General features: G+C 40.8%; 8 protein-coding genes across 26 annotated transcripts; 3 read left to right on the top strand and 5 right to left on the bottom strand.

Moving 5' to 3' along the window:
• The first annotated feature begins 59,588 nt into the window (after window positions 1-59,588).
• Window positions 59,589-76,540, top strand: AKIRIN2 (akirin 2). 4 transcript variants are annotated; one of them, XR_005256189.1, is made up of 6 exons: window positions 59,966-60,231; window positions 70,776-70,919; window positions 71,596-71,745; window positions 74,351-74,544; window positions 75,405-75,476; window positions 75,788-76,540. XR_005256189.1 is itself a non-coding variant. In XM_038130757.1 (5 exons), the coding sequence occupies exons 1-5, from the start codon at window positions 60,027-60,029 to the stop codon at window positions 75,796-75,798; spliced, it is 582 nt and encodes a 193-aa protein (XP_037986685.1). In that variant the 5' UTR covers window positions 59,589-60,026; the 3' UTR covers window positions 75,799-76,486. The 4 variants fall into 4 exon arrangements, 2 of the variants coding, with proteins under 2 accessions (XP_037986685.1, XP_037986686.1); XR_005256190.1 differs by having other exon boundaries at window positions 59,994-60,231; window positions 71,611-71,745; XM_038130757.1 differs by lacking the exon at window positions 74,351-74,544 and having other exon boundaries at window positions 59,589-60,231; window positions 75,788-76,486.
• A 4,170-nt stretch (window positions 76,541-80,710) lies between these two features.
• ORC3 (origin recognition complex subunit 3) lies at window positions 80,711-116,858 on the bottom strand. Of its 5 annotated transcripts, none has more exons than XM_038130754.1 (20): window positions 116,717-116,858; window positions 114,281-114,335; window positions 112,447-112,544; window positions 108,134-108,278; window positions 106,776-106,880; window positions 105,869-106,023; window positions 104,794-104,930; window positions 102,964-103,123; window positions 102,054-102,167; window positions 100,499-100,632; window positions 99,949-100,012; window positions 96,775-96,891; window positions 95,793-95,872; window positions 91,937-92,070; window positions 89,466-89,551; window positions 88,894-88,991; window positions 87,854-87,995; window positions 83,546-83,662; window positions 82,414-82,493; window positions 80,711-81,273 (listed from the first exon to the last, which is right to left on the bottom strand). In XM_038130754.1, exons 1-20 carry the CDS (start codon window positions 116,738-116,740, stop codon window positions 81,168-81,170), a joined length of 2,151 nt encoding a protein of 716 aa, XP_037986682.1. In that variant the 5' UTR covers window positions 116,741-116,858; the 3' UTR covers window positions 80,711-81,167. The 5 variants fall into 5 exon arrangements, 4 of the variants coding, with proteins under 4 accessions (XP_037986682.1, XP_037986679.1, XP_037986681.1 ...); XM_038130751.1 differs by having other exon boundaries at window positions 89,466-89,548; XM_038130752.1 differs by having other exon boundaries at window positions 80,713-81,278.
• A 95-nt stretch (window positions 116,859-116,953) lies between these two features.
• Window positions 116,954-147,382, top strand: RARS2 (arginyl-tRNA synthetase 2, mitochondrial). 2 transcript variants are annotated; one of them, XM_038130755.1, is made up of 20 exons: window positions 116,954-117,022; window positions 117,679-117,752; window positions 118,406-118,511; window positions 121,325-121,408; window positions 122,748-122,845; window positions 123,960-124,015; window positions 125,573-125,656; window positions 129,178-129,254; window positions 130,730-130,885; window positions 132,164-132,270; window positions 132,851-132,946; window positions 134,826-134,886; window positions 138,288-138,364; window positions 139,655-139,779; window positions 141,072-141,139; window positions 141,239-141,348; window positions 142,334-142,429; window positions 144,196-144,270; window positions 145,171-145,234; window positions 146,600-147,382. In XM_038130755.1, exons 1-20 carry the CDS (start codon window positions 116,984-116,986, stop codon window positions 146,684-146,686), a joined length of 1,740 nt encoding a protein of 579 aa, XP_037986683.1. In that variant the 5' UTR covers window positions 116,954-116,983; the 3' UTR covers window positions 146,687-147,382. The 2 variants fall into 2 exon arrangements, with proteins under 2 accessions (XP_037986683.1, XP_037986684.1); XM_038130756.1 differs by lacking the exons at window positions 116,954-117,022; window positions 117,679-117,752 and having other exon boundaries at window positions 118,469-118,511; window positions 122,815-122,845; window positions 146,600-146,686.
• An 810-nt stretch (window positions 147,383-148,192) lies between these two features.
• Window positions 148,193-165,621, bottom strand: SLC35A1 (solute carrier family 35 member A1). Its single transcript, XM_038132604.1, has 8 exons — window positions 165,378-165,621; window positions 162,064-162,241; window positions 156,786-156,945; window positions 156,280-156,432; window positions 154,953-155,019; window positions 150,571-150,747; window positions 150,045-150,179; window positions 148,193-148,750 (listed from the first exon to the last, which is right to left on the bottom strand). Exons 1-8 carry the CDS (start codon window positions 165,604-165,606, stop codon window positions 148,620-148,622), a joined length of 1,230 nt encoding a protein of 409 aa, XP_037988532.1. The 5' UTR covers window positions 165,607-165,621; the 3' UTR covers window positions 148,193-148,619.
• CFAP206 (cilia and flagella associated protein 206) lies at window positions 165,580-206,599 on the bottom strand. Of its 4 annotated transcripts, XM_038132601.1 has the most exons (13): window positions 181,781-182,074; window positions 180,364-180,447; window positions 179,973-180,063; window positions 178,733-178,921; window positions 178,292-178,450; window positions 177,618-177,826; window positions 176,781-176,900; window positions 174,145-174,343; window positions 173,286-173,423; window positions 171,133-171,326; window positions 169,978-170,121; window positions 167,220-167,486; window positions 165,580-165,668 (listed from the first exon to the last, which is right to left on the bottom strand). In XM_038132601.1, exons 1-12 carry the CDS (start codon window positions 181,886-181,888, stop codon window positions 167,256-167,258), a joined length of 1,866 nt encoding a protein of 621 aa, XP_037988529.1. In that variant the 5' UTR covers window positions 181,889-182,074; the 3' UTR covers window positions 165,580-165,668; window positions 167,220-167,255. The 4 variants fall into 4 exon arrangements, with proteins under 4 accessions (XP_037988529.1, XP_037988531.1, XP_037988528.1 ...); XM_038132603.1 differs by lacking the exon at window positions 181,781-182,074 and adding an exon at window positions 206,480-206,599 and having other exon boundaries at window positions 165,657-167,486; XM_038132600.1 differs by having other exon boundaries at window positions 165,657-167,486.
• On the bottom strand, window positions 195,901-210,314 carry SMIM8 (small integral membrane protein 8). Of its 4 annotated transcripts, none has more exons than XM_038132608.1 (4): window positions 210,169-210,314; window positions 208,994-209,135; window positions 207,895-208,057; window positions 195,901-195,919 (listed from the first exon to the last, which is right to left on the bottom strand). In XM_038132608.1, the coding sequence occupies exons 2-3, from the start codon at window positions 209,111-209,113 to the stop codon at window positions 207,899-207,901; spliced, it is 279 nt and encodes a 92-aa protein (XP_037988536.1). In that variant the 5' UTR covers window positions 209,114-209,135; window positions 210,169-210,314; the 3' UTR covers window positions 195,901-195,919; window positions 207,895-207,898. The 4 variants fall into 4 exon arrangements, with proteins under 4 accessions (XP_037988536.1, XP_037988534.1, XP_037988533.1 ...); XM_038132606.1 differs by lacking the exon at window positions 195,901-195,919 and adding an exon at window positions 198,487-206,723; XM_038132605.1 differs by lacking the exon at window positions 195,901-195,919 and having other exon boundaries at window positions 207,657-208,057; window positions 210,169-210,313.
• An 8,086-nt stretch (window positions 210,315-218,400) lies between these two features.
• On the top strand, window positions 218,401-232,517 carry GJB7 (gap junction protein beta 7). 2 transcript variants are annotated; one of them, XM_038131355.1, is made up of 3 exons: window positions 218,401-218,489; window positions 220,161-220,217; window positions 226,077-232,517. In XM_038131355.1, the coding sequence occupies exon 3, from the start codon at window positions 226,095-226,097 to the stop codon at window positions 226,884-226,886; it is 792 nt and encodes a 263-aa protein (XP_037987283.1). In that variant the 5' UTR covers window positions 218,401-218,489; window positions 220,161-220,217; window positions 226,077-226,094; the 3' UTR covers window positions 226,887-232,517. The 2 variants fall into 2 exon arrangements, with proteins under 2 accessions (XP_037987283.1, XP_037987282.1); XM_038131354.1 differs by lacking the exons at window positions 218,401-218,489; window positions 220,161-220,217 and adding an exon at window positions 224,937-225,273.
• Window positions 232,518-233,171: 654 nt separating this feature from the next.
• Window positions 233,172-282,316, bottom strand: ZNF292 (zinc finger protein 292). 4 transcript variants are annotated; one of them, XM_038131350.1, is made up of 8 exons: window positions 281,930-282,316; window positions 256,016-256,170; window positions 255,453-255,531; window positions 253,967-254,102; window positions 246,716-246,918; window positions 243,845-243,981; window positions 242,519-242,660; window positions 233,172-240,761 (listed from the first exon to the last, which is right to left on the bottom strand). In XM_038131350.1, the coding sequence occupies exons 1-8, from the start codon at window positions 282,089-282,091 to the stop codon at window positions 233,586-233,588; spliced, it is 8,190 nt and encodes a 2,729-aa protein (XP_037987278.1). In that variant the 5' UTR covers window positions 282,092-282,316; the 3' UTR covers window positions 233,172-233,585. The 4 variants fall into 4 exon arrangements, with proteins under 4 accessions (XP_037987278.1, XP_037987279.1, XP_037987280.1 ...); XM_038131351.1 differs by lacking the exons at window positions 253,967-254,102; window positions 255,453-255,531; window positions 256,016-256,170; window positions 281,930-282,316 and adding an exon at window positions 244,845-244,923 and having other exon boundaries at window positions 246,716-246,733; XM_038131352.1 differs by lacking the exons at window positions 242,519-242,660; window positions 253,967-254,102; window positions 255,453-255,531; window positions 256,016-256,170; window positions 281,930-282,316 and having other exon boundaries at window positions 246,716-246,854.
• Window positions 282,317-288,358: the final 6,042 nt, after the last annotated feature.

The raw sequence follows: 288,358 nt of genomic DNA, 5'->3' as shown, positions 1-288,358 counted from the left end.
CTTGAGCTACTCCACAGCCCCTCTCAGGGATCTCTGACCATGGGCTAAACATCACTGTCCTATCACTGCAGCCATTAGAAAGGAGACAATGTCACATGAGAGGCCACTTTCACAGCCACTGAAGACATGGGGAGCTGCTTTTAGGGGCACAGGGGAATGCAGCAATGATCCATTTCCCCTTGCTGGAAATCTGTTCCCCCTTTCTCTGGAGCAGTGAGGCTGCCTGGTCCCCTTGCGCTGAGCTGCTGAAGAGAGAAATGCTCGGCTACTACAATTCAGTGTGTATTGTCAAGACAATTTGGACTTTACAGTCCATTTATTTTGCTGTTAAAAGCACTACCGATTCTTCTGGTAAGCCAAGTTTCTACATAAAATTGGAGACTTTCAGCAGAGAGTACTGCAATTCCTGTGATGACTACACCTATAAAAAAACCTCCTTTGTACAGAGGAAAAGGTCTGTTTGATTAGTGACTGCAACAATATCATTTCTAGAAAAGACTAGAAGAGGGGATCTCAGTCTCAGATAACATTTGCTCTAGTGGCATGACCTGTTGTAAACCTCCAACAGTGAACAAAATGTGAACAGAGATATATTAAAATGTCAGGCTGCAAAACCTACAAGCAACAGGCAGTGTAATTACCTGAAGTAGTGGAAGGCTTTCTTGAAAGCCAATTTCTTTTCTTTGTAACCTGTTCTCCTTGTAGTTTTATGGTGTCTCTCTACCAAAAGAGATGTGGACATTACATTTAGCAGGGGAGACAGAGTAAGTGGATGAGTTATGAGCAAAACTAGCTAAAACATGGAGATATTTGAAACCTTCCTGGATGTGATTGTGTGCAACCTGCTCCAGGGGAGCCTGCTTTAGTGCAGGAGGAAGGAGGTGCACTAGATGACCCCCAGAGGTCCCTTGCAAAACCAGCCTTGCAACAAATTCTGTGATTTGTGGTTCTGTGATAACCAGAAGCAAGAACTTCTAAAAAACTCAGTATATATTTTAAATGCCAATGAAGTGTGAAGGGAAGCCAGTATATTTCTTATGAACAACTGTTATAGGGAGATGAAACAACTGAGATGGGTTATGAAAGAGTCTGAAGATGGCAGCACCTAAAGGAAATAGTGTCACGAGAGTTCTTTAGGCCCCTAAAATCATTCAATGAGTTAAACTGAAAGTCTGTCATCAGACATCATACCAAGCAAAATCTCTAAAAGTGAAATCACATCACTGTATGACTGACCTTTCTTCTGACAAGAATTCAAAATATGCATTTTTAAAGCATTATGTTTATGAAAGAAAATTCAGCTTTTGAGACAAATTATTTCTATGAGCAATATGGTTTATGGCAGTCCAGAGTCATCAGAAACAGCTCTTTTCACAATTTAAATGCAGCAAAATACACAAACCCAGCTATTGTTTTCCAGAAAAATTTTGTTTTCTAAAGCAAAAGAGAAGTAACTTAAATATATTATTAGAAATATAATATATAATAAACTATAACACACATATAATATATTGTATATAATGTAATGTAATGTAACAATAGATAATAAAATGTCATATATAAAATATAAATTACTAAAATATATTAAAATAGAAGAGTATCAGAGTTTTTTCTTAATATCTTTGGTTCTTTCTCTAATAAAAGAAGATGTACATCCATGATCCAATTCTTCAAAAGAACTAATTTTCCAAGACAAAAGAGTTGTGAGTGTATAATAGCATCCCCTAAGAAATCTAAACCTGCCAAGTTCCATTTTATATTGTATTTCTCTAAGTCAAAAATGTCTGCAGTGAATATTAGCAAACTCAGTCTCTGTGAGAGATCCTCTGAGCCCGGTTTTAGCTCAGGAGAAATTGTTTTTCCTATGAGCAGAGTGAGGAAGTCATTGAAATCAGAGCATGATAATGGCCTGCTATCCTAAAGTTTAGGTATAATATTTCCAGCTGGCACCACTGTACTCTATTGAGGGATTCAGTGGACACACTGGTAACCATGAGGACAAAGCTCAGGGGTTTTCTGTGGATACCTGAGGGGTAGCAAATGTAAAATGAACTATACATTATCCATGACATCAGGTCAGTATACAGCATCTCTCAAGGCTTTTCGTGACAATTCATGGCTGTTTTGGGGCCTTTCAAATGTCTGGGTTTCAGGAGGGCAGAGCTGCCCTATGTGAGAAATCTTACCTGAAAATTCAGTAATTCAGTGATGGAGGGCAGACCACTGGGCACCACATTTTCTCATGGACTGGCCTGCCTCAGGGAGGATGGAGGTGGAGAAAGACCCTTCCCACTGGGACTACAGATGTTGGGGAGAAGTCCTGGGAAGGTGAGAAATTATTCTCCAGCCTCCAGCCACTGCTGGCCTGCCCTTGTCCCATGGGGCCATGGAATGGTCATTGGACAGGAAATGGAAGCAGAGAAATGTTGCTGCAATGAACCCAATCACAGGGGGCAGCCTGTGGGCTGACAGGATCCCCTGGCACATCAAAAAGCATTTTATAACTGTAAGAGACGCACCTTTGAAAATTAAACTGCAATAGAGGTCATGCACCCTCTTGTTCTCCATCCCCTGACTGCAGGATTTCTCCTGCAGACTAATTTTACTCAAAGTAAAGCAAAGCAGGGGTGAGATTCAGTTTCAAGTGAGCAGGTTCTTTTTCAGTACACTACTCTGTACAAATTACTCTGTCAAGAAAATGTTACATTTCAAGATTGAGACTCTTAATATCCGGCAATGCCAAAATTTTGGCTCATACGTCAACCCCCACTGAAGATGATGCAGCTTTTAAGGGGGTGAGGGAAGCTAAGTTATCACTGCTAATGATGCATTTGTGTTTCTCAGACCTCTTCCATGTGTCTACAAAAATGCCTCCTCCCCCAGGGTAATGCAATCAGCCTTTGTTTCTAAGAAGTCAGTGAGGGGCAATAGTGAGAATAAAGCACAAGCTCAAAATTCAGACCAATTCAGGTCAGATTTTTCTCATGTGTTGTTATCCATCTATAAGTCAGCCTCTCCCTCTTGGCAATGAATAGGGTCACTTCCAATTATCCCTTCCTAGAAAGACAAGTGAACCACCTCTCTGAGAGGTGCCCATCTCTGTTTGGCTGGAGAGGAGGCTTAGACATTTACCTTGGATGAAGTGCCCAATGTTTCAGTAGCTGTGCTTACATACAAGAAAACCGGGTGAGGATGGCCTTGAGGAGCTGTCAAAGCTGTGATTTTTAAATGTCTTGTCCAAAACACTCCAGTGAGGAGGGGCATGGACTTCTTAGGGAAAATAAACAGCCTCAGCTGGTCTCAGCTGTGTGTCACAAAGAAGCTAGGGTGACCAAAGCCTGCAAAGATGTTATGCAAAAGTCTCCTCCCCCCAAAAACACAACTCTAAATAAGGGACCAGAAAGATGCATGCAGGCAGCAAATACTCTCTCTGCCTCATTTAATCAAGACAGCAAGACTGCCTCTGGGATGAAATTAAATCAATTTTCTGATGAAAAACCCTTGGAATTAAATTTCTATTAAATATTTCATCATTGTCTGATTTCTACAGAGATTTCAATTTAGTGTTGCAAAAATTATTATGAGCAAGTGCACTATTCTTACACATTGACAACTAAGGTATTTTGATTGGGAAGAGATGTTTTGTACACAGTCCAGTTTCCTCATGTTCCTGTACTTTAGTGTCAGCAAAATCAGCAGCCAAAAAACCTCTTTTGACAGGTGTTTCATGACAGCCCCATGGAGACTCCCTGGTCCACCTCAGCAGTCATGATCACACAACACAGCCAAAGTGGGGGAGAAGGGGGATCTGAAGTATTTCAAGTTTTTTCTCAAAAGCATACGAGTTTTCTACTGAAAACTTTTGCCTACCTCCCCTTCACTTCCTTTGAAAAATGTCATTTGAAAAGACCCTTTTGCTAGCAAGGTCTAGTTTTTTACACAGGGCAAGTCTGTCCAATGACAAATGTGCAGACAGGAACCTGGCCCAGGCTTTCACTGTACCCAACCTCCAGAGCACTTAGTGCCCCCAATTTCAATTAACGCCAGGGGGAACTGGAATGTGTGGCTCCAGCGGGACACAGGTCTCTCTAGGCCAGCAAAGGTCCAGATAATTGCACAGTTAACTAAGGATGGAGTAGGGAGGGAGCTGAGGAGAGCTGGAAGTTCATCCATCACACTGCTGGCTCTCTAGGAGGGCTCCATTACAGGCAAACTCACCCACAACCACCCAAAAGCAGAGCTCTGTGCTGGACATTTGCAGGACTATCAGCTTCATCTCACTTTGCTGACAGCTAAACTACATTTTCCATTAAGCAATTGCCAGGGGATTTGGGGGAAATCACCAGGTTCTAGGCAGGATTCTAAAAATACCATCCTGCCACCACTCCATAGCAACTTTAACACCATGGCTTGCAAAAATCTGTAAATAAACTCTTGTGAGGAACTAACATAGATTTTTTTTCCTTGGGACCACAGCTGGGAGAGTGAACAGCTCATTCATTTTATGTCCTTTTTAGTTTTGTTTTCTTCCATACGGGTCTTTTTCCTAGCTAGTGAGTTGTTCAGCATCAAAAACAGAAATAACTTTTGAAGAAAAACAGTTTCTTTAAAAAATCTTGACTAAAGATACTGTTGAATTTTAAAAATAATTTGAAGAAAGAGGTAAAGACACTCCCAAAAATCTGATGTTCTCTAAAATGTACGGGTCGGGTTCCTGGCTCTGAACTGGCATTATAGGTTGAAAAGGACCTCAAGAATCATCTGGTTCAACCTTCCTTGGCAAAAGCATGTTCTAGAAAAGATGGGCCTGCACACTGTCCCTCTGAATCTTAAGTGTCCACTGTTGGGGAATCCACCTGTTCCTGGTGAGACTATGCATCGTTCACTTGCAAGCTAAATAAAAGTGGGCATGAAGTTTTGAAAAGTGAAAGGAAGAAAGGAAAAAATCCATAGAGTGTTAATGTGCGAACTACTTTTTGCCTGAACCTAAAGCTTGGAAAAATCCCCAAGTCCCTTTTTTAAAATCTTTGTCAAGAGTGGTCATTTTACAGCCTGCATGCACCATATCTTTGGCAAGATGATGAGCTCTGAGAACATATGGATTAGATCAGGGCAGATGGAGTGAACCTTTTCTGGTCAGTGGATGGTGTTGCAGGTCACACAGCCCTCCAGTCCTGCAGGTTTTCTGTATCAGGGGATGACCCTGGCCATTTCATCCCAAACACTGGAAAAGCAATCCAGTTCCTAAAACCTTCCAAAAGCTCCCACAGCCTTTTTGATCCCAAACACCTCCCAAAGTCCAAACAAAGACTCAGGTACCTTGGAATACTTTGGTGAGCCAAATCAGGGCTGTGAGGTGAGGCTGATTAGGGTCAAGATGCTTGGTCATGCACAACAGGCTTTCTAACAGGAGGATGAGTACATGCATGAATCTGCATGTATGTCCCATGTGCACAAACACGATGCTGTTGTCACTCAGCCCACGGCATGACTAGCAGATCCTTTAAAAAGAAACCACACACGCACAAATATTTTATGTGCATGCCTTATACATAAGGCATGGGCCAAATGACTTGCCCACACAGTTCTAAAATGTACCCTTTTTCCTCCCTTTGGTGCCAAGGAAATGTTATTGACTACAAATGGTGACAGGGAGAATTGCACAATCCAGTCCATACGTATAAAAACCAGCAGGCTGAGCATAAATGTCTATTTGAAGGAATACAGATGAATCAGTAATGATATTAGAGTGATTAGCCAACTGCCTTAATTGATATGTACAAAACCATATGTGCTTATAAGCTTACAAATGCTAACTCACGCTTATCACCATCTGCACAGAAAAGCTGCAGTAAATTTACTTTTTCTAAATTCAGGTTTGTCATTTTAAAAGAAATGGGCCGAGAAGGGTAGTGAAAGGCTGTGCCACGGAATGTTCTTTGCCAGTAGCATGGGGGTCACTCAGACCAGATTTATTTAGTGACTATAATAGAGCTCAATTATTGTTCAGGTCAGTGCAAAGACATGAGGGAAATGTAATAACCAGCTTTTCAAATTAAAAAATAAAGGCAAGTTTTTAAGAGAAATTGTGGGGAAGGCCAGTTGTACATTGGCTCCCCTACCTCTGCAGCTTTCTCCAATGCCTAAAGGATACACAAGTCCACAGGCAAGTCACTGGTCACTGCAACTTCTGCTGGAAGAGCAATGATGGCTGGAAATAGTTGAGTGTATTTTTCACAGAGTTACTGTGAGAGTGTCTGTCTGTAGGTACAAGTTCTTACCTTCAGAGCCAGGTGGAGTGGGAGCTTGAGGTGCTGTATACATTCATTCCAAGCACCTGTGTTTTCCCATCCCTTGGCAGGACAAATAAGTTCCAGATCACCCACGGTCAAGGGCAATCAGTCATATTTCTGCTATTATAGCCAGAGCACAAAACTGCAGTGTTGGTGCCAGCTCCATGCCTGACCCTACAGGGACAACTGACATCCAACCTGGCATAAAGGCCGCAACGTAATTCGGTCCTTCTGATCCAGGAGAGTGAACTTTGTGTCACATATTGGTTTTGTGAAATATCAAGTGCCCTGTAAGGTTATGGGATGAATCTATGAAGCTATTCGGGAGTTAAATTCTGCTTTCAATGAGGAGATAAGGGGGAAATGGTGCTTATACATCCCCATGGCCTCAAGGCTAAGTCACTTGTATTAGCAACACAGCTGAAAGTTTTATGCTGGCTGTCTCCACAGAAAGATCCATCAGAATTTGCTGTGGTACAGCCTGCCATTTTTGACTCAGGCTTCATGGCAGAAGACTATTAAGACAGAAAAATTGATAAGGACTCTCCTGACACTTCTGAAACATGAGGGACATGAGTGTGTGACAGAGGCAGGTGAGTTACTCTCATTTTAAAAATCTTGACAGCTCTGTGCATTAATAGTGTCATAAATATTGTATCTGTGCTGCAAAGGAAACTGAGAAGTTGATATAAATCAGGTGTCACCATTGTGTGGGCACTGTGTTGTGTCTGGGTGACCTGCAGGCTCAGAATAATAACAAGGGTGATTCACCAGACCTCACCAGCGACAAAGTGGAGAGGGAGTATGTGATGGGTAAAGGCTTTGATCACATTAGACAACAGCAGCTGAAGGAAGGTTTGGATGAGAAGGTGCATGTGAAAAGTGTGATTATTAGACAGGTCCCAGTGGTTCTCAAATGACAGGGAATCCCTGGGTGCTGGCAATAAGTGTCAGTCACTGCCAATTTAACAGGCACACCTGAAACAACTCACTCCAGAGGAGCTGGCAGACATCACAGGGGTGCAAATAAGTAAGAAACTGGTACAGCAGCCCCAGACACACTCCCATCGTACCTGATGCTTCCTGCCATTGTACCTCAGAAGCAACGATGACTGGTAAAGCATACTGACTACAAGAGCAAACTGCAGGCCATGACCCAGTTTGGATATGGGCAAATCATGTCACAGGAACACAGACACCAGGTCATATTTGGTGGCCATTGGCACCTTTTGCATGTGGCCAAAGCAATATAGCTTCAGTGCTTCCTGAAGCAAAGCCAGGCAGAGCCAGGCATTTGCAGAGAAAATTAGTCCTTAGGGAAGCAGCTGGTCTAGAAAACCCAAGAAACCATCTTAGCTCTAAGACTGTCTGGGTGTTTTCTTCAGCTGGGGTACTCCACTTTCCCCATCTTCCTGTGCCCAGGTGCCTCCAGTTAAAGAAATCTGTACACAGGATTTCACAAGTCCCAGAATGATGTAGCAAGAGCAAGTCATTTGCATTCACGTAAGTGCTACTTTGAAAAAGCACACACAGACGTGTAAAATGAGAAGTGAACTTGGTCTCTGTCCTATGAAATCCACATACCACATAGCTTACCATGTAAGTACAGTAAATTAAGTCAACTGGAAAAAAAAAAGTACCTAATACAAAACAGTTCAGGAAGTACTGGTTTTATTCAAGGTGTTTAGAGGTGCATGCATACATTAGCACACATTAGCACCTCGCTCAGTAGAAGCTTGGGGTCAAAGCCAGAGCATGAGAAAAATGAAATGTACATCTCTAAAATGTGCTGGCAGGGCCCCAAAATAGTGGCCTCAAAACCAAAGGAACTTACTGTATTTTCACCCAACCACAACATGTGGTGTAGAGCCAACACAAGTGTAAGTCAGAGTAGCACACATTACATGGATTTGAAAAGCAATAGTAAATATGGAGCCAGAATCCAATGAGAATTTTCAAAGGCATTTGTGATTCCAAAACTCAGTTTTATGGCAAATATAGCAAAAGAGATCTACAATAGAACTGTATGTCAGTAGTTGCACTCTTGCAAAAAAAAGGACCAGGAGGAATTTGGTAGCTTATCCAAATCACCCTTGTCCTAAGGAAGAGTCAATGATACATTTTCCAGCCCCACAAGGGCTTGTTAACCCCATATATAAAAGCCTCCAGTAACTGCAAGTTAAGCTGTGCATTTCCTGTCCTACAGACATGGTAAGGAAGTTTTTCTTTTCAAAGAGACTTTTAACAAATTTGAAGGCTGTATAAGTCCTTCATTCAGTACACTCTGCTGACCCAGTTACTTCAGTCCTCCTGTGGAGCCCATGTTTTTGAGATGTGTCAGCAGTGGTGTTCTCCTATGGGTTCCCTCCAGCTGATTCCATTTGCTTTGAAGTGAAGCATCTAAAATCAATCTTAGAGCTGCAGCAGAGGCCCTTCCATTGCCAACCAGAGCAGCAGGAATATTTAATTTGCGCTGCAGGCTAAACAGATTTCTATATTCCCCACTGTAACACTTACCTCTTTCTTTTTTCATCATATAGACAGAGTTGCCTCGTGTTGAACCTGCAGTTCATGGAAAACTCCAGTCTTTTCTGCAGATTTGCTGAAAACCAAGTATTCTCCGTTAGATATTCCTGTACAGGGGTACTTCTACCTGAGTGTGCTACCTTGAATTTTTACTTCTTGAAAATGACCCTCTTTATTTTCAGACTATGTCTCTCATTTGGGAAGACTGTAACAAATTTCCAGTCATTTCTTTCAGCATGTTAGCAGTTCCTCACAGGTTCACATACATCATCCAAGTCATCAGTGGGAACACAGAACAGAGTTATAGCACAATTATAGCATCTCTTTAGAGCGTGTAATAGTTGCTGGTATTTTAATCTGTAAGGAAATCTAAAGCCATGACCACTAACATTTACGGGTGGTACAAAAAGTCATGTACGAAATAATGACAAGTCAATGATACAAAGAGGTCTAGATAATTTTGTAAAATGGATTCATCTGACAAGTATGAGTTTTAATATGTCAAAATGCACATCACAAGCATCTTTGGAAATTAAGAATGCAGATCACACCTGTGGGATGAGGAAGTGTGTTTTTGAAATGGGGACTCTCAAACTTAATCCACTGAAAAGGGATCTTGAAGCAAAACCACAGCAGGGCGTAACAACAACACTTGCTTAAGTAAGCAGTGAATCACAAAACAGAAAAAAATATCCAAGGAAGGGATCTTTTAAAGAGTCAGAATGTCTCCTACATAAATATTTCCCAAGTTAAAATGAAATTGACAATTTCTTTTTCTAGGAGGCCACCCATGCACTTCTTTCGGATACTTTCCCACCTGCTCATCATATGATATCTGCATACCAGCACCTAATGTCTGCACTACAGCATGAATGCTTACTCAATGAAAGGAGCAGTGATGTTTGTACTGCTGTCAAACATGAGAGCAGAATTAAGATTTGTGTATTCAAGGCATCAGACAGATGTTTAGGGCAGGGGACAAAATGCTGCAGTCCCCAGAGGAGTCTGCAATAATTCATTTCAAATTCTCAGAGTATTAGCCTGTAGCAGAGAAACTGCACAAACCTGTGGAATTTCCATTTCTGAAAGTTTTAAGCAAGCAAGTCTTATGTATTCCAACTTGTCAGTATGTCTGATCACAAATAATGCTTATGTTTAAGGGACTAATAGGCATTACAGCTGAAGAGCTGAGGCTGAGAGCTCCATTCTGGAATCATTAATGCTGCACAGCTGAGCAGAGACCACTGAGATGGAGTCATTTGCCCAGAGACAGTTAGAAACTAAAGAACTGAATAAAGTTCTTTAGTGCCTGAACCACTAACAGAACATATCTTCTAAGGGTTCATCAAACAGCAGAACTTTTTTTTAAATTTCCTGCTAACAACTTTCCACCAATAGGAAGAAGGTTTGCAAGGAAGAAGTGCAATGTCAGACTTCCATATATCAGCATTCTCAACCAAAAACTGAATATGCAGGTGGGGTTTGGTTTCTACTACAGTGTCACAGATAGACAATGTCAGATCCTCAGATCTGCAAACTCAACACAGTGTTCCCAAACTAGATAGGAGTGCCACCCATCTCATCCAGCCCATTACTTCCAAGGATGCCTATCTCGGATACTTTGGAGGCTGGTATGAGACACTTCCTGTACCAAGGGCAGGATTATGCAAAGCTGTACTTGAAAAACCTCTGTCTGTTTTGAAAATAGCATCCCAGAGAAGGCCATCTATCTAAAGCCTACAAGCAGATTCATCCAAGCAGACTTTAGAATCCAGTGCCTAGAATTCCTTGGAGAACTTCAAAAAGTTTGGAGAAGACTTCTTTTTGCTCCTCTATGATACTGAGAGAGAACTACCAAACCAGTTTTTCTTAGCTGAGGCACAGCTTGGAAATCTCCTTTATTTTCCATATTTTTAATGTCTAACTGCCTGAACTGGTCCCATACAGCACAGTACAGATCCAACCTCTTTCTAATGTATTTAAATGTATGCAATAAAAGTGTGGCTACAGTGCAATTAAAGTGCCATTTCTGTTCATTTTAAATGTCAGTGTAATTAAAGTTCAAAGCTAATAATATTCATAAATCTGTAGATTTTTCCAGGCTTCTCATTTAGTCCTTCAGGAGATTTCCATATGTGAAAACATTGGCCTCTGTTATCACTCATGCATGGATAGTTGTGATGCTTCTCTGCTCGCTATCTTTGACCAAAGGCTTGCCTACACTGAATATCTGTTGCAGGATGATACGTGGTCTGTCATCTTAAACTTCTACTCATTCATCACTTTTTGATCAAAAATCACCTTCCTTTTTACAGTTCTTTAATCTGCGAACAACTTCACTGAGATACAGGGGTAGTGCATCCTCATGCATGCTAGAAACACATTAATATCCTTGAGATGCAGCTGCTGCACCTGCAGCAACCTCCTTCTGCTTTCACACAGGGCTATGCCAGTGGGAGACATCGTAGAGTCTCATACTGTCTCAGACATCATCACTGCATGGTGTTGTTCTGAGTTTTGGGGCTTTTTGACTGTCTTATGTGCTCTCTCTGCCACAGGTAAAGCAGAGCTAAACTCTCATCATGGCTCGTGTCTGAAAAGCGCTGGAAAGTCTCGTATTGTTCCTTGTTTCCCTTATGAAGGGAAAACCAAGAGACTTTTCCCCTTCTGGAGATGGCAACAGTTCTTACATGCAGAAATTTCAGGAAGCTGCTGATAATCCTCAACATCCTCCATATACCTTTCCTTCTTCTGATCATTCAGCTACCCAGAGTATAGTGAAAGAGATCCATATTCCTCCTCAATTCAACTAACTAGAAGCATAAATGGGGTACTCATAATGAGCAGAGCAGTGGAGCAGCACTGAAGTCCATGAATACAGAAGCTGCATTGCCCATTTCAGAAAGTAGCTAATACCCTACTGCCAGGGATTTTTCAGCAATATTCACATCAGTTAATTTATCCCAACATTGTTAATTCATCTTGAAGCATCACTTTGAAATACTTTTTTCTTTTGAGAAAGTCCAAATCCCTCCAGGGCACAAAAAGAAGGGGCACACAGATCTCCCCAAGTAAGACAGCACAACACAACTGCAAAGTTTCCCACAACAGTGCTTTCTGCACATTTTTTTTTTTAGCTTGTCCCAGCTACGAAGATGGGTCCCTATATGGGCTGCTGCAGAAACAACTCTTGAAGAATTGTCTGCTGGCTTTAGTCTCACCCTCCTCAGGAATGGGGCTCTGGAGTCACTGTGTGAATATCAATGTATTTGCAACAGGCTGATGAGGTTCAGCATCAGTGTACTTCCACACTGAAAGCACTTGGGAAATTTCTGTATCTGGCTATCAGGAAAACCAGAAGAAAATGGAATAAAACAAAGAGAATTATGTGGATTCTTGAACTGGGCCACAAACTCCTTAATATTGCCGCTTACTAGTGCATAAAAGTCCCAAAAATCTGAAGGTTTTATTCCAAAATAGCAGCGTGGATGACATGAAAGCAGCTTATCACCTTGTCAGGACTCATTTCCCTAAGTCTGTCTGTCTAAAATTCGGGTGTCTCACTGTCTCTGACCCCTCTTTAAACAGCAGACAGCTGGGTACTTTAGTAACTTGTGACACAGGTAAGGGGCTTGAGCCTCATGATCCAGATCCTCCTGTACATATCCTTGCCCCACTCCAACAACAGGATAACAATTTTACAAGAAAAAAAGTGAGTTCTGTGGGATGAATCCGACCCAACTTGAATGCACTGACACTGGTTTTCTACATGGCATCACTTCTCAGGCAGGAACTCAACAGAGAGAAGAAACTTTGGGCAAGACCTTCTTTTGTCCGTGTGCCAACACTTCCACCACAACACCCGTGGGTTATTGGCATGTGAGGTTATTCAAGGCAGGCTGGTAACTCTTCTGTCTGCGCTGGGAAAATGCTCTGCTCAATCACCTGCCATTTCCCTGGGACCCCAGTACCGGCTGCAGATTGATCACGTTGCAATAGCATCTTTCTGAGCTGCAGTGTCAGGAAAACACAGCAAAAGAGAGAAAACAATTTTAGGAAGCACAGCCACCACCACAAGGAAGGAAATGCTACGCTTTGTGGACTAAAGAGAAGTCCTTCAGGGACACAGACTTTTGTATCATAAATAATGAGTATGCATCCTGCTACCAAAGCAGACACCAATGGAACAACTTATGCATCCTTATGAAACAAGGTATTTTTGTTAGTCTGCTTTGCTTATAGTAATGCCAAAGGGAAAGAGAGCTCGTAGACTGACAAAATTACTTTTTCACGGGAGACTGCTGGATCCTGAGAGAATTTTTCCTTTTAATTTAATAAAGAAAGTCTGAATTCATAAACATCTCCTTGAACTAGAATTTCTACTTTGTTGAACTTGCATTCAGTCTCACTAACTATGTCTCTGATCTTGGCTTAGGATGATATCTGATTCAGATCTGTGCAAAAAGAGATAGTGTCCTAATTGCTAATGCAAAGAAAACCTTATCTGCTTCAAGCAAAAGTCTGGTGGAAGAGGAAACGTACAATTACAGATGGCAGAATCTATTTTGTCCTTATTTGGGCTGGTTTAAGCTTTGGGGAATGAAACAGAGGGGAGCTGTTTGTTTGTCTGTTTGTTTTGCTCTGGGAATACAGCTCTTAAAACAATTAGTCATCTCAGAGAAATTAAACAGAAGCAGCAAATATAACTGTGAAAAATCTATTCTTCATGGCCACATTAACTAAACCAATCTTTTTATTCTTAGAGACAAAAAAAACAGATGTTATTTGATTTGAAAACTTATTGAGTCTACTAAATGCAAACAATTCAGAGATTTTTAATGCTTGTATGCCCTTCCTGAGCAGGGCAGGAAAGTGCACATTCCCGGTCATGACAAACTTCCCACTCCATGACCAAGTAATAGTCAGAAAATTGAATATTTCCTGTAGAAAACGGAAGTATTTAAGTGCCATTGCACTGAAACGTTGCAGTTCTTCAGCACATTCATAATGAATTACAAGCAGCACACTTGCACAGCTGATAATATTAATATTCTGACCTTAACACTCATTAATATTCCAAAGTGACCCAGCTGAAGTGAGCTTGTACCTTACATTAACCTTCCCAGTAAGGCTCCCAGCCCTCTTACAACACAAGAATCATATGGCTGCCAACACAGGCCAATGCAGGACTACCCTATGACAACCAGGCAGGGTGGAAGAAGGAAAACACACTTCTTGCCTTCTTTGGGATGGAGCCACAGAGACACAGGCTGGCTCTGCAGCAGGACCAGGAGAAGCACGAGCATGCAACATGTGCAATATGGCTGGCTCAGACAGTGCATCCTGAAATTAACTGTGCCTTGGACAGTTTGATATGGATTAGTGCCAGCTTGGCCTACCTGGACTTTGCTTGAGCTACCAGGTCACTGAGGTTACAAATCCACCTCAAACATCACTCAATCCACATCCAACTCACAGCCAAGCACAAGGCTGGGGTCATTCTCCATTCACTTCACAAGTCTGTTCCTCAGATGATGGAGCAGAAAAACAGAGCTAGAGGTGAGAGAGAGGGACATGCCTTTGCTTTTTTCCAGCATGTCAGGAGCATGATGAAAGCACAGGAGCAGGGGTGACCCAGTGTCCACTCCCCTCCCTGTGTACATACAAGGCCAGTGACACATCCAGGGCCTGGTGGAGTCTCCTGGGGAGGACATGTTCTTCTGTGTGTCAAATGCAGATCCTTCAATTCCTGTACAACATGGAAATTACAAAGTTTGGGGCTGACTGAATGGCCTCCCTTTGCCTCTTGCAAAGCTATCAGAACTCCCATCAAACTCTACTCACAGAGGATGCCAGGTACTGCTGAAAGTCCCCATGTACAGGTGGAAATCACAAAAAAGGTCAGTTTTTTATCAAGTGTTTCCATTTTCTGTGGTTATTTAGGGATAGTATTGAAGAAATACCAGTCACAAACAACAAGAAGTGCAACAGACAGGAACAAGATCCCATTGTGTTAGTGGCCGTACAAATCCAAAGAAGACACAGCCACTCTGCTAAGAGCAGGGATTATAAAATATTAATGGGAATTTGGATTACTTATCAGTGGCCTTTTGGTCCATGGTGGCCTCTGAATCATCATTAAATACTCTGTGTGTCATGCAGATCTCATATTCAAAACTGTGCTACTAAGTCACGCAGAGGCATTAGCTACTGCTGCAGAAACCACCAGTTGTTTCCCCTCCACCTCATCTGATGCTCCAGGCATGCTTGCATGCCCTGGACTCCCTTTCATAAGTTTGATACTATCCTTCTGTAAGTAAGTTCAATATTACAGAACTTCCCCTTGAAAAAAATGCCCAGCTATTTTTGGTAACTTTTAACTTCAACAATTCAGTCCTGGTTTTTCTTAAATTCATGTTAAAACCTTTGCAATTCTTCCTTTGGATGGCAAAGAAAAAAGGTCTGTCTTTGAGGAAGGCAACAAGTTTAATCTTTTCCTGCTGCATTTGCAATGTTTGGGTGAAGAAAGAAAAACACTTGGCAAGGGACTTCTCAAATGGCAACTTGCCTCATCTGATCCTGGCAATTCTCTGGCAATACTGTTTATGTTTGAGCTGCACCAGAACAGAAATATCAAAGATCCTCAGCTGAGGACAGACAATGAACGCAACTCATTTTTGTAACAACCCTCTTCCTGTTCCCTGATAATGAAAGGAAATAAACATTGCAAGGTATGATTCAAATATAACTGATCCTGTGGCTTCAGAAAAGGAGTGACGGGTTCAAATAGTCAAAAATTGATATGCTGTGTGGGACTGGATGCAGACAGATGGTAGAACCAAGGGAACTGCAGTGACAGGCGACAGAGCAAGAGGACGGTGGAGCTATGGAGGTAAAAGTTAATTTCTTCAGAAACTAAATATACGGTATGTCTTTAATACCTGCTGTTTTTAATGATCAAATGTCAAGTTGAAAAGAAGAGGACTAAGAGCCTGGAAAGCATGAGGTGGGTCTGGAATGCTGCTGACCATCAGGGTCCATCAGGAGAGCTTAGCCCAGGGACAAGCTTGAGAACTTAGTCCTGCAAAAGAAATAAACTTACCTAAACATCTGCTGCATGCAAAGCTCAACCTTGCAGCTCCCACACATCATGTCTGTCCCTGTTGGCAGCCCAGGCTTCACATACAGAGAGCACAACTGTGGCTGGCCCTAGAGGGAAGAGGCTTTCTTGACCCCCTGAGGTGATGATTTTTTAAGCAAAACCCAGATATTTTAATGCCTTACTTTCTCAGATGAGACCAGGACTATTGATGGCCAGCTCCAAGAGTCCAGTCTGATTTGGGGTCATTTCAGGGGTTTGATGTCAATGTGTGCCTCTGTTGCCTTGAGGAGAGCTGACGTTTTCACTAGTAAGACCTTGGAGTCATGTCTTCGGTAGTCACTGGCAAACAACAGACTGGAGGGATAATTCTTACCTTTCATCAAGCTACATAATGCCGTGCAAGTGGTTACAAGACAGTCTCATCTGGGGTCTAAAGGCACTTGAATTGCAAATGGTGTTTGTTCTGGCCCTTCTATGCACTAGCACATCTGCACCTGGGAGCAGAAAAAGGAACCACATGCTTTATCAAGGATAAGTGAATTCAGTATTCATTTTAAAACATTAAAACTTCAAATGGCTTCCCAGGAGTGGTCTTTATGTGACACAATTACACTGTTACTGAATCTTTCTTTTTTATTCTTGAATTACTTTCACTGGGGAAAATCACGCTGAAAGGCACAGCTAGTTTATGTATATTATAGTCCTGGCTCTAACTGTTTGCCAAGATTTTCCATTAGGTGCAGGCTGTGTTGAGTAAAACTGTGTTGAGGCCAACATACAGCAAGCAAATTTTCATTTAACATCTCGGCTTTTATTGCCCTGTTTGCCCAAAACCAAATAACATTACCGCTTGTTATCAGCAGATTTAACTTGCATGCAAGCCTGCTTTGATTTTATTGATGGTCCTTTTAGGTATCTCAGAGTAAATTTTCAAGCTATTTGTAGGCATAAACACCAGCTGCAGGACCAGCGAGGTGTGCAGGCTGCTCACATGTTGCCAGACTGACAGGAGAAGCAGGAAAAAGAAAGCAGCTCAGGTGCAGTTGAACCCAGGAAATCCACATGAATGAACATATTAAGATTTTGGGGCAGTGTTGGGGTTTTTGAGGTTTTTTTGTTTTTTGTTTTTTTGCTATCTTCCCTCCTAGTTATCTTTTTTTTTTAGTTATTATTCTAATAATTGTTTTTTGGTGAAACCCTTCAACAGTGATCTCCCCACCTTGTGCACATCATGTGCTACAGGAATGGAAGTGTCACCACTGTATGCTTTATTGATAATGCATGGGCTTCATTTCAGGTCTGACAGTAAGGAAAGGGTGCCTTGCCAGCATCACCAGGGCATTTTTCATGGTCATATTTGGATATGAGAGACCTGAAGAACTCTGCCAAACCATTTTTCCGGTCGTCATGCAGCTGAAAAATAGCCACAAGGCAACTGTGACAGTGAGGGAGGAGGAGGAAAGGAAGGCTTGGCCTGAGGCACCCTTGTGTCTGGTCTCCTGCAATGGCACTCCTTGTCCCTTTCAGAAATGTCACAGTTTCCTGGCTGGTGCTCCACCTCACCTTACACAGCAGTTCCCAGGGAACCAATACTGTGTTTTAAGTTACTGGAAAGTTATATCAGCTTGAATGGGCAGGTACCACTTGTGCAGTGTGAGACAGTGACAGTTGTGGTCTCTTTTGGGCAGCCACAAGAGGGCAATAGGACCAAATCTAACTTCTCCTTGATGAGATGTCCCTTTCAGCAGAAAGTAGAGATGTGCAAAGCTCATCCCTGCAAGATGTTGGGTTCTCTTTGAAGGACAAGTATTTAGGTAGAGCTGCCTGGTGTCAGCGAAATGCCTGAACCAGGAGCATCTATTTTGTCCCGCAGCTTCAAGCCAAGCCGGCCTCACTCGGGAGCCATGAGCAGGTCACAGGCTGATCTGCTCCTATTGTTCTCTATGGAGCCTGGCAAGGAGAGGACACTGCAAGGTCTGGTGCAGGAAACTTGGTGGGAATTGCTCACCCACCCTGCTCCATGGGAAGCAATCGGAGTTGCCCCATTGCTTTCGAGAGACATCTTCCAGCTTGCAGCCTATAGCAAGCAGTTGTGTGGAATGATAAATGCTGTCAGCGTATTCAAATAATCATGTCCTTTGCCCATCCTAAAAGCTGAAATGTTGTATTCTCCCCGTAACAAACCCCAGTGGGAACAGGATGAATGTTCCCGTTGTGAAAGTACACACTGTAGCGGGGTTCAGCAATTAGCTGCATCAGAATAATGAAGAAAGCTGCTATTTGCATAGAACATTGCTGCATTTTACTTTTGTGCTTTCCGTTTAGCAACCTTCAAACAATCATTAAAGAGACAAGTAGAGACAAGAACAAGAGGGAAAGCTGTATGTTTACTGGCTAAACACAATGTGCCTTGAAAATAACAAAAGAAAATCATATGACTGTTGAATCCAGGTCAGCCCTGTGTGAACAGTCCTGCTAATAGGCCTCATTATCAGAGGGAAAATTAGTTCTTGCTGTTGGGATTGTTATAAATGAGGACTGTTAAAAGCTGAGTTTATTACTGTGAAGCTGGGCTGCATTTAAAAACGTTACTGAAGATTTTCCAGTCCTAACAATTTTATTAGGAACCACTTAAAAGATCATCTGAAAATGTGGTAATTTCTGAATAATAGAAACAAGACTTATTCTTCAGCATGCAAAGGTATTGCGGGTTTTTAATTAAGGTTTATGTAAAGGAGGTTAGAGGTGATGGTGACCTCTATGTGAGAACTGCCTTACTAACAGAGCTCAGCCCCACCAATACACCAAGTTTTAAAAAATGGCTCCCAGAAAAAAGGCCTTTGGGTTGAAAAAGAACATTCAGCAAGTTAGAGAACACTACCTGACTGACTACCGGGGACTGGCAATTTAGCTCCAAGAAACTGGCTCAAATCCACATGTAGTCACCATAAGTAAAAGTAGCCATATTCAAACCCACCAGGGTGCAGTGGTTTGGATTTCTCATGGACAGAAGTCTCAGGAGAAGATGGATGTTATGGGTGTAGCTCAGCTGACCTGGGTCGACCTCACTGTGGAGCAGACACTGCTAATGGTCCCAGATGTTTCACTGACAGAGGAGAGTGCCCAATTTCCCAGCTCAGAAGTCAATGCCTGCTGGGCATATTTAATTCAAGTTTTAAAGTCAAATCGCAGGGCAAAAGAAATATCATCCCTGCAAGAATAACTGGGCTTGTCCCAGCAAGCAACCACCCAAGCTCAAAGATTTACCTTCTTGCAAAACCCTTTCCTCTGAGGTTGTCTGTCTGCACAGACCAGAGCTCACACTACCAAAGTATTTTGACTGTGGTGGCCTGGGTGAGGGAAAGGATATGATCGTAACATAATTGCTGTTCATTTCTCCAGAAAACCCCTTCAGGGCCAGGAGGGAGCAATACAGCACAAGCTCGCCCACTCTTCATGATGTAGGAAATCAGGACAACCTTCTCATTGCAAAAACTGGGAGCCACTGGATGTGCCTCTCACCATCAAGAGCCACACTGGTATGGGCACAACAGCACCTGGATCCCTGCACAGGGTGCGCACCAGTCCCACGGACACCAGTCGAGCAGGCAGGGAGATGTTCAGCACCAGCAGCTCGGGTAACTCTGCAGAGCAGCGTTGTGCCCTGCTGTAAGGGATATGGCAGGGACAGCTGAGGAGGATTTTGTTCCATCAGCTAGAAGGAAGGTCAAAACAGGCCACCAACCTTGTCAGCTGAACTCATGGGGGAGAGCCCCTGCAGTGCAGCCCAGCAGACACCAATCCTCCCCTTTCCATATGTCTCCATGGTTTCCTGGAGCCCAGAGTTATGTGAAAGGTTTTGCTCCATTTCCCTCCATGGCTATCATGTCAGCTCGTGGGTAAATTGCTATGACAATTAGGGAGAATAATAGGAAGACGTGACATATGTTCCTTTTACTTCAGCACTGTCTGCTGAAAACTGGAACTAAAAAGTACCAGGCAGCTCCTTCCCTGTCTCTGGAATTTCATGGAGAGTGACTCCAAAGCATTAAAGAGGCACAAACTAAATTAAAAACAATGAAAGAGACTGTATGATTTTTTTTTTTTTTGTAGCAGCCCTTGCTTGCAGCAGTTCTGTATGTTTCAAATAAATAGAGTAGATGTTGTGAAACCTTTTGGAGGTTAATGAAAACCACTAACACAACAATAAAATCTTCTCACAGCTGGAGCCAGAATGCAGCATTAATATTTACTAGCCAATGAGCATATTTACATGACAGAGAGGATTCTAAGTATCTTCGATACACAATTAAGACACACACATGCACCGGCAGGAAAATAAAACAAATCATTTTATTATGTCTATGATACCATCTCTGGTAATGCACTAATAATTACAAATGTATATGCAAGGTTCTTGCAATAGGGAAGGTTTTGCTGCAAACTTTATTCACACTTAAGCACATCTTGAAGTCAGTTGTGGCTTCTAAATTGTTGGACATAGAGGAAGAAAACACAAAGGTTTAATTTGGGATCAAATATTTCACCACATAGCCTGTCTTAGTGTAAGAACTATGGATACATTTCAAAAGCGTACGGCACTCGGTGTTAAAGCCCAGAGAAAAATGGTTTGGAGAGCCAAATACATCTCTTTTAACTAGATAATATATGATTACATTCCTTTAGGTCTACCCTTGTCTCTGGTGTCAGAACCCAGGCTGGGATCTGCAGTGATGATGGCCAAGAGATGTGAGTGTGTACAACTCGCAGCCCATAAGAAAAATGGGGCATGTGAGATCCACCTGGGTTTGCAAAATCTGCACCGTGGTAAGAGCTTTCCCAAGGAGTACTAAAAGTCAACACCGCTACATAGGTAGCCTGGTACATTTGTTCTGCAATTTTATTATCTGGTCTAACATATTTTAATGGGTTTGTTGGTACACACAGACCCAACTAATTTATCTGGAGGTCCAAGGTTGCATCAAAGTAGGGATATTTTGCACAAAGACAGTTCCCCATAAATGTGAAAACCTAGCTTAGAAATCCTGTTATTCAACCAATCAAGCTGTAAATATGTTTCCATAAGAAAGTGGTTTAATTATTATAGCATATTAGTGCACGGAGTTTAGGTACAGCATTAACCGTGAAATGCTCTGCACATTCATTCCTATTTGTGCCAAGAAGCATCGAATTCTAGTGCTGCTGAAATCTGAGTAAGGTTTGCTGCATTAGAACATCAGTTTAACCACATAATTCTGGGGTTTTTTTGTTATTATTTATTTGCGATTCATTTGAATTTCTGCTACAGGAATAGAATACCAATAGAATGTGTTGTTTATCCTACACCAAAACATCTGAGAGATGAGAAAAGAAAATATTGCTGGTGTTCAAAGAATGAATGATTGCCTATATCATCTTGCCTTGAAAAGTCTGAAGTACAAAAAAAATGAGCATCATTCTGAACAAAAAATATTGGGTTTGGTCTGTCAGTTATTAGTGGTTCCTTCTGCATCTTTCAAGGCTCTGTTGTCAAAATGTTATCAAAAACGTCTTGCTAGTCAATGTCTTGGACTTACTGTAAAGATATTATTAAATGGGAAGAGGAAAACAAATTTGAACATTCCATTTATTTACCTTTTTTGACTGTTTCTTTCAGCTTAGCTAAAAGAAAGTCACTAACATCAGTCTTGTTTCATATTACCGGAATGAGTTTCACTATCGGGTTGTCAGAGCTGCCATATTATGGCTGCCAACACTGCAGGAGGATATTTATTGCTTGAAAAACAATGGTTCCCACTGGATTTAGAAAACAATATAATTGCAATATTTTATAGGGCATAAGTTTCATAATGCCAAAGGTGATTGTCCTCTTCCCCCAACTCTGCACCCCATTTCCTTTCCCTGCTCTGCTCTCCACCCCCAGGCTAGGTCTGGGACGACTCCAAGACAGCAATGATCTCTGCATGACAAGCGTGCTGATGCTCTGAAAGGAGAACGGCTCTAATTGCCAGCTTAAGCCTAAAGCCACACAAGGGAATTGCTAAGCAAGGCCCGAGGTCATGTACAACCAGCCTTACCCCACTGAAAGAGGGAATGACACCAAATGTCATTAGATATTCCCACACAGAGGACCCTGCAGCAGACCCTAGACTGACCTGAGCACATCAGACAGCAGTGGCACGTTGGTTTTAGTCTCCTCTAACCAGAAATGCTAATTGTCATTTCAGAACAAGAAACAAAGATAAGGCCTTGGAAGAGATTCCCAGGTCTGGCTGAAGGACAAATAGCTGAGCACTACTGGAACATGAAGAGTAAAGGAAGCAAGACTGGCCAGTTTTTATTTTGTTTTTATTTTAATTTTTGTTCTATTTTCCTTTCCAGCATCAGTAAACTTTCACTGCAAGCCATGTCTTGCAGAAAAAAATTAAAAAAAAAAAAAAAAAAAAAAAAGGGAAAGAAATTGAGAGCATAACACCATGGAGATGGTTAGAGACAGGGAAGGTGGCTAACTTTAGGCAGAGAGACAGACAGAAAAGTTATGAAAATTGATACATTTCTTGTATGAAAGGAAGGCATGTATAAAGAGGGAGTTTAAAAGAGTGTTTTAGAGTGAACAGAAGTCAAGAATGAAATTCTGTTAAGCACAACACAGTGCTTGGCAAAACATTTTCCATAGGATTTAGGAAGAAATGTCCTTAATTTTTTCATTAAAAAATTCCTCATAAAAAGGATTTCCAAACCAAAAAACCCAAGAGAAATACAGGCAAGCCGTTTAGCTCAGGGCCTGGAGTAGGAAAGCCATAGTTCAAAGCCATGCTGAGAGTCCACAGGAAGTTGCACTCCCACCACAACTTACAAGCACGGTCCTTCTCCCATGGTGCCAGACAAGCATCTCCTTCCCATCCCTGCACAGAGTCTCTCACTCACGCAAGGCACAAAGGGCAGGTGCCAAGGTGGTTCAGCACCAACACATGCTGTGGATGGAGACCTCAGCAACCGCAGCACGGTAATAGAAATGCAGCCTGTCCCAAAGGGAGACAGAAAGTACAAGCAGATACTCAAAACCATGAAGTATTTTTGAAAACAATCACTCATGATAGACATTTAGAAGAGTTCCTGGAGAAAAGCGTGCAGACCATTCCATTCATGGGATTTAATTGTAGACACATAAACATTTGCAGCAAATGGGTTTTCAGACACAAAATAAAAATCATCATGGCCTTATTTTTTAAAAAAGAGAAAGATCCTTGTCCCTACATGGAACTTTCACAGAGCACTCTTAAATGTAACCTGTTATAGCTACTGATGTACCTATCAATGAAGTAGATGCTGAATGCCTAAACAGCTCCTATCCAGAGGTCTTTTCTAGAGGAAGTACAAAGTGCCGGTTTTGCCCCTGCTAATGTTGTGGCCAATGTTTACAGCCAAAGAGGAGAAACAGCACTGCTTAAGCTGATAATCAGCTTTTGCTTCTGACACAGTTTTAAAAGCCAGCTAGGCAGGTAAGAGTGTACAAGAGGTTTGAATGTGCCAAGGGCTGGATTTATACTGACAGTGCACTGGGCTGTCAAACACAGAGCAAAGACATGAGCTATGCAGCTGCTGCCAATGTGTCCTGGGAGCTGTTTACGTTATCCAGCGGCTGTTTTTAACCTGAGCACCAGCTAGGAGTTTCTCTGGTGAAGCAAGCTTGCCCAAAGCCACACTTCACAAAGGGTTATTAGTTATTTACAGAGGAGACCAAAGCAGGTATTAGTAGAGGGTCAGAGGAGGTGTCACACCTGCTCTGACCACAGCTCAGACAGGTCAATAACCAACCCTTTGTGGCAGTCTGGATGCCTGGCAGTGTGGGACACTCCAATACTGCTTCTGTCCCCACTTCTCAGTTGGTACCTCTGTGATCTCTGTGACCTTACAGAGAAGTTGCTCACATCCAACACCTTGATGTTCCCAAGATAAAAGTAAAAGGATTTTATTACCTGCTGCCTGCATTTGTAGAGCACTTGCCCAAGATGTAGTTGGTCTCAAGATCAGTGGCTTCACTGGAAATATAAAAACTTACATAGCAATAGAATGACCTGGTGAGATTTTCCAACTGTGACTCTCGTAGCTGTTCTGACTGAGTCCAAAATCCTAAGATGCTTGGGGATCTAGAAAAACATCTGGCTTGTAGAGTCTCTCACAGCACGTGATAGGGGTACAACTAATTCATTTCATAGCCACTTCATTTTGATGAATGTAGCACAAGGATAACAAAGCAGTTTCAGTTTAAACACTAGCTCCCACATTGGTACAATGGATTAAGCTGATTAAATCTGGGCCACATCACCCTATGGGGCAATTCATAATGTCAATAGGACATTAAACGGTAGGACTTGTCCTCTTAGCAGTCAAATCACATATCACCCACAGCCCAGTGGAGGACCCTTTTGTAAAGGTCCACATCAGTTCATGGGGCCTAGTACCATGCCTATGAGCCACAGAAGGGCACATCTCATTGAACATTAGGCAACAGCAAGCACCTGCAGCTGGTCAGTTCACAAAGAAAGACAGGGAGATAATCCACTGTGTACACACTAATGGCAACACTAAGTATTTCATAAAATCCCCTTCCATTTTCCTGGGAAGGGCTGATTTTCATCAGGTGCTGATGAGGCTTGCCAGATTTTGACAGAACCAGCTGCTCTTCACTTGTGCTCTGGGCCATTTGAGGGTGGTTTTCAGAAAGCTCAGCTCCCTCCTTCTGCTGCTGTCTGGGCTGGCAAGTCTGGGACACACAGCACATACCAGCCCATACCTGGGACTTGTCTCCTGTTAAACTACTTATCTCCATACCTGACCTTACCATCAGAGTGCAGCATGTCCTAGCTGTGAAAAACCAAGGGACAAATGAAAACCCATGGCTCAAGACTCCCTCCCAGAAAGATTTGACTTCTCCATTCTGTTTGCAATCACATCCTCAAGGGCATTTAAACTACATGGTCTAAGGAGCCCAGCTGCTTAGCACTAATCCAGAAAGAGGCAGCCTCCAATATTAATGGGTATAATCCTGATAGTTTGCAGAGCCCCTCCTCTCTAACTCTGGCACAATTGCACACATGTTGCCTATTGGCATCCCAAGGCCTCCTTTTGAGATTCTACTCACACAACCTGCCAAATGTCAGGATGAACAATTACCTCTGGTGATTGACACGAAGGAAGAGAGCTTCAGCAGTCATTAACAGAGGCCTTCACTACAACAAAACACACTCCTTTATTCTCTCTTCCTAAACCACAGCTTGTGAAAAGAGAAAGAGAGAAAGGAAAAAAGACAGATAGAAAGAGTAAGCAAGCAAGCTTCTTTTCTCTTCTGTAAACTTAGAGCTGTTTTCAATTTTCATGGGCTTTAGCCTGAAGAACTGTAAAATTCTTTTTTAAAGGAATATATAAATTGCCATTTGATAAAAAGAAGAAGTTTGCTCTCTAGTGGCTGAATCTAAATAGCTCAATAAAACTACAGGTTGCTGAAGAAGGGGAGAGTTTCATCAAAAGAGTGTTCAGTTCTAATCTTTGTGCCACAAAAATATTTGATCTTTGCCAATAGTCACTGTTGAATGACTATGACTGGTCTGATTCTAATAAGCAAAACCTAAGTGCAGGGTATTAACATAACCCTGTGGACTTTATAGTTGCAAAAGGAAAAGGTTCTGTCTCTAGATGCTTGCTGATGTGGGAAAGGGCTAGGATAGGGTTTGAAGGGTCAACTGACATATGAGAACATGCTGCACAACCCAGATTCACTGGCCATAGAAAGTTTATGAGAAGACCACTACAGCAGTGGCTGACTCCTGCTTGTGGCAGGTTGCCTTTGACCATATCAGGCCAACCCTGCACTTTGACACTTCCATTCATTATGGTATTTTTGAGCTGGGACTGGATTGTGCCAGCAGGCAGGATGTCATGGGATGGAAGAGTACAGGACCAGGAGCAGATGAGGTCAAGAGGGGGCAGGGGCCTTCCCCAGGCCAGGAGGAGGACTAGGAACAGTGCCCAGGCTCCTGCACCCATCCGGGACCCCGGGGTAACTTGCAAAGCTGCACTGTTGAGTCCGGATACAGAAAAGACTTCCAGTTTCTTCACATTTGCATTTCTATCCCTGGTCTTCAGCTCAGGGATTTCAGAGCAAGAAGGCCCAGTCTGCTCCCATGACCAAGCCCTGCCCAGTGCTTTCCCTTTGCACAGACCCCCATGGTGACCCCTCAGGCCTCACAGAGATTCCAGCATCTGGGTCTGGGATGGTGCTCCTGAGAAGTGTTTTTCCTAGGGCAGCCCACAGCCTTTAGCAGAATTGGTCAGTGCAGGCTCTCTGTGTGCCATGGCTATCTCATTTCCCTCCTTTACAGCATGTCTGGCAGGAGGAGCCAGGTGCCACAGTGTGATTGGTCAGCCTAGGAATTGCAATGAATATCAGACCTTTCCTATTCACAAGGGAGAGAAAAAAATCCAAGGAAACACATCAAAGATAGTGCCTCAGTGAAGGCCAATCCAGTCCACTTCTTAATTAGTGCTCTTGTTTCACAGAAAAGTGTATGAGATCTCATGCTTCTTCAGCAGCCAGATGCAGAAGGGGACAAGGCAGATGAGTGACAGCCAGGTCTCGAAAGCCCAGCCACTTGTGAGGCCCATTCCCAGGCAGAGTAATTGCCAATCAGAAGCAAACTACTTTATAATTAAAGCATTGTATGAGCAAAAGGATGTCTGGGGCTTTTGCTTAATTGATAGACATGGCAGAGAAGCACAGACACATGGACAGAGGGGCTTAGGCAACCATTGCTCAAATCAGTGGGGGTTTTGCAGAGTTAATCCTGGGCAGGAGCAGAGCTAAGGCAGGTGTAGAGGCACTAGCAATCCTCCAGCCAAACCCTGCTGTGTCTTAGCCCAGGAGAGTCTATATACCTCCTCCTTCCACACACCCAGGGCAGGCAGGGGCACAGCCAGGCCCTTAGGGATCTCATTCCCAAAAGAGGAGCTCCACATGTTTTGTCACCATGGATCATGCAAGTTTGGGCCATGCCTCATGGCTTCTCCTGCTCTGGCTCCTGGCCCACTGCCTGGCTTGCACACTGCATTGAGAAGCCCTTTATGGAGCACGGGCCTTGTAAAGTTCCCCACTGATAAATCCTCCTCTTTTCTTCCTGTTGCTCTTTCTCAGAAGATGGGTGTTTGGCCACAGTGATAGACTATGTCTCTTAACTGTCCTGTTCCCCATAGTCAGGAAATCCTCTTTTGCAGCTTAAACCAGAAAGAGAGTGCTGTGGTTATCCAGTCTGGTCTCCATAACCTGGTTCATATGGCCTCCCAGCACTGAGCCCTCCTTGAACAAAGATATTATCTTTGAGAAGTATCTTGTTTAAGAAGTGTAGTCTGATAAGAAAAGTCCATCCCTGACACCAAGCACCATAGACGATAAAATCTCACCCCACAGAGCAGTAATTCTATATACAATTGTTGTATTTTAATCTTGAAACAAACAATGCATACTCATTTACAGAACAAAACCACCCACACCTCAGTCATATTTCCTCATTACTGTATTGCAGCATTTCAGATTTTTTTTTTAATTTGAAGTTAGTGCTACTCCAGATGGAAAATGCAGAAGCAGGTTTAGAAATAATTTCTGAGTTTAATCAGACTCTTGGAGATAAGGAAGTGACTACATTAGTTTTTAGGGCTGTCTTTGGCTACAGCATCATTTCCTATTATGAGCTAATCCAGAGTGGCACAACATCAATGTGAAACAGACTCAGGTTTTGGGGCTCTTTGCAAATCCCTAACCTCCCCAGTAACCATATTTTATAACCCAGCCCTGGAGGCAAGGGCAACTGAGGTTCTTGTTAATAGATCCCTTGGGGCCAATTAGGGTAAAATGACACTGAATGACCGGTGTACATATAGATATATGTATATTTGTCAGGTTTATTTTAGAACAATTAGGTTTCAATGGAAAGAAGGTATGTAGGTATTTTTGTTACTATCTGTAAAAATACAACAATATCAACGTATACAGATATCACTTGAGAACATCTTTAAGGAAAATAAAGAACAAGAATAAAAGGATAAGAGTAGTAGTGGACAGGAATGATCAGTGGATCAAGCAATAGGACTCAGTTAATGCAATTTCAATGTCCTTTGGTCCAAGCGATGGTAGCAGGCTTGATCAGTCGGGACATGGAGAAGCCCATAGAACACTAAATTCAAGGGGTTAATAAAAGCTCAACTTCAGGTGGGAACGGCCGTGTACCTACCCTGGAGGGGGGAGTTTTACACTGTGTTGAAACATTGTGGATCGCGACCAGCCCTCTCCAAAGCGCCCCCTAAAAGTGAGCTGGGGGCGTCTCGGGGGTCTTTGATGGCTCATGAGTCCCCCTAAGACCTGGCAGCTGTTTCTCACGCCAGGGTAGTTCAGCCAGTTATGCCCCATCAGAAGGGATGAAAACCTTCAGGCCCCTGGGAATGTGAATGCGTCTATACCACCCGGCAGGAGAGATTTACACCTGAACCGCTTGTGTAAGAGAAGACATTGTCATGATAAAAAGCATTATCCCACCTCTGCAGGATGTGTTTCTTATCAGCCTTCCCCGCATCTGGCTCCAAACCCAGCTTGTTGCTAAACAAAGGTCGGTTTGTCTCTGTCATCCTCCGGGGTGGGAGCGCACCCCCTCCGCATCTGGGCTGTTCTTATGCAGATCAGAGCTTTTGCCACCCCACACACAAAAATCTCTTCTCCCCTTCGGCTGGAGTGTGCAAACCTGGCCTCAGCAAAGCACCCTGCTGCTTTTGCAACTGCCCATTGTTCGAGACATTAACCCTTAACACTTCATTCCCTCGCACCATTATCCTCTCCAAAGCTCCTCCAGCACCGCCTGCCACAGTGTGCTGTCCGCGCACCATCAGCTGGGTCACACTGAGCTACTTCAGAGGAAGACTATTAATCCGGCTCAGAAGAGACTATGAAACCCTTCCACTAATACAAGGCAGCAATGGAGATAAATTCATGACAAGACCAAATAAACCCTTGAGGGACTGGTAGAACAAGACTCTCTCCCACTCAGGGGGCTCTCCAAAGAGGCAAAGGAAGGAAAAGGAAGATTTGTATCAGCAGTCTTCTGCAAATATCAGAGCCCTTAAAGGATGTAGATGTACCATATATTCCCCTTTCTTCCTATGAGTCCTTCCAAGACTGAGCCTACCAGATTGGCCATGATATTGGACTACCTTCTCCACTGCTCTGCTCTTCATGCAGCAGGCTCTAGCACCAGAAAGGTGCCACTGTGATTATCTTTCCTGATCTCCCTCATAACCTGGTTCAGTGGACCTTCTGGAAATGATCTATCTTTAAGAAAACCACCACTAATGTTACACTTCTTATGAGGGGAAAAAAAACCTTCAACCTTGTTTGAAGTCGTTAAAGTCCAATGACTATTATTCTCACAATAAAAAATGCATCTGATTTTTGTCTGAGTTTCCTTACTTTCAGCTTCTGCACAGTTTTTCCATTCACCTAGAACAAAAAGCATTCAGCCATCAAGTATCTGTCCTCATCCAGGCAATGGTAAGCAGTGACCAGTCTTGTTCTCAGGGGTCTAATGAGACCAGATTCTTTCCAATGAACCAGACAGGCCCTGGAGACCTTCTTGTGTTCTGCCACTGTTCCTAGATCTGTGACTTCATGTTAGACACAGGTTGAAGCACATGTGGTTTGTTTACACCCAGCTAAACCACTGATCCTCCTGTGACTACAAGCGTTCCCTGTCATCATCTCCACATGTCATCAGCAATGGGTCCTCCTTCCGTAGCATCAATAATATGTTCAGTAAAAAAACAGCTTGTAGATAATGATGTGTACCTGTACTTACAGATTAACCCCCAGCATTATTGAAGAAAAATCTAATGCCGCTTAGACAGATGAGAAGCAAGAAAGTAGGTCTTACATACAGTATGGATTTGTTTGGAAAGCAGTGATCCCAGAAAAGACATGAAACAAGGAAGCAGGTTGAACACCAGGTCCTTCGTATGCTGTGACCTTTACTGGCCCATCTGATCCCTCTTTAATGACAAGAAAGGGAAGATCTTGCTTCCTCTGGAGGTAGAAATCTGTCAGGACTAAGCCTGAAACCTGCTTCCCAAACAGCTTTCCCTCAGGACCTTTCCAACAGACTGTAGACCAACTTGGGTGAGGAGACTGTGCCTAGTAAGTTCTCCCCTGGCTTCTGAGGCTGGACACACCATTCCAGATGGAAGGCAAAGTCAACCAAGTCCTTCATCCTTCACCTTACAGCATGTGGAGAGGCTGGCAGAAATGGCAAGCAGATCCCGAGGGAGGGGGGAATGTAGTAGTGCAATGTGACAGGAGTAGAAATCACACCGCACCAAGCTTTGATGTCTCCACTAATAAGGTCTCAGAAAGAGTTTTATGGATGTCTTTCCCATTACTGTCACACAACTAGACTGGATTTTGCTTACAGTCAATCTGACCCAAGGCTTCACCAAAACCTAAGACTCTGAGCAGGATATGCTGGAAGTCTGTTAGTGTGAGTTGCACTTCAGCAAAGCTGAATGTTGCATAAAGCAGCTTTTTTTTTTTTTTTTTTTGACCAGCACTGAATCTGAATGAACTCCTCTTTTGACTGAGCTTTCACTCCCTGGAAACAAAGACCTTTCGTCCCTGTTTTTTAAAGGAACTTATTTCCCGTCTCACTGAAAGTGAAATCAGAGCTGATTATTTCTGCTGACTTGGGTGCTGTGCTGTGAACAGGACACGTCTTTAAATGTAGCTCAAACTTCTTTTAAAAGTGCATCTAAGGAATAAAAGTGAATGATGAGATTGTTCTTATGTATTCTTAGTGTTGCCATGGAAACCATTTCCTGCCTGTATTTATCCCAATTCATCTCTGTTTTTTCAACAAGGGGAGGTAAAACTTCCAAAATAAATAGACAATACTCTGAAATGAAGGTACTTATTAATGAGACAGGGTATCCCCAAGATACACAGCATGGGGTCTGGTAGTCTTCCAGTCAAGGTCACTAGTTGAAATACATCTCAAATCAAGAGCTTCTGGGGGAAAAAATTATATCATTAAGGGATAGTCTGTATGGCTGGTGGTCTGTGTTTAACTCATCTTGGACAGAGCTATGTCTGGAGGGAAAAAGATGCATTAGTCAGTATCATGTCAGGGCATATATTGGTCAGGGCAGCTGGCCCCTGAAGTGTATTTCCACCTCACAACTCTCTGGGATCTGCTTATTCAGCCAGGTCTCAATCCACCTCACCATCCACTCATCTAGTCTCCACTTCCCAAATTTACCTATGAGGATATCATGCCATTGTCTTGGTAAGGTTGGTTGCACTTGAGAAAGGGCACCCATCTTCTTCCCTTTTACCAAGGAGGAGTCCAATTCTAAAGGGGAGTGGTTAGACCCCAGACCTCAGCTTCTCACTTTTCTCATTCTCTGTGACTTCAGCCCAAGAGAAATGGGTAATAGCACTTATCTATCTCACAGAGAATTAAAAGACAGAGCATAAAAGAGTAAGTCAAGGAAATACCATCTCTTTGAAGACTAAACCCACACTTGTAGTGGCATGTTGCCCTATGCTATCAAAAAAGACAACACTGTAATTATCCTCTTGCCTTCTGTCCCTAACAGACAACACACCGCTCCCCTTGCACCTGGTAAATCCCTGGCAGCAAGCAACTCCCTTGCATGGGATCCCCCTTTATGGAGGTCTGGAGATCCACTGGATTAAAAAAATACCTTGGTCAGTGATTTGAATGCAAGCTCCATGCAGAAGTGATGGGCTGGTGTCTGACATGCAGCACAACACAATGTACAGCGAGAAAGAAGAAGCATGAGGACCAGAATGCTGCTGCCCATACTTGTCACACGTGCTCCTTAGGACCACTATGGGACAATTCTGGAAGCCAAAACCCATGGTGATGGGTCTAGCAGGAGAGAAAAGATTGCCCTCTTTGTTCAGGTATTCATATCTCCTGATTTTGTTTTCCATTTTGTTGTTTTAAACATTCCTCATCAAGTCAGAGCAAGACTTTAGTGGAAAAACCCTCATTGATAAGATTATATGCAAAGACTTTGAAATTGGAGCGTATTGCTACAGATATATACTGTGGATCCTGTGGGTGTGCTTGGCCTGCAGCTGTTCAACTGGAGAGTGCTGGTTAGGCTGAAACCCCCACTCTGTAAAAGCCAGAGGCTTTCATTCTTTCAGTGACTCCAGTGGGGTGGGGATGAGGCTCCTCAAGTTCGATGCCTGAGCATTTCCACTGACATGTGAAGGAGGTGACTGGTATGGCAGGCATTGTGCCTGGCTGATGGGTTTTGCAGGACCCTGGGGACAGGAAGTGACAAGGGGAGTGTAAGCGATGAAAGTTTGGGTAGGAACTTGGCCACTAGAACATCCTTCCTCTTGGGAAGACAACTGAAGGGATGTTCTGAAAGACTGGCTCTCTTTGGCAGGAGCCTTCTCTGTTTCTGGGAGGGTTTATTTCCTTTGTCTCAATTACCAGCTAACTTGAGACTATGTCTCCTTAGCTAAAAAATGAGTGGCACTAAGGGAATCAAATGGACAGCTATTAAACCAACCTAAATGGAGGAGCCTTCTGGAGACAGGCTATCCATCTGTGGGATGTCAGAGGCTGGGTTAAATTATGCAGCCTCACCACACCCCAGCATCAGAGATGGCTCTGAGAGATAGCTAAGCACATATTTAAACCCAAAACAAAAGCAAACACCTGAAGCTGCTCTAAATTCTGGGCAGGGCAGATGGGCCAAGGCTAGAGTTGCCTACGCGTTTTCCAGGAGGATGAGAGTCCCTTCCCATGCCCTTGGCTGGTAATGGTTGCCCCGTGGCATCAGCCTGGGGCTTTGCACTGGGAATGAGCTGCCAGGGGCAGGGGTGGCAAAGGAATTTCTGGTACAGACTTCCTATGAAAGGCAACATGCAGGGTGCTGAACCCTGCGCCTCACCTTGAGTACAGGCAGCAGAAGGGGAAAGAACAGGGAGGCAAGACATGGAAGCAGACCTGTTGGATTCAGTTCAGAAAATGTAACAGTCTGTATAACTGCAATGGCCCAGGGTGCCAAAAAAAATCAAGCTTTTAGTCCATTAAGCCACCCGGTTTAAAACAGGGTGAGGATTCAGCAACTTCATCTTATTTTGAAGGAGATAATTGACAGCTACATCACAGCCACCGCTTTTGGAGCCCTCAGCTGCACTGCCACCAAATCACCTCTGCTTAATGCCCAGCACCTGAGGGCAGACCAGAAGTACTTGTCTTCTGGAATGCAGGTTACGTTTCAGGTTTACATCCTGAAATGTGAGCAGGGAATGGGCACGGAGGCATGCCAGCCTGGGCTGCCTCAGCACTACTTGCTGAATAGAAGGAAAGTGCCTCCACAGGTGTCTTGGGGCTTAAGGCCAGGCTGGGATCCTGAGCCAGGCCTAGCATCAAGCCAGCATCAGGAGATACACAGGCAGAGAGCAGCAGGGCTCCTGGGGCTGAGTGAGAGGCAGCAAAACAGAGGCAGCAGGAGGGCTGGGGCTGGGGCTGGAGCTGGACCCTGGCATGTACCAAACATTGCCAGACAGAAGAAAAACTGCCTCCAAGGATGCAGGCAATCCTTGGAAAGGAAGCCAAACACATCCTGAACCCTCACTGTGTCTTAGGCAAAGCCAAGTATTTTCTCATAAGTAAATACAACTGACCAAACTTAATGATACTTTGCACCTCTTACCTACAACCAGCTGCACAACATTCAAGGCTCTTAGCTATTTGGATCCAAAACACTGTTTGTAAAGCTAGGTTTAACCCAGCTATAACACTGATTTTGGTCCCAGCTGTTTATATGAAGGAACTCATTATAGCATAAGCATTTTGAGTATGTAATATTGAACTACTAAAAGGCATTTTGTTTTGTGGTATTTAGAGTAGTTCTTAAATCAAGACCTAGTCTGTCTCTTGACAGTATGATCACTGCAACTTTCTGATGTTTGGTCGATGGAAGGATCATTACAGCTTCTTGCCAACATGAAGTATGACACAGTTAATTAAAGAAACATAAAGTTCACATGCAATGCTAAAGATCACCTCTGTGCCTCTGAATGCACACTGGCATTATATCAGTTGGGTAATGATGGGATAATTTAGTTCCCTATTTTAGGCTGAGGTTTATACAGTCCATTATAGGATGGAAATGTCATCTTGTGATTTAGCTGAAGGTGATGTCAGACTGTATGGTCTGTAATTTAGGTCAGATTTCCAATAATATTTTGATTTGATGACTCTGAAGTATGAACTTGAATGGTCAGACTTCTGAGCCTTCTTAAGCTCAGGGTGTTTAAAAAGCCAGAGATGCCAGAGGAGAGGCTCACAGCCTTGCTGCCCCTTTGCTGCTCTGTGCACATCCTCTAGCTGGCAAGACATCTCTCCAGGGGGACATTTGCACAGGTCCTCAAGACAGCCTCACACAAGCAAGAACTGAGGAGTATAAGACAGGAAGCCTTAGAATTGGTGTGTCTCCTGTTCACTTCCATGTTGCTGAGGGAAAACCATCAGGAAAACTGTGGCATTTAAATGAGCAAAGGCACTGTGTCAGTTAGCCCTAATAAACACACATCTACAGAGAGACAGGTGACTATATAGAGAGCATCGGTGGTTAAATAAAAAAAATTGTAAGAAACAAAAAAATTATGTTCCCTTTTCTTCAGTACAGCAAATGTGAAATTCTCTTTGAATAATAAGACAACAAAGATCTTTAGATTTCATGTTTACCAGGTTGTGTATAATAATAGCAGGAAAGATCAAAACCTGGGCAAGCAAGGCCATGACTGGCTGCCAGATGCTGCATGAGAGCAAGAATCACTGAAAATGGGAGTGTTTCCAAAAAGGGAATGGGCTGCATCATTCATTCCTGACAGAGTTATGCAGCTGTTACTTCAGCCAGTCCTTGTCATGCCACAGTTCCCTGATAGTATCAGGAACTACATGGACATTTGTCAAAACAGGATGACATCTAAAGATAGAATTGAACTTAAGGGAAAGGAATTTAAAAGAAAACAAATCACCATGGTTACCGTGTAGGGTGAGAAAAGTTCCCTGTGAGTGGAAACATGACTTGGGTGACCTTTGCTGAGACAGACTCCTGATACAGCACTAAACTGTGCAGAGCCAGCAAGAGGAGAACAAGGGGGTTTGAACAAAAAGTGAAGATATTTCAATGATCAAAGTGGCACAGTGCAGCTGCTGCAGGTCAGACCCCCCTGCAGAGTCCAAGGGCTTGGCCCAGGGGGCTCAGTGATTTGTAGCTGAAGCAGTTGGAGCCTACATGCTGCTGTAGCACTGGCTGCAAAGGTGAACATGCCAAAACCTCCACAGCACAGCCAAGTACCACTGCCAACCCATCCAAACACCCTGGCTAAGCCACAGACCAGACCTGTGATCCAGCAACACACTAAAACCAGCACTAGGTTGCCTAGACCCAAATGCCACATGTTTCAAATCTTTGATTAATCAGCTCTGGCTACTCAGGCTTGTTTAAAATCATTGGTTGGCAAACCTTGGACAAGCTGCTGGGTGCTGGATGAGATGCTGACTGCTCGTGCTGCTCTGCCTCTGTGCTGCATCACACCCTCCCAGGAGCCCTGAAAAGACAGCATAAGGTCAGTGGCTAATCCTATAGCTTATCTGACAGCGTGCCTGCTCTCGCCCAGCACCTGTGGAATTGCAGCATGGATTTATAGAAGAGCTTAGGGCTTCCTGTGGCTTGATCTGAGAAGATGGCAAAGGCCAGAGCCTGCTTACCTGTGCACTTGGATAGTGTCAAAGAAACCAGGGTAAATTGCAACCCCTCTACCTCTACACCCCTTGAAGCAGCAGCTGGGGTAACATCTCAACTCTTGTCAAATCCCATGCATTGGCCAGTCTCTATGGAAGAGTGCTGAGCCTTTTGCTACAGCTGCACAGCAGCTTCTCACTCAGCCCCTGACTGGCAGAGCACATTATGGCAGGAGCATATCATGCCTTTCACAGTTGCTCTGCTTCCTCCTGCTGCCCCCAGTACCACAGAGCTGCTCCAGTTTGTGCCTTCTGTGGTGTTTTGGTAACCCCAGGTCTAACCTGGAGGAGAGTTCCTGCTCCACTGCTCAGCCTGAGAAGAGCTACAACCCTTTGAGCATCTCAGCTACCACTAGGCAAACAGCCAGCACATAAGGTTTCTGGCACAGGTGCAAGCTGGTGGTGCTTTAGGCATAGAAAAAACGTAAAGCCCTGATTTGTCTACCAAGGCAATCCAAAAGAAGTTCTTGGTCTTTTCTTCCCTGTCTCTTGGATGTCTCTATTTCAAACCTCACAAGCTCTTAGGTATCCAGGTACTCACCTTCCTCCACCATGTGAAATGCTGAGACCCAAACCAGGATATTGATGTGGAAACCACTGGTAACATATGTTCCTTAAATTCTTCTGAGCAACAAGGCCAAGAAATTCCTGCTTTGGTGACTTCAAAGAGAAGGTCTACATGAATCCTCTAGCTCCTAAAGTTTTTATCTGATGTTTTTGGGTGGAGTGGCCTTCTCTCCCCTAGACAGTTTGTGGCAAGCTGTAGTAATATAGAATGGAGTCTCTGACAGTGTTTGAAATACTCAGGAAGGGACAAATTTTCATGAAAGCATCACTTCCCTGCTGAGCTCAAAATAGTGTGACATAAGCAAACCATGATGAGCTGATGAAAGTTTGTTCTGATGATGTAATCCAACAGTGTTAAGCAACACTGAAGGTTGGCAATGCCATGAACACACAGATTTTGCAATCCTCCCTCTTCTAGATTACTCATGTGCTTTAAGGTAAAAGCAGCTAAACTGGTCCTTTAATTTTAATTAAAGTCTCATCTTTGTCCACCTACTACTAAGCAACAGTATGTCCTGAAAGTTTTAATTTTCCTATATTGAGATAACAGATGCAAGAGCAGGATGAATATACAGCAGAGTGATAAAATGACTATATGGCCTAGAAAAGTTTACAATTGTCCCTCACACTCCAGCCAGCAGAGGGTTTTACTGTGATGTGAAGGAAGATAGTAGAGGTGCTTTAGCCCTCTAAGAAGTACCTCTGTTAACACCAGTCAGTGCTGTGACTTCTCTGGTGTCCCACATTCTTTCACCCAAATACAAAATCAGCATTTCAGCTAATGTAGTCATTAACTCTACTATTTTAAATCAACAGTCCAAAGTATCTGCTAAAATTCCCTTCAGCTTTCATTTCCCATTCTTCTGACATCATCCGTTCAGTATCTCTCCAGCCATCACAGAGTCCAGCCAGAGAAGAAGACTGAACAAATGCAGAAGCAGGCAATTAATTTTCCCAGAATCTCGTCATCTGTTTCAAATAAATCAGACAGTAAAATGCAATGGGAAAGGACATTTTAAATTCACTACACACCTTCAAGACATGAGTTAAAACTGCAAATGGTCATACTGTGTAGCAGAACCAAATGCATGATTGAGGTTACAAACAGATTTTATTGTTTACATTGGCCACTGTGTAACCTAAAGCAGCTGACTGTTTATTTCCCCGAATCAGTTTACATCAATACATCATAAAGCACTGGGTATTTTGCAGCTGGCTTTCCTTTTTTTTTTTTTTTTTTTTTAAGAACTGTGTTGCAATACAGTTTTTAGCATGGAAATTTATCAAAAGTATTTACAGTTGCTTGGGAGTTCAAAGGGGCAAGATAGGAATTCAGATTAACTGGAAATCTAAACAAATGTAAAGGAAAATGAGGATCAGATTCCAAAAACCTTCTACTCTACACTGCAAGCCTAACAAATGGTCTTGATTTGTGTTGGTTGTTAAAGAAGTGTAAATTCCATGATAAATTGATGTAGCTCCTGGGATGAATAAAATCAATAATGTAATAACACTGAGTTAATACCAAGCTGACGTTGATTGAGAATGAGTACACAGAATTTGAGGTCTCCTTCCATGCACAAGGAGATATTAGTAAATCAGAACCAGATTGCCAATTAAACCTTGTTATTTTACGGCAGATGAATAAAATAATGCGTGATGAATAGAGCAGGCTGAGAGTAAAGCTAGTCAGTTCAAAACTCAGTGTTCAGAAGTCTATGATCCCTGAATGGGAGCATGTGAAGAAATTAATAATGCCCTCAGAAGGCTAGAAGAAGCTAATGGTTTGTCTTGCATTTCTCCATAGTTTTTTCTATACGGACAAAGGCAGGGGAGGAGAAAGATCTTTACTCCAATGAATGGCACCCCAACTCACAAATTTGACTTTTGTATCAGTGGGGTAAATCCTCTGATACAGTATTTAAACATCTGTTCATACAGATCACAATCTCACCTTCTAAAGAAAATCTGCTCTGGGCAAAGACCACATCGCTGCTGCAATGTGCAATTCCTTTGTTCCTGGGGTTTGCAGCAGCCTTGGACTCTCCGTAACGGCTGTGCTGGGATTGGTGCTGAACACAACACTGGTGGTAAATAATTACTTGACCAGTTAGCAGACTCCTCAGACTGCCTCCTGTGCATTTACAGCCTCCCCAGATGTATTAGACCAGAGGATTGCACAGGATGACCATCTGAGCTTGCTTCCACTTGATCCACTGCAAGTTTGATCACCAGCTTCGGCAGAAACGGGAGATGAATCCAACATGCTCCCCAGGGTTTCTGTCAGATACCAGTGTCTCCTAAACCTCCATATATAACTAAAGAGGCTGATAAGTAATGAGGGAGGGAAGATGTCAGACAGGAATGCCCTTGAAATAAGCTATTCTAACAATACTATGTTAAGATAAGCACATCATCCTCAACTGTGTGTGAATGAACTGGGGCTATTATGAACTAAGCAGCTCCATAACTCATTCAGCTTTTTTTCTTCAAGTAAAGCACCAAACTCATTCTTTATAGTTGGCTTCAGGGCTCTTGGGAATCACCCTGAAAGCTCTCCATCTTCAGGATGGACAGCTAATCTGGACTAATAATTTCAAATAGTTTAAGAAACAGTTTGACCTCCACTGCAATATAACTAAAGGTTAAAGGGACATCTTGGTGTGTATCTTTAGAGAATATAAATGGAGCTGTTTATTCCTTGTCTCTGGAGCCTGTGCAAGGTTCAAATTCAGTTTAAAAGCTTATCACCAAAATTCATTTTATAGAGTACCTTAAACTCCCTCTCAGTCCGATCAAAGCTTTTCCGACATAAAGTGAATGAGCTACAATGAGTTCCCTTGTTCAGTCAGCCAAGTCAATGTTCTTAATCAGTATAAAAACATCAGGAGTCAAATGGTGGTTTTTATTAAAATGCGTTTGATCAGCTTCCAAGGAGGTGACAGAGGTCTATGGAAAGAAGCATTCCTGCCTGCTCCTAGAAAATGCATGTGAGCCCTGTAAAAGCACTGGGCTCGGAGAGGACCCTGTGGCTTGCTCATGACTGACCTCATTATCCTGGGAGCTGGGCGCACCCTCTCACCCTTCACTCTAATCCTCCTCCTCCAGCCTGACCTTTTTTGAGTTGCCTACTCCTGAAAACTCATTTATCTCAGCTCCTTCTACTGGATAATAATCAAGCCCCTGGGCTTTGCCAGGGATCAAAGAATGATTGCTCCAGTTGTCTCAAAATCTATTGCTTCTTTAGATGCTGTTGCTGCTCATTCAGACAAAGCAACATTATGCTGAAAGTCCACAGCAGCTGTGGATTAGACAGGGCAATGTTTAGGAAGTGATGTGTGGGGCACAGCATCCATCTGACTTTCTGGGCGCTCACTCAGTTGCTCAACAGAGAGTGGATGTACACCCAAGAGCACCACACAGACAGGGCTGGCCCCAAGAGCTGCTTGTTGGTAGCACTCCTACGAGTCTTTTCCAGACACAGGCTCATAAGTGACAGCCTCTGCTCAGTTATCATACCAGGTACACCCAGACATCCCCCACATATCAGGACATCTGTCTAGAGGCCAAAGTTCTCTTCTGAACTTAGTGAACATAAAGTTGATTCTTCCAGCAGTAGGGAAGGAGCTACCTGAAGCCCACACCCCTACAATGCACAGGCAGGGAGAAATGCCACATCCTGGGCTGTCTGGTCCAGAGCACCGATCACCATGAGCACACTGGGAAATCAGTTATGTTGCCCAAGACTTTGCTGAGTCTTGGAGTTGTCAAACAGCTGGATCTCCCCACATTACAAAATGGAAGAACAGGACAATATTGTCTTGCTATCAGGTTCCTGATGGGCTCACAACTTTCCTAATGTTTCTGTGCTACAAATGATCTTATTTCAAAAATCTCCATGCACTGCCAGAAACCATTTACTACCAAGAATAGCTCAGACATGGACTGAAAGCTCAGACTCTGGCTGAAATAGGGATGATCAAGATACATTCATGACAGCAAGGCTGTTACAAAATATAATTATTCTCTGAAATAGCTCTAGACTTCAAATATTTAGGGCCAGGAAATTAATGCTAACTAAATTGTGATCCATGCAATCAAGCAACAGCAACAAGGCAGCAGGGCCATTTTAGATCCATGTGCTGGGAAAAAGAAAATGACCTAACTAATGGAGATGCTCTTCTGCATTCATGATGTCCTCTCCTCCCTCCAAAAGCTTGTCAACAGAAGTTGGCAATAAGACAAATATAACTGAGATGTTTGAGAAGATAGCTCATCAACAAGACCTATTCACATATTCAAGTCATCAACAAACATTTCAGCTGGGAAAACTAACCAAATTTGGCAGGTGAAGCCTTTTTTGCCCTTGAGACTATGCTTGAAACTAATCATTTGCAGTCATAAGCCCAACTGGACACATCACTACCTCAAGAAGTTTAATCAGTGAAAACACAATCTCTGTTTAGGATTATTTGGACAGATTTTTCTCTCCCTAAGGAGCCATTAGGAGGCAGGAAGTATGTGTCCACACACCAATTGGTGCAGGAATCTGACTGACAGGAAGAAACCTCCAACCAGGAGGTGGGAGTGGAAAGGCATTTAACAGAAAATGTTCATTTTCATTTATTTACATTTTGATAGTTTGTGCATATGCAGAGATTTGATTTTGAAGAACTTCAAATAAAAGACAGGAAAAGTAGCTGATTCATCTTATGGTCTCTTATGGATATTCTTCTCTGTGGTGGCCAGTGACAGGACCAGAGGGAATGGCCTGTGGAAGTTGCATCAAGGGAGGTTTAGGTTGCATATCAGGTGCCTATCTTCACCCAGAGGGTGGTTGGGCACTGGAACAGGCTTCCTGGGGAACTGATCACAGCACCAGGTATGACAGAGTTCAGGAACACTCACCAATACTCAGGCACATGGTGTGATTTTGGGGTGATCCTGTGCAGGGCCAGAAATTAGATTTTAGTGATCTTTGTAGGTCCTTCTCTAATCAGGATATTCCTTTTGATGGTCCTTGTGGGTTCCTTTCCCATTCAGGATAGCCTGTGTCAGGATATCATTACCAATTCAGGCAAGTAGGAAAACTTGCACAAACCCTGAACAACAGAGCTCTATTCCGTTCACAAAATAAAAGCATGAAGAAGAGGGCAGCTGAAGTTGTCCATGATTACACACTTTTGAAAATACAAGCAGTTCCAAGGGTTCCTAAACACAGACTTGTGATAAAAATTTTACATCTATTTGTTAAAATTTTATCTGATGCCCTAGCAACATCCTGTGAGTAATTGCTATCTTCAGGAACTACATGAATCTTATATTTTTGTCCTGATATAACTATTTTTTTCATAAATGGAGCGCAGTCACAGGTTGGTGGGCTTCTTTTTTTTTTTCCCCAAAGCAGACTGGGTTGGATTTGAGGAGATGAACATGGGAGCACACAAATCTTAAAACACCTCCCCCAGGCATCTGGCTACCTGTTGATTCTCTACAATCATGTCACACGTCTGTAATAGTACACTAATGCAGTAAACACACTGTTTCAAATACAGTAGCTTTCTCTTACATAAAGTACTCAATCTAAAGGGGAAGGTAAGCAAATTACTAGTTAAAGAAATAGAAATTAAGCATTTTCTCTCCTTTTCCTATTGTTAGGTGCCCTCCAAGCTTACCATCCTCCTTGTGCATCCTCCTTTCTTATCACAACATAGTAACAGGTAATTCAGATTTTCCCTCTGCAACCCTGACCACTTTACCCAAATCTCACAGCCCTGACCAGGTGTGACCACCCACCTTGGTGCTCACAGAGCCCAAAGCCATCTTGCTGCTTCTGCACAGCTTCTTCCTGTTTACTAACAGAGGCATGTGTGTGTTCAATTATAACTGCCATGCTACTAAATCACTGAAAGATACAGGACAGCAGTTGAGTGTGGAGATTTCTAGGAATAAGACATCATACTTGTGCTGCTGAACTCTCTCTCTTTCTGAAATACTTGTGGATTAGTGATTTGAAGAACCCATTTTTTATTGTATTCACCAAGCTAGATGCATGCTGATACTGGGTAATGAGATCTCTTCATTCAAATTCCTAAAAGTGTAAAACAAACTCTATGTTCTTGCAGTTCTTTGTAATATAATCAGTTCCATATCTATGTGATTAATATACTGTTCACCTGCATTTTTTACCTGTAGTATGCAGTGATGGAAGATGGTTATTCAGAGTAGTTGCTGCATTCTCTTTGAAGAAGGCAGCTGACAACCTGGTTCAGTTCGCATCAGGCATGCCAGTAGGACTTACAGATGATCATTGTTGACACACTGTTAATGCTTAGTCACGATATTTACTGTCCTCTGTGTGAGATAATGACAGGTTTGAACCTACACCTTTGCTAATAATATGGGGTTCATCACATGTTTCAGAAGGAACAGGATGAGGAGGTTATCATTCTTTGTTCATTATTGTTTCAGCTAAGTGAGAGGAATCATGCAGGGCATTGACTAGAACAGTTCAGCGTAAAGCCTTCACCCTTCCCAACTAATGCTGGTGACTAGTTGTTGACATGATTAACTAGTGACCTAGATATTGTAGGATGACAAGAAATGTCCATGCTGCATGGAAAAATCTTTGTTTTACTACATCATTTCTTGCATCTCCTCTGGTAGCCAGTGTTCATTGTTGTCTGAAGCAGGATACCAGACTTAATTAGCTAGGCCTTGCACAGCAATCTCCATGTTCCCATAAACATGGAAAGTGCATTTCAGCTTCTCCTTACCAGATTGGATGTGTCTCCCTACCAGTGTCTGTGAATATTCACCAGACTGCTCCCTCCTTATAGCCTCCACAAAACTAATTCCATGCTTCCCATACTTGCAGCACAGTGCTCCAGTCTGTCACCTTCTCCATGATCCCAGGCTTCTAGCAGAGTTGACTGGGCAGTCTTCAACTGGCAAAGTGAGTGGTCTGGAAAATCAGAGTGGTGGAAGTGTGAAAAGAAGTCAAGGAGGCGTAGGGGTTGTCTTATCCACCATGGAACCAGCTGCAGGATGGCTGTTTATCCGTGCTCTGTCATCTGCGAAGCTCAGTGTGGTGTCCTTCCTGTCCTGCATGAAGAGCAAGTTCTCTAACGCATCAGAGCCAAATAAACTTTGTGTGCCTATATTTAACATGAACAAAGAGTGACAGTGTCACTTCTGATTGCAGGCTGAAACACAGTTTCTTTCACTAAAGCCCAAATAATTATGTAAGGAGTGAGAGTCACAAGACCTCTGATGATAAAAGGAAATAGAGGCATAGTCTGAGAATATAAGGCTCGGATCGTAAGAACAGGATGGGGTTGTGTTTATGCAGGTAGGTAGGTAGTGAGAAATGTGATTCAGATGTTTTTATGAGGCAGATCCATATAACTACAAACTGGGTAAAGTTGCCAGATTTCTGTGCAATTCCATTATGGTTTTGGGAATTGTCACACCCCAGATCCTGTAGTGGAGAGGAAGAAGTTGACCTCCCTCATAGGGGAAGTCCAGCTTGTCATGCAACAGCACCCATATTTTCCCAACCAAAAGCTGCACCAGTCACTTTACCAGGAATGGGAGAGCCACACCCCATTTGCAGAAAATAGAGGGTATTGCAACAAACACCTCTTAAAAAAATGCACAGCTCATAATTGCTGCAGGTCGCAGCAGGCCAGTTTCTATCCTTCAATTAGTGATCTTCCAAATGACTCACCAGTGAGCATTGCATCAAAGACCTGCAATCTGCAAGGGCCATATCTAAGTATTCATTGACAGGACTGGTAGCACCACTTTTTTGAAGGTTGCCCAACTTCTCTTTATAAGGTCCCATTTTCTGTTTCCTTACATCTTTGCCAACCCTTTATCAGTTCCAGCTCACAAGATTCAAGCTTAGTCCTGCCAACAGCTCATTGTCTGCTAGATGGATTTGGTGATTTGGTTTGGTTGAGTTTGGTGCAGATACCTTATTTTGTGTTTAATCACTTTTGCTGTTTCCAACAGATATTTGTCAAAAATAAAGAAACAAAGAAAGACAGAAGCAAACAAAAACAACAGGAAAAAATGTTGTGGGTTTCTTTGCTCCTTGTGGCAGAGAACTGAAATTTGTCAGGCAGATGGTCCTCAGGTCCTCAGGTCATGAATCTGCCAAGAAAGCCCATGCTAATGATGTTTTAGCTAATCAGACTGCAAACAGTCCTGAAGCGTGGTCTTTCCATACAGCTACTGACTGACTGTGTCACACTGTGACAACATCATCAGTAACAGCATTTGACCATCTCAAGAAGGGACAACTAAACTGAACAGGGCACAAGTATCAGGTGTGGGGAAGCAGGCTTGCAGGCAAGAACCTGCCATCAGTGTGCAGTTGCAGTCATTGAGTGATCCACTCATTCCCTGAAAAGCTAAAAACTACTCGGACCAAATCAAGAGAACGACCTGTGAGTGAGCCTGTTGTTGCTATCTGTTTCTGTTATCAGTTTTCTGTAAGTACAGCAAAATGAGCCCTGCCAATTTGTACAAACTAATTTAGAAAAGGCCCTAAGTAATTACTGGAGATTAATACATTATGGATGCTCCAGGTAAATATGTGGGAAGGATACGCATGTGGCTGTTGCTTGGGCTTGGGAGACTGTTTAACCAGAGAGCCACCATCAATCAACCAATCAATCAATTAGCATTGATTAATTAAAGGGAAGAAGAATGAGAGCAAAGATACTGTAATCCTGTTTTCTGAACAATAAACTGAGCATGTGTAAACGCCAGTCATTACTGAGCCATGGGCACTGCAGTATGAGGTGTCTGCAGTGGTATCAGTGTGTGGTGGGAATAGCCAGGAGGAAGAGAAGCTGGACCTTGGAGGCAAAGACACAGCAGTGACACCAGGCAACTATGTGAAGGTAACAGTAATAAGAGTATGGATGACAGAAGTTAGAGGCAAGGGAAAGGGAGTAAAGCAAGGGAGATATGCTTGGAGGGGGACCAGTCCAAGTGTACAGGGGGATCCTGTACACTTCCCACTCTCCTCCTTTAAGGACAGACACAGGGCTAGAGACGCTTTTTCCTACTTCCCAGGCTTTTCCCACTTGCTCCAAGACATAATAGAGTGCCCTTGCCAATTCCAGATTGCAGTGGGGAAAAGCATGGGTCCCCGTTGGGGTACAGGCTGGCTCCCACAGCGGCACAAGCATGCAATGGGATGTAGCCTGGACAGGTACTTGCAGCACCAGAGGGCACCAGACAGCAAGGAGCAGGTGTTAACTGGGGCCTTGGGGGTGCAGAGTTACAGGGGTAGGAACAGTGGGGTGGGTTGGAAAAACAGACAGGAGGGACCATAAATAATGAATGTATGATGTCAGAGTGGCGATCTCAAAAAGCTTATCTACCTTTTTCATTCACTCTCTGTAACTGACTTGGAGTAAATCTCCAAATACATGGCTTCTGGGATTTCTCTTTGCTCTGTCAAATCAAGAAAGTAGGACTACAATATAAATTCAACCTACCCTCTCTACTAACTCTACCTCACTGAACCGGACGTACCATTTATACCCCAAATGTGGCTTTGCAAAACTCTTTAGAGAAGACGGAACAACCAGAGTTTTTTAACTTTGCAAGTATGGTGAAACTTGTGTTGTTGATCTGTATGGTCAGCACTCATTTACACCCCTAGAAGCAATAAGACAGAGGTAAACCTTTCAGCCATTGCATTGCACCACCAGTTGTAGCCCCCTCAGCCTAATGCCAAAGATACCACCTCTACACACCTGGCATCAGTCACTGAAGCCATTGGTCTCAGTTGATTTCCTGCCCTCTGTTAACAACCCCGGTGGCAAGAAGGCCCAGAGGCACTCCCTGTGACACAAATCTCTGCACTAATATGATCATTTGAACCCTGGAAAAATCAGGCTTTCTTTTTTCCTCTGTGTCCTTGTGCTCTGAAATTAGATTTCCTTAGATGTAGGGTAATTAATATGAGTCCTCTCCTCAAAAAAAGCACGTCAGACTACACAATTGACTCTTCAGCTGCAAGCTGAGAGAAGTATTACAGCCTTCCTACACAGCTGGCTCAAAATCCAGTCTCAGGACTCTAATGGACTGTTGAAGAGAAGCAGCTGTGGCCAAAGCAGACTCCCAGACTGGGAAATACTTGAAGGAAAAGAAAATACCATACCTGGCATGATGATTTATGGATGTGCTCAGAGTAAGACTTTCAATTGTTCCCCAGCTACATAGATATCTTCTTCTTTCTACCCTACAAATTAGATCCTTTAAATCCCCCATGTAAGTTCTTTCCCACTAAACATTTTAGTCAGGATAAAGGGGGTTTTATCCTTGGGTTTTGTTACAGTAACTGCTCAGAGCAATAGTGGCCTCCTTTGCAAAGGTCATTGCAGAGCCTTCCAGCTAAATTAGCTGCTTCAGGTCTGACAGCCCCTCATGTAAACTCACTTTCTTACTGCTCAGCTTGAGTTTCACAGCAAGCTGGGCCACCAGAGTGAAAGGATGTTATCTACCAATCACACCAGAGATTAGAAACACCTTGTTCTGGAAAGAAAACTAAGAAAAATATGAGGATGCGTATGAATAGAAAAAAGTATTCAGAAAACCTTGATGTGTCATCCTAATCATCTTCCTATTCATGAACGTATTTGAATCCTCTTACAAGGTTATGATAAGGAGTTGTTCACCAGTGTTACAAGAAGACAAAGCATTCTGTTTTTTTCCAAGCAGCAAGTTACAACATGAAAGCGAACGTGGTGTGCAGAACACTTTTCACCTCCACGTTCCCATCCAGAACTGTATTTTCCCTTGATAAACGATGAACTACGTCCTACAGCTGTGCTACATATTTCAGACTAACAAGGGCAGAAGTAAGGTCACACCAATTCTAGAGCGCTGTCTATTGAGACAAAGGGACTCAGGCTTGTGTCATGTGCTCTGTGTTTCATGCAGCATAGATTTAGACTATTTCCTTAATCCCTTGTTTTCCTGAGGACATGGCAACAGTTTATGTACACTGAAGTTAGAGACATGGCCAGCTTATGCATTTTTCCCTTCCTCTACCAAACATTATCTTGTTCCTTTAAACCCAGCTTAACCTTACTTTGCTTCCTGTTTCTTCAGGGCACATACACCAACAAGAGAAGTGAAAGCAGCTATTTCTGTTTCTTTCGACTGTTCTGAGCAGTTCCTGAATGCTTGAAAGTGAATAAGAGCCAGAGACACCTCCAAGAAGATGAGTGAATCTCTAGTTCCAGTTCAAAACAAAAGGGATCCTTGAACTAAACCTCTGGTGCCAAATTTCTCTCCTCATCTAATAACAGGAGTTTGATCTGCTGCCAGCAATGTATGGCAAGAGCTGAACAGTAAACTTGGGCATCATGTCACTGATCACCTGCTGTGTAAAAAATTCAGATGGTCATCTAGCCCTCCTCAGCACACAATGCAGACAGACAGACAAAGAGAGTACATCACATGCCTTTTTATTCCTACTTTGGGTTGGTACAGATTGTTCCTGGAAGGCGTCTCTTTGTCTCCATAGGGTGTGAAGACTGGTATGAGCTAGATGCTGAGCTATCAGGCTGGGGTTAGGTGAGAGGCACTGAAATCGGGGCATTTATATCTAGGATCTCCTGATGCTGTCAATTCCAAGGCATTCAGAGGACTGATAGTGGTGTCTCCAGTGATCTCATGTCTGTGTTGCTTTCTGGCTGTTTTTGTTTTCAGGAAGTTACTTCCCTTCAACCATGAACATGACTTCAGAGTTACAAAGATGATGGAAGAGAAAAAGGGGAGGTTACCTCTCCCACACTCTTAATGGCATCTGAAAAATGTCCAAAAGCTGCTCTTAAATGAGTAGCTCTGTGAGCAATGTAACTGGTGAGTCTTGATTTCCTATGGATTCCTGTTTACAGTTAAATTCTCTGGTGCTTAATAATGTACAAATGCCAATTACAGCTTCTCTGGCACTTGGAGAGGTCATAATGATCCACTCCCACGTAAAGTGTCTGGTGTCACATCTGAGCTCTGCCCGGGCCTTTCCTCCAGTGAAGGCGTACACATGATATGTCTCTTCTAGAGAGACATCTATTTTCCTGACTGGAATTCAGTGTGAGTTTAAAGACCTGAGTGGAATGACAGCAAAACAGAGCCAGTCTTCCAGCAAGCAGCAAGCCTCTTGAAAACTCAAAGAGAATCCATTTATACTGTAAGGAATAAACTGAGAATGGAAATACCTTTCCCTCTGTACAACTTTCAATGAAAACTTCTCTTCACCTCTGCCTCTCTTTCCTGTTACATCACACCTCTGAAGGCACAGACCCGGCAGATGGCAAAAAAGAATAGCTGCTTTTGTTAGTACTTAGATATAGAGCACCTTAATGTATGCTAGTAACTGCTAAGTTGAGTGGAGAAGCTTCCTGATGGAAAATTGTACCTCCCTTTAGGAAAAAAAAAAAAAAAAGAAAGAAAGAAAAAAGGTGGTGCTTGGAAAGATAAAGGGCAATTCAGTCCTTTGAATGCTCATATCATAAAACTGAATATGAAATAATTACCATAAATGAGGCAACTAGTTCCTACACCCTCTGCAACCTGGATAACATCCTTCTGTGTCATCAAAATTAAAGTTACTTGCGGAAAACACATCACTTACTGCTTTATCTCAGTTGCCCAAGCTCACACATACAAAAGAAGAAGACCAAAGTCTTCTAAATTGGTTCTCTCTACAAAGAAATTTAATTCTGCAAGGATTTTAAGTCTATTTCTTTCTCCAAAATTACTGGCACTAGGATAGGCATGATTTTATCCCTAAACAGGGTGTTCCTTAGGCTCTTTGCCAATTTAATTGGCTTATTCATATCCTTCCCTTCCAGATTACCTCAGGGTGATTTACATGTTGGAGGCCTATAAACACTGATGAATCAGTACATGAAAACAAAAAACATTGCTCAGTGTCTGACAGGGTCCTCACTGGTTTTTGCCCCCAAATTAATTGTTCTCACTGGAACAACCTCATATGTCATCAACCTCTGACATCATTCTAATGCTATACAGAAAAAAGAGTTGCTAAAACACAATGGCACTACTGTAATTTGTTTTTTACCAGTGTTTCCAGGTACTCTGTAGGAGCAAGCAACAGGTGAGGTTTTCAAATGGGAAGATACAGATATTCCCAGTCTGGCTTCTTCAGTTGACTGGTCATTTTGAAGACTGTCTCCTTCTGATTTTCCATCAATAAATCACTGTCATTGAGCTTTAAAGAAATGCAAATACAAAGACAATTTAATTTCCTTTCTCTAGAAAACATAACTTTTGTTGTAGCAGTTCAACATCTACATAAAAACTAATATGTTTTTATTTAGAAAAAGCTAGTGGCCTTCCAGTGAATTCAAAACCATTTCCTTCACATGTTAAACACGAACTACATCTGTAGGAAATATTTTGCAGGCCAATTAAGGACAACTTTACCTCTACTAAATACAGAAACAAGCAAAGATTTGTATTCATGAATAAAGAAAGAGCTGAAAGAGGTTCATTTTGCCTTTTTGTCGATTAAAGTCTTAGACTTGTATGTATCTTCTTTTTGTGACATGAACGTTTTCATAGAATCATAGAATGGTTTGGGTCAGATGTCACCTTAAAGATCATCTAGTTCCAGCTCCACTAGACCCCATCCAAACTGGCCTTGATAAAATGGTTTTGATAAAATGCAATAGAAAGCTTTACAGAACATACTTCTCTACAACTTTGGTAACAATTTAATATCTTTTGCCTCAGTATTCTCACAAAAAGCAGTCACTCCATCACCCTCTAGGGATTCAAACACATTACATTTCCTCCTTACATTGTATGTCCCTGCAGTACCTCTCCTAAGCAAGCTCCTTGCTTCTAAACCAGAGCCATTACAGGCTATACAGCCACTCATGGAAACACAGCACCCTTCCAATGAGTTCCTATTCTGCTTTCCAAAAAAATCTCCATGCCTAACACCCATCTCGCTAAAATCATCAACCAGCACTTTTTAATCCATTTTGCAGTAAATTTCCATAATGTCTTTAAAAGCCACAGAATGCTTCATAAGGCAGTCCTCACCATTCTGGTACTTGTTTTCACGAGGACTTTCATATATCAGATGCTAATAAACTCAGTACTCCTAATAACAGAGTCCATTCACTTACATACCTGCTGGAGGATGAACAATTTTCAACCATTACAGCTGAAATATTTCAAAGTCCAGTACTTTTAAAACAGTGCAAATGCCTTAAAACTAGTTTCCCTATTTGCACTGGCAGTCATGCTTACAGGTGTCATGCACTTATTAGTTCTGCTTAGATATTAAAACTTGCACACTAATTCACTCATATTTGCATTCACTGACTGTACTTATCTGCAAAAAAATCTACAATACATTTGTCATGCCTACGTTGACTCTATACAACATGTTCATACAGAAGTTCCAAGCAACATCACAGAATTATTACAGTCTTTATATGTAAATGCAAGTGAGCCACTGCATGAAGCTTTTAATATATAATACAGGAAAACAAATGTGTAATGAAATGGTAGGAAGAATGAGGGGTGGACTCCCTAGAATTAAAGCACATATACACATAATTTTTATAAACAGCTGGAATGTTTCATTCCTACCGAGTACTTTAAAAACACAAACCAGTAAACAGAATTCAGATCTCACAAGAAGTCCATTTCAGGACTGGATCATTTAGACTAATAGAGAAGCACTGCCTAATGTGAGGGAAATAAACGGAGCCCACACTCTAGACTCACTGCAGGAAAGTGGAGACCTGGCAGCCCTTTGAATTCCTCCTCTTTGATGCACAACGAAAAAGGATAAAAGGGTGTGCGTACTTGCCCTTGTCTAGTTTTCACTTTCTTTAAGAAAAGAGCTATGCTGATTCAGGGCTTTAGCTGCAGCCCAGGAGAATTTTTGTCCTTATATTCCCCACACATTAAAACCACTTTTTGAAAGTTCTCAAGATTTTCTCTCCCTTTCCTTAATTCAATCAATTCTAGTAACAGACACTTCTTTGTTGCTTGTCACCAAAGTATTTTAAGCACTTTGAATCCTGTCTCATTTTAGACTTGTTTCTAAAGGAGTCAGATCTGGTGTTCAGCTCTTTGTTTTTCTTTCAAAACCTTATTGAATGAGTTGTGCTCCTCTGCGTTCACTTCAAGGATACCACATTTTCTTTTGTCATGATAACTCTCACACTGGAATGCCTCAAACAATAAATGCAAAAATAAAACTATCTTTTCCATTTATTATTTTTAATAGCATCCCAATGGTTGTGAGCTTCGGATAACCACTCAAAAGGACATGCTGGAGGTCACAATGTAGAAAATGGACTAAACCCGTGCAAATTGTAGCTCAGGAAAGAAAAGCAGTGCCTTTTATTCAGGAATGTTCAGTTTATTACTCTCTATTTACACCTTATGTTGCCACAGGGATTGACAGCGGCAGTAGGTCTGGCCTGCTCATCTGCAGTGGGCTCTCTTTCCTATAACATTAAATGTAAGCATGTGTTTGGTGAGCAGGAGTATTGTAGAGAAACCTGCTACTGCTTCCACCCAAGCCAACAGGAAAACAAAACAGACAAGGAGTCAGAGCTTTCCTTTCTTTCCTTTTATTTAAATGTCAGTGTTTTATGTGGTTGTTTATTAAATAATAATAATACAATAATGCCCAGAGGCTCCAATTAAGACTGGGAAGTCGCTGCAGTGGGATTGCGCAAGGGCGGAGGAAGGGACGGCGGGCTGGGAATTGGAGGGCTCCCCAGCGGCGGGGAGCCGGGGCCGGGAGCCGGCTCCGCTCGGCAGGCGGGAAGGGACTGCTCTCAGCGCTCCCCGCCACCGGCAGCAGCGAAGCCTTTTGTTTGCGTGGGAGTTTGATGCTACTTTGGTTTTGGGGTTTTATTCCTTTGGGTTTTTTTTTTTTTTTTATGTCAATACACAGAGCAACCAGGAAGACATACAAAGAGGTTTTCTTCAAAGTAGCTGAGGGAAAAAGAAGAGTATATGTAGCTGTATATGCTAATTCTTAATAATTAAAACCAGAGTGCTGTGCTGGAGCTGTGCACCGGCTTTATTAGCTAATATTAAAACAAAGGGATGATTGCCTTGCACAGACATTTCGCCTTGGCAAAGCTCTGCTTGCTGCAGCGGAGCTACTACTCGCTTCACACCAGTGTGAGCACAGGATCAGGCCAGGAGCTCTCGGGAAGGAGTCAAAAGCTGAAAACAAAAGGACAAACAGGAGGCACACGGGGAGGACAATCCAGAGGAGTGGGATAAGAACAAGCATGTTACTCTTGGCAGAAAGCAACTGCCAAAAATTAGTTGTGAAGTCAGTCTCTTGCACAGTTCTTTTTGTTTTGTTATGAAACAGGATTTGTTTTTGTTATTGAGGAACAGGATATATTTCAGGAGAAGAATCTGAGCTGGATAGGTGTTATGGCAAAAGTACATTTTATGGGGAGATTTGATTGAAGGCAGTGTGGATTTGGTTCACAAGATGGGTGCAGTTGTTCCAGGCTTAAAGAAAAAATGGCAGCACGAGTGAAAGTCCTCTGAGGAAAGCCAGAGGAAGGAATGAAGAAGGGAAGGAAGTTATTAGAGGAAAGCTGGACTGGACCAGAATGTGTGGGATTGACATAAACCCCAAATTAATGCATCAGCAGAAGAATGCCAGGATCCAAAGGTGAAGCCTGAAACCGAAGGGATGAATAACCCAAGAACATCCAAGAAGGGTTGCAAAGGTGATGAGATGCTCCTGGTTAGTGAGGAAAAAGGGTGAGGAGGGCAGTGAAAACTTTGTCTCCTGAAATGGTGAACAGAGAGACCCTGAACTGTGGGTGAAAAGGAGAAACTAAAGATTCCCTGGGAGAAAGTTCTAGAAAGCTGGTTATTTACGAGCATCTTCAGGCTAGAGGTGACCTAAGTCTGGGGAAGAATTTTGGAAACAAGGTCTGAGGTGGGGAATTGGTCATTGGAATTACTTCACAGAAGAGCAAACATGACCTAAAACTAGCTTTCATATGAGAGGGGAAAAGGAGCAGATCAGCTTCAAGGATGACAGAATTAGCAGTGATGAGGAGAAAGGACAAGGAATGGGTTTGCCAGCAGAAGATGGGTGCTGTCTTTTGTTTTATGAATAGAAAAGGTATGCTAAATGAGAAGTACTGTACAGGATTGGCAGAGGGGAACAGAGGGGTGATTGATCAGAGGGGGAGAAGTAGGTTAAGCCATATATGTGTATAGATAGTAGAGCACACATATATAGCACCTTGCTTGGGAGACTGAGGAGCACCCTGGAGGTCAGCTGCAGCAGGAAAGAAGTTTCTGAGAATAAAACAGAGCCAGGTACTATCTGAAGAGAACAGAAGGATGGATAAGACAGGCAAGATAGTGACAGAGGAGTTGAACACTTAGTAGACGATCTGGAAAAAATAGGAGTTTTAAATCAAGTCCCCAGTTCTTCATTATTCAGCGCAGAAAACTGAGCTTAATACAAGCAAAATTTCCAGCTGGCTACCATGCAAAATTTCCAAGGAAGCAACAGGGGAAAGTACCTGCCCATTTCTTATGTGTTGCAAGTGAACTGAATCTACAGTGTCTCACACCTCCTCCTAGTTCTGAGGAAGTCAATAGGAGATAGTTAATAGATAGCTCAGTTGTCACTCTGTCCCATGCTGGCTTGTTCACTAACATACTGGCACAGAAGAAAAACTGACCTCTACCATATCTCAGCCTGACACAGCTGTGTAAGCTCACAGAGGATCCAGGCTCCAGACTACTGAAAAAGCGGAGATGTTCACAGCTCAGCGTATTTGACTTCAATGGCTCTTAATTTACATGTTCAATATTATTCACATTATTAATGCTTGGCCTGTAATTTTTTTTACCATTCCAGCTCTATATTTTTAGTTGACTCAATTCTACACTCCAATTAATATGCAATACCATGCTGCTCCTTAATCCTTAGAATCAATTATGAAAAGTTCTTCTACAAAGATGTAAGAGAACATTTTTGAAAAAAAAAAATCTTCTCATAAGAAGTTTTCCTTTCTGCTAAAGCACTGTACCAGTTTTTTTTTTAAGATTGATAGCAAAGCAGAGTTTAACATGGCGCAGTGTTTTTCCAAAATCCAGGCAGGGAAAATTATATATGAAGTTTAAAAATGTGAATTCTTAACAACAGTAAAAGGTAGGTAGAAAACCAATAGGCACAATGTAAAATGTTTGTATAAAAATGTTTGACATTGGGGGGTAAGGGTATTCAGGACATGGTGATATAAGGTAATATTTCTTTACGTTGCAGTAGCATTTCCAGTACCTGATGACACCGCCCTCCTTTTTTTGGTGATCCTACACAAGGTTGTGACTAACACCAGATAGAAAAGATTACTGATCCATGCTTTGCTAGTTGATGCTTTCCTGAAATCATTGAGGTAATTGCAGTAGTCAGAGCTGCAAAATTTTACTCAGTGCTTCCTAATTATTCTATATCCAGGTCTGTTAGCACAATTCATGCATATACACCAGTGAGTTTAGTAATTTTCTTTTTATAGCTTCAATATATTATTCTGAATATAGGTGAACTGACTCAAATGGGTTATTCCTGCTTCATATCCTTTCAAGTTGTCACATTTTAACTCCAGCCAGCAACTAAGTACCACACAGCCACTCCCCTGGTGGGATGGAGGAGAAAATTGAAAAGGTAAAAGTGAGAAAACTCCTAAGAGTTTTCTGAGATAAAGACACTTTAATAGGGCAAGCAAAAGCTGTGCATGCACGCAATGCAAAGCAAGAAGTCATTCACCGCTTTCCGTGGGCAGGCAGGCATTCAGACATCCCCAGGAAAGCAGAGTCCTCTCACACCCAACAGTGACTTGGGAAGGCAAATAGCACAACTATGAATTTCCACCCCTCATTCTTCCCCAGCTTTATATGCTGAGCATGATGCCATATGATGTGGAATGCCCCTTTCAGCAGTTGGGGTCAGCTGTCCCGGCTGTGTTCTCTCCCCGTTCCCTAAGCACCCCCAGCCCCCTCACTGGTGGGATAAGAAGCTGAAAAGACCTTGATGCTATGCGAGCACTGCCTAGCAAAAATGAAAATATCCCTGTACTATCGACATTGTTGTGGTCACAAATCCAAAACTTATCCCACATCAGCTACTGAAAAGAAAATCAACTCCATCCCAGCCAAAAACTGTAAACATCGGTAAAATGTTTAATCCCACTTTGACTTTGTAGTTATCATTTTGTATTGCAAAACTTCCTGGGTTATTCTTAGTAATCTCGTGTCACTGAAAACCAATCAATACCATAGAATCCCTTTTTGTAAAAATACTAAGCCTTACCTAAAGGCCACCTAACCCACAACTAAAGACTGGGGTTTATTTTCATCCACACCGGTGCTACTGGAAGAGTGTTCTGGACACTTATTCCTCTGGCACTTAAAAATCTTCCTGTTATTTTCAGTGTGGGTGAGGTAACTGACAGTTCCTGTATCACAACATAGTCTTCATCACTAAAATAGATCTCCTGAACTTATTTTTTCCTTGTGCTTTTAGGGAAAAATCATAGAATTCAACAATTAGTAGGGGCAATAACATTTAAATAACAACACTTTATTTTCGTGGGGCTTATTTTTCCCTTTTATGTTATTTTAATTGGCTCACATACCTTTTCCTGTATTGATTCTGGTTTTAATTAATATTTTCTGAATATATGTAAGTATATACAGTATTTTAGAGGAAATAGGGGTTTTGAATGTCTTTTATATTGGGAAATATACTTCTGTACTTCTGTTAGCAATACCTTAGTAGCTCAGGCCTAAGAAACAGATTTGTCCTATTGAAAGTCAGTGCATGTTATAGGTTCAGGTATAATTTTTGGTACAGTTTATCAGCATTAGTCAGCATCTAAAGAAGCAGAGCTGAGCTTCACCAACCTCCGCCTTTCATTCTTGTTCCCGTGTATCCTTTCCCTTTGGCCAGCACCATCTACATTCCTATACAGCAAAGCTGACTGAGAAATTTATTCCAGTTTTCTTTCAGCTGTTTTTTCCACCTTACAATTCCTGTACTAACCTCCATTTTTTTTTCAACTTAATTAATCCCTTCTCACTTGGCACCATACAAACACTTCACTGACACAATGGCAGATCACCACCACTGCATTTTGTCCACGAAATCTGCAACCACAGTGTGTGCCTAATACATAAGTAAGCAACCTTTGGTACCCATGTCCAAATTCAAGTGGCATGACACCACTTAAAGTGAATTTTGTTCACTTGTGGTGAAATGAATAAGTCCTAGAAACTGTTCAGCCAATCCGTGGTCCCGTGTTGGCAAGCACGACTGGTTAATGAGAAAGGAGCCACAGGTGAAGAGAGAAGAATATGGTTAGATGGTGTAGAAGAAAAGACAGAGCCTGTGATGTGGATCCTGCATCAAATGAAAAGGATGTCTCAAGAAAAAGGAAGAGGAAGCAAAGTCAACATGGTCTATAAAGAGGATGAGAGGAAGACTCAAAAAAAAAAACAAAAACAAAAACAAACAAACAAACAAAAAAACCCCACAACAATGGAGAAATGGAGCAATAGCACAAGGAAGGGGAAGAAAAGAATGCACAAAGACAATATTTGGTCCACTACGATGTTTCCATCACCATCCCAAAGCAATACCCTGAAAGAGTTACTTTCCCACCTCAGTCAGGGCTGTACAGAGGTCAAAATATTGTCTTGAGTCAGGATTTGCCTTTTTAACAGGTGTCATGCTCAAAGTACATATCCAATAAAATCTAGCACACCAGTTATGAATCAGCTCTCCCACTCCCAGTATTAATAAAATTTGTGGGTACTACTTATTTTTAAAAGATGCTTATAATATATAATTTTAAAGGCACCCCATGTAGCACATAATGGGGCACTGCAAATTGGTTATATAATAAGTAAGTAGAAGAAAGAACAATATAAACAGTGGTTTGCAGCCTTGACCCTATGGTGTTTCCTGCCACAATGAAAGTAAAAACACATGTTCCCTGACAACCATCAAGCACTTTGTCACTGCTGTTGGACATTTCGCTGCCTTAGGGCTTGTCTACATGCAAAGCTATGTTGATTTGTCTGGGTTTAATTTGCTGCAAAGGGCTATGTGAATTCTTATTTTGACCGAAATTAGACTTGCTTCAGTTTAGTTCAACAAATTAAAGGTCAGATAAAAGCCAAATAACTCTGTTGATTAGGACAATCACTGTTCTAATCAATTGCTCACAATTATAGTGCTGCCTGTGCTGGCAAAAGCTGACTTTCTAGTAGCTTATCTTGATGAAGTCTCACCTGATTCCTCAGACTGTCTTAATTGAGTTAAATTGTGCCTGAATGGTCCTTAAGATCTAGTGCCACACTGTTAATGTCACCAAATCTTTGCTTCTGCTGCTGAATGCAGAATATATATCTAACATAATAATTTCAGTGGGGAAGTACTGAAACGTAACCTTTTTTTTTTTCCACTACCACACCCAAACACAGGCACTTCTCAGCATACAAATGATGGCAGAAGCAGGGCACAGAGCAATCCAAACTAAACAGGTACATCATACCCACACTGAGAAACACCTGGGGTTCCCTCAATTCAAAGCCTGCAAGAGCAATTTTGCCTTAGTCCTGCTGGGATAAGTGCTTGGTAAGAATATTTAACACCGGTGCCCAAACACAGGGAAAGCTATATGCTTAGGGAAATGTAATGGAAATGAAGAATTAAACAAATGGAAAACCAGCCAGCATTATTCCAAAGAAGAGTGTCCACAGAAGTAGTTATACCAGTACACTAATAGTAGGACAATTGTAACACTGTAATAACATCAGCACATTTCCTGAATCTTGCTGCAGAGAAGCAGAACTTGTCTTAGTTTTAGAAAGGCTTGTCAGCATCCTTATTTCCAAGGAAACACTCCCAAGTACTTCCTCTTCAGAGGAACAACTCACAGCAGAGGTTTCATTTTGCAATTTTGCAGTATTAATTTTAGGCTAAGGCAACTCAGACAAGCATAAGATAAACTTCACCTAATTGTACCAACACTGTCACAAGCTATCTGTCTCAGAATAGTCTGTTGAGAAGGAAGGTTCTGCTAGGTCACCTCACCACCTGAAACCTCAGCTACCCCAAGAGCAGCACAACCACAGTGCCAGCACAATCAGATTGGTGTTTTGACTGATTGGGTGCCTTTACAGCTTAATTAATAATATATGCCACACACCAAACATGTACAGCAAATCCTGCTTCCAAAGGATGGTAAGGCTTGTGGGGTTTTTTTTATGCCATTAGAGAAAGCCTAGCTTACGCTTCAGAACACAATCGAAAAATACCAAAGTGTTAAAATTTTATGACAGCATATTCATAATTTTGTCTTTCAAAGACAAGATGTCTCTGTGTTTATGGTTAAATTACCAAAATTAGATACAGAAAACGTAAAAGTTACATATATTTTTGGGGTTATAAACCTCTGTTAGTTTTCCCACTGTGGTGACCTGTAACACAGTTTGTTTCTATCAGGAAGCTGCACAGGAAAGAGCTATACTCTTCCCAGCAGCAGCGTTATAGTTCTTTGAACCTCTTCCCTCACCACCCTCCTTAAGCAAGAATGTGCTTTATGCAACTGCAAGGAAACCACTCGGTTACGCCGTGACACAGATCCCGACATCGTGAGGCCTTTCCATGCGTGTCCTTAGCTGCCACCTCGGGCTCCCGCACGCTCCCTGCTCTGCCCCCACCACGGAGGCCACTAAACGCACTTTGCCCCCGATTTCACATGCAGACAAGCGCCACGCGGACGTACATCCGCCGCCTGGGCCGCCCGACACCTGCGCCCGCAGGAGGCAGGAAAGGACCGTCGCCCCTTTTGTGTGCCCGCGTCCCAAGGGCAGCTGCCAGCCCTCCCCCAGGGTCCCGCCGCGTCCCCATCCACACCCCAGCCCGCACCCTCCCAGGGGGGATTTAAACCAGCACCCGGAAGCCTACCCTGCCGCCGCGGTGCACGCCGGGAGCTGTAGTCCCAGCTCCCCACCGGCCATCGTGCCTTTGGGTGGCGTGGGCCGGGGCGGGGAAACCACGAGTCCCGTGAGCCACTGCGGCGGGGGGGCCCCGGCGTTTGAACCGGCGGCGTTGTTGTTGACGCCATATTGCTGGTGCGGGGGTTACGGCCGGGAGCGCCATCGCCGCCGCCATCGCCGCCGCCCGGGCCCTGCCATCGCCATCGCCCCGCATCGGCCGCCCCGCACCGCGCACCGGGGACCGGCACCGCGTCTCTCGGCACTGCTCGTGTCCCGCCACCGGCCGCGGGCGGAATTTGTCCCGGCCGGGCAGGGCGGAGCGGGCGAGGAGAGCGGAGATCCAGCTGGACTGAACCGGGGTTGCTGCTGCCGCTGCCGGGGCCGCTCCCTAGAGAGAGGCCGGCGGGGAGGCGGCGGAGGCGGCCCTGACGCAGCCGCCCCCTCCTTTCCCTTCCCTCCCCCCCAGCCCACTCCAGACAGCGGGGAAGACGCCTCTGGGCAGGGCCGGCTGCTGCTGTCTCCACCGCTGCCCCTCGCTCCGAGCCCCCTTGGCCGCTCCGCGCCATGGCTTGCGGCGCCACTTTGAAAAGGACTCTGGATTTCGACCCGCTGCTGAGCCCGGCGTCCCCGAAGCGAAGGCGATGTGCGCCATTGTCAGCCCCGGCCTCAGCCGCCTCCTCCTCCTTCGCCGCCGCTGCCTCCTCCCCGCAGAAATACCTGCGCATGGAGCCCTCGCCCTTCGGAGAGGTGTCGTCCCGGCTCACCACAGGTGAGGGACGCGGCGCTCCTTGCGCCCGGCAGCCCCCCCGGGGGCATTCGGCGGGGAGGGGGCCGGGAAGGCGGCCGGGAAGCGGGGAGGAGGAAGGGGGCGGGGGGGGGGGTTGGGTGGGTCTGGCGTCCCCCTCCAGCCATTTTCTGCCGGGCTGTGCGGCTGGCAGCGGCCGGGGCGATCCCTGCTCGGCTTGGCACCGAGAGACACAATAGAAATGGCCGTTTGCAGCAGGAGAGGAGGGGGAGGAGGAGGAGGGACGGGGAGGAAGAAGGGGGGGCGGGTTGAGCCGATGCGGGCTGGTGGCCATAGGAAAGGGGTCGGCGGAGGCGGGGGGGGTGAGATGAGACTGGAGAAAGGGACCCGAGCGGCGTGGGGGATGGGGGTGCTGTTGGGAGGAAGCTCGATCCTAGGAAATGAGGAGGCCGGCTTTTTTTTTTTTTTTTTTTTTTTTTTTTTTTTTTTTTTTTTTTTTTTTTCTCTCTCCTCCTTGTACCGCGGGCGCTTGGATGTGGCAAGGAGAGCCGCAGGGGCGAGTCGAGCTCCGGAAACGCTGGGGGCGGCAGGGGACAGGGGTGTGACCGAGGTGGGGCTGGGGTCGGGAGTCGGCGGGGCCTCGGTCGATCCCTTCCTCGCAGCCATTATCGGTGGGTCGAGGCGCCGGCACCTCCTCCCGTTGCTCAGACATCGGGGGAGGGCGAGGGGGGCAGGGCGGGGAGGCCGGCCTGTCATCCATCACCCGCAAAACGCCAGTGGGAAAAGGCAAAAGCGAATAAAACAAAGGGGTAATCCCACTTCCCAGCCCCTTAATACGGGCTATCGTCCCGGGTAACCCATTCTACGGTATCCTTAAAAGTTCCCTAGGAAACCCGAGCGTTGGAAGCGGTTGCGTGCGAGGGTGAGAATTGCCTTTAGGGCAGATAAAATGGGATCGGGCGGCCTCCTGCTCTCGTCTGGGAGACGCAGGGCAAGAAGGAAACCCTTTTACATTTTTAAGGTGCGAGAGATGAGTCAACCGGCGGCCCTAAAAGCTCGAGGTCTGCTTGTGTAATGGCTGTCAATTAAAAATCAACCGAGTTCTTTTTAGCAGCGAGTAGGGACAGAAGAAGGGAACTAATCTTGGTTGGGCACGAAGGATTGATGGGCCCGTGCCATGCTTAGTCCAGTGGGCACCTTCCAGCAGTGCACTCGGGGACGGTGCAGCTCGCGGCCATGAGAGGCTGTAGCGCCGAGGTATGGATGTACCCGTGTCCTTTGTGTGCAGGAAAAAAAAAAAAAAAGCCCTCTGCAGTTGTTGCAGCAGAATTCCTTCCGCCGTTGTGTTTGGTACTCCCTTTTATAACCCAAGTTGGCTCCAGGTTACCAGGCACTAAGTTTGAATGTTCAAATTGCCATCTACACGTAGGACAGTGCCTTGTTTCAATATTCTTAGTTCGGAAAACGGTGCCGTACAATACATTTTTTAGAGCTTTTAATCAAATAAGAAAAAATTGCTATGCAGGAAGTATAGAGGGCATACAGAGTAAAACTTGGCATCAGTGCCTTGATATTTTTTTGAACCTCTAGGAAAGGATCTTGAATGAGTCAGCGGTCTGGGATGAGGGTTGTGATGGATGGCACTCCCTGGTACAGCGAGGCATTGCATGTACTTAGAAATAGATATTTAAAATCAGACCGAATTTAATTATTTTAGAGGATAAGTGTTGCTTCTTTGCAGTGATTTCTTTTGATTTCTTTGAGGTTTGGAGAGCTTAGGTTATGAATATTTAATATAAATATTGTCTGGCCGGTAAATATGTATTGCTGAAAGGAGGCAAATCAATAAAATTTTCGGAAGAGACAACCTAGAGCAGTATTTGAGGTAATACCTAAGCTTCTACTCTAACCATTCTGAAGGGCTTAAAAACTGAAATGTTACTGAAATTAAACAAATACAGGCCTCTTTGTCTCCAGAGAAAATCAGAAGTGCAGGTGGTAATCCATGTCAGTAGGTGATTGGTGTACAGACAAGGGTGTATTTTATGTATAAAAAATGTGTCTAATATAATGAAGAGTGTATGACAGTAAATCAAAATGTCTCGTACGGCACTTGAAGACTCCTAAGCAAAACGTGAAGCATTTATAAGTTGTGCACGTTTACATGGGTTTTGCTTAAAAGCTCCCTCTGTGGTTTCCGTTACAGAAAAAAAAAGAATCTTTATACCGTGCTGGTATAAATGCATGTGTTAATCAGCTTGCTTGCCTTTAAATTTCAGTTGAATTTAGTGGCATTACCACACTGTATATATTTCATTTTGACTCTCACTAAGCAAAACAGAGCTCATAATTTTAAAGAGGCCTGTTGAAAGGTTGTCTGTGATTCATCTAGTTTTGTAAATGTACCTGTGAACTAATAGTTAGCATTTTTCCTGGTAGTCATTTGGAAGAATCAGATGGTTTATTCTAGAGCTCTGATTTAGGTTGAGGCCTAGTGTGCTGCAGAAATATATACTGCTTTTCATTAACTCTAAAATGAGTTCACACGACCATTTCTGATGGAGATGGCTGCATTAGGGTCAGATAAATCTTGCTGTATGTGTGAAAAGAATTCCAGTCCAATTTGAAAAGTGTTACCAAGTCACCATTTCGTGTTAGTTTTTGTGCTGGGAAATTTATTAACAGCCAGAATCCAGTTGACTTGACTTGGGCTTTTCTCAGCCTGCTACTGTAATCCTTAGATTTCCAGCACTCTTAAAAAGAGTCTGTCTGAATTCTGTGTAATGAAAACGTTCATATGAAGTCAGAGCTCAGGATATGAAGGCCCTGATGCTTGGGCTTTTAAGTTCATGCTTAAACCTTTTTCTTTTATCTGATACTCTGACCTGGTAGTGTTTGGCTTCACACAGTGGAGACCGTATCAGCACCAGGACTTCTTACCACATTGTTCCTCATTTCAAAAATGAATTATCTGGAAGTAGAAGGTTACAGATTGATTGAGGGGTGTGTGGGGAACTGAGAATACTGTGTGGTAGTCAGATGAGAAAACAGCTGTCTGTATAGAGTGGTCATAGACAAATAACCAACGTCTGTTTGAGAGAGGATAGGCTTATTCAAGATGAAATTTATCTCTCACAAGAGTGTTTTAATATTTTGTGGTTATTTGAACAGCTGTTAGGTCACTTCCAGTTTCTCCGTGAATTTGGCAGCCAAACTGTAATTGTGGCTTTACAGCCTGTACTTTCTGTGGAATTGTGCTTACTGGCTTCAGCCATACTCATGAGTATGTTTGCTAATTTTTGAGTAGCATTATTTGCTTGTAGAATGATGTTTTTAAAACCGTGTTCACTATAAGCAGTGCAGAACATACCTGCCTGGTGTAAAACTGGTTTAGTTTTGAAAGAGTGACTCCTCTTAAATATTTTTCTACTGCTTGAATACCACAGATGAGTTTTAGTTTCATGTAAGTTCTAGCTATAAATGAGACTGTTTTGTGTAATCAGAATAACTGCACCTGGGTCTGGATGCTGCCTGTGTGTTATGCATATACTTGTTGGTTTTCCTCTGAGGTCCAGAGGACGCTTTTCTGTTTCAAAGCTGTTAAATGAATTCAGGGGTAAAAGGAGAAAACATTGGCAGTATTATTTCTCTGTTCTCTGTTGGATGTTTTGGAACCATTGTTTACATTTTTACCCAGGTGAAGGATTGGTTGGGAGTGGGGAAAAAAAAAGAAAAAACTACACTTAAATTTTTTGAAATTCATAGGCAGGTTAGTTGTTAAAAGCCTGCATGTCTGGACATTTCTCAGATTGAAGCTACAGCGGGAAATACAGTTAAAAGAAATTTTGGGGACAGAAGGGAGACATAACGGGATTTAAATCTCCGAATTCCTGGTTCATAGAAACACTGAAGGCAGACTGAGATCGCAAGGTTTTTTTCCACACTTCATCCAAAACCAGAGGTTAACTTGAAAGACCTCTATGCAGTCAAAAAGGATGAAATAATTTAAAAGTCCACCGACTTGAGCACATGTAGTTTTTCTTCCATTTGAAACATTCATCTGCTTCAGCACTTCCCCAGCAACTAACTAATGTTGCAAACTAAAACCGGAGTGGGTGGAGCTGTTGAGAACAGGCCTCTCATCGGGGTCTCTTTACAAACAGAAGGTAGATGAATTTGCCTTTAGAATGTCCTTTTTCTTTCTCGGAAAAGTCTGGAAAGAGATTGATGTAATTGACACAGTTTTGCAAAGTTAATGCTAGAAAATGTCTTTGACCTTTTTGAATAGGAGGAGCTGTTAGTCTTCCCCGTGGGCTGTCCTCCTGCGACCTTTGAGTTGCCCTCTTGAGCTAACTGAACTACTTCTGTCTGAAACTTGGTCAGGCAATGGCCAAGCATAGGTTTGGCTTTTAAATGAACAGATTCGGTGGCTTTGGAATGTGACATATTAGTAGTGCTGCATCTCTTTCTGCTTAATTTCTGTTTTGTTAACTTATCCACATGTGTATTTATTGCTAAATTGTCTCGGTGAAATGCCAAGTTTCTCATTGCGCTCCAGTATTGCAGAAATCATTTGGATTTTAAAAACCAAAACATTCCCACCCCTTGAAAAAAGTCATGTAATGGCTGCATCTGGACTTCAGAATTTAATTTATATGAGAAATTTCTGTATAGATGCCTGTGGTGACTGTAAATGTTAAATACCCTTGGTTGTAGATGTCATAAAATGTTAAAGCCCTTTTTTTTTTGTTTCGATGGCAAGTCTGATAAATGCAGTGTGACAGTTTTTTATGTGAAGGGAAAGATGTAATTGCTGTGTGTAATACATTTTGTATTGCTTGATTTATTTTTCATTCCTCAATCCCTTAATCGGGAGAACTGGGACTTCCTGAAATAATACATTTGCAGAATGAGCTAACGCATATGTGAACATCATCCATGCTTGGGGAACCAGAACTTTTGTCAGCCTGCAGCCTGGAGTAACTGGATCTCCTGAGGTGGCCTGCTCTGTGTTCCAGTCTGTGGCAAGCTGCTTCTGTCCCTTCTGCAGCGATAGCCAGTGGCTATGGGTGTCAGCATGCACCCGTTATCAGTGTTTTCTCTCTGGCTTAGAGCATGCTCCTGTGAGGGGGAGCATGGTTTCCAAAAGTACATGTCCTGTTACTAACCTCTTAACACGCCTAATTGAGAAGCACAAGTGGAGTGGTTGACATCTGAGACCCAAAGCAAGAGAGTAAGAGGAATATTTGGGTTGTTTTAATTTCTGTCTCTGCCAGGGTTCCCTGGTTAAGTAGAAAAAAAGCCCTGAGGAATACTTCTATCCATTGCTCTTCTGCAGTTCTGCCTTTAGGGGAATCTGGCATCTTAATTTTAACATTGTATGTCAGTAGTCTGGTGGGGAGACCAAAAGTAGGAATGTGGTAACATCAGCTAGGTGTTGAATAGGGTTGAAGGCCTAATGGAAATGTTATATATTAATTTGAACTAGGATAGTGGAGCAGTTTTGCTTTAACAGAAGCTGAAATCCCTAAAGATGTATGCCACTGACATCAGGATGGCATTTGAATGATTGCTTAGAAGAAATCCCAGGCATGGTTCAAGTTTGAATGCATATGTTGAATGGTGCCATTGCCAACTGAAACCTGAGCTAAAGGTTCCATTTCAGGCCTGGAAGACTGCTACTCTGATTTCAGCGCATTGAGTCACCTTCCTGTGTGTTTTGCTGAATTTTCCTTTAGGTGAATGAGAGAAGTCAGGAACTGTGATGAGAGATTGATAGTTTAAAAATCAAGCCCAAAGAAGAAAGTCCTTCAGGTGTAACAATCAGCACCTTCATAGTTGATAAGCAGTTATTAAAATGAAGAAAATAATTGTTTGCCTTTTAAACTTTCTAAGTTGAACTGCTGTTTCCTTTGTACATAATTTCTAGGTAATTACAGGTCAGGGTGAAGTAATTAGATGGCAGAATTTTGAAAAATACTGACTTGACTTCTTTTCATGAATTAAAGAAAGTAGAAAGACTACATCACTCCTTGGAAATTAATATTTGGCTTTGCAATCCATTAGGGTGACAATTATATTTCAGATGTCAAACTTGAAGTCTCATTTACCCTGTTCATATTTCATCCTCTCTTCATTTGGAAATCTTTGTTCTCCAAATGGCATCTCAAGTTCTGAAAGGTCTTAATGCAGAATTTAAAGAACCTGTGTACTCAACTTTATGCTCTCAGTACGCAGCTCTAGATAAAAAAAAAAAAGAGTATCCATGTATTTCATTATATTTGGGGTGTATTTGACTGAATCCTGGATGCCTTCGGTGGTTTTGGTGAGACGATAGCACTTTTCATTTGTCATTCTTGATCTTAGCCTTGAACCTGAAGGAGAAGGGAGGCATAAAACAGATTATTGTGTGACTGGTAGAGATTCATAGTCATGTTGAATTTGAAATGCTATTTATGAAGTACTAATTCATTTCGGTGTGTTAGCAGTGTGTCTTTTTCTTGCTGCTACCCCATATTTGCAAGTCTGATTTTCACTTTTAGCACCTCTGCCTGGTGTTTCCTGTTAAATAGCTCTGTGCTTTCAGAGGCATCTCTAACCAGTAAGAAACACTGAGATTATGAAGAAACTGAGGATAGGCTGCAGTGATGTGTGTTTCATCATATTAAATATATTCCTTTTGTAATCTCAGATCAAATAATTGTCTGATGTACAATATCTCATTTGAACTTAGTATATGTTCAAGGTGGATAAAAGCTTTTATTTAAAATATCTAATAAGGTGTGATATACGTGATGCAAGTTCTCACTTAAATTTCATAGTCTTAGAGAAGGTGATAGTAGATTTTCTTTAATGAGTGTACTTTCAGATTCTAAGTTTTTATATATAAAATAATTTGTTAATTAAAATACATGTCATTGTTTTAAGAATAATTTGGGCCTCCACACTGAGGCACATAAAAAAACTACGTTGTGTTTGACACAAGTTCAGTGCACATTTTAAGTCAGTAGTGCACTGCAGAGAGAGTGGAAGTTGGAGGAGTTAAAAAACTGAACTTGAAAAAGCAGGAAGGTTTTCTGGAAGAAAAGTAGGTTGGATCTACTGATTCTAGGCTTTGTTTAACTGGGTCAGAGTTTTAAAATTCTTTACAGTTAGATGTCTGCTGTATAGGTGGTGTTCAGAAGTTGTCTGGTTTGCATTACCTTGATATTTCATGGCTTCCTGCAAGTGCTGAGATACTTCAAAAATGTTGTTAATATATTTGTGTGGAATTAGAAAGCAGACCAGTCAATGGGCAAAGTAACTTGGTGCATTTAAGCAGTTTTTCTTACTATATTAGATTATTTTAACTTGGCAATCAGATTTTCACTTAAAATGAGTCATAAATATTTTGCAGGCTTACATCTCACTTCACAGTCAAGTAGTTTTAAGTCTAAGATTTTATGCTACTGTAGGTTAATAAGAATGGCTACTTAGTCTTTGGTGATATAAAAATGTGCCTGCTTTATTTGAAACATTCCTGGTCTCATCGTTCATGTGAGATGTCAGTGAAAGTTTGGTGCTATGTTAAACTTGCATTTCTTGACTGTTAATCTCCCTTTTATAAGTGGTGGAAATGGGGAAGTATAAGGTGAGTCAGTCTCCTTGCCCCCTATCAGCAAGGTACTGAGTGTGCCTTGCAGTCCAGCTCTGTGTGCTGAGCAGTTGTGCCTTAATCTTTTAAGTTTAGTCTGAATGGAGGAATAACATTTACCAAACCAGGTTATGGGCATGCTTAGCAAGTGTTCAGTCAGTGCTTAACACTTCAGGTTTTTTTTCTCCTCGTTGCAGTTTGCAGTGTAGTCAGTGTCATGTTCAGATAGTGCTTTCTCTTGAACTTTGCTTAGTTCTATACCTTCAGCTGAAGTCATGGTAATGCTAACTGTTGTCAGGATGGGGATCTCCAGATCTGTCAGTAGTGTTTCTTGAGATTTTTGATTTTCACAGCAAGATTTGAAGGTGGCAATTTAGAAAGTGTTGCCAAATCAGAGGTAGATGAGATTCCTGTAATGTCATTGAGACTTCTTGTCCACAATTCAGTATAATTTAGAATAGAGTCATGTATCTTTGGTGCACAAATCTTGGTTTTCTGTCCTAGTTGTTAGTGTTTTCCCAAAGTCCACACCTGATTTCTCTGCCTCCTCTCCCTGTTTCCCCCACACACCCCTCCTTGCTTTTGCTCCTTCTATCCTGGCTGGTATTTTAACATTTTCTCTAAATTATTCCTTGTTTAATTTCTAGGTTTTGTTAGGACTGAAGGAGACATGGCATATGATTATTGATTTAGCTCTTGCAGTTTCATCAGTTGAGCAGAATCTGTTTACTTTTTTTGTCCTTAATGATTTTGGTGGTTAATGTGGTTTGAGAATGTTTCTGCAAAAAGATGAAAGGAGAACTGTAGAAAATATTTTAATTTAAGTTGTTACACCTGAAATTTGGCTGATTTTTCTGCAGTTCACATGAAGTTAAGAAAGCATGGCCAGGACAAAGTAGTCATAGTGAAGGATGGTCATGGCCTGTTATGTTCTTCAGTTAATACAAATGCAGTGTGAATATGTGCTGTCATGTTTCTCACAGTGTAAACATGCTTTAGGACAGGTGATCATGTGAGCTAATTTGGTTCCCATTCAGAATTACGCAGTATCACTGGAGCCAGAGCAGCACTTGATTTTGAGGAGAAGTATTGTTCTGCCACCATAATGCCATTGAGTATCAATATTGTTAGGCCACTCTCTGGGTGATGTGTGTATGCACATGATCAGCTCTGCATGGGTTTCTGTTTAATTTTGGAAGCCTGGCTGCATCTTTGTTTAAGATGATTTAAGATGTACTGTACAGGAGTGTGTGTATCTTGTCCTACAGAAAGGATGAATCCTCCATTCCCCCCCCTCCCACACACTTTCTTGTGGTTTCTTCTCTTAATTTACCTGCTGTGCTTTTTTATTACTGTTTTATTACTGTTTTCTGCATTTGCTCCTTCTTTGAACCATATTTCTGACCTCCCATTAGAGAGTTGAAAATTTTACAGCTGCAGGCTTGGGAGTGAAAAGGTATCAAGTCCTTAATCAATGGACAAAATCCAAGAAGCTCCTTTTGTGACACTCCTGTTTACTCAAAACAGTTTTCTCTCTTTTTATAAATTGGAAATCTCTAGACTGACTCATGGAATTGAACCATGACAGTATTTAAACATCTGAACTGAGAATTGTGTTTGCTTCCACTTGGTCTAGCAGAGGCTTCAGCCACTGACTGAAGAGGGTGGTAGCTGAAGTTACCTGCATCACATGGTTCCTTATTGGAAATGTTCAGATGTGGAACCTCTGTAGCATATGGATTACAAACTTGAAATGTGGTTTAAGTTTTCATGCTGTTGTATTGGCAAAATGTGACATAAATAGGAAAGGTCTGAGTGGAGTCCTTTGTAACTCTGACATGATCATGTGAATTTATGTGTACCTGAGTTTTGAAAAGTTGTCCTTGCTAAAACGTCTAGAAATGTCATTGGAAGCCAATTGTGCAGATAATTTTTTCTTGAAGCATTTGAGCATTTAAAAGTAAGAGTTCGCATAAAGGACGAGAACCTTTGGAAATTTCTTTATGGGAAGAATGTAAACAGTAGAAAATTACTTCTTTTTTCTTGAATATTTTACACTGCCAGAGGATATGCAGTTAGGCCACTGATGCACCTGAGAGCCATTTGGTATATATGTGGAATTTCAGAGAGAAGGCACACAGGATTAGTAGTTCCTGTTGCAAGGATTAGTTTTTCCCTTATGATTCTGCAGTGAAGATGAGATTATTAAAATAACTTGCTGTACTTCATTCATTGCAATCAAAAGCTGCACTACATATTGCTGTACTCCTTTAAAAGAGACTGTTGATCCATCCACTGTATTTTATGTGGATACATTTGAGAATTTCAAAAATGTTGTGGAAGGCTTTTGTATTTCTCCTGTCAGTTTCCAACTCTTTGGTATTTTAACCAGTAGGTGCTTAATGCATATTGTCTAAATTGTGTTTTCCTCTTCACTGTGCTGCCTGTAGGACAGCCTACAGAGAAGAATGGCAATTCGTGTGGAAGTTTTATTCTTGAATGTCTTGTTACTCTTAACTCTATGAGTGATAAATGCTGTGTGGGAGTGAAAGATTAAATTAAAGATGAAATATATGAAGTGAAGATAATTAATACTAGTATAAGTTTTACAGCCAAATTTTTATCCATGCAGATTGTATCATTCCTAAACTTTAGGATGCTGGATTTTTTTGTTAGCAGTACTCTGGTGCCAGTACTTGACCTTAAATAAGAACATTTTTGCTGGCGTTCTCCTGGTGAAAACAGCCTGGGTTACCTTTCTTTAAATTATGTCTTAGGTAAGACATTGTTTTTGCAGGTCATTTTTTAAGAGTCTGTCTATCCTTTATCCTTTATCTGCTATTTATCTACAGCATTTGATGTTTGAGTGGAAATGGTGAAATGTAATGATGATTATTTTAGGGTTTTTTTGTTGTTTTTTTTTTTCTCTTTTTAGAACAAATTCTGTACAACATAAAACAGGAGTACAAACGCATGCAGAAGAGAAGACATTTAGAAAATAGCTTCCAGCAGACAGATCCTTGTTGTTCTACTGATGCACAGCCACATGCATTTCTCCTCACTGGACCAGCTTTGCCAGGTACTCAGATAATTCTGTGTAATTTTCCTATGTTTTCTTGAACTCTGCTTGTGTAAACAACTTTTTCTAGTTACTTACCTTCTCACCAGTTACTGTTGTTTTTTTGGCCATAAATTGTGTGTAATTCTGCTATATTCTGTTATTCTGTCAGATTCCATTTGAGTAAATAGTTCTCCCCATTACCTGTTGGATCTGACACGTTCCCACTAGTTACTGCTGCTTTTTTTGGCAGTAGTGCTATTGGTCTGGAAGATGGTAGCTTTGCATTTTAAAAACTGGTCAGACAAAAGCCTGGCCTTGTTTTCAGGAGACCATCCTGCCTGCTCTGTCACTGATAGTGTAATAGGCTTTCGCAAAGCAGCTGTCTTGGCACCAATATGCTGTACTATAATTTTTATATAAAATAGAAGCTTAAATTTGTATGTGGCAACTGCCACGTAAATGGTGTTGACAGTGTTTGTGTGACCTTCCTGGGGTTGTCCATTGCAGATGTCTTCCTTTTTGAGCATCCAGTTCTGCGTCAGTAGTAATTAGGAGGATCAAATAGCAGAGCAAATCTCCTTCAAATGTTTTGTGAAGTTCCTTAATGTAAAAGGCGTGAAAAAACCTGATTATAAAAAACTGCTTCTGTTCTACTTGTGATTGTAAATTGGTATGCCCAAATATTTACTCTTAGGTACTTCATCTGCAGCATCATCACCATTGAAAAAAGAACAGCCCCTGTTTACTCTCAGACAAGTTGGAATGATCTGTGAACGTTTGCTGAAAGAACGTGAAGAGAAAATCCGTGAAGAGTATGAAGAAATTTTGACCACAAAACTTGCAGGTATCTTACAGTTCAGAATAATACAAGTCTCGGTGATTTTGAAAGCTTAAAACTTCTCTTATTTTTGTTACAGTGTATGTTTTTTTCTGACCTAATCTGATGAAGGAATGGAGTTGCATACATGACAGAAAAAAATGATGTTTACTCCCTTTGATAGGTTTTTTCCTTCTGTGCTGCTTTGGATAGAAAGTATGACTCTTAGTTATTACTACTCAGTGAGTGAAGACAGTGGTTTTATTTCAGTTAGAACTTTCTCTTGCTGTTGACAGTTTCCTTTTTTTTTGTTTTTTTTTTTCTTCTTCTTCAGAAAGACTGCCTGTAGAGCTCTTTTTGAAGGACTGGGTTTTTTTGTTTTGTTTTTTTTCCTGCTTGGGAACTGACTTCCTTTTTCTGGAATTTGGCAAGATGACAGTACCTAAGATTTCCCTTTCTCTTCCCAGTACTTAGCATTACACTGCTGCCAGCAGTGTTTGGTATCTGCTTGAGAGTCAGTTCAGCTGTTTTTCTGATGCTCCATGTTGAATTCTTGTATTTTACAATTCAGCTGAAATTCTTGGCACCTGATGCCAGCTTATCTTTCCATAAAGATCATGCTAATGTCAGCACTGTAAATATGACCTTTCTTCAGTTTTTGAGGTCCTTTACTTCTAAGCTTCTTGCTAGCATTTGAGCACCTAAATTCTTGTGCTTTCACAGTATGATGTGGGGTCTAATTTAATATTTAGTGTGATGATAATGAAAATCTGAGCACACTGTTCTACAGATGGGCTTTTGAATGCCTACAGCTGTTGTGCTTCCCACCTGAAAACACATCAGAATTAAATGGCAGGTCTCTTCAGGTGGGACTAAAACCTTTAACAGGCGTGCACATGCAGAAAGTCACCAGGCTTGTGGGTTGCTTGTGATAGTATTGTCTCTGCACCTGAGATCCTGTTCATGTTCTGCACCTGCTGATCTGCCATTTCTGTGTAAGAAATTGCTATGGTTCTATGTCCCTCTTAAATCTACATCTATTTAAAACTATTACTAAAGCCATGAATACTTCTTCTGCTTTGAGCCTGGTGATCCATTTCAGTGTTATTCTTTTTAGCCTGCTTCAGCCTGATGAATTAGGACTCTGTGGAACTTTTTCTCCTAATTCATGTATGTTAGGAACTGGGTCATTTCCTGTATTTTCTTAAATTCATTTCATTTAGCAGGGTTCATAACCATTTGAAGACCAGATAGATTTACATTTGTTCCAGACACTTTTGGAGTACAAGCTTGTAGTTATTTACAAACAGGAAGCCCCTTCTGTCCAGTTCCGTACATGTGCTCTGTCTCTTAGTCCCAAAAGGAGCATTGTTGGGTTTGTTTTTGGAAAAGGGAGGGGATTGAATTTTATCTGGGAGTTGTGGTTTAGTGAGATGATTTAGGTTTACTTGTTCTTACCATGGTGCTCACCAAAAGAGCAATTAGGAAGATCATGTTACTGCATCACATACATTAAGCCAGTAATATATTTTCAACATTATACAAGAATTTAAAGACTGGCAAAAGAATTGAGACATTCCCTACATGGAAGGCCAGCTATGGTTGTCTGCTGACAGAATGGTTATATCCTTTTCTAAACTTGATGCAGTAAGGTGATACTCCTTGTTACAGAAGTTAAGTCAAAGGAAGTGTAACTGGAAATTCCATAATAAATCTCAGTTGAATAGCTTCTTTCAAGTGACTTAACTGAATGTTTGTATCTTGGGTATTTTCTAAATCAGAATTGTCATGTAGGTATTTAGCCAGATACTGCCTATTCTTTCCTTCTTCCATGTTCTTTGCAACAAGGGTTGCTTTTCATGCAGAATGTTTGGTAAATGGAAAACTCAGATCATTGTAATGCCCTGATTTCTCTTCCTGCCTCTGTTACCTGAAACTGCTGTGTTAGAGCAAACTTGGTTTTGCAAGAGCCTTAGCTCTTGAAAAAGGTTCTAAAGAATCTCTGAAAAACAGCCTTTTATAGTATTGTAATTGCATTTGTGTTCATGTCATTTAGCCACCTGACTTAAAATAATTAGGATGTGCATGATATAGTGATGTAAGTATTTGTGCAGTGTTCACTTAAATTCTCAAGTAGTTAACTGTAGGCTGCTCCTACCTTTGGATTGCTAGCTTCTGAATCTGAATGTCACAAGAAAGGAGCTTTTTTAGTAACTGGATTTTAAAAAAAAATTTGCCATAGTTCTAAGATGATGTTACAGAGCAGCTGTGTATGCTGACTTCCACCTTAATAGAAGAACATTTGCGAGTTTGATTTTGGCCTTTAATACATACTTCTGGGAAAAATTCTAGTTGGTGTTACTTTTTGGAATTGTTTCAGTGCACTGGATCCTTCAGTCTGCTCTTTGTGTTATTTTGTTGTTTGGCTGAAGTCCTCACACGGCTGCTGAAAAGCCGCCGGTCAGAACTGCAGTGAAACAGGTCCTGCTTGTGGGCAGAGGGGAGCTGGCCACCGTGACCGCAGGCCCCCTTGGTCAGGGATGAATGTCTTTAGATCTTTGGGTCCGCTCCATACTTTGGGCTGCTGCTGCTGCACTGCTTGCTGATTACTGATACCCTGTTTACTTCAAAGGTGAAGCTCATCCCTGCAAGAGGATGGGGACTTTATTGGGGCAAACCTGTGGGACTAGGAACCACTACAAATCTAACTGCATTTTTGGTTGAAGATTGCCTTCTTTGACCTTGCCCTTTTCTCAGAACACCCCACATTGCTGCACATGTATTTTTCCACAAGGGAGGAAGGGGAATGGAGAGGAGCGGCATCTGGTAGATATTACTCTCCTTGTTCAATTTCCTAATTCTGAAAGGTGATATCCTGCTGATGAGTGCAGTATTAAAACTGAATAAAATATTGCAAATGTATTTGTATGTATGTGTGTATAGAAAGAATAACCTTTCTGGGAAATAACAGGTCTTAGTTCAAATCCAAGTATGTTTCATATCACAGTTTCATTTCAGATGACACAGTAACTGTTTTCATGCAGTCCACAGTCAACTATATGTCTCCCATAGTAGCTACTTCTGTGATTAGAATTACTCAAAAGTTAGTTGCTTAGCATTTCATCCTTTTAGTTTCTTGTTTACTTTTGATTTTCTGGCAGTCAGCAAATATGATTTCTAACTCTGTAGCAAATCCCTTTCCTGTACTTTTGTGTTTCCATTTCATTAAATTAAATTTCTTACATCTGGTAGTGGTAGGAACAGACAAATTATGTTTCCAACCCTAGCACTGACCATTATATCACGTTTTCTACTCTGCCCCCATTATGGATCTGTAAAATGGGCTCACTTCATTTCTTCAAAATACGATGTGTGATACTTAGCAGGTGTGAGGTATATTGAGGTCTTTGTTATTACATGCAGCATAATTCTCTTGGAGTTTACTGCCATCTTTCTCATTTACAGAAGTTTGTAGGGGAGAGTCTTTTAATGAAGGGGACATTGGCTGAGTTGTTCTGGAGGATAAAAAAGAAATGGCAGCTATGAACTGTATTAAGTTATTTAAAACTACTGCTAGTTTGGGGTGTGTTTAACTTGTATGGTTTCTGAGTATAAAAATTTGCCCTGAGTATTTTTCTGCTGGATTTAAACGTGATACTCATACTTGTAATGTTTCATCCCTGCAGAACAATATGACGCATTTGTGAAGTTCACGCATGATCAGATCATGCGACGATATGGAGAACAGCCTGCCAGTTGTGAGTATCCCTTTCTTCTGGTCCCTGAAGCATTGAATTACCAAGTGTTCAATAATGTAAATGGCCATTGTTTGCTGTTAAGCTGTTAGGCCCCAAGGTAAAATACTCGAAATAGAGAATATGGAATATTGAGATTGAAAGGGAGGTGTGAGGAAAAAATGCAGCTTGTGTTTAAAACATCTAGACCTGGTTTCCCATAGCATGCTGGAGTTTAGTTTTGAAACCAGTTTTGATACTACCATAGAAGGTTTGCACAGAGCTGATACTTGTTACTGCTGTCATTAACTCTTCTTTTTTTTTTCTCTTTCCAGATGTTTCATGAATCACACTTTCTGCATATGTGGGCTGCCCTATACACCCTGTTTTATTGTTGCAAGCTGTCCCAGTAAAGACTTGCAGCAATGCCATATTTTTTCCCCCCTGTGAACACAGGTTATTTCAAGCTTTTGTCAGTGGCAACCACTCTTATGCAGCAACTGGTTTTGGAGTGCTCCCTGATGTCAGTACCACCTGGATGTGGACCTTTGCTACCTGTAATAATACCAGTGGCCTCATTTGCTGTATCATTACGATTTGGCTTCTTATGTTAATAAGTTTGAAAAAGTAAAGGATTAAAGCTGGTGTTCTAGAAGTTGCCCTTCACTGGTTGTGTAAATAAAAACGTAGAATGACACTTCTGACTGAAGTTAGTGTGGTTTTCATAACTGTGCACTACAACAGAGCTGTAATCACAGTTAAGTTAGAATGTAATCCCAGGACAATTTTAAGCAAATAGCCCACAGTACTGCCTGTGAAATAGTGAAGGAGGGCATTTCTGTATTCCATGACTTTTTTGGGGGTTAAGAATGGGTTTATATGATTTCTCATTTTTGTAGTTTTTATTTATTCTATCAGTCTTTAACAAATGTTTATTGCTGCAATTTTTCAGTGTATCATTGTTTTACTGCCCTTGTAGTACTGGAATTTAGTTGGAAGAATAAAACATTTACTTCTAATCTGTTCGTTTTTAATACGCAGGTGGAACTTTTGCTGTGTATGAATAAACTTAAATCCGAGTGTTCAAATGAAAACTTTATTTACTAGCAATAGTGGGTGGGTCAGTTTTAGATCAGGAGAAGGAGGTGGATTAAAATCTCAGGTCATTCTCAGAGACAGAGAAATCTTCCTTAGATCGGCTGGAGTTTTTCCTGTTGAGGAAGCGTTTGGTACAGAATGGACACACAACTGGTGATGTAACGTGCTGCAGCTGACTCAAACAGCAGCTGCACTTGCCTTCCTTCAGATTTCAGTGACACATTAAAGGAAATCTGTTCATGAGATAGAGCAGGTGCATGTACTGCAAGCTGGAACAGTGTAGCTATTGCAAGAGCTGAAGGTGTGTAATGCCTGTTAAGGGTAGAGAGCCTTGTTGGATGCATTCAGCTGTTGACAGACTGCTGTGTTGGCGCTGGCTGCTGCTGTCTGGGCAGTGCTGGGTCTCTGAATCACTGCAAATTTCCTACATGGCAAGTCTGTGTGTTGTGGGGTGGAAGTATTGCTACCAAAGGCCTTCAGTTACCTGCTCTGGGGACAAGAAAGCAGTTTCAAAATAATCATTTAATTATAAACTGCTGTCTTCTCTAATTTACTGTCAGCTTCAGGTTAAGGGGAAGCCTGCTCTGTGATAGATCTATGTCCCATCTCAGACAACTGAGGAGTTTGAGTTGAAGCTGGTAGATGAACTTGGTAATTGGCTCATGCTTACTTGTGATGAGCTCTGCTGCTTGGTGAACTCTTACGCTTAGGAGATTGAAAGTTCAGAATTGGACACATTGCCACAATATCAAGGATTTTCTGGTCACTTCCCTGAAACCTGTCTTGCCTAAATATTTGGATTATCTCTATTTTCAGAATCCCAGAAATGAGAAATCTCTGCTAGACTCACCTCTCAGGTCTTCTGTCACTGAAGATAAAACTATCAAGGGCTGTAATTTCTGTTGTCTGCCTTTGAGTCCTCAGTCCCTTTCCTTCCTGCTCCTCACTTTTTGACCTCCTTTTACTAAGTTGCTCAAGCTAGGAAAATCACTGCTTCTAGGTGGACCACCATGCAAATTCTGGCATCCTCGTACATCTCATGTATTTCCTGTGTTATCTTTTCTTTTGGGATATTAAGATTTATAAATAAGAAGTGATGTGATGCTAGCACCCAGCCACTCCTGTACTGCTCCAAATTGATGGATAATAAGCAGTCTCATGGCAGATGAAAAGCATGGCACCGTGGGTGCTGATGTATCACAGCTGTGGTATGCTTAATTTGTGCCTGTTTTGGAAATGAGGTTGCATTCTGTGAAATTTTTCATTTTTTAACCTGCTGCTTGTTCTGTCTTGGACTTCAAACTGGCTCCTTTACCTAATCTCAGTGCCAGTATCTAGTGTGATGAATCACACATGAAAGACTTGTTCTAACAAGAGTCATGCTCTTCAGTAGGAAAATGGCTGGCAGCTTGATGGCTGTTGAGAAAACTAGGGAAATTGGGGTACTGTGAGGAGCCAGCTGGTGCTTGAAAACCAACCTGCTTTACAGAACCTTTTCAAAGGCTTTTGAGTCAAGGAGAGGTGGGTACAGTTCAGTAACCATGCAGTTCTTGGCTCTGCACTTTGTGATGGCCACATGTAGAATATTTCTGCCATTTGTATGTAACTGCAGTCTTACCCAAAAGCCAGGCAAGCTGAGAACAGTTAATTGGAACTTAACAGAGTGAAACCAAAGATCTTGGTTAACCTGTTTTTAAGGTAGTGATGTGTTTTTTTCCAAGCAGATCTCACTTACTGTGTACTTGAAAAGCAGCATGTATGTCCTGTGTGTTGATTTTTGTGTCTAGATGTGAGAGCCGTAAGATGTATAACCATAAGATGATTCAGCAGTTGCCAAGGTTGCAAAGGAACGAGATTCAAGCAATCTTGTATGCCGTTTCAGATTTGCCTGTGTACACTTGAACAGCATGACCAGTCACAGATTCTGCTTAAAAACTGTTTTGTGAAAGCTCTCTTTGTTCTTGAGTTGGGAATTGGGAAGGATTTTAGCTTTCTGACTCCACAGCGGGGAAAAATAAAAATGGAGGCTGGTAAAGTATTAAAAGTTGATGCTCTTGTTAACCGGTGCTTGTGACTTTTGTATTGGAAGTCATTCTCAGTGATGAAATGGCTTTTACAGGCACCTGGGTGGTTCTTATAGTTTATTGCTGTTGTAGACTTCAAGATAAAAAAAAAATTACAAAGTTTGTGTTTGAAACCAGTAGCACAGTAGTGGAAAGAGGTGTCAAAGAACAGCATCTGTAACAATAGAGAAAAAGGGGTGGAAAAGTATTTTAATGAGCATTAACTTGCATTCAGGTCTGATTTTTAGCAGTAGTTCTGTTGAAAGATGTGGCTGCCTAAGAATACGATACAGTTAGTTCAGAGGTGAGGCTTCACACTAGAGTTTCAGAACTACTACAGACATTAGCACTTTGAGATTTTTTTGTCCTGTTTCCTTTAAGTGAGCATTGCAGACAGTGAAGATTGTCTGGAATATCTGCAAAACATGTTATTGCTATGCAGACAGTTGTAGAAACTAATTTTTAATTTTCCAGTTGAAATCTCTGTTTCAGCTAAGGTATGTGAGGGTGTCTCAGCTGTTACTGATGTTGGTTCCAGATTAAGTGATGTTAAGCTCTTTCCAGGAAAGTAGGACTGATTGCAAAGCCCAGCTTCTGAAGAAAGAAAGGTGAACTAAATTAAATTTATGACCAGTTTAGTTTGTGTTTTTAACTGTTCAACCTTCTTATCCTCCTTGCTGAAGAAAATGAAGCACCAAGTACAGAGTTAAAGATATATGTAGCACAGCAAATGTGACTTTAACCGTACAAATTTGTTATTAGTTCAAGGGAAGAAACAGCCATTAACTATTAATTTTACTGTTATAATGTCATGTTGCCTGCACATTTGGGGATTAAAGGCCACACACTGTTGAGGCTGCTTTCTCTTTATTTCTGAATGTTTTATCCTCTGGGGGTGTGAAAGTTACCTGAGATGAGGGTGGCAGGAGACAGCTACACAGCAAAGCACTTGGCTTCTTGTCCTCTTGCACATCACTGAGACATTTGGTGCTGCTCCCTTTCATTTGTCAAGTGTGTTTGTGAGATAAATGGGGTGAGGTTCAGGATGGGGGTGTTCAGCCTTCCCCTCTGCTGAAATGTCTCACTTTCCTCTCTGCTGCTGGAAAGCTGTCTGTACGTGCTACTGAACAGGACCCTGAGCCTGCTCAGCAGGGAAGAATGGGAATATTTTACCTGTGCCTTGAAACTTTTGCAAGTGCTCCACTGTGATCCTAACAATTCATGCTCTTGAGGTTTCTGTCATTGTTTCCCAAGTATGTTCTGGCAGTAGAGTCTGATAAGCTCCACCTCCTCCCCCTTCTGAACTGGCTGGCAGCATTTAGAGCCAGCATTTAGGCTCCCACTTACACACACCAGGACATGTTGAGGACATGTTGCTGTGACTCTGCAATTCCTGCAGCTGGAAAATACACTCAGAGAGGGCAGGAGTTGTGTATTTAAAACAAGCCTGACATCTCTTACATTCCTGGGGAAACAGCCAGCTGAGTTACTGGTTCTTTTAACAAGACTTCCCCTCTCCAGTACAGATCTGGTTTATGGAAGTGATTACAGAGGGTTTATCAAAGCATGGCAGACACACTGCTCTGGAGGGCAATGCAGCTTTTCCCGTTTGGTTCCTAAGGCTTTTCCCATGGTTGAAGAACAGAGCACAGACGCTGGCATAAACACATTTGCTCCTTACACAGAGGCAAGGGAAAAGGTTGGTCTGAGAAGGCTTTTTGAAGATTGATCATCACATGAGCAGTGCTGGTACACTGCAGTGCTTTTCCCACAGCTGTTTCCTTTGCCTGCATGCAGCACAAACCGTTGGCAAAGAGGGAGGTTACAACACGTGCTTTAGGTGGGGCTTTTCCTACCTTCCACCTGAGTGCACAACTGCCATGGTCTCCGTCTGCTGACACAAGTTTTCCTACCAGCACAAGTCAGCTAGTACCCATCAACTTCAACTAGAAAAAGGAATTCAAACAGTTCACTTTTGCTCTTGCCAAAGGGCAAAACTTTGCCTCTTCACAGTTATTCTCCCCCTTCTCTTCCTCAAGGAGTTTTTAGGGAGTTAGGACCAGTTTGGAAGAACACACAGCAGAGGCTGAACATGGGAGTTCATTGTCTTCTTTAGCATACTTATTTTATTCATTTTTAAACGTAGTTCAAGGATCAGGAGGCATTTTATATTAATGACTCAAATCCTATCAGCTTATAAGGATGTTAATAATACTGCTTCATCACTTTTGTGGCTGACACAGCCAGTGTTGTCCTTTCGGCTTGCTAGCCTGAGCTGTATCAGCGGACTGTTAAATATCACACATCAAAGAAGACTGAAACTGGCACAACAATACAGTATTTGGAACATGAGCATTAATACAGCAGAACATTACACAGGGAAGATGAGCATTAAAAACCAACTCTATTCAAGCCTGCCCAGGCACTCAGAATGTATCTCACAACATTCAGGCACCGCTGCCTTTGACTCAGTATGCAAAGTTAGCAAGAAGTAGTGTGGTGGGAGCACAGCCCTTGCTCTCTTGGGAAGGTTTATTAGCACCTTGGTGGCACATTAACAGCCTCCCCATGTCAGCCTTGCCACGTGGTCAGTTTTCTGCTTGCTGGGCTTTATGAAGCCAAGGAGCTCCAGTTCAGAAACGGCTCGAATGAACCGAGCGCTGGACATGTCAGTGAAGGAAAGAAACCAAGTACACTTTTGATGAGACAGTGACAGACACACTGTTCTCTTCTAGAAAGGCAAGATTTCTAAGTCATGGTAAGCACAGATTTCACAATGTGTTGCACAATAAAATTGTTGGAAATAAGGGCAGAGCACAAGCTGCCTACAGAAACACAAATCTTTGATCTGATCAGTAGTTCTGCCACATGCATATGATGTGACAGCAAAGAAAGAGTTCCTTTTCCCACTGCTAAGAGAAGCTCAAAGCCTACAAACCAGTTTTGTAGTGTCTCAAAGAAGAATTTATACTTTTATGTCCCTTGACAAAAAAAATGATAGATAATTATAGAGATTTTTTTCTGAGGTTTCATGGCACCACCTTCTCCTTTTTATTCACTCTGCCTTTGTTGCTGCCTCCCTGACATATAGGTTTATATTCCTGAGTTAGAGAATTAAATTTATTGTGAGTGACAATTAACAGTGGAGCTTGTAAAAAAGGAAGGGCCAGGAAAGCCAGGTATAGTATTGGAGCATATAATTATCCTTCCTTTAGTTAAGCCTATTTTTGTACAACTATTCATTTCTCTTCTGTGGCAGCATTGCTGCTGTAGCCATGAGGTTTGGTTCTAATGCTCATCTATTAAGTATTTTTTAGACCTCAGTTCAGGATCAGGACAAAGTTACAAGCAGAATGAGTGTCCTGTGCAAAGTAAGTTCTCAACTCCAAGATACTGGAACATAATAAACTACAGCTTCTATTTCTCCATGTCCTCTCTAGGTCATGCCCCTCCTTCCATCTGTTCCCCAGTAATGCTCCACCCCTATCCAGCAGCTATATCAACTCTCTGATGATTTACCCAAACAGTTTCAACTTGTTTTATGGAATTCTGGTTCAGTTTAAGACCCAAACACCTCCTGTAGACAACAGCTCCTCTCTTACCTCACCACTCCCAGCCCAGCTATTTAAAGTGATCTATTTCTTAGACATTTTCAATATACTAAGGCTGTTTAAAGTAATTTTTCTGAAATTAGTTAATCAGTGTACATAAAACAATAATAGAGGGGTATTTTAAAACCCCTGGTTCATAAATCCTGTAAGCTTTTCCATGTTGAGCTTGAGAAAAATGAGAAAGGATACTGAATAACATCATCCACCTGGTCTGAGGAAGCTGCATCTGCATTTGGTTCCTCAGCTGCCATCACCACAGTTGAGAAAGCCTAGAAAGGGAAAAGCAGCACGGATTTATTCCAGTTCATAGACAAACAGATCTGCATATAAAATAGTGACCTCTGAGCTGAAGGCTTATCACTCAGGGGGAATAAGATCTTGGAAGGAGAACTCCAAGAGTGTGTCAGTTCAGCAGAATCAAAGAGCAAGCAAGGTTACATATTACCATGGCAGCAATACAGAATGCAAGACATCACCCTCTGAACTCCTGCGCCTGCATTTTAAATCTCAAACGGTTCTGGGTCCTGACCTATTCTCAGAGAAACTACAGCACTGAAAAAATATTCTCAAAGTGAGACTGCTTAAATATTTTGGGGAAGTGATAGAGGTAAGTTGGCTGTGAAGAAATCTATAAAACTGAGGGACAGCAGGAGTCTGGGTAGGAATATACAATACACAACAGCAAACAGAACAGTTGGAAGAAGTAAAAGGAGTATCCTCTAAACTGCAGGTGGTTAAGCTACAGAGTTTCTTGCAGAGGATGCTGTGGTTGCTAAAACAGACTGGTAATGACAGCCAGGTAGGTTTACAAAATACAGAAGAACCACTCAAGTTTAGGAAACCTTAGAACTAAGATGTGATTGTTAACCAGGGAGACTTTATCATATTAATGTATGTTCTCTTGCTATATTCTCTTTGCTTTCGGCTACAGTATGAGACAGGTTATCAAGCTAGAAGGACCCAGGCTTTTCCCTGGCACAAGCATTCTCTCCAAGAGCCTCCCTTGCCTGTTTCCATAAAAGTGTCAGAGAATACTTAAAGATGAAAAAAGAAAGGCAATTTTGTTGAGCACAAAATCTGATCTGAGCTGAGCATAAAACAGAAGCAAAATAGTTTCATCACAGACTAACAGAGCTGGAAACAAATGATTCACAACAGAGAAAAACTTATTGGAGTTACTGTGGCTTCTTGTGGTCTTGTGGACCAAGGTATGCAATGATTTAAGCTGTCAAAAGAGGCACTGAAGAAAAGCAGACATGCAGCAAAAAGGAAAATCAGAATACTGAAAGCAGGTGAAGGTACTGTTCGCATCATCACATACCTCTAACCAATCAACGAGATTGATCAATCTGCCACATTCCAAATGAAGCTTATACACTATGCATATGTCAGGGGCTTTGTTAGAAATGCCTCCTCCATCACATCTCAGAGCTTGATTCTGATGAAAAAAATTGAAGGCATTAACTTTGATCAGCATCTAATCTTGAGCAATTCCCAGGGCTAGATAAGACATTATTTCAGGTAATTCAGATAGTAGGTATTTTATGCAAATGTTTACTGTTGGTGTGTTTAATGGCAAGTTGATGGTACAAAGGAAAAAAAAACCACCCAAAAAACAAACAGGAAAATAAGCATACTATTAAAAAAACCCAACAAAATCCCCCCACAGCTACTTCACTCCTGGTGTTCCTTCTATAACACTTATGCAGTATCTACTGTAATGAGTGATTACCTGATTATTCCTTTATGCTTTCTTTTTGCTAGTTCTATTTACATATGAGAGAGAAATACTCCATTTTATGGAGTCAGGAGAAGAAACTAGTCACGATTTGCCACGTAGAAAACAGGAAAGTATAATTTTTCCTCCAGCCCTCTTGAAAGGAAGAGGAAGGCTTACTACAGATCTGTCATATGTACTAAAAATAATTGCTTCTTTCATCTCAGAGTTTTATCTTTGAAATGTAACAATCATTTATCTCTGGCTTGAAACTCAGCATCTATAAAGGCAAAAGTCTAACTTCTCACTAAGTATAGTATGTTTAAGGAAATTCATGGAATCATTAAGGCTGGAAAAAGCCCTTGCAGATCACGTGAGTCCAATGATTAACCCAGCACTGCAAAGGCCACCATTAAACTGTGTTCTTTACTGCCACATCCACATGTCTTCTAAATTTCTCCAGGGATGGCGAGTCCACAACTTCCCTGGGCAGCCTGTTCCAATGCTACTTTTTTCCAGGAATAAATTTTTCCAAATATCCAACCTAAATCTCCTTTGGTGCAACCTGAGGCCATTTTCTCTTGTCCTGTTGCAAATTCCCTGGGAAAAGAAGCCAACCCCCACCTGGCTACAACCTCCTTTCAGACAGCTGTAGAGAGTGATAAGGTCACCCCAGAGCCTCCTTTTCCCCAAGCTAAACAATCCCATCTCTCTCAGCTGCTCCTCAGAGGACCCTTCCCCAGCTTTGTTGTCCTTCTTGGGGAATGCTCCAGCACCTCAATATCCTTTTTAAACTGAGGGGCCCAGAACTGGACACAGAACTCAAGATCCCTCACCACTGCAGAGTACAGGGGGACAACCACTGCCCTGGTCCTGCTGGCCACACCACTGCTGATCCAGGCCAGGTGCCATTGGCATTCCTGACCACCTGGACACAGCTGGCTCATGTTCAGCCACTCTTGATCAGCAACCCCAGGCCCTTTTCTGCTGGGCAGCTTTCCAGCCTCTTGGATTCAAGGTCATCAGCACTGAACCATTTACTTGGGAAGCTGAAAAGCCACTCGAGCCAGAGGCAAAAGTCTCTGTACAGCTGCAGAAATTTACAGCGTTTCATTTCAGCTTCATGCTCTCTAAGAAGTCAGCTGTCTTAACATGAAAACAACCACTGATCGTTCCTTTCAGGTCACAGAAGTTTGTTCTAAAACACTTTCATATGCTAGTAAAATATACAAGCAACTTTAGGGAAGTTATAAAGCCGTAGCAATGACAGATACCTTCAAAAGAAAAATACTTTTCACGACAGGAAAGAAGGCTAGGCAAAAAAATTTTGCTCAAGAATCTGTAGTTTACCCATAGATCTCAATTCCTGCAACTTTTGAGACTCAGCTCCAGTTTGGAATCTGTCACTTATGAGACATTTCACAATTTACAGAACACCTAGCAATTTTCAAATTTATTTACTCTCCTCTACAAGGAACATAAAAGCTATAGACCTTAGGTTAGTATCTGTCAGTTCACTACAAGAGGATTACCAGAAAAATTCAGAGAAATATGGCTAACCCCTCACAGTGTTACAATGCTGATATTAGTTCATCAGGAACTCAGGAGTATTATGGTCCACTTCTGTAACTCAGGAGTGTATCACAATAGTTTCCAATACTCCTGTGTTAGTACCTGGCACACGTGAGGTTACACTTCTGGCTGATCTAGATCTAGTGACTCACCACTGCCCAAAAGGACAACACTACACCCTTCTCTTTTCTCCTCTCCTACAGCACCCAGCTCTGTGGTTTTCTACTACTCACCCATGTGCCAACCTGGCAATGCTGGACCCTTTGCATTGGTTTTCTAATTTTAAGGTCAGGACAGTTATCACAACCAAGAGAGGATGCAACTTCCAGAATAACTGCACACTCCTGGAGCAGGCTCATCTGCAGCAGCACCCGAGAGATCCCGGCCTCCCTTGTGGTACCTGGGCCCAGCCTCTGCAGCACAGTGGAGGGAGCTGGGAGGGAGCTGCAGCTGCCAGCAGGGAAACCTCAGCTCTGAGGCTGCAGCACACGTGTGGTCCTGAGAGGAAATAGCCAGGCTGACAAGCAGGAAGCTGCCCTACAACGAGCAGCCAGTTGTGAATCCATCTGTACAGCACAGAGGTGCTGCTCTCAAAAGAAGAGAACAGGAGTAGGAGCAACCCAGAGCACAGCTGATGAGGAATTGCTCTTGCCTGACCCTGCCCCAAGGCTAGACAGAGGACACAGCATACCTTGCTTTGGAATCAATGCTGTTATCCCAAGGACCAAATCCTCTTTCCCTGATATGGGAGCTGGTATCCCAAGTTTCAGCATGTTAAATTTTCAAGGGATCAGTGAAACCAGAATTATGCTGGATTTGGTGCGGTTTTTTTGGGTTCTCTTCTCCCCCCAAGCTGATAAATATGACCCTTGGTTCACACTTTGCTAAATAAATAACTGGACTCCTGTAAGCAGTGCATCACATATCAATCATTCACTGGTTACTCTACTGAAGCACTTAGCTCTGTCCTGGCCTTCTGGAAGGAACAGTTTTGGAGAACTTTGCTCTGGTCATGGTGCAGAAAAATACAAACCATGCAGAAGTCATAGACACAAAATATTTGACTCACATGGATTAACATACTAAGCAAGGTACTCAGCCAATACTGCTACTGTTAGAAGCTATGCCAAAACTTCACAATCTTCTCAGAAAGCATTGGAAATATGTTAAAGCATGTCCAAGTACAAAGCCCAGGATGACAGGGCTTTAAATCTTGTCAACTCATCAAAGAAAACAGAATACATATTAAAGACATCAGTAGTTACATTTTCTTGGCTGTCCTAGTCTATATATTTACAGGTTTTCTAAAAATATAAATTACTGAGGTTCATATTAGGTTTCTTTAATGGTAACTTGCTAACTACTGTTCTCACAAATAAGCTCTGTAAATGGTTTTAGTAATAACTCCTGCACACAGCAAAACAGATAACCCTCATTCAAATCAAGGACAGTGCCAGCAAACCCAATACAAATCAGGTTGTAGATTTCAAAGGCTGATCTTTATCAGCCTTTACAGTTCCTGGTAAGTGTTAGCTTTGATTCAAGTAGTGCATTACTCAGATACAGCCACAAACAATACTTTCTTCAAAATTATGATCAGTTTTTAAAAGAAAAATGTTAGGCAACAAGAACAACTTCAAGCACCTTCTATAATCAAGTAGAAAGAAATGTATCTTCATTCCTTCTCCAAATCCTAGTCTATTTCTTTCTTTTGGTCATCCTTTCAGTTTGAATTATGAAAGAAGTGGAGAACAGTCTGCTTTCCTCTTCTAGAAAAGGGCAGGGTTAGGCTGATCCTTTTCTTGGACTCAGAAAACACAGGATATCAGTGTACAACAAGGATTAAAAAAAATCATAGAGGAGAACAAAGGACTTGGTTAAATATGCTGTAATTATGCTATTTTAATGTTATGACTCCACCTGAAGAGCCTTTACCTTACAGCTAATCTACATAGTGGGGACTGAGCACCAGCCCTATTGAGAAAGTCTCTGGAAAGAGTAACAGAAACTTTATTTTTCCCTGTGGACAGTCATCCTAATTGTAGTGGAGGACAAAATTAGTTTTCTGCTACATCTACAGAAGAAAGAAAATATCAAGGCTAGAACGTGCTTTGAAAAATGGATTCCTCCTACAGAACTCTTCCCAGAATTACCTTCGCCAGACAGATTCCCCAGCTCCTTGAACAAAGTCCCCAGTTGCTTATCAGCACTTGCTAGTTCTCTGCAAAACAGCTGAATATGTGCCAAGCTTCATGAAACAGCAAAACTCAGCCTTGTATACCGTGCTCACACAGCCTTCCAGAGCTACTCCAGCACCCAAAGAGCCCAGCTGTTTCTCACCTTCAGGTACCAGTGGGGGTTGTTTAAAGCTGTGTGCAGTGCAGTCCTGGGAGCAGCATTCAAGTGCCCTCGGAGAACAGCGGCGGCGTTGAAATACACAATCTCATGCAGGGTCCTTTCGTCTGCAGGAACAAGGTATCTTCTGGAAAAGCATGAGGTATGGGGGGTGTGAGGGAGACAGAAGCTTCAGCTGAAGGGAAACAACACAAGTCTACTGCTGTCAGACTATAAAAATGCATGTTTCCCATCCAGTACTGAAAAATCTCTGAAAAACAAGATGAACAGCACTGAAATAAACTTTTAAGCAGAGAAGTCTGTAATTATCGACTCTGTATCTAATGGATTTAGCACAGAACTCTAGCTGGGACACTGACAAATTCCAAAATAAGGGCAGCAGCCACAGTGCTTACCCGGTCAAGTACTCCACAGATCTTACTTATCCACCTCAAGGCCTTACCATGAGTCTCTGCTCATCTTGGCCTTCCTAGCTGAAGGTTTTTGCTTGGCAGTCATACTTCCGTTAGCTTCTCTGCCTCCCCCCCACCCTCTATAATTAACAAATGCCTTCATCTCTTCTCCCACCACAATAAGCCTTTCACATTTTCCACTGCAGAGCTGCCTCCAAAACTGCATCTGCTATGGCTTGCTCACAAAACAGTTCCCAAAATGGACAGGATATCACACTTGACATCTGTACAGTTTCATAAGTAGAACAGATCAGCAAAGATTAGGGTAAAGACTCTTGACTTGATTTTACCACTTATACCCACTCCTCCCTCAACACTGTCTCAGTAGCCAAAGTAGGTTGGTCCATTCATATTCCAATTATTTCAACTGATCTCTTGGAAAAGAGGTGTGGTTTGTTTGGTTTTGGTTTTTTTAGTTATTATTTTTAGAGCCCTCAAAGAAAGAATAAGAAAGGAAAAAAAAGTGTGCCACAGGGACCGAGACACAATTTTGACAAGATTAACATGTTAGTAAAATTTCATTTGCAACTTATGGTGCAAACCAATGCAGGAATATAAAACAGGAAGGCTCACCTTACAAGACTGTCTATATAGTCAACAACTTCAAAACGAAGCATTTCAAACTTTGTCAGTTTCTTAGACCTCCTTGATTCCTTCAACTCCAACAAAGTCTTTAAAAAAAAGTGGTGCATAAGACTACATGGGAGGCAGTTATTCTCTGGAGAACACAATCTGTGTTTAACACGTATAATTAATTTTTGCTGGCATGTTCTCACTGATGATGTTTGAAATGTAATCATGCAGTTATTTTTATTTAGGCCAATGTATTCAGTTCTCAAACCCGTAGGAGTTCGAGAAATTCAAAGAAATATGTGTTAGGCAAAATGTCTAAATTACAAGTTAAATGAAAAGAAAACATCTAATTTGCAATTTAAAATCCTGGTTTATGATAGATTATTTTCTATAATTTTCTATGTGTCAAGAAGGCCTGAAATACATAGTTGGTACTTATTCATTCATTTTTTAGATGAGACACTCACACACAACCCTTTACTCAGAGCTCCAGCAAGCTGGGAAGAACTAACCATGAACATTTTAAAACATTAATTTAAGGAACCAGTCAGTAAAGCCTAGGCAGGTCTAACCTTCTGAAGGTGATAAAGGTCTGTCTTCTTCTGGAGCTCCTTTTGTGGCGATACGGACACATCTCGTTCTTGGGAAGCTTCTGCTACTAGAACAAAACTAATATTTGATATGTGGGGATAAACTTCCTAACCCAAGCAATCTTTAAAGTACTCAGCAGTTCCTTATTCACATAGACACAACCACAGGCAGCTTTTGGGTCCTGCATCTTGTAGAAGATTGTTAAAAAAGGAGTCTGCAGTACAGCTTAGCCAACAGTGGTTAAGTAACAATTCAGCCCCGAGCAAAGGCCCAGCACAAGCCTTGCACATCACTTTAATTCTGTTTAGGTCATCCTAGGTCATACTCTCAACATTTGTTAATTTGACATATTAGGACTAGGTACTACTCATGCTTTTGGAATATTCAAAAAGCCACATGCTACATTTTTTCCCCTTCTCATGTGCAGAAAAATAATGAGTAAGAAATGAGTTCTCCCTACCTAATGCAGAAACTGCAATCAGAGCAGCAAACAGAAGCATGCCAAGGTATTTCACTGCCCAGTTTTATCCTCATCTTAATTTACAAGAAAATTTCATCTCCGTGGACATGTAGTTCGGTGATCAATTGCACCAATTATTAGTAATTTTTAGGTAAAAACAAAGAAGCAAAATCTCCCAAAGCACAATCAGTGCTAGGATGAATGACAATCATAAAAAAAGGAATCTAGATTTCTTGCCTTATTCAAGAAGATGGCAGATGGAGATTCCACCCACACATCACAGGTAAAACTCAATCAGCAGTGGCAATCATGATATTTAAAAGCTTTTTGGTGAGAACAATTTGGTATCTTCCAGAGTCCTGTGGACATTTGTCTGAGTGTTGAAGACTTCAAATCAGAAAACTTCCTCTCCACTAGTACTCAAATATATTCTTTCATTTTCCAAATCCTGCAGCTCAAAATAGACTGAATGTGAAGATATTTTGTTTGTTCAAGCTTCATGATATTATGTTTTTCAGTTCATTAGGCAGTCAGGACAACGGACTCGGTTGTTGTTATGAAATACAGCATTTTGGACTATCCTTTCACTTTAAGAGCTCTGCAGGCAATTTGGGTACATCACATTTTTGGCAGACATCTCAGAACCCTCACTAAAGATCAACACCACCACATAAAGTAAAAAGTTATCTAACTCAGCCATCTATTCACATACAGTATATCTTAATTTCCCCCTTCTCACTTTTCCTTTGGAGCTTAAATTAAATCCACTTTGAAAACAAACAAAGATCATTCATGGATTCAGTAGACCTTCTCTATTTTAAACCCATCTTCAAATCCTAAATAAAAATAAATTCTGTCTTCTTTGCTTTATAGTTCTGCAAGTTCTGGATCCCCAGAGTTGTCGTTCCTTATTTATTTCCTCAGTGTAAGAATCCAACTACTTAAAAGCCTTTTGCTTTAACTCTTTTTTCCCAAACTAGACAAACCTTTGGTTTTCCATCATAGTTCAGATTCCTCAGTGCTGGTACCAGCAGTGATACAGCTTTTTCAAAGTGATGACCTATTTTCTGTACCACAGCTCTGCTTTTACTACAACTATTAAAAAATACATGGTACAGACAAGAGCTGGTTCTTTTGGACAACCCCCAGTTAACCCTACAGTGTAACGTGACTACTTTAATTAATATTGACTGCATTTGGGGGTTGTTGCCTGCTTGTCCAAATGCTGTACAGCAACCACACTGATAATGAGCTTAATTAATATGCATAAAGCAGACTAGATGATAACAAATTAATCTTCAAAAGCCAATCTTTGTGGAGTGCTTCTCCATAATCCAGGGAAAGCAACGACATTCCTATTCCAGAAGAATGCTGGAATACATCATACTCGTGTTTCAGAGAGAATGCAGCAGTTTCAGTTAACCTGCCTCTGAAAGACAGAATGCTGCTACTCATTTGCCTTTCTAAACTTTAAAATATGTCCTGTACCATGAACAATCAAATCTAGGGGCTTGACAAGTCACAGCCTGTCAGCAGAGCGGACAACTGGCACTTGGGGTCCTAGCTCTGAACGTGCAGGGGAAGGAACCTTACATACATTTGGATTAAATTCCATGTCATAAGGACTGCTTATGCAGTCCTTGTCTGTCTGTTGCTATTTATCTTTAAAAACAGTTTGTTTTTAGCAACTACAATATTTGCTAAAATGCTTAAAATACATGTATGAGAGATGATTTGGGGATAATGTTTGCTGATCTGCCCCGTTTCTTATCTTACATCACTCTTCCGTATTGCAAAAAACACGAACCATGTACCAGTAGAGAATATAAACATTTCCTAAATTTGTGCATGTATTAAAAAAAAAATCCTGAAAATATGATGGTTTAATATGTGACAGGCTGTCTCAGGGAAAATGGTCAGATTACTCATTGGTCAGATTACAAAACAGCTTTCATATAATCTGTAATGGAATACATGATGGTACACACCCACCTTCTAGATTCTGAAACTGGGTCAAGAACTCCTTCAACTTTTCTACTGCCCTATCAAACTTCTTTCCAGAAGATGACATCAAAATTTCCACACATTTTTGGAGCATGGTCACCAAATCAGTCTTATTCAGCATCCTAAAAGACACAATTGTTGGCTGAAGTTGAAATGCAGAATGATGAAAGAGCTTTCAAAGTTCTTAGCTGAAAAAAGTTTAAAAAGCCACCCAAATTGAAAAATTCCTTTTTAAAGAAAAATCCTCCAGGATTACAAGCATTCAGACTTGCAGCAAATTATTTTTTTTCCTGCTGTCATTACTAAAAAGAAGCAAACCAATTACTTTTGGTGATTATGTCTTTCACATTTTCTTGCAGAACAGTCGTTTTCCTGATTATCTAAAAACACTTGCTGGACACAGGAGTTGCAATTTTTGAAACTGTGAGTCAGACATCAAAACAAAATTAAAAAAAACCCAACACTCAAAACCCAATCATGGTAGGGTTCAGAACTTGTTCCCAAAACCAGTAAAGGAAATGGTAAAAAAAGAAATTCACTATGTAAACACATCCACAAAACAAATCTCTGTGACTCAGAATGACACTCAAATGAAATCTGTATACTTTTTTCTGTATTTAATTGCTGTAAATCTAGCCATCACTAGAATTCCAGACCCATTCAAATTGGAAGGGATCTCTTGAGGTCTAGCCCAACCTCCAGCTCAGCATTTACTTACTATTTAGTTATTAGGGCCTCTCCCAAGTGTCACTGAGCACTGCCCAGTCTCAAAATCTTAATGTAAAAGATATCAAAGCAATGATGGTGGTCAGTGTCTCAAGCAGTGGGTTTCCATATCAGCTACCTAAAAACTGACTAAGAAATTTTGAGGAAGAATTCAGAAGAGGCTGGGGAAGCTCTGTGGATATCTGGAGGGACAATTGCAATTTGAGCTCCAGTTTCTAACTGGCAATGGATACTAAATGCTTATAAAGGTTAAAATTTAAAACTTCAGTTTATCTGCTTCAGGGTTACAGATTTTTGCAATTCAGGTATTGCCTTCAGATGCACTTGTTTTGTACAGAAAAGCATCAGGAGTTAACAACAGAAAGGGTGACCTTGACCACACAAAACATTTTGAAACTGTCTTGTATTATAATGGGTAAACAAGATAGCCTTGTTCCAGGCCAGACAAAACACTGCAGTTAAACACCCAATATGGAGAGAAGATAAGTGGATCTGGAGATCTGTGAATGGGAAAGAACAAATTTATTTTCCTAGCATTATTCAAAAGGAAATTGCAAGTTCTAGGAAAGCTTATTTACAACAACAGGATTACAGGGCCCAAAGAAAAGGCAAGAAGACAGTTATCTCATATGAGAAAACAGTAAAGGATCCTTTGCAACCTTTTGGGTTTGAGATTACTGCAAGGTATGCCAGGTATCAGTGGGGTTAAGATTTTAATTTGGTGAGGAGTAAGGCTTAAAGCAGGAAGAAAGATCCCAGATTACCAAAAGCCAGTAAATAAATCTAACTCTGATTATTCAGACAAGTTCTGCAAGAGAAGAAAGGAAGCTACAATGAAGTCCACAGAAACTCCTTCTAATGCTGAAGAGAGAAATCACCTGAAGAAGCGATACCATGTTGGTCAGCACCGGTCACAGAAGGGCAGGACTGTGATAAGCAGCATGTGATGAAAAGCCACCCATGATTAGCAGACAAAAACCAGAGTACAACATCTAGACAGAAGACAATAGGGCAGACAGTTCTTGAAGTTTTGCTACCCGAAAGGTTGATGGGATGTCCCAGCCAGTTAGCTCCACAAAACCAATTGAGTGATTCGCTCTCCAATCTTCTTGTGATGGAATTAATGCAAAATGAACTAAAGCTCACACATTCTCTGTCGCACCATGGCATCTTTTAGACTCTGGAAAAGTCAGGTAGAGTAACTACTATCTAGATTGCCCAAGTTAGATTATCTGAAACACCATCTTTGGGAAGAGCACTTCTAGCAGAAGGCATAAAAATCTGTCCAGGGAAAGGCTGAAGTAGAGAAGTCAATCACAAAAGAAACAAAATTCAGAAACTTAAAACATTACATTCAAACATAATTCATAAAAGACAAAAGAGGTACTTTGTTAGAAAATGAGAAATAAGCTGATCTAAAGCTTCTCTATACTTTTTACTTTCTAAATACAAGGACAAAAAAGATGGATTCCAGAAAAACACTGAAAAGGAGTAAGGGATGGGGAAGGGTGAACATAAGGATATCAACAGGTGATGTTGAAGACAGAGATATTAAGGAACAGTGACTAACTTTTAAACCTGAGCAAAAGGGGAAAAAAAGATTGCGAGTATAAGGGGAAAGACCATATTTTATAATTTTCTTCTAAAGGATAACAGCAAGATTCTATATAGAAAAAGCAGAGACAAGAGGAATTATTTGTAAAAAGGCAAACAGAAATTAAAAGCTGAAAAAATTATAATCACAGCGAGAATTCAAAGTACTTGAAGAAGTTGTGTTGGACAAGTTTTGCTAGGAAAATGACAGAATTTCTGAATTAAAAAAAAATCAATTCATAGAATCACCATCTTTGAAAGCAGTGACCATGATCACTGTATTTCTATCAGAGGCTCCCACAGTGGGAGCCAGGACCAGAAGAACAACAGGAGGGAGATAAACAGATAAGAATAAAAGGGGAGCAAGCCAGAATCTGATGGCAGCATCAACTTTGAGATAGGAGAAGAGACAGATGAATTCAGAGAGGATGAAAGCAAATTAAACAAAGGAGAAGAAAAAGGAGAAGGGAAAAAAGGCCAAGAGTTATTAAGAGATTACAGACAGACAGTAGAGAAAGCAGAATGACACATTTGTAGGCAAGAGCTGAGAGATGACTGAGTGCTGTCAAGATTCAGGAGAATCAGAGAAGGAACACAAAGAAAAGACTGCAGAAATGACAACTCAAGCATGTAATCCTTTCAAAGGCATAAGGGTAAAAAACACAGAAAAGTGGCTATGTGCAAGAACCACTTAGTATAGCAAAGGTACAGTCTGAAGAGCGTGTTTCCTTGTGTGTGTGAAAAAAGAAAGCTACCCTCCATCGACCACTGAAATGGTTTTTCTGTGCAGTTTTACTGCCAGACAAATCAAACCTGAGCAGCTCAGGGGGTCTGGGAGAGGCAGTTACAGTTATGGGGTTGTGTGACAAAGCCAAGGGATCGTTTAAATGAGTGCAACTATCAGGAGACAGACACTGCCATGTGTCTGTTGAAAGCACATTTGGTAGTCTTTAGCTGCAACACTGCAATCTAAAAGTTTTCTATCAAGAAAACTGCCTTTGACGACTTTGGCATTTTAAACACTGACAGACAACACAAGTACAGCCTCTCCTAAAGTCCTACGCTCACAGCAACAGAAAAAATTAACTCAGTCCCTGTAAAAATTATTATGGCAAATTAGGAAGAGAAGGAAAGCAGTAAAATAAAAAAGAAAGGCCTCAGCTACTATTCATTTGGAAGAGATTCTAATTTTCACAATAGGTTAAAATTTAAGACAACTAAGACTAATAATTTGATTGATAATACCTACCACAATCATACCTTAAAAGACAAAACCCAACTCACACAAAGTAATCTCAGTGGTTTCAGCAAAATTACTCAGGGCATATGAGATATTAGAACCTGCCTGAATTTCACAGAAATCAGTAGAAAACCAAACTGAAAACAGTAGCCAATTACACTTGCAAACAACCCTAAAACTAGCTGTGAACAGGTAATAGCCTCAACTTCAAGTTCCAGAATAAGTGATGACTGATACTTTCCACGTGTACAGCAGTATTAAAACAAAATGAGGAAAAAATATCACCTTGCTAGTTGAAGAGATGACTCATACTCCTCTGTCTCCCACACTCGGTTTTCCAAACAAGCACAGTGCAACTCCCTGATCTGTTATGCAGAAGGTGAAGAAAGGATAAAGTGTTTTACAAAGTAATATGGGAATCTTAGAACAAGCTGTTCAAAGCAATATGCAATTCCTTTAGAGCCTGTTTTCCAAAGATGAAGAATGATTCCAAAAGGAATGACACCTCTTAATATCTTCCAGAACTAAGCTTCTGCTGGAGACTGTTGCTCTGCACCAGCTTCCGAACAACTAACATTCAGGTGGAGTTAACTGCAGTGAACAAAAAGGAACTCCAATCAAATACCCCAGCTAAAACATCCTTTTATTCTCAAACAGTGGCACAGTTCATTATGCTTTTGTAGTCAGCAACAGATTCTAGTAACCGTATGGAATACATTGAGAACTGAGAGACAGGTGCACATGCACAGAATATATAATTGCTCTTCTAGTGGAAGAAATTGCTTAGCATGAGAAGGTGGATTAAATGACATTAGAGCAGTAGGACTATTAACAGAGCAATTTATCACTGCTCCTCCTACAATTGCTTTTTTCTGTACAGAAGGTTGCTAAAAACTCAGTCTCTTCATCTGAATTTGACTAGCAAACTAACAGGTGGTAGAAGAGTCTGCAATGCATACAGGTAATCTCAGATGTGGGAAAGTCAATGTGTGGATCCTTTTGCTGATCTGGGCATCTGCCTCCTCCTGGAAACTCATTCCTGTTGACTGACAAGGTATCATCCATGCCAGGAAAGAAACCACAAACTCTCATCCTCTGCCCATAGAAAGAGAGCATCTCTCCATTTTAAGAAGCAGGAGGCAAAACAGCACATTAATAAATAAAGAGTAAATATTTATTTAACTGTCATACTTTGAGGGAAAAAAAACCCCAAAGCAAAACCACAATAGCAACAACCCAACAAGACCCACATATAACAGTATATCACCTGCTTGCCCAAAGGATACTTCGGAAGAGAAGATGTGAAAACATGAAGACATCTCAGAATTGAAACATAATTTTCATGGTAAACATGTAAGTCCTCCAGCAACTTCTCTGTTTCTTCCTACAGTGATAGAATAATTTTAAAAGTAATTCTGACATCCACTTAAAACTCCCATAAAACACTTAAAATTACTCTGAATTTTTGATATTGTAGTGTGCTATGATTTAAATAATCAATCTTAAATTGAGACCACTAAGCAAATGAGCAGTCATTTCAAGAGTTCACTGCGTTCTCATTGCATATTGTTACCTTTACTTTCTTCCTCCAACTCAGTAGAGAGCTGGAGGAAGATTTGCTAGCAAAGATCCAAAGTCAATAGCAAAGATTTGCTCTTGACTAGCATTAGTATTCTACCATTTTCAACTATATTTAGGCCTTTAGACTTGAAATGTCATCTCACAACAATGAGACTGTACACTATTCTTTTAGTGGGCAATGAGAAGTTATGTAGCTACTTTTACTCAAAAACTTGCATTTTTATACTACAAATGCATTTAAAAATTTATTTCTTATATTGTGGGTGGCTGTTGTTTTTATTAGTTACATGTACATGTAACTAATAAAATAACTGTTTTTATGTACATAAAAACACCAGTTCACAGAAAACAAAGAAATATTCAGTTGATTTTCCTATGTGTTTTTAATTTGATTTTGCTTATTCATGTGTCAAGAACAACAGAAATTAAAAAATCACATTTAAGAAATAGAAATTACTGACTACTGCTACTGAATTTTCTGGATGGCACCACATCATCACTGGCCTGCCATGGAAGCATATATTGCTTCTGGAAAGCCACACTCAAAAATTCTGGTAACTGTACTGAAGTCATTTAGTCTTTGTGGTCATTACATTTAAATCTGTGAATCAAAAGATCTTTCCTCTGTCTTCAGTCAAAAATAAAGAGGAAAAAACACAGAATCCTTGACACATTTAATTATCCTTTTGCTTATCTGACCAAACTATTCCAAATGGAAAGAGAAAAACAAAATAAGCCACTGAAGTTTTCTAGAGTGAAAGTGAAACAAAGGGTATTAAAGATAAAAGAAAAGCAAAACCTTGTCTACAGGCAATATAAGGAAGTACAGTTGTATGGAAGGAAAAGGTTTTCTTCATATTGCAAAGACTGAAAGTAACAAAGACAGAGGGCACTACAGAGGGCTTTCTGATGTTAAAAAAATTTAAAATTATTAAAAACATTAACAATCTTTGTCCCCATAGACTTTTTATATATGGAAATTTAAGAATCACTGATATAACAACTGTTAAGGCAACCTCTAAAACCTTAAGGCAGACATTCACAAGTCTGTATTTTAATTTTAAGTAGGATCATTAAGAAAAAAAATAGCTAAGAAATACAATACCACAAAATAAGCTAAGAAAAGGAAACAAGTTCTCTCTAATGCTACTTCATCAACCTTATTTCCCCAAATCTCAGGCATTAACATATCTATATTTTCCCTCTTGGTCCTAGCTCAAGACAGATATAGTTAATATAAATAAATAACAATGTGTTTTGCCAAATAATGAAGTGAAAAGACATAATCCATTTTAGAAGAGTTTGAAAATGCCATTAGAAGTCTATGCAATATTATTTCCAGAACAGAGATAAAAGACATAGATTGCCACATTTACATAGTTTCAAATTAAATTTGCCATGAAACATTTCAGACAGATTTGTTAATAATTATGATGCAAAATTGCTTTTAAAACTGATAATTTTAAATAGGTGAAACACTTCCCATAGTTATTAAAAAAAGTGGCAACAACATGGAATATAAATGAGGCTGATAAAGTGTATTGCAGGTTTAGGGGCTAAGCTGGAAGACCTAAAAGACTAAAGTGACCTGGTGCTGAAACACAAAGTTCACAGGAAAGATGACTATAGTGATTCTGAAAGTGTTTCCAAAGCTGGGCATGACACTGTAGATTAGCATGACATCAGAATAAACAGCACCTCATTAATGCAGCAGTAGGACCTTTTTTCCCCAGGCAGAATATTCTGCCAGCTTGGCAAGGCAGTAATGGTCCCACCTCTGTTGGGGAGATTAGAACAAAATGTCTTCAATTAAAATCTGTGAGAAGCATCATATGCACCTAAGTATGAGAATTCCAGCTTCCTTCCCAAAGTTAAAAGTTGAGGCTTGTGAAATAAGGGGTGTATTATTAAATATGTAAGTTTGGAAACATATAAAATTTAGGCTGATGATTATTCAACTTTCAAAGCAGGTGTGAATAAAGGGCAAGGGAACAGTTGTAGCTGAAGTTATTTTTGCTAATGAAGACAATGGATCATAAAATGATGTAAAATCATATCTCATCTTGAATATTGTAACTGTACTTGCCATATTGCTCGCTCCTAACCTCCCCTCCAGCCATTACCATTGTTATTCACACTTGAAAAAGCCTTACACACCAGGCAAGCACCATTTGTCTGACAGGTTACAAATATTTGAAATGAAGAGTCAGGAGAAAACCTTTACCTTCAGCAATGCTTCTACTGGGAGTGGCTTAGATGGTGAAAATAACCAACAGATTTTTTGTTGGTGAATTCCTAAAGGGCTCACAGTAGTAGCAGTCTGACTTCAGCCCATTGGCAAAGCTTCAGATAAACATGTAACAAATTCGTTTTAATCCTGTATGGGGTGTAGGGTGAATGTGTGCCTTGGGACACAGACTCTGCTCTACTGAGTTCAATCAGAAACTATGCAGAGGCTATGAAGGATTAAAAGCTTATGAAATAACCTCCAAGATAACTTACACATTCTTCAAACACTTAACTGATCTTCCAAGAAAGTCAGTCTGGGCAAGCATGAAAAGACCTGGTCATAAATAAACCTTGTATCCTTCTTTTTAAGCAGTTATATTTCTAGACATAGCTAAAAGTTGATGTAAGAAAGTTGTGCAGCTTCATATAAAGGCTGACCTGGCAACCCTAGAGATTTGGAATTTTGACCTGCCAATCCTAATTCTTCATAACTGGTCACAAAGCACAGCATGTTCTGTATGAAAGATATTATACAGAACTATGTATCTTGGTCTTGTATTTTATTATGTTCCACAAAATGATATATTGGGCAAGTTATTTCTGTTCTCCTAAGACATTCTTAAAATTTTACCTTTAAGAAGCTGTCGTTTGTCAGCAGTTCAATCTGTTTCCCTGACTCTTGCTTTTCCACATACCTTATGGCAGGAAAAAAAATAAAACCAACATAAAATGATAATGTAAAGAAACATCCTAGGGTTAAAAACATTTAAAATGCTTAGGCTGCTATAAGAAATATGTTTGCAAAGATTCAAAAAGGACACTCAAATTCAACAAGTTGAAAGGCCACTCCAAAACCCTAGAGATTATGCTTCAAATCAGCTTAACAACTTCAAAAGTGATTTACGGCTATTTGTCAGAATGACTTGTTTCTGTATTAAGAACAAGAAGGAAAAAAAAGTAAATTCAAGTGATTACACATCACAGAAGCTGTACTCTCTAAACTAGAACATTAAGACTTCATGAAATTATTCAGAAATGTCCTCTGTTTGATCAATTTACCTTTGCTATAGAAAGTGCACAAATGAGCTACAGTGTTCACAGAACCACATTTACAGATTCTTTTAATCTTTTTTGAAGCTAATCAATACATGATTGTCCAAGAAATGTATTTCCACCCTTACCTTCTAAAAGAGGGTAGTCTCCGAATGTTTTCACACTGATCATGTGATAAAGAACAAACTCTCTTCTTAATGTCTACCAGGTGGCAACACAGTACACTGAGAGGCTGGGAATAGAAGTGCTCCACAATACAGAGCTGAAAAACAAACCAAGAACTAGGGATGTTAATAAAATTCAATCTCCCTGCTATACCTACCTTTTAATGCTTTCTTACTACTACATTGCATATACTACAATGGTAGTAATGGTACTCCTTTAAAAAAAATTAATTACAATTCATAGATATTCCATAAGTCACTACAGGACATTGATTATACAGTTGTTTACAGTCACATAATTACCTTCTTTGCTACATGAGCTATTTATTTTCAGTACCTCAGCTTTTCGCCCCTCCTATGTAACATCACACCTAGATATAATGACATGATGCTGATCTCTTCTATTTAACACTTCAAAAATTGCTTTATCCTTGAATTCTTTTAACACACAAGGACACAGCCATACACTGTCAGGTCTACAACTTGTATTTGCATGTCAGGCCAAAGGAGAAGTACTAAACTTTGATGATTCTTTCAAATAAGAGGAGCTGAAACCTATGAAACCCACAAAGGTCTGTCTTCAGGAAGAGGTACTGTGGCCAGGATATTTCGCCTGGCCACATGTAATCATTGAATCTTATATATCAAAAAATCAGAAAAATTCTAAATGTATATGACATTAAAAGGGCATATTTTACTAGCAGGTTCACACGTGGAACTAGGTAAGAAAGAAACCATTTCACAGTTCTGCATTAAAACAGATGACAGGGCCTGCAAATTCCTCAGAGAACTCTCGTCTGCAATCCACAAAAGCTATAAGGAGACCTAGACACAGAAATACATCTAGATATGAAGAACTATATAAGACAGTAAAAACTTAACTATCATGCTCTCTAGAGACTCTTTTTGGAAACCCCCTGAGCTCTTCCACTTTGTCTCCTGAGAGAGGGTAAATATAATTCTCACATTGCTGCACAACTGCTTGGAGCACAAGTATTACCTCCTCTGAGGCACCAAGTAAATTACTCTGCAGCTCCTATTTCCCTGAAAAGGCAGGAAATGTGCATCCAGAAATTGTGCCAGAGGAGTTCAAGTGGGGAAGAAACACTGCTGTAGCCTACTCACACCAACACAAACCAGAGACCGAGGAGCTGGTATAGATGATCAGAACTGGGGAGTTCTGCCAGGGGTGCTAGAAAGCTACAAACTAATCTATAGCAAAATACAGCTCTTTCTGCCCACCAAGCCAGGTTACCCTTCTAAACCTAACCTTATAATACTGCGGGTTTTGTGACAGCGTAAGCTTTTATTTGCTTCTTCATACAGGTCCTACGAGTTTGCTCTTAAACCCTCATCAGTAAAGATTTTAAAATATCCATCTGTTCACAGATCCAAACTGTTTCCAAAGGATATTTTTTCATGCAATTCAGCAGTACGAGGACCTAAGAAATCTTTCAGTGCCTAGTAATTACCCTTTGTTTTCACAACTGTAATTTGAATTCTTGTTACTATTGCCTACCTGAAATCCTTTGATAAAATTCTGGACAGAAAAATCATGGTACAGGAATATGTTGATGAGAACCTGCAGAACTTTTTCTCCCAGTTTAAAGGGAAATCGGGATGTCAGAAGCAGCTAAAAGGGAGACAAAAATTAAAAGTAGCCATAGCAGAAATTCTCTCCTCAAATCAGTAAAACTTATTTATACAACTTGATACAACTCTTAGTATGTGCTAACATTCAACTAAATAAGATACTAAACACACTGCCAGCTTCTAAAAACAGTATTTCTACTAAAACATCCATGCAAAGATTGATTTTCATGTTTAGTATTTTACCACATTTTTGTAAGTATCTTTCCCTAATGCAACATTTTAAGTTAATTTTGCTTAATGCTATTTTGTAAAATTACAAATAGAACAGAGACTGCTGTAATAAACAATGATACCACTACTTTCAGCATGTGTAACAGAGATTTTGGAAATCCTGTGGTCTACCAAGAATCCACAGGCACAACATTTATATGGCTTGAACATATGGATAACTCAGCTAAGGTTTGACAGGTGGCAAAATTCAGGCTGAACTTTATTTTTTAGAATTTTAGCTAAGTTTCAAAGCTATCTTTTTCTGGAACAAAGTAAAACTGAAATCACAGCTCGACTTTAATGAAGAGGTGTGAATGTCAAAGTGTTATTGCACAAGGCAATGCAAGTGAAAGATGAAAGCAGGTGTGCGCACGTGTTTCAGTATGAGAAGGGAGCTAACAGTATTACACTACTCTGCAGCTGCAAGTAGAAGTATCTAAAATCCACAGCTCTCAGGGACAGAGTCCTTTCCAAAACCTTCAGACAAACCTGCATTTAAAGACCACACATGTAAACTGTGCTTCAACACACACACTCTCCTCATTTCTATTTAGAAAGGGAATTACCTTGTCAATTATAGTAGACAGGTGCTCCTTACAGGAAAGGGACTGGAAGAGCTCTATACACAGCAGAGAGGACACTGAGTGAGGAAGTAGTCTGTGGATAATCATTGGTGATGTAGCAATTCCAAAAATCAGCACTAGAGGTAATTCATGGATATGCTGACTGGATAATGGGGGAAGAGGAAAAAAAAAAGTAACAGTCACATTATAGAAGCTTGTGTAACAAATGCATTATGTTCCTACTATAGCGCTGAGTTTAAATGCAGAAAGGGATAAATTAAAAAATTTGCTGGTGGTAAACCAAAAGAGGAATTGGTGTGGAATAAAATTAAAAAGAAAGGATGCTATTTAAACCCCTACAGTAAATAAGAAAATGAAACTCCATTTTCAGATTCAAATTTCAGAAAGTGGCACAAAAAGCATCACTTCAGTTAGTTTTGTGCTGATCCTACCTTCCCAAAAAGTTATATTCAGAGACCTGAGTCTTATAATAGGATTTTTTAAAAGATACAAAGAAAAAAATAAGAAGATACATTAAATAGGTAACAGCCAAAAAAATTTACAAGGTTTACATAATTTAATAAATTCAAAATAAATATGAAATATCTCCAATGTATGGAGATGAGTGAGTGTTCCAATCACACTTTAAAAAACTTACAACTTCTCCAGATTAATCTTCCTCTTCAGGTAATTTTTTAGTATTTGCTTTAGAACTGAAAATCAGGACTGAATGTGTATTCCTTGAGGACAGCATACAAATTATACAAAATACAGTGTTTTCACTGTATTTTCAGTGTTTCCATTTTTAATAGTTTCAAGGAGGTATAAAATATGCTATCTTAAATACCTTCTAGGTTAAAATTGTCGATTTATTCCTTTCCTTTGTTTTTGCCACAGCAACATTTTGACTTTGGATTTTAAGTGTTATCCCACAGTTACTTTGTTTCTCTAACTCTTCAAAAGAAATTGCTGAAGAAAACCATAAAACCAATAAACTTCATCTATTACTGTCCATTGTTGATAACCTTAGAGAATCTTAAAAAGGCATCAGAACTTGTGATCAACAAATCAGAGGAACCTCTCACATTTGTCCACTTCACCTTTATTATTAAACATGTTTAAGACTGAGATGAAGGTAACAACACAAGCTGTACAATTTCTTGCTGGTGGCACAGCAAGTGAATTGCTGAGGAATTGCAGCCCCAATTCTAACAGCTCCAACCTGGGGACTTAAATGCATCATGCTCTTTTTGGAGAGCAGCATGAGTTTTTGATTAGCATGCCTGAGATTACATTAAGGAAAACAGAAACAGAATTACATTAAGGAAGACTGATTACATTAAAGAAGAATAGAAGCACAGGAGCACCTGAAGTAGTCAGCTGCTGATTACAGATCCTGGCCAGCTGGGGAAGTTTGATATACACTCCTATTAGTAAGCTAGTGACTTAAAGCAGCAGCATTACCTCAGTAGTTACACAAAAATACACTCTGCAAACAATTTTAAAAGATCTAGAAATCTTGGAAATTCAGTTTCACATTCACAAACTCTTTAACAACTAGTACCAGTAAATCCTACTATGTGAAAAATTAAATCAGCCACCCCTTATCTCAATCTGGCCCTTAGGCACTCTGGTTCACAGTCTGAAATTTAGCTTTAGTGTAATTTACCCCTAAAACCTAGCAAGTAGTTTTTTGCTCAATCACTGCTGCAAAGAAGCAGCACCAGCAGCAGTTGATTCCAACGCTTCACTGACCTCACAGTTAAATTTCAGAACAGCTGCAAATAGAAAACAGGTAAAGGAGTGGAAGAACTAAAGTTCAAGTCATATTACCTGCTGATGACTATGAAGTCTTGAAGAACTTTTGTGGTGAAACTCTCCATGTCTTTGAATATGACTACAACTGGAGGAGACTGCCAGTATCTAGAGGAGGAATTTCTTTTTTTGCTTGGAGTTTCGGATTCTGTTTTCTTCAAAGCCATTAATTAAACATTAATACATAGAAGCCAGCAAAATTAAAAAGACTGAATCATATCTATGATATTATAATACTCCAAACTGACATGACTGGCTTTTTGTCAGCTGTATTTATTATTAGTACCTAGAACTGCCATTTTTCTTCCTTCTGTCTGGCACAGCATGAAGTACAAAGAATAATTTCAAACACACAGTCCAACAATGACAAGAACTGCTCAGAGAAACAGAACTGGTGGAGTTCTGCTGGGAATGAGGGAGATTTGAATTGTATACACAGACATTGCTTATTCTCTCTATCTCTACCCAGTAATAAAAAGAGAATGCACTCAGTACACATTGGTTTATCACACTGCTCTGATGAAGTCATCAGAAAATCAGCTGTAACTTGTATTCATGACAGAAACAAAACTTAAAACTTCAATAGCTTTAGCAAACACAAAGATACAAAAATATTTTGAAAGTTATTTCCTTACTGCTTGCCAATGTAGTGTGGGCTGCAGATGACATCATAGCCCATTAGCACTAATACAGTACCTTTGCCCTGGATGGCTGCTCTTCTGTAAAGTTTTGATTTAATAAACAAAATATCTCAGCACTCCTGGGAGAAAAGTATCTGGCATGAAGCTGATACTGCATTTTAAGCTTCCAGTTCCCAATTAAACATATGAAAAAATAGTACTTCTTGCTTGTGTTTCAGAATTCTGACATTCATACATCATCAGTAACTAACTCCACATTATTTGAATATAATATGTGACACAGAGAATCAATCTCAATATCACGCTATTTTTTAAAAATTTAGCTTTGGCATTTTCTCACAGAAAGCTGAGTTATTAAGTTTCTGTTTTAAACACAAAGCTGAGTAATTAAATTTCTGTTTTAAAGGTCTGGCATTTTGATTAACTGGGGATAAAAACCACCAACAACATACCTTTGTTACACTGTCATACCAGCTGATAAGAGAAGGCATTGAACAACGTATTCTATTCTGTGAAACCTGCACACAGTCCTCATCTTCCAGTGAGTCCACATCTATATCACAGTTCATCAGCTGCCCCATCAGCTTCTGCATCAGATTTTTTATACCTTCACAAAACATTTTTAGAAATGTGGTAAAGACATTTGGTGAGCTGGCAACACTTCTCCGTCTCGTACTATAAAAAACTACCCCGAAGTTACTACTCATTATTTTCCACATCTCTAATTATTCTCCTTCTCTCTCCAGAATGCACATCTCATGCTCCTGAAAGCACTAATGATATGCATGCTGTTCATGCAATTTGCCTAATGCCAACAATTGAGGTTAAGATGTTGGTCTTCCATCTTTACCTGAGCTCCAGCCATATGATTTTAAAAGTGATCTAGAAATAAGTAAGGCAGCCACTCCACAGAAGTGAGAATGCTGCCAAATGTGATTTTAATCCTTTTACTTAAAAAATAAAAAAGGAGCAAGGAGGGTGGGACAATTTTATTCTGCCCATTCTCTCACTAAATAAGGTGACGGTAAGAATTTAAAAAGTGGAATACAGACATCCACTGTCCAATTAAACACAAAGAAAACCAACCTACAACATCAACATGCAATACACTAAGCAGCATGTCCTCAACTGCTATGCCACAGCTAAGGAGCATTTCAACCTTCAGTGTTTTAAACTGCACTGGATACCTCTCAAAACACAGGAGGTTTTACTGCTCTGGTTACATTGGTTTGAGCAAATCTTTGGAAAGTCTTCAGGATCCCTCTGTCCATTGTTCTTGCATTTAGGGGCAAAAGCTAGAATCCCTACTTGATTTGATACCTTATTCAAAAGAAGCAGCTATACTACTGCAGTATATACCTGGGCAATCTTTGGCTTCCAGCAAGGCTACATAAGGAGTAATGTTATCTTGAAGGACATCTGAGAGACCTCTGAAAGTCAAGTCATGATCTGTAACATTCACACCTAGAAAAAAAAAAAAAAGGACAAAATTTTAAGGGCATTTTCCCCATAACTCATGAGCACAATGATTGGACAATAAACTGAACAGTAGATAAAAACCAGAAGATACTTCAAATATTTAAGGAAAGAATGAAAAGTATCACATCAGCTGTGAGGAAAGATGAAAAACTAGCACAAGATTAGACATAGATGTTTGACAGTCCCTGATTAAGAGAAACAGGGAGTCACTGTGAATACCCTTCATCATATAGCTTGGTGAGGTTTTTCAAAGAAAGTTTTCCAAGGGTGCAAACCTGCAAGAAGCAGGACTGGTTTTCTAACATCCCTCAGAAGCCATCCACAGCCATGCAAGTCCTACAGACAAGCAGTTAAATTCACCTTCTCTAGAAGAACACTGTATCCATACCTGGATCCTCTCATGGCTCATGTAAAGAGGAAAATTACTGTAAATTGCTGTGAAACTCAGTCTGAATTCACTATGAACTACTTGGTTTTTACTGACTTTGTTATTATCCTTACAACAGAAAAAAAAAAACAACCAAGCCCCTCCAGGAGGCAGTTGAGAACTTTGTCTACAGAAATATTTGAAGCAGTAGTTTTTCACTTCCTATTGCCCACAAAAGTAGCAAACTGTCCACTTTTTGTTAGTGCCTACATGGTAAATTTGAAGCACAGGCCTGATTTCAATTTCCCTAAAATAATCCACTGAAAATGTAATCAACTTGCCTTGAATCAGGTTTAGGATTTATGGGTACAAACCTCTGAAATAAAGGAGAACAGGAGAAAGAAAAAAAAAAACCAAAAAAACTTCAGAACTTCACTAACTTCATCTCCAGCTATTTTTCCTCTCTGTGCTCTTTTCCCAAAATAAAGACACTACTTCCCTTCATGTAAAGTTGCACTGCAAGAACACTTATCAGAAACACAGAAGCCATACAATTCCCGTGGTTAAGCTGTAGAAACCACCAAGCATGCTGGTGGCAGTAACAGAGACATAATCAAAGTTATCTCCAGTGCCTGAAACAAAAAAACCTCAAATTGCTACCAGCTGCTTAAGAGAGACAGTAGGGGAGTTGTTGACTTACTGGACTATTAAGCAACATAAACAAAAACGTCCTTCTCCCCTCCCAAGCTCTTCTGTTGACACGTTTGAGGCTGATATTGCTCACAGTAATTGCTGGGACTCAGTAAGTTTCTTTGATGTGTCTGTGAGATTTAATCAGATGTACATTACAAAAAATATCTTAAAAAATTACCTAAGACAAGAGCTGCAGTAGGGATTTCTCTGAACTTCATCCTGCAAGTCCATTCTGTTGTCTTCTCTTGAAAGTCAGAATGAGACCGGCTCAAAAAACTCACCAGATTATCAAGCAACTGCTTATTCAAGTTTTCCTGTATTTGCTGCAAATACACAGAGACAATTGATCTATAAAAATGTGAAAACACCACTGCATTGTCCTTTTTCTACTCCTTTCCTGCATAATCTTTAACCCTTAAAACTCCAGGGTTTTAAATTTTCCTGTGATCTATAAACCACACTAACTTATTAACTGTGTGGCAAACAGACAGTTCCCATCTTGGAACTTCTGGTCAAGTGCCTCAAGAATAATTTGAAAAGCAAGTGAGCTTAACTGTGTTGTCACACCACAGGCTTTAAAGAAGGAGAAAAAACCAACATACTGACAAAGCCTCAGTGATGTAGGCAGAAAAAACCAATATAATTAGTTTCTGGAACAATGTTCATGGAAATTCCTATTCTTCCTTCTCACCTTACAAAACACCTGTAAACATTTTTCTGAGAGGTCTAAATGAGAGCAAATATTCTGCTCCTCTGAATCTAATTCAGGATGAAAGAAGTAAAAACAGTATTAAAGGAAATCATTAAGTATGTTTTATACGGAAAAATACTAAACCACGTGACTCCAGTGTTCACTACGCTGTCTTTTGACATTCAGGATGATTTTCACACAACAATCTGTATAAGCAGGAACACACAACAAGGTGAGAGAAAGCAGGGTGGAGATAAAACTTTTAAAAGCAAATATATGTCAGTAGTATTTTGTGTTTCTTTTTTTTATCTGTGTGCCTTTGAAAATCTGTCCCTAAACCAAGATATGCCTTATGCTAGAACAGACAAAAAACCCTCCTGTACTCTGAAGTTCAGAATATCAGTATCTACTCTAGAACAGACATGTTAGAAACAAACCCTCATTCCAAACAGAATCATCATCAAGATTTATTAGCAACAAAAAGTAACACACAGCTGTGAACTTGATTTTAAGCAAAGTGGGAAAGGTTGTCTCTAGCAGCATTGAAGAGCCCACTATCAAAGAGTGACAGTCACATCTCCAAGAGATTGCACATGATGGCTGCTCAATAATAGCCTAAACTCCATTTCCATTATACAGAGGAGCTTCTGCTGGTCTCCTAAACAACTGATAAAACTGTACACAAAGTAATTTTAGTCTTTTTATCCCTCACTTATTGAAGAATATTCTTCTGGCCTTTCTGATGTTGATTGTGCAGCCCTGAACTCCCACCTGATAAATCCTATGCAACTCAGAACAAATTGTAACATGACATTTTTGAAAGAATTTACTGTCACTATAGGACATGAAATGACGACATGCTCACTGCTGTTCTCAAGGTGAAGAAAAAAAGAGAAGTTTATTTTCTGACTCCAACATTTATAGTTTTCCAAAAGTGACAGTGGATTGGAGGGTGACAGTGCCACCTCTCCAATGACACTGGACAAACCAACAGTCCATCAAATTTCTCCTCCTCTATAAAAAAATGCAAAACAATAAGTTATTTAAAGACGTTGTGTGAGAAAGTTCGTTACAAGAATGCAAACATCAGAAGGCTTAAAAAACTCTTTAAAAATCAAAGCAACAATTTACATCATCAGTATTTTAACACCATTGTAACAATTCCTGTATTACCACAGACTCTTTAACAATCCTCTGAGCTTCTGTTTCAGACTCCATCAAACCCTATACCTCCTGTGATCACTATTGTTTTTGCTAAGCTGACCTAACAAGAAGCTCAATTCTTACTCTGCATGATTACAGTACAGACGATTTCTTACACCGTGCACTTCTGACAACGGAATTCAGTCTGCCATAGCATTACACATTTACCTAGCTTTCTTAAAATACATCACTCTTTTCTTGTCAAAACAACTTTGTTACTAGCATTGTTTTAATAATGTTCCAAAAGTGCACCAGGCTGCTCTGCATCTCAAGTGACCAAGTCACTTACTTCCATGGCATTCCCACTCTGGAAGAGTCATGGGAACTGAAGTTCAGTTACTGCCATGATACCAGGTTTTGTCACGACTATTTGTTATGTGGTCTGAAAACCATTATCTTCATATTAGAGCAAAAATTACTGTATTTTAGCCCTGCACTTTGCTTTTTTGTTTCTAGCCCAGATCCTGGTAGAACAAATTCTCGCCTCACAGCAGAAGAATGTTCCTGTAAGCCCTTGATGAGATTTATCATAAGAACATTTGCAAGGCCACTTCTCACACCAGGAGTCAAAACTGGGATACGTTGCAATACTGAAATGAAAAAAAGTCCAAAATTCACCTTCCAAAAACACACACTTCTGCCAGCTTTTTAGCTGTGAGGAGCATGAAAGGATGTCATCACCAGATGACAGATGGAGCAGTCACAACCACAGTACAGTTTATGATGGACATACAAAGGCCAAGAGTCCTCTACCACAAAGTGCCTTGGAGGGCAAATCCTGCTCTGAACATGTCAGGCAGAGAACCAGGAAAACACCAGCACAAGCACAAGGCCTGCCAAAAAATCACCAGGCAGCAGTGCCCTGGCAAAACCTTTGGAGAATGTCCTGCTAGGCTCCCTTAGCATGCTACCAGAACCCCTGGAATAAAAGCCCAAGCCTGCAAGCCACACACATCCCACATACTCTGCCAGGAATCAGGTTTGCTACACCAGGGTTTGGAAACACCTAAGAAACTAAATCCTGATGAGCTAAAGCCCTCACCTACCTGGTCTGACCTCACAGATGATGCTGTTTTGAGGAGTTCACACTAGAGACTAAGGCCCCTTCCAACCTAAATTACTACAGTATTTCAGATGTAAGAACAACCATCAGCTCCATGTTTGCCAACAGTAGAATAAAAGGATGATGATTCAAAACTCAGTAGGAAAGATATCACAGATACACCAGAGGCAGTATAAAGAAAATTATCTGCGTAGATGCAGAAATAACTTCAGGTAATCTGCCCTTGGGCAATTAAAACTCTAAAAAAATGCTCATATCAAAACGTCAGTATAGGAGCAATTGTCTTCCATCAGAAGGAGTAAGACCAGAAGAAAGTATCTGGAAAACTCCTAACAGCCTCAAAGAAAACAAAGGCAGGAACGAAATTTGAGGAATTTATGAGCTTAGCCCAAGAGTCCAGATTTTATGCTACATCCATCTGGCTTCTACTGCACATCCCAAAACAAACTTTGGGAAAAAAAATCCGTAATGTCTATAGAGCCCAAGGGCAAACAGAGGAACATGGCATGCTTGCCCAGAATCCATGACACTGAACAGAGGAGGGAAGGAAATCTCTGCTGTATGGAAGCAATTATTCATACTATAATGCAAGCCAGCTGGCTATAGGGACACAGCAACAGCATGCCATGTAACACACAATAGTCAGGAGGCCACAGTGCAGTATGAAATTACCTCTGACCCCATTCACACCATCCATACTAACTCAATGGGCCATATTTGCAGCAGTGCCATTCCATATTTGACATCCATGTAGCTGTGTTCACATAAATCTATTGAGAATCCTGGGCTGCTGTGTATGAATTCTGGAACACTGAGGTCAAGGCCAGCCTAAAATCCTCAGAGGGCTGGCAAGCATTAACTGAACTAAAACAGCAGTATGGCAGGAGTTAATAAAGAAGACAATTAGTAGGAAGAGAAGCTTAGAAGCAGCAGCTTGAAGCAGCAAAATGTACAGTTCTGTGGTTACAAGTAATGTGTACTTGATGCATCTATTATTACTACTTTATATTCTGGACAGGCAATATTTCTGACCTGTGGTTTTTAGGGCAGCCAGGACAAGGATGAGAGACGTGAAATCCTGACTTCATGTTTTAGAAAACTAGTTTATTATATTATAATATATATTATATTAAAAATATTAAACTAAAACTATACGAAAAAAACAAAGAAAAAAAATTTTTAAAAAAGTAAAAACAAAGTTTTATAACTAACAAAACAATCTAAGCCAGCTGCATCCTTGATTGGTTATTAAGTAGAAACACTTAACATGGACCAATCAACAATGCACCTGTTACATTCCACAATAACAAACAGTTATTGTTTACATTTTATCTTTGAAGCCTCTCAGCTTCTCAAGAAAAGAAAATCCTAACAAAAAGATTGTCATAAAATATCATGACTACACTGACCCTCCCATTGCTTAAACTAACTGCCCTACACTTTTAAGCATGTCAAAAAGATCCCCAGAAACAAAGAAGCAAGCAGCACTGTTACAAATGCAAAACACCACTTTAGTGCGAGGCACAAGACTCACCTCAGTTTCAGATTTAATCTGGTTCCATAAAGACTGACAGGTGACAAACCGTAGCTCAGTATCCTCTGAATCATTGCTTGTGCATCTGAAATCACGAGCTGGAAACACAGAAAGCAAAGGAAAGAACAAATAAGCTCATGAAAACAAAACTTGTTTTCCTGAGAATAAAAAAAGGACCCAACTATACAGTAATATTTCAGGGAGATGACTTTTCTCTTAAGCAATTAATTAATTGCTGGTATTTGGTAGAATGAGCAAGGAAACAAGCAGAATCTATTACCCAAGTATGCGGGGAAAAGGTAAACAAGAGGCTTCTATCTCAAGTCCTAGATAAGCTAAAGACTAAATCAGAGCAAACAGCCTTTATTATTAAAGTAAAACAAACATAAACATCATCATCATCATCTTGCTCTTGTTTCAGAAAGCTTTGTGGGTCCACTCAGCTGCCATTCGATGAAGCACCAGCAGTAGCTTGATCTCTAGAAAAGAGCCAGTTGATGAGCATAATCTGCTAAAGCACTAAACCCACCCAAAACAGGTCTGTGAATGACAAATGAGAGACATCCCTCCACCTTCATTTTCATTGTCTCCTCTATCACCTCATTTGTACCCCTAAGAAAAATCACTTAGAATACATAGCCAACTCTGATTACACAGATCTTAGACTTTTAGTTGAAGAAAATCCAGCCACCACATTATCTGGTAACATACCAAGGCATAATATGCTTTTTTCACTACCAAAAGTCAAACTATAGGTACAGATGTCCTCAAAAGGCCTCTTGTGGGGCGTGACAGTATTATCAACTATTCATGCAGAGGAGTTCCACAACCAAAACTTCCCATTGGACAGGACTGGGCTTCCAGACTGGGCAGATGCACATCCAAGAACATGTTTTGGAACACCACTCTAACCAACTGCTGTGAAACTGGGTGCTCTGCCTCTCTCTTTTAGGGCTAGTCCAGTCAAATTTATTTTTCCACCTCAAAGCATTTGCTAACTAGAACAATATGCTTAGTAGTTTATCCAAGCATGTCTAATCTCACAAAAACATAATATCCAGTAAGGGGTAAAATTTCAATGTGGTCTAAGTACATAGGCCTTGCTTGCTGCAATGACAAAAATCTGACCTCATTACTTTCCTCTCCATCTTTTTCACATAAATTGTCAAACCTTATGACAGCTCTAATGATGATAAAAGTAGTTTAACTTGGGAATAAAAACAATAAGTTTCCCAACTGAGTCTCAAATAGTAATTATTTAAGATACATTATTTCTGGTTCCAAGAAGAGTCAGTCCTCAAATGAAACAGACGTGCATACACATCTAGAGAAAATGTATAGCAAGTATTTGCTATCCACAGCAAATACTAGTGGACAGAAGCTACAAATGGCTTTTCTTCCTTCTTTTCCATAAGAAACTTGGGCAAAATACCTAATGTATTTTGTATATAAAATACAAAATGTGAGATTTAAGGATGGGATACAATATCTGAATCCCACAGTTTAAAAATGGCTCATTCAGACCTTCAGATGAATTGTTTGCCTGTTAGCAAAATACTCACGGTAGCATGGTGAGGAGTGCTCTTGTAAAAAAAAGTGCAAAGACAAAGATGGCTATACAATCCTGATTGCTGGAGATGAGAACAACCCAGCATTTACTCTAGCCAATAATTTGTTTGCATTCCTTCGAAGAAATGAATTTTCAACAATCAAGCAGTAAGAGGAAACTTCACATGGCTATGACAGAACACATGATATGAATTTAATCAGATATGATGAACCTTTCAGAATTAACCCTTCTCAAAAACAGAAACATAAATGAAAATGTACTAACCTGTTTTATCAGACAATCTTCTCTTCTTGGTGCTTGGTTTAAAAACAAAGCAGCCCTAGAGAACAGCAAAAAAACCCCAAATAGACTTCAATACAAACACCAATCTGGCTCCAGAGGCCACTTTATTGTTCTTTTTTTCAGTCTCCATTAAACCAGTAATTTGTATTGAATTGCCAGCCTCTTAAGAATATCAAGTTACATATTGCCCCTTTGTATTTGTGTTTCAAGCTGGAACACTAGTGGAAGCAGTAACCCAGCACACTTGTTAGGAATTTTTTCATCTTTCCACTATGTTTTGCAATTCAACCACCGACTGGGCCAGCAGCAGATTCTTTAAATGTCTCAAAACCTCCAACAGGTTTAGAATTAAAAGGAAATTATTCCCTGGGGACACATCAGTACGGTTTTCTCAGTACAGTTTCAGTTAAATACAAAACAAAAGGTAGGAGGCAGAGATGAATGGAAAACATAATCCAGAATAATGCAATGAGCATTATTAAGTCACTTATAAAAGGAAATTACATGCCCAAGCCACAGTGAACTGCATCCCAACACAAAACAAGTAGGTGGTTAGAAGCAGAATGACAAATGGTTGGGAAAAGGTTTATAAAACCCACTGTTCCAACAAATTCCTGTAGAGAGAAGTAATCTCCCAGTCAGACCTATTTCATCACTCCAGTATTAAGCTTTGAGTTCTGGAAGTTTTTTTTTATTTTCTTCTAGAAAATCTGAAATTTCTTCCCCCATCTTCTCTACAGAAGTTCATCTCTTTTGAAGAGTTATTGCACTGCCCAACGCTTACTGTGAGGTTCTTGTGCTGCAGCAAGGGGAAAGGAAACACCTAAGTGTTGGAAACAGACTGATTCAATCCCTTATTTCTCAATGGAGATGCTTATACAAGGATTGCTGAACTCAACGTTGGACAGTTCAGCCACTAGATTAAGAATGATGTAGTGAAAATCAAACACCAGAACTATGTTCAATTTTGATCACAGTCACCAGTCTGTTAAGTGACTTCAGACATGTTATTTCCTTTCTTCCACAAATAAGAAATTGCAGTAAAACACCAACATTTATATTGACCCTCTCTGAAAAACAGCCTCACGAACTGGAGATGCCTTCAGACACATCCATTTTACCACGTGTATTAAGGACCATTTAAAAACAGCTGGACAAAAGTAGTGGTTATTCTACAAGCGCTAAACCCTCCAGAACAATTCCACTGCAAAAAGGTGTCCCACTGATTTATCTGTGCTGCTGCATGCACAAATGGAATTGGCCACAGTCATATACGTAAGTCACAAACACAAAAGAATTGATGCTTAATCAAACCAAATAGAAATGCTGCTGAATGCTTTGCAAGCATTGGCTTTTCCACACCACTAAATGTGGCTGAGAATAAAATGGAATAAACTACAACTGCAAGGAAGTATTACATATGAGATGTGGGAGGCAAGGTGAAGGGACATGATTCACTGCCAAACTACCATGCAACAGCCATTGTCAGAAGTGAAATCCAGCTGTTTCAGATTAACTCTTCAGTCTGTTTGGAAGCACTTCACTTCTGGAAGTAATCACCTGCACAGTGCCTTCCACACCAAAGGATGCAGCTGCATATCACAACTCCGTGAAAAACAATGGGAGGGGCAGGAGTCTTCCTGTGCTGATAAAACACGCTGTGAACCACTGCTGTTGTTCACTGTATGACCAAGCAAGAGATGAGATGTTTCAATCCAATACGTCAAATCTTGCTACTTATTGATGCTCTGATGAAAGCACTATCCCTACTGCCTGCTCTGAACACAGCCCACATAAAGGCCTGCAAATCGAAAATACCAAGGGAATAACAAATACTTAACACTACGTGTGGGGGCAGCACTTTTAGTTCTATTTCTTCGCTGAATTAGTTTTGGGGCGGGGGAAGCAATGAGTATGGCAGCAAGCAAAGCCACCAGAGTTCACCTGGAAGTGACCAAACCTTCAGCCACAACACCCCAGGCTCTGTTCTGGGCGAGACTTACTCCAAGTAGGAATGGGTTTTGTTGTGGAAGGAAGCCAGCGGGCAGGTGACACTGTGGGGTCACTCGGCACTCACGGTGTGACCCTAGGACTGCCCTGTGCAGGGATACGCGATGGTCCCTCTGGGTCCCTTCCGACCCAGGACACCCCGTGATCCTGTGGGACCGCGGTGAGGACAGACAGCGCCACGGGCAAAGCGAAGCCGGGCACGGATAGAGAGCCAGCAAGGCTTTGGGAAGGGGAGGGCAGCGGAACGGGGCAGCCGGGAGTCTGGGCACCAGGGAGGCGGGAAGGGCAGCGGCTGGAGCAGGCGGGAAGAGGAGCAGGCGCGGGACGCGGCGGGCGGTGCCGCGGGTCCAGCTCCCGCACAGGCCGCGCTGCTCCCTGCGGAGCCCCCCGCTCCCTCCCGCCCCTCACCTTGGAGACGGAGCACGTGCTCATGTCGCCCCGCGCCCGCCGGCACCGGAGAGCAGCAGGAGCAGCAGCAGGAAGAGGAGGAGTTCCCGCGCACGCCTGCTCCCGCCGCGCCGCCCACCTCCCTGCGCGCCCCCGCGCTGCTGCCCCCACTCCTGCTCCCCCTGTAGCCTGGGAATGGTACGGCCTAGCCCGCCCCTGGGCGGGCGGAAAGGAGCGGGGCGGGGGGGATAAGGGTCGGCTGCGGAGCTTCCGTCGCGTGGTGCGGCTATGGCAGCCGGTTCCTTCCGGCGGAGCATTGCTTCCCAGGTACGCCCCGCTCCTTCCTATGGCTGGTGCCGAGCCGGAGTGCTCCTTGAGCCAGTTGTCCCCTCCGTGCCCTCACAACGGGTCCCCCCTGCCCGGGCGGCTCACGGTGGGCGCGACCCGCAGCCTCGCCGGGGCGCGCTCTGGGGCTCCCGCTGGGATTGGGATGGAGTGGGAGTGTGAGGGAGGGGATAGCCAGCGTCCTGAGAGTGCTCCAGGCCAGAGCGGATGGGCTCTCAGCAGCCTGGCCTGCTGTGGAAGGTGTCCCCGCACATGGCAGCGGTTGGAACGAGATGGTCTTTAAGGTCCCTGCTAATCCAAACCATTCTGTCATTCCATGACTACTTCAGTCCATAAGTGTCCCATGAGTTTCGATGGGATCCTTCATGAGAAAAAAAATCAACTTGCTGTGGTGTTTTGCCTTGCCTTTTTTCTAAGGCTCCTGTAGCATCTCTTAGGTTTGTATTTTATTGTAGTGTTCATAATAGTTATGAAGTCTTTGCTTTTTTTTTTTTTTTATTTTTTTTTTTTGCTTAGGTGGAAATTAGATTTCAGGTGTAAAAGGTGCATCCCCCGTGGGTATTTAAACAGGGAGCAGTATTTTTCCTTGGATCTTTGTCCTTTTATTTAAGTCAATTCTTTCTTTATTTTCAATTTAGCTTTCAAAAGTTTTGCATCTGCCACCAGAGAATTTAATAAAGTCCATATCTGCAGTTCCTGTCTCCAAAAAACGGTAGTTGTTTACATTTTATCATACAATCTTGGTCATGTTTTATTATTTTATGTCATGCCTGTTATTGCAAAAGCTTAACAAAACTTTAGGGAAAAAAAAATACAGACAAGAACCCCAAACCATTTATACCAATGTAGTTATTAGATAGTTGAATTGAATTAAATGCTTGTATTTTTTTTCAAGAAAGCTCAAAGTAAATATAATTGCTTACAAGCCTGTACAAATTACTGGCAGTGCATGGATGGCAAATGCTTCAACACTGATGATCTGAATGTGAAACTGCTTAGCGCCAGCGTGGAGTTTTATGGGTTTGTTTTTTTCAGTGTCCTGCTCAAGAGTTGCAATAAGGCTAGCAAGTAAATTTTATTTATTAATGAGCATGGTTTTTTGTTTATTTTGAGCTGGTGTTCTCGCCATATCTACTTTCTGATTGTATTAGAGCAAAAGTGGTATTTGGCCTTCTAGCCCAGCTTTCTAAATATAGTGAATCTTCAGATATTTGTGGCTGGGTTATGCTTGGCAATTGCACTTCTCATATGCAGAGTCAGTGTGGATCTGCCAAATCTCCCCAGCATTTCAGCACGGTTTTTTTCCTGATTATCATATGTTGGTTTTTTTTTTGTTTGGTGGTTTGTTTTTTGGTTTTTTTTCAGGCATGTTGCAGATTTCCAGCTCTCCATTGCTTCTGTAATAGAAGACTGTTCTGGCGATTGCTTAGCACAGGACCTGCATCTTCAAGCCCAGCAGCTTGCTGAAAAGGTGTGCTAATGAACTCATCACATGTGTGTGCAATGATGAACTCACAGACTGGGTGTAAGGGGCATAATAAGATGCAAAAAGTATTCTTTCTGCAAGCATCTGTTTGGGTCAGAGCATCTGTTTGGTGGCTGTACTTGCTGTAAGTGTACACAGCATCCTCACAGACATTGGAGAAGCAGCTTTGGCTAAGGCTCTTGTGAAATTGTTGTTTTCAAACACTTGGAAGTACACAGTGCTGGTGAAGTTAGGTGGGTGTCCAAAGGGTGTGCCATGGTCTGTGCTGCTGCCCAGCACTTGAAGATACTGAATGTGTGGTAGCTTCTAAAACCAAAGACTGCAAAACCCAGTTCTGGAAAGCCAAAGGATAAAGTTGGCCTCTGGGACAAACAGGCCTAACTTTCAAATCCTTATCTGCTTGAAATTGAGTTTTCTTGGAAAAACTCAGCAGTTTTTTCAGGTGTGCTAGTTTGGGAAATGGCAGTAGCTGGGGTGTTAGTACTGAAAAAAGGGCAAATAAAATGAGTTGTGATACTGCTGAGGAGCTAAACTATTTCTCATGCCATTCTTCACTGCTGAGGTGTTGAAGTTATCCATGTCTTGGACCTGTTCTAGTGAGATAAATATTCTGACTCGGGTGGAAGAAGAACTGACAATGCACAGACACACAACCAAAAGTTCTGAAACAACTGAAAGATGGTCTAGAAACATGAAATAATTCAGGTTGGAAAAGACCTCAGGAAGTTATCTGTTCCCAAATCCTTCCCAGTGCAGGTGTTTTGGATGAAGTTGCTGAGGACTTTTGAAATCCAATCCAGTGTTAAAAGCCTCCAAGGATTTGACAGCCTCCCTCTCTATCTGTTTCAATGATTGTATCATCACAGTAACAAGTTGTTCATTTTTTTTTCCTTGTATCTCATTTTAAAAACAGTTGCTATTCCCGGTGTTTAGGAAGCTGCAAGTTTCCTCCCTTTTTTGTTTGTGCCTCAGTAAATAATCCTGAAACATTTGTTAATCCTGAAACATTACCGAGCCCCTACAGCTTTACATAGAGGAGCAATATTAACAGTAAAGAACAGACCATCAAAGTAAGTCCTCACACTAAATAGACTAGACAAAGGAAAATAAAAATCCATAATCTCTAAGGAGTGTTTTGTGTTGGGTGGTGAATAAATGCGATGCATTTAGTTTAACTTGTTTAGAGTGGTCATGTCATCTCCAAAGAAGGTGAGCAGTGTTTAAACTAGCAATACAACCATGTATCAAAAACTAGCAGACAGAAAAATACCTGCAGTTACTGGTTTTTGTCACGATAAACAGCTGATGGAGTGCCTCAGGGTTCAACAGAATGCTCTTAGTCACTTCTGAGGAAATATTTGATACGATATTTGAAATATAGGTATTTAGGTTAGACAAAAAGAGATGGACGTTTTTCCAGTTGACTAAAATAGCCGAAATATAGGGCCACGAGACAATAGATGAAGCAATGTGCTCTGAAGCACTGAAAATTGTCTTTTAGAAAGTCAGAAGGGTCTTGTTTCCATGGGCTTTTGATTTCATGTGGCTGGCTGACTCCTGTTTCATTTTTGTACTGTTACTTCTTTGTGGAGGGGATGTTGTGTTGGGTTTTTTACTGCTTCTGTACAGTGGCATCCTAGTCCAAGCCTTGGGCACAGGTACATCTGGTTACTAGAGGACCACAGGGCACTTGGAGAAGAGGTGGTTAAAGCTGTGGAGAGGACAAATGAGCGGTCTCACTAAAAACTACTGACGTGACAAATGACAGATTATGTAGAAAACATTTACCAGAACAAATATGGTGGAGAAAGTCCAGTGGGTATTTCTGTTTTCTCTCTGCTCATAAGTAGAAAGGACTGTTTGTAAAACAGTAAGGTGGAAAATTCAGTGTCCACATAGTAAATATTTTTTTCATGTTGCTTGGGAGTTTGCTAACAACAAATTCCAGTGCTGAGCTTGTGAAAATAAAAGAATTTCAAAGCTAGCTATGACTCCTCCTGGACAGGTCACTGTCTGAGCTGGAGACCTAGCATGGGGGTACAATTTCCTCTCATGGTGCTGAGCTTCAGTAGGAGAGTAGCTTGCCTCACTCATAGATACTGACCAAGTGAGAAGGTGATTGTGTCATATTTTTATATGCTTTCCATCCCTCTTCTTCCTTTTTTAGACAACTTCTTGACTATGAAAGACAGCTGTTTAATAAGGAACTCTCAGACTTGACAGGTTGAGATCCAAAGCTCTTGGTCTGTGAAGAGACCTAATTTCTCTTGACGTTAGGTGTTGGTTGGCCAAATATGCCTTATGGATTCAGAATTTTCAAGACCTGTGCCTTATGGAAACTGTAAATGAAATTTTTAATAAGATGACCTTTAATATCTTTATTTTGTGACATGGGGTGCCACAGAATGTTGTCACTTAACTTTTTTTTTTTTTTTTAAGTGCTGACAGCTACTATGTAAGTTGTCAAATGTATTTCAGCTTTTGTCTGTACAAAGAGTTCAACCACTGCTCCCTTTCGAAAGGAAACACAGACTGTGCACAGGCAGGGCCTGAAGTGGAACATATGTGTGGCATTTCAAGCTGAGTTGTATTCAGAGCTTATTAAGCATGAATGGGAAATAATAGAATTGTCCCTTTTCCAACAGCATTGATGAAGTGATCCCTTTATGATTGCTTCAAACAAATAAATCACATTTAATGTTTACAGTGGATTAAATTAATATTCACAGTGGATTGAATAACAGTTTTCCAGTTCACCCATTTTCATTTAAAGTTTCTGTCTTGTTTTATTCTCCTAGCTAAAATGTGATTCAGTAGTGAGTGCAATCAGCGCTGGCCCAGGAACAGTGAATTTTACAATAAACAGGGAATTATTAGCAAAGGTGAGTAGTGTCTTTCAAGTGCTTTAAGGTAAAAATAACTTTTCTCAGTATAAAATTATAGAATACCTACTATTGCATTGGGAAGATATTTTCTATGTAAAATTGTCTTTCACAAGTTTTCCCTGAGGATCCCTGTTGTTGATTTGTTGTGTAGGCCTAGCATTTGAAACGAGGCTCAAGAAAGCTTCCTCTTGTGAGGAAACAATGCATCTGCTGTTCACTAATAATCATAACTCTTCATTTTCATCTCTCTCCTTTAAAATGCAGGCTTATTTACATCTACTTTGAGTTTTTACAGTGTACAGCTCAAAAGTTTTCATCTTGCAAATACTCTTGGTTTTATCTGACATAGAAGTATTTCATGGAAGCAGATCTTTCATTACACACTTTGCTAGGAAAAAAACAAATCAAGGGCAAAAAAAATCCCAAAGGGAAGATGTATTCCTCAATATCCTGATACATATACATTGTAACCAAGCCAGTGGCTATTAGAGACTAGGTCTATAGGTCAATTTTGTGTATGTGTCTAGCTTGCTTTCTTAGGTGTCATAATAAGAACAGAATTAAAGGCTTTTTTCCAGATGCTATTCCTTGAAAAAAACAAGTATTGCAGAAAAACTTTAAAGTGACTTTTTGAGTGGGAAAAATGAGAAAAATTTCCGCTGAATGAAGTGAGATTTCCACTTTATTTCACTTTGTTAAGGGCTTCTGTTATCTTCAGGAGGCTTGTCCAGTTCATGCAGCTTCATAGGTTAGGTCTATGGTGCACTGGCCCGTGTGACCTTACACATTTCAATTTCTGTAGGGACTGACTTGGTGCTATGAGCACATTACTGATAAAACTCACACAAACTGTCTTGAGGAGTATTTTAAGGTATTTTACATAGCCTCCAGACTTTCAAAGCTGACATGTTTTAGTATAGATCACTCATGCTGGCCTTACAGACTTGCAGGTGGGAGAAAGAAAGGGGAGTGTTTGGACACATTAGGGTAGAAGAGCTGGCTTTGTTTGGCACTAAAAGAGTAGAAGGTTTTCACAAAATTTAGTCTTAATTTTCACCAGAAGTTTGCCTACAATTTCTCTTAGGTTTTTTATTTGATCAGATGCAGCTTTCTAAAGTTAGTGGCATTTTTAATCTGCGTATGAGACCTTGTTTGCTTGGCATACCAGCCATCTAATTACTAATGTGAATAAAGGATGTGGGATCAGTCTCCTTTGTGGCTGGCAAACAGTTTTCCTGGAGATGCCTTCTGTTGATGAAATTCTTTTGTGTGGATTTTTTTTTTTTTTTTGCTTTGTTGGGTTTTTTTGTTTGTTTTATTTTTAACTGTGCTTTAGACTGTGCTGCAGCAGGTGTGGAAAGATGGCTCAGAGTATGGAGTAAAAAGTGAACTTTTCTCTACAGTTCCCAGACAAAAGGCAGTGATTGAGTTCAGGTAAGCACATCTGAGGGGCCCTTTGAGGCAAGTGCCTGGTCTGCTGATTGATATTTTCTGGTTGGTATTCGTTGCTGTAGAGTGTGATGCCTGTGATGTTAAGCCACATTAACCAGTATTATATTTAGCTGTATTTGACACTGATATATTCACCAAGTAGAATATAAATTATATTCAGGGATTTGAGGCTTTTTCCCAGAACGTGTTTTTGGTATTTAAGGAGTTCATGCCTTATGCAGCCCTCCATTAAGAATATTCTCATCTAATGCATTATAGCATTCAGTTTTTAAGAAAAAAAAATTATTATTTTGTTATGAAGGAACAAAATCTGAATTTCCAGGCACTAATGAATTTCTTTTTGCGCCTTAATACCTTCTTCCCTGACTCGTTAAAGCAGTCAGGCATTTGTCTGGCTAAATCTTGTTGATTTGCTGCCCCCAAAATTTTTTTCTAGTGCAATTTTGTTGACTCTCACCTACTCACGGAATGAAAAGTGGCTGACTCAGATTTTTTTATGTATGAATATTTTTGCTGAGTAATATTCCTGTGCAGGCTTCGGTAGTCATGGAATGTAAGAACTTGGCTTTAATTTGGGGGTTGAATTTTCATAGCTGAGCTTTCTTTTTTGTTATCTGGGCTAACAATTGTGTAGAGTGTTGGTTTTTTGTTGTTTTTCTTTGTGAGGGTGGGCATTGCTGGAAAGATGTAATTTTGGTTGCTGATCCTTGTACACAAGATCTCTCGTCCTGATGTATCTCTGAAAAAGACATGAGGAGAATGATCCGTATGTCCAAAACTTGTAAAAAGTGAGAAGATATTTTTGGTTCTTTGTCACAAGCATGACTGGGCTTTGGTTAGATTTTTTTGTTGTTGGCTTGGTTTGTGGGGTGATTTGACCGCAACACTGTCTGTTAACTGATACTGGAGGGAAAGAAAACTGGTTGGATAGGAAAACTTGCTGTCTAGGACAGAAGCTAATCAGGGAATCTTATGGGAAAATTGAAAATGAAGCTTCTATTTCAGCTCTTCTAGATGCATGAGTTGAATTCTTTTAACTTGGTGATCTGACAGTTCTGTCCACTGAAAAAATGTTATTTGTTAAAATCTGTTACAGCTCCCCTAATATTGCCAAAAAGTTTCACATAGGACATCTGCGTTCCACCATAGTAGGTGAGTGTGCATTTCACTGCCTCCTGGGAGGGCTGCTGTGTCTGCCTGCCTCACTTGACAGGGGAGCACTGCTAGCATCTCCCTCCTTGGGTGTGAGTGGCCCTGTCAGGCTCCACTTGCTCATTAAAACCTTTCTGCTCATTATGCAGGGAAGAAAAGAATGTGGTGTGTTGCTGGCAGATTTATTAAGTCACACATAGTACAGTTTTATGACTGTGTATATTAAATGAAGTAGCTTAAAATCGGTCTTCAAAGACACCCAAGGCAGTTTTCATTGAGGTGTTATGAGAGTCCTTTGAATTTTAAATTCTCAATTTGTACTGGACTGCAGAGCAGTTCAGATCATTATGTCTTGGTGGCTGTCCTGCAAAAAGCTTGCTTTTATATGCTAATTACTTTATGCCAGTATTACTGAGACAGTTGATGTAATTTCTGATAGAATAATTAATAAATTCCTTGTGCAGTGCTCTAATGGTATATGGAAAACTGTATTTGTCCCTCTTTTCCTGATCTCACAATAAAAACTAGTAGGTTGTAGCAGAAGATCCTACAAAATCTGTGTATCTAATAATGTATCAGTTTTTAATTATACTTAATTAATCATGTATAGTTATTAATTATGCAAAGTAATTGCTTCTTCCATGGACAGATAGTTGAGTGAAATTATGTATTTTGGCGTTTGTTCCATTTCTGTATCCTTTGTTACAGAAAAAAACCACTTTCAGAAGTATTTCTGTAGACCAGTGTTTGTCCCAGAGTAAGATAATTAATTAACTACAGAGAATGGAATTGGAAGTAACTGCAAGCTATAATGTGAGGTTATAACAATACAAGAGGAGAGATCTTTCTGCATCCTTTACAACAGTATTGTAATGAAAAGGTGCCCCTGAAGCACAGGAAAAGAGAGGAAAGCATGTGGGTATTTCTTCTTTGTAATTCTAAGGTTTTAACTGAGCTCAGGGGAGAGATGAAGGGTTTTTGTTGTAGAGGCATCTGGAACTTATTTATGTGTCCTTATACGATATGACAAGTTTGGAGCATAGTCTGTTAAGTGCAGAGCTCAGAGCTGCTCCAGCAGTCTATAGAGATCCGGGACTTGATGTTCTCTTTTTAGCATCACAATTAACAGCAGTTTGTGAATTTTGAGTGCTTGCCTAACATTGTATGAGGGTTCCTGACTTTGATGGAATTATGTATAATGTCACGTATTTGTGAGAATACAAGATGTCTCTAAAAGGCTTTTCATGGTTTCATGCTTGACAGTATGTGCATGTACATCCAGCCGTGTATGTTTCTGTCCCTGTTGTGTGGGACACTTTCTGGCACTGTTGAGATGCACAGCTTTTCTTTTCCTGCTCAGAAAGGAGCTTGCTTTTTACTATTACTGCTACTGTTGCTTTCAGTTGTCAGGTATTTTAGCAAATACTGTTGAGTATTCCATCGGATTGCTTTTCCTCTTCCTTTTGAATACAGGTGATACAAAACCAGAAAACTGTTCCGTAGGGATGAGAGATTACCTACAACTGAATAATAATACCATTTTTATTTCATTACCAGGGAATTTTATAGCAAATCTCAAAGTTGCACTGGGACATGAAGTAGTGAGAATAAATTACCTTGGTGACTGGGGCATGCAGTTTGGTATGTTTCAATATTTTTTTTTTATGCTCTGCCCTTTTCTACTGTGTAGTGTGGTCTAGGTTTCCAGCTTCAGTTTTTGTAGGCCCACTGGATTCACTCTGTGCTCATAAGGAATGATATCTTGTTTCCATAGGGATAATGTATAGTTCATTTCCTTAAAAAATCTGAACAAAACAATCCAGACTGATCCATCAGCAGTATGACCTGTACTGATGTTGGAAAAAATAACAGGACAAATTTTATCCAACTGTCCCTCAGTAGCTCCTCTCTCAGACTAAATGTGTAGTTTGGGGGTTATATGTTTTGGATTGGGTTTTGGGTTTGGATTTTGTTTCTTTGGTTGCTTGGTTTTGGGTGGGGGGGAGGGGGTTGGTTTGGGTTTTTTTGGTTGGTTTGTTTGTGGGTTTTGGGGGTTTTTTTTGTTCTGTTTTTTGGGGTTTTTTTGTTTGTTTGGTTGGTTGTTTTGTTTTTGGTTTTTTTTTGTTGCTGTTGTTCCTTTTCTCATTATTCATAGAGCATAATTAATTTCCACAACAACCATATTTTGGCACATTGGGGCCCAGAAAGTTTATCTCTCTAGAAATATCTCTGTACTTTCCCGAAAATACTCAGTTTCCCCTTAAAGTGCAGCAGAAGAGAGGTCTGTAGATGGAGAATGTGCAAGTGAATAGGGACTGGAAGACTGTCAGTCCAGTGTGCACACACATAGGCATCCCCATCTCTTCTGAAATCATCAGATCAGTGAGGACTGAAAAGTCCTCTCAAGTGCAGCCTGAGCATGCATGGCTTGATATTTATTCCCATGCCAGAGATCATTTATGTCCCATTGCTGGATCTGTAGTTATCCCTCTATTATGGCAGCTGACCCATCCATAGCATTCACAGCTTTGTTGGCTTCTGTTGTCAGTCTTGCATTTCAAATTGATCTATATTCTCATCTCCTTTTCTAATTTCCCCCAAAAAGCTGGTTTTGGCATATTTTTAGGCATCTAAATAAAGGCAATCATGCCCATTACCTCATTCTTAAAAGCTGGTACACCTCTGAAAACTATAGAAATACCCACTTCTTTTGCAGTAGGCTCTGGAAACTGTCCGTTTATTGATGTTTAAGTGGCAAACAAAGTGCAGCGTCTGTCAAGTGGTCACTTTTGGTTATTCCAGCCTTTATGCTGCCCCCTCCAGTTTCAATGGTACTGCTGGTTTTGGGGACATCGAGGAATTAATTTTATGAACAGAATCAGGTTAAAAATTTTAAGTCAGTACCCTACTTTCACTCCACTTTTATATTCAGACACATAAGTGTAGATAACTAAAATACATTCAGTTCTACCTGTTGTCATTCTAGACTAAGTTCCTGGGTTTTAGAGAGTGTGGTGTAACGTTCTCAGGATTGTGACAGTGGTCATAAAACATTCTTTCCTTTATTAAATTATATCCCCTGCAGCTTGTCTTTCCTGATCATGTTTCTGTTGCTGATAGCATGAAACTGTAGCTTACAGTAGAGCTTTGTTTCGCTTATGATTTGTTTCATAAGAACTGAATACAGAATGAGTTCACCAAAAATTGAGTAAATTTCATCCTTGCATATTTCATTCATGTTTGCCCCTTAGACATAATTTTATCACTACAATGTACATGAACAATGAACATGGCAGTGACAGTTAAGCAGTGAAGTGCTGTGTGGATAAAAGGCTTCTCAGCTGACCTCATTCAGTCTGCCTTTGAAGATACTAAGTAGCCCTCTGAAGTCTGAATATCAAGAATTTGATGTATTTTAATATAAAGGTTCCTGAAGGTATAGCAATCACAGTACCTGTTATTTACGTGTATGCCATTTGTGCAGCGCACAACTCTTAGAATCATCCTTCTGACCTAGTAGTTCCAACTATTTTTTTCAAAGTAGGTACTCCCCTCTTTATTTGGACTGGCTCAGCTGAAATATATGGCAGTGTTATAACAAATAATGGTCCTGCTTCACAGAATTATAGCAGTATTACTGTAATGGTCCCTTCTCAGAAGCAGTGCTCTAATTAATGATCTGTCAGCTGGTTTTACAACTGCTATTGTCAGAGGCTTTGAAATGTAAGAACTGAAAACATATTTTCCTGAAACACAGCAGAGAGGCCCTCTGAGAGCCTTTAGGCAGTTTTGGGGCAGGTTTCTTAAGGTGGCAAAGCGTGTGCAGTCACATTATCTGTCCATCTGTCTTCCTGTCACTCTGCTTCTAATAAATTTTGACCCCATTGGGCAACTTTAGCCGGATCTGACAAAGAAAAATATTTCCATGACAATGAATTTCTTTTGGCATTATGACAGTTGGCAGCCCAGTAAGGGCATAAATACAATGTATTGACCTCTGGGAGAGAAAGTTACCTTCTGTATTTTACCTGCTGGCTAACCAGTCAGCACCTCTAAGTCACAATCAGTTCCAACATGGGCTGCATCTTGCCATTAACTGGTGAGTGTAACAAGGTCTGGGGATGATATGGGAAAGACAGAAAATGTGTGAAAGGATGTGTTTGGGTTTAATAAAGACTGACAGTTGTGCTGGAGATTGGAGTGTGAAGTCAGCACTGAATAGTGGAATGTTTAGGTACCCAAATATCTAAGAGAGATCATTAGGAAACCCACCTCTGATTGCTCATAGATAGAACAAGCTGTCCTTAACTAAACTTCCTTTCAATTGGATTACTAATACAATACTAATTTTATTTCCAAAACCTGACCTGTTTTTCTTCTTTAAGTCTCTGATGCCTTCTTCTGTTCTTCTGTACTCAGTGTTTCTAAGAGGGAAATTCTTGAGACAGTGCTTTGTTTTGTTGCAGAGTTTTCCAAAGGGATACCTGCGTACCTATTCCTACATCAGTCCTGGTCCCTGTCAGCTCAGAGGAAGAAGCTGGCCTTAAAGTCAGACTCAGATTATCTGAGAGGCTGATGGGTTAATATTGCTGCATTACTGAAGGAGTTAGTGGGGCTTTTCATTTAGACAAAAAGATTGGGATTTGGATTTCTTTCCCTTTTAGATGGCTTTTGGAAAGTCCTAAAACCAAACTGGATGCTCACAAAACGCTGCATATTCTAAACAGGCAGCAAAAATTTCCCTTGAAAACATTGCATGAGTGGTATGAGGAATTCTATGTTGTATCCCAGTTCTTATTGTCCTTAAAATGATAATACTAATAAGGGAGGAAGCAAAACAAGGATTTTTGAGCAGTTCTGTTGCTGGACAGTTTCCACTGTGTGGTTTCTCATTTACATCTTGTTGCTGTGTAAAGGTAATTATACAAGTTTAGAAACAGAAATTCCTTTCATGAGGAATTGAGAAATCAACATAGTATTTCTTACTATTTTCTAGCTGTTATATTTCTGGTGGGGGTGTGATGTTTATGCAGTGGAATAATAGGTTATGCTTTTGATTTTCTTTTTGTAGCATACACCATTATATTCTTTTAAAATGTTCCAGTGTTAAGACTAGACTTACAAAAATGACCTGTCAATACCTGTCAATATTTTTATTCAAGGCTTATTGGGTGTTGGTTTCCAATCCTTTGGCAACAAAGAAAAACTGAAATCTAGTCCTTTGCAACACCTTTTTGAGGTAAGTTCAGAGAAGACCATATAGATTTGTCTTTCCAGGATTAAATTGTCTTTCCAGGTTATGGTTTGTTGGCTTGCTCCATTCAAACATGCCTGATACCATCTGAGTTAGTATTTACTTTTTGTTGATCTTTTGATACTCTTAAATGGCACTTTGTGTGTGATATAGATACAGTACACATAAGGGATTTATGTACTGACCTGCACAGACCCAGTAACCATGAGGAGAGGTGGGCAATATCCCTGGATGGCTAATGTTCAAGCCCTCATCCTCTGAAAGATCTCATATGTTATTGGGGCTTAGTCAGGGTTCTTGTGTGGCACTCTCAGCTGTTGTCTTACCACAGAGCTGAGCTGTGCTTCCTCCTTGGAGCTGGATATGGGAACTGTGGCTAATGTTGGTGTTCAGGCAGTGTGCCACAGGATAACTGTTCTGTACAAATTTGTCTCGTGGCAAAGGAACGAGCTGTGTTTGAATACTTGGGTACTCAGCAGCTGAATGCATGTCAGTCAGATTGTTTATATGGCAGGGTAGCTCCTTCTGAGTTTGCCAGCTTCTTTGACACAGGTAAACTTTGTCTGCTTGTTCCCTCATCCCTGAGCCCTGCAGATTTAAGTGGATAAATTCTCAGCACTGAGGTGTTCCAGAGCTGTAGGACTGATTTAAAGAGAAAACAAGAAGCAGTCATATTTTTGGGGTTGTGCATCACCGTGTATTACTTCATTTTTATTTATGATTTCAGTCCACTCTTCGAATTTTAATTTTTATGCTTGAATTTTGCTCTAAAGTTTCAAAATACCAGCTATTGCAGTAGCATGTAGGCTTTATAAACTTAAAAAATTGCCTTTAAGTGTAGAGAACAGTATTCAATCAAGATGCAAAAGATTCTGAAACAGTAGTTGTTTGAGACCAAATTAGTTTCTCAGTTATTCCCAATTTTTAAGTGTTTGTTCAGCTGTATGCCTGGCTGTATCAAAAACTGAGATGTGTTTCGAAGTGGTGCTTTTTCTGCTGGTGTGTGAAATCAATCTTTCCTATGAATATAAGCTTGCAAAATACTGAGTATATCAAAGATTTTGCTGCTTCAACTGCTATCTCAATTTTAGGCAGTGCAGTTGCCATAAATGTCAATTTTCTGGTCCTCTGAAGACGTGGCTGTGGTGATAGTTTCCCTTCCATGCATAAATTAGCTCTTCCATATTTTGCTGCAGTTGTTTCAAGGTTATGAAGAGGGTGATAGTGGCAGCAATAAGGAGTTATGGCATTAGTCTTCTTTCAAGATAAGCTGCACATTTCCTATTCGGCTTTGGGCTAGCCATTCTTTCTTTAAATGGGGAATGTGTTGCTTAAAGAAGTCTCTTAAAATTTTGATGTTAAAAGTGTCATCTTTAAATGTATTTGTATTGTTCTTGTAGAACTGGTTTTATTGGAGGGGAGGATTATACTACTTCAGCATTTTCAATGTCATATTTTAGGTGTATGTGCAGATTAACAAAGCAGCAGAAGATGAAAACACAAAAAGGCTGGCTAAGGATTTCTTCAGAAAACTGGAGGAACATGATGAGCAGGCGTTGTCAATTTGGAAGCAATTTAGAGACCTCAGTATTGAGGAATACATCCGGATTTATAAGGTACAAATCATCCAAGTGGTTTTTTTCTGTGTTGTTGGTAAAATGATCTCTTTCTCTATTGCTTCATCAACATAATTGACAGTGCACAGCACCTTTTCATGTAAGAGGCTGCCAAGCAGTGGACTGACTCGGGATCAGAGGTTGCTCTAATGTTACCAGTTCATTGCCTTTCCCATAAACTTTAGAATGTTGTGGGGAAGCTCTTTCTCAGTATGCCAGGCTAAGCCTCATTCTGCTTGGGAAAAGCACTGTAGTTGATTTCTCATCCAAGCAGGCTGTCCCTACAGTTGCTGACGTGCTAGATACGTTTAATTTAACGGTGTTGAATTTAACACTGTGCATATTAAATTGGGTGTAAGAAGTTACAGCAGCAGGAGTTCCCTGCAGGTGGAGTTGAGCTAATGCACAGCTGTCTCTTGCACGCTGTGATCTCATGAGTGGAGCCAGTGTCTGCTGTTTCCTGGGACGTGTTTGTGCCACTGACCTAAAAATTAACCTTTAAAATTTTGAAACAGTTTATGATCCAGATAACCTGGGTGTGCTTTAACTTCTTCCCTGAAACATGTCACTGAAGCCAAGAAAGTACTCTTAAGATCTCCTAAGTGAGACACTTGATAATTCTCGTTGAAAGCTGGCCTCTGAAGGTAATTAAGTACTGGGCTGTGTATGCAGCTGCATCTTGAAGGTCACCCATCGCTGATCACATGAGGACTGGTACAGCTAGGTCTTTCTTTCCCAATTTCATTTAAACTAAAAAGTATTGAACTGATGAACTGACCAGGTTTGATAGTTAAGGTCATCTTGTCTCCTCTGAATGTACCCTCAGCCTTCATGGTAATGATGATTTCTGTATGCTCAGCAATGTTGGTGAGCAGCTTTTACTTTTTGAATTTCCTTTTAGCATCCTTTTAAAATAGGGTTGGTTTCATGTTCAGGTAGCTCCTCTGCAGCCCCCTGGTTTCACCTCCAGCACAGCAAGCGAGAGACTTGCCTCAGAATTGTTTATGAAATGCTCTAACCAGTTTATGCCTGATTTCTCATGAAAGTTACACTGAACGCCATATTCACCTCAGGGAGAGATTCATTCTAATGCAGAAATCAATTAAATCAAAATCCAAGCAGCCTTTCCTTTTAACAATGAAGTGACATTTTGTGGAATAACATTAATCTTTGCGCTGTATCTGATCTGTGACCTATCATCTGACTTAATTTGAAGAAAAATAATTAGCCTGGATCTTAACGATATTACCCTTCTTTGATATTCTTGTAACTTTTCAGCGTCTCGGAGTGCACTTTGATGAATATTCTGGAGAGTCATTTTACCAAGAGAAGGCCCAGGAAGTTCTGAAGATGTTGGAAGATAAAGGACTCCTTCAGAAAACAATGTATGAACTCATTCAATCTGTTGGTGCGCTTTATTTAACATCTCAGTTGCACTTCAAACAAGATAAGATGAGTGAGGTTTGTACATAATCTGAGGGGAAGAGTTTTCTTTATGTGGTTTTGGTAGCTGTTCTAGTAGAAGACCATCAGGATTTGTGCAGTCACCGCTAAAATTTACATTTTCCTTTTCTGTGACTAGCACAGAAGCCTGGCCTTGACAAATTAGTGTTCAACTCCTAATGGTGTTTTAGGCTGTTGATTGGTTTGGTAGCTCTGTGTGCCATTTAATGAGCAGAATTAGATGAGATTCTTGCCTTGATGAAAGAGGTGCCTGGCTGAACTGGGATGGAAGCTGTAATCGTGGAATGCACCAGAATGTGGCAGGCTGCTCCCCTGGCATCAGCAGTGGTGACAACAAACTTACAGGAACGGTCTTCAAAAAGACTGAAGATGGTCATTCAAAGAAAAAGAATGAGACTGCCTGGAGGGAAGGGGCCTTGGTTTTGGCTCTGACCTCAGTCTTACCTGAACTTACCTGTGTAACAGCCTGCAGTGACATCAGTATTTTCTCTCGACTTACAGAAAAGGGACAGGAATTGTGGATCTCTCAGAGAAGAAAGACCTCTCGACAGTTTCCACCGTCATGCGCAGTGATGGGACGTCTCTTTATATAACAAGGCAAGTAAGCCCATCTGTGCTCCTTGCCAGTCATTTTGCCAGGGAACTTTTGAACGGCAGCACATTGATAACTGATGGCATGGATTATGAAGATTTTTATTTCTAGGATGGTTGTAAGTGAAACTAGCAGTGTAACTATAATGGGATGAAAATGGCTTTGAAATACTTTTCCTCCCCCTAAGTAATGTTAGTAAATCTCCTTTTTGCATAAATCATAATACTTTCTCCAGCTACTAACTTTGAAAACGAAGCTGGAATCTCTGGATCTAATAAAGAGCTGCCAAATAATAAAGGTTTTAAAAAGACCTTTGCTTAAAATGTTAATGATGGTATGATGCAGGAAAAAAGTGCTTGTTCAGCCTTGTCTTCATTGACTCAGTGGACCACCAGTGCTGTAACATCAATTTTATTGCTGTTTTTCAGCCATCTCATCAGTATCCTAAAATTCCTCTTGGGTATTTTAATATGGAAGCCATAACAGTTTCTTTGTGCCAGGAATGTAAATAAATCTAGTGTCTAGCCCTCAGGGTAAACTCTGTACAGCTTTTCAAGGCAAGGGTATTAGAGAGATGCTACAGTCAATCCTGTGCATTAGGAAGCTGCTGAATCCTGTAGCAAATGGAGACAAAGATGCCACAGCTCCATGCCCACAGGTCAGCCAGGAGTAAGCACGAGTACCTGATCTCCACAGGCCCAAAACCACTCAGCACAGTTGGCATTGTGATCCCCTCTGGATGATTAGGATGAGTACCCATTCCTGTGAAGGAATAGATGCATGTGTATAGATACATATATGTGTGTGATATATATTGTGATAAATATGCTTGTGTTATGTATGTGATAAGTGTATTATTTAATAATTTCATCAATCTACATCTGTATTGTACGTGCATTATGTATCACTCCAGTAGCTGGAGGTCCCTGTGGTCTTGCCAGAAGTTGGCCTGGAACCTCTGATGCTGACAGTACGGACTCCTCTTGGTGCCTCATCTCTGCAGGCACTTCTGGAGACTTCCCAGGATACCTTGCCTCCTTGCTTGGCTATTCAGCTTGGTATTTGCTGTCAGTCATAGGAGGATGTGTGCGCCCTCGCTCCAGCTGTTGGCTGAGACACCTTGTGGCCCCTGGTCAGGCTCCAGCTGTTAGCGCTTCATTTCACTTACGTCCAGTCCCCTCAGTCTCTGACACCACAGATGCACGGCCTACACGAGCTGCAGTCCCCAGCTGCAGCTGCTGACACTCCAAACACATGTGCACACAGAGGAGAGAGCCCCCTCACCCCAGGAGAGTTTGAAGTGGAGTTTCATGGGAAGACAGGACAGACTGTGCTGAAGAGGTGCAGGACAGAACTACACAAACATTCAACCAGCAATAGACTTACAAGCCACCCATCCCTGTTATCATCTTCTCCTTCTCTTTTCTTATCTTTGGTTCCTCCCCTCAGCATTCCATAACAAGTATTGTGCAATTGCAAATGCTTTTTTCAGTTTGGAATCCAAGGCTGATGGTTCTCCTGGGACAGTCCTGTGTGCTTGTGTGTGTGTAGATGAGCTTTGTACCATTTAAGCTAAGACTGAACACAGGTTAGTTTTCCAGGAAAGGGTTGTTTCTCTCAGGTCCCAGCAGGCAGACAGACACTGGACTTACTCTGCACCAAAGAGAAGTTCCCTCAGTAACTTTCTTAGGTAGTGGTTTAAAAAAGCATTTCAGACATGTCATCAGCAAAGTACACATGTCCTTTTGTATGTGTAAGGCATACATGGATCCTTCTATTCAGGAAGTCCTCTCCCCTCCATAAAAAGCAGGTTATTTTTCTAAGAGGCAAGTAGTGAGGTATGTCTGAGCAAAAGTCTGAATAGTTTCTCATTATCTCTTTCAGAGATCTTGCAGCTGCTATAGACAGAATGAATAAGCACAGCTGGGATACCATGATTTATGTGGTAAGTAATTCTGGATTCAGCACACACTTCGGTGCTGACTCTCTGCAGTAACCCAGGGGCCTCTGGCTTGCAATTTGACTTTGACACACAGTATTTTTGGCAGTAAAATGGATGCCCTTACTGCCCAGCAGCTGTGCCTCTGTGTGGCAGTGTTTCTTGGTTCTGTTTCAGTGCATGACCCCCAGAATGGCTGAAAATACCTTTAAACTGAAAGAGAGTAGGTTTAGATTAGATAGTAGGAAAAAAATGTCGCTGTGAGGGTGCTGAGGGACAGGAACAGGTTGCCCAGAGAAGCTGTGGATACCTCATCCCTGGAAGCGTTCAAGGCCAGGCTGGATGGTGCTCTGAGCAAGGTGGTACCGTGGCAGATGCCCTTTCCCACAGCAGGGGAGTTCTGTGGGAAACAGATGATCTAAGGTGCCTTCCAACCCAAGCCTTTTGATGATTTCATGAAAATTAGCTCTGGAGTTATTCTCTACTCATTGCAATTAGTTTGAAGGGAACTCTTACTTGATTTGACATTTTATTTTCTTTATAGATGTTGTAATTAATAATTAAACAAACCAGAAAAAGCTGTTACTATTATAAAGAGTTTTAAAATGCTAATTTAGAAATGAATCTAAGTCTATTCTGAAGTCCTGATATCTTCTCTGAAATGTACATTTTTATGGCTTTGAACAATGCCTTAGTTTCATTATGTAGATATTGCAGATAAAGTACTATTTAGTCAATCTGAATGAAACAGTTCTAGACAGGGAATCTTTTCATATTTATTGGTCTCATTATTTTGTTTTTTCACAATTCTAGCAGTATCAATAATAGATTTGAATAGCAGGACTGTGTCTTTACTTGTCTGAAACTGTTTTTGATCTCATATTAGCAAGAAAATATCATGTGATGCTTTTCAATCTTATTTTTCTCAGATTTAGGGAAAAAAATTGCAAAAGCCATGTTCTTTTATATGAAGTCAAGAATTAGTAACATGTGGAAAAAATCTGTACGTGGTCATGTTTGGTAGTGTCTTTGTACCTTCTCTGTACAGCTTTTTCAAAAGTCAATATAATATGACACTTAACAAGATGCAGGGAGAGAGATCAGTAAGCAAAACATGAAATAGACATTTTCAAGTGCAACTTCTAGTTAAACCACATTCCTCCTTTTAGCTTCAGTCTTCAGGAAGTTTCCTGTAGCTTGCCATTCTTACATGTTGTCATAGAACAGGGACTTTTTGGTTTTTCTGGGAGGAAGTTGTTTGGTTTTGGCGGATGGTTTTCTGCCCCTGCTGGCTGGAACAGTGAGTTCATCAGCATCAAAGGGCAGCGTGGCTGTGAAAGTGCAATGCTTTAGATGTTAAGGGTGCTTCATGTCTGGTTCATGTGGGTGGGCAATTATTTGTGTTTGATGTTCCAGGAGGCAGCAGGGACCAAGGGAGAAGGAACAATTAGAAAAAAAAATAGTTGGGTATCCACTCCGCACAAATTGAGATGTCAGCTGAACTTTCAGCAAATGGCATGAAAGTTCTTATGCATAAAAGCAAAGGAACAAGAGTCTTGAGCAGACTGCTGCTGTAGCTGAACTCCAGTCACTGTTTAATTCCTTGCCTGGGCCTCCCTGGTCTCCTTCAAGTCCAAAGAGAAACACAGCGCAGCCAGATTGTGATGTGACTCGTGTGCATCATTGCCAATGTCTCGTTCAAGTGGGAAGTGACAGATTAGCCTGTCCTGTCCCCTCAGCCTTGCTCAGGTTGTATGGCTTTCAGAGGACATGGTTAGTATTTTGATAATTTCTGACTTTCTGAGGGCTGAGAAAGTGGGTCATTAAATAAAAGAGTGAAACAAACTCTTAGGAGACTCTTGTGGGACAGACAGCCTGGTGAGGGCACTGCCAGCCTTGCTGAGCTTTGCTGCTGTTTTGTGGCCCTGCTTTGTAGTGAGTTAGGACTTTACTCAGCATTACCAGAGGCAGGAGGACTTCACAGGATTAAATGAGAATGCTAATGATTTTAGTCTTTAATAATTAAATACAAACATATTTTAGAATGCTGATCTTGTTACAAGAAAATTATTTAGAGACTCTAGAGTCTTATTTCACAAGATCATCTTATTTTCATCAGATCAACTTCTTTAGAAGAACATTAAATTGGTTTACTACTTGTAATGCTGTAAATCAGTGCATTCACCAGTTGAGGTTTTAAAAAAATCCTACTTATTTCATAAAAAGGCAGTGATATGAGCCAAATATTCAAAACATCTTAAAATGTGTGGCATGGTATGAAAGAGGCACTAAGATTCCATTGAATGTTGCACTCAAGAAGGAGATGAAAATGCTTTTAGAGATGAAGAATTAGATATAATTATGCTGGCAGACTGCAGACTTCCACCTTAAAGCCAGCCACTTAATGAGATAGGTCTGGCTCTGTGCAGAGATGCATCTCATCTGTAAGGTGCATGGAAAAGGACTTGGAAAGCCTTGTTTGAAGCACCAGCCACTGCTGTCCCTTTATCAGCCTTACCTGTGAGTCAGCATGGAGACGTGATTCCCAGGAGCAGAGCAGGTTATGAGGAGCTAGGAGAGAGGAGGCAGGTGCTTATACAGTGGTAGTTGAGAAGGAACACAAGATAAGCATTTCACTCCTTGTCCCAGAACAGCAAACAAATGAGAAATAGTGATTATTTGGTTATCTCTGCACTGTTTTTTAAGGAGGGATAAAAAGGAGTCTGAGTGAGGCAGTCAAAACAACTAGGTAGGAAAATGAACCTCATAGTAGCAGCTGTAGCTAGAAAAACATGTGAAGGCTGATGTTAAACATAACATACAGTCAGAAATAACTTCAATTTGTAGGAGAGTGTAACTGAAAGTGGAAGAGAGCACAAGGTGCATCACTGTTATGAAATTGTGATCATTAATATGTTTTTTTAATTATGTACCTGCCTTATCATGTAAAACTACAAATCATGCTGGAGACAATAGAAACTAGTGGGTTCTGGAGGCAGACAGCCAAAGAGGTGTTCTGTTTCTGAGCCAAAGAACCCTTGGAGTCTGGTGATATAACCCAGGGGTATAACAAGAGCAGCAAGGTTCTGAAATGAAAACAGAGATGTTTTGTTTGATGGGCAGCTCTCAGATCATGAGAAACTAAAGAACATTAAGGTTTCCTTTCACTTAATGTCTTTGCCTTCATGACCTGAGAATAATAATTTCTGAAAAGGTGGATTTCTTTTTCTAACATAATTCAAAATCCCGTTGCCATAGATTCTGGCTGTCAAGTCTTGCTTGTTTTCATGAGTCTTAATTTTGCTTTCAATGACTTACTGGCACTGTGCTATTGTGTGCTTGTGTGTTAAAGCTACTCCTTATCAGACTTGTAGTGTTCTCTGATATGCATAAATTCTATTTCTTAGACAGATAAAAGCCAAAGTAATCACTTCCAACATTTATTCCAAATACTGAAGCTCATGGGTTATGACTGGGCAGAAAGGTATGTACTTAAGAATTGCAATTATATACTGGTTTTGGTGGTTAATTTCTTTTTCCTCAAGAATGTATATAATATGTACATTGGAACTTCAGTTGAGTGCTCTTTTGAGGAGAATCTCCTGCTGGTGTCCATCCACCACCGTGCTATAGCACACATCATGTAGGCATTTTGGATGAAACTAAGCTACAAGATGTGATGCTGGTGTGCAAGTAATGGTCTCCAGAGTTCAAGCAGACATTTTGCCTGTAGAACCCAACTAGTACTAGACCAACAGAGAAACAAACCCTCAGAATTATGTGCAATGTGGGCCTCAGGTCCTTATCAGCAGCCTTTTCATTCTGTGTGTCCTCTCCTGCTGGTCTGATTTATTTGTGGATGGAGTCATTGCCGTGTGTTTAGGATGTGAAAAACAGCCCCATCTCTCATTTAACAGGTTTTTCATAACTGCCTGATGTGAAAAAGGGAAACCATTTTTAAGAAACTTCATGGCATAGCTTCTGGGATGTTGTGTGGTCACATATTAAATTATTACCTCTTAAAGTATTTTATTTTAGCAGAGATCAGAATCTGAGTTTGTGAATCATGCTTCAGGCTTGAAGTATCTATTGCAGGGAAGTGTATCCCTGCTGTTACTCATTGTAATTACCAATCTTGTTAGCAATCTGAGCAAAGGTCAGTAATGGATCTCCAGACTAAATCATATTCCTCTCTGCCAGACTGCATGTCTTTTGTGGTTATATATAGGGTTTTAGCCTTCAGGAATACCAACCTGCCTCCTTTCACAGTGCTTAAAGTTGTGCTAAAATTACCTTAGATTCTCAATCAAGAATAATGCTTGGGATTATTATGAGCAGAAACAGTGAATGCTTTATTATTGGCAATGATTAATTATACTGTTAGCTTAATGTGGCCACAATAGAATTATTATGACTCCTTTTCTAATTACATTAGGAGATCTCTGTTGCCACAGTAATTTGATCTGTCTATATCCTGCCTCTCCTCAATTTATTGCAAATTATTGCATTGAGGCCTCTGTACTAACGATAGTAGCAAGAGATTCCTGAGAGCACACAAATGACCAGGTTATCATAACTCTGGTCATAATTTTCCCATATGGAGCTTGGTTGCTGAAATGAGAGTTACTGATTATATCACTGAGCTTCCCACATTGGAGTGTTATTTATTCAGCTGTTATTGCTGTTTCCTGGTAGAGAATCCAGCTCTGGAAAAACACTGCAAACATTTCTCTCAATTGAAATATAATTTTGGTCCTGCTGCTTCTCAACACAGGTGCCAGCATGTGTCTTTTGGTCTAGTTCAAGGTATGAAGACTCGGAGAGGAGAAGTAATTTTTCTGGAAGATGTTTTAAATGAAGTTCGCTCAAGGATGTTACAAAACATGGCCTCCACAAAAAGTTAGCTCTTTCAGGTCTTATTAGCTTCTTCTGATGTTCTGTGTTGATCACATTGTGTCATCTCTTCCACCCTTCACTTCTCCCTGTATTGCACTAATCACAGTAATATGCTCTTTTTCTTTCTTTTTGTACTAACCGTAATATAAACAACATCACAATAATTCTTTGCAACTCTGTGAACTCCCCCAAATTGCAGATTTGCAAATTCTAACATTCAGCGAAATTATTCTATCATGCACTGAGAAGGAAGTATTGTCCCCCATTGCCTTTTGAGGACAATTGTTTTTTTCTGGAGGGACAAATTAGTAAGTAGTAGATTTGGGGCTGGAGTTCAGGGATCAGTCAGATTTCATCCAAAGGATTTATAGCTCTGACAATTTTCTCTGGCAAGAGCGACCCTTGCTTGCCTGCCACTGCTACCTTGTCATCCTGCCAGCCTTGTGGCTGTTCCCGAGTGCCAGGGAGGTCACTGCTCTGCCCCAGATTGTGCTGAAGGGGGGGTTTGCCTGCGCCTCACGGGGCTGTAGCTCCAGGATCCTCCAGGATCGTTTCCTCTTGATGCACTACAGATCCAAGCAGTTCCCAGTGAAATGCTGCCCCCTCTTGTGCTCTCTGGAGTTAGGTGCTGGATTAGTCAGTGATCTGATCAGCTTAAGTAGTATGCATTTCCCTTGCTCTGCCTCTTCAGCTTTTTTGGAACAGATGATTTTCCTTGTAAAATAGACAAAGAGGTGTGTCCCTGCATGTGGCAGTGGGTTTGGACTGGGTGATCTTTAAAGGTCTCTTCAAACCCAAAGCCTTCTGTGATTCTCCCAGTTTAGATTCCCTCAGTATAGTCAGTTTAGATATTTACAGTGGATGGTGTGAATACCCCCTAAGTGTACATCCAAATGGTCCATTAGCCATTGAAACAACTTTTTTTTTGTTTATGCATCTTGTATCACTTGGAGCTTTTTATCAGTTTTTCAACAAAATCTGCATTTCCCTGATCTTGCAGATGGGCTGTCATAATTGTGAAAAGGAATTCAGTGTAGTCTGTTGTAATGGACCCTCCTCACCTCAAAATCTGTGCTACACATACAAGGGGAAGTGGGAAAAAGCCCATGTGAAACAGCTGTTTTCAGCCTTTAATGAAGATTTATATCCTGGACTCCTTGCTGCATGCATCCTGACAATTTCCCTATTGCTAGTTTGCAGTTATGGAAAATCTGCTCTTTTATTGGCATCTCCAAGTCTGAGCAGGAGTCATTATGGTACTGCAGACTTAACAATGGTTTTCTGTTTCTCTTCAGCAACCAAAGAGATCCAAGATCCTGTGGAGACAGCAGAGAAGGTTGGTCTTGCAGCACTCATAATTCAGGTGAGTCTGAGCTGCCTCACGAGGTGTCTGCGTTGTCTGTGAGAAGTTACAAATTGAGATGAAGAGCCGTGTCTGGGTGACATCAACTTGTTGTTCCAGGACTTCCGGGGTCTTCTGTCATCTGATTACCAGTTTAGCTGGGATCGAGCTCTCCAAAGTCGGGGAGATACAGGTGTGTTCTTGCAGTACACCCATGCCAGACTCCATAGGTAAGAGGAGCATTTCTGCACAGCACAGTCTGACATATATTTTAACCTTATTAACTTACCGCTTTGCTAAGAAGTAGTGCTAACTCCTTAAATATGACACACGTTCACTTTTTCTGCAGAAGTATGAGTTTAAGATAGAAATCATTGAGACTTTCCAGAAGAGCAGGCCAATTAAAATTAATTTTCTACCTCATTTCCATGGAACTGAACTAACTGTTCATGTAGTTTCTCAGTTCTAGGAACAGCTTCTCTGTGGTTGGTGTCACTGAGGAATGGTTGCCTAGAACTAGGGAAACTGATGTAAAAGCCAAAATGCCCATACTTGTAAAACACACCACATCACAGAACTTGGATGTTTTGGCTACCCACAGTAACTAGTGGATTATTTTAAACAATATTTCCCACTATTGGTAGCCAAGATTAAAAGGAGATCCCTTCCTGTTGACTCAGGTCAAACACATGACATGTTTAATTATTTTTTTAAAGAGTTTCAGAAGAGTCCAGTTTGAACAGTTTTATCAACTATACTGAACTGCCAGAGCAGACCTCAATATGTGTTTTCATGTAAGATTCCTTCCTGGCTAAGACCAAAAGTGCGGAGCAGCTTGGTGTTGTGAGGAGGACATGGTGTTCAGGGAGAACGTGCAAGCCTGATCCTTTTCTCTGGTCTGTTTTTCTTGTCTTGTCATGTAGGTATTGGTGGTTCCAGGGTACTACTAGTAGGGGATTGCCTACCTCCCTAGTCCTTTTAGCTTCTGGACCTGTTGTCCATGCATATCTCTAATCTTGTTGATAATTGAATGGCCAGTACACTTCATTTTTTTTTTATCTTAGGTTGCAGTCCGCTAGTCTGCTTCAGTGTTTCATTCAGCTTGAGCTGAGCCTACTCTGTTTTCTTAAAAACACAGATTACTGTGGGTTTTTTGTTCAGCATTGCTAAGAGGTGGTTTTCATCCAACATTTGTTTTCCATTCTTATGTTTTAGTTTAGAACAGATGCATGGGAATGCAGAGCTAACTGATGTGAATGTGGCATGCTTGCAAGAGCCAGGTGCCATCTCTGTTCTTCAGCATCTTCTCAGGTTTGTCTAGTTTCCTTTCCAAATTCCATTTCCCTTAAAATAAATATCTGGATATGCCACTGACCTATTGAGAGGGCACAGACTGCATGATCCTAAGAAAAAATGGCTTGTTTGAGGTAATGACTTGGCTTCTGTGCCACGACGCACGTGCAGCATGTGAAATGTTTGTGGCTTTAGAAGCCATATGATGGAAAAAGCAGTATTTGGAACATATTCCGTGTACATGAGCCTCCTAATTATTTCTTGTCTTCACAAAAGTGTGCTCAGCTCTGTATAAATATTAGTTGCAGATTTGCTTGGTCCCTCATGTTTTCTGTTTTTGTCACGTGAGGAAGGAGAGAGGTGGTGAGGTACATGGAGTATATGAGTGCACATTTGGGGGCTCAGCATCCGTCAGAGCTACTGAACATGCACAACTGGTACCTGTTAAAGACTGAATTAGTGAAGAACACTGTTATTAAGTTGAGCAGTTTGTTTTCATTAGTTCACAGATGTGTAATTAAACTATGGAGATGTGAGGGAGTTGTCAATGTTGCACAGCCTGTGATGGAGTCAGAAACAACCGAAGCTTTCAGAATTCCTACTGAGAATTCCTGTATACTGCACTGCACACACAAGAACTTTTTTCACCATATTAAGACCTTCCTGAGGGCATCTGTCTAAAATTAGGACTTCCACAAGTCATGCCAGTGCAGCAGGTGGCTCCTTTGACCTGCACGTATGGGCTGCAGAGCCCTACCATTAACTGTACCAGCCTCCAGAGGCCTGGCTGCATCCATCGTTTGCTGCACGCTCTCTTGAGCAACAGCAGGACCAGCCAGCTCTCAGCGAGACCAGTAGTGTCTTATTTATGCAGTGCCATTGTATTTCACAGAAAACATGTGAGCTGTTCCTTGGGATTTTTTTATTCTCTTACATGACTGCTGAGCTGTTGTTATCACTGTGTGCTCCCCAGTTCTGTAGCTTGTCTTAAAGAATGGAAGATTCCATGGCATTTCAGCTTGGACATGCTGGCAGGGATGGGCCTGGGAGCTGAGCAGAGATCAGGAAATCCAGTCCCCACTTTGAATTTGAAATCTCTTCAGCCCTGGTACCTTCTTGCAGGCTGTGAAAAAGGACAGCAAAAGACATGAAGAAAAACTACAGCTGTCATGACTGCCTGTCTAACCCTGTTTAATACTGTCTTACAAACTCAAGTGTATTGTGTAAGTTATGTAGGATAACCCTGCTTGAGCAGGGAGGGTTGGACCAGATCACCCACTGTGGTCTCCTCCAGCTTGAACCATTCTGTGTGATTCTTATTCCAGGATTTGTCATTTTCTAATGTTGAAAGATTCCTTTTATCTACTTAAAATTCTAAGCTGCATTTACTAAAGGCATTGTCCTCTAAGGGACTATTTTGACTTCCTTCGTTATTTAACACTTGTTTTTTGCTCCTAGAAACGTACAATTAGTGTTGAGATGTAAAACCAGACATAATGTTCCCGGAACAAATATAGCTCTTGTGTTCTCTTTGCTATAGCCTGCCTCTCTGAGCCGTTTGCATGATGAGGAACAGAAGCAATCTCCTTCAATAATAAGTGAACAAGGAAGGAATAATCAGTTGTGTGCTAATGACATGGCTTAGGTCTGCTTCAGAAGATTAGTTTTGCTAATTCTACAGCTGTGGTTGTGTGCTTGTTCTGACTGAAGCAAGTCTGATGAGCCTTCTATTGGAGTACACCTTGTACCACTTCAGCACAAACAATCCTTTCCTTCCTTCACAGGTATGATGAGGTCCTGTATAGATCTTCTCAGGATCTGCAACCTAAGCACATTGTCAGCTACCTCCTCACACTGGGGTAAGGTGTTTGCTGATACTGGCCGTGTCTCCACTGAGTCTTCCTGAGCTGGCTCTGCAGCCCTCATATCTGCACTGCTTTGAAGAGTAAAAATAGTGGGAAGATGCAAATTTGTGGCACAGTTTCCCTGAATCAGGAAATATTTATTACATTATTTGCTATCCTACTTTATATACTTGAGATTAAGGCTGGAGCCAGGAGCCTCCTGAGAAACTTAACAGTATTTAACAAAAAATAATCATTTGGCTGAAACCCAGTATCTGAACCCAAAATCATGCTGGACTAATGATGTCTTATGGAGCAGATTTTACTGGTAGTATCCTCTCAATACCAACATTTCAGCTAGGAAATCTTATCGAAACCGCTTTTAACCTCTATCTCAGCCCATGAACAAAGCTTGTTATTAATGTAAGTCATACTGTGTATCTGATTCCCAGAGGCACTGGACAGCACCATGAAATGCTGTTGTAGGTTTGGTGGAGGAAGTAGAGCCTGTGTGTGGGGAAGGCTTTAACAAGTTAGGGAAAATGTGTAAAGAATCATGCATCTTGGGAATGATAGGTTAGGCTCTCAAGGATCTTCCTAGAGCAGTCTTGAGACTGTTCCGTGGGTTTTTTCTGGGGAGGGAGGGTAGGGAGTGGGAAGGTATTTGTGAAGCAGGGACATTATTTTGGGGTTATTTTAAGAGAATGAAATTGTTAGGGCATGCCATCAACACCATGCAGGCCACAGGAAACCATGCCCTCCTTCAGCCAGGTGAAGAGGCTGTTGGAAATCAGCCCATGGCATGCTGCAGTTGGGTGGCTCTTCCAGTTCTGCTGCTTTCTGTAGCCCACAGCGCTGCTGGGTTTGTCAAGTGACTTGCTCCTTCTCACCGTTCTCCCGTGATTTCCCTTTCAGCCACCTGGCAGCCGTGGCACACAAAACCCTCCCCGTGAAAGGCAGCGCCCCCGACGTGGCACAGGTGCGGCACAGCGGGGTTGAGGTGCGGCACAGTGGGGTTGGGGGCTGGAGCCTGGAGGGCACCCAGGAAGGATCCATCAGGGCTTTGCCAGCCCAGCCGTGTCACCACTGGGGGGAATATGAGCCCGCAGGCGGAGGAGCCAAAAGCCAGGCTCTCCCGTTGGCGGAGCCCGCTTTGGGAAGGCAGGGATTGCTGTTCACAGCTGTGCCTTCCGGAAAGGGCTGCTCTGCTGGATCCTCCAAAAACACAACACTCCCTAAGGACAACTGCGCCAGACCCAGTCAAACACCTTGTCATCACCTTTCCTTCTAAATGTTTTAAGAGTAAACATTTGTGCATTTAACTTGCTCCTTGACTTGTGATGGTTTCCTTTAGTGGTATGTGGGAAGATAAAGAATTAGGAGAGAACTGAATCTGTCTCCTCCCTCTTGCCACCTACATATCCCAAGTTGTCGGTATTGCCTTTCTATCTAAAGCACAGGGGCTGACAACTGTTAATGTGCCATTCCAAATAAATGCAAGTTCTTTTTACTGATCTCCCAGGCAATGTCTGACCCCCTAACAACTCAGTAAATTATATATTAATTACACTGCCTCTCTTATTTTCTTTCATCTATTTCAAAAGGAATTACCTATTTGATTTTGGTAGGAAATCACATTTAAGTGTTGAGCTGTGCTGGGGGAAAAACATTTGGTGGAATTGGTAGAGCTGCAGTCTGTATTTGAGCTTTGATACTGTAAGCATTCATTCCTTTGACTGCATCAAACTTCAAGGAAAACTTCAGTTCCTTATCCTGTAAATAAAAATATTTTAAAGTATCTTGCAGTGTGATGGCTTTCAAGAGCTCTGATTTTTGGAGAAGCTTGATAGAGCCTTTCCCAAACAGCCAGCTGTGTAACAGCCAAGACATTGATGAGAGAGTGAAATTTTTAAGCAGCTCATAGTTGCTTGACAGCCTGTCATCCAGATACTGCAGGAGAGGGATTCCAGCAGTTTCCTCAGGCTGTACTAGCCCCTGATGCATGAAAGATTTTCAGCTTTTAGTCATTGCATTCTTGTTCATGCATCTCTGCTTGCTCTGCCTCGAGGGCTGGGCTGGACTGGGCATTCCTTTCCACCTTCCTTTGTTTGAAAAAGTGTCTCTCTGACAGTGCAATGGGCTGCTGACAGCTGGTGTGAATTCTGGCAGCATTGCGTGTTCCTTAATACTCAGATTTTGTGTAGATCCGAGACCCAGTGGGGACAGAGACTGTACAGGGACAGGATGCACACGGTGTTCTCACCTCGGCATCTAACTGCTGTCCCGAGAACCACACCCTATTTTCTAGCACTACCCTAAAATTACTTTTTTCCTTGTTTTCCAGGCACGGCTCTGTCTCTTCCATGCGGCACGCTCAGTTCTAGCCAATGGAATGAAACTTCTTGGCATTACACCTGTAACTCAAATGTAATGAGGCCATATCTGATGTCAAGTCATATCTCATAGTAAAATGAGTTTTTCCACAATAATATGAATCTTCTCCTGTGTGTCACTGCTGCTGCAGGCTGGAAGCTCCATCTGCACTGGCAGGTTTGTGTTCTCCATCCTACCAGCAGGTGTGGCACAGCCATCGGGGGCAAGGCTGTCATAATCACTTTCTTCAGACATTTGGTGGCAGCTGTGTACTTAAGACACTACTCTACCTGGAATTTCCCATTAAAGGGAACTGCTGTGTATTTGCCATGTAAATATCACATCCTTTTAGTAGAGGAAGTGGTGTTAACTGTGCTGCCCTAAGCAAAGTTCTCCACTCCTGCGGTTGCCACTGTGTACCAAGGCCTAATGGCACAATGGCTTCAGGTTCTCTGTCTGTTGTAATAAAAGGAGTTACTCAGACCCCGCAGAGACCTTTTCCTGGGTGTTATGCTGTATCCTCCCTTCAGAAACCTCAGCCAAGCCCAACTGCCAGCTGTCACACCCTGCTCCTCAGCCCTTCCTCAGTGCCACTGACGTGATGGCTGGTGAGAAGAGACTGCTGCCCAGCTGCTGGAACAGGAAGCTCAGTGTTCCCTCAGCACTGTGCACACAGGCAGACGTGGCAGGTGCTGCTTGGCACCCCTCAGCCTCACATTGCTGAAGAGAGGTGGAGCAGCACCTGTGAGGTCCTGCAGCTTGGTGGAGCAGCACCTGTGAGGTCCTGCAGCACCTGTGAGGTCCTGCCTGGCAGTACCTTCTGACATCGAAGCATTGACTCCCAAGAGCAACACTGTGGTGGAACAGTTGGCAAAAGGCAGAGGGGACCGTCTTCTCCCACTGGAAGAGAATTTAGGCATGTTTGTTACTGCTGTGTTTAACATGCCCCGCTTTCAAGTAAAACAAGTCATGTCCAAAGAAATGTAGCCAAGAGCATGAAATTGGTCACATTTCAACTCCACTGTGAATGTCAACAAATTGCCTAAATACACCAGGGTCAGTTCTCCCTCGATGTAGATTTGAAATATCTGGAAGGCCTCAGAAGATTGAGGAAGGAGGTTGAAGTTGCATAGTGGGCACTGATAAATTAAAGGTGAACATGCATTACAGGAGCACTTTTCAAGCATCTGTATGCACAGAGAGGTAGAGAGAGAAAAGGTCTTCTAGATAGAAACTTTGTCCAACTCATTCACACTTCAGCCAGAGGTACAGGAACAAATACAAACCTTCCCCTATACTATGCACAGAAGATCCCTTTACCACCTACAGATGATATAAAATAACACTTAAAGAGTAAAAGAAAGCCACAGCTTCAGCGTCTTTCATCTGACTTTTTAAACCAAACAACAAGAGCTACCTCTAGTCACTCTGAGGTAAGTGATGCTCAAAGCAGGGGTCTTCCCTGTAGAGTTGCATCATCTCGTGCTTAGTGCCTAGAAGAGAAACTCTAGACACTAGATTATTTGCATTAATTGCATTAATCAAACTGCAATTGCCAAGTATCTTAAGAGAAAAGGGTGGCAGTAGTTGCTTTTTTTAATAGGCTTTTTTTATGAAGCTTTTCAGGCATTTCTGCCCTCAAAGAGCAAGACAGTTTATCAAATACACAAAGAACCGATTTCCCTCTGTTATATACATTATATACAATTGAGTGATCAGTTCCTTCATTGGGTTTTCCTTGCAAATGAGACTCTTCATTGTCAATGTGAATGAAGAATACCTTCCATAAAATACTCAGCCAGCTCCTCAGCTGCAGTGTAGCCTCAGTGTCAGCCACTGGAAACTCCACATGTAAAACAGAACTAACTTCTGTTTTTAGTCTATCACACTTAAACCATTTCATGACTAGCTTAAGGCTAATTTTGAAAAAAAAAAGTTTTTTTTAAAGTCTGTTTTTTCTCTTGTCCATCTGTCCATTTTTATGGACAACATCACACAGTAGCAAGTCTCTCTTTAGAGGTTTTAGTCTCTGAAGGCTGGATTTTTGTGGTGTCTTGTCGAGGTAATCCATAGAGGTAAATAGAAATACACACCAGGAGAGTACCCAGGGAGAAGGTAACAGCTGAAAGAAGACAAAATAGTTTAAATAAATACATTCATATAAGAAACCTTCAGCAAGCCGTGTAAGTTATGATATCTGAATGACAGTATTGAAGTTACCCAAAACTAAGTAAGACAGCAAACTATTGATAAGTCACAGCATTTATCTTCACCCTCTGTCACTGGGATCTTTTGAGTGTGTACAATCCCCACAAAGTTCCAGTTGGTCTCATAGTAAGAATATGGTGGTGGTGGTGGTCATAAAAACAAGAGTAAAGCATGTCCTGCAGTACCAGGTGCCATCTGTACAGGCTTACTTTACAATAAACTTAAATCATAAAAAGCCAATGGATGTAGTAAAGCACCCTGTGATAACACCTTTTTTGCCTTTCCATGTCTAGAGTTATTAAGAAACTCTATTAATGAGGCTTTCACAGAAAGATCATTAGTCCAGGTTTGATTTGTGTCAACTGTCAAGAAAACACTGCCCAAGTAAGTTTTTAAAATTTTTTCATCCCTTGCTTTATGGTGCTCTTTTGCAGCCAAACACTGATTATTTTCTCCTTATGCAAACTTTCCTTAAGTTTTGTCTCACTAATACTACATGAAAAAGCTAGTTTTCTCCCCATTTTCCCACACCATCTTTGGATTAAGGTAGGAAACTACCCACAACTAAACAGTGAAGGACTGAGCAGGAGTGCCGGGCATAGTATCAGACACAGACTTGACTGGGGAGAAAATTGCAGAACAGCCCAGAGCCATCTGCTGTTTCCTCTCAAAGACATTCACCACATCAGTCAGGCACAACCCCAGCTGCTCTTTGACTTTCTCTCATGGTGGTGTCCAGAGCAGAGGGGGAAAGTAAAAGTTAATGCAGTAGTGGGTGTTAACTCATTAGGTATGTGTAAAGCCCTTGAAGAAATAGCTGAGGAATTAATTTGGCACTGGCTGTACTAAACCCAACAAGAAATAATAACCCATCAACAGCAGTTCCAGGTAAACAGCTGTATCACACACTAAAGTGCAGCAGAAAGTGATGCATGAAAATGAAGCTGTTTAAACCAGAAAGGTTCTTTCTGTTTGAAGTTGCAGATGCCTCTGAAAGAACAAAGCACTGATGCCTTTTAAAGCACGGAGTCATCAGGCACCTTTGCGCACCACAACAGGGACCGATGATGCATTAGTGCACAGGAGTCCTGGAGAAGACTTGAAGCCAAAACCAGAAAAACTGAGAGGTTTGGCTTTGGTATGAGCTGTGCGCAGCAGGCTGGGCAGGCAGGAAAACACGCACAAATCAAAGGCAAAAAGGCACTTACTTATCTGGAGGCCAAAGAGGATGACTGATGCCACAGTAGAGAGAACAATGGCTGCCGCTGCAGAAAAGCCTTTCATGATGTTATCTGTGTACTTAACAACCACCGAGGTGTAGAGGCCACCCACGCTGGCCAGAACTGGGAAGCAGATGAGGTGTTACCATAAGTACAGGTGCAATAGGTTACTCTTAAAATTATGCATTTTATTTCACTAACGTGCTCCTACATTGTCCTAATTAATGATTTAACAGATCATTCAGTGGAATGGGATGTCTACATGGCATACCAGTAAATAAGATATAACTCATTTAAAGATGATCTACTTGCTCGTCAATTATTTAGGCTGCTGTTTCAGCACAATTTTAAATTGAATAAGTGAATAACTTCCAAGAAAATGATACTTTTAAATAAAATCCCTCAAAACACAGTTGAGAGTGTGTCAGACTGAATTTGTAGCTTCGTGCAATCAGTTGTATCATTGTTAAAGAAGAAAAACAATGTTAAAAGACAAAAACCACAAGATACTTACAGACAACAAACCAGACGTAGTATGTGTAGCCATAGAAAAACCCTTTCTCAAGAACTTTGGCTCCATCGGACATGTACACAACAAATAAATTGACCACAATCCCAGATAAGTACAGCTGAATGTTCCTCACCCACAAGGAAGTATCTGAACTCTTTAACACCTTTTCAAAATAAACTCCTGAAAAAAAACAAAACAAACAAAAACCTGAAAATATTTCAGTGAAAATAATGATTAATGGTTTATTGCATTTTAAAACCAGACGACCTCTTAGAGCCAGCAAACTCTCAAATTCACTGTCTGTGGAAGACCACTGCTGAACACCAATGATGGATCCAGGGCTGGTGCTGTCACTCCTCAAGGCTCAACCCCTGGCCCGCTGAGAAGATGAAAAGGCATCCCTTGGGAGTACTTCACTGAACTCGAGGGGCATTTTCCACCTTGTACTAACTCCTTCACATCTGTGTGAGCATGAATATGCTACAGCAAAGGGACTATGAATGTTCCTCTCTTACGTTCTCAAGTACTTCAGATTCGGAACTAATTTAGCCCTATAAGGAGTTACTGTTGTCTCATAGAATATTTTGTTAAATTGTTTCAATTAGGCTGTTACGTTTAAGTGCAGTTTAAGTGCAGTTAAAACCTTCAGGCCTAAACTATTGGTCAAGTCCGGGACTAAGTTTAGCAAGGGGATCTGCTTTGACTCAACGGGAAGGTCTCCCTCAATCCTGTTTATCCTTACCCTTTCCTATCTCTACCATTTTTCAATCCACAGCCTCCATGAAAATAATTTTAAGTTGATTTTAGTTTTAATTTATTTTAGTCTGATTTTTCTCGGATGGTAGGGGAGGAAGGGAGGCTCTACATTACCTCAGTACTGAAACTGAAAACTCCTCAGGAGCTTTGTGCTGACAGAGCACTTGGCAGAGCAGCTCGTTCTGAAACCACAGCTTCAGGGGATTACAAGAGCAAATCAAAACTGAGGCCTTCTGCTAATTGAAAATACAGGTCGGTTTTGAGGAAGTGGAATTCATTTTAATCTAAAGCTCTAGTCTTGATACCACATTGAAGAGCATTGTTTTTCTGCTTTGCACTACTGAAACTCCCCAAATACTTCTTCATTATTCTACTGGGGAGGCATTTGTCAGACATTTGGCAAGGCCCTCACCACCTGCCTTTTTAACCATTGCTCACCCAATCAGGACTCTTCCAAGCTCTGGAATTTCCTCTACATTTCAAAACAAAGAAAGCAGTTTGCAGGACTCTTACCAGTGCCTTCCATGACCTTCTGGTGAGAGCCCTATTGACTAGAAGTTTATTGGTGATTAGTATCGCACACCGTCCTTTATACAATATGAGAAAATAATATGGAACCAACAAAGGTGGCACAAAGACCCGTGTGTTAGAAGCCCTAGGCACACACCCCTCCCCTGGCAAAAATCCCCAAATTAGCTTCAAGGAAGGTCTTTCTACTCTTTTATTAGTGAAAAATGCAATTTATAATTTAATAGAATACAGTGAGTACTTATGGTGAATAAATGAGAAGGCAGATTTATACTTCAGGGGTTCAAATAATTATAAAACCAAGGAAATATTGTATTACCTCATAAGAATATAAATGTTTGACGTGTAACAATACTGGTTTGTTGTTGTTTAATGATTGCAGCCTTTAAAATAACCCAGAATAATTACCTTGAGATCTCTGCACCCTGAGAAGACCCATAGAGCACAATGAGGTGTAATCAACATAACAGAAGTTTGGCTTGAGTATGAACCTGTTATAAATATGTCAAAATTCATAGGAAAATAAAGTGATGTGCTGAATGTAATATAGCTATAAATGTGAACATAATGGAATAAGCTAAGGTTGGTTATGAGAAGATGGGGGTCTCTTTTACTATCACAGGAGGCTTGCCCGGGCAAGTTCCCAAAAGCTAAGGAAAGTGGCTTTCAGGGGTTGGGAAATCTGTTGTCATACACATACCACACATAGCCTGACTACATTTACATGTGGAGAAGGGGAAGCAGCACAGGATTTCAGAAATTCTAACTAAGTAAAGAGTAAGCCACTAGTGGCACACCTGGCTACAGATAGTCAGGGGAGATGACATATCTGATGGTAATCCATTCAAGCCTATAGTCCGTTTCTGGGAAATCCTTTAACATGCAAAGAACTACCAGTAAGGGACTGTTTAACTTGTATATCTTCCATGACCGGGTTTTGTATGGTTTTGTATTTTGTAAGCGCGGCTCTCAAGTTCTGTCTAGCATGAGACAAAAAGCCTATGAATTATTCCCAAGACATCGAGAACTGGACTGTCTTCCATCTGATAACTTTATCCTGAGACCGGAGAAGCTTTGGGACTTACCTGATTAAGAAAAGGACAAAGAACATCCTGGCCTGTGGCAAGAAAAAGAGTATAAGAACTGGACTAAGACACGGCTATGGTGTGCTACTACCACTGTGACGCATACAGGGGCTCAGAGCTGTGTATGTGTGTCACCCAAAGCCTAGTCCTGCGCTAGACTCTGAATGATCGATTCGTGGCTGACCCAGATTTTGTCATTAGAACGCGAAATAAATTTTATACTTTGTTATTTTAGCATAATTTGGCTCTCGCAAATTATTGATTCAATTTAATTGGCAACTATGTTTATAACAAACCATACTTGTAAATGTTATAAACTGAGAAAATAGTACGCAAATCAATAAAACGGTACTTCTAGATTTGTGAATATACAATTCACAAATCCACTAGGCAAGAAGAAGGAAAGAATGGGGGCTGATTAGGAGAATCTACTCCTTAGAACTGTTTTAAGTCACAAAGGATCTGCCACTAAATTATCCCTCCAATGCTTTTAAAAGCATTTCTGGGGCCCCAGATACTTGGAAATTATCACAGGATCAGCAATTTGAAGAAAAAACTTCTTTTCCATCTCTAAGAGACAAACACACACAACCTTTTTTCATTTTGCTGGACTAACAAAACACTCCATAAAACATGGTCAGTCCAGAAACTGGAGGTCTAATGGCAAAATAACTGCTTCATGTGAGCGTGGGAAGGAAGAACAGGAAGGAAATTTGAATAGAATTTATGTTTTCAACATGTAAAGCCCCAAGGGCACAAGGAGCTCTGTGGATGAAACACACGGTCCCTCCCAGCTGCCCCAGAGCTTCAGCTGTCAGCAGGGAAACCCAAGCTGCAATCCTTTTGCAGGAGGAGAAAGCGCTAAGTGTCTCACGCTGCCTGCATCAGCCTGTCAGTGCTCTGAATTTGCAGGTCTTTGGAAGCACAGCTGTTGACCCACATTACCTGGGAAAGCAGGAGTTTTAGGAGACTCTGAAGGCATATTTTCTCTTGCAGCTTTGGAGCATCTACTTAAATGAGGAAATTCATAACCTTCCAGGAAAAGCTGACTGAGCTCTATACAGTTTTATTTAGTATTTCTGCTTCAAAGTGCCTATTTTACTGAAACTACACCAAATAAGAATGACACTCTCCTCCTCTACCCACCAGAATGTTTTTCCATGAGTAATGAGCATCTATGCACAGCACAAGATCATCTTGCAAGATTTTCCAGTACTAGAGGTGGGTGATAGTACCTTGTTTTTTACAGGGGAGAGGAGAAGAATCCAGTTTACAGCCAGGGGAATATGCCTCTGTGAGCCAAATTTAAAATTAACAAGTAACTTGCATTTCTTTATTTCTGAACACCAGTTCACTTGTCCCAAAGTTTTGGTGTCCTTCTCCAGAAGCCAGAGAAAAAAACTACACTGAGAGGAGACACTGGTTGTAGAACAAAGCAAAAATAAACAAAACCAAAAATCCTTCACTGAGTTGATCCAGGCTTCCTGCTACTACTCTAACTCTCTGCCTTCCTCATGCTCCCTCTACATCCCAGTTAGACTTTCCACCTACAGAACTATGGCAACGTGTATTTCAGGGCTGAGCTGGTACAGAACCGAGCAAGGAGCTCAGTTCCCCTTGTAAAAAAATGCAAGTATTTCATGTGATCACCAAAGGGGAGCTATTCACTGCAAAGTAAACTTTGTAAAATTGATGTACATTAATTAAATGTACGGAGTGAGTCATTACGCTGCTCCCTACAGTCTCATTCACAGCATTTGAAAGACACTTCCAATTGCAAACCAGCCCTCTATGTTGCATCGTGTAAAACCAATGGTACATGCTCCTATCATTTGCTTGACAATGGGAGTAATCATGTTATGAATCTGCCATAATTACCAAAAGTAGAAGACAGTTATGGGCAGAGGGAATAAACTATTAGACGAAGAAATTTAACAAATGTAGAATGTTCAGTTTTAAGCACTGAGAGTTCTCCAGTCCTTTAGATAGAGCCCACATACAGAAATAATACTGTACCTGCAAATCCTGAACAAAACACTGCCACAGCAATCGCTCCAAACCCTAGCCATGGGTTCTGCTCCACCTGCAACATCAACCATTATCTTAAAAAGGATACAGCACTTCAGTCATTCACAATAATTAATTCCAGAGTGCTGTGGTTTAAATTCAGCCAGCAACTAAGCACTACCCAGCTTCTCACTCATTCTCCCCAAGCCCCACAGTGGGGAGAAGAATTGAAAACAAAAGGTAAACTTTGTGGGTTGATATAAGCACAGTTTAATAACTAAATCAAAATAAAAATTACTAATAATTCTAGTATTAACAAAAGAAGAGAGAGATATAAAAGCCAAGAAAATTAAGTGATGCACAAAGTAATTGATCACCACCTGCTGAGAGATTCCCAGCCCATCCTGCAGCAGCAATCAGCCCCTCCTGGCCAAATCCCCTGATTTTCTATACTGGGTGTAACATTCTATGGTATGGCATATCTCTTTGGCCAGTTCAGGTCAGCTGTCCTGGCCATGCTCCGTCCTGGTTTCTTGTGCCCCTCCTCACTGGCAGAGCAGGAGACACTGAAAAACCCTGGACTCATGGTTAAGCACTACTGTGGCACAATTTAAACACCAGTGTTACCAACATTGTTCTCATACTAAATGCAAAACACAGCACTGAACCAGCTACTAGGAAGAAATTTAATTCTCTCCCAGTCAAAACCAGGGCACAGAGTTACTTCATTAAGTACAGCAAAATTATCAGCATGCCACTGCAGCACCGTGTGCCCTTGCTCATCTAGGGCTGTCCCTCAGATCAGCTCAGTGTAGCTGTGTGGTGTTTCACTTTCTGTGGGCTCTCTCACAGTGCTCAGAGGCACTGTCTACTTGGCTGTGGCCAGTACTCCCAGAGGCATGACCTACCTTTCCCGCTAATGCAGCTGGGCAGCAGCTATGACCTAAGAAACAGAAGACATTTGTTTCTCCCTACAAACAGTATTAAGTCAGTGCCTCTGAAGGGTGTGTTTAAATGACACACCCACACTGCACTGGAGTTTTGCTCCTAATTCCTCCCAGTGCTTTGATTCCAAGTTGTCTATTCCAACAATTACAACGTTACCAACAGTCCAACAACTGCTGGAAACAATCTATTACTCAGACGCTCCTAGGATGGGGTATTAGATTATGATGGCCGTGGTAATTTATACTAATTGTAGCAATACGTTGCATTTCCAAGTGAGACCAGAGCAATACCACAAGCCTGCCTGAACTGGCGGTACACAGTAAAAGTGAAAGCCAAGGATCAAGGATCGTTTATTCTTTATCTGAAGAGGGAAAGTTTTAACTCTTACCTGTACTTTTGTAGCCTGAGCAGGCTCCCACTGAACAAGGGTAACACCACCACACAGCATGAAGACAGAGAACCACTGCAACTTACTAAGGGTACGGCTCAGCATCAGGACTGTACATAAAGCTGTACAAGGGATCTTCAACTGGTATGTCACCTAAAAAAGATGGGAATGTAGTGTAGAGGACACGGTTTTATAAACTCCTCCAAAACAAGAAAATAAAATAGAAAAATTCAACTACAGAATGACAGATTTTTATATTCATTGATTTCCTACACATACATCACCAACTACAAAAACTTGAATTTGAAGTGAGTGAGTGGCTCGGCTCAGAAATCCAGAGCTCTGCAGCAGAGCGTATGCTCTGAATAGAACAAAGCACAGTTTTGCTTTTAACACCGAGGCTGAAGAGAGTGCTGTGTGCCAGGCAGATACCTGACACATGTGCCTAATGAACCAGGAAAGAGAAATATATTTCCAGGTCTGTTACGGACAGAAACCTGTATTACCTGATAGACTGCAGCATCCAAGTTGCTAAGAGCCACGAATGCCATATTGTTTTGGAGAGCGTACACCACAGATGGAACACTTAACTTTAGCAATTCTTTAGGACTTCCGAATACATTTTCTTTTAAAGATGTTATTAACCTTGTCAGACTTCCAGTTTCTCTGCAAAATAAAATATTAGCATAATGGAGGGCATTCCTAAACTGGTATTTTAAAACAGAAATCAAATCAATGAATCCCTTGGGTGGGCTGAAAATCTGTCTTCCACGATCAGTTGTACTTTCTGCTCATAAAAGAAAAGAAAGGTTAACTGGCAAAAAACAAGTGAGGTTTTCAACAAGCAGAAAGCCCCGAAGGCAAGAGACATTCTGGAATCAGGAAGTTAGATGCATTAATGTGTAGCAGTGTGTCAATATAGACAGTGGAACAGAAGGCTGTTGTTCACATCTTCCCTTTTTCACTGGGTATTAATGCTTGTGTGTGATGTCAAATGCCCATGATTTTCCAGATGCCCTTTAAACTAGGCCTCACAGTACAGTCAAAAAAGGATTGTACCCTTGCACACTACTTACCTAGAAAATCCTCTCATTCCTCAGTCAGCCATAGGTTCCCAGTCTCACTTGTGCTATGGGAGATGCTGGAGCAGCACCAGCACACACATGATGAGGTCTCGCGGGTGTGTGGGGGCTCCCTGTCGCCTGTCCCTGTCTTTGCATTTCACACCTCTCCTTCAAGTAATTACAGTGTGTGACAGAGCAGGCAAAGGGGAAGAACTGCTGGCTGCTTTGGCAGTTTGCTACTCAGCTTTTCACAGCTGCCCTCTGCATTACTGGTACTCCCTTATCACTTGTACATCAATCTGACATTTGCTGTTTACTTGTTGCTACTGCTCCATTACTCTTTCTAGTTCTCCCATGGCCCCCCTTTCCAATCTTCTCTCGCTTAGCACTGACAAATACCAACATCCAAAATCATTCCTGCCCCCTCCCACAGGCCTTTCAACTTGTAAGTTGTATTGCTCTTAAATTTAATTTTCCTTGTGGTTCTATTGCACACTTGTATGAATAAATAGTTTCAACCTTGTTTCAGAATATTTTCCTTTCCTGATCAACCACTGACTCGGTACTCCAGTTGTTCAACTTCTCCTCTCTGAAGATTTACAGGCTTTACCCTCTCATGATCCATCCATCCAAACTTCTCTCCTTCCTTGCCTTCCTCCCTACTTGCACCAAGCATATACTTCCTTTTCCTGTTTTATTTTCCCTGGTAAGGAGAGCAGTCATTATACAAGCAGCTGCAAGGGATTCTTTTTGTATTTTTCTGTAACAGAAAGTACACACAAAAAACCAGACATGTCTGGCCATAGGGAACAACCGTGGCAAGAAAATCCATGGACAAATAGCACTTAAAGTGAAGTGTGCAATATAAGAAAGGGGAAGAGCTCATGCTACAGCTCACCATGGTTAATTGCACTAGATATAGAACGGTATAAAATGTTAGGAGTCATTGATATTATGGGCAGATTTTTTTTTGGTTTGTTCAATCTCTGAATGTATTTATTACATTGTCTAGGACTGGGAGATAACATGTACAAGAAAATTGGGTAATTCCCAAGTACAGCTGGACTAAAGCATTTCTATCTCAAATGTCTGGCTGAAAATAAAATATATTTAGCACAGAGATGGTTCTACTCTATGAAAATAAGAAGCAAAAAAAAAAAAACCACACAGGCACACAGGAGTAACTTCTTCTATTCATTGATACTAAGGTGGGCTGTCAGACAAGAAAAAAATATTTAAACTATAAAATAATATTTAAAATATTTTTAAATAATATTTAAAATATCATTTAAACTGCTTCTGTTCCAGACCATGCTCAGTGAATTTGCTGATCACATTTTTAAAGTCACAGCAGCAACAGTAGTTTCTGTCTACTTTGACTTAAAGAACAAAATTTCAGCAATGAAGAATAACATGTGTCTAATAATCACCATCTTCCCTTTAGATTTTGAGGACAAGAAGACAAACTATCTAATAGTTCATCTGTGCAGCGGATGTGCTTTCTGAAGCATGCACTTACCAAGAATCTCTAACTGTAAGTTGAATTGAGTACATGACCAAAAAACAACTTAAAGCAAACCTCCATGCACAGCTGATAATGCAAAATTAGGTGCCCGAAGAAGTACGCGGCAAGATCAAATTAGAAAATAAACAATTATCTAGCTTAAATTCAGCTTTCCTGATGTTAATCTGGGTTTGAATTTTAAAACATTATCAATTTTCTTTGTAGAATGGTTGAGGTTGGAAGAGACCCTAACACCATCTTGTTCCAACATCCCTGCCATGGGCAGGGACAACTTCCACTAGACCAGTTTGCTCCAAGCCCCATCCAGCCTGGTCTTGAACATCTACAGTGTTGGGGCATCCACCACATCTCTGGGCAGCCTGTCTCAGAGATTCACCACCCTCACACTAAAGAATTTATTCCTAATATCTATTTTGTTTCACTTTAAAGCCATTTCCCCTTTCATAAATTCATTACCCCATTGACAAAGCCAATTTCTAGGTATGAAGAGGTGAGAGATACTAATAACTATCAGTTATGCAACAGAAAACCACATTTGTTAGAAAAGGTGAAGTTAAAACTAGAATTTGCAAAACAGCTCTGCTTTTCTTCATCCACTACTAAGTAGTTATGTACCAGCTCAGAATGTAACAAATGCTATTACCACATGGTGAACAGGACTTCAAATAAGCACGAGAAACGGAGAGTATACTTCAGTTAACAATTAGCACAGCTTAAACTATAAGCTTCTCTTTTGAAAGACAATTCTTTGGCGTTCATCCATTTAATGTGCCCTCCAGGAGATGCCTTTAAGAGTAAATAGTGAAGGCATCATGTAATAATGTGGAAGAAAACAAATTTGGCAGCTGGAACAGTGGGAAAGTTGTACTCTAGTATCCTGTATACTGCAGTTACCAACACTATCTCTTTCAAAAAGCAAAGGTACCCACACAAATGTATGCTGCTGTACATTAAAAAACAGGACTGGTTACTGAACTACAAAGGCACCTTACCTTGGGTGAGACAAATTGGTTAGGATTTAAAACTGAAGGAAGCTGTGCTGGAATTGATGCTGTTCAGCATATTCATAAGTGATCTGAAAGGAGAGGTTACTAGAAAATTGGCAACTTTTGGACCCACCAGCATGCCAGACATGCTACCAAGGAGAGGTGAGCATGGCCTGATGAATAGTGTCTGCTGGTGCCCATCCCTCCCTCAGCTAGGGAGAAAAAAACCCCACCAGCTGATCAGAACAGATATTATAACCTCCAAACAGCTCAGTGAATCTGATTCTCCCCATTTTAACTGGTAAATAAGGCTCGGGTGTCAATAAATGGGAAAGAACCATAGGAAATGGCCATCCCTATATACAGCAACCCTCTCTCATCTAATTACGGGCACCTGGCAAAAAAATGCAAGTAGTTCTTGGATGGCACCAGCTCAAGGACGGCATCAGCTTCAGAGAAATGAGCAGAATCCTTAGGAAAGAAACTGAGGCTGAGAGAGAAAACAGCTTCACCCTCTGCCATGGCATGTTCACATCCTGAATACAGCATGCAGCTCTGGATCCTGTTTCCAAAGGGATGTAACAATACTGGAAATGCTCTAAGGATGAGTACCATGATGATCCCAGAAAAATTAAGTGAGGACTCCTGGCTTAGAAAATAAATCACTGATGAAAACACAGATCTGTAGAGTTATGAAAAGCAAAATGAAGGGGGAAAGATTATTAATCATATCTGTCAACACAAAACAACAGGCTCCATAAGTTTCTGCCACCAGCTAAGGAAAGCTCAGCCCATGCTTGCCCCCTTGGCTACACTTCCATTCCACACATCCTCTGCCGACAAAGGGAAAATAATGGGCTACAGAGACTTTTTGCTGTGCAGGGCTGTTCTAAAAACATCAACATGCTAAGACTTCTTTCTGAGTTAAAAGTAATTTAGTTTTTAATTAGGTAAATCTTACTTTAATTAAGAAAAAAAGACCATTCATACATTTAATGAACCAAATATTACAGACCCTTAACAAAAGGGATTGCTTACCCTGCTGCACCAGGTGTACTATAAACAGCCTGGATCCCAGGTGCACAAGATTTGACAAATTACCCACGCAGCTGAGGCTACCCAGAAGTAGCCCTCTACCCTCACTATTGGGAAGCATGGGCTGCTACAGACTCCAGAGAGGAAGTGGGATCCTCATTGGTCACAACAGTGAGAACCACAGCAGAACCACGTCAGCAGAGTCATTTCTTGCCAGCATTTTGTGCTGACAGAGAAGTCCAGGGTGCATGTAAAGAAAAATAGACATTCCCCACTGGTCACATCTGCCTTCTCTAACACATTCCATTTAATGAAAGGTTAAAGAAAAACAGCAGTTTGTCACAGTTGCCTTACCAAATTCAAATATTGCCTCGCTTCTAAAGCAAGGAAAATGCCATTTGTGTGATAAGAGGAAAAGAGCTGATGAAAATCTGAAGTACATCATGTGACTCCATGATCCTCTAGCACATAACAGCCAGCCTTCTGATGTACCACAAGCCACAGAGACAAAGACTCTAAAGGAACAAATTCTACCACAGCAACCAGAACTGCGCTTTGGAAAAGTTCAGAATATAAAGATTCTTCTTGGGAAGGATGTAGCACAGGGAAGCTGAAAAGGAGGAAAGGCAGAAGACTGATAGCCTCCCTACTTGAGGTGCTCATGCATGGACTAAAGTTCTAGTTCTTTGCAGTAGTTTGGGATTACAGAAACTAATTTTTTTTGGTCACAGTCTTTCAGCAGTGGCTTGCAGATTATTAGAGACAGCAAAATGTCTGTCTGCAACATTGTTTGGGATAATTTATTAGTAGAAACATTAGAATTTTACGTAACTCAGCAGATGATGGCTCACAGCAGATGATCAAAGTCCAACTTTCATCTACGCCAACATCTTAAACACCAAAACATCACGGATAATCCATGCTGACACTCTGAACTGATTCCAAAGCATACAAAAATAGAAAAGATGTAGAAAGGATACACCTGAATATTGTGCTGTATACAAAACAGTTTCAGTTGATGAGGACTCACAAGCTCTAACCTGCTCTAAATTACCCTTCCCCAGCACCATTATCCAGCCACATTCTCAAACATACCTGCACTTCAGGACCAGAGAATCTGAGGTTAGAAGCAAGGACTGGTTTTCAAAACACTGATCAGCACTCCCACACTTACTTGGCCAGGATGCCCACGCTCAGGAACAGCTTGATAACTTCAGTGACACACACAGCCGTCGTTGAAAAGTAGAGCTCTGTCTGCACTGTCCTGGTGTAGCGCAGTGCCACTGTGTATGTGGCAGCAACCAGGGTCATCACCGTGAGGCAGTACAGCTTGAACAGTAAGCTGACATTTTCTGAAACAAAGCAGAGGAGACGACTCAGCGCGACCCCCATTTTAATTTAAGAACTGAAACAGTGTGTTCTCCAGCAAGAGGGGTGTATCAAACACCACAGTGTTAGCAGACAATAATTACAATGTTAGGAAACACTTTCCATAAAAAAATTTTGGTTAAGTATTGCAGCCTTCTCAAAGAAGGTTGTACAGGAACTCCAAGTGTATGAAAATGAGATGCTCTCTTGCCATTGTAATCATCCTTCATTCCAGAAAAAAACTAATTATACATTAACATTTCTCTAATAACAATCAAAAAGTCTTCCTGTGCTTTCCTGCTCTCTAGCTGACAGTAGGCACTCGCTCTGAAATGGCAGCTGATCCTCTTCGTGTAATATACCGAATGAACTCTGACACAAAGAGCGTTGGCAGACTAGCAAAAGCAAAAAGAGAGGAAAAGCTCAGTTTAAGCAAAGAAATCTAGCAAATCTTAATAAAAAAGGCAGCATTTCTGTCAGCCCTATTTTCCACCTAAGTTAGCAAAAGAAGATTTTGCTCTGAATGGTGATGGGACTTCACACAAAGCACTTTCTTGAAAAAAATCCCTGTGGAAAGGTCAAAGGTTAAGGCTCTTGCAGTAAATTAAATCACACAAGGACTGAGTATCATTTGTGTTATCCCCTCTGTCTTCCCCACTGATATACTCCCGCAACAGTAGCAATACTTGCAACAGTTTTGACCTGGACCAGCTGCTATCCTGCAAAATTTTGGAGTTAGCCTGTCCAAGGTCCCTTGGAAGAAGGCAGTTTTTCATCCATCCACACTCCTCCAAGGCCTGAGAGCTCCATCAGGCCACCCCAGTGCATTCCCAGGTCAGGGAATGGCTGAGCCTGCATCTGAACCAGCTAGGAGAACAGCACACAACTCCAAATGGGATTTCTCTGCACAAAGGCAAAGCCCACCACGAGGCATCAGCAAATGTGTGTATGAGAAATAGCTACATGTGGCTTCTACAAAATCCTTTTTCACCCTGGTAGATTGTTATGTTTGGCATCTCTTTGGTGGGTATAGGTCATTCAGCAGCACCTTTGGGGCCACTGTCATGTTCTAAATATCCTAAAGAAATGTGTTTTAATTGGTGTAAGTTTGTATTCCTCTGCTGATTATGGAACGAGATACAGGATAAGTAATTTTGTAATAACTTTGCTCATTTAATAAAGGAATGAGTTGCTGAATCCAGTGTGACCAATGCTTTGGTTCATGCTACTTTCAAACCAGAGATGTCTTCAATTGCATAACATTTCTGCAAGGTACAGTTAATACCTCCTGCCACTGCAATCATTTAAATTAGCTACTTCCTCATAGATAAAAATCTTACCCACGTCAGTAACCACTTGTAAAAGGTAGAGGCAATTAATTTTTGGACTAACAATGCTTAGAACAGACTTACAAGCTGTAACCCATTTTTAAATTAAATTTGGATTGTGGGGAGGAAATACAAGGGCATTACAACCAGGAAATATAACTAACCCCATCTGGTTTTACAAAAACGTATCTTCAAATGATGTTTCAGTGCTGACAGAAATTATATTACTGCTGTGATTTGACACGTGAAGATTTGACATGCACCACAAAAAAAAAAAAAAAAAAAAAAAAAAAAACAAAAAAAAAAAACAAAAAAGCCCCAATTTGGCAATGATTTGGAAACTTGGGTAAGCCAAAGGCAGCAAGACATAACAAATCTAGTATCTAGACTAGATAGTTCCAGCATTATGTAAAAAGGTATTTGTAATTATTTTCAGCCTGGACATTTCTTTGGTCTGCATCAGTACCAGTGCACCAAGGGGAGCAGAAGAAAGCACAGTTGGGGCACCCGTAACTTCTGCTGATAAATCTGAACTTACACCTGCCTAAAGAAAAGAAAAGCTGGAAGAAGCTTTTGGCTTTTTCCTCAGTAAATCCCACCTGGATGAAATTATTTCTGGCAAAAAGGGACCAGACAGGCCAAAAGCCTCAGGATAAAAGTGCAAGCCTCCCACACATCTCCACGGCTCATCTAAGGGCTCCGCCAGGGCTCCTGGAAGGCAGCCCCGGGCCAAGCCTGGCATGGGAGCACAGCCCTGCCTGCCAGGTTATCTGGGGTGAAAGGTGCCCGGCACACGCTGGTGGGAGCCTCCTGCCCCTCACCCCGCCAGGCCCCGCCAAGCCTGAGCTGGGGAGCACTGGGCAAGGCCCTCCATGGGGGAGCTGGAAGAGGGGCAGGCAGCGCCGTCCTGGCGGATTTAAGCCCTCCTGGCTTGCCCGAGGTTCTGGCTTGGGGACCGTGTGGGCTCTGGCCTCGTTGTACACAGAATCCCTGAGAATCAGGGAATCAATTAGGTTGGGTGTCATCGAGTCTGACCTATGACCGAACAGCGCCAAGTGAACCACACCGTGCCCCGAAGTGCCACATCCAGTCTTTCCTTACACATCTCCAGGGATGGTGACTCCACCACCTTCCTGGGCAGTCCACTCCAGCAGCTAATCATCCCTTCTGTGAAGAATTTTCTCCTAATATCCGACCTAAACACACTCCACTCCAATATGCACCTGGGTGCGGCGACGTTTCCAGGGGCACCAGCGGCGCCCTCATGGTGGGCGCAGGGGATGTCCCTGTGCCCTGACCGCCTGCGCCCCGGGATAAGCCCCAAAGACGCTGCGCCACGGTCAGACGCTCCCAGAGGGGAACTGGTGGAGGGGGAGACGCGACTGGGGCTGATCCTAAAGGCGGAGGCGTACCGGGGACCCAGTAAGCCCCGCACCGGCAGCACCCGCCGCCCACACGCCGGGAACGCGGCGGTGCCGCACCGCGAGGCGAAGCTCCCGGACGGCGGGAGGAGAGCGGCAGGGAAAGCAGGCGGGGAGAGCCCCTCCCCAGCGCGACCCCGCGGCCCCGCGTAGCCCCTTCCCCCCCTTCGCTCCCGCGATGGTGGCGTCCGGTGCTACAGCCCCCAGCGGGGAGGACAGTTCCACTCCCTCTGGCACGGGGGAGGCAGGGGGAGTCTGCGCGCGGGTAGCGTTTCCTCTTGGGAAAGCGGGTGGAAATTACCCTCGTTCTCCGGCCGTGCTCCCCCCGGGAGCCGCGGGACCCGCCGGGCGCCCCGCGCTGCCGGCCTTACCTTTCGGAGGCGACATGGTGCTCGCCGAAGGCTCCAGGACCGCCGGGCCAGGGCCGCCCGCCGTGCCCCGCCGCTCCTCCCATCGCACCATAGAGTGCGGCGCGGCCGCCCAGAGCGCCCCGCCGCCCGCGCCGAACCATCGAGTCGAGCTCCGTCCCGCCTGGATATCCTGGAGAGCATCCTGCTCCACCCGGCCGCATTTCGGAACTGTTTCACCGGCAGCAAACATCCAGGAATCTCACACACGTATTTGTGATTGCCAGGAGCAAGCTCGTAGCCACCGACACGATTCTGCCGCGAGAAAAACCGAGATGGAGGTTACAATTGTATTCTCCAGTATTTTACAGCACTGCAGTACCTTCTCCAGTGGAAAATAACAAAGTAGGATAAAATGAAATTTCAGTCATCGGTTTACTTTTAAATAAAATGTATTTCTGGATTCTTGAAATACCAGTTTGTTGGTAAGAACTGTAACATAAAAGCCTCAAAGCATATTATGATAATACAGAGAGATCACAGCAATAATAAAGAAGGGACACGGTATTTTTCTCTGGAGAAAAAGAAAAAGTAAAGAGCTGGAGCCAGTAATTGCATTGATATTTTAATTAATAATCTAACCATTGGTGCCTGCTCATAATTTAAAAACATGGAGGAGCAGCACCTCTAGCTGCTACTGATTAGTTTACTTTCCCAACAGAGAAAATCATGCAGTCAAAAACAATTTAGCAAAGTTCTTTCTTAGTGCTCCCCTCACGCTCCTTTGTTTTTTTTTTTAATAATTCTTTGAGGATTCGTCCCTGATTTGTGACTTTTAAAAGTGAAGCCAAATATCTTGGAAAACAAGAGAATGCTATCCTGCATAATGCCACAGAAAAATCACTCAGCAGCTTGAATCTTCATTGTCACAAGCTTGTCTAGCTATGAGCCAGGAAACCACACTGCATCACAATGCACACATCCAAAAAAAAGAGATTTAGAAACCTTAGCACGCCCTATGCAATCACAGTTGTGTACCTGGACATTGTGCAGACAGCAGCTTGAGGAAGTCTTAATTGTCATCAAAAATATCTCTGTTTTAAAGTACCCCATTTCTGTTTGAGAAGATGTTTCATCCTGAAGCTCAAATAATTCAGGTTTTCACAAACAGAAATACCATCTGCAGTTGCATTGATCAGACCTGGCACATATTTCTTTGCCACAGTGACATAAAGCTAAAAACTTTTTCTCTGTTGTGCTTTAGTTTTTCAAACACAAGCAAAACAGAGCTTTCAAAAAGGTCCCCTGAAGTCAAGTTCCTATGGTTTGCAGCGTGCTCACCAGTACACTGTTTAGCCAAGAAATTGCAAGAGACCTAAAAGGGTGCCAGAACCACCCAAGACAGAAGCCCTCTTCTCAACCTCCCAGCCTTGGTCTACACTCAGTGGGTTGGGTTAATGCCAGCACAAACAGACAGGCCCAAGGACCCAGACTGGTTTCATTTTGTTGGTTTTGCCTTCCTGACAATTCTGCTCTAAGGCTGGAGCTGTGACATTTGAATGACTCTCCTGGAGTAAGTTTTTTCACTTAAAGACAGTATTTCAACATGCAATTGTTGCATTAAAACTTCAGTAAAATCCCAAAATGCTACATATTTAAATGTTGGAAGTGAAAGTCCTTGGGAACATCTTGATTTTAAACTGCTATTTAAAATCTGTGCTTCAGGCTTATCACTTCTGTCACTTAATGCCAGTCAGCAGTCCCAACAGATAAGATAAATGAAACAGACCAACTGTTCCTGGAATCAACAGACACAGCAAAATCTTTAGTGTCTAAATTCACTTATATTCAGGGATTTTTATATACACATTCAAGATGCAGCTTCAGGTTTCTCATTTTCACTTAAGTTTCATCCAGTGGTCTTGTTAAGTCTACTGTGACCATATGAGTAGTGGGAGATGATCCTCCTCGGAGACCCTTCAAGAAAATCTGGGGTTTGGGTACATTGCTTGAGTTGTCACGCTTGGTCTGGGTGCCAGCATCTTTTGGCAAGTACACTTGGGTGAAGTTCTCTCTTCTCATGTGGCTGAGATCAGTCTGCATGGAATGAGTTAACATGCGGCGCAAGTTGGCCTAAAGACACAAAAATAATCAGATTAAGCAAAATTTTGTTTGAGCATTTTAGCACCAGTAAATACTCAGGAGTGTTTGTTTATTTTACATCCGTGGGCTTCACAAACCTGGAACATGGCCCACCTTACCCTCCTGACAATACACAGTTGTAACTGTGATTTGGTAAATCCTGATCTAACAAGATGTGTGAATAGCACTTTAGGTACCCCACACAATTTTAAATTAGTCTCTTAATAGTTTCATATCACTGGTCATTGTCCTTCAAATTTTGTTAAATGCTTCACCTTTGTTTTGTTAGAATAAAATGTTTTCATGGAAAGTGCTTCCAGTCTTTGTCTGGTTTCTGCCAAATGTGATGAGGTTTAGAGGTTGGTGTCACAAAGTATCAGATAAAAGTGAAAAAATGCCTTTTTATACCACGTTGCTCACTAACCCCTTGACAAGGGGTAAAAGTTAGGGCAATTTATGATTAAAGCTGGTTATTCACAGAAATTGCCGTAGATACAACAACAAAACTACTTCTCACAAAGTGTTAATATTCCAAAGCCACTACTTGAAACAAACAAAAAAAATGTTCCTTATTCTACTGAGCCTTCTATGTCAGCAACAATGTAAAACACTGTAAATTATGATATAATGTTCTCCTCATAATACACAAAATGCAGTCTCATGCTGGAATTCAGACCCCTCCCAGCAAGTGGAGTCCAGTCCAGTCAGTGAAGACTGGAGTCAGCGGAAGCTGGAGAGTGATACAGCTGGCCAAATGTCCTCAATATTGTATCAGGGCAAGTTAAAATATTCTCCTGCCTCCACCACTGAGGTCTCTCTCTGCTGGAATGGAAGGTGAAGCACCTAAATGCAGGCACACTTTGGTACCTTAATCTACAACTGAATCTTACGTGCAGAGTCATCAAGCAGAATCCAGCAAAGAACAATAAGGAACTTACAGAGGAGATGGCATGGGAAGAAAGACAACATATTAAGTTTGTTTGGTTTTTTGGGTTTTTTTTTGTTTTTTTTCTGAGAGTTGTAATGACTGAATGTATGCTATTACAAGGAACTGTGCTTGCACAGAGAAACAAACGTGAGCCAAAAATTTTACTTCTAACAGCATATAGGTTTTCTAACAAAGTAATAGCTTAATATTTCATACCCCTACAAGTTTTTTGGCTAAGTATGAACAACACAAAAAACACCAAAGGCATGTGATCTCATCCTCTAACAAAATCCTCAAGTATCGCTGATGTTTTCCTGAAGTATCAAATCCATTGATGCACTGGTAAACTATTTCTGTTATTTTATCACTTTGATGTTAAATGTTTTATCACCTTGATATTACAAATTATCATAGTCAAAGCACTTTTGTATGCATCTGGGATTTTTTTCTTTCAGCTCCACATCACTAATCTCACATTTGGACAGCTGAGCCTAAAGCACTCTTAGTACTATAAAGTATTTTCTCTACATATTTCAAACTAACAAGCTACAAATTTGTTTGGGAATGGTCTTCATGACCAGATATTGGAAAATATCACTTTTGCTTATGCTGAAGAGCCACTGACCACATCTTATGTTTATTTATGTACTTTTGTCCTTTAGAGAAGCAAAAGAGGCTTTCAGCTAGGCTTCTTGTAAACCTAATTGGCTTCTTTATATACCTCAGTAACAACTATTTCTTAGAATCCTTTATAAGCTAGCAACACTGGCAAGACTCCTCAGTCCAAAATTTTGGTTTCCTTTCATAATGTTAGAGATTTCATGGCAAAAAGGAAAACAGAAAGGAAATAGGCTGCCCAGCAGGCCACAGGTTTCCACAGTGCATCTGTTCACAGAAGAAAAAAAAACCAACCTTTAGTATTATATGTTCAGTTGATATTGTTAACTGCAATGCAATATTCCCTGTATTCACAAGTTGTTCATTTTGATTGAATTCTGAAAATCAGGTGCTATACCTTGACAACTATCTGTGCTGGCAAACCCTAGAAAGAAGCTTCTGACATATTCACTTTAATTTAAAAGTTTTTATGTACATATGTGGTCAACCCTCTATGGACAGACTGTGATTTCCAATCCATCAGAAAATCCTGATAGTATGACAAACATTTGCTTTGGCTTTTTCTCACAAAGAAATTATATAGTAGTATCTTCAACCAAATAAATTGATTTGAATGTAGAACAACCTTAATATTCAATGCAATTCAATTCAAAACAACAAACTCTTATTACATAAAAAAGGCAACTGAAAATTTTGAAATTAATAGATATAGCAGTGGAAGCACTGCTCAAAAAACAGGGAAAAATATGGAAGAAGTGAGAGAAGTAGTCTAAATATCAGGAGAGAGAATATCTAGGAAAAAAATGAACCAGTTGTAGTGAAGTATATGTCTTTGAATAAAAGGTTAGATTTATGTTTCAAGGAACAAAAGTTAAGAATAATTTATTATAAATTTGTTATATCCAACAAGGAAAATCTGGTAATAACAGTACAAACCAATTTTATAGCTTTTCTTCTCAGTTCCCATTCGTTCCATTCATAGGATCTCACAATAGTTGGAGGCAAGATATGAGTATCAGTTTGAGTACCACTCTCACGTTTTGGGGCTGGTTTCATGGAACCTTTGCTTGCCTTTCTGGCCTGAAAAGAAACAACCAAAGCCAAGCAAGGCATTGAGAAGAATACACAGAAATAGGATATGGGAATGCTACTTTTTAAAAGCAAACAGAGACCTGCAAACCACAAGTGGATAATGATTTTTACATTCAACAATATTTTTGTTACCCATGCCCCCACTAAAAGGAAAACATTAAGTACCTGGTGGATTTCATTTCTGACAGAAAACCTTTGAGGCAGAGGCCATAGTTGAGCTGCAGGCTCCTGTCTACCTAGTGAGTGGTTAATTGTTGGATTTTAGAAAAAACGGGTCCCATCACCACCAGTATTTTATAATGCAGGCACCCCAGTTAGTCTTCATGAATGGACTAAAAATCACGAATCATAACTGGGAGAAGTGCACACATCTCTGCTACAGCTGGGATATAAACTATGTTTCAAACCAAGGGACAGTTCAAGACTTCTTTCCATTGCTAGGGATCTAAAATTCACAAGTGGATCACAGAGAATGCTGCCTGTAAATCCAAATCAAGTCTTTGAATTTCACAGAATAACACCATCACATTCATTATTAGTGACTCTCCTTTTATTTTTTAATATGTTCCATAGCTCCTGTCCCCAGATACAACTATGCCCTCATCCAGCATACATGGACAGACTGCTAAGCTAAAGCTCCAGTTAATGTGATAGCTGACATATCTTCTGTTGCATTTATTTACTCGTCCTTTAAGCTACTTTTGCAAAAATGAGGAAAAGAAACATCAGACACAAGACCTGCCTAGGCTATGGACTAGCAGCTTTTATCACTGCCAGAATGCTTTGGATCTACATATTCTCCTATGAATAGGTAAGGTGAGAATGACACTAAGTAGAAACATTTCTTCGACACTCTGAAGACCTGGAAAAGATGGACCTTCAGACAGGCAGAGGATTTTACTTCTTTCCTAAAGACAGGTATCATCTGTTCTCTTTTAGAAAGGACAGACCAGCCAGTGACTCAGCAGCTGTTTAGCAAGAGGCATGGGCAGTGTGTACCTGTGCATGTGGAACAAGGTATTCAAACTGATGATGGAGCTCAAGCAGTTGAATTAGCTCTGCATATTTTTTTGCTTTTTCTATATTCAATTGAATGAACTTATCTGGATCTTCAGCGAAGATATATGCAGCTTCTTTTGAACTGAAAACATAATATTTCTCCTTGTGCTTCAAAATTCCAATAGCAGGATTTCCTAAAAATGAGAAGAAAAACCAACCCAAAATAAGCCCCACAAATTAAAATAGTGAACAGTATTATATCCAAAACAAAAGACATTTATAATCAAGATTCTGTGTTTTCCTCAAGTTAGTTTCACTTCCTTCATTTCTGAACTCAGTATAAACCTTTAAAAGCAAGCTATTTTAAAATATAGAAAACTCTATTTTGTTAGGTCAGTAAAACTGCTTTTGATCAGTTCACATCCAGCATGCCTTAGGCACATGTCTCAGAAAAACAACAGAGAAAACACATATGGCAAAGGCATAAGAAACCAGCCTTTACCCTCAAATGTTTCCCCCAGCAAATATCTGATTGCAGATCAGTAGTGCATTTATACCAAAGAGCATAACACTGAGATTAACTGGGAAGCCGAACAACAAATTAACAGAGAAAATGAAGTGTCAATAAACTTGACACTTCACACTTGTCACATAACTTATACAGGAAAACACAAACTGATTTCAAGGACAGTGGCAGGTTGGGCATCAGATGTCATTGACCAGGAAAGACCAGAATCATCATAGACAGTGCCTTGAACAAACTCAGTCAAAAAAGGAATTATTAGTATGCAAACAGAGGAAGAGAAGAAAACAAATATTATGACAACCTGTAATAATATTTGTAATAATAAATTTTGTTCCAACACAACAGAACATGTAAAAGGGAGCTAGGGGTGATCAAAGTCTTGTGATACCTTTCATAGAAGGAGGGGTTAAAGAAGAAAGCCTCCTCAGCATTAAAAAGAAAAAAGAAACAGTATGATAGGGGGTTATAAAACCATGAACTGTGTGCAATATAAAATTACTATTTAGTAATTTTCCTAACAGAAGGACTATCAAGTCTTTGTTGAAATTATCAAGCCAGAGCTTAAAACCATCTCAAAAAGAGGCCCATTTTCACAGCATGTATAATTATAATTGTGGGGCTCTTGAGAATAAGAACATCCCATGACAAACTCTAGATGGATTCCAAAATCAATTAGATAAATGAAAAACCTCTTTGAAGGATTATTCAACAGAAGGTTACAGACTCAACATTAATCAGAGGAAATCCCATAACCACCAACTGCTAGAAGAAGAAAGGATATAATTAAGGAAAGATCACTCTGACTTGAATTCTCATAATTTTGAAGTGTTCATGACTGTCCATGTACAGTAATCAGATACAGGGCTAGAGAGACCTTCAATCCAACTAAGGACAGCTGTTCTCACGTGCAATACTAAGTAAGTGTAAGTAAATTACATTGCCATAAAAATATCTGTTCTTTAATACTGAGAAGTAAATGGCCATATTTTCCTCCCAAACTCCCATAGGTTTAAAAAAATTCTATATGGACAGGTTCTAGAAAGGATAGAGAGATGGAAAACATGAAGTAGGATAGCTGAAATAAGGCTAACTTTCAAACAAATGACCCTAAAGAGACCAAAAATTCCTATGAGTAGCTGACTTAATCAAGTGCACTTTTGCATTCATTTCAGGAAAGATTTTTAGTACTTTGTCATGACTATTTAAAAATACACATGAGGTAGGCATGAATGGCTATGTTTGCTATATATGGATGCACAGAATAGAAGGAATGGCCATTTCCCTATGCCTGCATTACAGCACATTAACAACAGTAACCAAACCTGTATTCAGTTGCAGTGTAAGTTATATGGACGCACACAGAGCAGGAAGAAACATTTATCCATCCCAACTTGTTTCTGCCCCTGCTTCCTCTTCAAGCCATCCTGCCTTCTACTAAGGGCAGTTTATTAGTGTTTTTAAAAAAGATAATTTAACAAGGGAAATAAGTTATCTGGGGTGAAAATTGCATATGTGGAAAAACAGTATTCCAGCTTTGACATAAGAAGATGCATTCAGAATGCCTTTACATTTTTCCTAATCCTTGTGTAAATATATAGTATGGAAAATATCTGACTACAAAGCATACCTGGTAGGGTGATACCTTTCACACCAATTGAATGTGCACAGAAACCATGGTACTGGATCAGCAACTGATCAAAGTTATCAGTAGTCTCTGGAAAAAGCCATTCTTGGTTCGTGAAATCAGAAACATTCACTCTGGTTCCTAAGAAAAGATAAAACAAAGGAAGGACTTCAATATTAAAATATCAGATGTCTAAAAGCTAATGATATTACAGGATGACCAGATTATTCTGGTTTTCACAGGATAACCTGCAGTGCCCAGATCTCAAAAGCCAAAGTTTAGTCCTGCCTTGAAAGCAAACCTACTGAAAATCAGTCCTGCAAGAACCGTCTTTACTAGCATTAGTTTTCTTTGAAAACATGGGACAACAACAGGAAGATAGTATTTTGTTCTTTGATTTTGTTTTCACCCACACATGCATTACAAACTCCCTGGCATAAAACTTGGTTCCTGGGGATATCATCTTACAAACAATCCCTTCTGGTAACTGAAGCCTTGTTAAATTATTTTGTTTATACCCTACCCCTCAATTTCTAAAGTTCTGAAAGGTATAAAAAGACATGAATACACTTCAAAAATTTTTTTAAATTATAAATATTCTCTGATCATTCTGCCATTTTTGTAAGGTATACTTGTATCTGGAAGCTCTATTTTAATTTTTTATGTAAAAATAGAATCACAAGCTACACTACATGAAAATGTAAATCTATACCCTACAAGGCTTATTTTTATTTACTGTGAAAATTCTGAGTATTAAAAAATCAATATATAGCACCTTCTGTAAAGCACCAATTGTAAAGAAAATTCAAACTGCAGAATCTTGGAAAATTAAGGAAAACCAAAAAGTTTCAACTGTCCATACCCATGGTTTCTTTTATCCTTTCCACATCACTTTTCACAGTCACTCCTTCCAGAAGAGATGTTAGCATTTCCTCAGGAAAAAGCTGTGATTGGATTTCCAAGAATTGTTGCAGATTGTCAGCCATATTTGTGAGGAAGCTTAGCAATAGCATTTCATCCTGAAAGCTGGTCCAAAGCTTAGAAAGTTCCATAAACAGAGGCTAGAACATAAAGAAAATTATCTGAAATGCAGATTTGTTTTATGTCTATGGTGTAACCCAAGCACTGTGCACAACAATCTCAGCTCTGAACAAAGCAGGGCTGATCTCCAAGGCCTTCAGCAACCAGAAATTCCAGGAGAACTCAGGGATACTGAGTAAGAGGAGCTTCCATCACATAGGCCTAAAGTAAGTATATCCAGCATGTCAACCCACAGTCAAGAGTTGTACTTTTCTATATTTTACTTCAGAGCCTTTCTCCAATAAATGTACTCTGTGACCATGTTTTGAATTTAGCTCTTCACTGACAATACAGTTTTATAACTGAAAATATGGTGTACAGGATTTAGGACTAGAAGGAACACACCTGATTAATTACCACACCTATATACAAACTATCAGGTTTTGTTATTTTGTCTGCCCTGCTTCCAGAGTCAGTTGGTAGCACAGCCCCTAGGCCATTATGTGTGTCAAATGGAAGGGGTGCAGGCCTCTTCAGAGTGGTCCAGGATTCAGGGCAAAACTGGAGGCTGCCCTTCCCAGCACAGACCTGCTGTTGGCGTACAGGTGTAGGCACATAAAGAAGCAGCCAATAAGCTTTAGTTTAAATGCTGTTTTCAATGACAGTGACATAAAATGTGCCCTGTTACATCTAAACACACAGAGAGCATTTACAGGAAGAGATCCAACCAATCTGAAATGTACATTTAACCATACATTTTATGCATTTAAACAACATTATCATAAGAGCAGCCAGCAGAGCCAGCTCTGGAATTCATCAGCATTGCTAATGCTGTGGAAATGTTATGGTTACAAAAACGGAAGGAACTAAAGGAAGATCAAAAACATTCTTAATAGAATAAACAAAGAATATTAATGAAATGTACTATTTTTCCTAAAACAAATGTTTTCTACAAATATAGGCCTTATTCTGTGCTTTTTAAAAGACAGAATACCCTGCATCTCTACCTTTGTAGCAACAAGCCAAAGACAAGAAAAGTTATTTAAATGGTGTGTTAATAGAAAAATCTCTACCTGTAAAGGATCTGAAATCAAAAGGCATTATATAGCCTGGCTTCAGCAGAAAAGACAAAACAACCAGAAGAGAAAAAAAATTCCAGGAAGGCAGCAAATAACAATAGACAGCTTTTAGGGAAAAGGGTAAGGTATATCAATCACTCAAGCTCCACAAAGATATAGAAGAGGAAAAACTGCATTGAGTAGCTGGACAAAAGGGGAAAATGTTCTCCAAATAAGAACATCTGGTTTATAAAATCAAAAGCATACATAAATTGAAGCTTGGATCACTCAGTTAAAGTGCCGTTCCCATGAGTTTCCAGCTTGGATGCTCTTATGGGAAGTGTAAAAAATACTTTGAGTAGGTGGGGGTCATGATCTTCCTTTTCCTTCACAGAAGGCTTTATTTTGCTTTCTAATAATTAGCTTAGAATGTTGGAAAATAACCTAAAGTATGAATGAAACTGCATGCTGGTGCAGCAGCTAACCACATGGAATTGGAATGATAATCAAATCACACAAAATAACGAGCTCTTACAAGAAAAGTAAATTAAATTAAACTGGTTTCTAGCAGATTTCTCTCCTGTTTCCTTTATAACATAACATTTCCTTTATAACATGCCAGCATAATAATCCCAGGTTTTCAAAGGCTCATTAAGCAGCCACCCTCATAATACCTGTAGTTCACAGCACTCGTTCCCTTTCCCCCAATACCTCCTTCCCACATCCTGTAGCTCCCAACCAAGGGTGCACCAATACAGAATATCAATCCTTCAGTGGCTGCTCACTGGCCAGAGAGCACACAAACCCCATTTCAGACCTGATCTTATTAAGGCTCTAATTGTGTGTCTCTAGTTGCTCTCTTTTTTCCCCATAAAACTTGTAGAAAATGACATATTTTGAGATTTTTGAACTCTGACAAATGTGACTGAAACTTGCCAACAGGTTCAGAAGGTATTGGGAGGGGAAAAGAAGTTGCTACCCCCATCACAGAAACCCAGTTTCTTCAGAAAAATTATATCAGTGACTCATACTGTAATTACAGGGATTGCTATTTGAGGGAACTTTAAAAGAATCATACTCTGATGTGCTGTTTTCTGCAATCATTATGTTCTTACAGTTTCTGCAAGAACAGGAAAGAATATATACACACACAAAAAAGGAAATCTACAAATAATGACAACTCAAGACACAATAAAATACCATTTGATTCCTTTGCTCCCTTTTTGTACCTTAACTTTTTCTTACCTTAAGAGCAAGTCTTTTAGAAGCCCCTTCAAAAATCACAGATAATATTGTACTAGAGAGAAAATTTGTAGCCACTTGCTAAACATAAACTACTTAAAAACACACCAGCAAAGTATCTTACTTAATTAATGTTTTCTACTGAAGAAGTAATGGGTTTTCTATTCATAAGACTTACAAAAACTTCTCTGGACTCTACGGAAGTCTTATTCTGCACTGTATTTTTCAATACCATCATTGCTGCTTCAAACTGAACATCCAACGATTCAACTTCTTGAGCACTTGTAATTGCATTAGACTGGAAAGAGAATATCAGGTAAGAGGTATCGCACTCCAAAAATCAAGTATTTAGTAATAAGTATTTACCTGGGCCTCTTCATTCAACTATTCTCAGAACAATTGCTTTAGGGAACGAACTGTACTCTAGCTATCCACAAAATACATTTTTCCTTAAATGTTCAGGTGTTCAGGCACTTCAGTCACACATAAACTACCAATTTGTATAGAAAATCCTCTGGATTTTCCCAATGAAGAGAACAAAAAGAAAAAAAATACTTTTTTTCAATGCTTTATACAGGAAAGACTAACAAAAAACTTCAGTTTCTCAAAAGACAAATTAAAAGCTCTTCATTAATAAAACAAGAATTTGAATTGTATTCTTCAAGGACTTTTGATGACGCCATATATTTTGGAGGTGTCTGCAGACTAAAACTGAGATGATTTATGGATTGATCAAGGAGATTTTTTTCTCTCATGCCTTTTGGGGCAGAGAACCAGTATGCAAACAACTGTTTAATGGTGGACTTGGCAGTGCCAGGCTCATAAGTTAATGGCTGGACTCAATGATTTTAAAGATATTTTCAAACCTAAACAATCTATGGTTCTTTATCTAAAGATATATTTTATTTTATTTCATTTATTTCCAAATATTTCTTCTTATATTTCTGTCCTGTGCAAGTAGGTAACTTGAAGACATTCCACCTGCAATAAAAGTCCACAGGATATAACATCTCACCTGAAGGATGCAAAGGAAGGCTTCATACTGTCTCACATTGAACAGTGCTTCTTTTAATTTGAGAAATCTGAGCCGGGAGAACCTTTGGGGGTCTTCCTGCATGCATTCCAGCAGGGCCGTGTAGCGGTGGGCCAGCAGCTGGCAGGAGTTCAGACGTTCATCGAGAGTCCGTGTAGCCGACGGAATGGCTTCGCTCAAGATGCCTGGCACTATTCACATGGGATAAGTACAAAATATGTATAAAAAGAATTAATGAAATCATTAGCTCATGGTTAAAATGCAATATTTGAGCATAATAGTCTTCCAATTAAATTTTGATTTTTACATTTTGTTCTTGTATTCATGCATTTCCAAATACTTGCAAACCAGATTAAACCACCCTATCTCGCTAGTCAGGTTGTTGCAAATATTTAGAATTACAGGTGTGGAAATACCACAGTCAAGTCAAGGAATGTGAGAAAATTTGCTTTATAGTAGATGCAACTCTGTTGCTACAACTGACATGGGTTTCCTGAGAGAATCTCTCAATTTTCAATTCTCAGTTTCCTAATTTGTAAAACACCAATAACAATAACATGCCACCCTGAGATGGGAAATTATTGGAGCAGCTCCAGTGAAGAAGTTCAGGAAGAATGAATTGGGAATACCCAGCTCCAATGCAGTTGTTTACTTACAGTCATCAATGCCACTTCCTCCTCTCTGGCACTCCTTGTTGTACAGACGAATTCCTGTCACTAGCATGGCAAGATCTTTCAGCTGTTGTTCTTTGTCCTTCTTACCAAGTGAGATGAAAGTAATCATCTCTGTCTGGGGGAATACACTCTGCAAGGCAGCTATAAGCATTACAATGTGGGAGAAAACCCTCAATATGAGGGAACAGAAAAGAAAATCATTAAATAAGCAAAAATAGCTCTCCTGAACAAATGCAAAAAGTAGGAAATCTAAGGGAAATTTACATTTCAAGGCTGAGCAATTACAGTTTGCATAGCAAAATGTTTGCATAGCAAGCATTTATCACAGTTTACCAGGTTTGTATCTAAATATCAGTAAAGAGAAAGTGAAATTTTATTTTTTCAAGAAGAAAAGCCCAATTTCACAGCTGGGAGTTTACTGACCTGTTACCTCCCTGACAGCCTCAATATCTGTTGGGGATCCCAGGCCAGATCTCAGCAGCACGTAGGTAACAATCTTTTGATACACATTCTCCATTTCTTCTTGTGCATGTGGAGCACTCTCAGTGATGGCTCTAACTAGAGGAGCCAGTTTTCCTTCCAGAACACGCTCCTGCTCACTCAGTAATTCATCTAGGAAAGAAGGACACTTAAAAAGTGCTATCTAAATCCTTTGAAATTTGGCTTATACAGAGGGTGTAATTAATTTCCACAGTCAGAGCACCAACTTAAGGTTTCTGAAGCACAGGTACGTGATAGAGATGTTTGTAGTACTACACCATTAGAACTAAAACCAGCAGAGTTAAACATTAATCGGATGTTAATTAGCATGATTAACATCAGTCAGTAGAGTCCTGAGAACCGTTCAGGCCAAACTAGACAGCAAGTCTCTGGCTCTCTGGACTCCTCTGACTGTAGGAGGACCTAACTTACACACACACACACATTTCAAAGACACCTGAAGTTACATGCTCAAGTCTGAATACTACTCAGGATCTCAAAAACTTGCTGGAGTTACTGAGCTTATAGAGTTAAGAAGATTTAGGAGCAGCTCCCAGTGTTGCTAATTTTTGGTTTTAATCCATGCTAACAGGAAAACATTTTCATTATCTCCCCACAGGGAAATGCTTTTTTCACGTCTGTTCTTGTTCTGTGTCTTCTATTTCCCAGTCAGCCTCCACTGTCCCTTTGAAATCAGGAATTGCATTTACAGATGAGGCATTTTCCCCATCTCATTTTATTTTCACATTCTCCTTCTCAGACCACATGAAATTACTGATGAGACAAAAACGTACTCAGCTAAAGCTGTAACTGATTGTTCAAGATTACTCAAATCTCCCAGTTAGGGATATTGATAAAATACTGAGTTCTGAGTGCCTTCAGACACACAGGTGCAGGTGCAAGCTTTTCTTGCTGAAGGCAGCTGACCACTGAACCTGAAAGTGTCCTCAAGCAACCTAATACATTATATTCAGTAAATCTCCCAGACAGCACAAGAAGAATGTACTCTCAAATCTAATGTACACTTTTCCCTACTATATCCATACTGAAACATCAGACTCCTGTACAGTAAATTTCTCCTGGGATTTTTATTTTGTTTACTGCCAGGATTCATTTAACAGTAATTACTATTCTTAAATTAGACACTCAGCATCAACTTCTATGAAAACATATTTGAAATTACCTCGGTTTGCATAGTTCATATCAAAGTAAACTTGCATCTTAATTGTGCTTAGGGATGGGTTTGTTGTGTCAAGCAGTCTGGTAACACAGAGCTAAAAAGAGAGTCAGAGAAGTGAATACTTTCTCATCTCTGGGGAAACATCTGAACTGATAGTGATCTACTAAAAGTTTCACAACAGTTGTAGAGCCCCCTCACTACCATTTTCTCAATACAAAGCTTTTCTAAGGCATTTATTTATGGAAACATAGTCCAGTCTTTAGCTACAGAGCCATGAGAATAAAGCAGCACTAAAATTTTGAAAGTGTTCAAGTAATTTTAGTTACAGGACCAGGTAGCAAATAATGCTACAGTCTTAGATAAGAAGTGACTCTCAACATCATGTCAGAATTACCTGGATAAGATCCTGCATATCGTTTTCTGTAAGCATTCGATCCATGTTAAAATCATTTCTTGGATCTAAAACAACAGCTTTCACCTAGAGATTGCCAAAAGAAAAATACTAATTTATGTCACAAAATATCACCTTTGCAACCCACTTTTTATTTTCTGAAAGATCTCAGATGCATTCAATATTTCCTTACTATTCTTTTTTATCCATTTCATTCTTTGATAATGAAACAAAATTACTTCATTTCACATCTCACCAGTTTCAATCTCAGTTCTCAGGCCCAAATGAAAAAAAAAAATTGTGATACAAATATTTAAATATAGCTCCTTTAAAAATTATTTGGAAAAATATTTTCCTAAGTAACATTTTTTGAAAATCCATCATGGTTGTTTATAAACTTCTAAGTTGGTGTTATATGCATCGATAGAAACATTTACCATTTGAATAAAAAACTCCATAGTGTTCTACATGCAGGAAAATGAGTGCATGTTTGCAATTGGTGTTCATGCTAGGTGTCTTGCCAGCCACTTGTAAGAATTTTTTACTCATTAAAATTTTCCTGCTTAATTGATTAATACTGCTTTTGAGCCCAATCTTTTTTCGAAAGCTGCAGTGTCACCTTTAGGGAAAAAAATAATGTATTAACAGTACTGCTGTGAAGCATTTACATTTATATACAAGTTTATCAAGAGCTGATCATCAATAAAAAAGGAATCTAGCCCATCCTTCTTCAGACACAGTTTTGCAGGTGCATTCAGACTATATTCTGCAGCAGTGCTGTGTCTCCTAAGAGATGCCAACATGTAAAATGTTTTTAGGATATTTACAGTTGTCTACCAAGGACAATACTGAGATTGATTCCATTAAATTTTCACTTTAAATGGGATCAAAGCCCATTCCTTCAAATATTCAGCCCATTTATACTGCCTGGCCCTGTCTGAGCAGAGAAACAAAATTATCCATCACCAGAGAGGGAGGAGGTGAACATCGAAGAATAAATATAGCTGCTGCATTAAACAGTCACCTATGCATCACAGGTTCATTTATGAGAGTGTGAAGAAACATTATTAAAACTTGGTAAAACTTCTCTTTTTCTCTTCTGAAAGAAAACAATGGTTTATCTGCCTGCAGAAGAAAGCTCGAGTTGGAGTTCAGAGAGTTTGTGGGACTCAGGCTTCTTGGAGCATTATAGAGAGAGAGAGTTTGTGGGACTGCAACCGTCTTGGAGCATTATAGTCACATAAGATTTCAGGGGAATAAAATACTTTTTCAGGTTTTTAGGACCCAGTACCTGATGTCGCCGAGTGCCCCTTTAAAATACCTCACTGCAGGCAATTGGAAACCAAGATATTTCCAAGCTCAGGTCACCCCTGACCGCCTCAGCTGCCGCCAGCCCCTGAACGCTTCCTTTCGCGCTTACCACGAAGGCCACCAAGGTTTCCGAGAGGCTTTGTCCCTGGGCAGCGCACTCCAGGCCCACTTGGCGGATTACTCTCTTGATGACACTTCGGGTCAGCTCGCCGGCCATGCTGGCCAAGCACACACACCTTAATTACATTCACTTCAGCGCGGGCCCCTCCCGGCCCGAGCCCGGGCACAGCAGCCTGTCCCGACGCCAAACCTCGCCGGTGCCGCTGTCCCCGCGTCCGGCCGCCGGCGACGGGCGGGAGCGGCCGAGCGCCAGCCCCGGGCGTTGCCGTGGGGACGCGGCCCGGCCCGGCCCGGCCTGCCGGGAGAGCGGCCAGGGCAGGCGGCGATGTGAATTTACACTCAGGGCACAGGGAGACAGGGGTTGTGCAGGAGAGATCGGGCAGCGTGCGTACAAAACTTACACGCCTGCATATATTCCAGAGAGGTGGCTGTGGAGGCACAGGAGTGGAGGTGTGAGTGTCTTGGCACACACATGACCGTGTGTGTGGATGTCTGCAGCTATGGCTGTATGCAGGTGTGTGTAAATATAGATACATGTGTATGTATACAGACACATACATACCGTATCTGCACCATAATATCACAGAATCACAGAATTGTTTGGGTTGGAAGGAGCCTATAGAAATTATCCAGTCTAACCCCGCTGGCAAGGCAGGGTCAGCTAGAGCAGGTTACTCAGGAACATGTCCAGGTGGGTTTGGAACATCCCCAGAGGGAGATCCATGCTCTCTCTGGGCAGCCTGTTCCAGGGCCCTGCCACCCTCTGTGTACATAAGTTCTTCCTCATGTTGAGGTAGAGCTTCTTGTGCATCAGGTTATGACCTCTGCTCTTCACCTTCTCGATACGCACAACTGAAAAGTGTCCGGCACTATCCTCTTGGCACCCATCTTTGAGATATTTATGTGCATTAATGAAATCCCCTCTCAGTCTTTTCAAGACTAAAGAGGCCCACCTCCTGCAGTCTCTCCTTATGAGACAGATGTTCTAGACCCCAAATTCTTTTTATGGCCCTCCTCTGGACCCATATATACTCATACATGCAATATATATTCCCCCCCATGGCAGCGGGGGTCAGAACTAGGTGATCTTTAAGGGCCCTTCCAACCCAAAATGTTCTATCAATGGTCTGCTGGAGGGGGGCAGAGTGGGAAAAAGAAAACCCTCATGCCAAGCAAGCACAGAGCCTAAACACCTGTCTGCCAACAACACACCACAAATCCAAAGCACAGCATCACGGGGAATGCTGATAAGCAAGCTAACTCCATCCCAGCCAGACCTGGTACAGATAAATGTATTTACACACCGATAAATGCATACAATACATAGATAAATTCACATATACATGTACAAACAAAATGTGTGTATGGTACACAGCGAGTGCTGCAGGCAGAGGCAGCACAGATGAGGCAACTTTGCAACATAAGCAAGAAAGCCATTTTTGCTTTCAGGTCTCGTGATTGCTGCTGGAGCTGGCATCTCCTCTGGGTGTAGTGCCTGCAAATACTACGGGCCACAGCCTGCAAGTAGCAGCCCAGTGAGCCCCAAGTTCTTGCACACACCAGTGGGCACACCACTGGATGAATGCACTGCCTTGCTGTAAGTGGTTCAGTTAGTCAATATGCAATTAATTCTAGCTTTTCCATGTCAGATAGAGGAAAGAGTGCTAATGCATGCTAATTAAATTTAAAAGCCATGTCCCTGAAAGGCAATCAAATAAGCTCAAAAGGCACAGGGAATGTAGGGATAACAGATGAAAAGCTACACCAGTTTTCCACTGATTTAATTTTTTTCCCTTTGATTCACGCTGTCAGACAGAGGGAACTCCACTGAGAATCATGATGAGATCAAGATGATAATTTTTTCCACTGTGACCTCAGACAAGTCACTCTTATCAGTAAAATTAAGATGATACTATGCTACCTGGCAAGTAGCTGCAGGGTTACATCTCTGTTGTCAGTATGTGTACAAAGGTACAGTGCAAGGAGTGCCAGCATCACTCATGTGAAATGCTTTGGGAAGATCTGTGGAACAGGGATCAAAATAATCCTGCAATTGACATTGTGAAGTCTTAGGCTTCATTCTAGTAGAACAGCTAATGGGGCTTCTTCATATGTCCTCTGCATTGATATTTTTAAAATTCTATACCCTTAAGCTCAGTAATTACAGTAAAACTTTCATCAAGAGAATAAAAATCTATAGGACCTCTTTTTCTACAAATTGCTGGATGAGAAGCTTTTGGGGCCCTTCTTGGAGCAGAAGTGTGTTGCTGTTAGTGAGTTTAGGGTCACAGAGATTTTGCTCTGTGCTTCCTGGTAAATCACACAAGAACCAGCTCTTCTGCAGATGCAGGTGGGGAGGATCAAGAGGAGAAGAATGTAGTTTTGGGGATTAGAAGGAGTAAGAGAAGGTGCCAATGCCAGCTCTCTCCCCAAAAAAGCAAATTTCAAGCCAGTCATAAACCTTGGTGCTCAAAGCGGTGCTGGCAACACTTCCTCCTGAAGATTATCAGCTAAAAGCAGACAGTTTTACAGAGTTCAACCAAACGCTGTTGACAGTCGCGATGGAGGTGGAGCTTGCAGCTTTGCCGGTGCAGAAAGTCAGTTCCCATCCCATAACAGTCAGCAAGACTTTTGCTGACACCCTCACAGGCTTAGTACACGAATATTTTCAGAGACAGCAGGAATCTGCAGCTAGGATTTGCCCAGGTTTTTAGTATGTATGCAGAGCATTTATAATTGTGCAATTTTGGCTTAGCAATTTAAGGACTCTTTAGAGATCCTTTACAGGCTATTTCAATATGTGCCTCTGTCTACATCTGCAATTAGCACAATCTCTGCAGAACATTTGGTGCTGAGGACCTGACAGCCACAACATACATACTTCAGCAGTTGTTACTTCAGACTATCTTTGGTCTGATCCTAGTGACTGGTGCTTTGTTTGTGGCTGAAGTGCATTAGGGGCACTGCCAGAGCTCTCCTTCAAGCTTAATCTCACACAAAATATTCACATGCTCCAAGCCTGCTGTACTGTGCAAACCAAAGCACAGCAGATGAGGACTATGTAGAGATTCTCTCTGTAAACAGGTGCTTGATCCTAAATGAAAACCCACACACCTTAACATCCCACTTCCCCCTACCCCAATATTCACAGTCATGTTAGTCTGCTGGAGTATTTCCCAGGGAAAAAAAACAAGCTTTCTAAAAAGCTACCAGTGCTAGCTCACATCCATAAATCCCAGCAGGAAATGTCTGACTGCCTGTACACTTTTAGGCTGCAGGCTGGAAGGAAAGAACAAGATATTTTCTGTTTAGCATATTGATAATTTAAATTCTTTTATTGTTTTAAGCATTTCAGTAGTATTAACCTGTATATCACATAGCACTAGAATCCAAAAGAGGGGATGGGAAGGGAAGGGAAGGGAATTATTTATTTTCCAAAGAAAAGCATACTTTCAGGGAAGGTTTGTAATCTGTACTAGACCATAAAAATTACTTTAACTTCTTTGTAGCCTACTGAAGACTTTAGGTTGCACAACACTGTTTTATAACCAAAGCTGTTGGATTTCTTTTGTAGAACTAGTATCAACTTTTTAACAGTTCCAGGAATGGAGGCCTGGTACCTGAAAGACAGATAAACTCTTCCCCCTGGCGGCGTATCTGAGGCATTGACAGACGGTCAGTAAAAAAATTCCTGGATGGTGATGGGAGGAATTCCCGGATTAGTTTGAAGAGTCATTAAAAACAACACACACGGTTGTTTTTAAATCTCTGTAAAGTTTGACACTCTAGAGCTCTATTCGTGGGAAAGCATATCAGCTATTTGATGAATTTGCTATCCCATTAAACTGGCTATCACATCTAGGAAGTCGCCCCTTCAACCAGCTAGATACAGAAGATGGGATTTACTTAACAAGATGCTCAAGTCTGAGCACATACCCTCATTTTACTAGTGTGGGGACAAAGTTGTAGCTGGGTGCTCTTACACCACTGATCTGCAGAGGAAACAACCCAGAAGCAGCTCACAACTCAGCAGTCCAGTTCAGGGCATGGCCTGAGTCACATTAGGTGAAGGGAGAGCTTGCACCCTTGAGGATAACAATTGCCAGGATGGCAAAAAGCACTGCTTTCTGAAGCTTCACCCATTGCCCTATGCCCAGAGGAGATGCTGGGCTGAGCAAGAGCCTGTCTGAGTTCCGTTAACACAGCCACATTCACCAAGGGATTCTGCAATCACTAATCCTCCAGTCATTCCCACTCATGGCTCATCTGAAAGAGATCTTCCAGCTCAGTTAGCCTCTCTCTGCATTCAGGCCTCCTCTGACTGGATGCCCTGCTGGTGAAGCACCAGCCCCTTGGCCTGAAGGTCTTCTGCTGCCATAAATACTCCAAGGCACCGGTTAAAATTCTTCGAAGATGATACACCTAAGTGCAAAGATTTACAGCTGACAGGGCAGGACACAAGCAGAAGCTGAGTCCCTTTCCTCATCTCTGAAGTTAAAACATAAACTGGGTGATGCAGGTTTTTGTTTTCTACTCTTCAGAGTCCTGAAACTAGCTTGCACCTTGATGCAGAAACTAAAGTCCACTTGATTACACTTGGTTGTTTCAGAGGAGCAGTGCAAGGAAAGCCTGTCTTCATAGAGGAATCTAAGGCCTGTCTCTTTTGAGAGGAAAATACATTCCATCTATCTGGCTTTATTTCCAAAGTGTCACGAAGAAGTGTCACAGTCAGAAATCCATTTTGTGAGGACAGACAAGTCATGCCACCTTTTTTAGCTTGTCTATTAGTTCACAATAAAGCTGACTTTCAAAGCTGAGAATGTTTTGGCGCAAAGATTTTTATTCTTTCTTCCTCCTCAAATCTGCATATCAACAAATGGAAACCTCTGTGCTTGTGCTGCCTTGTTTGAAGCACAAAGCTGTGGTGCTGGCCAACCATGCTGACCAGCTCAGCTTTAATGACATAGTCACACAAGAGCATGCAGTGCTATTTAAAGCTTCCATGACTCTCCTGAAAAGCTATGTGAATGGTAGGTATGTAACCACTGCAGACTCATTGAGGCACAGTGCAGACTAATGGTTCACATTTAAAGGAATCCTAGTCAACATTTATAGCAATCATTTAGCATACAGTTTAAGGTCTGACCCTCCCTTTTGGAATACGATAAAGGAACTGTTCTTCTATTTACTTCTCCCAGCTCCAACATTTTTCTGCATTAAAGAAGGGATGTCTGAGGATGCCACTGCTGTGTCTCCCCCTAATTCCCACTGTATCACAGTTTCACTGCAATATGAGGCTGCCTGGAAGGGACCTTAGACTTAATCATTGGACAGGGGTCTCAGATCAGGGAAGACAATTTATTCCCAGGATGAAACCATCACCAAGGGAGCAAGATTTTGCTGGACAAACAAGTCCAATTTGTCTTTTAACTCAGAAATAGAAAAAAAAATTACAGATAACATGGCACAAAAAGTTTACCTTTCATTTGAGTATTTCTGGGAAAAAAAAAAAAAAAAAAAAACAAACAAAAAAACCAAAACACCCAGAAGTATAGAAACCAAGTTAATAAATGCACTATTGTTGACCTGGATCCTTTAGCAGGCACAATAGACACACTGTATTTTTCAGGTTACAGAAAAATGTGCAGAGCACAATTATTTGTCCTTCAAACCTTGAGAACTCTGGCAGTCACTGTGCAGAGGGAGTGGAGAGATTCCAGACATACCATCAGTGCCTCAACTGGAAACTCCTGCAAAAGATGCATTATTCAGCTGTATTCAGATGAATCACTTAAGGCTCCCAAACAATATTAACATTAAATTAACATTTTAGTTAAAGGCATTTATAAAAGTAATCAAAAGAATTTTGCATTAATCATCCCTCTAAAAAAATCTGCTCAGAGCTGGACCCAGGACTTATCATAGACTCAGAATCACAGAATCACTAGGTTGGAAGAGACATTCAAGATCATCAAGTCCAACCCATGCCCTAACACCTCAACTAAACCATGGCACTGAGTGCCACATCCAATCTTTTTTTAACACATCCAGGGATGGTGACTCCACCCCCTCCCCGGGCAGACCATTCCAGTACTTTATCACTCTTACTGCAGAAAACTTCTTCCTAATATCCAACCCATATTTCCCTTGGTGCAGCTTAAGATGGTGTCCTCTTGTTCTGTCAGCAGTTGCCTGGAGAAACCAACCCCCACCTGACTACAGCCACCTTTCAGGGAGTTGTAGAGAATGATAAGGTCACCCCTGAGTCTCCTTTTCTCCAGGCTAAACACCCCCAGCTCCCTCAGTCACTCCTCACAGGGTTTGTGTTCCAAGCCCCTCACCAGCCTCATTGCTCTTCTCTGGATGCACTCTAGCATCTCAACGTCCTTCCCAAACTGAGGGGCCCAGAACTGGACACTGCACTCAAGGTGCAGCCTCACCAGTGCTGACTATAGGGGAAGAATGACCTCCCTGCTCCTGCTGGCCACACCATTCCTGATGCAGGCCAGGATGCCGTTGGCCTTCTTGGGCACCAGGGCTCACTGCTGGCTCATGTTCAGTCGCTGTTGACCAGTATCGCCAGGTCCCTTTCTGCCTGAGCACTGTCCAGCCACACCATCCCCAGCCTGTAGTGCTGCAGGGGGTTATTGCGGTCAAAATGCAGGACTTGGCATTTGGACTTATTAAACTTCATCCTATTGGACTCTGCACATCCATTCAACCATTCCAGGTCTCTCTGCAGAGCCCTCCTACCCTTCAACAGATCGACACACACTCCCAGATTAGTGGCGTCCGCAAATTTACTGATGAAGGACTCAATCCCCTCATCCATGTAGTCAATAAAAATATTGAACAGAACTGCCCCCAGCACGGACCCCTGAGGGACACCACAGGTGACTAGCCACCAGCTGGATGCAGCACCGTTCACCCCCACTCTCTAGACCCATCCAGCCAGTTCTTAACCCAGCAGAGAGTGCTCCTGTCCAAGCCATGACTCAATCTATATCAAGCAGTTGCCACATATTCCTGATGAGCTGTATTTCAAAAGAGCAGTAGTTTGGCCAGTTTGGCTATTTCATGGGATACCTAGATAGTATTTGGGCCTGATAATAATTCAGACATATTAAATTTTTTTACAAGTAACCATCTCCTTGTACAATGTTTAGATGAGCCATTTTAACATAGAGAATATCCCACCAGTATGCAAAAGCAAACAAACAAAACAAACAGGAAAAAAAAAATCCCTGGTGCTGTAATTTTCTCTTGAGCTGAACAATTGTAAAAATCAACTGCTGGGCAGCAACCTGCACTGATGGGATTCATCAGGAGATGCAGGACTGAGGACTTTCTTCTCAGTTCAGGCTACAGGAACTTATTCCAAAGTTATAGAACTACAGCTATCCAATAAATAGATGAAAGAGAGAATCTTACAGCGAACATCCTGCTGTGTCTGACTCCATTAGTGCAAAAAGTGCACAAATAATGGTAATGTGGTTATTCTACAGTTTGTAAATTAACTTCTCATTCTGCTTACTTTTATTCAGCTACAGGCTTCTCACTGATGTACAAGGGTGCTCTTAATTCATCTGTCAAAAAGGAAGGGAAGCATCAGTGAATCAGAGAGGGAGAGCAAGAGGATTATTATCCACAGTACTCCAGAGCCCTCCCTGCAGTGTTTTTCCCATGTCGAAATGAACTGAGAACCAAATAGATCCCCTTGTAGTTATGTACAGATTTCAACTATTCTCCAAAACCCTGTGTTTTTTTGCCCAAAAGCAGTCTTATTCCCAGTACAACCTCTTTCCCTTAAAGCAGCTATTAAGGCTTAAGACCCTGTCAATTTGTGCTGAATACTTGGCAGGAAAACTCTTTAGAGAGCTGTGCCTCTTTGTAGCAATCTTCAAAAGCAGCACTAAGGACTGGAAAAAAAGTGGTATTTTAACATCATGGGATGTCTAATAACCTTCAGAAAACCAGAAGCATTGCTGAAATAGCACTTCTTTCTTACCTTTTAGTTTAGAAATGAATTCTAAGACTTTTCTTCAGATATTCAGCACTGGCCAGCTGTGATTGTTTTTTCAATCTGGTATGTCACCTGATCTTGATATTAGAAATGGAAAACAGTATTTGGATAGAAAATAACTTGAGGAGGTGGGAAACTAATTTCTGAAATTACAAGTACACAAAGCATGTGATGTAGAAGGAACTATTCAACTATAGCAATAAAATCTGAATGAAAGGATTTAGTGATAGTCATAAAATCCATCTTGCTGACAGAAGAGCAGAAGTCCTATTCCTTGGCAAGCACAAACATTTGAGAAGCACAAGCTGGGCTTGCTTTGAATCAAAGGCATATCTTGAAAAAACATGTCCTAGCCCTTTGCTAGGACAGTTTACCATGCTGACTTTCTCTCCAGCTCCTTCCCATGACTGAAGTGAAACTGGAGTTTTCTCCAAGCCTCTATCAAAGTGTAAGCTGGAGGCCATACAGACCTGCAGGCTGACCCAAGTGCACAACCACAGCACCAAGATCAGGAGAACTTTGGCAAGAGAATACCTATCCTTTACAGCTTTAAGGTACTTAGAAATGTGTCTGCTGGCAGGTCATTTCAAGCACAGTAAATCTTAATGGCAGATTAAAAGAGTTTTAAATATTAATAAATGTAGGACACAAGTGCTCTCATGTGCTGCAGCAAGATATTGCTTTACTGAGAAATATAATGAGAAGTAACAGTTTCCAAAAAGCCCTGGTTCTGGGCAACTCTTTCGAGTTTGTTGCTTGCAACATCTAGGACTATTTGGAAAAAGCAGAAAGAAAATCCCTACATTCACACTGAGTCCTTGATGCCAAGTCTTTTGCCAGTTGTATCCTCTGGCATTTCCTCAGTAACAGCTCTGTGTGGAGTTACAAGGATGTAAAACACATGACCATCAGTCATGAGCATGCCCTTCTCCCTTGAAGTGCCAGAAGTAGTCATCATTTCAAAAGAGTCACCAGCCAATGCTACAACTCCCTCATCCTGAAGGAGACCTCATTTTTACACAATCCTGCTTTTTTGTAAACATTAAGTCTCCTTTTAATCAGAATTTCTTCTGGAGATATCTGTAATGATACTTGGAAGGAAGACTATTAATAAGTTACACACATCTTGACATGCACATATGGATGGATACCTGCACAGGAGGGAAGCAGCATGCTAATAGCTTTTTCAGTCTGAAGCATCAACCAAGAGCAGAAACTGTAAGAAATATATTTTAGCCCAGGGCAGACTAATTGACAGCTTCCAGAATCCCTAGTCAGTATCTACATGTCTTTTAACTAGATAGCTGCTTATAGTTGGCTGCATTAGAAACAGAAACTTCATATACCTGACTCAGGCCTCTACTTATGGCAGCCTTTCTTACATCTTTGCAGAATTCACTCACTGGTGAGCAAATCACCTGCCCTGATTTCTGCTCCTATTTTTGCCTTTCAGACATTGGGTATTACCATGCAGTCCAACTCTTCAGTCCCAGCCTAAGCAACAAGGGACTTCTCCTCACCCAGACATGGACCAAGAGGAAGCATGGCCAGTATTTGGCCTCTCACGAGAGGTGCCCTTGCAGTTTTCTAGGGGCAGATCAGGAGGGAAGTGAATCTCTCATTTTCACTCCTGCTGGAACAAAGCAGTCCTTTCATGGCTTTTATTCACTTTTCAGAATTCTTGGCTTTTGCAAACCTTATGACTCCTGCAGCTCCTTAAATCCCACTCTAAGGGTGGTATTAGCACTTCCATCTTCCTTGATGTGGATTTTATAGTGTTGCAAATCATGGGCATTCTGCACATGAGACAAGAGGTATTATAGATAATCCACCACAATCTGAAAATCGGAGTTTGATTTTTTCCTCTGCTGTAGAATATTTGGCCTTGCATTAGTAGAAAATTTGATTTGTTGTGACCAGGTTTTAGCTTTTAGGCTAAAACAAACATATTCAAACACAATATTTATGTACAAAAAAGGGCACCTCATTATAGTTTCTATTAAAATCTGATTTTCTTTGACGAGCTGAAGTTGTGTTGTTCCATTTGAAAGTGAACAGGATTATTTTACTGAAACAGATTTTGAAACAGGTAACCATAATGCATAATGCTCTTCTTCCTACCGAGTTTTTTTTATACTATTCTTCATGGTTAGTTCTACTTTAATACATGTGCAACATCATGCTATTTCAATCTTAAGCTCTCCAATAATGAACAAAGGATATTTGTTCTCAGAAACAGCTAAGGTGGGTCATCTCTGTAGTCATCTGGGTATGTTCACTTTTATAGGACAGACAAGGAAGTTCTTGTTTAACTTTTAATCTGTGACTTTAATCAGTTTTCTATGGGCTTTATCTTTAGTCTGGTTTCATTAATCTGTTTGAACTTCACGTAATTCTATCTACTTGTGTGTCACCATATTCCTAATGTCTAAGCAGCAGTGACCTTAAAGTGCTGCTCCGAGCTCAATTTCACCTCATTGCTCTGTTCTTAGGCAAGTATAGCTCCTCCCATTAGGTCTCCCAATTATTAACTCAATCTGATTGTAAAATTCTTGGTTTATAGTGTTTGAAGGACTGAATCATTTGTGTTGATACAAGACACATCATATTAAGCTTTAAGTTTGCACACACTAGGTTGAGAACTTCCAACTGACAACTTTCACAACCTCTTTTAAAGTTCAGTTGGGATAGAATTAATTTCAAATGTAAGCACCACATAGGATGATATTTAAAAGACAACACACTAAGTATTGATACGAGTATCTTTCATAAACACAGAATTCAGGATCGAGCTTTGACCTAACTATCAAAGCACTAACTTACAGATTTAGAGAAATGGGCCTTTGGAGCAAAGCAAGGATTTTCGTGCCTGGTCGAAGCCTGGTGATTCCGCTTGTTGCAATTCTTTATTTCAGAAGACCTTCAAGATTTTCCGCCAGCTCTGAAAATTACATCCTCTTTTACTTCATCCTGAAGAATATCCTCTTCCTCCTAAAGTTAGAATTTTTGAAGCAAGCCCACACAGACATTAAAAGCTTATTTCTCAGCTTTGTGAATGACCCTTAATGCACAAACTGCTCTCAGAAGTACCTGTGAAATTCTGGAAGGATGCTTTGATGAAAGACGATTGATCATTTCTTTGACCACTTTCTTACACTGAAGGTTTCACAGTATTCTAGATAATGGACTTCTACATGGGTAAATAAATATAGAATATCAAAAGGAAGAATATAAGTTTAAAGCCTGCTAAGATCTGTATCCTCTCTATATAAAGACTTGTTCTAGAACTGTCTGGAAAATACCCACAATGTAAAACTTCCCCCAAAATCTTGAGTTAATGACTCTACATCAATGGGTATATCTGGCAGTAAATCTGTTTATGTCCCAGTCAAGTAGAACCTGCCCAAGTCACACCTTAAAACATGATCAGCAGATCAAACATTTACACAATACCTGACTGGAATGCTACTGTACTTAGGGCTTGAAAGAAATAGCCTCTTGCTTTGTTCCTGCATTGCATCCCCCTACTTCTAATGAAGATAGATATTCCTAGCACATACATCTGTGGGTGAAGCAGTCATTGGACTACTTTGCGGGTCAGAAATTTTCTACCCCAGTGACTCAGTGCAGTCTTTCAGTGAGCTGCAGTAGGGACTTGTGATCAGCATGTGAAGAAAAAAGTTATTTCCATGTCCCATTGAAGACTTGGGTCTAACTAGAGGCTCACAGCTGAAGGAAAGCTGTTTGCCTCTTATCTGTACTGACAGGCAATGTTTCTACCATTTGAAGTCAAGAGGAGAAGAAGAAAATACAACAGGTAAGAAAAATGGGCTATGCATACAGTGTGAGGTGTATGTGTGGGTGGAAATAAAGCTGAGAGATGACTGTGCTTTTGTATATAGACCAGGTCCAGTGGAGGGCAACAAAGATGTTGAGAGGACTGGAGCATCTCTCTTACAGGGAAAGCCTGAGGGAGTTGTTCAGCCTTTAGATGACTGAGAGGGGATCTCATTAATGTCTATCAGTCTCTGAAAGGAGGGTGCCCAGGAGCTCTGAACTAAGCTCTTCTCAGGGCTGCTGAGCAATAGGACAAACAGCAATGTGCAGAAACTGATGGACAGTTCCACCTGAATATGAGGAAGAACTTCTTTACTGTGCAGGTGACCACACACTGGAACAGACTGCCCAGAGAAGTTGTGGATTCTCCCTCACTGGAGATATTCTAGAACCATCTGGACACAATCCTGTGTGTTGTGCTCTAGAATGACCCGGATGGAGCAGGGAGGTTGGACCAGATGGCCCTCTGTGGTCCCTTCAATCTTACCCATTCTGTGATTCTGTGTGACTCTGTAATTCACTGAAGAATTTCTGCAATTTCTGCAATTTTTTTTCAGAATTTCTGCAATTTTTCACACTTTTTTGTTCTAGCTCTGGTTTCTTTGACTCTGACTCCAGTAGATTAGTCAAAACCACTTAAATACTTGAAAAAAATATGTTGAGGTTGCTCCCATCTGTGCACATAGAGTGACACTACAGGACAGTCACTTTCAGGGGGAGGAAGAAATAAATTGCTCTAAAATATTCAAGAAGTTCCTGCCTCCAGCATACATTCAAGAGGGTGGCTTTCAAGCATTATAAATCCTTTGGCAGACTCCCCACTTCTAGTCTATAGACACCAGATCCATTAAGATAGCCTGCAAGGAATGGGCAAAGGGGAAAAGTTTTGCTATCCTCAGTATAAAGTCATACTGATACCCACTGACATCCAGCTTTTCCAGCACATTATGGTATCAAGCTGGCATGACTTTTTACTGGAAGGACAATTTCCACTTTTAAAAGAGTTCAGTAGAAGGTGCTGTAAGAACATTATTGCCAGGGGCTGTGGAAGGAGACCTGGTGCAGTACACAGTGACAAATCCACACAGCATGTTTGAACTCAGAAACTCCTCAATGCCATATGTTGGATTTAACAAGAAACGTCATATACGAGAGGAATGAGGCCTGACAGGAATCTACTGAGAACCAAGAAAAAGCCACCACCTAACATCAGCTGCCATCCTCCCGTGGGGTTATAATGGTTCTTACTGTTCCCCTGGGCTTTAGACAGTATTGTACCTCTCACATTTTCCAGCCTGCTTCCTGTACCAGCATTTGGGTAAGAACAGATAAGTAAATTGCAGGAACACAGATATTTTTGTCCTAAGTAAGGCTGCAAGGCAATTAAAATATGATGATTTTATGTTAAGGATTACAGTATCCAAAAAAGTACTTTTTTCACTAGAGGAACAGAAAGATAAGCAGTTTTAGTATTCTCAGAGGAACAATAATTTTATTAAAGGAAAAATAATTTTAGTAAACAAGAAAAAAGATGCAAGCAGCAGGGCCTTTAGAAACTTAACAGGACTTATGGACTCCAACCCTTATTATTCACTTCCAAATGAGCTCAGTTCTTTCAAGATGTCTTTCAATACCATGTATGTCCTTTTACACTGCCAGACTTTCAAGACCCACTCCAAGTCACTCAACATATTGCTGCTTAGATAGAACCAAGCACAGGAACAGATGAAACTAAGGCTTTCAGGCTTTTACAGTATTAGAAGCTTTTTGTTCAGGAGGATCTTTGAACCATGTACATTCTAAGACCTTAACCTTGGATTTAAAGCTAAAAAGATTTGGGGCACATACTGAAAGACCTCTGCTAGTGTGGTGTGTGTAGAGAATCCCAGGATATTTTCCTTCTGAATGGAATAAAAGAAAGTTTTGCTGTCTTTTTGGCAGCTTCCCAGGAATCCTCTGGCAAGATCATAGTGGTCCCACATCATACTATTAAAGGAATCCAACTCCCTATTGTCCTTGGTGAAAGCCCTGCAGAGGATGGTCTCTGCAGAGCTCAGTGCAGAATTGGCAAGCCTGCAAGAGCATGTGTCAGCTTGCACAGCAGAAACACAGATCAAGGCCTCAGTCACAGGGGTGCACCTCTAATTGACCAGCAATAATGTCAGGGAATTACAGTTCATGTCCCATATGCAGCAGACTGGGTGGCTCGTGGTTTCTGTAACATTGCAAGGTTTCCAGCAAAGTCACCCAGGAACTCTCCAGTACCTGCTAATAAAGCAGAATCAAAAGAGTAAGAAGAATTTTGGCAGCAGAATTAAAAGAATAAGAACTTTCCCTTGGCAGCAAAGTTAGTAATTCTAAGCTTTCACTTACAAAGCTCAGCTTACTGAACTGAACCCAGTACTACAGCCTTATCTGAGTCATGCTTTGAAACACAGTTTCTTTCACATGGCATGGTTTGTGAGATGGAATGGGAATTCGCTGCTCTTGACTACAGCAATCATTTTCATCTAATGTAGTTTGTAACAGGATTAGTCCAGCTTGTGACGGAGATCAGATTTCTCTCATCAAATACAGCATTCCAAATCATTTAGGAGTCTTTATCCAGGAGAGGTCAGCAAGCCTTCTATAGAAGCCATCTGTTTAATAACCAAGAGATGGATATTACTGAATATATACATATATTCTTGAATGTTAATCAGTTTCCATTCTCAACTATCCATAGACAAATGACCATTTATATTTAATCAGTACCTAAATAGAAATGGGAAACTAACACAAGCTGGTTACAAGAATAATCATTTCACACCTATCTTCTGATATTGATTAAACACATTAAGAAATGGGGAGGTTTTTCATTTCCTTGAGGTGCCTCCTCTTCCTCATCACAGTGATGGCACCTGTCTTTTCTTTCTGTTTTTTCATTGGCACAAGGATGCAATGTATAAATATAGATTAAAGTCGGAAGATAAACACATTTATAGGTTTGGGGTTTTTTTCTGTTGTGGAATTCAGCAGTTGCTCTGTAAAAAGAAACACACCTCAGGGAGTTAACTTTAACCTAAGCTCATCCAAATTATTGTTCAAAAGTGACCACAAATGTGACTTTTAATTTCTAGTGGGGAAAGAAGTTTAACACACACACACATACAGACACACCACAAAACAGTCAATCTCACAGATAAGAAACTTTAGGAGAAGCTTAACACAGACATTACAGCAACAGGCAGTTTGTCCTCTGTATTCCACATGTGACTAATGATAACCCATTAAACACGCCAGCAAGCATTTACCTTGTTCTCTATTGAATCAAGAGCAAAGATCCTGTTTTATAACAAAAGATCTACAAATATATGTGTTGACTGGACTCACAACTCTCCCCAATTAAAATGGAATTCATTATGTGAAAATGTGGCCTTACTTGAAAGTAATGCTAATGTTTTTTTAGCAAGGTGAGGGTACTTTTAATATTTAATTCAGAAAATGAAGGAACATAATCTGTTTTCAACATGTAGCTCCAAATCCAGAATAATTTTCCAGTTTTAATAAGAAAACTCTCCTTTTGTACAAAGGGGGAGAGGCTGTACTAAGAGTTACCCCTAAAGGATCCTCTTTAGAGCTGCCTTGCACACTTGAGCTCCAGTGCTGACCTAGATGACATTTATTTTGATACTAGCCTTGCCAGTGCTAGAAATGTTTCAGGTTTTAGTTTATGCTTTGACATATCTGAGACACATGCGCTGTGGCTCTTTGGGATTAGCAAGTTTGCAGGCCTCACATATTTTATGACACCTTATGTAGTGTTTGACAGCAACTCTTCATAAAAGTTTTCTTCATAAGAGCCATAGGCTACACTTTTTTATTTTCCAGGACTGCCCATCTTTAGATGACTTGTATGCATGTTCAACCATGGCAGCTCCTACTACAACTTTGCAAGAGCCTCCACAAGTTTCTGCTATGGATTTTTCATACTTTTTCGGCTAAAGTACCAGGTAAGCTGTATAAATATTTCATTTGTAACTCATTACCTAGGCTGTTACTATAAAGACTGTACCACAAACTTGGTTATAAAGTGCCTGAAACACGGTGAGCCAGTGCCCAAAAGAAAATGTGCTCTACTTTTATGTAGCTAAACAAGAATTTTGAGAACATTGGCTTTGAGAGTGCAGTTTCCCAAAATCTTCTGTGTTAGTTCTACTTAACAAACTAATGAAAAGGATCAGAGAAGCATTATGATCTCCCTTTGCAGTACCTTTTCAGTGTTACACCTTCCTCTTCCTCAAACACAAAGGGCTTTTGTTTTATTACATTTACGGGCAATTTTGATTTTAGACTACATAGGATTCACTCACATTCTCATAGCCATGGATTCATAAGTAAGAACATGCTTATGCCAGGTAGTCCGACCAGGATTCACTGTGGTGACACAGTGGATAAAGGAATTTACCTGTGGTGATGTTGTCACCACATCTGGGCTAGAAGTCAAGTTAAAGGCAACGGGACACAAGCACAGCAGTGATGCATTTACTCGCATAACCACTACTTACAATATCAAGAACACTTCTGTTTGAATTCATGGTTTATTGAAAAGCTTTTGAATGCCCCAGAACTGTGCTTTGAATGTAGAATTTATGGTTAGGGAGACCTTCTAGCTAGCCTACTTAACAGGTGTTGGCATCTCGATTCCTCCAACCTGTGGCCAGTGAAAGTCACAAGCCAAAAACTGCAAGCATTTGGTGTTCAGAAGGAAGATGTTAGGCCTTAGAGGAAGAAGTTGGGAGCTTCAAGAGACAATTTCCAAGGTTACTTTAAAGCTATGTCTGTAAACAACAGCTTATGTAGATCAGATATCAAGTCAGACTGGAAATATAAAGGAATGTGTATCCCACTGAACATTATTTTGAGAATCAACTCCTCAGTAATTTTCTCATGACAGCTTTAAAGATTTAAAGCATTTAAATATTCTAGCTCAGGTAAACTAAGAATTAATGTCCTCTTATTACAATGACCTTTTTCAAAAGTCCCTAAATTTCATTCCTCTATACGAAGAATGTGTTTATAATACAACCATATGCAGAAAATCACTTTCCTCAAAGTACAGGAAAGATACATTCAACTTGAGATTATTATTGATACTAGAAATGTCCTTTGTAACTGAGAAATTAGATGCAACACCTGAAAGGTCACTAAATATGAATGGTGATGCTGTCCAGGTAGAAGCAGGAGAGTAGAAAACAGGATAAGATGAAATCATCTAGTCAGCTGACCCAGAAATAAGCATATTTAGCAGACAGACATACTTAGTATTTTAAAGGGAATATGACAGAAGGACTTAAGGTGCTTACTAGAATAGCTAAGTGTCTCAGCATCAGATTCCTATCAATAGAATGAAATGATAAGATTGTTCAAGGTGAAGTTTAAGGCTGAAGGTCCAGATCACTGACTTTTAAATCCACATTGAAAATCAGAACTGGCTATGAATCAGGATTATAAACCTCATACTAAGGAGCGACTATCAGAAACACATCAAAGATGGTTAACACCTTAGGCATAGAGTCAAAGTAGGTCAGATTCCACCCTCAGAGTTAAACTACTCTTTTACAAAATCTATTACTTGCAGTACTTGGCTAGACTCAAAGTTAAATTACTCTTTTTTCCAAAATCTAACCCTCTAATGTGTGGCACATCAAGTAAAAAATTCCAAAACCCCCAAACCCCAGGAATCATTGTGGGATACCATAGGCAACACAGGGAAGGGACAGCAGCTATTGTGGCTAGCAGATACAGCAACCAGAGCCCCACAACTAATCTGACATCAGCAGTTTAAGTTGCCAGGAAGCCATGAAGGAAAACAGAATGAAGTGGAATAGCCAGCAATACTCCATTTATGCTGTGGATTAAGTTTTTTAATAAACACATTGGAAGTGACTGTGCCTTTTGGAAAGCTGACTTGAGAAAGGAAGAATGTCATTTTATGAGAAAAATAATGGAAAAATATGATGCTCAGACACCTTGATGAGTAGGATTTTTCTCTAATCACTGAAGTTTTAGGAAAGGCAACAGCAGACTGCAGCTGCACAGTAAAAGTCCAAGTATACAAAAGAAAGGCAAGACCCAGCAATAAGAATGAGGCTTGAAGTTAGATTACTAGCTGTTGTTAGTCTAGCTGTTTACCTTACTCTTGGTTTGCTCACAGACCCAAAGACAGCTAGTTTATTGCTAGTCCCAGTAAACTGCAGTGAAGGGAGCACAGGTTTTCTCACTCCTGAGGATGTTGCCATCATTGTTATTAGCTCAGTCTTCCTTCTAGGATTTGTCTTTCTGGTCACTGCTGACACATGCCCAGGCAGAATCCTGCCTAGATATCCCCAAGACACCATGTACTGTACCTACTAGCCAATATTAATGCCAGCTGTTCCAGCATCTGCATCTCCCACCAGACACTTGCTGCATTCTGCGATCAGTCATTCACTTTGTTTTCCTCTGTCTGTATTTTAAGTAGCAGCAAATGTAACACTGCACTTCTGTTAATTAAGCCCAGAAAAGGAAATCACACCAGTAACTCCAGTCCCAATGGCTGGGTTTCTCTCAGTGTGGGTACCACTCCACCCATGCACAGACACGGTGCATTCATTCTGTGCTCTGGTGCCCATCAGGCGCTGCGGCTCCTTAATTGCCTCACACGCACAGACAGTGTGCACTCACACTCCAAATGCTACCAGCCTCATTAGTTCCTTTCACACTTCATTTCTCCATGAGGCATTCAAAGGTTTCACAATCTGCATATCTTCCTTTTAAGATGTCACAGAGCTCTTCTGCAGACCTTTGAGGGATTAACGAGCAAGATGTCTCTATTTTATTAATTAGCTGCTTCTCAGCCATTCTCCACAGCTCTCTACTAGTTCAGCTGCTCAGCTACAGTAATTAGACAACCCACTTTTCAGTCTTCCATAACATTGCCTTAGAGAGAAAGTCTGACTGTTCCTAAGACTGTGGTATTTTCTGGCAATTATTAGACATCTCCTGAATGACTAATAGAGAAATCCTGCTTTCTGTATTATTCACTGCAGCACTACAGCTCCCCATTCTAGGCTTTGTCTCATGCACTCTGCTGTCAATATGTGCCATCACTGGCACTCGAGCGTCCAGATGTTATCTGAAAGATTCTTTATTTGCATCATTCAGACATAACAGTCATAAAGAATGACTCCCTTGGAATCAGAGTTGCAAGTAACATGGGTAGTGTTACTTCTTATGCTGCAATACTTCTGAAACAGGAACAAAATCAAGCCAACAAACATATGCTGCCTCTGCTTCATGCAACAGAAGGCTTGCTTGTATGTCTGAGCCCACAATTTTTTTAGCTACCAGCTGCTCATGTACTCACGGTACCTGGCATGCAGAAATCTAAAGAATACAAAATGGCCTTTTTTTAAAACATGCCAGTCAATCATAATTAAAATTGTGCAGTGAGTACAACTACAAGGGAAAAAAAAATCTTAAATCGCACTTAGTTACTTTACTTGCTAAAATATTTCCTTGAAATACCAAATAGTGTGCATGGCGAATAGCTCTCCTGATGCCATAGCAATCCTACTGCTTGCTATCTTGTCTATTTATCTACATTACCAAGCTACTCATTTAGGCCAAGTTGTGGCTTCTTTCATCTCTTCAAAACCAAGCACATAGACTTAAGAGGACATGCTGTTTCTAAGTGGAATAAACACACCTTCAACTTAACACTTGAAAGCAGTAAAACAAAATGTTTTTCCCTTCCCAAGAGGCAATGAGAAGCAATGCCAGGGTGTGACAGACTGTTATGAGCTATATGTGCTGTGCATACACTGCTGAGTAAGTCCATCCCAGAGTGGGCCAGCAGCATGGATATGTACAGACACAGCTGGCCAGATCTGAAGCTCCTGCTGTGTGTCTCCAAATATGCCTCCAAAGGCTGTAGATCCAGAAGGGCCTGGGATGTGCACTCACCAGGGCCCTTGGTCTTGTCTGGATGAATAAGGTGCCCAGGACTAAGGTCCACCACAGACAACACCTATTCCTGTAACCAGCCATGGTTTGTATCAGTCCCTGCCACTGTATTCCAGAAAAAAAAGTGGGCTAACCCTTTAAGACAGGGTGACTTCTCCCTTCCATGTGATCAGTAAGGCATTGCAGAATGATGATTATATATTATGTCCTCCATAGTAGAGAAGAGCTAACAAATCTACTTATCTATCAGTGTAAGAGAACCTGTTGAACTGTTTGTTCAAGGAGAGTTTAAATACTTCAACATTATCTTGGTTTTCTAACATGCAGCTTGCAGAATTGCCCCTCATGTTGCCTAACACACACAGACACACGCAGGCAAACAGTGTGTTCTGTGCAGTTTATGCAATCAATTAGACAACTGTGAACATGAAGTTTGGATTTTTTCAGCATGGATGTAAGAAGGAAATGAACATTGAACGTCAGTTATCCACAGAGCTGCCATAATTCAAAGAGGTAAGGCTTTACAGACATGTCAGTCAGAAATAGTGCCAGAGTGTGCCAAATATCTGTTCAAAGTATTTTATATGAATTAAACTTCCATGAGAATGCAGTGACTTCACTTGTCTCCACTTATTAGTTTGGTAGAGTGATGGACTTTGAATTATCCTACACTTAAAACCCCACTTCAATCACTCATGCACTGACGTGTTTGCTTAGAGAGATGATGAATAAATTTTCCACTACCAGCTGTCCAAGCTCACTGTTAGTTAGCACTTAGCTCACTAAGGTTAACAAACCACTTGAGATAAACTGCAAGAAACAAACCCCAACAAATACAAAACATCTTGCAATTACTTCAGTTATATCTGTCTCTTTATTTTATAGTTTCAGCTGTAGAATTCTCCACCTGGGAATTCTCCCCAGCCCTTAGTCTCTGGAGCCAATATTATCAGGGCAAATGGTACCTGTTCAAATCCTGAGCACTCAGGTCTATGAAAATATGGAACAGTCTTATCCCAAGTAACTGAATGGTTAAACACAAGGAACTAAGATTCTGCCAGCTACTGTCAGCAGATACTATGACAGCAAGAGACAGAGCTCCTTTGGAAAACAGCTCCATGAAATGGAATGAACTCTGCTGAAAACTTAAGATCACTGTAAACCTCCCTGCTTTTCCTCTTGAGATGCCAAGTGCATTGCTCTGACTGCCTGCAGTATAAACAGATAGCTATTTAGAAACTTGTATAAAATAAAATTCCAAAGCAAACCACTCCAGCAATTCTCTGTGAGCTGTTTGTCATCTGGTGGGAGGCTGCAGACTGCAGATGACAGGTGTCAGACGTGCTGAGTAACGCCTGGCTGAGGAGCGCTCGGGTGCTCCGGCAGTAAAAAGCCCCATGAAGTGGTGCAGAAAGCAGGAAGGCTCAGATCCAGAAGGATCTCTTTGGGTATTTCAGTCTTTCCTCAGATATCCAAAAAGCCATATAAAGCATGAGTCAAGCCTATAGAGAAACATAAACCTACAGCTGGCATGCTTCATTTAGGAATATATGTATGTTGGCAGTTCTTCTCCTCCACCTCACTTAGGGCCCAGATTCAGCCAATTTGTTAAACGCTTTCCTAACTTTGATGGACACAAACCTTCAGGACAGATTTAAAGTTAAGCCTGTACTTTTTTTCCCTTCGGAAATGTACCTAGTCATGAAACAAGGTCTGACAATGAACTTACAATGAAGTCCATAAACTTCATGCAATAAAAAAAAAGTAGTAAAATGTTCTGAATTAAAAATCCAGCCAGCTCAAGCTCACATCTCATCAAGCACAAAGCCAGTCATTTTTCAGGCTAAGTACTTCTTCTGGCACTAGAGTTCAAATCTCAGGTGAATAAAGGTCCTGGTTATGGCAAGCATTAAAAAAAAAAATCCAAACTAAACTTTTTTATTTGTTATTCTTCAGAATTACAGTCTTGGTTGTCAAGCACTCAGTTCTGTCATGCTGGCTATTTCCACAGTAATGAAAGAATGTTGTGCCTTGATGACACAGCTCTTCGCCTGTCCATTTTATCAAGCAGTGAAGAGAAAAAAACTGAAAAAGAGAAGGCCTCTGGCCTTCTGGATGTGTTTCACACTGTGCATGTCAATGCAAGGCTGAAGCCCCATGCCCCCAGGCATGCAGGGCACTCACCCTGCTGCTAGGGCTCTCAGGACACTGATAAACTCTTGATATTGTTTAAATCAGAAACCAAACATTCCTCTTCACAACACACATTAAAAAACCATGCACAACATGATTTCTACAAAACCTTACACTGCTGATCAGAAACTTCTAAGACAATCAGGCACAGCATATACTTCAGATTCTTCCTAGATCCTCAAACATATGAATGCTACCATGAGCCCTTCATCACTGAGGTTATCATTGTGGTACGCCATGAAAAAATCAAACCTCAAGAGACTGTACAGAGCGTCAGTCTAAGGTCAGGAGCCAGAATCAGGTGTAAGAAGGTGAGATTCAGGATTAAACATCCCAGCTGTGTCCTGTTGAAGAATGATGGGATGATCTGTGCAGATGTTAAATCAAACATAGTTCTTTCCTAAGTACCTGAGCTTCAAAAAACATTTGCTAATGGTCCTGCAGCTCCTTTGCCTTTCACACTTCATTATGCCCAACTCAGAATACTTCATGCACTGCAGAACAGCTGACCTTGTTCCCTCACTGAATATACTGGAATTACTAATATGCAGCAGTTCTTTCTTACTAAGATGTAAATGCACTCATGACTGGCCAGAGCACATAGAATCAAGAGGACTTGGGGCCTTCCTAAATCTAAGATTGCAATAAAAGAAAGGAATTTCAGAAATGAACTTTCCCAGTATCTTACGATGCGTTTAACACTGTGTACTGGAAGGCCTATACTCCTGATACTGATCAAAAGCAGCCCTGGTGGGTGGTGGTGGTACCCTTTTTGAACACACAGCACAACAAAGGAATTCAGATCAGAACTTCTAATCATTGTGGTGTTCCAGTATCACTCTGTAATAGTTACTAGAGTGTCAGAACTCTATTCCTGACATATCTCATTTACAGGCAAAACTCTTACCATTGCTACAGAAAATACGCAAGCTGGTAAAAAAAGAAAAATCATTGGCAATTATTTACCAAGTTAGCTGAAATATTTGCTTTCCAATTAGGATTCAAACATGCTGACAATTCAGTAACATCCAGGAGACAGATAAGGGAGGGTTTCACGAAGTGACCCTTTCCAGCCTGAATGCAGCTTCCTGTGTAGCAACTGTTACTGGGGAAGAGCTGGTTTCACCCACAAAGAACTAGCTTTCCCTGGAAATAGTTAAACAGCATCACAGTAGGCTTTGGCCCTTTAATTATTTAATTGCTTTTTGTTGTTGAATGCCAACAAGTCCCATTCACATCACACAGTCTAAGGAGATCTCAGGAAAAGTACAACAGCTACAGTTTTGGATATTTTAATCATAGCATTTTGTTGCTGTTCTTGGTAAAAGACGTGAAAGTCAGCACAGACAGGAAAGAACTGGCAAAAATCTCAAAGAGCCTCTGCCCAGGAAATAATTTTGACTCACAGTTTTTGTCAAGTCAGTTATCACCCCTTATAGATAATTATCACTATACTGAAGATTGAAATTGAAAAACACAGAACAAAAGAAACTATACTGGTGCTGTGTGTTTGTCCTCCAGATGCATAAGGGGTGCCAGGCTTTCAGAGCTGAGCAAACAAATTTTGGTATCAAAGCTGTTTTGTTTGGGTGGTTGGTTTTTTTTCCCCTTTAATCCCTATACACACATTGTTCTTATGATAAAAATCAGAAACTTAAAACAGCAAATGCCTGTGTTGATACTCTAACATTCATTAACCTACCACATACCTCTCTGTATTTGCACTGCTTTATCTCTTTTTTATATATAAATTGTGTATCACTAAGAGTTATCTATACAGCAGCTGGCAAAGAAACAATAGGACAAATTTAAATAGCCATTCTTCCTTCAACCTTGCAGTTCTGAAGTAACCTGGTCAACAGGACTTGAGTCCAGCCAACATTCAAGAGGTCCTATCTCAGACAGCTTTTGTAACAAGTGTGACGGGCATGTACATGCCTAGACCCTGTCCAGGTCAGTTATCTTTTATGCCTCCAGTCCCGCTTTCTTTTCCCCAGTAACTGCCAGATCCATATTCACTTCACAAAACATAACTGAGAATCTTGAGAACACAAATCTTGCATTATTTTCAAATATGTGAAAATAAGAGAATGGGCTTTCAATTCATCTGCAGACATCTGCAGAGGATCAAAGCATGTATTCTAAAAGCCTATAGAAAAGCAGGTAAAAATACTTACTTGTAGCACTGATTTGGGAATAATTTCGTTAAATTTATGCAAACCTACAAGACCTGTGCATTTTAATGAACTGAAAAGAGCTAAAATCCTGTGTGACCATTTTAAAAAGAACAGATTTATTCTCAAGATCCTTCACAAACATCAAACAAAATATATTCTGCAGGATATGCACAGCATGTGAGAGTTCTGAATATTTGATCATTTCACCCAGAAATTCTTTCACCAATCAAAAGGCAAGTAGTTTCCTCACCTGCAAACTTAGATTTGCCCAGGAACCTTGCTGCTGTAGGGCAGCAGGCTCACAGAGGGGAATCTGCTTTTAAAGGCTGCAAAACCGCCCTTTCTTTAAAAAAAAAAAAAGCTTTATTATAGGTAGAGCTCACTTCCCTTCCCAGGAAGGAGGCAGTTTAACCAAAGCCTCGCTGAATTTAAGATACAGTTAACTATAAAACAAGAACAGGAGTAAACTCACAGATTCAAAGTGAAGGACTTAGAGGGAGATACAGAGAAATCCCATGGTGCAACTGCTGTCCCTCAAGGCAGCCAGAAACGTTTTTTATCTTCAGTACCAAAATCTTTCAATAAAACCCAAAGCAACTCCCAGAATAGTAAAGAAGGAGTTCCTACATGTTCCTTCTCTGGCGTGACAGAAGCCACCTTGGTCAGAAGAGGATGGACAAAGAGGTCTCTCAGCTCACTGGGAGCCCTTCTTGGGTCTGTAAATACAAGAAACCGAATGGAAAACTGCAACATAACATCAGTAAGGGTACATGGGAGAAACAGGTCACAGCCTGGTATGTGTCCTCCCACTAGATGTTCTGGAGTTTGGTTAATGGCACACTGTCTAGGAAATATCAGGCACCCAGAAGCAGCTGGGAAGCTCATGGGAGAAGGACCCAGTGCTGGAAGAGGAAGACACCTGCCTGTACAGGGTGCTCAAAGGCTCACAGGGGACCATCATCTGTGCTAGGGAAACGCCACAATGCCCACCCACCCTCCAGCCACACTCACAGAAGTATCTGGGATTTTACACTTTCCATTCCTTATTTTGAGTTCAGTAACCTGCAATAAATTAACATCATAAAATGTACTTTGCAATATAGAGAAATTAAGTTTTTGAATGCAGTTGAAATAAAACCAGTCTTGCTGACTAGTCAAGAACATTACACAAACTCTGGCTAAGCTGGAGCTAAAGCTATCAACTGGCAGGCTGAAGCCAGCATGCTCACTGATCTGTCATTTGATGCCAAACAGGAAAGATAATGGCTGAGTTCTTCCTACCTTTCTCTTACCAGAAGCACTTGTTTCACTTTTTCTCTATTTGGCTACTGATTTACCTTTTTTTATTTGTAAGGAAGAGTATATTAAGTATCCAAGGATTATTTTGGCCAGTATTTTACAGTTTCCTTTATGAAATAAAACTCTTCACCAATTGCTTTATCAGATCTTCCTTGCCTTAAAATTAGTTTACTTGCACCGCTGCTATCAACAGATCAAGACATCTACTTTTCTTCTCAAAGACAATATATTATTCATTCTGTTAAAAAAAAAACAAACTCCTGACTTCATTCAATCAAAGCAAGGAGAAAGCTGAACTAACATGTCAGTTTCTAATGCATTTACCAGCATTGATTGGAGGTCTGAAGTGATTTCATGTCTTCTGACAATGATCTCTGTGGAGATCACAGAGGGCAATTCTTAAAATCACTTTTATTTTCAGATGTATCTTTACTGCAGTTTATTTGTACAGGCACAGCATTTTATAAAGGAACTTGAATTAGATTAAATAGCAAGCACGACATTTATCCATTATTTCAAGGGAAAGAGAAAAAAAACAGTAGTTGCCCGGAAAAGTTCTGTGAGTGATTTACTGATTTCCCTTCTTACATTCTCAGTCCCACTTGGAAGTTTTCCTCCTCATATATCTGGACCCCTCACTGTCGGTTGCTTCGTAGAGGTCCTTTTTATTCTCTGCTGTTGCATGCAGATAACCAAGGTAGGCCACACAGAGGCTAATTGCTATCAGTCCAAACGCCATCACAGGTTTGTTCTGACAAGAAAAAAAAATGTGGTAAATGTTTTTAGTCAAAACATTTTTCATTAAACTCAAGCATTACATTCATCTATTTCAGCTTAGAAAGTGAAAGTAAACTATTGTGACACCAGCAAAAAATGATCACTGCCTTCTTGCAGACTGAATTTTCTGACAGCAAAAGGAATTCCCTTTGAAAAAGAAGATTCTTTCTGGAGACAGAACAGCACTTTGCCCAATACTCTCTATTTTGCTGGTTGGAAATGCTGATTGAGTATGAATGAACCAGACAAAACCAATTACTGAAGGTCTCCACTAAAAACTTTTGACAGAATTCATCTGGATATACTACTGGGACAATGCACTCTGGTCCTGCTTGATTACAATCCTCTAAACCACACTTTGTATTCTTATCACAAAATCTACTTTCATTAAATCTATACTTATTATATGCACAAAATTTCACTCATTTCAGGGCTCTGCAAATGCAAATAAAACCTGAGTACAATCAACTTAATTATAAAAGCAAGAAAAAGAAAAATCCAAAATATTGAAAAGCTACCAAAATCAATTCACTTCATACCAAGAAAGATTGCATTCTACGATTTGTTCCCTTTTAAATATTAAAAACAGCTCCTGATGGTTTTTATTGCTAATATTATTTACCTTGTCAAATTACATGGGTAATATACCTCTAAACAGGTCCTTCTGAAAGCAACTTGGCTAGGTACAAAAGAATCAGACAGTATAGCAATGAAATAAAAGCTGCAATAAGCAATGTAATGTTCTGCACTTTTTACAATCAAGAGTGGAAAAAAAATTTTTAAACTTATATTTCTGAGTGATTTGCATAACAAGAGATGGTTATATAATGTCCAGAGAATTGTAATGATCACTTTAAAGCAACTGTATCTCTTCAAGCATATTTAGTTTCTCTCAGAACGACTGTCTTACAGGTTTAATGAAAAGCTCTGGGTTCACAGCTCGGAAAAGCATAGTTGTCTGCACACTCCTCAGTCCTGGTTTTCTCTCTTTGGGTGTTTCATTTTCATTTGAAGGTTTGGTGGAAGACATATCGCTTAATGTTGAATACTTCCTAGAAGTAGAATGAAAAACAGGTGTAATTTCTGCAAAAAACCTGGAAGAGCTGCATTCACTGAATGCAAATTCACACTCAGTTTGTCTTACAGCATCAATTTTAGCTGATATAAGTATTACTGATCACCTCCGTTATCACCTAACATTCTCAGCTTGTGCACACTGATTTTCAATCTTGTTAAATTTGTGCACCTTAAAATTAACCTTAGGAGATTCACATCTTCATACAGCAAATTTAATTTTCCTGATAATGGGCTTAGGGTTTTTCACTTGCCTTTGGCTAATGCTTTAGCTACCTGTGGACCAAAAAGCATCAGTCTTCAGACCACTGGCAAAAAAAAAGACAATCCTAGGAAAAAATCTTCTTCAAAAAACCTTCTACATGACAGGTCAGCCCAAGCACCACTGTAGTGCAGTCACTTTAGCCACCCACCCCAGCAGGCTGAGCACTCAGGTCTCACTTTTGCACTCACAGGGCAAATGCCTTGGGTTCAAAATGAAAGAGGGGATCTTAAGATACTTAGCATATGCAAGAAATTATTTATTCTGGGGGTGGTGAGGCACTGGAACGGGTTTCCCAGAGAAGCTGTGGATGCCCCATCCCTGCAAGTGTTCAAGGCCAGGTTGGATGGGGCTCACGAGCACCCTGGTCTTGTGGAAGGTGTCCCTGGCCCTGGCAGGGGCGTTGGAACGAGACGATTTTTAACCCAAAGATTACTTTTTCCCAACTCAAACCGAAGGCGGAAAAACGGGCCCTTGGCTGCCTCTGATTACTGAGGGGCAGAGGAGACACGGTGCTGGGGATCCCCCGGGAAGGGAAGGGCAGCGCAAGGGCAGCCGCACAACCCCATTCCGGGCGGCGAGGGGCTGCTGGCGCCGCCACCGGGACGACGGGGGCAGTTTGGCCCCACTTTGGAAGAGCCCAACGGGGACTCCCGGGACACCAGGGTGCCCCCGTGCCACCGCCTGACGGAACGGCGGGGAGGGGACGCTAACGCCGCGCGCGCCACCCCGCCCCCCCCAGCACTCACCGCTCGCAGCCAGCGGCACCTCCCCGCGGGGCGGGGCTGCGCCTGCGCGCTGGCGCCCCCTCCCGGGCGGAGGCCGGCGGCGCGGGCCAGGGGGACGGGTTCCGGCCCGCCTCTGCCCTCCCCTCAGCCGTGCGGCGGCGGGAGGAGCGCGTTCTACTTGTTGGGGCTGTGGAGCTGTTTGCCCGAGTCGTAGAGCCGTCAAAGCTGGAAGAGATCTTTAAGGTCATCCAGTACAAGCGTCCACCCGTCACTGCCACTGTAACCCATAAGCACTAAATCAGCCAGCGCTAGATCCAGAGGCCTGTTGAACACCTGCAGGGTGGTGACTCCACCACTTGCCAGGGAAATACTTCAACGCCTGACCACCCTAACAGTGAAAAATATTTTTCTGATGTCTAATCTAAACGTCCCCTCTCTCAGTTCAAGGCCGTTCTCTCTAGTCCAGTCGCTGCAGGCGCGGCAGAAGAGACCGGCCCCAAAAACCTCCCAGGGAGTTGTGGAGAGGGATAAAGGCCCCCTCAGCCTCCTCTTCTTGAGAATAAGCAACCTCAGCTCCCTCAGCTGTTCCTCATAAGACGCGTTTTCTAGACCTTTCAAGAGCCTTCTTGCCGTTTGCTGGCTACACTCCAGCACCTCAATGTGCTTTTTAAAGTGAAGGGCACAGAAGACAACGCAGCATCCCAAACTAATAAGGGAGCTTCCCATGGGGGAGAAGCTGGCTGGATCAGACAGGCCCTTCACCGCTGAGCCTGCTCCGAGCACCTGGCCATGGTCACAGCCAGTCCTGGCCTCATGCTCTCAGCAGCCTCCCTGTCTACTGACAGACACTGTGGAGGCCCCCTTTCAGCTACCTCGTCTCGAGGCTGAACAGGCCCTGCTCCCTCAGCCTTTTCTTGTAAAAGAGATGCTGAAGTCCCGTAGTCATCTTTGTTTCCTTCCACTGGACTCACTCCAGGAGCTCCATGTCTCTGTTGTAACTGAGGAGCCCAGAACTGCGTGGTTGATCCCAAGTGCTGGAATGAGGAAGAGGGCATTCACGTGGAGACAGTCTCTAGGAGTACAGTTGGCTGAGCAGGAAAATATGCTCCGATTTAAGTGTCCCACTTCTGTTGTGTAGATCCAAACCCAAGATTTTGGGTGTCTAGAAACTCCTGGTTATATAAATGCTGCTGTGTGGTGATGTTTTGTTTCCTTTTATTTGTAAACAGTAAAATTAATAAAATTGCTTGAAGTCCAGAGGAAACAAAGCCCATGTGATTGCCTCTGACTGCTTGTGCCTCCCTTTCTACCTTCAATGCCACCAGGCAGTTTCAGCCACTTCGTAAATAGGGGAGAAAATTGAAATTTTGGAAAAAACAATACCTGTAGGGTATGGAGGGACACAGATCAGTGCTTTCTTAGGTAACTGGCAGGCAGAACCAAAGTGTGATGGATAGTATTACAGTTTTAGCAGCTGTGAGCTGCTGGATTAGCACATGTAGCTCTGGACTCACCTGCCCCAGCTCACACTTTTCTGTACGTGGAGGGTGAGTGAGGGGACTTTGGTGGAGTGTCTGCTTACTGCAGCCAGGGAGGCAGGAGGGAACAAACAGAAGTCTTGGCCAACGGTGGCCGAACACAAGTTGGCAGTGTGCCCAAGTGGCCAAGAGAACCAGTGGCATCCTGGTTTGGATCAGCAATAGTGTGGCCAGCAGGACCGGGGCAGTGATTGTTCCCCTGTGCTCGGCACTGGTGAGGCCACACCTCGAGTGCTGTGTCCACTTCTGGGCCCCCTCACTACAAGAAGGACATTGAGGTGCTGGAGCACGTCCAGAGAAGGGCAACAAAGCTGCTGAAGGGTTTGGAGCACAAGTCCCATGAGGAGACACTGAGGGAGCTGGGGTTTTTCAGCCTGGAGGAGAGGTGGCTCAGGGGGGACCTTATAGTCCTGTACAACTACCTGAAAGGAGGTTGTAGTGGGGTGAGGGTTGATCACTTCCTCCTGACAAGACAAGAGGAAATGGTCTCATGTTGCACTGCGGAGGTTTGGATTGGGAAAAATTTCTCCACTGAAAGGGTGGTCTGGCACTCGAACAAGCTGGCCAGGAATGGCTCAAAAGGCATGTGGATGTGGCAGTTGTGGATATGGTTTAGTGGTGAAAACAGTGACCTCAGGTGTACAGTGGGACTTGATAATCTTAGAAGTCATTTCCAACCTGAATGATTCTATGAAATGTAGAGGTATCCAGGCTCACAGAGCTTCCTGTTCCATGTTTTTATTCTGCAGTAGACAAACTGCCTTTTTTTTTTTTTTAAAGATGGCAGAGTAATAATAAATTGCAGGTTAACTTCTCAAGTCTAAGTCCAGATGGAGTATCTAAAATTTAAATGTTTTTTTCTTGTTGTGAGCAAATATAATGAGGTGAGAAAAATAATAGGGAAATAAGTTTAGGTGTCAGGAGAGGATTGAGTGGTATGTCTGGGGTTTGTGTCAACAATTAATTCACAACATACCATCTGCTAATCTGGTAGCTATTGTTTTGGTGGCATATGCCACGCAGCTGATTTTGTTTGGAAACTATTGAGTAGAAAATCTGAGTGAAGCTGCTTTTGTTTGTTTTCATATTTGTCTAATTGAAAGAAGCCAATGTGAGGTTTTTGCAAGAGCTTTTTTGCAAGCTTTTTTGAAGGTAGCTTGGTTTTCTTGAGGGGAAGGGGGATTTTTTACTGTAATATAGGAGATGTTCTGCATACAGCTCCCAAGCAATTTTTCCCCCACAATTTGGAAGCCAAAAGAATTCCATCAACAGAGAGAAAGCACACTCACTTATTGACCCATGTACCCCTTCCCAGCAGTTACATCACCGATGCAGATAAAACTTCTGATCCAGAGTCAGCCAGGGTCACAACAGTTTTTTCTAGATTTTGGTAGGATGGGTTTGTGCCAAAACACGTTTGCAATATATTGGTGGCAAGGACTGTTAGGTTGCTGCTAGTTCTCTAGCAGTTCCCATCTTATAAAGTACAGTTAGGTCCCAGGCATCACTGACAGGGGAAGATCCTACGCTGTACAAAAAAACACCACTGGCTGAAGAGAATATATTCTCTGTATGAAGAGCTGCAGGATAAGGCTTTGTGCATAAAAGGAGAGGCAGAGAGGGATGTAGAAACAGGCCTAGGCTTTGATGTGAATGCTGGTACTTGGCATATGTTAAGCATGTGCCAACTAACCAGATTAACTGTGCAGTGATGAAAAGCTTGGACTGCTTACTGTTTCTAGTTTTGCTTTATGACTGTGGGAAAATGTTGTATGTTATTTTTAATGTGAATATTATGTTGCTATCATCTGACCCAAAAGGATGTTGAAACATTCAATCCATTAAGTCTTAAGAAGTTGTTTGGTGTATTTTATAGGAGAGGCTTTATAAAAGTGTAGAATAGTAAACATCTGTGGCATTTCTGAGTCACCCATCCTCTTAATATCTGAGTATCTCTTCTGAAAAGAAATCACACAAAAACCCCTTCCTTTTCTAAACCTGAACCTCTTACTGAGATTTATTTTCCTTTCAGCTAAATTCCTTTGGGATTCTGCATTCAGCATTGTGCTTTGTGCCACAGCCATTCACAACCTAACAGCAAGTTCTGCTTTTTTTGAGACTCACATGCCCTTATCATTTGAGCTGCAGAAGAGCTTCTGTAGAGAACAGAGCGAAGCCGGTGCTGTGCCCCGCAGACATGGTTAGCTTGCGACAGCCAGCCTGGTGCAGTCCAGGGAGCAGCACTGTGCCTCCTGCCCCGGCTGATTGACCTCACAGCTCCTGCTTATTTCAAGTACTGTACAAGAGCAGAGCTTCACATTGTCTTCAGAATAAAGATAGAGTGCCTCAAGGTACTGATAAGCTTATCCTTGCTTTAGAGACACAGTTACAGAGCTGTTGTGGGCTGAAAAAATTGTTTTTGCAACTACACTGGAACTTCAGCACTGGTATGACTTGTAGTGAGAGGGGCAGCTACCATCACATTTGTTAGAGTTTGATATAAGAATGTGAAATTCACCTTTAAAAATGATTTTTAAATGTTTTAGGCACCATGAGTTTCACAATATTTTAATTGGAGTTGACACCTGGGACTTTTTTTTTGTTTTGTGCTGAACAAATCTGGGGGAGAAGGGAAAGCAGAAATTAGTAATTAGAAGTACTTTTTTTCTCTTTGCTCAAAGCTAATGGTGAGAGCAATCATTGTTGCACTGAGGCATGTGAAGCAATATGGCTATATTAAGGACATAAATGCATAAGAAGCGAACAGACCAGCTAGACAGGGGTGGCATTGAGGGTGTTGAGGGTTTTCTGTGTGGATGTTGCTCTGCTCATGTCAGTCTCAAGAGTCCTTATGCTGATTTTCAGCAGCTTTTGCTCCTTTGTGTTGTTCCCATTGAAAGAAAGCTGCTTTCAGACAGCAGCATGCACTGTTTGAAACCCTAGCACTGACAATCCAAAACAGTTTTAAGGCAATATGCATTTTAAAACCAAGACTCCTCTGTGTTTCATAACATTATTTGTATGTCTTCCATAATACTTGTTAGCCAGCGGTGTCTCTGTGAGACAAAACAAATCACTCAGCCATGCTTTCCAGCAAAGATTAAAGCAATTGTTATTCTTCAAACACTGATCAAGCTTCTAAACCCTTTTTAACTGAATTCAGTATGGAAGGAAAAAGGCACTTTGGTTCTACTTTCATTTTTGAGTGGGTAAATTGGTTCTGACTGGGAACAAAATATCAAAACTCAAATCATCCCCTCTAGAAAGAAAAGGGTGGTTTCTACTACAAAAGGAGAGCAGAGAAACATGTGTAGCACTGAGTTTTCTCACTACAACAATGTACAGTCAGATACCTTACAGTGGAGTTTAAAGACAAATTTGAACTAAGAGTGCATGTCCAAAAAGGAAGGGCAAGGGGAGACCTCTTTTCACTTGTAATTGCTCTGGACTTCTTTGCATGCAATGTCATAATTGCTCAGCCTAGGAGTATGCCAGTTTTGTTCCCTGGCCCATTGCCAGAAAAGAAAAAATAATAAAGTTCATTTTTCAGTCTAACATAAGCAGGGCAATGCAGTTGGGAATGCAGTTGGAAGCGGAGGCACAGACCAGGACTAACCTCTGCCTCTGACATCAGGACTCCCAATCAGTTTAAGCTGTGAGAACTAAAAATCCTTTCTAATGTGGGCACCCTTTCTATTCTCAGGCAGAGGACACAGCTCCTAAGAAGACTACAGAGGGTAGAAATTTCACAGTTTCAACAGAACAAACTCTGTTGTAAGGGAATCTGACACACACTATTCTCTTCAGATTTTCTGCACCTTACAGTTGTCTTTCAATATATAAATACCACCACATAGAATAATAGAATCATTAAGGTTAGAAAATACCTCCAGATTATTGACCCTGAGAGGAGCTCAGCTGTTTAGAGCATCGTGCTGGTAACAATGAAGTTGTGGCTTCAATCCCTGTATGGGCCATTTACTTAAGAACTGGGCTTGATGATCCTTGTGGTCCATTCTGGTTTCTGTGATCTGTGAATCCAGTGTTTGACTGAACACTGCCGTGCCAATTAAACCATAGCACTAAGGGCCATGTCCAGTCATTTCTTTAACGCTTCCAGAGATGGAGGTGTTGATTGTTGAACCTTAGAAAAATTGGCTTCAGCCCGTTGATCCAGCTTGTCCAGATCCCTCTGCCGATCCTTCCTGTCCTCAAGTAGAGGGCCTCAACACTCTCACTCAACTTAGCATCATCTGCAGCCTTTCTGAGGGTGCATTCTATCCCCCTGTTCAAATAATCAATGAAGATGTTACACAGGGCTGGCCTCGATACTGATCCCTGCGGGACACCATTAGTGACTGGATGCCAAATGGATGCAGCACCGTTCACCACCATTCTCTGAACCTGGCCACTCAGCCAGTTTTAAACCAGGACAGGAGTGTGCCTGTCCAAGCCATGGGCTGCCAGCTTTTCCAGAAGAATGCCCTGGGAAACGGTTTCAAAGGCTTTGCTAAAGGTCAGGTCACAGTCTTTCCCTCAGCTACTGGGTAGGTCACCTGGTCATAAAAAGAGATGAGGTTGGTCAAGTAGGACCTGTCTTCCCTACTCCCAGGCTGGCTGGATCTGATTCCCTGGTGTCCTGTACATGCTGCATGATGGCGCTCAAGGTGTTCTGTTCCGTAACCTTCTCCAGCACTGAGATCAAGCTGACTGGCCTGTAGTTTTCTGGATCCTCCTTCCAACCCTTCTTGTATATGAGTCACACTGGCCCAACCTCCATCCCACTGAGACTTCCCTAGTTAGCCAGGGCTCATGATAAATGATGGAGAGGGGCTTGGCAAGCTCTTTGGCTCCCTTGCTATCTTCGGATGAATTCCATCTGGTCCCACAGACTTGTGAGGGTCCAAATGGCTCAGCAGTCTACCAACTACTTCCTCTTGGAGTGCAGGGGGTCTCTGCTGCCTGTCCCTGACTATTAGCTCAGGGGATGGTTGCCCTGAGGATCACTGGTCTTTCTGTTGAAGTCTGAAGCAAAGAAGGCATCAAATACTACAGCCTTCTCCTCGTCTTTGGTTACAGCGTTTCCCTCCACAGCCAATAAGAGATGGATATTTTCCTTCGCCCTTTTTATGTTGTTAATGTATTTATAAAACCACTTTTTATTATCTTTCACAGCAGTGGCTAAATCAAGTTCTAGCTGCGCTTTTGCCTTTCTTATTTTCACTCTTCATAACCTAATGACGTCCTTGTGCACTTCCTGAGTTGCCTGCCCCTTCTTCCAAAGGTCATAAACTATTTTTTTTTCCCCCGAGTTTCAGTAAAAGCTCCCTATTCAGTCAGGCTGGCTTTCTTCCACACCAGCTCATCTTCCAGCACATGGCAATGGCCTGCTCCTGTACCTTTGAGAAGATTTCCTTCTTGAAGTATGTCCAGCCTTCATGGATCCCTTTTTTTTTAAGGGCTGTTTCCCAAGGGATTCTGTGAGCCAGTGTGCTGAACAGACCAAAGTCCATGCTCTGGAAATCCAAGGTAGAGGCTTTGCTGATCCCCCTTCCTTACTTCACCAAGGACCAGAAATTATTATTTTGTGGTTGCCGTGTCCAGGATGGCCACCGACCACCACACCTCCCACCAGCCCTTCTCTGTCAGCAAGCAGCAGGTCTAGCACTGCCCTGGCAAGCTCCCTTACCAGCTGTGTCAGGGAGCTACCTGCCACAGACTCCAGGAACTTCCTAGACTGCCTGCTCTCCGCTGTGATGAGCTGCCAGCAGATACCTGGGAAGCTTTGCATTACCTGCTGTCCAGCCCCAAGCTCTGGCACCTTTAGTCACCCTCAGAAGGCATCAGCTTCTCTGGGGACAGTATCAAGGTGCAGGTTCAGGCACATGTATAAGGCTGTGTGATAGTTTCCTCTCTGTAAAACTACCAAACATTCACGTGTAATTCCCAGATAAAAGCCACAGTAAGTTTGAGCTAATTAAATTACTCTATGAATAAATTAGAGTGTGAATAATTCATATAAGAGGCAAGGAGTTCAGTCTTTCTGCATATTTTGTAATGTTACTCAGCAGAACAGCCACATCCCAGGTAAAATTGCTCACCAAAGCCCTGATATGAGATGCATAAGGCAGGGCATAAACACTTATTCCATTGCTTAGTTATTGAGAGTAAAGTTCTAGGCTTCCTGGTGGGGAACGGTTCAGCTGTGTAGGCCAATGTGGGCACTGATTAGCATGTACAGTAAACAAAACACATTTCAATAAAAAAACCCAGGCTTCACTTGCTTGGGAAAACCATTGTATGTTAAAATTCTAAGAGAAAGGCTTTTCTGAGCATTTGTGTAATGTATTGTTGGGAGTCACGTGTGCCTAAAAGAATCTGTGTGTTTTGTGGACAGCTGACTTGCCCAGGAGAACACAAAATGCAAATCTGATGTAAAATGTCAAAGAGCAAACGGTGTGAGTTAAGGCTCACAGCACACGTCTTCAGGCTGTGCTACTGTGAAAACACAGAGTGCAACATCTGAGCTGATGCCAGTGAGTGCTCAAAAGATGCAGATAAATCCTACAACTTCAAATAAATGCCAGTTTCCTCATATCTTTCTGATGATACAAGCCGCTTTATGGTTCTGGTTTGAGCTGTGTGCCAGCAGAGATGATCAGGTTGCACTCATTTAGTTTGTATTACCTAGGAGATAAGCAGTTCCCATTTTCCAAGCATAAAACAGTAACTCACTTTCTCAGAAATGAACTGTTGATTCTTAATTCCACTAGAGAGCTAGGATAATCATTCACTGAGGCACAGGTAAGTTAGATTTTCTCGTTATAAAATAGAGTTTCACTGAATGAGGAGTTGATTTGCTAATATTAAATAGGATTGATGGTAGCCTCATGTAAGGGTCCCATCAGCCAGCATAAACCATGGACATAATCTTCTTTTTGTTGCACTGTTGCAGTACTTCATAATGTTACAGATTTAAAATCTCTGTGATGTGGCCAGTGACAATTTATTTTCCTAGTGGAAATCTTTTGACTTTGTAAATTCTTTTTATTATTTTACATGTTGACTTAAGTGTGACAGTAGTAACAGTAGCCTGAATGCAGTAATAATATTTATTAATGCTGAAGATCATTTGCTGTGGAGGGAGATTTTTGCTTACATCAGGAGAGCATGGTAGTGATGGGTTGTCTGCTTGGCATGAAAGTGATGAGAAATGAAGTCGTAGTCATGTAGGTGAGATAAGAATATCATGGCTTTAAAAAATTAAATAATTTTGGCTACTTCTGAGCTTAATTGTTTAAAAATACATCAACAAAGAAAACAGTGAACTGTTTCTGCCCTCTCAAAACCCATTCATTGCTGCAGAGACCACAACAATTAGCAGCTGGCAAAGCATCACACTCAGCAGCTGCTGGTTTTTTAAGTGATGTTTGTGGTTTCCCTAAATACAAGATGTGATTTTGCCATAGTTTAGAAATTGTATTTTCAGGAAAGTGAATGTTTGGCAACTAAGATCCTGAGGCACAGGGAAAAAAAGGAGTTTTGTCCCAAGCCACTGCAGAAACCCATGTGAAAGTCAGATATAAAGCCAAATCAACCAGCTCCAGTATTGTGCTAAATGACCAGCTGAGCCCTCTTCCATCTATGTTTCCCTTTCCTTCCTGTAGTTGGTTGACAAATAAGTACCTAGGATAATGTCTTTACATACCACATGTCTATTTTAAGCCCTATTTGCTTCTGCTTTTAATATCACAGCAGTTAGAGGCTTATCTCCCAGTGGACCAAAGAGCTTATTTCTTGCTCTAAGGAGTCAAAAGTTAATAATAGGCATAGAACAGTGAGAGGTTAAAATCAGCAAGCTAAGGCAGGTGAAAGCAAGGGACTGGGCTATGAGAGACCATGGTTCTTTTCTTAGCTCTGCCTCTGATGTGCTGAGTGATGCTGGATAAACCACATCTGCCCCTTGACAGCACATGTTTTCTCTGTCTAGATTGACAATGTTTGTAGGAGAGGATGCCCTTTCCCCATTACATGTTAATGAAGGGTTCATAGCAATGAATTTCATTCTAAAGCATCTACAGTGTCTACTTTTTGTCTGTGCATGAGAGAAGAGCAAGCTATTGCCAGTATATTCACCTCTGCCATTTGGGTGCCTCCCCTTCCCCTGGAAGCATCTGAAGGATGAAATAGGTGGGAAAATTTTGACTCACATCAGCCTTAGAACCATTTGCTTTGCTGCACTACCAACGACTAGCAGTGGTCATGGCAGAAGTGAACAGCTTGGCCAGGACACAGACCCAGGAGGGCTGTGTTTGCTCATGGGTTGTCAGGTTCTACCTGGCTTGTTTTTGAAGAGCCTTACAGAACGAGTGTCACTGCTACATTAATGTTATAACTTCACTTATTTTATAAATAGAGGTCAATTGTCTGAAGAAGGCAAACTTAATTTTTGTGTCTTGCTGACTCTCTCATAAGGACCTGGAGATCACCGTGGCACTCTCACCATTGAACAAGGAGCAAAGTCATTGCAAGGTTAGTGACTTGTAGCTAGAGTTTTTCAGCTCCTATTGCAGATGTGCAATAATTTGCACAGCTGGTGCATGTGCAGCTTGGTAATGTGACTTTGAATCAGGTGATACTGTTCCTTGGTGTTCCCAGGAGGATTCCTGATCCCTCCTCTTCTCTAGCAGAGCACTGAGTAATGAGTGGTGAGTAATGAGTAATGAGAGCAGCATGCTGAGGGGACTAGTGGAGCTTCCATCAACTTAAGAATAGACTGAGCTGCCAGGAACAATTTCTACACAACAAAGCCTTTTTAGGGCCAGAGAACAAAGCAAATCAGTGTTTCTCAGCCTGTGGACCTCACACCTCTGGTAGTCAGTAAGGAAGCAGTAGGCAGTCCATGAAACAGACTCAGCAGCCATAAAATGCAGGCATGCCTCCTTATATCAACAAACAGAAAAGATAAGGGCAAAATGCAGTTACTAAATGAACACCTGAAGATAAGCTTCATTATTTGTTTGGTTGTTTATGGAAACCATTGTGCCAGTACCTGTTTTTTCTTTTCCTCATAACACTGGGAGGATCCTCAGTGTTTGCGGGAAAAACCAAAAAGTGCTGTGATGATGTTTTGATTGAAGTGTAAAAAATAAAGGAGAGAATGGACTCTAAAGATTTCTAAAGATTGTTACCAGCTCTGCTTTTTTTATGGTCCTATATCCTCTGTGATTTCGACTTCTGCTCTCTTCTTTTGCTCTCTTCTTTATCATGTTTTGTCACTATTTATGGTTCTCTTTCTTCCTGTCATTAATAATAATAATAATAAAAAAAAAAAGTGGTAGGTGCATCAAATACTCCCCAGCAACGCTTGGATCAGAAAAAAGAGCTCTTCCATCTCTCAAACTGTGAGGATAATTTTGCTTGTTTGTACAGAATTGATAGATCCACTGTTCAGAGGCTTGTGTTCTTTCTCTTATTTCTCACTGTTCCATCTCCATTTCCCAAAATACTGTGCCTTCTTCCTGTAATTTGCCAGCTCTTTGAGCTCCAAGTTGCCTGCCCTTTGTGCCTCTAACACTTAGGATGCTTCCCCACTTCCTCTCCTGTTAGTCAGTTTGTTCTTGCATTATCTTACTTTCCTGTCACTGCTTTCTGCCTGCCATTTTCCTCCACACAAAAATACCTTTTCTCCTTTTAAAGTAATTAAATTAGCAGAGCTGATTGAAATCTGGGTGAAGTAATACTCTGAGCACTGTGCTTTTCAATGGATGCATTACTCAATGCACATTAGCCAACCTCCTGTAGGCATCAGTGAATGACAGAAATTAATATTTGATGAATATATTCAACAACAATAGCATTATTCAAACACTGTACTCAGTAAAGTACATTCAGCACACGCAGAAGTTAATGGTGCATTCAGGTTACTCTGTTTGCTCAGCAGAACATGTGCCCAACCCCAAGAGGGAAAATCAAGTCACTGACATATGTGAGGGAAATGGGGTGGGAAGCCTCTTCTGGTCATTTGTACCTCTCATGAGCAGGACAATGAAGGAACCCGTGGGTTTCGGGTTCTAAATCCCCCCGGCTAGTTTGGGATTTAAGCCCGCACGGATCCTACATGGACGAAGTAAAGGACAAGAAGCGCTCTTTCTCCACGTGGTTCTGATGTCCTGTTTATTAGCTGGAAGGGGACATCTGCATCATAGGGCTTCCAGGTGAATAAAGAGGAAGAGCTCCAAACCCAAGGGACATTTATACCCACGGAATGGGAGGCAGGGACGGAAGGCCGCAGCCAAGGGGACACCAGTGAGGAGGGGTGAAGGGAGGAGCTACAAGGGACAGACCACCTTACCAAGGGAACAACCATCTGAGGAAAGGGGGGAAACATTTGTATAACACAACACCCAGTGCAGCATCCAAATAACAATCTAGTGCATCACAACAGGACAAAGTGTATATGTGTCTTGGTCGGGGTGTTTAAATCCCATATAGGGAATAAAGGATGTATGTGATGAGGAAGAGAGATTATTTGCTCTATTTCCTGACTGGCAGATCTTGTTTTCTTGCTTATCACTTCAGCTAGAAATGAGAAAAACAAATCAACTTATTTCTAATCTTCAGCTTTTGTTCAAACTAGGGTGTGCACGTGTGTACTGGGCAGAGGGTTGAAGTAAGTCTAATCAAAAATCCGTGCTTTTCACTTCTTGCTCCATTTAATGTTTTCTTGAGTACTTGGTGCAAATAACCTGTCTTTTACTCTTTAACTTTTTTAATGCCCCCTTGGTAATTTCCAGTAGAGGCCAAGTCTTTTTTGTGGTCTTTATGTTCACAGTGCCAAGGAGATCCCCCTTTAATGCTTTTGTTACTTTGTTAAAACTTTGAGTAATTTCATTTTTAGCTTCAGCATTGGAATTACCCCGACACAAATTGATGTCATCTACATTTCCCACAATCTACTCAATTTCTTTAGCTAGCTTCCCTTCTCAACTCCCTTTGTTTCTTTCGGCACAAAATGAACCTTCTCCAGATTCTAAGGCTAAAATCTCTCCTTGGTTGCAAGGATTTGGATCACACTTTTCCTCTCTTTTCCTTACATTAGCCAGAATATAATTTTGCTAAAGCATCATGCCCTGACTACTCAGCATCTGCTGCCGTATGTACTGCCACTTCTTGAAGTGCTACAAAATACCACTGCCATATTTTTCCTACTGCCCAGCTGTGTGCTCACTAGATGATTTTTCTTTTCGTTGTCTGAATCCTCACCTTGCTTCAAATTTCATACAGCCTACTTAATGTGTCTTCTCCAGCCTGAGCTAACTTGACTCCTCATCAGTCTTGTGCCTGTGCTGTCCCATAAATCAATATTCTTTTGTTTACCTGTTGAGTAACTCCTTGTCTTTGAAGTCCAAATTCTTTCTTTTCTATTCCATATGTTCTTTGCAATGCTTCAGTGAATTAATTGTATTTTCAAAGGATGCAAAAGCATCAGTTAACATCCACATCTATAGCAACAGTGGTCATAAAGCAAACATAACCTTTCCAAAGCACATTTGCAGCTCCTTTGAACAGGGGAGCTGTGCTAGTTACAAACAATACTACAAAAGAGGCTCTGTGGCCCTTTAAGATTTAAGCTGAAGGTTGTTCTCTGCAGCCATTTCTCATTATCAAGTTAAGGCTGCAACTGGAAAAAAATAACCAAAGTTCTGCGGACCCCTGGCTGCAGAAGCACTGTGGGCCACAAGACCTGCCCTGCAGTCCTTCAATAAATTTCAGTTTCTTTTCAACAGAGCACACTGACCAGGAACCACTTTCAGTTCTGTGGAATCCCTGATGCCTCATTACTAAACATCTAGGTAACAGAATGTGTTGCTCTCTTTCAAATTAGCTTTGCAGGAATTTCATCCATCCAGTCTTCTGTCTGGCTGGAATTTGAGCCTTGCTCAGGATCTGTTGACTTTAGCCAAATTCTTGATCCCTGATTTCTTTGATCAGGACTTCTTATTCTTTGTATTGTTCTTCTCAATGTGGGATTGGCAAAGAGAGTGTAAAGTTGTTCTTTTCTAATCCCTCTTGCTGCTCAGTTAAGGAAGTAGCGGCTCAGCTGTGGGAAAAAGAGACCTCAAGGTAAATTTCTCAATCTATTTCTAGGTATAACCATGGCCTGATTTCCACCAGTGTTGGTTTCCACTGATTTTTGTGCCTTGCAGGTGACCCAGCATATCTTTCATTTCTGTTCACCTGGAGGCTCAGAACCGGTGTAACTCCAGCCATGGATTGATAGGTGAAATCAGGCTTTTTACATTAGAAAGGGATGGTGCTCTTATAGTGGCCATCAGCAAAAGCTCCCTTGCAGCCACACTTGTTTTCCATGGAATAACAAAATTCAGAATTCCCTCCAATGGTCCTTGTGCACATCTTAAAGTCTTAGAAGAGGCCTCTTGAGGTTTTCCTTCAAATCTCCAGAGGACAGCTCATCCACAAGATGCGCATGCATGTGCTAACATTGCTCAGTGAATGCTTCGTTTCCTTGCCTGTGATTTATTACATAGTGGTGTGTTCGTGTTTGCTGTTTAGCTCCTTTGAGACTGTTGTGACTATGTATTGCTTATTTAGAAAGCATTAAAGCCTTGAAGCTCATGTCTTCAAAAGTTTGATTTAAACTTCTGCTTGAACTCTGTTTGTGGACGACAGGAATAGCTCTTTAATGAAAAAGTAACCACACTGCCAAACATATTTAAAAGCATAGGAGCATATGTCTGAAAGGATATAAGCTGGTATTTCCCTGTTATCTTTTTTATCTGTAGCATAAAGGAGTAGCTGTAACCATTCTTGGCAGTATAAATCAGGAATGTATTAATTTCTGCAGCTGTCCCTCAGCTCCTCAAGCTAGTGCTCAGCTCTAATGGCAGCAATGCAGGAGTATCCAATAACCTTGCTTCCCTGCAGAAGCCTGACCATAGGCAGAGGTCATGAAGGGCTGCAGAACTGAGGGACAGCAAAAGAAGCACTGAGCTTTCCATGGGTGTGGAGCCTTAGGGAATCACAGAATCATTTAAATCAAAAATGACCTCCAAGATTGAGTCCAACCTTTGACCAATGCCCACCTTTTCAACTAGACCATGGCACTAAATGCCTTATCCAGTCGTTTCTAGAACACCTTGAAGGGATGGTGACCCCACCACCTCCCTGGGCAGCCCATTCCAATGCCTGAATACCTTCTCCATGAAGCTTTGTGATGCTCTGGCCTGATTGCTACTCAAACTTGCCCGCAGATGAACTTGATCACTCCATCAGCAGTACCTGCAGCTACAGCAGGGTCAGGGGGATGTGCGTGTGCCACTGCAGCCACAGAGAGGGGTAATTTTCTCTCCTGCTAGGCAGAGCTTGCAGAAGCAGATGCTGGGATGAGGACATTAAATGACTTAACACATGGAAACTTCTGATTTCCCTCCTCACCTCATGTCTCTCAGCCTCTCCGTGTGCCAGGAGTGCCAGGAATACATCCACTTTTTGCTCTTTGCACAAACAAAGGAGCTTGATACCCCCAAGGAGCCAGTCAGACCCGGAGATGGAGCCAGGTGCAAAGGTGACTGCATATTCTTGGTGGATACTTCAGGTCTTCTTTTTACTCTGATGAGTCTCCCTGCCAGTGGCTCCTTAGGCAGCTCTTCCAAAAGAAGTGTTCTAGAGTTAAGACAGGGGAAGACTTGTGCAGATAAGAAACTGTAACACACACACACACACACACAAAATATGCACACATATTTTGGAGTAATCATAAGAAATACAACAAATAAAATCCAATGAAACAGGGAAATATTTAAAATATTGCACAAGTTTACCCAAAAGTTAGACCACAGACAAAAAGCAGTCCATTTGCATTTTTGTAGTCAACTTAGCATGGGAAATTTGGTTCCTATGCATAAATTTGAAAGTGAAATCTGACTTGACTGTGTATAGTATTTGTATAACTGACAGGGCTAAGTTGAGTGCGATTCAGTGGTAGTGTCGGCCTGAACTTGCCAGAGAAAGCCTACCTGGCAGTCAGGAGACCTTCAGGGAGAACAGGCACATTTCTTACAGAGGACAGCTTAACTGGCTGACTTTGGCTGACTTCAGCCAAATTATTAGACCTCAGCCTAATTGACAAAATGTATTTAAACAGCAAATAAATTTTGTTCAATAGCCTAGAATGTATCAGAATTATTAAATTATCAGAAATAAGAACACCTTGTTCTTATTTAAATGCTTAATAATATTATATTACTTCTAAATGCTTAATAATTTTAAATTGTTTCAGCTGTTTTGGTTATATTTCATGTTGAATGAATGTCTCATTTGTCTTCACCCAAGAGGATGCATCTCTGATCTTGTGTTTCTTTGATATAGCATTTCCATCTTTCCTTGATGAGAAAAATGAGCTGGGCGTTCCTCCGTGATCTGCTGAGTGGAGTGAATAAATACTCAACAGGAATTGGAAGAATTTGGGTAGCTGTTGTGTTCCTGTTCCGCTTACTGGTTTATGTTGCTGCCGCAGAAAACATCTGGAAACATGAACATGATGAATTTGAGTGCAATATCAAGCAGCCTGGTTGTGAAAATGTCTGCTTTGACCATTTTTTTCCTGTCTCTCACATCAGATTTTGGGCTTTGCAATTAATCATGGTCTCCACCCCTTCACTCTTGGTTGTCTTTCATGTTGCTTACCGAGAGAACAGAGAAAAACATCACAACCAGAAACTTTACAAAAATCCTGGAAAGATAGATGGTGGATTACTGTGCACTTACCTAATCAGCCTCATTTTAAAAACAGGACTTGAAATATTTTTTCTTGTTCTGTTCTATAAATTGTACAATGGATTCAAAATACCACGTCTTGTGAAATGTGACATAAAACCATGTCCCAATACTGTAGACTGTTATATTTCCAAACCCACAGAGAAGATGATTTTCCTTTATTTTCTGGTGGCAACTTCATGCCTGTGCATTGTATTAAATCTAAGTGAACTGAGTTATCTGATGTTCAAATACTCCATAAAATGTTATCTGAAGAACCAGCAAGGCTCAAAAAGCAATTGCTGCAAATCAGAACTCATCAGGCACAACAGAGCAGCAGCTGCAGGACGACTCCACAACAGCTCATCATCTTTGCCTCTGAATATGCAAGATGAACATGAAAAACATTCCCCGCTGACTTGAAAGAAGGCTGGAGACCACCCTCCCATTACACAAGCTGTTTTTGACAAATTGCTTTTCCAATCAGTGCTTTGCAGAACCATCCTTTGAAAGGATAGTTACATAGGAAATGCTGTTTCTCTGCTAGTTCCCCATTACTTGAGCTGATAAATTTGGTTACATTATGTATGTAGTACATAGAATCATTGAGACCTTTTCATGTTGAAAAAAGAAATGTAGAAGTTCTGAGAAGTCCATGAAGCTTTAATATAAACACAGATGCTTATGATAAATCATGCTGAAACAATTCCTCAAACAGTCGTGTACTGCATATTACACAGAATTGCTTTGGTACAAGAAAAAATAGGCTTTTTATATGCAGAGATAGGAAGAACCTGGGATTGATTAAGATGAACAGCAAGGGATGTACAGGATTTTTCAGGGGGGTGGATCAGACCTGGTAACTGCTGAAATGGCAATGGGAAAGTGCTAGCATAGAGTGATTGCTGTGCCTTGAAGTGAGCCGGATAGTCGTGAGTCCATTCCATTGTACTATAAAACATCTCAAAAAAAGGAAGAATCAAGAAGAGGTAGACACATCTAGTTTAGCCCATATGATAAAGATAGATTTGGTTATTTAGCTGTTTGTGGAGCACCTCCTTCTGGAATTGAGCCTTTACAGATAGTAGGGTGTTAATCATCAAAAAGCATCCTTTAAGAAAGGCACTTGGTCAAACAAACGTTTCCAAGCAGCATGTACCAAGATATAGAGTTAACTCCTGGTCAACTGCACCAAGCAGCTCCGATGTCATTAGACTTGTCTTCTGCTCTGTCGTAGCAGCATTTAAGTGAACAGATCATTCCCACTTCCCTAGGATCTGGATAGAGAAATGCAGACCACACAATTCAGCAGAACAGCAGCCAGTAGTCCCTAGTTTTATGTAGCCTAGAATCTGGTCCCTTTAGTAAGGCTGAAAATATGCTACTCCTTCAGTAGATTCCTCTGCTGCAGAAGAACACATGAAACCTAAAAATGTGAAAAGCCTCCTGTAGAAACAAAGTAAAAAAGAATCACCTGTTCCCTCCTCCAAATTTCAAAGTATTGCATAAACACCACACACCTCTGCTCTTTGTTATCTCTGTTGTTTGGGCTAACAGGAAAGGGATAGAAATCAGCTAAGACATGTCTTCTGTTGACCTAGGCTTCTAGGACAATGGGAAGAAGTGCCTTAGAAACTTCCTTGAGGGTAGTGTTCTCTTTCTGTTGCTGGAATGAAAGACCTTTGGACATACATCTGATACTGAGCCTGATCAAAATGCACTGTTTAGAGAAAAACACCAACTGAAGTGGAGCTGCCTGAATGCTGAACTAATTTTATTGTTTGTGCCAGAATAAGGAGGAAGAAACAGTGGCAAAAGCAGGTTAACTTTTTTTTTTTTTTTTTTTTTTTTCTCTGAGGCCCCCTCCAGCCCTGTGGCTTTGGTTACAAAGCATTACATTTAATGAGTAGCAGTCACAGAGCAAAACTTAGCAACTAATGAACAAGCTATGCACTTTTGATGGTGATTTTCAAGGTAGGGCTTGTTGTTTGTTTTTTTCCCTAAAATAAACCTACTTTTATAAAATATGGGAAGACATTTGCTGCTGCTGAAATCAGCAGCAACAGCAGTCCCTCATATACCAGCTTGCCAGCTTGTGGCCAGTTAAGTTTTAAATCTTAATGACTGATGCTGAATCAGTGCTTATATAGAGACAATGCTTATACAGAGGCTGCTTTATACAATTCAGAACATTTTCTGCTAAACCTCTACATACAGAAATGCAGTTACAAAGTCTTTTCCAGTTCCTGGACGAAACCCACCAAGTGTCTGAAGCAAAACCGCCCATGAACCCTGTGAAACTGCAACTGCTGCAGCTTAATTAACTGAGAACAAACCCCAAAATTATCTTGGCCCATCTGGACCCTCATGCATCATTTTATTAAGATGAGGGCAACACTATAAAATAAAAAAAGTGTTTCTGAAATATCTGGGTTTTAATAACTGCGGACAGATTTTTAAGAGCACATTAATGAAAAAATATTTATTCATTGTTTTTAAGGTAAGGTTTATTAGATAGAAAATGAAAAGAAGCAAACACAGTTTAGCCAACACAGGTTTCTGATAAAATTAGTGCATTAGCAGCTCTCTAATAAAAAAGTATATTAAGTCAGGGCTTGAAGGGTTTTAGAGACCCTCTAAAGCTCTGTGGCTGGTCAGAGATTACCACTTAGACCAAAAATTTTCCCATCAAACAAGAACTCTTAATTCTTTGGAATGGACACTCAAAGTTTTATTTTTAATTCTATCTTCCAACAGCCAAGAAATTATAAATAAATTCCAAAATCCACATTTCGAGTCTTGGAGGATACTTCAGATTTGACAAAGCCAGTACCTTACATGAGAAATATTCTGAAAAATGATTATGGACCAACTCCACATAACCCGACTCACTCGCAGCAAATTGCCAAATAGCCTTCACATCATGTGCTGCAAAATCTGAGTGTTTGACAAGGCTACTAATAACAAGGAAATGAGCATCACTTAACCTGAAAGAACAGAAACCAATTCATCTGCTTTCTGAACCCTTGCTCTTGGCAACCATTTGGTCTTTTACTGTCTCCTTCCCTTTCCTCGCCTTTATATACCTTTATTCTCCAGTTTAAGTTTTGCTTATCCATGCACCCCTGAAGGCATTTGCTGTTACATTTTTGGTTCAAATGAGTTTACAGGTTTGGTCCCTAAACCTCTCAATCACTCAGACTAACATTTAAAAAAACTGAACTCAAGTGCTATGTTCCACAAGGATATAAGCAATTGATAGGAAGCTGATCTGAGCCCATACTGTAATGGAGAAATAACGTAATCACTGCATGCATATTCATACAAAAATATTTACCTCATTAGTATTTCAAAACATCCCTGCAAACATCAAAAGATCCTTGTCTTACATAGACTCTCATTTTCCTTAAAATCCAAGTAAGCTTCTTGCCTTGGGACAGAAGAGATTTGAAAAAAAGACACAGACAAAATGTTTCCCTATTTGCTGATAGTTTCTTTCCTCTACTCCCTTCTCCAGTGGCCCCATTTCCTATCCCTTAAATTGTATCATCTCCATACCAAATCTCCAGGCAGGGCTGAGCAGTGCAGGAGCAGGAGCTTCTACAACTTGGGGACCTAAACCCCAGTGTAGCCTGTCCCTGCCTCTGTCCCTCTCTCCTCTGCACACAGGTGGGAGCCCCAACCAATTCTTTGGCACAGAAATTATTTGCAACAATTAGCCAACTACTTGCGCCTCACCTGACCCAACAACTGATTCCAGTGTTGTCTGCACAAGCATTGCTCACTATCCAGCATCCTAGACCCAATGTCCCAGCATAATGCTCTAGAACCCACAGTCCCCCCGTGCTGCTGAGAAGGACCACCCTGAAACATGCGGGGGCAAACCCACTACTCTTATTTACACTGAATTAGGGCTCAGGTAATAGCAGATTTCTTTATAACAGTTGAGCACCAGAGAGGGTGACTGTCAGTTTAAAGGTGTCTTTTGACCACAATACAGTACATGCTCCGCATTCAGACAGAGCCCTCAATTTGGTTGCTTCCCCATCAGCAACACCTGCTGCTTTAGTCAGCACATTCCTGATGGCAACAAGGGGCTTCAAAGAAGGCATCTTTGCTTGAATGCTCCATGGTTAATGGATGACAATTCTGGAAGGCAGAGACACAGGGAAGAGGAAAGAAAAGAGGAAAGAAAGGGGGGCAGTGGGGCTGAGAGCACCTTTGGGGCACCCCAAAGGAGGCTGCAGTGCTGCTGGTACATCTGGCACGGCCACCTCAGAGCCCCATCCCAGCCAGCAGCCCCAAGGGCAGGAGTGTGGCTTCAGGCCCCAGGGAAGCTGCCCATCCAGGTGTGCTACAACTGCTAGAGTGGGAGGTTTTCTGTATCACTCAAGGTAAAACATCAGAATGCCAGCACCAAATTTATTTCCTTGGGAGTTTCTGTAGGTGGCTTTACAAACCAGAGTGCCCTCTGCAGTCTGTGACATTTTAAATGAGACCTTGCCTTTGGTACCCCATTTTAGGCTCAAAATACTCCTGTTATTTAAAAAGGAAACAAACTCCATCCTAGCTTACCTGTTGGACAGGCTGTCAGTAACCACCTAAAAGGGAGTGTGCCATGGAATGTACTGGGTACAGCATCTGCTTTAGTTGGATTGATTGGGATGAGACAATATTAAATATTTTATTCTCAGAAATTCAGATCCTAATCAGAAACTGCTTCCTGAATATCTATGGCATTGAATTTTATCCTTTTCTCTTTTTTTAAATAGCATTCTAGTATAACACTGTGTAGCTAAATAGTTGTACGCTATTCTCAGTCCAAGAACTGCAAATGATACAGTATCCATCATTGGGAATGTTGATATTCAAATTACACAACACAAACATTCTTCCAAAGACTAACAGTTGCGAGGTCTGTTGACAGTGACTGAAGTGGTTAGGTACAGCTGACAACAAGATAATTCAGGTGAGCTTTGAGGATCCTCTCCAGAGGATCTCTGCCCTCTTCTCCCCAGCAGAAGGTCCCTGTACAATCACCGTGGCTGATATCCAACAGCAGCAGCTCCATCCAGGGGGACCAGCGGCCTCTGGCAGGTAGAAAATGGCACTGTGTACTTGTAATGATTACAATGATCACTCTTAGAGTCAAAATGCAAGGGTTTGTTTTGGTTTAATCATTCTCAGACTGCACCTTTGATTTACTAACGTGGCATAAAAGGAGTTTGGTCACTTGGGAGGGATGGAAAGTGAGAGGAGCTGACGGGCTCTGTTCAAATGGAAGCACGGGCTTTCTGCAAAGGTAAGCAAATTAGCACCATGTAGCAAACCAAGGGCTGTGCCCGAGGTCAAATGCTGTTGCTGTTCACACATAATCCTCACTCTCGCAGTAAGTCACTTCATTTGGTTGTAGGAAGGTGCCCTCTGCACTGATATTCAGGAAAACTGTCAGAGATTCCAGGTGAATAGCTTACAAGCAGTCAAATCTAGCATTTAATGTAAAAGCTTTGCACAGCAAGACAAGTTTGTAGAAAAAAAAAATTCAAGCCAATCTCACCCAAGATAAAGACTGTTTTATATTACTGAAGGTAGGTCACATCCCGTAACGATAATAATCCAAGAATAGTTTTTGGTACCACACAATCCAGCTGGCTGAGTCAAACATAACCACGCGTGAAAACCAACACTGAAGATTCCTGGGTACTGACAGCTCCCACCAATGCATTCACACTTTTGGTTACTCAACAAACGGGATACCTGTCATTTCAGTTAGCAGCATACAGAGGAATTGCTCCAATCCCGGGCACTACACGCAGCACTGCTTCTGAGGCTCGTTCCAGTGTGGAAAAGAGAGGTTGTGACTGGTGCCACATACAGTCAGCGAGAGGCAGAGGAGCGCAAAGGGAGCCTATGCCACCAACAGAGCACAACCACCGAGTTTATCTGTAAGATCACCATCTCACTTCCCTTTCAGAAAGTGCCTTGTTTATTTAGTTTTTAATGGTATGGCATAAGGACTCGTGTATTTTATAGATAGATACCAAACTGGTATTATCAAAATAAACCCATCTGTTTTATAAACCCACTATTTACAAAAACGGTTTCTGAAGTTTTTTTGTCTTGTTTTGTTTTTTTAACAAAAATTAAACTATACACCAATCTAAGTTACAGAAACAAAAATAACCTTTATAAGATCACATGTATAAAACAAGAAATGAAATGTGTTTTTATTTAAGGCAATACTGGGCTACTTCACAAATCACCACCTCAAATATATACACTGCTCCACACTACTAATTTTCTATCACATTCACAACGGATTCTTTAATACCAAATATTGTTTTAAATCTTCAATGTAGCAAACTATTTTTATTCACATTTCCATTTTTATTATGGAATCATAAATGCTTTGTAACCAATTAAAAGCAATGAAAAATGTAGCTATAAGAAAACTATTATATTTATGTGTTAACTACATATGAATATCATCCATAGATAGTGGATGTTAAAATTTACAAAAATGAGAGTGTGTCAGTATGTTTAACCTATGAAATGTGATCTTATCCAGCTTTTCTTCTGTAAATAAATGTTTTATGCAAAATAAACTGGATATGGCAGACTTAGCTAGCTTTAGTTCAAAAGTTCTTAATTTAAAATGATTAAAGGATAGTTTTAAAAACTTGCTCACTTAGTTACAAATTAAAATTCCGAATATAAATGTGTCATTTAATAGTTTAGACTTACAGACTGCTGGTGGCAGCAAATGATTTACAATAATAAATATATACAAAAAAATGTATCTACAAATAAAGAAAACTGGTATACATGAGAAGTAACCTGGTGAAAGATACCAATCACAGACAACTCACAAAGATTTATTTTATGGAAAGGACAACCTGATAGAAAGTTGAGGTCTTGATCAAGTATTTACAAAACTGAAGCAATTACTTTCTTCAAGTCCCATAGGGATAAAAACAAATAAGACATTTACATGACTCATGTCATGTTTTTTGCTAGATTAAATCACTTCAAAATAAAAGAGCTCCACAGTTACTAGCATGCTTGATGGCTTCCTATTCAAAATAAATTCTATTACAGGTCATGGTTAAACACATTAGGTTTTCAGTATTTTGATTCCCCTTCCTCAGTACCCAAAACAATTACTTTTGCAGCTATAACCTCTGGATTATCCTCCCAACGTCCTTCCAGCTTTCTCAAACTGACCACAGGTCTCATTTCCTGAAGCTGCTTCAACACATGCTCAGTGCAGTCTTTAAGAGTCTTGTCTAACACTATCTTTACATTATCACCACATGGAAGCCGTGATGGGTTGGCAAACAGCACAAGGGTTTCAGTTTCAGAACACGACCAAGAGACGCTATCGCTTGCTACGGGGGCCTTCTCGCTGGCTTTCCGAGAGTTTGAATGGGATCCTTTTTTGGTTCCACTGCTATGGTATTCTCTTTCAGAGTTTTTCTTTTGCTTCACAGCAGATTCTTCAAGAAACTTGAGGAATGACACTTCAAAACCCATTGGCTTGAACGAGCTCCAGTCAAAAGCCGCAGGTTGCTCCTCGGCCGTTTGAATAGCAACAGCAGTCTCCTCCTCCTTGTGCAGGCTACTCACACCACTGGGCAGTGCTTCCTCTTTTTTCTCAGCTCTCTTTCTCTTACTCTGAGATACATTTTTTTCTTTATTTGCTCTTTTCAGGTTGTTTGATTTTTGCTTCTCTGAGGGGCAGGAGCTGGTCTCCTGCAAGTCACTATTTACACTGGAAGAGATTTTTGCTTGATTTTCAGCTGTTGAAGAATCCTCATTAATTAGTTTAGTAATGAATAGTTCCGTCAGTTCATCCACTTCGTCCTTCTCACCTTTTTCAGTTTCTTTTTGTGATAAGGTAGTTGTGCTTGAATCATTATTGCTCACTGTCAAACTCGGTTCAGGCTCTTTCACATCAGTTTTTTTATCAGTTTCCTCCTGCTCACAAGAGGCTTCCTTTACTTGGGAGACAGAGTGTTTTTTAGATACAATAAGAAGATTTCTGTGTTGGGAAGTAAAAGCTTTGGACAGTTTGTGACATTTATAATGCCTTATTATGTTACTTTCGCTTGTGACTACGGATGAACACCCCTTTATCATACATGGATACTGAGTTATGAACCTGCTTGTACATTCCGACAAGGCATCGTTTCTGGCCTTTATTAAATACACGTACTTGCCACGTTTCAGTGAATAAGCCTTATTTTCCTGAACTTGTATTCCTTTTGAGTTCTTATTTTCCAAGTTCACATTCTTCTTCCGTTTTGTTTTCACTGACAGCCTGTTACCCTCTCTTCCCGATCTGTTTTTGAGTCCTCTCTGTTTAGACTTCAACGGTTTCTCCTGATTTGCTTTGCTTGAAATGTTTTCCTGGCCTGGTGTCAGCCTCCTGGGTCTTATTAGATGATCTTTATGCCTGTCATTGTGTTTGTTAAAAATATGCCTCAAGAGGTTAGACCTAGTAGCGTAAATACGGTCACAGCCCTCACAGTCACACTTGAACATGCCGTCATCTTCTACCTTGTTTGGCTTTATCTCAACACTGTGCTCTGTCTCAAGATGCACAACATAATTAAGATACGCTGTAAATGAAGACTTACACTGAGACTGGTCACAAAAAAACCTTCCCACCTCTGGAGGTGATTTCATGCTTCCAATTTGCTCTGGGGTCATGTCATGAAGTTTCATATAATGCTGTATCAAGCTGGTAACTTCCTGGAAGATACGAGAGCAGTCATTCACCTCACACCTGAACTCTCTGACAGCAGGTTTGGTTTCCACCTCCTCACGTTCCTCTCTGCCTTGCTCATTTTCCTCCTCCACTTCAGCAGAGAAAGCAGGGAGGTCTGATTTGTGCACAGCCTGGTAATGAAGAATTAGGTTTTGTTGTATTGTGAAAGCCGCAAAGCAGCCCTGATGGACGCACCGGTAGGGTCTGTAAGGGCTGTACCTAGTGGGAAACTCCAGAGATTTTGCTACGGGCTTCCTACCATTCCTCTCCTCCTTTTCCTTCCTGTGCTTCCTAGCCTTGCGTACTCTGGCTTGCTCCTGCGTACTATCAAAAGATGCTGGATTATGCTGCTCCAGTGGAACAGAAACCACCTGGGGAGGTTTTTCCAGTCTTTCAGGAATATTATTTTCTGGTAGAAGTTTTTCCAATACTTTTACAGGCTCTACAGCTTCCTTCATCTGAATTTCTTTGACCAATGGAGCTACAGTTTTGTTTTCTATTACTAGTGTCTGCACAGTTTTTATTTCAACAGGTTGTGGGGCTGTGTTTACAGTTTCATTTTGAGATCTTCTGCCATAAGGCCTCTTAATTTTTAATTTTACCATCTCCTCTGTTGTGAAATGATGTACAAGCTGACAGTGTGCTCGGAGATTAGAGTTTCTTGTGAATGTTTTTGGACAGGTAGCTACAACACATTTGAATGGGGCATACTTCAGCTGATGTTTCTTTATTTCTAGTATCATTTCTGCAGTGTACTGATGGATCTTGCCATAGTGTTTAAATAATGCGTCTTTTGTCATAGCACTGTAACTGCAGCCAGGATTCTGACATACAAAAGGTTTATTAACTCTATCACTAAATTGAATGTTACTTGCCTCAGGAGATAGCTGGATGAAGGGTTTATTTTCAAGTGATACAACAGGAACTGCTGGTGCTAGCTTATCTGCTGGAGGACACTGAGAAACAGTCTCAGAGATTGGAATGGGAGAATCATCTTCTAGCTTCAGTTTTTGCAAGCCTTCCAAAATTTCTGACATTTGAGTATCATCCTTTTGAGGTATCTCAGCCTGTGCAGAGCTATCCTTTGCAGCAGTAACATTCCCTGTGTGCAGAGTAAACTGTGTAGAAGTGGGTAATTTTACACTGTGTGCAGAATTATCTGAAGCAGCCTGGGTGTTATTTACTTGCAAGTTCTGTCCTGAAGCAGCAACAGTATCCTGAATTTCAGTTTTCACCTCAAGCATCTGTGAATTCATAGCAGTTTTAATTATTTCCAGGGTTTTTTCGAAGTTCTGCATAACACTGTCCTGTGAAATCTGTTTCTCCGAATTTGCCGGCACACAAGAATTTGCAGGCATCATTTGGGAATCCCCATTTTCAGTTTTTACTGTTAAAGGGGGCAGAACTGTACGAGCCTCAAGGTTTGTTTTGAAATTATCTTTGATACTGGCCATGAATAATTGATTGTCAACATTACTAAGTTTCTGTGCAAGGTTTTCCACCACTGTTTGAGAGCCACAATTTGCCAGCAAGTTGGACTGAAAACTTTCTCCCTGTATTTGCATGTTTCCTTCAGTGCTTTTGGTTAGAAGTCCCATTACTGTTGCATTGTTTACTGCTAATTTCTGTGATGTACTGGGCACAAGCAGGGGTGTAGGTGTTTTTCTCTTCCTCTTTGAGGAGCTGGTTCCCTTCTTATTCAAGTTGCTTGATCCCGAATTCTTGGGACTACTTATAACTGAAACTCGTGAACTGTTCCCTGCAAAGTTTTGTGCTGCTGCAACAGTGTTAGAATATGAGCTAGGACACAAGCCATTTTCAACGGTCTTTAGCATTAAGTCCTCTGTTGCAAAAACAGGCAAAGTCTTGCATTCATTTAGTGGAGGAATTTTGGCATTGAGGGTCCTGTTTTGGTCTGTCAGCAGGGCACTGGGGTTACAGACTGTCTGCAGCAGAGAGGGCGTGGCTGAGCTGGGGAGAACGGCTGCATTTATCTGAGTGGTACCAGAGACACAACTTGTTGTAACCACACGTGGAAGTGCTTCTGTGTTATCAAAGCTACTCGGGATGCCTGCAGTTTCCAAGGCTTGCTTTATAATTTGATTACCTTCCTCATTCCCACTAGTGTTAAAGTTAGTCACACCGGCCCGTGGAAACATAGTCTGCAGTGCAGAACGATTTTCAGCTGCAAGTAACTGGAGGAATGATGGATCTTTAAAACAGGCCTCTGGATTGAAGGCAGACTCCTGAGGTTGCTGCAGGTTTAATGAATTTGAAGAAAGAATCATACTGGCAAGCAAAGATTGTCCATTAGCCTGCAGAGCTTCTGGAGAAATTTCTGATCCTTCAAGAGGCTTACAGTAAGACCTCTTAGATAAGTGACCACCAAGTGATCTAGGATTAGTAAAAACTCTGAAACACCTGCTACAGATAAATTTGCCATCTCTAATTATTGCTGGCCACTTTGCTCGTTTGTTGTGCTTTGGCTTCCTTTCTTTCCCATTTGAGCCCCTGCCACGATCTTTTTTGACCTTTTCTGAAGCTGGGTGCTGAGAACTAGTTTCATTGAAGTTATTTTCATTATTCAATTGTGAGGGAAATATTTGATCAACACTCTCCTCTTTTGGGAAGGTAGAGTTAGTGTTTCCTTCTAGCTGCAAAGAAAAGCTATTTGTGTTATTTTCCAGTTGTGAGAAGACTGAATTTGGAGGATTCTCTGCTGATGAAGGAAATAGAGACATTGGACCATTTTCCGCAGGCAAAGGAAGAAAAGGATCTGAACCGCCATCAATATTCAGAGGCATAACTGTTTTTGCCAGATCATCCAACTGGGAAGGTAAGGTTGCAGCAGACAAATTTTCCATTTGTGAACACAAAACACTCTCAGGCTCACTTTTTATACGAGCAGACAAATTTGGATTTATGACACTTTCCACCATAGGCAACATAGGATTCGCCAGATTTTCTAGGTGGGTTGGGAAAAGAGTACTTGAGACATGCTGCACTTGACTGGAACAGGTGGGATTCAAATTTGATTTGTTCTGTGCAGTAAAAGCAGCACCATTGGGATTGCCCACCTGTGATGGCATAAGATATACAACCTTCCCATCGTTCGGCACATTTTGCAGATTGCTGGATTTCCGTGGTTTCTTATTTTTACGCTGCATTTTAAAAGCAGCATATTCATCAGGGTGGGCTGCCTTCATGTGTTTGCCAATGCTCTGTGACGAATTGTATGTTCGAGTACACCCCTCAACCTGACAATTAAATTTCTGAACTGGGGCTGCTGGTGACACAGCTGGAACTAAAGAGCTATTTATGTTAGGCTGTGATGGAATAAATGCAATACTTTCTAAAGTTTTTAAAGGCAGGTTATACAGATTAGCTGCAGCTTTAATACTGTCTTCAATTTCAAGTTTGGAAATGGGTACACCGTTTCGATACCCCGTCTGATTCTGCATGCTGAATGGATTTACAATGCTCACTTGTCTTTCTAAGCTTTTTGATTCAAGGGCTTCTGGTTTTAATGTGTCTGAGGTCACAGAAACAGTTTGAACATTCTGAGTCTGACTGAGACAGCCTTCCTCCTTTCTCTCTTGGAAAACTGGAAGACAAGAGTCAACTGCTGGGCACAACTGCTGGACTCCAGGTTTAGTAGTATCCACTTTACTGGCAGTAGCAGCCAATTTACCTCTTTTTACAAAGTTATCTCGGATCTTCTGGTTAACAACGGACAGCTTAATGCTGCCTGCTGGAACTGCTTCTTCCGTTTTTACTGAACCCATAGGGGAGTGCTCTGAACCAGCATTAGGCAAGGAATTGCTTTGCTGCAGTACACTCACGGATGCATTTACACCTTCATTCCCTACTGGTTCTGCTTTGATTTGGTTCCAGACGTTTTCTCCTTCATTGAAGCTGCTTCGGTTTTCAGCTGGAGGAGATGTCAATTCCTCTTTAACTGCAACTCCATCAGTACTTTCATTAGCTTTAGAAGGCTGACTAAGATCAGTTTGGTTAGTTTGGTTTTCAGGCTGCTCTTCTTTTTCAGACTGCTTGTTGTGATCCTCCACATGCTTCTCCAGTTCGTTCTGTGAGCGGTACACCTTCCCACAGCCTGTGACTCTGCAGGTATAGGTATTATAGTGTTGTGCTTCGTGATCATAGAGTAAATAGGCTTCAGAAAACACTCTGCCACATTTGGGAAACATACACTTAGCTCTGAAGACTTGATGCTCTCTCCTATGGGTCAGCAGCTCAGCGTAACTGTTAAAGCCAGCCTTACACTTCATCTGTATGCAGATATAAGGCTTGCTGCCACAGTGCATCTGTAAATGATCATTCAGGTGAGTAACACTTACAAAATGTCGTCTACAGTACTGGCAAATCACTTTTTTGCTCTGCATTTCAAGAAAACGTTTAGCTTCTTCATTATCTTTATGGCCCTTTGCGTGTGCTATTAGATTTTTAAAATATTTAAAGCCTTTTTTACAAAGTGTTACAGGGCAGGTGAATTCATTAACAGGGGGAGGTTTTTGAACCGGCACTATCTCCGGTATGTAAGGTTTATCTTTGTCATCGTTTTCATCATCTGAACCATCGTTATCATTAAACACAATGAAGTCTGTTGAATAGAGGCTGTTCTTCTTAATGGGTCGCTGCTCCTGTTTGGATACAGAATTAGTTTTCTGATTCTCATTGGCAGTTGCTATTTTAGGAGGTCTTCCCAGCCGCCTCAGTGGTTTCATAGCAGCCAATCTCTCTTTGCTAGATTTTTTCACATGCAAAGTTACATGGGGAACAAAATTTTCTTTAGAATTAAAATTTTGGGCACAAATAGGGCAACTGTAAATTCCATCTTTATAATGTTTCTGTGCATGTCTGACTATTCTATGACCTAGGAATTCCTTGTCACATAACACACAATACTGCATGTAAGCTTGCCAGTTCCTAAATCTAGCTGATATGAACCCCCTCTCTCTGAGTTTTTTGATTTCTCTCTTTTTCTGCTTTTCATCTCTGATACCCCTAAGAAGGCTGGTAGCCTCATCAATGCCAGCAAGCCCATTCAGAGAAGCTTCTTTACTGTCTTCTTGGCCATCCTCAACCTTCTCATAAACTTCACTATCATTTAGTTCATCTATGGATGACACGATGGATGCCTCCTCTCCCATAAGTGCCAGACACTGACGCTTTAGAGTTTTCCAGTCCCAGAACTCTGGATCAAAAGGCCACTGAGTTTTCAGTACAAGTAAGAGCTCACAGCGCAAAGAATTTGGTATTGGAAGATTTTCTTCATCATACTTCTGGTCAGGCTGATTATATAGCATTTCAACAGCATAATATGCATCCACAGTGGGTTCCAGCAGAAATTCACTCAGCTGACAAGCACGTTTCACCTCCAAATCATCTGGAAGTAAGCAGGAGATAGTCTTGCAAATAGATATCTTGACATCTGCATTTTCACTGGATTCCAAGCGCAATGCTTTCACACACAGTTCAATGCACGTTGCAAGTCCAGCACCATCAATCTGTAAAGCAAGACTAATTTTAGTAAGTCATTTTATCTAACTCTTTCTATACTTTTAAGTAAAAGATGTCCTTATTCAATCATAAGTGTCAGAAAAAATGCACCTAGGGTTCACAGTCATACTTTTTACCTCAAGAAACAGAATGGATTGTCTTCAGATGCTATTCCTTAAGCTGCATAATTTGTCTTCATGCTACTAAAAAAATGCTGAAGTTTACATACAGCTTAAAGACCAATTAATTGTATGTTCTGTCTAGTTTGAGGACTTTTGGACTGTATGTTAGAGGTGCTTGGTTTATATTAGAGGCAATATTGAGCATTTTCCTTGGAATAAAGTCTGTCACTTGTGCCACAGGTATTTGAGATGAGCTTCTATGAAACATCAATTTAACACTGGGTAGAAATCAAATAGTAAAAATTACTACAGTTAAAGAAAAACACATGATCATCAGAAAGATCTATAATTTAGAGATCACTTAAAGTAAAAACTTTACTTTTATTTTTAAAAATTATGTCACTTCAAAGTCAACTGACCTCAACTGAACACCTGGCTTCAGTCCAACTGAAAGCAGTAAGCGTAGTTACATTTTGTTAAATGTTCCACCATTTAATTTAACATTTGAATGTTCTAAAAGTCATGTGGTCTTTACTCATTCATGCCCTAAGGCAACACCATTTACATTTACATTGACTTTACAAGCTCTTTATGCTGCCAGGGATGCATGAGAGAGGCTGTGGCATACACGAGAATAAAGTTCAGCAAATTTATGAATGTAGAAGTCTACTACCTACATGGTCTCCAATTTCTGCCAACAAGTTGCAGAGATCAAAATGCTCACTGGAGAAAAATCAATATGGCACAGAGCAGGCAGAGATCTTAATACCTCAAGACTCTGTGAAAGTTATTTTCCTCCCCCTCTCTAATTCCAATTTATTTCCCATCTTACAGAAGGAGAAAAAAAAATCTTTGCATTTAGAAGCCCATGATTAGCCATACCAGAATACTGAAAAACAAAACCAGGAATTTTTATGCTTAGAATTAATTTCCCAACTGATGGAAATCTTCATAAGAGCTCAATTTAGCTATAAATATTAAATACTGCAACTACTAAAGAAACTTAGAAAACTAGATGACAAGGTTAGCTGAGAAAGATAAGCAGGGTTTTAATACAACATCGGATCTAAGCCCACAAGTGACAAGTATTTAATTTATCAAAATAAACTGCGTTCATAAGTGGCAATTCAAAAGGTTTTGAGTTGTAGTTTTGGGGGTTTTTTGTGTAGTTTCTTCTTTTCTTTCTAATTTCCTGTAATTTTCCTTTTCTTATATATTAACATGCACGCTTCATTTCCTTTCCTCATAAGCTGTCCCTCTCAATTTTCTGTAATTTTTGAAATATGGAAAATAATGGTGAGGAATGTAAGGGCCTCCTTACAGAAAATACCACATTTAGAGGACACAGGCAAACCTAGAGGCCATAACCTCACCTTTAGTTCTTTCTTCATCTCAGTGTGGCATCCAGCTTTTCTGTTTAATCCCACTCTTTTTGCAAAGGAAACAAAGTTTTAATGATTCAAAATGAATCAATTTATAATTTACCTGCAGAAGGAAGTTGCTACGGCCATTCTAAAACCAATTAGGATTGCCCTGAAACTGATACTACACAGAAAGACAGGATGTCAAAGAAGTTTTCATAAATTTTCCTGATTTCAGTTCCATTGAAAGTGCCAAAAATATTCTTTCAGGAGTATCCTTACCTCTGAATTAATTACTTTAATCAGGAAGAAAATGTGATAAACAGTCTTAGTTAACACAGAAAGTTGACGACATCTCTCTAGATACACTTGAATAGAAGGCTCTACCCTTTGCTGCAGTTTACTCCAGAAAAGAGTCAGTTCCCTAGAACAAGAGAACAATATTTCAGGGCCATCAGTGCAACCACTAGTCTTATAACAAGAAATGCAAGGCTAAGAACAGTTTCCATTTTGTCTTTGGGAAAGGAAAAAGCCTGAAATTAATTTACACTTTATCTTTTATTAAAATAACCACACTATTAAGTATCTAAATTTCAAAATTATGACAATGATTCAATTCCAGAAGGACGGTTCAGAATAAAACCTGTATTACCACAATTTATGCTACATCATTTACTCATTATGTGGCCTTGGAAAAAAGAAATCTTGCACAGTAGTTTACTACTCACGGACTGGAACTCTATACTTCTGAACTCCTTAGTAATTACTAACACCTACAGAAGATTGGCTTTTTTCTGTGGTACATACACTTTTTCTAAAGCTACTCTGCTTTAAGAGCTGAATGTGACTGTGATTTACCAAGAAATTAGCCCCCAAAGCGAAACAGTATCACAGTATCTACATTATCTTATTTGTTCATTCCTCCTCAGGTGCAAAGAGCCAAGAATACCTAGTACCTTGGGAGATGCTGTAACACCCAAAACTTTAGCAGAATCTCTTAAAGCAAAGTCCTGCATTAGCAGTTTTCTCCTGCTGCTGCACATAAAACGGAGATGCACAGACAAAGCAAATTCTTCAGGAATTATACAGGTTTGCTAGTTAGTAGAAGGAAACTAAAACCCTAACAGCTCAAATATCCACTAACAAAGACCAGTTACTTGTCCCCACATTAATGAAAGCAAGCCCTAAAGAGTAAGTATCTTCATCTAGCTTAATATTGTGGTTATAGTAGTAGTAAAGAGCTTCTTCCTTTCTATGTTTGTTAGAAAAAGAAACACTGTGTTATTACAGGACAGAAAGAACAGTACTTACTCATTAAATGCTGACATAATGCTGACTAGTTGCCTGCAGTTATTAAATTTCTTATTTTTATGAAAAAATTATTAACCAGCTATTGGTATTTGCCTCATCATACAGACACCCTTCAAATTCCAGTAATGGATGCCTATCTTGCAAAATCAATTTATTTTTTTTTAAGCCTTCCAAGTGTCTTATCTCCTTTCTGTTTAGCTCACAGATTTTATCAAGCTAAAGAAAGTTAACTTATGGCTTATGTATCTTCCCAGACTAAGTTTTTGTTCTTAGATAGAAAACAAGATTCAAACTCACCAGGCACAGTACATCTCCCCTTGCTGCAGCTGGCGAGATAGAAATGCTGCACATAGAATTAGAGCACTTTTTTCATCTCCATCAGATTCCAGGTTACAGATCATTTCTAGTGCATCTTTGCAATCTACTTCTGCAATCTAGAAGAGAAGAAAGAGAAGAACAAGACTCAGAAAGTGGTTGCATTTTCAGACACACAGTCACATTAGCCTTTGCAAGACAATAATTCAGAACTTTAATTTAACAGTCAGATAGAGATGAGCTTGAAAGCAAATCAGTATATTTCTAGACAGTATCAAAACTCATTGTGCCACCAGAAAAACTGTCTAATTAAAATAAACAAACTTTTTTCTTAGACATGACTTATTCGTATCTAGTCTCCCAGTCACCTAAGAATTTTGAAGTATATTAATTATTCATATATATCACATACATATGGTAATAGTGATATGAAGACTTATAACTTTAAATTGCAGCTTAACACAAAAAAGAAAATTACTTGTAATTCTAATCCAGTTTACTTGTCACTGATGTCACTACTGCTTTAATACAATGAGCTGGATGGTTAATGAATCTGAGGTTTAACATGACTGTTCTAGTACTTTTTTAAAAAATCAAAGATATGAAGAAAAGGAAAGCTGTACAGTAAGAAGCAGGTCATCTGAATGCTGTTCTAGAGGAACACTACAGTCTGTACAATATAAATTATCTGTCAAGTACCAATGGAAGTACTTAGTTTTATGACAAATCAAAGGAAAAAATCACTGTTTCCCAGTACTACTAGACAGCTGTATGAGTACTGAATCAGTGCACTTGCTGTAACAACTAGTGTCAATTTGATTCTCAGCAGACTGGTGTGATTACATCAATTAGTGCATCTGGCAGTGCTATTTATTCTTTGACACCAGCAGCTGAGGAATAGCTTGCCTATGACAACAGCACTGTTGGAAGTCTCTCTTGAGAAATCACAAGACCACCCAAAGCAAGAAACAGAAGTGCTCACCCAAACACCCAGCTGGTCCGGCACTCTGGGTAAGGCGGCAGCACAGCTGGATTGGGCACCACGGTATCCAGCAATCAAACTACAATTTTGAATAGTACAACTACTTATTTTCACACCTCTAAATTGACACTTTGTAAATATACTAATAGCCCTTCACTGAATGTCACTGGAGGTTTAATAACCTCAAAGTCATCTTCTAGAGAAAACTGCATTTCTTAACACGGAACAGTGTAAATGTAATAGCAATTTAGACTGAAGGTCTGCTTTGCTCAGTGCCCCATCTCAGACAGGGACTATCAATTAAAATCTTAGAGAAGAAGGGAACTTTCTTCATTAAAAGCTTTTCCAGCCTCTCACACTTCCTAAGGGACCCTGTTTCTAACAAGGGTTTGTACATCAAGTTTGTCAGTCTAGCATTTCACATATTGCAGGTCTGAATTCTTCACATTATTGAAGGAAACAATTAGACTAATCCATGCTGCAAACTTGCTTAAATGTTACTTTCCTACTTAGTCTGAATGGATATAAAATTTTTCACACCGATAATATACTATTTTACTCTTTTTTTTTATTATTTTCTTGCTGTTCTCACACTACAGAAATGACATTCCTTCTCAGTTTTTAAGTTCACCCTGACATGTTAAAGCTTATATGCCTTCTCTTGGTAAGACATGATCTTTCCAAAATGGTTAGCAATACTGCAAACAGTTAGCTGAAGCTGCTAATCTAAGCAATCCAAAGCTCAGAAATACCTGAATTAGGTTCTCTCTGATAACCCAGTATGAACTTATCTGTACGTTATGGCATCCAAAGAAACAAGGCTAAACAATTCCTTTTGTCCAGGGGATTCACGGTTCATTCATTGAACCAGCCCATTCTGTCTTGGGGCTGAATAATGAAGGAAGCCTGTTTGCAGGGCCATAAATTCCAAGTTCCATTGCATGTCTCCAGCAAAGAACAGCAAGATTGCACAGCCCTGTCACAGCCCCTCCTGAGCCTGTTCTGACAGGGTCTGCAGCAGCCAGAGCTGGGAGGAGAGCAAGACTGATCCAATTCTACTGAGTATCTGAAGAACATGCTCAGTGAGAAGCTGTCATCTTAGAATTTCATCTGTATCTAGGGCAGGAAAGTTTTCCGGCTCTAATCAGTGCACAACTCTTATTCCTTTAGGTTCAACTGCAATATGCTTAATATTTAACATAAAAAGATGACAGCAACAAAAAGACAGCAGAGACATTGGCAGACAAGAAAAATGACATTTGCAGTTAGTTTTCCTTCAAGAATGAAAAAAGCTCAGCTAAAACTTTGGAGTGGGATGAGAAATGAATATGTCACCCGAAAGAATGCAAAAGAGCAAAGCTGTCATCTCCTCTCTGACTTCTGTATTTAAATTAGAAGGATTTTATATTACAAACCAGATCAAAGATCTGATTTCACCTTCAATTGCACCCAGGAATTTGGGTGAAGTTACATTTATTCTCTGAACTGCAAGCAGCATCTAAAGGCCCCCATTCTGTGTACTAGGTATACACAAAAAGCAATATAGTTCAAGTAATAAGAGTGGGAAAATTATTAACTTCACTTTACTAAGGAGGTCTGAGGCAGAGTTTTAAAATACTTCAAGCAAAATCAAGCACAAAGTAATGGCACAGCCAGAAAATGCCCATTAATGACCTAATAATACACTTCCATGAGTGTTTTGAGTCATTACTACTCAGCTTAAAAGTGACTTGAAAAAAAAAAAAATTTTAGATCATATTCTAAAAGAAAAACCTATTCTATAGAACTATAGAACACCAACTTATGATTAGTAACTTTACTACCATTAAAGAAATAAGTCTAAGAAAACAAATTCTTCATTATTTACTTACTTCTTCCATTAGCCTTTCATTTGGTGATCCTGAACAAAGACAGACCAGGTAGGTTTGTTTGAAATTGCCTTTCGTACTGATTTCTGGATGGTCAGAGCAGAGTTTTGCCAGGGCAGTAGCTTGCGTTAATTGCTTTGTTTTCATTAGGTGCTTAATACGCATATCCAGCAGGACAGGGCCTTCTGACACTAAAAATTCATTCACTAAAAAAAAACCAAAAAAAACCAAAAAACCAAAAATAAACAAAAAAAAACCAAAAAACACAAACCAAACCAAAACAAAAACCAACAAAAAAACCAACAAAAAAACATTATATGCATGTTACAGAGTTAACAGACTGCATTTACTCATCATGGTTGACCCCTAAAATTTACATAAATCAAAACAGATACAAAAGATATGAAGCAAAGATGAGGGAAAAGCTTCTAGGTAAACTGCACTTCTTCATCATAAAGATTCCCTGTCACAGACCTTTTATATACTGGCATGTTTTAATACATTCTAATTTCTTGGCTGCACACAAAACAGACTGAGAGATCATATAAATATTAAAATATTTAGATACTATTTAAGTATTGCTCTACAGAAAGACAACACAAAGCCACCACTCTCACATCCTTTGTACGCTTCTGCTATGCCTTTGCTAACATTGCCTTTTAAAGATCTTGCTAATGAAGGATATATGGAACAAGTACAAAAGTTTCTGAACTTGTTTTTATTGGTGTGAAATGTTTCATATTATACACCCACAGAATACAGTCAAACACTTTATGGTTCTTCAATCAAAAAAGTTTCCTTATTTGAAAAAAGAGGCATATCTTGCATACATTTGACTGTGCATAGTCTAAAACTCAAAAGAGAAAGGTACTGAACTGGATTTTTCAAACATGCTCCCACCAGAGCTAAACTCAGTAGTCGACACTAACAGCCCAACTCTAGGTGCCTCAATGGAAGGCATAAAAATTCTACCAAAAAGGGGAACACAGGGTAATGTTCTGAATCTTAAATATACATCTCCCGTCTCATCCAGGTCTTCAAGATAAAATTGTTTCAGCTTTGAAGCATGAGGTTTAGTACTACCGCTAGAACATTTAAAGTCAATTATTAAAACCAGACACATAGACAATCAATTTTCTCTAATCCTTTTGCCATCATCCCCTCCCTGTTTCCACAAGGTAGATATACACGGCATAGAAAAATAACATGGTTCTCAATGGCCCTCACTTTAATTTCATAACACATTCTCACTCTTTTAAAAAACAGCAGACTTTTTCTACCAATTTTTGTTTCTTTTGTGAAAACCAGCACTTTCATTACATGCTTTCAGTATTAGGAGTAAAATCTTGATCATTTCTGAATGAAATTTTTTTCCAGCCTTTGAGTATTCCCAAAACCTTCTGGTCATTTGCAGTGCTCACTTTCTGACACATCTCGATAGGAACTTTCATCATATTCCTTTTAATTGCCTCATCATGAATTTCACTTAAATCACATTGCCCATTCACTTAATTTATATTTTCTTGACTTTTCAAATCCTGTTTTGATTTGATTAAATAAGTACTTTCAACATGTAAAAAATTAATTCTCTCTGTAATAATTGAACTAATAGAATACAAAACATGGCTTACTTAAAAAAAAAAGCTCATCTCATTCTTTACTTCTTCCCATACTATTTAGTTTGATTCACTACCGTCTTCATTTCATGATCTCTCCTTCTTCTAGTTGCTTATATGGAACATTACTAAAAGTCCATCTTGAAATCAGAATTAGGTCAACCATTTTCTTTACCACTTTAATGCACAAGACTTTTAGGCAGAAATTGTTGCCTTTCGCAGAAGTCGGGCCTGTTAAACCTCATCATTATCTTTCAGGCATTTTCAGATTTATGGTTGAATTATCATTTCAACCAACTTCTCAGTTATTTGTCCATAACCTTGTACCCTGTTAAAAATGATCAGCAATGGCTAACTGATGTGTAAGAATATTCAAATCAAATGAGCTCCTTCTTCCTTTCCCCATGGCAATGAAGCTATGACCAGATTTGTATTTATGCAAGAACAAAGGAAAATCAGAGCACACTAACAGGCAATGGGCAGACAGTAAACATTTTTTGTATTTATTAGAGGACATTCTAAGCAGCAGATCAATGTTCCTTTAATGTCATTACCAACGCAATATAAGACGTTCATATTCCTGCCAACCCACAAATGACCCTGTGACTAACCACATTCAGTAGCCTAGCCTTGCTCTTCCTCTACCAGGTACCAATAATCCCTTCGCCCACAACATTGAGTCCTGGATAGTCTGCCTGGAATAACATTGGAACATTTTACCTTATTTCTGTAACAAAATACAGGAAGACCTTAGACTTGGTAATCCAAGACGTTTCACTCTGATTTATTACTATAATTGCTGCATTTAATATTGTAAACAATACATTCTACCTGCTAGCTCTCAGTAATCCCCTTCCTTTAGTGTTTACTGTTTCAGCCAGCCTACCTTGCATAAGCATCAGCACATTTTTTGTTGTCTTCTCAACAAGACACAGGAAGACCTCAGGGTTACCAGTTACATATTACCTCTTAAGCCTTTATTCTAATCCCAGTGATTATAACCATTATGTTTAACAGCTGAAAGCTCATTCAAAACATGTATTTTAATACATTTGTTTTGTAACTGAACTAAAGCTGACATTTTTAGACCAAAACCAGTGCTGGGGTTACAGGACTAAGTTTAAGGTGGGGAACAGTCTTAAGGATAAGATTTTGAGGTTACTGAGGAAGGTTCTGTTTGTTTTTTAAATATTTGATAAATATATTTTATCAGACAATGTCAATTTCAAAAGTTATTGTTGACAAATTGCTAGCCTACCATAACAACAGTAATTTATAAAAATGCTTTGAGACACAAGTGCTTTTCTAGAACAAATCACTAAACTTTTATGAGTGTAAACCCTCAAATTCAATGGGAACAATTATTGGAAAAAATGTTGAATATAATTTTTGTGCAATGCTCCCTCATCCACTAAAATTCACAAACATGTTTGTGCAAGGCATGTGCAAAAATTCGTATAAAATTACAGAACATGAGGGAAAATGAAGACTGCAGATAGCATCTGACAGGTGGTACTATAATCTACCAAGTCTAGCAAATTAACTTGGACAGACTGGGATCTAACCTTTTAGACAGTTTCCCTCTTATCCCCTTGAATTCCATAGTTGGCATATCAGGTCTACCAAGTGATTCCATGCAAAGTTCATAGTCCATAGAAGGACTGTGAACTTTTATTACAGGTATTGCTCGTACCATACATGGACTAAACCAGACAAAATGTAATCCACAGATTAGCAGCACATGAGAGCAGCAATAAGCGCCAGGCACTAACAGGTTCTCTGTGGAAGACACTTCAGGTTAATGCCACGTTTTAGCTGACTTAAAGAGCACAAAGAATATTTGCCTTACAAAGCACTCATAATCCTACTAACCAGACCCCTCATCAGATGTAGCATAGGTACAGATTAATCCACCACCTCTATGTCTTATCAACCTTGCTTTAGCCAGGGAGGATGAAGCCAGGAGGTGAATAAACACACGGACAATCCATCTCCAAGAACTTCAGCTGCTAGTCAGGAAACAATGTACTGTGTTTGGCTGGGGTATGGCTAATTTTCTTCACAGCAGCTGGCACGGGGCTGTGTTTTGGATTTTGTGCTGAACACAGTGTTGATGATGTGGAAATGTTTTTGTTGTTGCTGGGCAGGGCTTACACAGAGCCAAAGCCTTCTCTGATTTCTGCACTGCCGTGCTGGTGGGGAGGCTGGGGGTGCTTGGGAGGAGACACAGCCCGGACAGGTGACCCCAAACTGACCAAAGGGACATTCCAGACCATGGAACATCATGCTCAGTAGATAAAGCAGGGGAAGAAGGAGGAAGGGAAGGACGTTTGCAGTGATGGCGCTTGTCTTCCCAAGCCACCCTGAGGTGTGATGGGGCCCTGCTCTCCTGGGGATGGCTGAACACCCGCCTGCCCATGGGAAGCAGGGAATTCACTCCTTGCTTTGCTTGAGTGCATGGCTTCTGCTTTCCCTATGGAACTGTCTTTATCTCAGCTTGTGAGATTTCTACCTTTGCCCTTCCTATTCTCTCCCCAATGCTGCTGGTGGGAGAATGAGTAGGGCTTGCCTGCTGGCTGGGGTTGAGCCACAACACCTCTTCAGTCATCTTCAAGTGTTAGTCCACATGTGCATTCACACTATGGGTGACTCTGAACCAACTTGATGCTTTCCATATCTACCAGGAGCTGGGACTCAGATTCCTTCATGCAAACAACTCAGCACAATTCTGCTGAATGCAGCATCAATCCTGGATGCTTCTGTGGTGGCACAGTGTCTGGAGAAAGGGTAAAAAGTTCCAGATGGCTGCTTTGAATATACCCAAGATGAAAATACATTTTTCTCCTCTCAAAACAGGCTGCTGGTTTCGTTCAACTTCTGGTGACAGGTGCTCTAATTATTGAAAATAGATCCACGGTGGCTGTTACATTCTGCCTGTTATCCACCTTGACAATCTCTGGATAGAGATGGTTGTATCCAGATCCTCTTTTCAGTGAGATACTCTTTAGATGCCTCCCTACTGCATTTAAACTTATGAAAAATTCAAGAACCTAACTCTTGGCATCCAGGTTTAAATCTCTAAGGATAATTAGAATTAGATACCAGAAACGCAGCAGCAGCCTGGCTTTTCGTAGGGTTATCAAAGAACCTTTTCCTCTAGACAGTTCCTCCACTCACCCTCAGTATCAGCTGAGGAGATACCAATGACAGTTTTGAAGGATTATACCATCATTACAAGAAAATTAGAACCTTGAGGATGGAAAAGCAGGTTCATGCTAAACAGCACAAGCCACACTGACAGAAATTGAGGATGGAAGTGCAGTGTTTTAACATTGCATAGGCTATGGCATAACCTTAAACACTCTGGTGTACCTTCAACTTTCACTCTTTGGCACACTGAGCAATAAGGCTGCACAGACAGCCACATGACTTCAGAAAACCCGATTTTTAGTTGTTATTAATTCATATCAGTTTCAGTTCTAGATTAATATCAGTCCTGATCTCACATTAAGCTATCAGGTAGTTCAGTAAGACAAAAGAACCACTATGATGTGAGAAAATTAAGACAACATTACTAAGGTTTCCTTCCGTAACCAATTAATGAAGTGGAGAAATGTAGAAAATTCTTCTCTCGAAATACAAGTGCTTCTTGTCTATCATATGCAATCTTGAGAAGAAAAGAAGTCATGCAGGTGAAACGTGAAGTAATAACAGATCCAGTCACCATGCAAATGCAATGCAATGCAATGTCTGACAGCAGTGCAGGACCTGTTCCCACAGGACTCTTACAAGAAATTCCATAATGATGTTAAAGTTAGCTCTCCTGAAGTCCATGGTCACAATCTTACTTACTGCCCCGTGTCCTCCTCATCCAATACTGAGCTCATGAGCAAGTTTTTAAAAAGACTCAAATACAGGCAATTAAATATTAATTAAACCTCTCTCTTACAAGTACCTTACAAGTTACAATGGATGCAGTGTGGTTGAGAGGAAACTAGTAAAGGAGTACTCTGTGGGACCCTGAGGACTACATACAAATCCAAAGTCTGTAAAAGGTGTAATGAGTAATTAAAAGAAGCAACAAAATGCAAATCCTGTGGAAGAGTACGCCCAACTTCTGAAAAAAAAATTTAAAATCACATTATACATTTACTGGACTTATCCAAGGGAGCTGTGGTAATTTGAATAAAAGGAGATCCAACTTATTTTCTAAAGGCACTAAAAGAAGTCCATCCAATCCCTAAAGACACCAAGCTCTCTTAGCCGTAAAAAGAAGAGCCTTGCACAGATAAATTATCATAAATTAATGGAAAAAGAAAAAGAAACCCAAACAAACTCTCAGTGGGTTTCTGTAGGATCTGTACCAGGGACAGCCTATGTCCAGCACATTTATAAACATTTGGAAAAGGGCAGAGAAGCATGACAAAATATGCTGACAAAAGCAGGGTAGTAAAAACATGCCAACAGTCCATAATACAGCATGATAGATAAAATAAAAATGTTGCTAAAACCCCCAAAATTATTTTCATGGAGGAAAAAAATTAAGTCTAACTGTACACACAGGCATGATAGGGGAAAATCCTAACACTGAAATAGGTACTAGGCCTCAAGAAAATGTCTTGTTTAGCTCTGATTTAAGAAAACATTGGTTCAATGCTCAGTCAAGAAGCAAAGCTAATGTTATGAAAGGATTATTATTATTATTATTAAAGGAATGCTGAAGGAAGCAGAAAATCATATTGACTGCTGAATAAACCTTTAGTTCCCCACGCAAGGAACGAGACAGTAAATTCAGAAGACATGTAAGACACTACAGAAGAGAGAAGATATGATAGCAGTCTATTGAATCAGGTCCTGTGATGCATTCATTAAAAGATATGAGAATAGTTAACTTGTTAATAGATAGAAAATGTTATATGAAATAAGCAAGCACCAGGCTAAAAGGAGACAGACACTAAGACGAACTACTTCACTTGATGTAAGAACTGTGCAACTTTGCCACAGATGCTTGGTTATGTGTGATGCTTTATGCAGATTCTAAAACCATTTAGGCAAAGAATCAAAAAAACAACTAAGACTTATTCACACAAGGATAAGGGACACCACTTCTGAACTGCAATGACCAAAATAAAAATAACATATCAGGGCACTATCCTTGTAAGCCTCTGATGATCACATACTCTTCCCTATGCAACTACTGTTAGCCATTATCAGAACCCAGGTCTAAATGAATCTTCAGTAAAGGTCCTCTTGGCATTTCATAATTGAGTAAATTACATTGTCATTTAAAAAAAATATATGCAGTTTTAATTTTTTGGGTTTATGTCAAATAAATTTTGCATATTAGTATTGAACTTACTCCATTGTAAATTAGCCTGTATGTAAACTCCCTTCACACGGCTTATAAAGAAAATGGCAAGAGAATTTGAGGCATGATTATGTTTTGTGCAAAATACCAACATTAAATTATTTGTATGTTACCATGAACATACTATCTTAATAGTTCAGAAAATGCTACATGCATAGTTATTTTTATAGCTTATAAATTACCACAACCTATATTGAACAAAACACTCCCACCAATCATAATAATATTTCAATGTACCATAAAATTGAAGTAAACAACTTTAAATTTTACCTTTATCTGGGTCCAACTGTTCCTGGGACAGAATACCACACAATACTGGGTTCTTCCACACTCCCTTCTCTTGTGTAAGTGTTGTTAAAATGTGCAGCTCCTGGCTGCCATTTTCCATCAAGTTTTTATGAGCCACCTGAACAATATATTTTACAAAACAAGGTATTGTTCAAAAAAAGACATAAATAATGTGTCTTTCATACTCCTTTATACCTTATGATATCAAATTATTGCCTTACCAGATATAGAATTAAATGTATAACAAAACAATCTTAACATTCAGCCTATATAGATTTTACTTCTGCCCCTGTTGCCTAAGATATAAGCTGAGAAACCAAAACAACTGAGTGCTTCAAACTCACCTTGAAATTTATTAACAGGGCTACTTCTGAAATTTCTGAAACTAAATTTGGAAATAGGCCTCTCTTTTAAAAATGGATGAGCAATTTCTCTAGTCCACATATTGTTCTGGTACCAGGCGCCTAAACTTTATCTTCTCAAACTCTTCAGCAGCTCAATTTCTATGTACTGGAGACAGTGAAAAAATATTTTTATAATGTCAAAAGATTTTAGCGGCTAAGATCTCACTGCATAGTTCTATGCAAATGTGATGAAACAGGCTGGAGTCTTAAAATCAATTAAAATATCTTCCATGGCATTTATACACTAGAATAAATTCTGTGAGCAGATGTACACTTAGGAGCAAAACAAATACCTGCAAAAATCTGTGGCTTAAGTAGCAAACACACAACTTATACTGGTCCTTATAAAAAAAAAAAAGCCAAGAAATGGCTCTTTTTTTTTTTTTTTTTACTTTTCCACCTGTTCTCAAGGCTGTGGAACCCCTCAGCACCAAACACATGTCTTCAAAATTGATTTATATAAGGCAATTGCTAGTCAAAATTCACTCTAAAATAATCAGCCTTTCATCTTCCTATGTTATTTAGGCTCAGAATCCTGAGGTAACCGTATCTGGACTTGTCATTATTCTTCTTTTCTCCTCCCCCCTCCTTTCTATTTTTTTAACAACTGTAGACTGGACCTCCCACTACATATTTCTGATAAATACTCAGAAGCAGAACTTGTTCCAGCATCCTCCTTTAATGCAGTGCTCAAACCTTAACCGGCCAGTGCCCTGTGAGAGATTTAAAACCCTTCAGTATCAACTGGCCTTTCATTCATAAACATACAACCATATATAGTAAAGAATGACTTACATGATAATATTTCATTTCTAAGAGTAATAATAGTCAACTATATTTTAAAACATGAATTTTATTTCAATAATCTGTAGCTAATTTTTTTCTCCACAGCTGCTGCATGCAGACAAATGATATTACCTTCAGCAATTACTGCAGAGTACACAGTATGCAGGATTTCCAGCTGAAGGCCTTGCTCCTTACAGACAGGCTACATACTTAATACCCCAAGGTTTCCAAACCATTCTGAAAAGGTATTCAGTCTTTATTTTATGAACTAAACTCACCTGTACAAAAGCCTGAAATTCTTCCCATTTATCTTCAGGTAAGTCCAGAGGCAGACACAGTAGAAGTTCAATACAGCTTCTGGTAGTCAAAAAGAAATATTATTTGAGGAAATTTTTGATGTTGAAATTGTATAATCAGCAATTCTTTATTCTAATATCAAAATAGTTGTTTGAAACACCAGCTACAAAACAGTTTGCTTCCTTGAACACATAAAGAAAAAGAAGGCATGAACACTCTTGCAGAAACTGTAAAAACAAGCTCTCTAAAAGACACCATAAAAAAAAAGAAATCATTGAATCCAACTCTGTAAAAGCCTGTGCAAATTGATGCACTTTCACATTGTATGCAGATCAATAATAGCAAAGTGTTTCAAGCCAGGAATGTTGGCTTGTCCTATGTCAGGAATCCTTCTTGCCTTAATTCCAGCAACCAGATATTCTCCCTTACATACAGCATCCACCATGAGGAAGGTAGGTGCTGAGAACTGGACTGGGAAAACATTTAGGCAATGAAAAATTAATACCATACAGACTGGTTTCAGTAACCAAAACACCATACTCACAGTGCTAAACGTTCAAGCACAAAGGCTACGTTTTCACACTCAGAGGTAAGGTAAGGTCGTGCTTTAACATAACTTCGGATAGCCACCGTGTACACCTCCAACAGAGGCAGAGGATCTTCTGATGTCTTCCACTTTTCTGCATATTCCAACAAAGTCTATTTGAGAAAAGAAAAAAAACAATCCAAAAATCAGGAACAAATATAAGTTTAACATTTTAAATTTCTCACTTGTAGATCTCCTTAATATGAATTACATATTCTCAAAACATGCTTTTTTTGCCTTAAAATTTACTGTTTCATTAACAACTGACACTTAAGACTCCACACACAATCATTCTCTGATCATATAAAAACGTTATGACTGACACTTCCTCCCTCTGGTAACATCATATGATTCATTTTACATTCCTATTTTCCAAATACAAAAGCCTGAAGAGCATATCACAGTTAAGGTACTGAAAACTCATTTTTAGACAGGAATCTCTACAGTTCAGCTTCTAAAGCAAGTAAATTTGAAAGTATTAGTCTTTATTTTAATTTTCTACTTCCAGAAACAGTTTTACTTTTCCCCTGCCTTGCCACCTTGAAGATACAAGTATCTTCAGGACATGACTTTTTACGTCGCTCTGAAAGGAATATGTTCTATGCATTTTAAAGATACCATTTGTACATCAAATCTCATTAGTAAAAAAAATGTTTTCCTACTTGCCACATGAATACCTAAAAACTGTGATTTCAAACTAAAACTCATGAAAGTGATGAAATAAACATCAGCAACCAAAGTGCAGAAGACTTCTATTCATTTCAGTCAATGCCAGGGGACTCAGAGACACATTTAGGCAAAGTATCCAGTCAACATCCCAACCACATCCCCCATGGATCTCTGCTGTCATGCCTAGGGTAACTTGATGGATTGCAAACTAATCCCTACACCATGGCAGGTTGCATGGAGTCTGTCATATTATAATGACCAATTTTGCTGTTTGCTTCTTGAGGGGCATAACACGCGGGAAGCTGAGAGTGAGAGCAGCTTTGGCTGTCTGATGCCCTGCCAAAAGCAGGGCCATTATAATACGTGGTCTGGAGGAATATGTTGGTGGAGCTGTGTGTATCCTGAAGAACAGAGACTCTACAGTGTTTTTGGGGAACCTGTTTCTGAGTGTTTAGAATTCCATTTATTATGATTTTCCTCCACCAGTACCTAGAGAAGCAGTCCCACAGGTTCTCAACAGAGGGATTAATCCCCCTCAAACTGGTGCTAGCACAGCTGAGAGTGTAGCAGATGCTCAGCCAGGGCACACTGGAGCTGCTCAGGAGAACAGCTGGGCTGCTGCTCCAGAGCAGGTCCCAAGCCTCTACTGGTGCATGGGGCTGAACTTCCTCCCACCCCCCAGCTTTGTGCTCACCATAGCCAAACTACGTGTCAGTGCACTTCCCCCAGATGCTGAGCTCCCTCCCAACAGTCACTTTGACCTTGCTTGCTCCCACCAAATCACTATCATCCACAAAAGTGCTGAAGATGTGCTCTGTCCCTTCATTCAGTTACTAATAAAGAAGTTAAGAGACTATTTGCTCCAGTATTGAGCTTTGATAGGAAGCCACAAGTAGCAGGCTGCCATCTGAACTTTGTACTATTAAGTGTTTGGGACCCACGCTTCAGGCAGCAGACTATTTCATAGATTTGTTTATAAGAATACTATGGGAGACGAAAAACTAGGACCTGCTGATGTCTGGCAGAAAAACATCTGCCACTATCCCTTGTCTGCGGAACCACCTACTTGACAGAAGGAAATCAGGTTTGTTGGTGTGAAAGCATGTTACAGAGCTCATTCTGTCAAGGACATTTAGCAGAAGTCACAGTTCTCTTCTTTCTTAAGATCAGCTGCAATTAAACTAATTTTGACAACATTGTTTCAATTCTGACAAGGTTTGTTCTGGTAAGGAAAATCAGAGCCCTCTGAGCAACAAAGCTCTTCTGCTACAGACTACCCCACAAACCCGAATAAGAAACAGAACAAAGTGGTTCTCGACTCATTTAATAGCAAATGTTGAAAATTTGTTTAATTTCTAACATATTAGTACAACTATCTAAAAGAACTTCCTATGTTTGGGATACAATGCAACTCAAATGATAAAATGGAACGTGGCGCAAGGTTATGCATCGAAAGTAGGAAAACCAAAGTTAACTATTTTAGAAATGCAAGCCCTCATATTAAAAAACAAGACAAAACAAAGCTAGGATTATTCCTGTCTTCAAATCTAGTTTAGCTAAAAAGTGAAGCTTAAGTTAAATCCAGCATTGTCTGTCCGTGTTAGCTGTCTGTACTGCCTTAGCCAGTGGTAATATTATAAATTCTTACATTTTAATATCCAAATAAATCCCCTCAATAAAAAATGTCAACTATACTGAACTGAATCAGAAATCTGTTTCATGTGGTCATTTACAATTACAATACCATCACCACGTTATATATTGTTCACCCAAAAAAAAAGACCCAAAGGTATCTCATTCAAGGACATAATAGGTAAGAATATGCAAAGCTTTGGCAAAGCGCTGCATTAAAGCCTGGTTTGGTTTTAAAGGTCATCTTGCCACACAATCAATATGTAAAAAAGTTACTGTCTCTATCTCTCTCCCACAGCAGAAGATGCTTCTGAACATCTAGTGCTTCTTACTGGAACCTTGAACCTGACTGGAATATTGTCTATTTTACTGTAACACTCAATTTGATGCTCTCCTAAAAGCAGCAAAAAAGCATCACAGATCATGGCAGAGAAATCAAGGAAGAGCAAAACAGAGATGAAGCATGTAAGAAAAAACAGAGGAGGACTGGATAAACAAGCTAACAATATTAGCAAACACTATTTCAGTACCACTTGGCAGTTTTGCTCAATGCACTAGAATAATCAGATCAGAACAAAGCAGTTGCCTTCAAAGAATCTTGAAAGAAACTCCAGCAAAAAGCCTCCCTTTGTCCTAACACGCTCATAAGCAGAAGTATTATGATTTCCATTATTGACTTGTCATATGCAACATGTTTAAGGATGCTAGTGGCAAAACAGCAAAGCTGAACAAAAAACAGCCCAGGAAAGCATACTTTATATTCTTCACTTTTTGGGTCTTGGAGCAGTGTTTCAGATGGAAAAGGCAAAAACTTCTTCCCCTTGTACAGCTGATATAAGTAGTCACATTAAAAAAGTGAACAGCATAAGCTCTGGTTTACATGAAAGCCACAGACCTGTAAAAGTAACCCTCGCTCCTCAAACTGATGTTGTTTTTTGTTAAGAATTCACTACAGCAATCAATACTGCACCTTTCACAGTACAGTACTTGTAGAAAATTTAAAATAAAAAGCACACTGATATAACCCTTTTTCCTTATGGAGTAAACTTTTTCTCCTTTTAAGTGCTTTAGAATGACTTGCATTTTTCTGCTGGAGAAAACACCACACAAGTGCTTTTTGTCAAAAGAGTATTACAGCTTAGCCGATTTCACACTTGCTTAAAAGACAATTCTCCCTGTAAAGAGAAAATGTGAAAACAAGTTGCTGGTGAAACTGAATAAAAGAGGGACAAACATGCTAATCTGAAATTCAGCACAGCTTACTGTTTATATTGATTCATAGATATGCTGGGAAAATTCTTTGCATTAGTTTGGAATGCTACTTAGGTCAGACAATTAGCTTTGTAATTGGCGATAAATAGTTAAAACTAACACTGTCATACAGAATTACTTCCCTTTCTGATTAATTTGAAAAAACATACTTCTCTTTTTAGACTAAATATATATTAAAAAACCCCAAACCAAACCACAACAATAACCAACCTCCCAAGTGGTAGCTAACATAGCTACCAAGGCAATAACAGCATAAACTACCATTCAGTTTTACCCAGCTTTTATCCAGATTGTCCAAATTTGCTACAACTAGCCTGGAAGGCAAATACCCAAATCTGGCCAAGTAACTCCTGTCAGTAAGGTGATTTTTAGGAAGTTAATCTATGAAGTCATGAGTCCTATTTAATACTTGAAACACCATGCTATTAGTTGATGTAAATTTGAATGTGGCCCATCTACTTTTACTCATCTCTGCTTCAAAAGACCACAGCAAGCAACAAGATTAATGTAAGCTTTGGTAAATGAAGGACATTTCCAACTTAGCTACCAAGCAAGGACAACATATCCTGGAAGTGTCTCAAAGTGTTGAGGAAAAGAAGGAAGAAGGGGTAAGAAAAAAAGAAGGAGGCAGGAAAATATAACTAAACAATGGTCATCTAAGTGTGACTGAAGAGTATCAAGAATATTCTCACCTGCCATTGCAAATATAAGAACCTAAGGAAGAAATCAACAGGCTCAGCACAGAGACACTGATTCATAACATGACAAGTGACCACTGAGACCTGTAATAACAAGATCAGGAGATCTCAAGTTTCATGGTAGGTGGTCAGCATGCTAAAGAATCACCAGCTAGGCAGTATCACCATCCAATCTGCACATGGGGGGACAGTGAAGACTGCTGACCCATGATGACACAACCAAGCAGGAATTCTCCCAGGCAAATAGGACCTTTGCAGAAATACCATGTAGTCATTAATACCAGAAAGCTGGATGAAAGAAGAATTATAAAAGCACTGGCAGAAACTATGACAGTCCAATGAAGATCACTACAATCTACATTCAGATTATTAAGAATAAACTGAAACAAATAAAATTTCATTTTTAAGATATGAAGTTCATTAGCAGTTAGTCAAAATAGATATAGTCAACAGATTGACAAATTCTCAGAATACACCATCTAACAAAAAGTATTCAGAGTGTTGGTGACCTGTTACTACCATCTTTTAAAAGTGGCAAATACGCTGTAAAAAGGAAGAAGTTTGCACTATAACACAGTGGCACTAATTTCAGCATTAAATAGTGCTGTTTTTATCTCATATATATAGATCAGCCACATCCAAGCCATTTTATGAACTATATTAAGCATTTACACCCACCACACCCTTCAAAAATATTCGTTAGTGTGACAGATTTCCTTGTCTGGATGTCTCTAGACTATACAGCACTGGCATTATACAAAGAAAATCAAATTCATTCTGCTTTGCTTAATGAATCAGTGTTGTGCTCTGCTTACAGCCATAAAAAGAAAGAATTTTACCCCCAGCCCTGGGCCTCATTAAGTTATTTATCTCCCTAGTCAGGACATGCTTGTTAATCAAGCCAAGTACTGTATTCCGAGCACAGCAGCAAAAGTTTTGCTCCTCTTTGAGACTGAAACAGGCATTTTATTTTAGCAGCAGCTTACACAGTCAAGAATCTTCCAAAAGTGGAATAATCTTGACCTGTACAATAAAAATACGTACAATACCTGTGATTAAAACTGCAGAAAATGTACAACCACAGGTAAGATTCAGACAATTTTCAATCTTTATCAGAACCCTTCCAAGACTGTTGCTGTAGCAACCCACCCACCAGAGAATGCTTTACTGAACAATCTTCTTTGCTAAAACTAGCCCTACAACACCAAAGCAGTGGTAAAATATATTTCATATTAAAAGGCAGCATTATTAACCGTTAACAGGAGTTACACGTGTATGGTCCACACCTACATGTTTCTTCAGCTTTGAAGAACAAATTCTTACTCTGAACACACCTGAATAAGGGTAAGTTTACTTAAATTTATGTAAGGACATGCCTGGGACTAGGACATTTTCATTCCCTGCTACATCCAAAGGACTAAGAGGCTTGGAAAGTGACAGACGGTGGCCACACAGGTAAGCTGCACCTCTCAACTGCAGTAAGCAGCAAAACCTTCATTTCATTGACTTTCTTCAAGCACATCCACACAGGAGAAAATCCAAACAAGAAGCTTTGACACAACTGTATTATGTGGAGCTGAGTCTTAGGGAGCTGCACACAAAGAGGGGCTGAAGGAACTCCCTCCATGAAATAAACTCCACAGTGGCAGAAGTAGCAAAGCAATGACAGAGCTCCCTGAACACAGGCAGATGCAGGAGCTACAGCACTTCTCAGTAAGATCCCTCTGCCACTTGCTGTTCACATGGAGCATTCCCAGAGAGGCAGGGCTCCCCTTGACACAACCACACGTCCCACTTCTCCAGTACCTGCCAGCAACCAACTGACACAAAAGAGCAGCTACCTTCAGAGGAACCACCAATGCCTGATTCAAGAAAACACATCAAGCTTTATTCAAAGTTAGTGAAGAATAGCTACAGTTCTGCCATCATGAACAGAAATTTCGAAGGAAAGTGAGGGTTCCAGTCAAGAAAGGGTAACTGAAGAAAACTAGTGAAGCAAGTCTCCCATATGAACCACGCATATGATGTAAGAATATTTTTCCTGGCTTAAGATTTTCCCCTGTGAAGGTGACAGGTATGTTCTAATAGCCAGTCACAGCTTGTGTCACTAGATGATGGATCATGAGGAAATGAAAATGAATTGGAGATCCTGAGTTTGGTAACACCATACAGAGGAAGATGCAGAGAGATGCTGTACACTGTAATGAGCCTGACAACATAACTACTTGAGTCAAATCTGCTCTAGACTGGTTTAGAATTGGATGCTTAGTTTTAAAGGGACTGAAAGGAAAAAGACATATAGCATAGTTTGATCCAGAGTAAGTGTCCCTGAGGACTTTATCGTGGGACCAGTGCTTTTCAATACCTTCATCCACGACTCAGACACCGAGCTCAAGGGTGTACCCTCAGCAAGTCTGCAGATGATACAAAGCTGAATGGTGTAGCTGACACAAGAGAATCAAGGGATTCTACCCAGAGTGACTTGGACAAGCTTGAGAACTGCGTCTAGAACATCACGAAGTTCAACAAGTCCAAGTGCAAGGTGCTGCCCATGGGTCAGGGCAACCCCAGATGTGAGTACAAACTGGGAGAACTCATTGAGAGCAGCCCTGAGGAAAAGGACTTGCTTGTTCTCATGGATAAAAAGTTGAGTATAAGCCAACAAGGCGTGCTCACAGCCCAGAAATCCAAGTGCATCCTGGGCTGCACCATAAGAGGGGGGGCCAGCTGGTCAAGGGAGGAGATTCTCCCCCTCTACTCTGTCCTTTGTGAGACCCAACCTGGAGTGCTGCATCTGCAGTCCTCAACACAAGACAGACATAGACCTGGCTGAGCGGGTCCAGAGGAGGCCACATAGATGATGAAAGAAGGGAGCAGCACTCCTATGAATAAAGGCTGAGAGCTGAGGTTGATCAGCATAGAGAAGAAAAGACTTTGGAGAGACCTCACTGTGGCCTTCCAGTATTTAAATGGACTCATAAAAAGGGGGAGTCAAGAAATTTTGTATGGGCAGATAGCAACAGGACAAGGGAAATGGTTTTAACTGAAAGCAGGTGAAGTTTAGATTAGATGTTAGAAAGAAATTTACTCAGCAGGCAGTGAATCTAGGTGTCCCATCCCAGGCACTGCTCAAGGCAGGGCTGGATGGGTCCTGTGCAACCTGACCTAGTGAATGGCATCCCTGCCCATGGCCTAGAACTAGATGAACTTTAAGGTCCCTGCCAACCCAAACCATTCAATGATGCAATGAACTTTGTACAATCAGGTTCCTCAGGTGACCTTCACTAAAGAGTGATTTCGATCTCCCAGTCCCTGACTTATGGTTAGACAATACATGAAAATTATTTGCGCCATCTTATTCCTCCCTACAAGATTATAACCTAGAGAAATTAAAAAGCAGGGGAAGAGATATAACGATGATTTCTTTCAGTATTTGAATATCTGAAGTTTGTCTGTTTAAACCTGCAAGTTTACTAGACTAATAAGGAAAGATCTCACACAATTATTCTGGCCAAAGGCAGCTCAAAAACATCAAGTGCCAAAATCTTTAGTTGTCTTTTTCCAAAAAGTGTATGAAAAGTACATGTTTCTTGTCAAAATCATATGTCATTTTTCAGATACTCTGAAAAGCAGACAATTCTCCTAATTTAGTTTGTAATGACAGAGATACACACATCACAATGAATTAAGTCAATGGTCAGCTCATAACCTGAAAGACAAGGACTTAGGTTTTTTGAAGGAATAAATCAGCTTACCATGGCAATACTAATATTCGATAAAAAAACATGGGGAGTGAGATATGATTTAAATAGATGCTCTTTGTGAATGGTTGTCTTCTACATTAGATCATGTTAGAAAATCAGATCTAGTGTTAGACATTGCCTGTCAAATACATATAACAAAAGGGAAAGGAACTATTTTATACATACTGTTCAAGTACTACTCATAATCTAGAAGATGTTTTCTTTTTCCATGCAAACTAAGGAAAAACAAGGCTGTATTGTATTTCCCTCAGGTCATGAAATATATTGCCTGTGGTCAGCTAAAGAACACCACAAAAAGATAATGGCCATTCTAATATTGACCTTTAAAAGCTCCACACTACTGTCCGCTTGCAATTATTTAAGCTCTTGCTTCCTCAAACTTCTTGTGTAGTACTACAGATGAGCAAGAACTAATTTTCAAATAAAGACAGCTGTATTTGAAGAACGTAATGCACAGTAATAGTCTCACTCCTGCTTGTCAACGTGCAAGTTACTAAAACATGCAATGATGAGCCGTGAGAAGCAGGCAAAGCAAGACACTGGAGCAGTAAGGGTATGAAAATACTGATTGTGTCTGTTGAAAGTCTTCCTATGCTGACTGCTGCTGAATGTGAAGAACACTCAGTTCAGTGCAGCCATGCTGACCTGTGAAGCAAACAGAACAGATGATGCCTCCTGGTTTTGTATTACTAGCACAATCCTCTCTTTGTATTACAAAATTAAGTGTAGCCCTGAAGGTAAGCTATAAGACTCTTATCATTTAAACCTAAACTGAAATTAAAATGGAAATGTGTCCCAGTATTATGTACCCTATGCAATTACTTGCTCCTGAACTGCCATCTTTCTGCTTTTGACACTTATAAAGTAATTTCACTGAAGCTTAGAAAAGTGAGATTTACTACATCTCTAGCAAAAAATGTTTTCCCCTTCATGATTCTGTACTTCATTTTTGTCACCTTTTGCACTGATCTCCACACCCTGAAGATAATCACTAAATGAAGACATGGATTTAAAAGTCTGACCAGTAGAGGCCCAGATAATTTCTCTCTGCTGTATTTCTTCTCCAACAAAGAAGCTGTCTACTATTCAATTACCAAAATAACACAATTAGTAAGATTAAAGACACCTCCCCAAATCCTAACTCCAAGGATCTATAATCTTAGGTTGCAGTTTTGGAAGTGAAAGCTGATTTACCTGCTTCTCTCTGAGAAAGTATTTCCCATGCATGTTCTTCACATTTTTGACCTTTCAGGTATGGTAGTAACAAGCAACAACTAGCTGCTTACGTTTAACTATTACTCAAAAGAAAACAGAAACAGATTGAAACTGCTGGTTGAACTTTCCCAGGAGAGTGAAGAGCACCATGAAATATTCAATAAAGTTCTCGCAGTATCCATGGTTCCACAGGGACTGTACATCAGTACTGGAACGTGCACGCAGACACGACTCTCTGCTCGAACTTGAGACTCTCCACCAGTCACATCTTGCCAGTAGATAAGCTCACTGACAACTGACAATAACAGGAAATACTGAGGAATCTCAGATGTGCAGCACTCCATCGCAGAAGCACGCAAGGCAACTGTGCACAAGCACAGCTCGCAGACGGTGCCACATTAAGGGTGTGCACACATCCTGATACTGGGGTAACCAAGTATTTTGAGATCTACAATTTGGGCAGCTAGACCAGCAGATACAGAAACTTCTAAAAACATTTCATAAATATACCGGTTTATGCAGTTGCTTTGAGATATCCAAGATGAAGACATTTCTTTTAAAAAATTAATATACTGGTGCTTTTTAATATCAATAAATCCACTACTGAAATACCTACATTAAATACAGATGAACAAAAAGGTTTTTTGAATTATAGTCTAACTGCAATGTAAACATAAAGCTGTTATATATAAATTTAATGCATAAATTCCTTAGACCAAGAACAATATAAATAAAGAATATGAGAAATAGGTGAGAAATAAAACACCTTTAAAAAAGGAGTAAAAAAACCCCCGCTGAATGGCCACTAAAATACTGCTTTTGAGGAACAAAGACAACAGAATTAAATGCTCTCTAATTGTTTCAGGATAGCCAGGAAAAAAATTCTCAAATTGCATGAAGATGTGACAAGCCCTTGAATGGCAGCAGATCATAGGTATTGGAGAAAGTGCTAGAAACTGCAAGACAGCTTAATCCCTGACAAAGGCCCTGAATGCTAAGACATGAAACACAAGGAACATGCTGACTTGATGCAAATTCTTGATCAAACAGCTAGGCAGAGTCATGATGTTGATGCTATCTTCTGACTTTACAATAGCAGAATAAAAAGTTTTGATTTGTTTGGGTTGTTCTCTGGGAAGCAAACCTATTACACTGAGTCTTGGTCTGAGGCTAAACATTCATCTCATTCAAGACAAGTTCATTTTTGAAAGCTGTATTTTTCAGAGTAAAACTGTGAGCCTGAAGCATAATCTCACTGACTACTACAACCACTAAAGAACTGAGCATGTGATGAAGAGAGCATTGTTCAAATTCCTGGAAAGCTGATAATAATCTGCTTTTAAGGTCAATTTATGATAGTTTACAAACTATGCCAGGCTGCTGGCCTTGAGCCTTTTGTGCAATTCCAGCCCTGTGCTAGTGTCATTACCAAATCACATGAAAAGTCACAGAAATGAACTGGTAAAATAGAAATGAAACTGTAAGTGAATGGATCTCCCATGTAGAGCATCAGTCCTGGCTTGCAATAGTAAAATCATCCCCACCCCAAGAATTCAACGTAAAAGAACTCAATTAGAAGATGACTAGGACACTAGTAGGCATGACCAATGAGCACAAGACCATGCACTGGGCAATCGTCCTCACAGCTTCTAAAAAGGAATTGCTTCAAGAAGCATTTCCAGACCATCAGAACTTAAGAGAACACAGCAACATTGCCTGTGATGCCTCTCTCCTGTAAGGAAAATTAACAGACTGCTTCAGAATAGCTTTATAACATGTGGGGTTTTTTTTAACTAAGCATTTGAGACACTAAAAATAAATCAGAAATCCAAATTTAGACATATCTGGAGTCAAGAAGGTTTCCTACCAATACATTAGCACCAGATAATGTCTTTGTGAAGTCCCACAGCAAAGTTAAATCCTGAAGGGACACACACACACAAAAAAATCTTTATAGTGTTACGCTACAATTATTCTCAGCCTTGATGATCTAAAGCTTCTAGAGATGAAAACTATCTTTTACTGTTGTGATTTCTCTACTTGCCTCTCTCCTCCTTGTTGTTCAGTGTTTTACCAGAAGATGGAGAACAAGCCCTTCACCACATAAAATGCCAACTGCTGCAATTCTTTTTTTTTTTTTTAACTGTAAGGTTAAGGTTCCCATGAAAGGTTCCCACCTTACTTGAGGAAAGTGGAGGCAGCTAAGGAATCACTGGGATGCAATCAGCATTTACATTCACTTCCTACAAGGACAAACTACCCAACTAAGACATCAAATGAAGAAAGTATTCAAGCAAAAACTTGAACAGTTCTTGAACAAGTTCTGCATGTCAAAAAAACCTTACTTCTATGTCAAATTTAAACCAAGTCTACCTCAGATTGCCCATGAGACCTGACCATTAGTGATTAGAAACAAATACTATAACAGATGACTTTTAAAGTATTTAAGAGTAAACAAAATGGTTACATAGTGTAAACCCCATCTCTTGCCCATATTAAAAACCCAGGGGAAAATGAGGGAAGAAAAAAATACAAGTAACTATTGCTTTTGCTGTGGTATGACAACCTTCTGATCAAGACATTCTCCACATCACCATGATCATAATCAATCTGTATTTTCCTTTCACGTTTGTGTCCAACAGAAATGCTCAAGCATAAATGACTTGTTTCCATTTTGTTTTTCAGTTGGGATACCTTACAGGCTATTTTACAGATTTTTATTTTAGAACAAAACTTATATAGAAAAACACAGATATTTTAAACCTGTCCACAAGCATCAGACAGAACAGCACCCATATGAAAAACTGCTGCTATCACAGATTTGCCATTATAAAATCAACAATACCAGTTTTTATTTACTTAGAACTGTACACAGAGAGGTCATTTTACATCAAAACAACACAGCACTGTACTTCTAAATAATTTCCGAAGTAGTTTAATGATACAAATTAAAACTGGCACTACTTAACTGATTCAATATTTGTTTACCAAGGCTTAGCACTGTTACCTTGATTTTGTAGCTACACAAGTGCTGCAAGAATATTAGCTCTTCTGTGTTTTTTATTTTAATACAAAACAACCCTGAATCAAACAGCAAAACTCCAGCAGGTACACAGTATCAGACTGCATATACAAAACTGTGGACGACATAATCTAATGCAATTGTATTTTCTACAGGACAAATACTATTTAAATTATGGTACTAATCAAAGAACATCAATCTCAATTTGTACTCAATTTTCATTTCTAAAAACTACCAAGATTTTAAGTTGTTGATATGCTATTTTTACTTGAATGCATCTTCCGAATTGTTTCACAATAAAGTTGTTAAGCAAAGTATAGCTCTAGAAAGCCAAGACTCCTTTGGCTGAAGAATCAGATGACGACGCTTTAATTCTAATGGAGATATTGAGTTGTGCCCAGAAGAGAGGACTGAAGCCAGACTCTTAATTCCATCACTTACTGCAAGATTGTATTTAAGCAATTGTTTTCACTCTCAATTTCTGCAGGCATGGTACAGCGCTATCCAATTTTTTCCCCATTACAACTCCTCTCCTCCACTGACAGGCTGCAGTTCCAATCTTTGCTGTTTTTTTCCTTTCCCTTCAAACAGAAAACTCCAGCTGCTTTCACACTTTGCAAAGCCATCCTAACATCACAGGCTTCCCTACTCTGCAGCTGAAAGCAAGGGAAAGTCATGTCAAGATCAGCAAGCACTGAATCAGCGAGTCAACACTCATTAAGAGATGAATTTCAAAACCATAATCTGAGTTTGCCAATTAGGTTCTGGTCCACAAAAAGCTCACAATGACTATACCATTCCAGTGCAATGCACAAGGAGTAGATAATACAGAAGAAAAGAGGGTTCTGAGAACCCAGGTCTCCAGTGAACCCATCACAAGTGGTCGTATTTCAGACTGGCATTCAGCTGGTTCCATTAACGGGATACCTGTCAGCAGCTGAAGTAGACTGTCTGCAACTGCTTCTGGAGCACAGCTTCTGGTTTAGTTTCATCCAACAGACATTACAATTTCCACACTACAAAGCTGTTCCGCAATGTAGAAAGAAGTGTGCTAACAGGGATGATCAGATCACTTTCAAAGCAAACCCGGTGTCTGATCCAGAGTATTAACATATAGGAACTCACTCTTTTTGTTCACACTTGCCTTCTAAAACTGTTCTTTCAACCACTGTCTCATTCATCTACTGAAGAGAGAATTTCAGAACACTAACAGCAAGTTTTGTTAGACTGTATGAGCAGCTATGTTTTCATACTCTTGTCTCTATTAACAGTGTTTCTCCTTCCACAGGCAAAAAAAAGTCCACCCAAGTTCTGCTCACCCATGTATTTGAAGTACCACCTACAAGGTAGCACTGGTTTTTATTACTGGTACCTTCAGAACCCAGATACACAGGTATGCACTCTGTGATATAGATACCCATCACTTAATAAGAACCTATTTTTTGTATTATCTAAACAAAGAAAACATGAGCTCAAATACCTTCAAGTGCTAGTTTCCTGAACAATTTTGAAGGTAATCTGTGAAAGTGTTGCAAAACTATATCCATCTACAAGCCTTTTTTTAAATAAACATTCTCCCCTCACCCTCCTCTTATTTTTTTTTATTCTCAGACTGATCAAGTAAATCTAAAATCTTGCCTATCAAACCAGAATACAAAGAATTAACTGATCTGTAACTGAACTTTTATTTTTGTGTTGAAACTGGAAAAATTAACTGAAAAAATTAATACACATGTAGGTTTTATGCTCAAGCTCCATCAGAAAAGAAAAAGGAGCTTCACAGAAACAGCAAAAAATCAAGCAAGACATGCAGTAACTCATTCCTCTGCTCATACTTAAGGAAAGCTATCTTCCCTGGAGACTTTTTAGAGACAACAGTTAAGTTCAGAACACAAAGAGAGAAAAGGTAATTGTTAAAGAACTGATACCACTTGCTGACTAATTTTGATTGTTAGAAAGAATTAGAATACTTTTGAAATCCAGTAAACGTAACCAACTACCCTGAAATTAATGATTCATTTTCTCAGTCTGTTCAACCACTACACATTCATACATATATTCAGTAGCTTGTAACGTAACTACATATTATGTTGTTTATCATTCCACAAAAACTAGAAAACACAGAAAGTTAGTAAGAATTACCATTAGCTGCTTTTTAACTCTTGCCTAAAGAGACTCTCCTCAAATAACCACTTCTACTTAGGTCACTTCTGTGGATTTTTTTTTAATAAAACTCATTGCAGCTCTAGTTACCATTAATATGCAATTACTAAACAGACTTCAATGACTCTGAAAATGCAAGTATTTGAACTCCCCTCTCCTCTCCCTACACATATTTACACCACCTAAGGTATAAATGACCTTGATGACTTCTTACAACTCATTACCAGTAACTTTCAGGGTTGTACCTCTCTACCCGAGTTAAGACAAATTGTGAAAGAATCCATGTCATAATCTTAAGGGTAAGTTTCTTTATCAACTTCTTAAGGATTTCTTAGACTATTGTTATAATTCAATTTTTAGGAACATTAGCACCCCAACTCTTTGGCGCACAAACATAAAAAGTTAACCATGCCTCTAATCCAACTATTTATACATCACTAGGCAGATAACAACAACAACAAAATCTCGGGTTTGTTCTCCAATGCATATAACCGAGTAGAGGGGAAGTACCCACTTCCCTCAATTAACAGATACAAAACCAAGAGACGTAACTATGCTGTTGGAAAATATATTTAAATTTTTAAGGCAAAGTCTATGCTGGAGGAAGGTTTGAAAAAAACCACCTCAGCAACTACAGAAGCAGAAACAGAACAGCTTGTGGGGCTCTACTACAACTCTCATAGTAGTTATGTCATATACCATCACCCAGAAAGTTAAAAAAAAAAAAAAAAACCACAGGAAAGGGAGACAACTGAAAGTTAATTAATAAACACAGAACCCTCTCTTAATTGACAGAGATATTTCTCTCCCCAAACAGAAGTTAAAAGGCACAAGCAATTTGCATGTTTTTCATCTCGGCATGCTGAACACATACTGAAGGAGCTCAGCTTGGTAATTATTAAACTGAAAGAGGCTAAAGCTAAATTACCTTGGTGCTATTTGTCCTATTATTTTTAGGCACTATTTTGCTTAGAATTCAAACCCCAGCTAGTTTTAGAAAAAGACCTAGAAAAACCTAGAAAATGAATGGGGAGCCTCTGGTTACATCCATAAACTATTTTAGAACAAAAAAGTTATTTAAAACACCAGTAAATAAGTTCATTAAGCCTCATGTTTTATCACATACAGTAACAGAAATTACCAATCTTTAGGTTTGCCTTTAATCTTTCAATATTTTGCATTTAACAGGCTCTTTCTGATCTGGTCATTGGTATCTAATTTCTCTCTTGCATCCTAACATAAGTGAACTTGCTATAGTTCTAGGCTACATTTCTCTCTATTCAGATATTCAATCATGTCTCAATTCAATGTTGTCATCCCAACACTCATATTTTAGTCTGTTTACTTAAAAAGAGCATTCAGCAGTTGGCTATTAAACAAGCATTTCATTAATGTGGCGGGATGTTCACTACAGTAAACTTTCATCCACTGCCAGGAAATCTAATTTACCTATTCTTTTAATTATCACACTGGCATATGGGCAGATTAAAAATAGGAAGACAGCCAGAAATAACTGTGTCTAATCTGGAAATATGTACATTTCCTGCAACATAGGTGACTTAAACTTGCTCTCTCATCAAGTGAAATGAGACATTACGATACTTCTATAGTTCAACTACATTACATTTTTAGTTGTCTTTATCAGATGAATGCAACTTCTCCCACTGCTACTTCAAACCCTTTTAATTCTGATGATAACTGATAATCTTCATCCTCAGTAGAAAGATTACTGAATTGCCATTTTAAACTTGTCTACTCAGCACACTCAAATTGGCATCCCAAAGGATGCCTTCCATCTGATTGATATTTCCATTGAAAGAACAAGGCAACATCTACCACACTGTGTCTAATAAACACCAGTGTCCTTTTACCAGTGTCAAAGTACTGCCACTGGGTCCACACGTGGGAAGGGAGAGGAGCCAAGGCCATCCTTTCTCCTGAATACATTGGCAAACCTGAGCAGAACTCTTGAGCTCCTGCTGTCACACTGTCATGATGACCAACTCTGGCTGGGTATCCAAAAAGCAGGGTTCAGTCACTGCACAAGTTTCAATGAAAACATTATGCAAGTTCCCACTCTGTAGAATGGGGATTATGAAGTTTTATCATCTTAACTATTACAGATGCATAAACAGAAATTACTTTTTATTCCTACAATTCTATTCATAATACCAACCCTCCAACAATTAAAAAAAAAAAGTTCAGATTGTGTCTTTTGTAATTTTGAACATTTAATCTCTTCTTGCATTCCCTGTGTTATAAACCAATATATCATCACAGGCTGCTGAAACAAGCACTCTACAACAGGAGCAGCACTGGTGGATAGGGGCAGAGCAACCTGCACTTAAGTAGTGTTTGATGCTCTGCTGCACTGACACGCTTGTCTCCAAACTAGAGAGGCCTGGATTTGATGGATGGACCACACTGTGGATAAAGAACTGGCTGGATGGCCACATGCAAAGAGTTATGGTCAAAGGCTCATTGTCCACACGGAGACCAGTGGTGCCCCTCAGGGGTCAGTACTGGGGCTGATCCAACATCTTTGCTGGTGACATGGAGAGCGGGACCAAGTGCACCCTCAGCACTTTTGCTGATGACACCAAGCTGTGTGGTGCAGTCAACATGCTGGAGGGAAGGGATGCCACCCAGAGGGACCCTGACAGGATGGAGATGAGGGCTGTGCAAACCTCATGGAGTTCAACAAAGAGGTGCTATTGGTGCAAGGTTCCACACCTGGGTCAGGACAATCCCAGACACACTGACAGGCTGGGCAGAGAAGTCACTGGGAGCAGCCTGTCAGAGTAAGATTTGGGTGTGATGGTTGAAGAAAGACAGCGTGAGCCAGCAGTGTGAGCTCAGAGCCCAGAAAGCCAGATGGATGCATCAAAAGGAGCATGGCCAGCAGTCAAAGGACATGATTCTTCCTCTTTATTCTGCTCTTGTGGGACCCCATCCACAGTACTGCATCCAATTCTGGGTTCCCAACATAAGAAGGACATGGAATTGTTAAAACAAGTTCAGAGCAGGGCCATGAAGTTGACAAGAGGACTGGAGCACCTTCCCTATGAACACAGGCTGACAAAGTTGAGCTGTTCAGCCCAGAGAAGAGAAGGTTCTGTGAAAACCTCATAGCAACCTTCCAGTATCTGAAGGGGCCTACAAGGAAGCCAGAGAGACTCATCATCAGGAACTGCAGTGATAGCACAAGGAGTAATGGGTACACGTTGAAATGGGGGAAGTTTAGGTTAAATATTAGGAAGAAATTCTTTACTGTGAGGTAATGAGACACTGGAACAGGCTGCCCAGGAAGGCTGTGGATGCCACAAACCTGGCACTGTTCAAAGCCAGGCTGAATAAGGCCTTGAGCAACCTGTTCTAGTAGGAGGTGTCCCTGTCCATGGCAAGGGGGGGTTAAGACTAGATGATCTTTAAGTTTCATTCTAAACCCTTAACATTCTATGAAGCACAAGACTGAAGAACTCCTTATTCATGATTTAATGCCCAATCACTGAATGTATTTTACCAATTCACCAAAACAATATTTGGTCTGTTAGATACACAAATACCAAACAGGATTTGTCTATTCAACAGAACTCATTCTCTCCATAATTCTGAAAAACAGAAGAGGAATCCTTCCAAATTCTGGGGTTTTTTTAATAAACAGGACACTGAGAATGCTACACCAGTTCAAATGAAAACTGCTTTATTTATCCAAAAGACAACAGAGAGTTAAAAATAAAGACTGGTCTTTATCCTAAAGAATTTTACTTCAGGGAGTTAAGGTTCTCAAAGCAACAAATGCACCTGTCCAGCAGTTAGGAGAGAATGAACACCAGGAGTCAGTGTTTGAAGATGGATGGAGCTTTGGTAGTTGTCTATGTAACACGAGTTCCTATAAGAACAAAGAACTGCATGACTGGCTCAGAATGAGTAAAAATCAAGTGAGGGCTACATTAGTTAGCACAGGATGTTCCTATTTCTCTGATGAATGTTTAATTTACTTCACCTACATACAGGAAATCATAAAGCTAAAAATACTGTATACCAGAAGACTGTACAACAGTTACAGAAGAGAAGACAGAAAATACATTTGATCAAACTATTTTTACCAAAAACGGACACATGTTTCTGCAAGTTTGGTCCAATTACCAACTGGATCAGGTCCACTTTCAGAGAATAGTTTTATAAAGCTCCACTGCCTTTTTGACATTACATATATCTTCTTTCTGAAAGTCTTTGTTCTGCCAAGTACTAGGTGTTATTAGATTAACTCTTCACAAATGAAAGCAGTGTACTGCATCCTTAGAGATGAAAGACCTGAGAAATAATACAATGGAGTTGTCTTTAATGCATATTTGGAAGAATAAACAGAAAAAATATTTCATACCTCAAAAAAAAAAAGACTTGCATACTTCCTAAAACATGACACATTAAGTTGTGAACCAATGCAAAATCACAGACCTAATAAAATGGGAAATGCTATCTCAAAAGACAGTTTTTCAGCCATACTGTTTACCTTTTATTTAAACTAAAATTTGCAAACTGTTGTACATCATCATTGTAACGAAGCTGGTGGCCTAAGAATCTCACGCTAGTTTCCCTCTTGAAAATAAACACACTGTATTATAATTGCACAAGGATATGCATGGAGGCCTTTAAAAAACACCAATTAAAAAATTTTGACCTCTGAGTATTAACTTCTCACTGGAAGTGTTTCCTAGAGAAATGGTGGTTTGCTGATAGAAGGGGTTTTCTCTGTAACTTCAGTAAAAGCATCAAGTAACTTAACTCTGCAAAATATGTTCATCAGGGCAACTATGAAACTAAGCATCTATGTGCTGAACTTACATGGAAAGATGAGCTTTTGTCAACATGCTGAAGTTTCAATTTTTATCCCTCCATCTACGTTTTGTCATCTTCTTAACTGCCATAATTTGTTAGCTTCAGAGAACTACCACTTTTCTCTTAAATATTTGTACTCAGAAGGAGAAATGCTTTTAACTTAAATCATAAGTCTTAGACAGACTGTCACCTTCTAACCAAATTCTTATTAGATTGCTACCTTCCCTGCAATTAAGAACTCAAAAAAACCCAAACGTTCCAAGGATATAGCAACAAAGCAAAAAGGAAAAGGGGAAATAGGAAAAAATTAACATCAAAAACTGCAAAAACTGTTCTCAAAAGTAGAAAATAACTGAAAATAGCATTGAAAATTTAAGAGGTGCTTCCAAAAGAAAGAGAATATGCTACTTTTCATTATCTACATGGGACACAATAAATCACAATAGCCTTAAGCTGCAACAAGATATTAAGTTTTACTGCAAGGGTGGCCAGAAGAAATTATTGAAGGCAAAGAAAACTGAACTGAAATGTATTATGCAGAGAGCTTTTTTGAATGGATAGTTCTGAGAACAGATTAAACAAGCATTTGTAGCTAGGGCCTATCAATAATCAATGCTGCTTTGGAATCATGGTCTACCCGGCTTACTTCAACTACAGGAAAATCTATTAATAAAACCTTATAGTATTGATCTCAACAGTTCTAACAAAGACCAGCTCCAATCTAGTATGATGCTGGGGCTTGATGCCATTATTGAGGGCAAGGATTAGAACACTTATGCTCATTCATTAGATTTACCCTAAACAGCGAGGGTGCTCTTTCTTCTAAATATTTTTATGCACATTTTAACCTCATAGGTACACTTACTGTTTTATTTGAAAGCAAGACCATTTCCTTAACTCCACACAGTTAAGCTAAAAAGAAATAAAAAAAAACAGCGGGTTTTGCTTCTATCCACCCAAAGAGATAATGTGACTGTTTGACATGGCAGGTCTCACAGTGATGAAGTAGCACAAAAATGCCTGAGGCAGCTGAAAGTCTGCATGATGACACAGTGGTGGCAGGTGTTTCTCCTCATGCACTTGGGAACCTGTGTGATGTACTATATTTTAGCAGATTCCTTGCTATTTCTGGCAGCTGTACATCTCTCCCTGAATACCAGAACATCTGGAGGTCACAGGTATGAAAGTAAAATCAAAAGTACTGGAAGTTATAACAGGAATCTTGCACTCACGGTAACGTATTCAGAAAAAAAAAATAGGAACTGTGAGACCAGAAGCAACACAGAATGGTAGAGGCAAACGTGTAAAGACAGAAACATCGTAACAGAAACTTTTAAGTGTTACCTCAGTATAAAAATCCCTCACTGGACTCAACAGAAAACACTCTCTACTCAAAGAAGTGGAAGCTATGGAATTCATACATATCCAAAAGAAGAGACACAGACTTTACTAGACAGGGCATAATTGAACTGAAAGCTCGAAAAATATCAACTTAGCAACTTGTGCCTGCATTATGTAAACATCACTGTTAGGTGTTGAACTAAACAAAATCTAAGATGGACATCTACCTATCCACTCAGTGAAGAGTTTGATTAAAGTTGTCTGGAGTAAGAAATCAGGTGTGATATTAACAAAACAGGAAATGTCTTCTTACTTATATTAAAAAGGCACCTGATGTTTTGCTGGTGGTGTTTCTCACCATCAGTGAATGCTAATCTTATGGTCACATCACAACTGCAGGTGTTCAATGAAATAGCAAAAAACATCCTTCAAAGGCTGTTGAGGTCTTTAGACACAGAATTACTCCTGGCAAGGGATCATACTCTAACTCCTGCAGGAAAAAATAAAGCAGCCTACTGAAACACTTCCTTGTCATTAGATTAAGACAGACTCTGGGTTTGGATAAATCCAGAACATCTAAGTAAAAGGTTTAAGAAATGCTTTATTTCAAATTTTATGGATAGAACTGAAGATTATTTCTGTCATCTTGGGTCTGAAGAGGAAGTTGAGAATACAGAGATTAAAAGTGAGGAAGACAATGACAGTTGAAGAGAGTGACAGCACCAGAAAGTTGTCAAGTCTGTGAGGTATAAAAACTGAATGCCAATTATAGTAAGATTAATAGGAGAATTTGTAAGAGAAAACATAAGATTAACCTCCAATAGAAACAAATAATTAGCAGAAACTTTTACTATTCGGTGATTACAAATATGTAATAATAATAATAATAATAATAATATATGTTTTTATGTAGAGACATGCAGGTCTGCTTTTAGGAGGGACATCTTAGATTATATATCCCTGAATATTACCAAGATCTACTCTAGCATGACAGCACACCCAAAAAAAAACAAATAGGGTAAGACCTTAAGGTCCCAACACTTCACTAGAACCTCAAAACACAGTAAAAAACAGCTTAAAACAGTAGTAACAAACTGTACAGCCAGAGCAGTTAAAAACAATTTTTCTTTATAAGAAGTTTTGGGGCACCTTTTAAAATGCCCAAAATTTTTCATTACTCCCGCCCCTCCCCCCATTTTTCTATCATCATTACACCTTTTCTGTTACTAGTGTTAAAAATATTCAAGGTTACCACTGGGTAAACTGCCAACACTAGAAGGACATTAATGTGTCTACTAACAGCTAAGCACACTTTTAACACATTTTAACACATGATCCTTCTCATAACAGGCAGACATGACAAGACAACCAAGAAATGAACCAAAAGTGCATTAAAAATTGTTGAGGAATGGCCACACAACCATCCAAATCGTACCTTATGCTTATAATACAGACCACTTTATGCTCACAACTTGTGCATTAGTAGAACAAACCTAACTGCTTTACACTTTTGGAGAATTTTTACCACAAAGTATAGCAGGAGAGAAAAAAACCCAACCCTTAGAAGCAGATTCAGGAAAGAAATGAAGTGTCAAAATAACAAAGGAGGGAAGACTCAAAACATGTCAACTACAGAAACACAGTCAGAAGAGGTAGAAGCACCACAAAGATTTCACAACCACCTAGTGACAACAGAAAATTTGTTACCAGTCTGCAATCTGTTTTTATTTATACAAAATAAATTTTTAAAAAAGGGGTACACTGCGTAGTGACAACTAGAAGGCAACACCACCCAAAGTGAAGAGCTCTGATATACCCACCAGCAGCACATTCACCTAGCTCTCAAGCACAAAAACCTAGACATACATTTTGGTCTTCTCCAACTCAATATAAACAACTGGTCACCTTTAAGAGCCAAGTCTGAAAATAATCTAATCAGCCACCACACGGTGACAAGAACAGCAATCTTCTTTGGATCATTCTGAATTCTTGCAAAATTTACACTTGCAATTTTTAGTCACTACAGCTGAAGATACTTGTTTTGTCTGCCACAGTCTGCACTCATATAGTTTGTGAAAATATAACCATTTGTCAAGGATTTGCACATTATTGAATTGCAGCAGAAGACCACAAATCACAATTAAAAAATCATTTTTCATATACTCATATGGATGTGAATTCCACTTGATAACAACAAAAAGAATGCTCTCTATTGCAGGCTGACAATGGAAAACAGAACTACAATCACAGAGATCTGGTACAGGATTAAGGTCCAGTCTGTAATCCCCTTAAAATTTAATAATTGCACCATTTCACAGAGCAATCAGCAGCAACACACAAACATATTTATAGCTAATGAAATGCTTCATATAAATACATTAAAGTAAACTTTATTCTTACAAGATAAGAAAACAGGTCTATAACATTTTCTGTCAAGGTACAAGGGTCTTGTTTTTCTGTGTTTTTAACAGTTGTTCTACACTGTTGGGTTATAATAATATTTCAAACTGCAGTATTTCAAAACCAGATAAAGGACATCGCTATGCAACTCCCACTTCATTTAAGAAGAACAGAATACTTAAATCCTTTATTTGCCTTTGAACTTAAGGATCTTTCCACTCTTTACTGCACATTCTTTAGCTTCCATCAGTTTGAAAATAAGCTTATTTTTTGAACACAGTAACCCGCTTCATTAAGAAAAATAAAAGTTAATTTATGGCAACAAGCTAGGTGGTTGCTGGGCTCCAGAGTGACTACCTGGCAAACAAAACAAGGACACCAGACCTTCCAAGATCTGTGCAGTTATTACATGAGTAGAAACTAAGCATGAAGAAAAAAAATAAAATATTTTATTCTAGAGAGTATGGCAGATACCTTTAAACTGTTATTTGAAAGAGATTTCTGAGACGGCTTTTATATTACATGGTTTTTCTACAACCTGTGTCATGCAGTGCAAACTAAGTAGCTAAGCCTACTCTCTGAATCATTAATACTATTTTGCTAGCCCAAATAAAGGATTAAAACTACAGAAGAGGCTGGATGAGTATTCTGGCACCACAAGCACAGGTGAACAGATTTTAAAAAATGCCTGCTGAACCAGTACAAAAATACTTGCTTAACAACACTTTTTAATATGTTAAGCATCAGTTTAGACCTCTGTTCAAAATCTGAAGAGCAGGATCTTTCAACATTGAATGGCATGTCTCAACCCTCAGTGTTACACATCAGCCTTCAGCCTGCAAAAACAGTAGGGCTGTACTATAAATCTTGGTATGGAAGGAACAGTAACTCATTTCAAAACAGCATGATTTCTATGTCAGTTTCTACACAACTGATTTGCTCAGTGAGACTTGTTTCGAAAAGGTGCATGGTTAAAAAACGTAGTAAACTTGGGCTTTACAACGGACTTTTCTAACAGTCATTAAAGTAATGAGAAGAATATTCATACTTGTTAAACTTTAAATCAATCAATCAACTCCTGAAGCCACTCGTTAAGAACATGTAACCATGATTTCAGTGATAAATCTGCTTTAGACATCAGTAATCTAATCTACTCTGTACATGTCAAGGATGGTGTCTTCATTCCCACCTACCCAACACTACTTCAGTTCAATGAACAGCTCATTCACAAGTCGAGCTGAAGCCAGAAAAGGCAGATTTCCGCCTCTCAGTGTAAGAAGTTAAGAAAGTAGGCACAAAGATAAAACAGACTAAGAACACACTGATCCGAACCAACATAAACCAATCTCTCTGTGCCTAAACCAATGTTTCTGTGCATCAACGTGGATATTCTAACCAGGCACAATATGATACATTTTGACCAGAGAAAAACGAACCTGACATATGAATACTGTACATACAAAATAAAATAAAACTACGCTTAAAACACTTAGCAGCAAATCTTCCTGGTTAGTAGGAAGTGGAGCCCAGTTTAATCCAGAAGTGACAGATGTGAAATTAGCATGCTACAATGGCCACCAAGAATCAACTCCTTAAGAAACCAGATACAAAATCATAAATAAAACACATTTCAAACTAACCACTCTTATCTGTTCCACCTTTTAACAATTTTCCTGACCATCCATGAATGGGTGACAGTAATGTGTAAACAAATACTATCACTTGTATCAGCCAGACTATTTAAACAAAGTAAAGCTATATAAGTAGTGGTTTCTGTGGCCTAAAATATTTGAGAACTTGTTTTATACATTGGGATGCACCTAATGCTATCAAAGAAAGGATATCTAAGAGAAATCAAGGCCATGTATAGACATAGATACGACTAAAATGGTCTGCTTTTTTAGCAGTCTATGGAGCTAGTACCACAAAGTTTGTTTAGGAACAAATATTCAGCAGGTTCACCAGGTCAGAAGAAACACCTGCAAACAAACCCTGCCTCAGGACCAGCCCAAGCTCCGGGAAGCGGGCCTTTTCCCGACGGCTGAATAATTACACACAATGGTGCTTCAAACAGTGCCGGCTCGGGAGCCCTCTCCCGAGGTGGGATTGCGCTCCCTCGATAAGACAAGGAAACAGGGAGCAACACCACAGACCTGCCACCGGCGACTGTGTATAGTCCACCACCACATTCACCTTCCCAGCACGGCAGAAACTCCACTATCCCTCCAGCGTACGAGATAGGGAAAGGAGCGGGGGGAGGAAGGGGACACAGAGCAGGAGCCCCGCGCCGAGGGACGCGGGACGGACTTCCAGCTCCTGCCCGGCCCCTCGGAGGAGCGGCGGAGCCCCCACCTCCCGGACCGCCGCCTCCCTCCCTTCGCCCCCAGGGGAGGAGGGGTGTCGGAGCGACGGGGACGGGGGGGCCCCCGGTCCGCCACCGCCAGGAACAAAGGGCCCTTCGATAAGCCGAGCCGCAGAGCACAACAAAGGGGCCTGGAGACCGCGAGAACCGAGGCGGGGGGAGGCGAAGCGGGGGATGGGGATCACGGGCCGGGCCGGAGCGGCAGCGGGGGCCACTCCGCCTCAGCCCACAACGAGCAGCGGCGGCGGCGGCGTCGATCGCCCGGCCGGGTCCCGGGCACCGAGTGCCCGCTGCCCCCTCCCGCGCCGGCCGCAGCACCGGGCCGCCGGCTGCGGGTTCCCCGCGGCGGGGGCGGCGCTGGTCCCGCCCGGCGCCCGCGCTCCGGCCCGGCCAAGCTCACACACACGCACACACACCCCGCCGGGGAGGGGAGGGAGCGGGCGGGGGCAGGGCACGGAGGAAGGGAAGGGAAAAGGATAGAGGCGGCCTGACCTGGCAGAGCTGCTTGCAGTACTCGGTGGCCGCCTGCACGGCCGGCTCACGGCTCTCCCGCAGCCCCGTCTCCAGCTCCAGCAGCCGCTCCCGCAGGCGCCGCAGCTCCAGGAGGTCGCCGCCCGGGCCGCCGCTCTCCCGCTCGGCCTCCTCGTCCGCCATCTTCGCACCCCGCTCCGTCGCGTACGCAGCCCCCCCGCCCCCCTTTCCTCCCTCCCTGCCTCCCCCGGCTCCCCCCGCGCCGCTCCCGGGTCACGTGATTACACAATGCCACGTTCCAGGGACGGGGGGTCACGTGCGGAGGAGATGGAGACGCGCGGGAGCGCGCGGCGCGCGCGCGCGCGCACCGCCCGCCGTCCCCCCGCGGCGCAAAGGACCGGGGCCGGGGAGGGGGCGGGGCCTCCGCGCCTCACGTGACGCGACGCCACGCGCGCCGGGGCGCGCCCCCGCGCGGCCACGTGACGGGGCCCTCCCCCGCCCGCGCGGCGACGCGTTTTGGCGGCAAAGCGGCCGCAAATGGCGGCGGCCCCGGGGGCGGTGAGGGCGGGCTGCATTGGTCAGGGTTTGCCGCCGTCCCTCGAGTTCAGAATCGCGGAATCAATTAGGTTGGAAAAGACCTCTCAGATCATCGAATCCAACCTATGACTGAGCACCATGACGTCAACTAGACGATGCTACTAGGGGTCGCATCCGATACTTCATCCCACCTGAGATCACCGTGTGGCACGAACCACTGCTGGAAGGCCGCGGCCGACACCACCGAGGTTTTGTGCCTTGTGGTTTACCTCATCTTTCTTCCTCTGCAGGAAGTGTATTAGCCTCAGGATGCCACTGAGTTGTCTTCACACCTAGATCATCCTGCTTTTGTAATTGGAAATGTGAAGTGCGGCTTGGCTATTCAAATGAAGCAGTTGAGATCTGGAGGGCTTTGTTGCCCTTGCATGCTGGGCCAAGCAACCTCTCACGCACCGGTGACTTACTCACAAATATGCAAAGCCCCAGCGATGGACATTGTCCTTACCTGCATCTACTAAATTACCTGAGGAGACTCTGTCTGTCAGAGGTGTTGGAAGTACTGGAGATGGGTCTGAGGCATTGATTCTGGTGAGAAGGAAATCGATGGACACTGAATTGGCATGGATACATATTTTGCAGTTTTCTAGATTGTACAGGTTGACGTGTGTTGATGGCTTCACACTCTTCACGTTGCCAGCCCTCACTGAAGAATTGAGGAGGAAATGTGTTACAGCAGCGAGAGCCCTGCCTGAACTGAACGGAATCATTTTTCATAGCCAGCCGCCACTGTCTTAAGCTGAGCATTTCACATCATCTGAAAAATGAGGAACACTGGTACTTTACACAAACTTAAATTTGGTGTAACTGTATTTTGACTGAAAGGGGGCTACCGGCAGACCCCTAAACATGCCTTCCAGTCTTGCACTGACCCAGCTGTAACTCAATATCCCATACCTACTACCTTATCTTGTATGACCATGGGATTGCTTTGATGTTGTCTTTTTTTTTTTTTTTGGTCACAAAAGACAAATGGCACTACCTGCTTCTCGCGTGCAGTTGAAAGCTGAGGCGTATGGTGAAATAAACACTAAATCCGAGCTGGGAAAAAAAGAGGTTCTTCCAGAACTGCAGAAATGTTAGTCTGCAAGTGTAGACATTCACAGTGAGAGCAGTGAATATGCAACATTTTGGATACAGGCTTGGGAATCTGGTCCAAAAATGACCATATTTTGGGTCATAGCAGTGAACCCAAAGTGATAATGTTTCTTGTTTTCCATACAAGCATCCAAGTAGATATCTTATTTGTGACTTGTAAGCCTGAAACATTATTAAGTTTCTTGACTTTTTTTTTTTTTTTTTTGCACAGGAAATCCATTCTGTTACAAGCAGGAGAAGACTTTCAGCTTTTCCATGTAAGGTTAATGTTGCACCAGGTAAATCTGGTTTGTATGTATCCCTCACTACCAAACCGCCTATAACACCAGTATGAATCAGTCGTGCAAATGCTAGAAACAATGGCATGAAGACCTATATATTCTTTCTCAATCACTTAATACATCTGCAGGATCTAAAAATACTTTCTCCTCTGGATATCTCTGTCCTATACTGTGCCATTTGCAATTATTTTCACTTAAGAGTGAACCACAATACCCCAATTGATAGTCTGTCCTTGCTTTAGCTTGCTGTATTGTTTCTGCCTTGACCAGGGGTTGTTCTGAACCGAGTCCAGGCCAGGAAGGAAGGAGAAAGGGAGTATGGGTTTCTCAATTGTGCCAAAGGTTAGCACTTGGAGAGGGCAGAGTAAGTGTTGTCTTATGTTTTGTTCTCCTCAGGGTCAAGCAGAAAGTAGCCGATCCTTCAGTTGTGCTACCCTGAAGAGGACTTGCACTTAAGCCTCCAGGGGCTTTGTGCAAGGGAGGACTCCTGTCTTTAATCATGACTCACAGGCAGACAATTGCTAATCTTACATCTAGGAGACCCACAAAATAGTTATTAAGTAGAAGGAATGACCACAAACAGTGGTGAAAAACAAAGGAGTTATTTTTTTCTTGACAACAGCGAGAATGTGATGACAGGAACTGATTCAAGCGTGGCAATAGCCTGAGAAAGAGGAAAATAATAAAAAGCAACTACAAGGCCTTGTTATTCATCCTGTATTTGACTCCTGACAGAACCTACACTGTGGTGGATAGAGCTCATGGAAGAGAAGAGCTGTTGCTTAATGTTGACAGGAGAAAGAGATCGTGCAGAGAAGAGGTTCTTTTCAGATACCTGTTTTCTTCATGGACATGTGGGGTGGGCTACGTGACAGTGGAAGAATGTGAATATAAAAGAGAGGAGTCTTACATTTCAGAAGAAGAATCCTTGATTTAATTGTAAATATAGTCAAGTAATCCACTTGCTGTTTAAATGGAAAATACAGAGAAGACAGAAGCAGATGAGGAAGATGCATGTATTAGGAAGGACAATTAAAAGGAGGGATGAAAAAAACCAAAACAGTCCAAGAACAAAGACTGTGAAGATGGTGAGAAAGAACAAAAAAGAGGATGGTAGACTGGAAGGGAAAGGACCTGACTTTTATACCAGAGTTCAAAGACAGAGTTTTCTGTCAAAGGGACCTGAATGGCTTATTACTTGGGTGTGCTAGAAATAAAGATTTAAGATAAGGACTTAGAGCAGTAAGTATTCCTCACCATCAGAAATTTCTTTGGGGTTCAATTGCACTCTTCCCCGTTCTCTTATTCTTGCCTCTTCCTTGACTGATTCATTATTTCCACAGTGCGGTGTTTTCCTAGCTCCATACTTCGATTCTCATGTGTCATAGCTGTCATTTAGAGGAGGCACACCAGATACTCTTTATGTTTTGGGATGCAGGGCCTGGTTAGAAATGCAGAAGAGATAAAGGAGTCTTCATGACCAGTTGTTTGAAATAGCTTTAAGTACAGAAAAAAATTAGTCTCCCACTATTTGATTTTAGGTCGTGGAAGAGGGAGATCAAGCAAGTAGCGCAAGAAGTATCAGAGGTTAGAATGATGACAGCAAAGAGAGAGGGTTGGAATAGTGATGACAGTGTAGCTTAGACTGTATGTAGCCAGTCGTTGGGAGGAGGACTAACTCTTCCAGGGAGAATGTCATGTTAGCAAGAAACAGCTTTGATATTCGTGTATCACTGGAGCCCTGGCAACAAAACTAGATCTTTTAGGGATAACAGAAGATAGGACAGAAGAAAGATTAGGGTGGGATCACACAAATATTAAAATGCTCATGGTGTTTGGGAAGCTAAGGGGATTAATGGAGGATTAGAATTTGCAGTGTGATAGATAGTTAAGAAACAAACAGAGACAGGACAAATAAAGGAGAACTTGTTAGAGTCGGCATTGCGAAAATGTGTCAAAGAACTTCTGTTAAAGAGCATGAAGATGTGCTGGAGATGTTTAGCTTCAAGTCTGGAGAGAAATAGTTTTTAAAAGAGTAATTAGGAACAATACTACTTGGAACAAAAATAGGTTGATAACTAAGGTTCTGAATTTCTTAGGTCAAACTTCGAGAAGTTAAGGGAATGAGGTGGTGATGACAAATGCATCTAGGTGGTTGAGGACTTGCTTGTGGAAAAAGTTTGGCAGCTGCCAAATCTCTCAGAAAAAACATATCTGTTATTCAAGTCCCAAACAAGAGCAACAGTCAGTCCCAGCTTGATAAATAGCCACTTCAAAAGGGTTATTGGGAACAATCAAAAGCTTGAAAGGAATGGAACAGTGTGATTACTTGAAAAATATTAAGAAGGGTAAGAATAAAGTGAGAATTTTGAGAAGCTCAGGTTCCTTTACAAAGGAAATTAAAGCAGGAGGTAATGAGAAAGAAGATATGAAATGTTTCCACATTTGAGATGAAAGAAAAAAAACCTGTCACATACCCATCTGAAACATCAGAAGATCTTTATTCATCCAGAAATTTCCATTAATGGTGTAGGGGGAAAAAAATGAGTTATTATAATGAAATGTGCTGATGACACAAAACAGTGAGACAATTTCAATATGAGAAGGATCAAGACTAGATGACCTTAAGAACTTAATAACAGAATGGATTAATTTTAATAACACAACATGCAAGGAGACTGACAGCAATACTTTCTGCTGGGAAAGAACCTCATTAGTTGGAAGTAACAGTGGGTAGGAAGTGCTTGTTGCGTTAGTTGAGGATGACCAACTCATAGATATATTCCAGCTGCAAAAAAAGTTACTAAAATTACATGACATGCCAGGTCAGCTATTTCCATTAGATACTGCAGATAAAAACATTGGTCTCACCTTATCTGAAATGATTTATGCAATTCTGGTCACTGTTATTCAAAAAAGATGAGATTGCACCGCAGGAGGTACAGAACAGGACTCGAAGAAAGATCAGTAAAATGGAGAATCTGTTTAATGGGAAGAGAATAAAAATGGTTCATTTAGCCTAGAGAAACAAAAGGTGAAAAGAAGTATAATTTCAGTCTGGAAACAGTAAAAATAAGCATTAGTTAGGACAAAAGCTTTTCAAGCTGAAGGATGATAGTGTGTGAAGAAAAATAGGTTAACTGATTATTGAATATGTTGAAACAGACATAGCTATCGTGTTAGGCAATAAATAGTGTTATTTCTTAGGCATGTAAGTGTTTCTTCACAAGATTACAAAAGAAACCTCATGAAAATGGTAGAATGGTAGATTTGTGCAAAGGGATCTGATAATGAAAATTAATTGCAAATAAAACATAAACTCCAAAAGAGGCAAGAAAATGAATCTTGTGTAGTCACATCTTCCTTAATGATGATGCTGCCTTCTGTTAAGGCTGGGCCCACATTCACCTATATTAAAAATCACTGATATAGGTCTATATGTCACTCAGTGATCAACATGACCTATATGACAGCAAGAAGAAAACCATCTGAGCAGAGCCTGGTCTTAGGTTGCCTTTGCATAAGCAAAGAAAGAAATGGAAAGAAATGGAAAAAGTTTTTGCAAAATCCACTTTCAGGTTGCAGAAAGGAGCAAATTAATGATGACGGAGGACAGCACATTTGAAAATACAGCCTGGCTTATGGCTTGAGCTGTTTTTTCAGAAGGAAATATTACCAGATATTTTCAGAGCTATCTCAAAAGTGAGGGAGTGGATATGTTCTCATTTAAATAATTTAATACAAACCACAGTGCTAATACCTGTAATTAATGGTGCCTTTCTATCTTTCCAACGGTGTTTTCTGTTTATTGTTTTCCTTTGTTTGCTTCCCAGTGCATACTGCCTAAATCCTCAATAGTTTAATTCTCATTAAGAGAATCTAGCAAATTAAAAAATTATTACGAGAAAGAAAGGGTGTCCTGGAGATAGATGTGTTTTCCCATCATTGCATTCTTTTCTTCATTCTCTTCCCCATTTGGCAAGATTTGGCTTTTCAGTTGGGAGGATTCCACAGAAACACTTTCTTTTTTTTTTTTGGTGGTTACTTTAATTATGTGTCTAAGAACTGAATCTTTTTCATGGGTATGGAAGAAAGGGATTGGGCACTAGGATAGGGCAGTCTTGTGAACAAGTTGGGGAGGGAAAGGAGAGAGTATATTTAAAATAAAAGCTGATTATCCTGATAATAGATAAAGGAAGAAATTACTTGTAGGTGTAAGGTCAGTTAGAAGAACATTTTGTTTTTCATGTTGTTCTGCATTCTGCATGATTCCTGACTCTTCGTGATTTAGTTGTTTTATAACCAGTTAATTACTTAGTGGTGACACCCAGCTCTTTGCTATGATAAAGCGTGAAAATGCTTCTCAAGAACATGTTTTACACCCAGCTCTTTGCTGTGATAAAGCATAAAACTGCTTCTCAAGAATATGTTTTACGCAACACATTTATTTTTTAAAAAAATATTTCATTGATTTTTT

Source organism: Motacilla alba, chromosome 3 (genome assembly GCF_015832195.1).
Source record: "Motacilla alba alba isolate MOTALB_02 chromosome 3, Motacilla_alba_V1.0_pri, whole genome shotgun sequence".
In the NCBI taxonomy this organism is placed as follows: Eukaryota; Metazoa; Chordata; class Aves; order Passeriformes; family Motacillidae; genus Motacilla; species Motacilla alba.
This window is presented reverse-complemented; position numbering and strand designations above follow the sequence as displayed.

Excerpts from the sequence above, each read along its gene's own strand:
- AKIRIN2 (XM_038130757.1), top strand. The coding sequence starts at position 60,027 with ATGGCTTGCGGCGCCACTTTGAAAAGGACTCTGGATTTCGACCCGCTG. Across the intron at positions 60,232-70,775 it reads GTCGTCCCGGCTCACCACAG|AACAAATTCTGTACAACATA; the intron begins GTGAGGGACGCG and ends TTCTCTTTTTAG. Across the intron at positions 70,920-71,595 it reads CACTGGACCAGCTTTGCCAG|GTACTTCATCTGCAGCATCA; the intron begins GTACTCAGATAA and ends ATTTACTCTTAG.
- ORC3 (XM_038130754.1), bottom strand. The coding sequence starts at position 116,740 with ATGAGCACGTGCTCCGTCTCCAAG. Across the intron at positions 114,336-116,716 it reads GCACGTGCTCCGTCTCCAAG|GGCTGCTTTGTTTTTAAACC; the intron begins GTGAGGGGCGGG and ends GCTGTTCTCTAG. Across the intron at positions 108,279-112,446 it reads AGATTAAATCTGAAACTGAG|CAAATACAGGAAAACTTGAA; the intron begins GTGAGTCTTGTG and ends GTGTATTTGCAG.
- RARS2 (XM_038130755.1), top strand. The coding sequence starts at position 116,984 with ATGGCAGCCGGTTCCTTCCGGCGGAGCATTGCTTCCCAG. Across the intron at positions 118,512-121,324 it reads CCCAGCAGCTTGCTGAAAAG|CTAAAATGTGATTCAGTAGT; the intron begins GTGTGCTAATGA and ends TTATTCTCCTAG. Across the intron at positions 130,886-132,163 it reads AATACATCCGGATTTATAAG|CGTCTCGGAGTGCACTTTGA; the intron begins GTACAAATCATC and ends GTAACTTTTCAG.
- SLC35A1 (XM_038132604.1), bottom strand. The coding sequence starts at position 165,606 with ATGTTTGCTGCCGGTGAAACAGTTCCGAAATGCGGCCGGGTGGAGCAG. Across the intron at positions 162,242-165,377 it reads CACCATGTCGCCTCCGAAAG|AAAATGTCAGCTTACTGTTC; the intron begins GTAAGGCCGGCA and ends GCTTTGTTTCAG. Across the intron at positions 156,946-162,063 it reads AGCGTGGGCATCCTGGCCAA|AGAAACTGGAAGTCTGACAA; the intron begins GTAAGTGTGGGA and ends TTTATTTTGCAG.
- CFAP206 (XM_038132601.1), bottom strand. The coding sequence starts at position 181,888 with ATGGCCGGCGAGCTGACCCGAAGTGTCATCAAGAGAGTAATCCGCCAA. Across the intron at positions 178,922-179,972 it reads TATGAACTATGCAAACCGAG|ATGAATTACTGAGTGAGCAG; the intron begins GTAATTTCAAAT and ends CTTCTTTCCTAG. Across the intron at positions 178,451-178,732 it reads GGCTGTCAGGGAGGTAACAG|CTGCCTTGCAGAGTGTATTC; the intron begins GTCAGTAAACTC and ends TAATGCTTATAG.
- SMIM8 (XM_038132608.1), bottom strand. The coding sequence starts at position 209,113 with ATGTCTTCCACCAAACCTTCAAATGAAAATGAAACACCCAAAGAGAGA. Across the intron at positions 208,058-208,993 it reads CAGAGCTTTTCATTAAACCT|AACAAACCTGTGATGGCGTT; the intron begins GTAAGACAGTCG and ends TTTTCTTGTCAG.
- ZNF292 (XM_038131350.1), bottom strand. The coding sequence starts at position 282,091 with ATGGCGGACGAGGAGGCCGAGCGGGAGAGCGGCGGCCCGGGCGGCGAC. Across the intron at positions 256,171-281,929 it reads ACTGCAAGCAGCTCTGCCAG|ACTTTGTTGGAATATGCAGA; the intron begins GTCAGGCCGCCT and ends TTTCTCAAATAG. Across the intron at positions 254,103-255,452 it reads AATTTCAGGCTTTTGTACAG|GTGGCTCATAAAAACTTGAT; the intron begins GTGAGTTTAGTT and ends TATATTGTTCAG.